General features: G+C 32.6%; 10 protein-coding genes across 18 annotated transcripts; 3 read left to right on the forward strand and 7 right to left on the reverse strand.

The window, feature by feature from the left end:
- Positions 1 to 441: 441 nt before the first annotated feature.
- Positions 442 to 40,076, forward strand: LOC124352837 (dipeptidyl peptidase 3). The gene is made up of 14 exons (XM_046802536.1): positions 442 to 609; positions 944 to 1,057; positions 5,623 to 5,850; positions 7,471 to 7,608; positions 18,890 to 19,033; positions 21,658 to 21,788; positions 23,818 to 24,071; positions 25,672 to 25,814; positions 26,007 to 26,123; positions 30,442 to 30,566; positions 31,939 to 32,062; positions 35,108 to 35,278; positions 37,476 to 37,638; positions 39,754 to 40,076. The coding sequence occupies exons 1-14, from the start codon at positions 457 to 459 to the stop codon at positions 39,885 to 39,887; spliced, it is 2,139 nt and encodes a 712-aa protein (XP_046658492.1). The 5' UTR covers positions 442 to 456; the 3' UTR covers positions 39,888 to 40,076.
- A 6,490-nt stretch (positions 40,077 to 46,566) lies between these two features.
- LOC124352838 (TNF receptor-associated factor 6-A) lies at positions 46,567 to 53,974 on the reverse strand. 2 transcript variants are annotated; one of them, XM_046802537.1, is made up of 3 exons: positions 53,499 to 53,974; positions 47,502 to 47,649; positions 46,567 to 47,273 (listed from the first exon to the last, which is right to left on the reverse strand). In XM_046802537.1, exons 1-3 carry the CDS (start codon positions 53,695 to 53,697, stop codon positions 46,733 to 46,735), a joined length of 888 nt encoding a protein of 295 aa, XP_046658493.1. In that variant the 5' UTR covers positions 53,698 to 53,974; the 3' UTR covers positions 46,567 to 46,732. The 2 variants fall into 2 exon arrangements, with proteins under 2 accessions (XP_046658493.1, XP_046658494.1); XM_046802538.1 differs by lacking the exon at positions 53,499 to 53,974 and adding an exon at positions 49,606 to 51,127.
- Positions 53,975 to 59,139: 5,165 nt separating this feature from the next.
- LOC124354158 (insulin-degrading enzyme) lies at positions 59,140 to 105,185 on the reverse strand (the record flags this gene model as incomplete). The annotated part of the gene is given in 19 exon segments (XM_046804420.1): positions 59,140 to 59,419; positions 60,523 to 60,636; positions 61,758 to 61,967; positions 65,456 to 65,590; positions 68,552 to 68,709; positions 76,960 to 77,071; positions 79,746 to 79,837; positions 80,890 to 81,010; positions 81,285 to 81,395; positions 82,235 to 82,379; positions 83,413 to 83,522; positions 85,624 to 85,719; positions 86,150 to 86,252; positions 86,491 to 86,594; positions 89,557 to 89,694; positions 98,585 to 98,785; positions 100,229 to 100,431; positions 104,654 to 104,776; positions 104,990 to 105,185. Coding segments are annotated over 19 exon segments (2,577 nt in total), but the record flags the coding sequence as incomplete, so codon positions are not given.
- A 3,022-nt stretch (positions 105,186 to 108,207) lies between these two features.
- Positions 108,208 to 123,786, reverse strand: LOC124352839 (dipeptidyl peptidase 3-like). 3 transcript variants are annotated; one of them, XM_046802539.1, is made up of 5 exons: positions 123,583 to 123,786; positions 118,325 to 118,497; positions 113,451 to 113,609; positions 113,003 to 113,116; positions 108,208 to 108,441 (listed from the first exon to the last, which is right to left on the reverse strand). In XM_046802539.1, the coding sequence occupies exons 2-5, from the start codon at positions 118,460 to 118,462 to the stop codon at positions 108,208 to 108,210; spliced, it is 645 nt and encodes a 214-aa protein (XP_046658495.1). In that variant the 5' UTR covers positions 118,463 to 118,497; positions 123,583 to 123,786. The 3 variants fall into 3 exon arrangements, with proteins under 3 accessions (XP_046658495.1, XP_046658496.1, XP_046658497.1); XM_046802540.1 differs by lacking the exon at positions 118,325 to 118,497; XM_046802541.1 differs by lacking the exon at positions 118,325 to 118,497 and having other exon boundaries at positions 123,702 to 123,754.
- A 5,113-nt stretch (positions 123,787 to 128,899) lies between these two features.
- LOC124352840 (3-hydroxyisobutyrate dehydrogenase, mitochondrial) lies at positions 128,900 to 141,919 on the forward strand. Its single transcript, XM_046802542.1, has 7 exons — positions 128,900 to 129,100; positions 130,901 to 130,980; positions 132,984 to 133,159; positions 133,907 to 134,028; positions 137,087 to 137,297; positions 140,507 to 140,633; positions 141,700 to 141,919. The coding sequence occupies exons 1-7, from the start codon at positions 129,010 to 129,012 to the stop codon at positions 141,886 to 141,888; spliced, it is 996 nt and encodes a 331-aa protein (XP_046658498.1). The 5' UTR covers positions 128,900 to 129,009; the 3' UTR covers positions 141,889 to 141,919.
- Positions 141,920 to 143,711: 1,792 nt separating this feature from the next.
- On the reverse strand, positions 143,712 to 149,890 carry LOC124352841. The gene is made up of 4 exons (XM_046802543.1): positions 149,294 to 149,890; positions 147,104 to 147,237; positions 145,594 to 145,740; positions 143,712 to 143,866 (listed from the first exon to the last, which is right to left on the reverse strand). Exons 1-4 carry the CDS (start codon positions 149,841 to 149,843, stop codon positions 143,834 to 143,836), a joined length of 864 nt encoding a protein of 287 aa, XP_046658499.1. The 5' UTR covers positions 149,844 to 149,890; the 3' UTR covers positions 143,712 to 143,833.
- A 2,739-nt stretch (positions 149,891 to 152,629) lies between these two features.
- Positions 152,630 to 178,164, reverse strand: LOC124352842 (presenilin-2). The gene is made up of 10 exons (XM_046802544.1): positions 177,627 to 178,164; positions 170,539 to 170,765; positions 169,081 to 169,222; positions 167,952 to 168,019; positions 164,166 to 164,386; positions 162,660 to 162,758; positions 161,755 to 161,865; positions 156,545 to 156,733; positions 155,725 to 155,837; positions 152,630 to 153,135 (listed from the first exon to the last, which is right to left on the reverse strand). The coding sequence occupies exons 1-10, from the start codon at positions 177,777 to 177,779 to the stop codon at positions 152,980 to 152,982; spliced, it is 1,479 nt and encodes a 492-aa protein (XP_046658500.1). The 5' UTR covers positions 177,780 to 178,164; the 3' UTR covers positions 152,630 to 152,979.
- Positions 178,165 to 185,210: 7,046 nt separating this feature from the next.
- Positions 185,211 to 207,526, reverse strand: LOC124352843 (ADP-ribose glycohydrolase ARH3-like). Of its 3 annotated transcripts, none has more exons than XM_046802545.1 (6): positions 207,120 to 207,526; positions 201,792 to 201,891; positions 191,592 to 191,868; positions 189,358 to 189,470; positions 186,113 to 186,299; positions 185,211 to 185,477 (listed from the first exon to the last, which is right to left on the reverse strand). In XM_046802545.1, the coding sequence occupies exons 1-6, from the start codon at positions 207,292 to 207,294 to the stop codon at positions 185,277 to 185,279; spliced, it is 1,053 nt and encodes a 350-aa protein (XP_046658501.1). In that variant the 5' UTR covers positions 207,295 to 207,526; the 3' UTR covers positions 185,211 to 185,276. The 3 variants fall into 3 exon arrangements, with proteins under 3 accessions (XP_046658501.1, XP_046658503.1, XP_046658502.1); XM_046802547.1 differs by having other exon boundaries at positions 207,020 to 207,148; XM_046802546.1 differs by lacking the exons at positions 201,792 to 201,891; positions 207,120 to 207,526 and adding an exon at positions 193,424 to 193,600.
- A 16,211-nt stretch (positions 207,527 to 223,737) lies between these two features.
- Positions 223,738 to 230,201, forward strand: LOC124352844 (protoporphyrinogen oxidase). 4 transcript variants are annotated; one of them, XM_046802550.1, is made up of 2 exons: positions 223,738 to 223,912; positions 228,734 to 230,201. In XM_046802550.1, the coding sequence occupies exon 2, from the start codon at positions 228,737 to 228,739 to the stop codon at positions 230,165 to 230,167; it is 1,431 nt and encodes a 476-aa protein (XP_046658506.1). In that variant the 5' UTR covers positions 223,738 to 223,912; positions 228,734 to 228,736; the 3' UTR covers positions 230,168 to 230,201. The 4 variants fall into 4 exon arrangements, with proteins under 4 accessions (XP_046658506.1, XP_046658504.1, XP_046658505.1 ...); XM_046802548.1 differs by having other exon boundaries at positions 223,739 to 223,915; positions 228,736 to 230,201; XM_046802549.1 differs by lacking the exon at positions 223,738 to 223,912 and adding an exon at positions 224,273 to 224,472 and having other exon boundaries at positions 228,736 to 230,201.
- Positions 230,202 to 235,850: 5,649 nt separating this feature from the next.
- LOC124352846 (transcription initiation factor TFIID subunit 13) lies at positions 235,851 to 261,427 on the reverse strand. The gene is made up of 4 exons (XM_046802552.1): positions 261,250 to 261,427; positions 246,257 to 246,421; positions 243,064 to 243,229; positions 235,851 to 236,073 (listed from the first exon to the last, which is right to left on the reverse strand). The coding sequence occupies exons 1-4, from the start codon at positions 261,271 to 261,273 to the stop codon at positions 236,063 to 236,065; spliced, it is 366 nt and encodes a 121-aa protein (XP_046658508.1). The 5' UTR covers positions 261,274 to 261,427; the 3' UTR covers positions 235,851 to 236,062.
- Between the last annotated feature and the right edge of the window lie 2,006 nt (positions 261,428 to 263,433).

Raw genomic sequence — 263,433 nt, forward strand, 5'->3', positions numbered from 1 at the left:
TGAAATCTGTTATTTATTCGCCAACACTGTTTACATATTAAAATAAAAGACTATACTACAAAGTTGGTCAAACATATCCAAACTTTGGAGTAGACGGAAGATTTATTTTGAAAGTAATGGAAATATAGAGGGAAAATTTAACAATGCTACATTTTCTTAATTAGCTAGTTTTACAGTATGTGTTATATTTTAAGATATTTTTTGTTTGAAAACTTGTTATCATGCTTGAATTATGTAAATGTATGTTGTAATAATTACAATACTAGTAACACAGTTCTCTTCTTATCTAGTAGAATAATATTATTATGACTATTAATTTTAATATCATAATTTGAACTAAGCATGTTATATTTTTCATGGCAGTAATCTAACAAGGCAAGATCTTGTTCATCTGAACAAAGTATTGATGAATAAAGTATTAACAAATCTAATGTATTATAATTTTTTCAGCTCAGAATGACAGTTAAAGATCACATACTACCAAATGATCAACCTATAAGCGAGCTGGAATGTGAGGTTGCATTTAATGCGCTCACTGACAGTGAAAAACTCTATGCTCACTACCTAAGCCAAGCTTCTTGGGAAGGTGGCCTTATAACTGCTGTCCAGGTAAGGAACTTATCCTGTAGTTTAAAGTTTAAAACAACAGTATGGACAGTAGAAATTATGGTCATGGTTACGAGTATACACAAAATTTATGCAGTTATAAATTGCACCTGTCAGTTGCAGTTATAATACAATAAAAACAAATAATTTCCAAACTTAATTGTTTTTTTATTAGTGTACGATAATGTAGTAGTAACATTATGTTTGTAAAATAATGCTTAGGTTATTATATCAATCAAAATTTTTTTGACAGGAGTCTAATTGGACATTGTTTGCTATGTAAATTATTATTGCACAGATTTTGTAACATTGAATGTTGATTCTTGTATTGTTACAGACCTCACCAGAGTCACCTTTAATTTTCAGTTTTCTATTTCAACTGTTGTCTGGTCAGCCTCTTTCTGAATTAAAGGAAAAGGCCTTAGAGAAAGTTACAGAAGATGAATACACAGTAAGTTAGTAATTTTTTTGTATTACTAAATAGATTCTTCTAAAATTAAATTTAATTAAATAATGTAATTTTATCAAGACATAGATTATAAAAAATATATGATAGTCCATAAAGTCATAACTCTACAAACTTTGAAAAAATAACATTCTCTCTTCAGCACTTTTTCCTTAAACCTCATTTTAAAACTGCAAAAAATTCCTACTCATATACTTTGGAGCCATACAAATCTTTAATTTGTTCAGAGAAGTTATCTTAAACCTTTCAACTCAAATATTTGAAACCTGTTATTCCCTTGTACTTGAATTTATTTTTAGTGAAACTGTGTGACTGTAAATAAAATTAATATAAAAGTATACATTTTTTGTTGGTTGTAAACTAAAGTATGGAATAAATCTTTTTTTAAACACACATGTATGATTTTTTTAATTCTATGTAATTATTGCAATAGGATTTTTGTATTTATTTGCGTCATATCACAGGTATTTCCAATTGTGTATAAAGTGGTATATAAAGGTTTAAAAATGTTTTAACACATACACCATTATTATAAAACACACACTTCTATCATTTCTACAAAATTGTTTGAATTTAATCTATTAAAAAAACTCCATATAATACTACAGACCTATTCAGGGTTGTAAATATTTCAAAAAAGAGTATGGAAAGCTATTGCATAGAATAATAGAGCCTATATTGATTACCATTCATAAAAATTACATACAACATCAATGTCATCAGCTGTTCACAGAGATGTAACAAACATTTTGTGCCACAATACAACTTCACAGCGGGGAAAAATATATTCTTTGCCTTTTTTTACTAATATCAAGATTAAAACATCTTTGGAAAAGCTAGATTCACTAGATTGGCAAGTCATACTAAATAACTGCATACTATAATAAAGTCTCAACATCTGAGTTGAAAGGGATAAAAGAAGAAGATAAAAATTCGAAAACCACCAATACCACCTTGAATAATTTAGAACTCTCTTGATTTTTTCAAGAACAAAATATTTTTTTTATTACCTGAGAGAGCACTCTATTCCAATTAATTACTGTACACAATCAATAATAATGTAATTGTAATAATAAAATATGTAAAACTTATAATAAAGCTTAGTAGCAGTTTTTAGAGAGGATGCTCTTTTTTTAATAGTTGGACACAGTTGGCTAAACTGACTAATTTCATCATCAGATCAATTGCATGGAAAAAACAAAACCAATAATAAAAAGTAAAAAAATTCACCATCATTTCCTGATTTGTTGCCATCTTTTTTATGTCATGCCTATTTCCTGTTCCTGCTGGAGTTAAACATTTTGTTTTTCATTGTGTCTGAGTTTTTGGTTGACAGTTTAGAAAGTCTCAAAACAGCTGTGGAAGATATTTAGTGATTAGGCTATATTATCAGATACAAGTACGTACAAGGGCTGTTTTTTAAGTAAGGACTGTTTTTTTTTTTTTTTTTCAAAAATAAACAATTACTTTTTCAAAATACATTTATTTCAAAATCTACATACTTTCCTTTATTTTTCTACATAGTTGCCTTGTTTGTTAAGGCACTTATCATATCTTAAAACTAAGTTTTGAAATCCCTCTTCAAAGAAATTTGCTTCCTGCTCTGACAACCAGGAGTTCACAGCCATCTTGACTTCATCGTCGTCACTGTAGCGCTTCCCGACAAGATGATTTTTCAAGTACCGAAAAAGGTGGAAATCGCTCGAAGCAAGGTCGAGGCTGTATGGCGGATGATTCAAAACTTCCCAGCCAAAAGAGTCGTTCATTTCCTGTGTCCGAGCAGCGGTGTGAGGCCTTGCATTGTCGTGGAGGAGCAGAATTCCCTTTGTCAGCATGCCACGTCATTTGTTCTGAATGGCGCGTCGGAGACTTGCCAAGGTTGCGCAGTAGGCTTCTGAGTTAATTGTCATTCCTCGCGGCATAAAGTCCACTAGCAAAACACCGCGCCTGTCACAGAACACAGTTGCCATAACTTTGCGCTGCAACATCGTTTGCTTGGCTTTCACTTTGACCGGAGATGGTGTGTGCCGCCATTCCATGGACTGTTACTTTGATTCTGGGGTGATATGGGATACCCATGTTTCATCTCCTGTGACAATTCGAATCAACATGTCGTCTCCTTCCTCGTCGTAGCGGGTCAAGAAAGTCAAAGAACTGTTCAATCTCTTTTTTTGTGATCCTCAGTGAGGAGTTTGGGTACCTGTCTTGAGCACAAGTTTTTAAAGTTTAGGTTTTCTGACACAATTTTGTTCAGTACTGACCTGGACACTTGAGGAAATTCCATAGAGAGAGTGGTTATTGTGAACCGCGGTCCTCATGAATTCTTGCGTCAACTGCAGTAACCAAATCTTCTGTGATCACAGATAACTGGCCTGAGCGATCTTCATCGTGGACATTTTCGTGGCCATCTTTAAATTCTAGGACCCATTTCTGCACTTTGCCTTCACTCATTGCCTTGGCACCATACACCTCACAAAGCTGACGGTGAATGTCAGCAGCCGATACGTTTCTTGCAGTAAAAAAATTGTATCACTGACCGAATCTCACACGTGGCGGGTGATTCGATAATCTTAAATATTTTAAAGATCCACAGTAATGCGTACAGGTTAGCTACAGAGCTGCAACTGACATGAAGTTGTTCACTAGGAATGCCGGGAGGCGGGGCGCACGCTCGTTACGGCAGGAACGTGAACTACTACCGTGTACGGGAGAACGGCCCTTACTTAAAAAACAGCCCTCGTAGTTATGTCATTGAATCCAGAAAGTGGCAACTGCAGAATATTATGTTTATCAAAATACCTACAGGAACGTATTTAGTTTAAAATATTTGATGTTTTAAATTTAAATACAGTCTAAAACCTATTCATCATTGGAAAAAGATATTCTAAGTTTTATATTTGTTGACTAAACATTACAATTCATCATTTGTTGTAGCAAATCATACAACTGCAAAAAGTACAACAAATTTTAATCACCAAATCGGTGCATCTTGAGGAACTTGGATAATCAAACAAATGTTACATGATCCCCAAATTGTAAATTTCAGATAGGATAGAATTCATTTTAAAAATAATTTATGTATGGTTATTTTGTATAATATTGGTTTTTTTTATATACACATATAAAATAGAAGGATCATCTTAAATAGTTTGATAAGTGTTGTTTCAAATCCCCAAAGTGAAACCCGTAATGAGTATTTAAAATATGTTATATTTTTTGTACAGCAATAAAGTTTTAAACTGTTTAGAAAATTATCTACATTTTTATGTAAGTGCTTAATGATACTACATTTTTTAAAAAGCTGCTAAGCACTGTACATCCATTGTAGAAAAGATACTTGATTTAAGTAGTGCAAGAAATATTGTTATTTTTTTTTCTTTCATTAACTTACTCTTTTAAAACAAACATGAAAATAATATAGAGCTTAAGCCTCCTGTGCAATTTAGATACATGATCAACTCACGTTAGTATATTGTCTAAGTAAATCCAAGATATTAAAAGCTACTTTGTTAATATTATTCTTGTACATCGACAATCATTGAAGTCAACTGTATTTGTGTTGAATATTTAACATGACTATGAATTCTTTGTTTGAAGTTTATTTTTGATGATGGAAGGATTGTGAAGGAAACAGGATTTTTTTTTTACAGTCGTAGTTGGTTGGTCGACAAATGCAGACGTATTGTGACCTGTATTCTGTAGTTCTGTTTTAATAATTAGTGTTGTGTTTAGTTTTTTTATTTTTAAGTGCATGTTTTAGAGTTAGTGAAGTTGACACACAACATGGTGGTTGTGAATTGGGCGTGTCACAATGCTCTGATATAATTTGTTTATTTTAACTTAGTTTGCAATTATGTGTTAGGTTAGTTATTTACCTGAAGAAGAGATCAGATTGAAGATCTCGAAACGTAGTGTTACTGATTTTTTGTTTTACTGAACGATACCAAATGTCCGAAAAAATCCTGTTTCCTTCATGACTATGAAGTTTTAAATTAGGTTTAATATTAAATGTTAGTTTTTACAAGGTTGAGAAGAGTGATAGTTATTTTTAAAACTAAAATAACCTATATCAATACATTTAACATATTTTTTTGTGTTTGTGGGTCTATAACATTTAATCCAATCTTGAAAAAAAATTTTTAATTCAAAACAAGTATTTTGCTACTTTTTGAATTAATGAACTATTTTGGTGAGTTGTAATAATAAACACAAATTGTTGAGTCAAAATGTAGAAAGTGTAATTTCAAAAGGAAGCCTTTTCAGAATGGTGTCCATATGAAATTATTACTTTGATTTTTACTATCCACTCCTGAGATGTTTTATATAGATTCAGAAAGTAATATTTTTAATCTTGAATGTGAATGATGAATAAAGTAACACATTGCAACATTGTTTCATAACTCTGATCTAACTTTAATTTTAAAGTGGTCTGTCTTATTTGAAAGCGTGGTGGTACTATTAGTTCTATTAAGTTAACTTTAAATCACAACCAATAAATTAATACTCTAATGTAAGGCAACACACAGTTTTACTTATTTAATTGCTTCTAGGCTCTTCTGGTATATGCCTGTGGGGTGTTTGCCAATTCAGGAAACTACAAGGGATTTGGTGACTCGAAAATCATTCCAGGACTGCCACAAGAAAAATTAGAAGAGATAGTCCAAGTGTCTGGAGCATACTCCAAACAGCCAAAGCTGTTCAAGAGTTTGTGGGACAATTGTAAGAGTGGAATATATTCCCTAAATGACAAAGACAGAAGCTTGGGATTCTGGGACAAGGTTTGAAAGACATATAGCAATTAGACTTAAGTGGTTTTGATTAACTAGACTAATTGATTGATTTTGATTTTGAATTTGAGAAAGCACAGCTATTGCCTATACCCATATCAGAGTGCTTTAGAGTCAATCCACCTAGTGATGTGGGCCTGGTAAATACCCATCGAGAAAGTAAATATAAATTGGGTATTTACCCAATGCTCATTTAAACACCCAAACTGAGAGTATTTTTAGTTTTTGAGCTCAACATTTTTTGTTGTTTTGGTAAAATGTTGAGCAAACAAAAATTGAAAGATAGTTATTTGATGCATTTCACTTAAATTGTAATTGGTAACAATAATTTTATCCTTCAAAATCAAAAGCAGTAAAGTGTGCATCCAGGTATGTATATTTTGGACGATGCTACTCTTTCTAGAATGTTTTCTTTCTTAAACTAAGATAAAATATTGGAAAAACCTTGTTATTGTTTTAATCAGTGGCATAACTATGAGAAGAATAGGAATCCCGGATTCTAAGAGCCCAATAAAAGGCCTGTAATGACAGCAGTCTAATGTATTCAAATTTAGATTATTTCATACCCCCTCCTCACCTGTGGTGATGTGAAAACTTCTCTTTAATTAGATTCATCCTCCTCAAAGCTAACCTGTTTTGACTTATTTATGCCACTGGTTTAAAAATGTACTGAAGTATTGTATAAAGCCTGGTAAAATTTCATTGCAGTGGTATTGTTCCTGTACATTGCAAAATACCAGAAAGATTAAACTAGAACCTAATTTGTTAGAATGTAGGAGTTAGCCGGTCCATAGCTTAATTTGTTCTTGAGATATCCAACACAAAACAGGCAGATAGACAGATAAGCGGAAAAGGAGATTTGCCAGGGTCATTAATAAAAACTAAGCAAAATATACAAAATGTGAAATTTATAGGACAATTAATTCTCGTGATATCAAAGACCTAGGCTCTCGCCAAGACTTTACTAATAAACCAAATCCAAAGGAGGGACATGCACCATCATTGAATTCTACCTTATTTATTTACAAATAAACTATTTAAATGTTAGTCCAGACAAATTTTATATTTATAAACTTTCTGACTAGTAATAATTAAAGCCTCATATGTCTCTGTTTTTCCAGTGCATGTCTTGGCATATAATTTATATTTTTTATTCTGTATGTTACTTAATATAGTTAGAAATGTTAGTCTTTTAATTGTATATAATATATTATGTATTGTATTTCTTGTATGTAAAGACACTTTTGACACAAAATAATAATGAATAGACTGACAACTAAGTATGAAAAGTCCCCAACAGAACGTAATTAAATTCTATCGATGAATTCAACAAAGCAACCTCACTAAATGTGTTCTTAATCGTAATTTAACTATTTATGAATTAGTTTATTCTACATTTGTTATGTTGCCATCATGGTAAAACCTAAATATCAAACATCATATCTTTAAGACCAATGTAAAAACTGTAACACAATATTAATACCTGTTTACTACGTAGATTCTTTGTTATATAAATTAGTTTCAGTTGTTAGTGTAGTCACAACAATTATCATTATAGATTAAACAATAACACTATTACAAGCTAGAAATTGTTACAGATTTATTTTTCAGGGTGTTACAACTTACTTTTCTTCTAATTGCACAATTGAAGATTCCAAGATAATCAAAGCTTATCTTACTCAAATAAAAATGGAAGCATATAACTGTCGGACTTTCAAAACAACTGAAGAAGGAAAAACTGTGTATGAAGTAAGTTTTGCAATAATGATTTATCTATATATATAAAAATGAATGTTTGTATGTTTGTCCTTTATGGAATCGTGAAACTATTGGACCGATCATGATGAAAATTTGTACGTATATGTATTTTTCCACGGAGAAGGTTTATAAGCTATGCCCATCCCTTTCCCGATTCAGGATTCCGCCCCACTGGTTACAGAAATACCCATAAGAAATGCATTGCAGCAAACATATGTTAACGTCTTTTCAAATTTTTAATCAGCTGTTCTTTGTAAACATATATTACACTTATAGTTTTAAAGCATAGAGTAAGCTTAAGAGAAACGACAAATTTTGTTTAAACTGTTTCTGCAATCACTGTTAAACATAGACTTTACTATCCAGATAATACAATTCAAATTTGACGTAAAAATTCACCTTTAACTGCAATATTTATTTAATATAAACCATGCTCATGCTTGATCAGAAGAGCAATGCAGATATCATAATTACTATCTTACGTTGGCTACAAATATAAAGAATGTTATAAAATCAACCTTAGTTGTTTTTTTTGACAGAAGTATGGTTCTCAAAACTCCGTGTGTACATATTCTCTCGATCGAGACAACAAAGCAAGCTCAATCGTGGCATCGGAGATATAACTAATTTAATCTAAAATTTATTATAGTAAAAAAAAAAATTTACTAAGTAATATAAGGACTTCGGTTCTTAAGATTTGCGTGCGAAGCCGTGGGTAACAGCTAGATAGAGGCAGGAATATGGTACATACCTTCATAATACGCCCAAGAGGCTCACGATGGAACGACTATCAATTATCTCAGCAATGTTTAGAATGTGATAGAAAAAGAATAAGTGAATATAGTGTACTGTTTTCAACGGGAAATTGCGTGCGAAGCCACGGGCAACTTTTGCAAAAAATTATTGAAATGCGCAGCAAAGCGCGCCGGGCCCGCTAGTTCTATATAAAAAATGATTTTTGTATTCTTTCTTAAGAAAGACCACTTGATAATGGTTATGTAATATTTGTACTTATAAGATTATTCCAAAAGATCAAGACAAAAATCAATTTGTATTAGATAATTAAAGTGAAATATTAATAAACTGAAAAACTCCAATCATATCATCATACAAAACATTTAACTAATTTGCTTGTAAAAGTTCTAAATCAGTTAAAATGAATAAACTCGTTAAAATTAAATTAAACAAATTAAAAGTAAAACTGTATCAAAAATAATATATAACAGTAAAGGTATTGTTTGTTGATATGAGTTAGTGTATGTATCCCACTATAAGGTAATATTGATTTTCGTTTTCAAGCAAAACCAGCAGATGTCTTTTGGTACAGTCTGTGCAGGTGTGTGAAGTGGTTAAAATTTGGTCACAAATTCAGTAGAGAAACAAGAGTTAGTGAGATGTATCTGTATTTAACTAAAGTATTGTCTCAGATGTTGTATGTTAAATTTATTTTTAACAATTTTAAAGTATGAAATAATGTTTTGTTGTATTGTCCAACTAGTGTAGAAACTCCCTTAAACATAATAGTGTTTATTCAAGGTGTTAGTGTTTAGCCAGTGGGCCACAATCTTGATTTATTTGGTTGTTTTATTTACAGTGTCTTTCATGTTTTTAAAGGGAAATTACATATGAACCTGGAGTAAAAAGGTTCAGTGACAACTTGTGCTGGTATGAAATGTTTCATGCTTCCAAGAGAGTGTTTATACAAAAATATTTTGAAATTTATTTGAACTTCTATATTTGATATTTTGAATTTGAAGCTTAAAATAATTTTATATCTTTATTCGATCTTCATCAAGAATCAGAATCAAGAATCAAGATCTTTATTAGTCTTTAAACACAGTACACATATGCAATTGACTTCGTCAAAATACTTATTAGTAATAATTACAGTTTATTTTATACAACCACTCTAAAGTTTAAAATATTAACAAAATAAAAGATTTAACAAGGATAATAAATTAATAAATAATTAACAACAAGAACATTACAAATAACAATAACAAGAGAATAAAAACAACGAAAGAATGAAACGTGTGTCTAAAAACTTATATCACTAGTATCACAGGCAAAGTATTCATTGACACAATAAAATGCTTTTTCTTTTAACCAGCTATTAATTACAGACTTAAACCTATCAGTACTAACTAACCAAGCTCCTTCTGGCAATTTATTAAAAAGTTTTATTTCCATATAAATGTGACTTTTCTTAGTTTTTTCTAGTCTAATTGGTGGTAAGTCAAGCTTATATAAGTTTCTTGTATTATAAATTCGTGAGTATTTCCTCAGAATTTGATATTCATTTAAATTTTCTTTAACTTTTATGAGACAATAAAAAAATATATATACAAGGCAATGTCATAATGTGAAATTCTTTAAAAATTGGAAAACACGTCTCTCTGTCTGGTACTCCTTTAATTATTCTAAGAGCTTTCTTCTGCCATATAAAAGCTTTATTAGATACTCTACTGTTACCCCATAAATTGACACCATATATCAAAATGTGTGTGAAAAAAAGCATAGTAAGATATAATGAGCATTTCATTACTAACACAGAACTTAAGCTTACGAAGTAAAAATACAACTCTAGCTAACTTTTTTTACAAACATTTTGTACATGGCAATCCCAATTTAACTTACTATCTAAATAAATACCAAGCAGTTTAACAGTTTAAAAATTTTCAAAACGTATTATTCATTGTAAAACAAATTTTTTTTCAGTTTTATTTTCATTTACTACTAAAAAGTTAGCTTGAAACCACTTAGCAGGCCATTTTATAACATTGCATCTTGTTCTAATCAAAGATTTTCAATAACATAATTACTATGTAAAAGTGTGGTGTCGTCAGCATAAAGGACAGATTTACATGGAACATTACAGGGAAAAGTCATTGACAGCTATAGTAAAAAGAAATGGGCCAAGTACTGAGCCTTGAGGCACTCATTTTTAATTTCATTAAAGTTAGACTTATCATCACCTTGAACAACCATCTGTTTCCTACAGCTAAGATATGATGATAAAAGATTCAGTTCAATTCCTGTAATACCATAACGAGTCAGTTTATCCAAGATCAAAGTATGTGAAATACAATCGAAAGCCTTGGACAAAATCAATCAAGGTTGCAGTCTGTACAGCTTTATTTTCAAAAACTTAAGATTAGTCATTAACGACAGATTCAACTGCCATTACAGTGTTACAAAACCAGGCATGAAACCAAACTGTCATTACACAAAAGATAATTAAGTGAGAAATAATCATACAGTTGCTCCTTAATACAATACTCGAAGATTTTACCAATGATGGGTACCAAAGATATGGGGCGGTAGCTAGATGGATCTAACTTGTCTCCCTTCTTATATATAGGAATTATTTTTACCAGCTTGAGAGCATTTGGAAAAAACACCTTGTTCTAACATCTTATTATATAAATATACTAGAGGATCTATAATAACAAAATGATTTTTTTAAACCAAAAAATTAGAAAAACCCATAAAAATCTTCACTCTTGGATGAACTAAGTTTAGATATACACAGTTTAATGTCCTGTTTTACAATTTTTTCTCCATGTAAATTTTTCTCTTAAAAAAACACTTGTCAAGAAAATTATTTAATAGTTGTAAAGCCTCACCATTATTTTTAGTAATATTCTTATTGAGCTCATCTGACACACCCACACAAAATAGTCATTAAAAAACTCTTGAGAATTTATATTAGATTGCTGACTCAGGGTCAAACTCTCCAAATTAGTTTTTTAATACTCCATGTAGCTTTAACACTTTATTTTTTGAATTTTTAATGAAATTATCATTTGCAGTTTTTTTAGCTTGGCCTATTTTGTATCTATAATATTTTCTTAGCATGGATATAATCTTTTTTGTATGTAGCTTTATTTTCTACATTTACACAGTTCTTAAACTTATCATATATAACCATTAAAATATCTCTCATTTGCTTTAGTTCTGGAGTAAACCAGTTTATTTTTTTTCCAGATTTGGTTGATTTTCTTTTACAAGTTTAGTAGGACAATGCAAATTAAATGTATCTGTTAAATATTCTATAAATAAAGTGAATGCATCATCTATATTTGAGAATTCTGTTAAATAATTCCAATCAGTTAAAAAATAATTCATCCTTAAAATTATTAACATTATCTAACCTTAGGTTTTTCTAACAGTACTAAAGTAAACATTTTCATTCTTGACAGAGAGAGAGAGAGAGAGAGAGAGAGCTTTATTTCAAAATCACAAAGACCTGAAATGGCGTTACGAGTTAATACAATTAATTACAACAATTTTCTTGCTTCACACTTCACAAATCAATTTCGGCTTTGAATCCATGATTAGTGATGAAAGTGTTGCCAGTTCAAAAACTCATTCACACTGTAGAAAGGGTTTTCAAGAAGCCACCTGGTGAGATGAAGCTTTAGCGTTTCTGGGGTTCTCACTCTTGACGACTTGAGGCAGGATGTTGTTAGAATTTTGCCCCTGCATATGATGGTTTTTTTTCAAAAAGTGTCCGATGATGAGCAGGAAGGCTAAAGTTTTGGGCATTTTCTGGTATTATACCCATGCAGGTCCTTGATGTCGAGTTCTGCTGATTTTGAGGTCGCCAGGACGATGACTTCGTAGATGTAGAAACCCACAACTGTCATCAACTTCAGCTCCTTGAAATGTCCTCTGCAGCTGTCTCTCCATCCCAGCCCAGATAACAGCCTCACCGCTTTCTTCTGAAGAACGAGCACACGTTCTAAGTTGTGTTGGGAAGATGCACCCCACGCCATTATACCATACCTCATATTGCTCTCAAAAAGGGCATGGTAGGCAGTTAAAACTGCTTCAGGCGTACTAACTGCTTGCGTTCTTCTGAGGGCGAATTAGGGCACTGCTGAGTTTCTTGCAGAGAGAATCTATGTGTGTCCTGCCAGTTCAGCGAGTCATCAATGATTACTCCAAGATGTTTTGTCGCTCTTACCGCCTGGAAGTCAGGCAAAGCTGAGACTTCTTGTTTCTTGCTTCCAAAGGTGATTTGGGTAGTCCTTTGATTCATTGAAGACTAAGTCATTGCTCTGGCAGTATTCAATGGCAAGGTTTACAGCTATAAAAGAATTTAACTTCAAGGGTTTCTAAAGATTTGTGCGCTGTTAACAAAACCGAATCGTCAGCATACATAACTGTGTGGCATTAAAGGCTCAACGTACTGAGGCAGGTCATTCGTATATAAAATGAAAAGAATCGGGCCAAGGACCGACCTTGTGGAACACCTCTTTTCACTGGGTAGAGGCTTAGACCTAGTCTTAGTCTCAAGACCATTCACCATCTGTCTGATCTCCACAAGCTGCTCACGATCACTGAGGTAACTCTTAAACCACTTCATTGGATCATCCCGAAATCCAAGAAATCTCAGTTTATCAAGTATTAGGTCATGGCCGAGGACAATCAAAGGCCTTACTCAAGTCCATAAACATTACCAATGACATTTTTTTTGCCTTCATCCATGCTATCCACTATGTGTTCTACCATGTCAACAAAGAGCTGTCTGAGTTGATTTCTTGTGAAGGAAGCCATGTTGACTCGTTGTCAAGATATTGTTGTTGTTAAGGTGCTCAAAGATTCTTATCAGGACAATTTTTTCTATAATCTTCGAAAATGTTGAAATGAGCGATATCGGCCTATAATTTTCAACACTGTGTTTGCTTCCGTTCTTATGCAGTGGAATGACTTTTGGCGAATTTCATTTTCTTGGGAAACTCTCCACTTTGTAGGGACAGATTGGTAACATGTACTAGTGGGAGAAGCAACTCACTTTTACAGACCTTTACAATGCTTGATGATATCTCATCTAAACCAGCAGAATGGTTTTACTTTCAGGCCATTTAGGACATCGCTTAGTTTCTTTTGGAGAAGTCGGCTTGAGTACTAAAAGTGGAGATTGGATGTAAAGAGGTGTGTTTTTTGAGTTGCGGGTGATGGACCCTCCAGAGGATCTCGAAGGACCTTTATTTAGTGTTTTTTTCTGCTATGGTGGCAAAATGCTCATTAAAATAGTTAGATATTAAAGTCGGGTCTTCTACAATATTTCCAGAAATTTTGAGATGATCCAGATTTCCTGCTGATTTTGTCTTTTTCAGGTGTCTCTCATTGTTGATAGTGTTCCAAATGGCTTTGGATTTGTTTGTGGAGTTATTAATATGCTGAGCACTGAAATTGCGTCTGATAGATTTCAGTTTGTTATCGTAGGTTCTTTTGTGCTGGGCAGCAGTTTGTTTGTCTTCTTCTTTTCCACTCATGATAAATTTTTCTTCAGCCTCAAGAAACTGTTTGTTTGAGTGCTCTTTGCTTCTGCATCACAGAGTGGTATAGTCTTAAAGTTGTTGTTATTCTCGATTTTTTTAGGGGACAAACCTTATCTAGACTGCTGTAATAATCGAAAGAAAATTATTGTAAGCTTCGTTGGCATCTTCTGTTTTGAATACAGTGTCCCAATTTTCTTCCGCCAGGCAGTGTTTTAGGTTGTTGAGGCTAACGATTATTGAGATGTCGTCTGACTGACGATGATGAAGTTTTCTTTCTAACTGGAAGGTTTAGTTTGCATAATTGGCCAGTATGGTCAGAAATGCCAGTGTTGAGAATCTCCACATCCATGTTCTGAATATTTCCACTGTCAACACATACGGCATCAATTGAAGAGCGTGTATTCCTGCGTGACTCTTGTTGGTGGTAGGGGTAACCTTTCCATGTTGTATGAAAGTAAAAGCTCATTCAGCAGACTGCCTTCAGGAGGTTTGCTTCAACAAATCGATGTTAATTATCACCAATCATCACCTTTATGCAGTTTTGAGATGGGAGTGTATCTAGCAACATTCGTGATGACTTGAAGGGCTTGCGTGATAGCTTGGTTGCTGTTGGTAGGGGGTCTATATATTCCCAGTATGAATACACTGAATTTTTTAGTCAGTTGGGACTGTAACTGCAGACATTTCACATACCAAAGGGATGCTGTGATGTTTCAATGTTTATTCCATGTATTTCGCTATCCAAATGTTTTGTGCTTAAAGATGGCTACTCCACCCTTTATATTGTCCTCCCTGCAAAAAGAAGAAACCAACTCATAGTTGATTAAACGAGTGTTACACATTTTGTCAAAGTTTTGGCCGTGCTCTGTAATTACAACTACATGGGGATTCAGAGAATAGAGAAGGTGATTGAAGCGGTCTATTTTGTTACTTTATTCGGTCAGCATTTTGGTGGAAGATGACCAAGGATTTTGTGGTTTGGGAGTCTGATCTGATCCCAACCTCACAGTTGTTATGATGATCCATTGTCACTTGTCTGCCTATTTCCGAGTAGAAGACTTTGGTTGTGGAATATCCTGGAAGGATATGTCACTTTCTTCCGCCCCTTCTTCTTGTAACTCATTTCTAAAAAAGAAGTTTGTCCTGAACACCTGACTGCCTCCTCCTGTTGTTCTCGGCTGCAATTCAATTGTCCTTTGCTAGTTTCCCCTGTCGATGGTGGTTGAGGCAGTTTTTCTGTTGGGGTTTTGGCTGATTCCCCCTGTCACTTTTGAATGCAGCTCAATTGTCATTTGGCTGGTTTCCCCTGTCAACGGTGGTTGAGAGAGTTTTTTCTGTTGGGGTTGACTGATTCCCCCTGTCACTTTTGAATGCAGCTCCAATTGTCGTTTGGCTGGTTTCCCCTGTCAATGGTGGTTGAGACAGTTCTTCTGTCGGGGTTTGGGTGATTCCCACTGAAAGTTCTGATTGGAGCTTAGTTGTCAAGTGGCCGTTTTTTTCTGTCCTCAGTTTTACTCTTGACACCACTATTGTCAATAAATTTTGCCAAAATTCCAGCATGGTCTGATAAGTTTGGCTGATATAAAATACAATCCCTGTTCTCCACTCCATGGTTAGTGATTACATTATCCAGACATGCACTCTTTCGAGTCGGATGTGAATTGAGACAAAATAAATCATGAGACCTCAATAAATTTTGAAAACTTTCGGCTTGCTGAGTATTTTTATTGATATCATATTAAAATCGCCACAGATAATTAGTTTTACCCTTATGTTTATTTTTCGCAAATTTAATAAAATGTTCAAGTTGATAAAGAAAAAAACATACATCAGAGTCAGGAGTACGATAGATGCTAGCAATAACAGTACTATATTATTAATCACAGCTGCAGTAATTTCAAATACTTTTTCAATACAAAAACTATTTACATTGAAACTTTTAAATTCTATACTATCCTTCACAAATATACAAGAACCCCCTCTAGTTAGGGCAGGACATCTACAATAAATGTCGGCTATTTTGTAACCAGTCGGAACATATAATAAACTTTCATCTTGGTGCAACCAATGTTCATTTAAGGTTATGACATCACAATTTAACTTATCTAATATTAGTTTCTAAGGGTAAAATTTTACTTCTCAAGGACTGAATGTTGAGATGAAACACTTTCAGGAGCCTGAAGTCTTCTGTGATGACTGATGGTGGTTTGCCACAGTCGTTGTCAGCTGATCGTTTCCCGCAGGTGTAGCTACACTTGCAGGTTGACTGTCACCAACATCCAGTGCTTCGCAGATCCTCTCCGCCAGCCACCGTTTACCATTCAGATTGAAATGCATTCCATGAGCAGTATGCAAATGTCGTTCCGCACTACTGATTCCACAAAGATCACGTTTGAGTAGTCCTTGCTCATGATTTTTAGGGCAGTATTTGTTTTTCTTATCCAACATTAATACAGACCATTCTAATAAATCATACCTGTTTTGGATGTCGACCAGTACTACTCTTTTGTCCCTAACTTGGTCTAAAGTTGTTTTAATACCTGAAAAAGAGCCTTGTCTGCCTCATTCTTCGACATGTCATTTGTGCCACAAATTATGACCAGAACATCCTGATTTTGTGTTAGTTCTTCTTTAATGTTTCTTTCATTTAATACACGATCCGTTCTGCCACCCGGAATTCACAAAACCGACTGGTGTAAATTTCTTAGAGTTTTTGTTTGAGTTCCGCAATTTCTGCCTTAGATACCAGGCCAAGTCTCTACCATGGCTATCTGCGCATATTAAAAATTTGTTTTCCTCTTGCTCTTTCATTTTGGCATTCATTGCTTTTATCTTCCTCCTCGTTGTCAACATGTCTTAAGACTTGATAAGGATTGTTACAAACAAAAACTATTTTTGTATTGTAGGCCTATGTTGAGCACAAGGAGTTGGTATAGGTGTAGGCAGTTGTTTGGATTTTCCAAGAACTACAGATGAAAATAGTTTTTCTTGGGTTGTTTTTAAATGTTGAATGCTTAGCCCTTGATATGTTGCTGTTGATTGGTGTAGAGAAAAGAGGTAAGCTAATCTGGTGGCGCGATCTCTTATGTGAGACAGTGATAAAAGAAGAGTCAGTTTCCTTTTTATTGTTTTTGTATTTCTCAAGGTTCTTCTCTAAGGTTAATGATTTCTTCTTCCTTTTTCAATACTATTGTTTCTAGGTTTATTTTTTGATTCCGTAAATTTTTAATCTCTTCACGAGCTTCAGACAGATCTTTATCTAATGTACTTAAGATGTAGTTGACATTTTCAAGTTGTTCTCTTAAAATCTCTTGATTACTTGTATTAATATCAGATTTCATCATCACTGCAATCTAAGTCATTTATTGAGCTACATATGTCCTTTTCATCAATTTTTTGTCATACATGTACTGCAAGACCATTGTACGTTTGATTTGTCAAGTTTATTAAATTCTTTAGCAGTGAGGGTTGTACATCGAAGATGAAACCAAAACGAACAATTTTACACTGTACTGCTTTAGAATTACCAGTACTCTTTTTACTTTTCCCACAAGGATATTTACCCTTCACCATAATAAGAAAGGATCAGAAAAAATACTTAAATATTATTCAAAAAAAAATAACAGTTTCACTTTTTATAAATATTTAATAAATACCCTTTTTTATAATTTCCAATTAAAATTTGTTCATACAGAAGAGTCCTAATAATATGAGAAGAGAGAAAAATAAAAACAAATAAATAAAAAGTTTTTATGCAGCAAAAATATTAAGTCTCTGTCAGGATTTGAACCACTGATCCTTGACTTATGAGGAAGTCACCTTATCCACTCAGCTATCAGAACTGTTGAAATAGGAGTTCAAAAGAGCAGTCATATGGTCACTGCCTAGTATGAAAATAGAAAACTTTCAGTTCTCAGCAGGAAACAGTAAAACATGTACCATAAAAATATTAAAACTTTGTGTTTACTGATAAAAGCTTCCTCGGGATTTATTGCTAATAAATTAATTAAATTTAGTTCTCTAATAAAAAAACTTTTATCATTATTTGCTAATTTAAAGTTCATTAGTGTTTTATTTAAAAATATAGGTTATGGTAACTGCAAAAAATGTTTTTTAAAGTTACAATTTAATTTTACTTTAGAAAAGATTAAACTTCAAAGTTTTTTGAGCTAACTATGTATTTTATAATTACCACTGGATGTAACTTTCACCTCACACTACTTTAAAAATCAAACTTATTAAATCTTTTATACACCTAATTAAAATCACATCTAGTCATTGAAGCAGGTCCAAACATCAGATGCCACACCCAACGAAAGACCATAAATAATTAGAGGCTTTTATTTGAACTTTGAATTCAACTTTCGTCATATGGAACATGCTAGTAAAGGGCAATAAATAAATAATTCAAACTTTGGATCTGACACAGAACAGATGGTACTACTGTGAGGCAATGATTAAGAATTTAGAATCGAACATGTCATGCTATCCTCAGATTAAACAAATTTTTTATCTTATGGAATTTATATTATCTGTAAGTAGCATAATTAAGGTTCGCTAAAAGTTTGCCGTTCATATCAAACCATACCTAAAGAGTTGACTAGTCCACAATCAATATCATAGAAATATATTTGTAAAAGGTACAGTGAATGTGTCATTAAGTTTATGTAGTAAAAGATGATTTTATCAATTAAACATTAGGCCTACAATTTTGAGTATGAAAGCATTAATAATGCTTCAGCAATCCTCTTCAAGGACACATAATTTCATTGTAAATTGTTGAAGTGAATCAGTCACCCTCAATCCCATAAAGAGGCTGTAATTTAAGAATTGTGATGTATATGGGTAACTTTATTGTTTCCATTTGTAAGGACCCCATCGTTAACACTTGTATTATTTTAAAAATAAGTGAAATAATCATATTCTTAATAATGAAACTATGATCTGTGAATCACAATTGTAACAGGAAGTATGATTTACAGATCAGACTGGCGTCTGCTCAGACTGGTGTTGACTCCAGTTTCATGCCGGCAGAGGCAGAGTTCCAGGGGTGTGTGTTCAGAGTGACGCGAGGAGACTACGCTCCACTCATGCGGAGAGTGGCTGACAAGCTTACATCTGCCAAGGTACTGTACTTAATTGCCATCAATATTAAGGCACTTATCATATTTAAATACAACCTTTAGTATACTGTTGTCATAGAAGATTGCCACCTGATTTAACAGAAATTGGAACATGGACACTATTGTCAACGTTGACTTCTTAAGTTTCTTCTTGTGTGAAAAACAAATGGTAGTTACTGGGCGCTAAATTGGGGTTGTTTGGAGGATTATCTAATTGTTCTTAGCAAAATGCTGTAATGAGATCTCGAGTTTGTTTGCCCAAAATGCTGTAATGAGATCTCGATTTTGTTTGCCACTTGTGGACGAACCGTGTCATACAGCAAAATGTGTTTCTCAATAAAAGTGTCATACAATGTTTTTTGAAAAAAAAATCATTTTGTCGACAAAACATGTTTCTCGATAAGTGTCATACAATGGTTTAAAAAAAAATTTAATCGACAAAACATGTTTCTCAATAAAAATGTCATAGGAAAAACTTAAAACAAAGAAATTGTGGAATGTCATGCTCATTTTCACTTTATCCTTCACATTCTGCTCCAAATCGATTGCGATCATTGAGAGTTGTCAATTCCGTTTCTCACCATAAATGTTATTTTAACTATCTTCAAGTTCTTACCCGTTTTAAAGTTCATTCCATTACTCCTAACGTTTTTTTCCATACACTTCATGATTCTGATAGTGAATTTAAACTGCTTGCAGACCTTTCACGTACAAAAATCAAATAACAGCATGTACTTCACAGTCTGCGGGATTCTCAATTGGCGGGGACATTTGAAATATGCATTAAAATGTGGAAGTTCCGCAGTGCTGTAGAGGCGGAATATCAAAACGGTACTTACTTTCAAAATATGACTCGTAATATTAATACAAACCCTTAAGTCCATAATATCTAATCATACTAAATCTAATGAAGTTTGAATGAAATACATATTAAATACATGTCCATACTGACTGAGAATTCATAGTTTACCTAGTTTTGGTGTAGTTGGCTCCTGAATGATCTGGTTTTCGCATTAATTTTATTCATTGACTGCATCTTTTCTTTATTTACTGAAATTCAAACTTTGTCTTCATCTGTGCATCTTCAGTTCTAAAGATTGTCTATTATCGTATCTGACAGCCAAGTTTTCATATTTATTCTTTATTATTCCCAGACTAACTAAAAAGTTTATATTATCCAAGTTATCTGGCTCACCAAGTTAAACTGCACCAAATGTTACATACAAAATTAAATTTTTGAAATAGTTTGGCCTTACTGTGAAGATCTAGCTCTAGTAGTGATGGTCAAATCCATTATTTTCTATACACGAATCAAATTCTAAATCTTAAAAAATATATTGCAGATCCTGGGATTTCTAATCTGCCAGCATTTTTAGCCTAAGTTTAATTTAAATATAATAATTACTGTACCAATTTGTGCTATCCTTAAACCTTATCCTGACTACTTTATTCATACAAATTTCTAATCACCCAATAGGCCAAAAAGTAACCCAAGAATACTATTCTATTTTAAAGGGATTTGCAGTTCAGGAAAATAGCTATATTTTAAAAACTAAATTATATTCTGTACCTTCTACTTTCATTTAATAGATTTTAATATAAACTTTTTGAATATATGTATTTTATCTAAAAAAATAGGCATATATTTTGTGTTGTGTATAAAATGTATTTTCAAACCATTCCTAGCCAGAAAAATAATCATACTCATATTTTATATAAGAAATATGTGTCAAATATAGAAAATATGAACTACAAATAAAGTACTATTGACAAAACTATGCTAATTTTTTAATTAGATTATTTATGGTTTTCAAACACAAAGATATGTTTTAGCGATAAGTAATTTGCAAACTTCCGAATAGCCAATAATTAGTAATATGGCTAATCTTGGCAAATTCAATTGTTGAATTATGTCGATCGATTTCTGTATCGGAATCGTTTTTGAAGATTCAATGAATTGACATTACTAGTCTCCGCTTAACATATGTTAAACCGAAACTATTGAGTGATATTTCGATGCAATATCACTCAATATTGCCTTGGGAGTTTTTTTCTCTTTATTTCTCATAGTTATGTATAGTGTAATAGTAGTTGTAGTTGCATATGTATGTATTGTTTATGTGTAAGTAAATGTAATGTTTTTTTGGTCAGTCTGTACAATATTATAAAAATCGTATCTGTCATTTTTATTTGTGAGCAATAAAGTTTCTTTCTTCTTCTTCTTCTTTCTTGCAGTGGATATTTAGATATTACCTATTGTGTAAGCTAAGCTAAAATATTTTCACTTACAACATTTTGTCTCTTACCTTTTTAAATTTACTTCCTTTAATTATTTCTTGTTGCAATGAATAGTGAGGTACTTTGGAAATAAGAGATGAAGACAAGCCATATCTCCAGGTGAATGAGGAAAGTTGAAGTGAATAGTGTTGTAGATGGGTAAAGCAGTTGTTTCATAACTTTAGCTAAGGGGTTGTTTTGGATATTGTAATATCCTACTCCATCAGTTAAAAAATAATGTTCAGGTGCTATGTAATGAAAAATACTTTTATTTACAAATAAGTCAGTAAATTGTTTCCACTAGCACAATTAAATACATTATTTTTTTTGTAATCAAACCATATGTTTAGGAATATGCTGCTACTTCTTTTGAGCAATTGATGCTGCAAGAATACATCAAGAGTTTTACAACAGGCAGTTTAAATGCACACAAAGAAGGCTCTAGATTCTGGATTAAAGACAAAGGTCCTATTATTGAAACGTAAGCATGTGTAGTAATAGCAGTTTTAATAATTAACCCTTCGTTCACTGAAGGCAAGTTGTATAAAATTGCTCTAATGCTCAATAAAAAATATATATATATTTTTTTTTTTTTTCAAAGTTATATTTTTTTAGGTTTATTGGTCTTGCAACTGATGAAACATGATAGTTTTTGTATTGCTTTTATTTTATTTACATATGAGTACATATACATGTAAATATACACAGCCGTATATAAAGTCCAATAAACTTTTCTGAAAGTAGCAAAAGTTAGCACAACAGTAATTTATATTATTTATACCAAATTAGTAGATAATGAAGGGAACAAATCCATGACAAATATGGAATATTTATAAAGAACATAAAATGGTACAAAAATAAAAAAGTCACACTAATATTGGACTTGTGTGTGGTAAATCTCAAAACACTCATCAGGGTGAAGGGTATGCTTGGCCTCACATGTTTTACATTGATATATAGTTTATCACATTATTGATATGGATAACCTCGCACAACAGACAGCTAAAGCAGTATAGCAGGTTATAAACAATAAACAACAATACACCGCGGCCGCCGGCAGCTGACTGTCACGCGCAAGTATTTCCGCTTAGAGCGTACAGCTTGCTCACTGGCGATGGCGCGGACTGACAATCAAACAAAAGCTTCCGTTGTGATTGGTCCCAGCTGTTTCGATGAGTCACGCTTCACATTGCATCATATTAGAACACTAAATATTCACTCTCAAGGATTCTGGCGGCAATTTGTAGAACTAACGTAAATATATTGCGTTTTCAGGGGATTCCGCGATCTATTCCGCTTAGAACGTTTCGAGTTAGATTTACTCGGCGGAATATTGCGCTTACAGCGTACAAAGGGTTAAAATTAATTAACAAATAAAGAGTGATTTGTTGTGACTTACAGTTGAGTAAGTTTGCCACTGATAGTACACATTTTAGTCTAATGGTCATGAAGGTTGAGCCACGAAACCATCTGTAGGAGTTAAAAACAAGGAAGTGACTTGAACATGCTTTTTTTATTAAGAACCTAGTTAAAACAGCTTATGAGCTGACTCACAGTTCCATCCACAAATTAACACATTTTAAAGCACCTGAGACCAATTTTATAACTAGCTGATATATTTGATTAAAACCCAGTCTCCATAATGTTTATACAAATTTTATTGTGTTAGACTTTTAGAAATGATTAGTTATAATATCATATTAATAACATTAGCTTCCTAAAAATTTACAGTACATATTTTTATAAATATAATAATAATGTACATACCATAAAATAAATAACTACCAAATTGTTTGTATCTTAAAATATTTTTGTTCTTGTAATTGATTATATTGTATGAACTTAAAAATCAATGGAGACAAAGTTTAAAATGCAAAGTTGATTTGTTTTGAATATTTGAAAATATATATAGGGAAATTAAATAATTATTTTAATTATTGAATTTGAAATTAAACTATGTTAATGATATAATTCTCTATTGGACAGGTTAAATTAACTAATTTTATTCTAACCACAGTAAATTGAGGATTGGATCCAATTTCTTTTAACCGAACTATTTTAGACTGATAAGCTAATTTAACTGTTCTGTATTTATTTTGTAATCAGAATCCAGAAAATCTTTTGCTCAATTGAATCATTATTATCTTACATTTTCTATAAAGCTGAACTCTAACATAATATTGCCATTGAGTATTATTCAATGACAGTTATGCGCAAGAAACCTCAGGATGTTACAATATTAATTGCAGTAAAGCCCCCAATCAGGCTAAGCCTTGGAGGATTAAATATTTCTCACAATATACTTATTAAATGTATGTATGTATGTAAGGTGTTGTTTGAGAAAATAAATTTCTTTCTTTCTAATTGTATTTTTTTCATTTTGGCATTTTTTATATGATTTGTATTGTTTTAATTTCTTAGGTATCTTGTTATTTAAGACTATGATTTATAATACCTGTTGTTGTTGATTCAATAAATATGGAGATTGAAGGGTCTATCATTGTGTACAGGTATATTGGTTTTATTGAGACCTACAGAGATCCCTCTGGGCAGAGGGGAGAGTTTGAAGGCTTTGTTGCGATGGTGAACAAGGAGATGTCAAAGAAATTTGGTGCCCTCCTAGAGTCTGCCCCTTCAATGTTGAAAAAATTGCCCTGGCCTTCAACATTTGAAAAAGACACGTTTCTGAAACCGGACTTTACATCGTTGGATGTCCTTACATTTTCAGGATCAGGGATTCCTGCAGGGATCAACATTCCTAACTGTAAGTAAATAAGGTTGCTTTGTCAGTCTCACTAACTACAAGAAAGCACACATTTGACTTAGATGTGGTATTTCTATTAATTTCCACAAAATAATGTATTTTACTACTCCTTAACCCTAGTACTGCTGAGTCCATGCAAAACTGTTTCAAATTTTGTATTCATTTCTGGCAGATTTGATGAAAAACTAAAATACTAATAATACTGCAGAATGCATAGTGTTGTAATATATTACTTTCCCCCTAAACCGATGTAGTTTTGGAAATACTAAATAGATAATTTATTTTTGTAAAATTTCATTCAACATTTAAACTTTGTTAGTACAAACAAGCCAAAAACCATTTATAATCTTAATTGCAATTGAAATATTCACCCAACACATTAAGTTATTGTATTTAAGCTAAAAAATTAATTTTATTCTTGTAATTTATGAGACATATTGTATTTCATCAACACTAACATAATATCATAATTAAAATTTTCACTTGTGTTTTTGAGGAACTCTTTAAAACTTGTATGTTTGTTTATACAGGAATCTAGGGTACACAAACTGATACATTCAGTGTTTTAATTCTTAGGTTTATATGGCTGGTGTCATAACTAACATCAAAGAGTCATAACAAAATCCTTTTTTTTTATTTACATGAACAATATTTTATGCATCAGTCTCAAATGGAAAAAAAGCATTCTATACAGAACACAGAATCTTTTGTTTCCATGCCTAATGGCTGAATCCTTACAGATCTGAACTTCTTTAATCAAGATTTTTACGTCAACAGCCTAAAAACTAATTATAAAAATATAAATATCTTTGCAATTACATGACTCCAGGGTATAGATTTATTTATTCACCCTTTTATGAGGTTTGTACCTTACAATGAGATAAATTTATTGCAGTTTTTTGGTACCTTCCGTTGTATAAGATTGAAAGTTTCATAAACAACTTATTCTGGGAATGAAAGTTTAAAATAACCTGTATTTTAATTCTATTTACTGATTTAAATTTGTCAAAGAAAATATAAATAGTTTTGTTAAAAACATCTATTTATCCCCTGTCAATAAAAAAAATATGGATGGGTTTTACAGACTTTTATGCGTTACTTTAATTCTTCTTTTCCAAGAAAAATTTTAAAAATATCTGGATAAAAATTATTAGGTAAAAATGAAAGTGGAGAACAAAAGAAGAGCCTTACTAAGAAAATTAGCTATATCAATAAAAAATGCAGAATTTTTATCAACTTTAACAATTAAATATAAAAAAGTTAATAAAACTAAAGTTTTTTTTATGAGCGAATTTTGAATTCAGATAACATTAAACAACTTGTCAAATTTTATACTCAGAAATTTAAAATAAAAATGTATACAAACGTAAAAATATCAAAATTACTTTAGATGGGAAAACTATCTCAGATTCTGTTAAAATAATTGGTGCTTATATGCAACTATGATGGTGGACAATGTTAATCCTGAAGAGACCAATTATGCTGATATTTCCAAAGCCCAACTTGAAAAAAAATATATGTTTTGTAATATAAAGTTTATTTTATAATAAACAAAGCCATAAATTATAATTTTCAGAATAAAAGTAAACATTTGTTGCAGATGATGAAATTCGTCAGAATGAAGGTTTCAAAAACGTGTCTCTTGGAAATGTCATACCTGCAAGTATAATGGGTAGAAAAATATCATTTCTCAGTCCAGAGGATGAAGCGTTATTGGTCAAACATGCTGTTGCTTCCTTTGAGGTCGGTATATTTACTTACATTTAGATATTTATGATACTTGTTTAGTGTTAGCTTAGTAGCTGTGTATTTCTTGTAACTTGAATAATTGTCATGAGACATGGACAAAGATATAAAACCGAATGTTACAGCCTTTATGTGATAAATTTCAGCAATAGATTCTTGATAGTACTAGTATTCCTTTGTATGTTTTAGGTACAAGTTGGTCTACATGAACTCCTTGGTCATGGAAGTGGAAAACTTCTGCGAAAGGAGTCTGGTAAATTCAATTTTGATGAAGAGAATCTGATAAATCCTCTAACCAAAGAAAAGGTAAATATTTACTTGCAGCTTAGTTAACCTTGATATGATAAAGTTAGAAGCTTAATACGGTGATCCTTTTAGTCGATAATAAATAAGAGCGGTTCAATATCAGAAAAAATGTAAAAAAAGTAGAGGAGTACTTTTAACTCTTTTTAATCGGTTGGCACAACGTTACAACCAATAAAACTATTGTGCTGTGCTAAAAGGGTTAAAAAACTCTGTGTAATTTCCGCAGGGTTTATATTTTTCTTTTGTAAACAGTCATAAAATGGCTACTACAATAAATACCTGGTTGTTTATTAAAGTCAATAAGATATAATATATTGGTGACAGTTTGTTACTTTTAAAATTTAATTGTTATAAAATCTATGAGCTAATTTAATAATTTGAAACCTAGTCTGAGGTTTAATATACTCTTTATTGTTATGTATCAACCATCAATGCACCATTACTTTAATTTAAATTGTATTAATTTCTTGTTTTAATTTATTATATTTACATTATTCCGGCTATATTTGTGAATTGAATAAAATTGTTTTCGGATTTTTTCAGACTGATTATAAAAACTTGCAGTCCACGTAGCTCCTGAACCATTAGAGATATAGAAAAGCTCTCAAAAGCAAAAATGTCTTATTTTGTAGTGTAGAATCTAAAAACAACATAAAATACAGGGTGTTCCATAAAATATTTTAAAGTTGGCCGCCATATTGGCAAAAATTATGAAAACTTCCAGTCCACGTAGCTCCTGAACCATTAGAGATATTGAAAAACTCTCAAAAGCAAAAATGTATTATTTTGTTGAGTAGAATCTAAAAACAACATAAAATACAGGGTGTTCCATAAGAGATTTTAAAGTTGACCGCCATATTGGAAAATGGCGGCCATCTTCAAAAAATTTGAAAGTGTATCCCTGAGTGAAACTTAAAATTGAGCAAGTTCCAAATTTAAAGTTTGTAACACTATTTATTAGTAACATACAGATCAATGTCTACCAAAGTTTTCCATATATATGGCTGAAGATATTTTACCAAGTCTACAAACCTCCTCAAAGTCTAAATTAACAGCCTAAACCTTGGTCTGAACTACAACTTTTCACTGTATTTCTCAATTTGGATTTAACAATCCTACCCAATCACAAGATGGACTACTCTTGCCCCATTGACTTCAGAGTCTAAGCCTGATTCCGTTCCGGTTGAGATCATAGTGTGGACTGACAAACTCTTAACCTTCCCTCTTCCTGAATTTTTTATAATTGGTTATTGATCGAATTAAGTTCTTCCTCATGATGTCATAGGTGTGGATAGGTACGCTTAAATCCAAAAATTTTAAAATCAATCTAAAACCTATGAGACCGGGAAAATATTACCATAATACTGGAAATGGCTTCCGGTCTCTTAGTACACCATCTAAAAGTGTGATGAACTTTGACATATATGTGTATATATTATTGTTTCTTCTTTTACAAAAAAATTTCCCAGAAAATATCACAACATTTTGTTATGTATTTTAAATATTTGTATAGTATTGTTTAAAATCAGAAAAAAACAGGATATGTTTAATTTTTACAAGATTTATGGTTAAAACTTTTTTTGTGTGGAAGTCCTGAGATCTTGGAAAGATATACCATTGGCCATAACAATCAGACTTTCATATGGTTTTTGTTTTCCTTTTTTTTTTTTTTCTTTATTTGACATATTCATAGAGAACAGCCATGCGTCAATATTAGATAAGGTTCAGTATAAATTTGTAAGTTGAATGAGGTATTCAGGAATTCCCCCTCCGAGTACAGTAGAACGCTCCGAGTACAGTAGAACGGTCGATCCAGAAGCCATGCTGTCAGCTGTTTCTTGAGACGCTTTGGATGTTCCATCCTTAGGTGCTCTGGCAGGTTATTGAAGAAGAAGGCACCTCTGTAGGTAGGGTTTTATTCCGACAGACTTAGGTGGTGTTGGGGAAGTGAGAAGTTTGCTGCATGTCTGGTGTTATACTGGTGAAGATCTCTGTGTCTCGGCTGCGTTGTTGAGATGGTGTGCATAATTCTTTCCCTGATGTAAAGTGAAACTGCTGTTAGAATTTTCAGCTCTTTAAAAAGTTCTCTGCAACTGTCCCGATAGTTAAGATCTGCTAGGCATCTAATCGCTCTTTTCTGCTTTAGAAGCACCCTTTCTAGGTTGTTTTTTGATGCTCCTCCTCATGTTGCAATGCCATAGCTTAGGTGGGACTCGAAAAGGGCAAAGTAGACAATTCTAACTGAGTCCGGGCTGCTACTTGCTTGATTCTGCGGACATACTTGCTTGATTCTGCGGATGACATAGAGGCCTGAGCATAGCTTCTTGCAGAGTTGGTCTACGTGAGGTTTCCAGGAGAGCTTTGAGTCAATTATGATGCCTAAGTATTTTGTGCTGTTTTGTGTAAGTAGTCCAGGTAGTGATATGGTTGTGTTATTGCGTCTGGTGGTGAAGGTCATCTGCACTGTTTTGCTTTCATTTAAAACTAGGTCTTTGGTGGAGCAGTATTGTTTGGTTCTCTGGAATTGTAAGTTTGTTTTCTCTTCTAGCATTTCAAGTGTTCTGTCTGTAAACGTGAGGACAGTGTCGTCTGCGTACATAACGGTGTGTCCATTTTGTGCTATCCATCCTGGCATGTCATTTGTGAGAAGCAGAAATAGGACTGGTCCCAGTACCGATCCTCGTGGTATACCCCTTTGTATATCAGCAGTTCTGGAATGGGCCTTGTATTTGTTATGGAATTATGTTATGGAATTTGTTGTAGGCTTCATTTGTATCATGAGTTAGAATCACACTTTCCCAGTTTTGTACCTGTAGTTGTATTTTGAGTAGATCTATTGCTTTTTTGTTGAAAATTCGTTTTTTTTTCTTTAATATTGTTTTTGGCAGGTTTTTTGGTGATTACTGTGGCTAGTTGTGCTGTGTGGTCTGATAGCCCTGATACTATAACTGATGTCTGTATTTGTTGAGGGTCAATGTTTGTACATATCCAGTCTATTGATTTTGCTGTGTCTCTGGTGACTCGTGTGGGCGGCAGGTTTAGTCTTGTGATGTTGAAGGGTATTAGGAATTCCTCTATTTTTGTTTTTTCAGTGCTGTCAACTAAATTGTTCACGTTGATGTCACCCATTATTACTATTTGTTTACCAGCACCAAGTGCTCTGTCAAGTTGATCTGAGAGGATGTCTATAGCTTGTTCTAGGTTTCCGCTTGGTGGCCTGTAGACTCCCAGCACTAGAAGTGTTTGCCTGCTCAGCTTCAGTTCAAAGAGAGTAGTTTCACAGGTTAATCCTGTTTCCTCTCTATTTGTGCTTATGAGTGACACATACTTTTCCAAATTATTTTTCGCATAGTCAACCACTCCACCCTTGACATGGTGTTTCCTAGAGAATTCTGGAAAATGACAGGATGTCATTTTCATTGAGTTCTGTAGCACCAATGTTCTGTTTTTCCACTCAACACAGGTTTAATACACAGGCAGCACAATTGAACTGAATTTCGTACTACTGATTGGTTTTATATGGCATTTTTGTTGTTAATGCATTAATATGGAAGTTGTCTTGAGACACATCTCTCTAGATAGCAGTTTGGTTTCCCTCAAGTGAAAATTAATGTTCTACAGCTCTATCTACAAGATATGTTCAAATGACAAGTAAATAAGTCCTGTCATTTAAACTGTGTCCATTCCTGATAGACGAAATGAGCTGTCTGATTTCAAGAAATAACCTTCTTTTTATCAGTGGTAATTATTTTATTCCCCTATTGTCTCATACTCCTCAAGTTAGCTAGCCTCTTGTGATGTATATTATTATATTCTCGTCTTAGTAAAATAATACAACAAATGCGTAATTGATGGAGAAAAAACAACAAGTAATATTATTGTAACAATGTACCAGTGATGTTGTGGAACTTACTAACTCCTTTCTATATTGTTATTTTCTAATAACATTACTATTTTATAATATTGTTTGTAAATTTTTAAAACAGTTAATAAGTCATAGTTAAGACAATTTTTAGGCCACAATGTTTCGGTTTAGGTTGTAGTTGATATTTGTTGTGGTGAAATTAGTCTTACCTTTTTGTTGTATAATACAGCAAAACATGATCTGAAATTTCAGTTTTTTTATTATTTTTAATATGCACATTCCAAACCTTTGTGACCCAATCATCCAATTAGCCAATTACTCGGCCAGATGAGACTAGAATCATCGGATTGAAACAATCTTGGCTAAGTATTAATGAAGCTACAGTTTGTATTTGAATCTGAGATCCAAATTAATGATAACTCTTATCTTCATGGAATGGATTTTTTGTTATAGGTTGCAAGTTGGTACGAGGAAGGTGAAACCTACGATTCGCTGTTCGCAAGTATGGGCTCAGCTTATGAAGAGTGCAGAGCGGAGTGCGTTGGTCTCTATCTCAGCTTGGAGCCTGATGTCATAAAGTAGGGGAATGCATAATATGCTTTAGTAATAAGTGTAGATATTGCTATACTTTATAGGAATGTGTTTATGTATATAGAAAATAAATTGGCCTATACAGTTTCAACACCTTCCATCCATATGTTGGCCATTAGCCAACAATGTATTATTTTCGGATTTTAGTACATTTTTTGGATGGCTATATGTTTTTGGTGCAATTATTATCGGTATTATGGCCCAGTCAAACTCCCTGCTTGGCACTGTCATTGGATCAGATCATGCTACGGAATGTTTGCTAGTCTGGTTTTGGCACGACTCAAGCACTTGTGTTTTCTATCCCGGTCTCGAGCTGGATGTCTAGCTATCTGAAGACTAGATTGCACAACTAATCTGCAAATGCTCACTCATCATACCCTATACATATTGAGTTCGAGCATTTCTGTATTGTGTTTTATATTATTACATTCAGTGTTGTTTAGATTTCTTAAATAATGCCACCGTGGCATACTGTTGTTGCATAATAATTTATGCAATCACCCTGTGAAGTGACAATTTCCTTTGATTTGTGTGGTTTTGTTTGGAATCATGTCACACTTAGTTCTTTCAATATTTTAAATTGATCATAATGAAAGTTAGCAAGCCGAATACTTTTCAATCTTAGAGAATAAGTCAAAGAACCTTAAAACTTTGTATTAATATGACGTGTCATAATTTACCATACAACAAAAAAGAAAAGAAAATTGTTTGCCTAGAAAATCAACTTTTTATACTTATCTGACCAAAACTCTGATACAAGGTTATGAAATAAAAGCACCATTTCATGAATCTAATATCTTATTCATTCTTTGTTTGAAGGTTATTTTTGACAATGGAAGGATTGTGAAGGAAACAGGATTTTTTCGGACATTTGCCATCGTTCAGTGAAACAAGAAATCATAATTAGTTATTATATCTTATTAGTTCTAAATGCATGTTTAATGTAGTGGGGGCGTATCTTAAGCAGATAACAAATACATTAACCTGAAAACAAAATAAACAGCATTAATAATTCATTAAGAAATGATAATCTATAATCTCTACTCTTTCAAAACATTATTTTTAGTCAATATATCAGTCTGTCATCAATTTTAAGGAAAGGAAAGACAATAGGAAATTTCAGTTTTATTTGCTGTTATAGCTTGATCTCTTTCAAACACTTGATCTTAATAATATCAATATAAATTTGGTCATATAAATTTACAAATACACTAATCATGTGTAAATTTAAAAACGTGAATGGAGTATACTGCTGTATATATGAAGCAAGATAATGCTGCAATAAAAATAACATGTCAATTTCATAAGTTAGCATGATTTTACTTAAAAACAAAAACCACTAATGTGGATTTGTGGCAGAATCTTTGGCCATGAGGGAGAAGTGGCTGATGAAGTGATCTACACAAACTGGCTGGCCATGGTCTGGAACGGCACCTGCAAGGCATTGGAGATGTACCAACCAGCAACCAAGTCTTGGCTCCAGGTACTGTTCTGAGGTAGCAGCAAGTATACCGATTATCTCACCTCGGACAGAAGAATTATTACTTGAATGCTTTTAGTGCTCATTGAGTTTAGATCTGTACATCTTTTCCTTTGTTCTGTTTACTTTCAATTCTTGGAATCATCATTACTTTTTCACTTTATTGAGTAACCACAGAATCAACAGTTTAATTGGGATTTTCTATCGATACCTGAATAATCGAGCGTTAACTGTGATTTAGCTGCAAGTAGGGTTATATGGATTCTTGATATACAGTACTTTTCATGAATGACACACTAATGAAAAGTAAAATGTTTGTAAAGTTAAAAGATAAAAATTCGTTATCAAAAGATGTATTAGTAAAATAAACATTCATTATTGAAAGAAAAAGAGTAACTTTGTAATATTGTTTTTGTTAGTAACAAAAACTTTATTTTAGAGGGTTCCTTACCATACCACAATGACATCAGAGCTGTATTTCTTGCTACCATATATCTTCTGTGTTGGACACTGCACTTCAAATTATAAAGTCATGAAATAAAATGTTATTTTTAAAAATTGTTAGTACTTTTATTATATAATGTGAAATTTTAAAAAACCCAAAATATAAGATTTCTCATCTTTTCACATTTTAAGACTAGATTAGACTATTTTACATTTTTCTACATAGATGTTAAAATGAATTTATAAATTTTCTGAGATAACATAATAAACATATAAAATGTATCTGCAGTACCATTTGCCAGTTTCCTTTTTTTAATTAAAAAAAAACGATCCTATCCAAAATGATATATCAAAATGTAGTAAAATCCTAAATAATTGTGGATTTTTGTTAAATTATTTAGCAGAGTAATAAACATCTTGTACGGAAAATTTAAAAAATTTGTTTTCAATACAACTTGTTTTGGAGTCACGCTTGTTGCGTTTTCTGTTAAAGGTAAGATCTGAGTTCTAAATATTTGTGGTCTTTTATTGGTGGTACCATATAGTTATTTTTCAATGATATTTAAATTTTGAATAATTGAGTCGAATGTCACAAATCCATATTATATGTAATCTATTTTTTATTAAAATTCAATTTGTAACTCAGTTTATTTACAAAATCAATAATGAAACTGTTTATTTACTTGCAAAGTTTTTAACTTATTAAGTTCGTGAAAAATTTGTTCTTTGAATGAACTATGACTGTTTAAAAGTCTTCAAATCAAAACCATCTAAACTTTCATTTCTTCCTATTGAATGAAAATATGGGTTTCTATTTTTATATAATAAAAACCAAAAATAATAAAATAATAATTTGTTATTAAATTATTAAATTTTATTTTAAATACTTATGTATGAAAATTATTCCGGAAGAAGGAAAATCATTGCAACATAAGATACTAAAAGATACCAAAAGATTTATCACTAATTTGCTTTTTCACCTTTATTTAACATGTAACTCACTCAACAGTGCACTGCAATAAATTCTTATAAATCATTCCTATTCTTTCATTGTGTGGTTGATAAGGTTAGAATAGAAAACCCTTGGATATATACTTATAACTCTTCTAAGTAATTTATCCAGCAATTAAAATTAAATTGTATTTATTTGAAATAAAATTTGATAAATTTGCCATTTTAGGTAGGACTAACATAGAGAACTCTAATTTGTACCATTCTTAATTTATTATCAAGACCTTAAACGTGAGTCCTCACAAGTAAGGCGATTATATTTTAAATTGTTGTGTTTCTTACTCTACTTTTTAGTAGGGGACAAAATTGTTCCCTTGTGGACAATTTATATGCCTACATATTATTACATGTTTAGACACTCTACAAAACTATATTTTATAATGGGCTTTCCCCAAAATTAGCACAAACCTTACTTTATAAGCTATATTTTGATGAGCTCCTTAACCCTTTTAGGACCAGCTGTGCGATTTATAGCTGGTCATAACTTACGCAAGAAGGACCAGCCGAGCGATCTATTGGTGGAATTTTAGAATTTTTTGTTACATATATTCATGATTTATAAATCACAGCAATATTATTTTTGTTTTCTATATGTATCCCTTTACTTGTTTATTTCATCAGAAAGACATTCGTTAGCCTTATATGTCGTTAGCCTTATGCAGGTATGTTTGCAGCTTTCTTTTCTAAGTAGGCTATAAGGTTTTATCTGTAATCATAATAAAAACTTTGATTTAGCAAATGTGCCTAATTGGATTGTGTATTCACAGATTATTTATTTAAAATACTAGAGCTTTAAAATATGGTACATATATACAAAATATAATGTTTACCACGTATAAAATATTAAAAAATTGAATGGTTTTTCAAAATCAAATTTAAATTTTCAGACATAAAATTTATTTTTTTTAGACACACACACACACCTACATTTGTATGTAAAATTTTGTTATAGGTGTAAGTATATATTTTTCAGTAGAATAAATTATAAGTAAAAATAACACCTAAAACCAGAGCTTTTGAATAAATAATTATATAGATATGATTACTTTCCCAAAAGCATACAAATCACACATTTTTCACATACACAGTTTTTTGGAACATGGACCAGAATATAAACAAACATTTTTTTACACATAAAATGTTAGCCTGGTCCTAAATGTAGTTAATTAAAATTAACTAAATAATTTAATAAAATTTGTTATTCAAAGTTTTTTTAGTAACATTTTTAAAAGTTTATGGTTTTTTAATAAAGGTACAAACATTCAGTCTTTTATAACGTGGATGGTTGAGATAAAAATAAAATTTCAAACATTCAATTTTAGATATGCGCGCAGAACATTACAAAAGATTTACTAAAAAGTAAAGAATTATTATGTTACTGTTTAAGTTGTATAAAATTAATACTAAAAGAAACTCATCTACTAGTTTGACTTTATATAATGTTTTTACTACATCTAATAGTGTTCTATAAAAGTTTGTGTCTGTTTATTTTATATGAAAGAAACTATTTTTTCCTATTACCACCCAATTTGGTGATGGCTGTCGAAGCAGAGTTTGAACTTCTAACTTCTCATACTTTATGTGTTAATACAGGCTCATTCACAAGCAAGGTTCGTGATTCTGCAAGTGTTGTTGGAGGCTGGTGAGGGACTGGTGACTGTGAGTGAGACGGAGCCAGGACAGAACTTATTGCTGACTCTGGACCGCAAAAAGTTGCATACTGTTGGCAAACGTGCCATTGGTGATTTCCTGCAGAAACTACAGGTGTGTTCTCTTTAATTCTGGAAATTACGTTTTTACTCTTTACAGTTGTCAAGGGTTCCACATTTTACAGACTTCAGTTTATATGGCAACTTCGTAAACAAAATGTTGCTGCATGATGATGAAGATTTTCTTGACCTAATTGTATTCAGTGATAAATTGACATTTCACTTAAGTAGACATTTCCACATCTGAAGTCAACAAATCCCCATTAATACTAAATGTTTACTTACCTACTAACTTAATGCAGTACTTAATGTTGAAGTGCAATTTAATTTTCCAATTTTTTTGTTTTCTAAGAAGCAGTACAAGTGAAATCAATCAAACGATAATAGTAATACTACATTAAATTTACAGCAATTGATTTATTTGCAATGGCTGTCAAAAAGTTGTCATTAAGATATTTTAATGTATTATCAATATTTGTAAATTTCCATTGATTTCTAGTTTTTATTGACTCAGTGTTATCCAAGCCTATTATTAGCCTGGAGGGCTAGAAACATTTTATTTCCATCTGTCTGTCCACACGAAATCTCGAGAACAATCTGACTTAGACTTTTGTTGTGACAATTTTGCATAAACTTAATTTCTATTTGAAGAGCATATGGTTCGGTGATTTTGCATGTCATTTCATGGGATTTGGCTAACCATTTGCGAACATTTTTACAATGATTTTATGGGTTACTAAGATGATACTGGAAAAAGTCATAGGATAAACAAATTTTTAAGCAGACAAGAATATTTAATAGGTACATAAAATATTCTCACTTCATTTTCTATTTCAGCCTAATTTGTGATTAAATTGTTCCATGCTTAGTTTGTAATACAGTAACTTTAAGATGTCCCTGTAAATGTAGTTATATTTACACTGGGGACAGTAGAAACCGATGTGTCACTTTCATCGGGGAAACTTTATGGATGTGTAGGAGCTGCACATCACTAACTGCAAATGTCAAGATATTGGGGTAAAAGGGTGGATCAATAGGTCTGAGGAAGGTGGGTGGAGCTCCCGTAGTGTTATAGGTTGTTACTAGCCTAAGCATGAGGGAGTACCTCCCCTTACCCGATTTGAGTGGAAGAGGCTGGAACAGAACTAGCCTCCCTTCTTCCAAGATGACATGACAGAGATAGAGACCGCTATCCCTATACATGGGACCTCAACAGGGAGTAGCCCCTACCCCCTACCTCACCCATTGTAAAAATCTTGATCACTCCAGAAGCAAGCTCAAAGATACTTTTAGTATTAAGTACAATGATAAATTTCTTCAGTTTCTTGCCCTAAGTGAAAAAATAAGCAGCCAAACTTGAGTACAATGATATGACATTTTGTGATGTTTGGTGGGTTGGTTGGTAAGACTTTCATTACATTCTATCAGATCCTCGATAATCTGTTGTATCAACTTATATGTATAGAGGAAAGATAGAGTTTGGTGCTCAATCATGTTCCTTACATGGAATTTGGGCATGAGCAAAGCCTATATCTCAGGGTAATATCTCGAGAATAAATTGAGCTATAAACTTATGTTTTTTATATTTTGTTGAGCTATTACTAGATTCGGGTTAAAGCACTCTTCTGTCTGTCTATCTGTCTATTGTCTGTTTTCCACTGGATATCTCAAGAACGAATTGAGCTATAGTACTGAAATGGTCCCTGTAATGTCCTTTCTTCTTAAGCAACGTCTTGTTTGATGATGGCATGTCCATCTATGGAATTTTGGTGAGCCTTTTAAGTAGCTTCACCATTGCAGAATATCTAAAGAGCGATTTTATCATAGGCTTTAAATTCGACTTGAAACTACATTAGTAGTTACGACTTGAAAGTGCATATAGTAATGAGTTCGATGAAGGTGAAGTACTAGTCCATTTAACTGAGCGTCATTGAAGTCTATCACTCTGTAGGCTGGCAGATGTTGTCTTCTGTCTGCTTGGAAACTGTAAAAATTTCTTCTCTGACTGATTACCTGTCCACAGGACATCTCGAGAGTGAAGTGAGCTATATACTTGAAATTTTGCATGCAACTTCAGCGAAGCTTGTTACGTGACACATGGTGTGTAGTGTACTGCTACCTTGTAGCAGATAAAATATTACCGATAATGATTTTAAACTGAATGAATCAACTGTTTAATACTTTAAGATTTAACAATTAGTTGTTTAGTAAATTTGTAGACGGTTTGTTTAATGTAGTCCCATTTTCTGCAGGTGTACAAATCATGTGCAAACGTAGAGGAAGCCACCAAAATGTTCAACAAATATTCAGAAGTGAAGGATGAAGGTCCATACCCTTGGGCCAAATGGAGGGATATTATCATGGCACACAAACAACCTCGCAAGATATTTGTACAGGCCAATACTCAGATTAAAGGTAACTCATGATTGTTAAATGTAATTTCGTTTCTAGGGTTTGACTGTTTTGTCAAAATGATTTTAAATACCTATAGAACTAAAGGTTACAAAATTAAATGGTAACCCGTTTATTAAATGTTATTTAATTTAATATTTTTTTAATAGTGTTGTTCAAATGATTTTGAATCTCTAAAGATGCGATGGTTATACAGTTTGAAAAATTTCTTTTATGGAATGGGTTTTTGTAATTTATAAATTAAAAAAAAAACTATCCACATAAATCAAGGACTTCAAACAACAACAGACAAATATCCTGCAAACAAGACTTGGATATGAGTGAAACCTCTACTTGGCGATACCTTGCACTTTACAAAAAAATAAACTACGCATTCATATGACGATTGTTTTGGCAGAAATGTTGTTTTGTTATAGCTAGTTCTGTTCAATTGTGTATAGTGCCATTCTACTAAATCTTGTACTATGAGTTATAAATCTATTTTGAGATGTACAACACATGTTAGACAAGTGCGTCCTGTCACTTTCATTGTTGTAAAAGAACTGACGAGAGTATTACATCTAACTCATTCAAATGCTGCCAACCAGGGACTGACGCTATCCACATGTGGAAGGAAATTTACAAATATACATAAAGGTTCAAGTTCCGGCTCATGCAAAAGTGTGCTTTATTCATATCCACTTCTGTGCGTACTTTTCATAGACAAAGTCGTATTTAAACACATAGTTAAATGTCCATTTTCATATGGTATAGAACATTTAACATTATCAAATTCACAGATTTTAGAAGTTCAAAACAAAAGTGTTAATAGAACTGTTTGTGATCTCCTGTATATAGCCCTAAGTGTATCATCACTCATTTATAAATCCAAAACAAACGTTTTATATTTAGTAAAATTAATTAAGAGTTGGATAGATTTTGTTTAGTTTTGATATAACAAACATAAATTCTATAAAAAACGCAATATCAGTGAAATTTTTTTTAGTTACGTCTTATATTATTCCATTGAATTAAATAAGGTACTAAACTTTTTGACTTTTTATGGTCTGCATTTTAAGTGACATATAAGTTTCTTGCCACCCCAGACGGCACAAACTACTTCAATAGATTCTGAACAGTTTTATTAGATTGTATGTGTTGTTTAGGTTAAAATAATGCTCAGTGTAATGTAAACGGTCCAAGTGTTGTATTCAGAAATATCACTTGAATACACAAAACATAACTGAACTCAAAAGTCTTGTTATAGGCTTAACAAGAATTATTTGAAGTCTTGCATTGTTATTTTATAGTTCAAGTTTCTACCTATTTTTTATAATAATTTAATGTTAACCCTTCGCACGCCGCTAATAAATCCATTGATTTCCATATAACGCCAAGATATCTATAAATTTTTTTAAGTTCAGACTAATTTTTATTATAAGTATAATATAACAGGTAAAACGCAAAATAATATAAAACAGGAGCATCATCTGGGCAAATAACGGATATACTTGGTTATGGCTCTGTAGAACGCACAGAACAGAGGAGCAGGTGGACAGAGCTAGACATAAGACACTCCCTTCCTCCTGCCTTGGAGTGAAGGTTGTCTATAAATATTTCCTTGCCAACAGCGATATTTCAAAGGCCTTTTATGGACTAAAACCTCTCCAAGAGACAATGTGTAATATCGTGTTTAGCATTTTGGTCACTGTCCATTCTAATATATCCGTCTACAGCGTGTAGAGGGTTAATTAAAATTTTACCAGTGTAAAATGTATTAATTTTAAAGTTATGTAATCAATTTCTTTATGAATGCTATGTTTAAATGAACAGAGTATTACACAATAACAGAAATAATTATTAAATCATCTTTAATAATTTTTAATAATTCAATTTCTACTGTATTGCCTATTGAAATATAGAAACTATTTAAAATTTACCTATATACCAGTGTTACACTGTAACAATTAATTTTCTGTATAAAGATCTTAAATTTTCTGTATAAAAAGTTTCATTTAGCAACCAAGGATTCAAGCTTGTTTTATTGCCAATTTTAGGAGTTAGATTAGATCATTTTGTGCATTAATACAAACTATATTAATTAGTATTACTGTTACATGTGAATGTTAACATTTTCAGATGGCAAAGTCACTCTGAAGCGATACGAACCAAACGTTGATGGTCTTATCCAATCCTGGCTCGACAGAGTCAATGTGCAAGAACACAGCGGAATCCTCGAAGAGTTGTGGGAAGCTGACAGAAAACATTTTTGATTGTGAAAGATACATATTGTATTAAGAAGTTAAACAGATGCCTTCGATCCAGTATTAAGTTATAAGTGAAACTTTTTTTATATCTGGCAAGAATGGCAGAATTCTAATTCTCACTATAATAATGAACCTATTATATACAATAACTTTTAAACACTGTGCTTTGTACCAGTAATAAATTACTGAAAGGTACTGTAGTCTTTGTTTTATTATTACCCATCTGTATTTTGGACTGAACCATTATGATTGTGATTTATAAAACAATAGTAACAAATATTGGCTATTTGGCTTAATTATTACTGCATTAGATCAGTCAATTATGAGTCTTCAGACTCTATAATAAGAACTTATTAAATTATGTTCGGTAATAGTTGTTAAAAAAATATGGATTCCACTTGTAGATTTCGTTAATTAAGATGGCAACTCAGCCTCAATTTTCTCTACAATTTCAATGTCGGAACTCCAAAAACATCACTATAGCTTAAACTTAGTGCTGTAGCCATGTAAACGTTCTTAATTAATTAGTGTGTTGCATTGCTTTGAGAATTTCTGTGCTGGAAATGTCACAGTTCAAAAGTTTTAACTAGTCAAAAGAATAGCCAAAGTTGTGTCAGTTCCATGTCACATCTCAAGAAGTAGTGAAGACATTTGCCAGCATAAATCACTTAGTCAATGCTAATATACAATGTTAGGAATGCCAGATTGATTTTTAGATTACGTGTCAAGCATATAAGAGTTGAGTTTGATGGTGTTTGAAGTGATAGTTGAGAGTTTGCAGGTTAATTGTATGACTGCAATAGGTTTGCAGGTTAATTGTAATGTGATATAGGGCAATCCGTTGTTATTTATCTTATGCCTTATTGTGGATGTTGTTTCGAAAACCGTTCTCAAAGATTAAGAACTAGCAAGTTGATTCTTAGGCTTTTGCTGAGATCTTGTTGCAGAATGAATGTGGGAACTTCAGATAACTTTAAGTCAAGTGGACATGCCAGCGGTAGTAATGCAGAGACTTGCCTTTAATCCGACTAAATCAATTTATTTATCTCTTGTAGATAAGTTTAGAATATAAAATGTTACTAATAAACTGATAGTACGTTCTTGGAGTGGGATAACTTTTATTTAATTGATTAAACGTTGTTGAAATGCTTTAACAGCTGTTTGGACATACACTTAAAAACAAAGCTTGATTTAAATTAGGAAATTAAACTCTTGTAACATTCCCTTGGACAGTAGTAGACACCTCTCTGTTTCACTTTGGGCTAACAAACCCGTGATATATATGCACACTATAATGTCAAGCCCGTGTCTGTGCAACAGCGGTAAACCCACCTCACTCCCAGACCCAGTCTCTGCCTCTTAGGATTGTGTTGGTGTGCTGGTTATTGTGTGTGTGGTGGAAGGAATTTGGTTAGTTATACAGCCGACTCTCGATAATTCAAACATTCGATAATTCATAACTCTTGGTAATTCGAACGAAAAGGCCGTCGGTCCCTTGAAAAACTCTAGCTATTTCGAAATTTTTCAATGCATTTTGATACACTCGGTATTTCGAACTTACCGCAGAGGACAGACTAATTTTGAACACGCAGTAATTCGAAGTCTTGTCGGCGGAACTCTCTATAATTCGAAATGACGTAAACGAATTGAGGTTAGGCCGATACAGAACACGCAGTAATTCGAAGTTCACTCGACAGAACTCTTTGTAATTCGAATTGAGAGTCGGCCGGTGGGAGGAAACACGCATTTCAACTTATTCCTGTCATAACAAGAAACTTTGCATCCTGTGTCCCAGAGCATACTCTTTGCAGTGTTGTGGTTATGTTTTGCGCCGTTTGTTGTGTGGAAGTCGTGTTTGTTGTGTGTAAGAAGTGTTTGTCGTGATGGCTACTAAGCAAAAATATAAATGTCTTTCTCTTTCGGAAAAGAAAGAAGTGATCGCGCGGCGGTAGAAAAGTGGTAAAGCGAAGTCGGAAGTTGCAAAAACATTTCAAATCCCTGCGAGTACCTTGTCTACCATTCTAAAAAATAAAACAAAAAATAGTTGAAGTGAGTTCCGTAGCAGGAAGAAAAAGAACGACAACAAAGGTGAATATCCTAGATTAGAAGAGTGTTTAGTCACATGGCTTAGACAGTGTAGAGATAAAAATGTTCCTGTTGGAGGTTCGCTTTTATAAAGAAAAGGCAAAGGCATATGCTAAAGAGCTTGGCATCCCCAGCTTTGCAGCAAGCGAAGGCTGGTTGACCAATTTTCAAAAAACGTAATGGTATATTTTTTAAAAAGGTTTGTGGGGGGAAAGCGCTAGCGTTAGCGACAGTGTGTGTTCCGATTGGCGTGCAGAGTTGTCCAGCTTAACAGAAAGTTATGAACCACACAAACATTTTTAACACCGACGAGACTGGCTTATTCTTTAAATGCATGCCGGACAAGACATTTACATTTAAAGACGAGAAATGCCACGGAGGGAAACATAGTAAGGAAAGGTTAACTCTTCTGTTGACTGTTAACATGGATGGTTCCGAAAAATTGAAGCCCCTCCTCATCGGGGGAAAGCAAGCAAAAACCTAGGTGTTCTAAAGGTATCCAGTCATTTCCCCGTAACCTACCGCTCGAACAAAAAGGCGTGGATGACAACGGAGTTGTTTAACGAGTGGTTAAATTCATTGAACTGCGACATGAAAAAACAAAATCGTTGAAATCCTCTTATTCCTTGATAACTGTTCAGTTCATAACAACCTCCAAATCTCTCGAATGTGAAACTTCACTTTTTTCCACCAAATACAACATCCAAGTTGCAGCCTCTAGACCAAGGCATAATTCAAAACTTCAAAGCATTTTACAGACATGAAGTAGTCAAGATTGTACTGGATGGAATTGACAGTAATGAAACTCCAAACATCTCTATTCTCACAGCCATGTTGATTGTTGAAAAAGCGTGGAAAAGTGTGAGTCAAACGACAATATTTAACTGTTTTCATAAGTCTGGATTCTGTGTTAACACACCCGATGAAGAACTTCAAGTTGTGCAGCCAACACCTTGGGAATCTCACCCTGTAATAGGAGATGTTCCATTTGAAGATTTTGTGCAAGTTGATGACGAAGTTGCAGTATGGGGAACCCTTACTGATGCTGACATCTTGACCGCTAAAAATGAAGAACAACCTGATGTTGATAACGATGAGGAAGACCAGGAGTTTCCCGCCTGTCACACTGAAGGAAGCCAGCACATCCTTAGAAAAGCTGCGCCATTTTTCTCTCCAGGTAAAAAACATCGCAAAAAAAACTACTGTAGTTAGCCTATCAATTTGTTAAACTAATTTAAAAATGCCATATATTCTCCACACTGCAATTTATCCATCATTTTTTTACTGAATTTGATGTCCGAAAGTAGCGTAGACTTTTTTTAACCTTAGGGTCTTAGGGCTGTAAAATCAGCTGTTTGTTTAGTTTAAAACTTCAATGTAAATACTGAATGTCATAAGTTATAATACAACCAACAAATTACGTAATTTTTGGCATTTGTTACGAAATACGCTGTGACAGTTGTTTTCTTTCTTTTCTTTGCAGACAGAAGTTGGACGGAAGTGTTCGACGCACTATTTGTGTTAAACAAGGTCGTCGATGAGGCACGAAATCAACAAGAAAAAGCAATCAAAGATAACAGATTTTTTTTCAATTAATCATTAGAAATTAATGTTCTTTAAGTTTTGTTAGTTTGTCGTATGACATTGTGTGTTTAATAAAAAACTCTTGGTAATTCGAATAGTTTTCTTTTCCTCTCAATAAATCGAAACTCTCGGTAATTCAAAAACTCTCGGTAATTCGAATTTTTTTTGCATGTCCCGCCAATTTCGAATTATCGAGAGTCGACTGTATTTATATTTTTTATAGTGTTCATGTTGCTTTAAATAGTAACCATTTTAAATATAAATATACATATATCAACAATTCCTTTACAAATAAATACAAACAATCCTTAACTAAGCCAGGTAAAAAAAGTAAAGACCAGTTTTTCAACTGTAATACAACAAACAATTGTAATATTGTATTTAAATGTTAAAATTGTTTGTTTGTTACAATATCACAATTAAAAAAGTCATCTTTACTTTTCTGAGTTGGCTTGGTTAACCCTTTGAGTGCCAACGTTCGATTTTACCGGACGTTCGGGAAAAAGTCACTAAAAATTGTAACCTTTAATATTTTTAAATAATATCATATTGAAATGTTTGTGAAGAATCGTTCTTTTCAAAATAAATTGTTATAGTACACTTCCGGTCAAACTTTAAATTATGAAACTCACATATAAACATTTTTGGTTGCCATAGCTACCAGAAACAATGTGACAATAGTTTCTTAAAAGTTGTATAACTTATTCATTATTGAAGATAATAATATAAATTTTTCAAGATTTACAGACAATTGCATACACTTTCCAGTGATATGGACTAAGAAAAGGATATGAATTTTTTGGTCATAATAATTTGGTTGAAAAATGAAATTAAAAAATATTTTTGAATTTTTTTTTAGATAAGTCCATTTTTGGTATTCCTAAATTTAGTGTTATGGTAACTTTGTTATTTTATGTTAATTAAACAGAGTTTTCAGAGAAAAATAAAAAAAGAATCATGTTGATAGCTTATTAAATAATCAAACTGTGAATTTTTTACTAAAACCTTGCAAAATGTCTGAAAAACGGCTGGCACTTTTAGGTACACCCACCAGAAAAATACCTGGCACTTTTCAGTATACCCACTCAAAAAATACTTGGCACTCAAAGGGTTAAGGATGGTTTGTTAGTAGGCCTAGTAACGTGATTATTTTTTAAGGTGATTGAAATTATTGTTATTAGGGAGTTATCTTAGTAAAAGTAGAACCACATTCATTGCTATAAAAGAGCAGTATACTTATATTCCAACAGAAACAAAAGCTGAGACGAAATCTACCATACAATAGCTTAAATCATTTTAGTTTCTCCTTCTCACCACAATCTTCTTTAAACTTCTGCAGAGTATCTATGACAAAAACAGAATTCTACAAAGACAAAAACTATCTGTAAAGGGTACAGAAACAATAGTGAGAGATTTAGTTTCTGACGTTGAAAAGACTAGAAATAGCTGCTGGTCTATCCTGTTAGACGAAGCAAAGCTTGTAGCACCAAAGTTCAGTATTGAACCTCAATTAAAAAAAGTTAATTGTGATGGGCAAGTCCAAACTTCCAAATTCAATTCTTAAATATTGATTCTTGAATTACGAATCTTAATAGCTTTTATTGATCTTGTGTGATTTAAACAAAATTGCCATCAATCCAATTCCAGTCACTCTTACATCTTCGCAGACATCTTGAATCTTGACTGTCCGATAACATAAAAAGTAACCTAGGAATACTACTTTTTTGTAAAGGTATGTGTAGCATTTCAGAGAATTAGCTATATTTTCAGAAAAAATTCCTATCCCCTATTTTTTTACTTTAATTTGATAAAGTATAATATAGACTTCCAGAATATATGCTTTTAATCTCCAAACAATATGGGCATACATTCGTATCACATATTAAATATATTTTAAACTTAAAATGTTTGAAAAATTTTAAACTACCCCTATTCATGATAAATAAATATGCCTTTAGACTAGCAGATATAGTCACAGGTCCAAACATGATGACTGGAATACCAGCCATGTAACACTAAACTAACCAGCATAGCCAAGAGCGGAGGTTTAAAAGAGATAAAAAAGGTAATATGGTTTTGCCAGAAATTTTAATTAACATTTGGGATTGGGGCCCTCAATCAGGCATTTGCCCCAGACCTAATCCCTCTCAGTGGCTCTGTATGTATCTCTGTATTTCAAGTACTCTGGACATTATTGTTATCACCACTCTGTCCTAGATTGACAAAGCTTCATCTGAAATCTGCTGTCTTAATAAAACTTCCCATCTAAAGGGGCAAACTGAAGCTGAAACAATGGGTTAAATCCATATTCCTTCTGCACAAAGCAGTGAAAATTGAATGAATTACATTAACCCTGGAACTGGTGGTCATATTTTCTGCATTATTGATATTGAGTGTTTTGTACCTGTACTTTAAAAATGTTGTAAAAAATAAATTTTTACTATAAACCTATACTTAATACATTTTTTCAGAAGAATGTGGAGATAATTATTATGTACAAAAATTATGCATAAACCATTATAATATGACAATAAAAGTGTCTTTTTGTTTTTTGAAAAGTGGTGGGGTTGCACCTAGTAAGTTGTGATAATATAATAAATATTAGAATCTGAGATAGCCATTGTCTTCATTTTATCTAGTTTCAGAAAATGTATAATGGTATCCAGGTTCTCTTGAAGAAAAACTAAATATATTGCAAAAACCACTAACAGTACATGAAAGGATAACAGAATTGGACATTTGCCATTGTTATATGTTACAAAAGGTATAACACGTTTCGAATTTATCTTCTTCTCTTATCTCTTCATTAGGTAGTATTAATACATAAAAGTATTAAGAAATGAGGAAAAGAAAAGGATTCAAACATACCCAAGTAGGTAGCTTTTATGTTATTTTTAAAATTATATTCCTTAATTTTTTCTTTGCCATTCATTCTTTTTTAAATCCTTGTAAGTCATATTTTTTATCACTATACAAATTTTAGAGTAGAGGCTGTGAAAATACACAATAGGCTGAATATATGAAATCAATTTATTTACTCATTTACATTACATCTTTGGAAGTTATTTGTGAGATGAATGAATAGGAACTGAAGATTCTAAACTCATTTAAACTTTTATTAGTTATTGTATGAAGCAAAAAAATACATGGAATTTTTTTTTTTTTATTATGTTTGTTTTGAATTATTGTAGGAACACATCAAGTCTAAGGATGATGGAGTCATTGTGGACATAGTCCTGGGAGAAGATGGTCGATTGAGTGAAACCGAAGCCCACACACTCGTCGTTGTCTCGAGTAGGGAGAGGTTGCCGCCAGTCAGAAACACTACAAAGCACTGTAGGGTCCCAGATACGGGAGGCGAGATCCTGTGGTTCCTGCAATGTCTGGTCGACTACAGAGACCCTATGTCTCAACCGAAAGGGCCAAGGTAGCAGGTTGTCATAATGTCCATGAGTCAGCCCGACATGAACGTAAACACTTCCTTTATCCTGATGAGGTAGTAGTTTAATATACATTCTGTACTGTTGATTGACGTAGAAGCTAGGACTACGCAAGACAGCTTGAGTCTGCTGAACAATTTTACTCCTTATTTCTACAATTCGCCAAAAGTAGGAAAAAACATTGTTTCCATTTTGATCTATGTGGATGGTAGCATTATATTGGTTTATTTCAGAATCTCTAGGTCCTCTGACAACGATGTTAGGATTGCCTTCTTCAGAATTGCTAAAACATAAGAAGTTAAGTTTATATTTGATTACAATTTTAAAAATTAATTGCACTAATTTAAGATGAATGTTGTATTCATTTTGCTTACTCAGTTAAAAACAATGGATAAACGAATTCTTAATTATGTATTTTGGATTTTTATACTTTATTCAATATAAACAGAGGGACATATAACACCTAATCTAGAATTGTATGTTGCCGGACACAAATGTAGCATTATGGTACCTGGTTTGGCACGTCTTGTTGACTTGAGGACTTAGAGCATGGTGTAAGTTGGCCACTTCTTGATTTATCTTCAGCAGAAGGATCTTGATGGTTGTCAGCTCATTGTGAACCTCACTCCTCAAATTCAAGAAGTGTTTTTCCAAATCCTCTAAAATAAAAATTATTTTCCTGTAAGTTCTGTTTTGGTTCCTTTTGATAGTTGGTTCAGTAAAAGGCCAGCCAAGGCAAAATTAAATTCTTACATGTTACCAATACCTAAAGACATCATAGATATTTCTAAAGTTATTTTTCATTAAAAAAATAGTAAACCTTTGTAACAGTAACAACTGTTTATCACAATATGAAAGAAAAGTGTACTTCAATGCACGACTGTAGAATATGAGATATCAAAAACTTAAGTTCACTAAACAAGCAGGTAAAACAAAAATATGTCCCAGTAAAAATTCAAATCCGATGCATTCAGCCAGTAAAAAATCCTCATAGTTAGAAGTAACTTAACTTCCTTTTAGTTAGTTAACTAAATTTAGTTCTGTAATTTTCCCAGTAAAGGGTTACAGAGAATTTTGTTATGTGAGATATTGTTCAGCTGTTCTTCAATTGTATGACTAATCTTTGATTAGTGTTCATTTAAATCTCCAGTGAAGGCTTGTTTTGTATAAATCAGCTACTAAACAGTACAAAACTATCAGCAGGAACTTATAGGAAAGCGACTAGGATGTAACTGTGATTGTGATCAAGACGCGATTTACGCAATCATTTCATCAAATTGGAGTGGATGATCTTGCAAAATAGGAAGACCAGTAGTAAAATAAATATTATTTCAAAGAAACCATAAGGTTGTTTTCTAAAAACTTCACTTACTGTCCCCTTATTCTTACACTTAGTTCTACATGAACACTATTCTGTTTAAGCAGCGGGAGTGCAGTATTCTGAAGCAGAGTAGACTAGAAAAAGGTACAAGGTGTTTGCAAAACTTTTGTGTTTTCTCTATAAGTTGTAAGATGTCCTAGCCAGTAGCATCTGGAAAGGATGTTCAGTATTATGAACACTTTAACAAGGATTATAACAATTACTGTACCAATTATACTTATCATTAAATGTTTTGTGGTGGACAGGAACTGATGCTTTTAAGCATAAATAATAAATAAACTAAGATATTTTGGAAAGAAAGGGGACAAGAAAAAGAAACCTTGTAAAGTATCTAAGAGATATTTAGCTCCCTGAACAATTTGTAGAAGATGTGGAACGGCTGGATATAATTTTATGTGCCCCCAATTGTGAATGAGATGGGCAACTTTTCTCACCAACACCAACTAATCAGTCTCCAACTGATCTTCTGGAACCATCAGTTTCAAGTATTTAGCTCTTCCTCTGGTCACAACCTTCAGTGAATGTTGACACAACCTATCAGTCATCCCTTCGTACCTAAATAATCTTCGACTAAGTTCAAGAGAAAGGAAACAACCTGCACACTTCAGCGACTTCTTTTGAGTGGGTGAGATATAATTAGTACCTAAACGGACTTTATTTTGTTTGATTTTAGCATCTGACAACTCAATTGTCAAAGTTTTGAGTTAGCATTATTTTTTCAATGTTGTTTTTCTTGTGGATTTATTTTATGTTGAGTAAAGGCTTTATAAAAGGTATCCAAGGTATAAAAAGAATAATGTTTAAATAATCATTAAAGCAACATTTAAGAATGACATTGGTCACAGAGTACCAAAAGCTCTGCCAAACAAGGTAAAGAGGGCCAAGTTTCATTACTAGTATATCCTTCTTATAAAGATAGTATTCTTGAAGTTTCATTTTTCAAGTACTTCTTGAGTATATTCCTTTTAATATACTCAGAACTTAACTTGTGTTGTTTAATTTTTACTTGGTTTTAAAAGTGTAAAACTCCTACTGTTTCAACCATTAAATTGCACAATCTTTTTAATTCCTTATACTTTAATTCAAGTCTAAATTGAAAACACAGATTTTTTGGAGTACTGTAGTTGTCTAGAAATTAAATCACTTTTCCCATTTAGTCACAAAATGCAAATATAGTAAATAATTTTGTCAATTCTTATTACATTCGTAATCTACAGTACTTCTTTCTACTTACTTTTGTTACTGACCTCTTTAGTTCTGTTTATTGATAAATGGCTCTTTCTATCGTTCTGTTTCCAGCTATACATCAATGAAGCAATTTTGTCAAATGGTCATTAGACTTTTCAGTGATACAGACGAGAACAAGGTTAAAGGATTATCTGGTCCAAATTGCACCTTATTCCTTCAAGCAGTTTTGGTAAAATTAAAACAAAGCTAAATTTTATTGTGTATTTATGTGTAAGAGATACGTTCAAAAAGTAACAGAAATTTTAATATTTTGAAAAAAATATTTTTCGTCTACATTAATGTCACCTTCAAAATAGTCCCCATTAGATATTATGCACTTGTGCCAGTGCTTCTTCCTATCCTTGAAACACTTCTCAAACACAACCTTTGGGATAACCTTGAATTCTTTCATTGTCACTTATGCTTGTAAAACAAGGGCTCTTTAAGGTTTTTTTAATAAAAAAGTTACAGAGCCATGTTTGGAGAAAATGGAGGATGAGGCATCGTTACAGTACTGTTCATGAACAAAATAATCACAAACAAGGAATGAAAAGTGAGCCTTAGTGCATTGTCGTGGTGCAAAAGCATGAATTGTTTTACCACAAATCCAGGTGTTTTTATTGGATTAGTTCACACAAACGGCGTTGAATTTACAGGTAGTATTCCTTATTGACTCTGTGGCAAGAATTCATGATGCCATTAAAATCGAAGAACACAGCGAGCATAACCTTCATGTTCAACTGTACTTATCAACCCTTTTTTAGTCTTGGCGATCTAGAATGCTTCCACTAGGATGATTGAGCCTTAGTTTTGACCTCATATCCATAAATCCATGTTTTGTCACCTGTTATTACACTTTTCAGTAATTTTTCGTTGTTGACTTCATACAGTGATTCCTGAGCAACTTCATTCCCTGCCTGATGTTTCATACCCAAAACATTTGAAAAACTTTCATTACATGAACCAATCGATACGCCAACAACATCAGCGACTTCTCTGATCGTAAATACAGCAATCGTTTGTAACCATTTCTTCCACTTTTTTCACGTTTTCATCAGCTGTTGATATGGTAGGGTGTCTGGAGTGTTTATCATCTTCAGTGTCTTCACAGCTATCTTTGAAACATTTATACAACTCGTAAACCATTGTTTTACTCATAGCAGATTTACCACAGGCCTTTGTTAACATTTCACACATTTTGTTACACTTTCTTTCATTTTACACACAATATTTGATACAAATTCTGATAACAAATGTTCATAAAACATATCTAATCTTAGCAGCTGCCACTGAAAAAAGTACAAAATAAATACAGCTGTAAATTCTGTTATACTTCAGAAGCATGATTACCAATATAATAAAAAAAGGAGAAGTGAACTCTCCACACCCATGAAACTTTAAAATCCTGTTACTTTTTGAATACACTTTGTATGTTTATATACATGCTTACAACATTTCAATTTTAGTTTGTAAACTACATCTTTGAACATTAGAAATAAAACTCAATATTTCACATAAGTTCTTATTGTTAATATGTTTGTTTAGTTGTTTTTCTGATGTAATTTTTTGTAAGATGTGTACATTTATACAAATAAAAAAAAAAATTGAATTTTGAAACAAAACTACACTATATCAAATTTTAGTATGATCAAAATTGCAATGGTTTCAGAATAAGAACTGGATTACTTGGAGACATACATATATGACATACTCGACCAGACAAGTGCCAGTGTGTTTCACAATATGGATCACAAAATAAAATACAAATTAATTTTCCATACAGGTCCTAAAATCCAATTCAACTTACTTCAAAATAACAATGATTCTGATACAACTGTTTTGAATAACAATTTAGCAACCAAGTGGCTGTTGGCAAACACACTACACAATGCTACTGTAACATTTGGTATCGAACATGTTATGAAATTATTTTATTACCACTTAATATAACTACTAAATGCTTACATATTTTGTAATTTGTTAGATAAAATACTTTATTTCCAAATAAAAAGTAACTTTTTAAAGTTAAATTGAACTCTAAAAGGTTGGTTCATGACTTATTTATTAAGTTTGAGTTATTTCTTCCTTTTTGTGAATGTTCATCACTTTAACCATGTACACATATTTCTCAAATATTTATGAGTTTGATTTGTGCTCATTACCTGTTAAGAAGAATGTCCTATTCACTATTTTATTTTGTATTTTATCATACAGCAGAAAAAGTAAAGCTATTTTCAAGTTTATAGATTGTGAGTGACCTTATATATTTTAGCCTTTTTGGCAGAGAGAACCACATATTAAGTTTATTCGAAAAAGGCATTATATTCACATTTATACAAATATAATTTTAATTAATGCACCATACACGTATGTTTTTAAATATTTTATTTAAAAAAGACTTTTGACTTGTTTGCTTTTTTGGTCAGGTTTTAGACTTTATTGAAAATTTAAAGTTGATTTCAGAATCTGTAACAAACATTTATTATTTAATACTTGATTTAAAATGATTCTAAAATAGTTATATTATTAAAAATTCTTTGATACATTTTTTTACTTGAGTTAAGCGAAATAATCCTTTTAATTCGGTTCCAACTGTTGTCACCATGTTGACTCTACATGAACCACACTGACTCACTGTAGTTGTCACACAAGGGCTTGCAATTTTATGAACACCCATTCAACTATCAATGCTATTTTTCATCAAGTCAAATTATAAAGTTTCTTTTTGTTTTATAATTTTTATTACCATACAATTTTTTTATTTGTGAGAAAAGTTTCTTTAGTTCCCCCCCCCCTTCCTCGGTAGAACCTAACCTGATCAGAAAGCTATTTCTTTTAAAAGTAAATTGAAATTATGAATGTAAATAAACAAAAATGTTAATGTAAAGATGTGGCTAATGAACACATTTTCGACCTTTAAAATAATTTTACAACAAAATAATATTCCTTCACAAAAAAAGAGGTTGAAAGTTATGAGACAAATTTTAATTTTGATTAAATACAACCGTGGGGATACCAACAAAATCCCAGCCTTAACAACAGACATCTATTGATATGTAAAAATAGTAAAATACAATGAATGGTGAATAAGTGTGAAAATTGTGCCACATTTTTAAAATTTATTTTAAAACATTTTGTCTATGCATTTAAGTAAAAATGTATTTTTCAAATAAAATTTAAAACTGGCCATAGTAATAATGAATGTTAAACTTCACTTTTTGCTTCATTTTTTCTAAATAACATAAATAAATAACAAAATATTTTTTTTTAATATTCTGCAACATAAACAAACTTCACAAGAAATTGATACAAATAAATTAAACTTAACAAAATATAAAAACATCAATATGACTTTAAAGTTGAAATAAAACTATTTATGCGGTTTGGTTTACAATAAAGAAAGAAATGTAGAAAATCAGTTACATGTGTTTTAGAAAACCCCACAGCTTAAAAACTTAACACTTCTAACCAAATATTTTGTTTTTCATAACTGAAAGTTTTTTATGCATACATAAACCTACATGTTGCGAGTTTTGTTTCTTTTATGTACTGACTTAATCAGAAACTTTGTAACAAAGTGAAAACACATTCTGAAGATCTTTAAAATAAATATTAATTGCCTAAATGTTTGTTTCGCTCAATAAAAACAATTTTCATATATTTGATGTTAGTAGAAGTAGTAAAAAATACTGATGCATATTTTTGGACATTTCTTACTTCAGTTTTTATATAAAAATGCTGCATGTATATTGGATAAATATTATAGCCATCTTAAAAATTCTAGATGAAAACATTTTACAGGAAAAGCCAATGACAAATTAATGAACTAATTTTATATTATTATCATTAACGGTTATTAAATACTGATTTTATTGTTAACGTCTTAGTGAGAGTACTTACTGGTAGCGCAAACACCTTTGAGAGCATGAGTAACTGTGGCACTGGCTGTGGCCACCAGTTTCTCTGTGACCACCTGACATGTGGCCCGCTGAATCTCTGTGGCCCCTGTCTCCGAGGCTGTACCGTTGTCAGCTGAGGGTTGAACACCCCCTGTGGCTGCCACTACCCCGACACACAACCACACTCCGTACCACATCATACTAGCCTCAACAGTGATAACTGGGCTCTAGCCAACTTTCTGTCAAACACCAGTTAGATGAATCGGATAAAAATACCTCCCCCTCATAAAAGCTGCTTTTAGATTGAGTCCTAATTTATCTTCGGTCTTTGACCCAATTCAAATCTGTGTTATGTAGACTTTTATTATTGTTCCAGATGAAGAAGTTATTGTAAACATAGTCAAGTTTTCATAGGACTAAATATTACTACCAGGAATAACATGAATTATCCCTAAATTTGTAAAATAATAATTGAATGAAATGTCTGATAGAATGTTGAGTAGTACTTCATTACTACTATAGTCCGTATTTTTATGGTAATCATCATGTTTTTTCAAAACAGATTATAAATAATAAATTAATAATATGTGTTTTTTATAATTTCTATTTTTATTTAGACAATTTTTTCCATGTATATAGTCAGTACTTTATATTCAATCCAACCAGCTTTACTTTATATTAAGTTCATAATGGTCTCTTAGTATCCCATATCATCACATTATGTTTATTAACACAAACATGGAATGTGTGACTTCATCTGAAAACACTACCTTTTTCAGAAAGTTTTCATCAGTAAATAAATGACAAAGCACAGTAACTGTAAAGTGTTAATGTTTAAGTTTGTCACCTGAAGTAATGTTTTGTAGAAGTTACAACTTACAGGGTTTAATTTTCAAATTTTTCTTTAAAATTCTTTTAAACTTGTTGGTGATAAATTTAACTCACTTGTTACAGTGCGAAGAGATTATTGAGGACTGCATAGAAATTATTATTGTACATTTTCAATAGCTTCATTTGGCAGTTTAGGCTTACCATTGCCTTTAGAATGTTCCTCACTGCCAGTTACTTAAACTTATCATACCAGGTTCGAATGTTGGATGTCGACCATAGCCTGTTATAAATCTTCTTTGCACCACAATATCCCATTTTGTTTCAATGTACTACTCAACACATTGTGCTTTCTCTTGTGCATTTATAGCAGCTGTTTTATTGAAGATTATGTTTTGAGGTTGAGGAAGTTGAGGAAACATTTAAGGAACAGGTGATCTTTACAAGTAACATTAAAATAAACTGTTTAAACTCTACCATATTGTGGTCAAGATTAAAACTGTAAATTTAACGTGCATTTTTTATTAGGCTTTGAAGTTGTTCAGATTTTTGGGGGATACAGTGTATCATGTACTTTGAGTTTAAAATTACCAATCATAATTAAAAATTACAAACTCAAAAACAGAATCGGATGAAGATTTTCATATCAGTTTTTAGGTGACTACTAATAAGCAGACAGAGATATTCAGGATGAATCCAGTTTGGAAATCAGATGTTTTAGGATCTGGTTTGAGAATAAATCATTGATTTGTTTTAATTTTTAATTAGTTAATACATTTATTAAACAATTATTATTATCTACTCAGAATAAACTCTATTTCCTTCTCACGTGTACCACTTAATGGTGTCATGGATTGCACTTGATGCTTTATCTTGTCGACATCTTTTTCTTGGTAATGGAGTCAACAAACTTGCTGTAGTTTGTGTTTGTTACGTAAATCTTCTTGGATGTCAGTGATGTTAAAATTGTTTTATGTTTGCAGGAAACCTTATCTAAAGTAGTCCATGTAAAATGACTGACATGCATAATGATGTAAAATAAACCCAATATCCTGGACAAGAGAGGGAAAACAAATTTTAATTTCTCCTATTTAATAGCACATACACCTCTTGCTAAAATTCATGATAAAGTTGTTATTTTTCTGCAGATTTGTCGTTTAATTTGTCATTCGGTCGACGATCCATAGCACAGTAAGCTATTTAGCTTAATTATCTGGTCAACAAGAGGAAAAAAATACGACCCAGCACCACTTTAGTTACTCTTCTACTCCCTTGTGAGACAACTATTGGAGTTCTTATCTGTACTGGTAGTGCAGAGTTACAGAAAAATCAGGACATATCTGTGCCTCTGCAGGAGTCTAATTGGGAATTCCTTATCGTCAAGTCAATGAGATTAAATTCTCCAAAAAAATTGAACTTAAACCATTAGAAACTGGGTGTAAAGTCTAGGATGTTATGTCCTACAAGATATTCTACCTGAAACAGGACCAGGGAGCTTTTGGCAGGAGACACTACTCTACCTTTTTCCATGCAAACTCACTCATGAGTCAGATGCAACACCTGGGAATCTAAAGAATAGTTTTTCTTTTGGATGGCTGGGATAGAATTTTAATTTACTTGCTTAACTTATAAGCAAAGGTGATTAGTCCAATACTGGCAATAATTCTCAATCAAATCTTCACTTCTGCTACATTTTCAAATAAACCAAAATTAAAAAAAATAAAACCATTATTCAAGAGTGGATCAGCTAAAGAAATGTCTAATCATCGTCCTATTGCTCTAACAATTTATTTTAAAGCAATTGATTACAGATTAATAAACTTTTTGGAAACAAACAGTTTAATTTGCAACAAACAATTTGGTTTCAGGAAAAATAAAAAGATAGAACTGGCTCCAACTTCATTTGTTGATAGGATCATGACAGCCTTTTGTGATCTGTCCAAGGCCTTTGACTGTGTTGGCCAAAAACTCTTGTAACACAAACTGAGTATTAATGGAATAAAATACAAAGCCTTGAATATTTATATCTCTCAAATAGATTTCAAAGAACACTTATAAATCTAAATTTTACTAAGTTTTTAAATCAAAATGGTAAAAGATTTTATATGGTGTTTCACAGGGCTCCATTCTAGGTCCTACCTTTTTTCTTACTTATATAAATGATCTTCCAAATGCAATTGAGAAGGGCTTCAACTTGTTTGCGGATGACACTAACGTTCTCATAACATAAAACTCGTTAAAAATGTAAAATTATCCATTAATAATGCAATAGAAGAGCTTACGAATTGGTTTAAAAATAATAGCCTTATTCTGAACAAATAAAAAACTAGTATAATACATTTTAAGGCTGGGATAAATACTGGTACTAATGTGTCAGATGACGTGTGAAGTAATTAACACTCATAAATTCTTAGGACTAAACATTGATGAAAACTTTAATTGGAAGTTGCACATAAATTATTTATTAAGTAAATTAAGTAATTTCAGATTTGCATTCAAGGTTTTATATAATACAGTTTCAATTGGTAATTTATTGTTTGTGTTTCTATTGAATAGACTTGTAATATGACATGTCACAAGATAGGGGTTGCAATTTGAAAATTTAAAGTTACTCCCTTCCTGCCCCCTTTGAAAAGTGTGGTGAAATTTTTGTTACCCTCAAAAAATAAAAAAAAGGAATTTAATAAGTCTGGTGAAGGTTGTACATTGATATCTCAATCCATTTGGAATACTATATCCAGGCGTATCATGACTTAATTTACACCCTGTGAAATTAATTAATATTTTTAATTGTTTGTAACAATGTAATTATGATGATGCATCAACTTATAGTTGATTTGTGGCATCTGTATACAAGTGTTATGTGCAAATAAATCATTTGAATTTGATAAACATAAATGTAATGAGATGGCTTTGTTGCAGGATGGTAGAAAGTACTTCAGAAATTACTATTGATTCCTTTCTGTGTAATAACTGACAGTTTTTTTTGCTAATTTGCTGCTGTACGGATATTGTTAGGCCTATTTGTAATTTTATAGATATATTCCAACTATTTACTGTTTAAATTGATTTGCTATTATTTATTCATGTGTTTGCACAGTTTCAGTAAATTTATTGTTGTTAGTTATTATTGTTTTTTTTTAATTTGCATAATGGTAGAACCATTAAAAACAATGATTTAACTCCAAGTTCACATATTCTATGTCTATTTTTGTACATTAAAATGCATCAATTTGCAGATGAAAATTGCTCACTTATAAATAGCTAAAATATGTATTTGACATAAAAAAACTGTATTTCCATAGGCACAATAATAAAATATCATGGTTATGTCAATAATGTTTGACTTGAAGTTTGATTATCTACGTCTACATCCATAGTTTTTGTTACGCTGTATATATATATATGAATATAAATAGATTTATAAATAAATATTTTTTACCATGAGTAAAAGATGGTTTCAATTCTTTTTCAATAGTTTTAAGTTATACAAATATATACCCATAATATTTTACAAATAGTAGGCATATGTTTTGGAAGGCCATTTATCATATAAAACAAGAAAGATGTTTATAATTTGTAGTTCTTATTATATAAAATGGTGTGGTACTATTGGGTTGCTTATTGTGTGGTTAGAGGTCTCCAAGGGTTAAAGAGCCAATTTGCAAGACCTGTATGCACAAATTTCTCCAACATGGTATTGGGCCTTCAATTTTATGCAGTTAGCGATTAACATAAAATGCTGGAGTGAAAACTTTGGTGTAAGGCATTGAATATTTCTCTCCATTTTGTATGTGTTGATATGACACGAAATCTAACAAAAATTGTTGCATAACAAGTATGATTCACAATATTTAGTTTTTTTAACCCTATGCACTCGAAGGCAGAATTGTAAATTTGTCCTTGGAGCTTGTATGGTCAGCTCTACTGGCCGCCGCCATTTTGTTGGTAAGAGGGATTAATTTGTGCCGTAATATTATCTCAGCTCAGACATTATGTCCAACTGTACTGGCCAAAATATAATATGTCAATAGCTCGTAAGGCCAGCACCATTGGCCACTAAACAGCAGTGTTATTTTCTAATATTCTCTTTGTTTAATAATGAATAGTGAGTGTTGAAACCTATCAAGCAGCTTTTTTTAAAAGTAATTTTTAAGTAAACCAGTAAATTTTAAATTAGCCTATAATTTTTCTCTAAACATTAACTGTGCAAATAAGATGAATGAAGCGTAGTAGGCCTATACACTGAAGTGATAAAAACCTAGAAAATGTTAATAGAAGACGTGTGCTAACTATTCTTAACTACACAAAGGTATGTATTTTTAAAAGTTTTATTCCGTAAAAAAATTTAAAAACTGAGAAAAATGAAGTATAACATGTCTGAGTATAACAATTACTGTAAAGGCCTTCTTTATAAAATTGTATTTACATTTTCTTAACAATATACCTATAAGAGTTAATTTCCCAAATGTAAGTTTATCTTTATATTAGAAAGATTCATTAAAAATAAATTTTTCATTACTTTTCATTTCTTCTTTAAACATTTATTAAATTACTATGCAAATAACGCGGAGGAATTGAAAAATAATTCCGATCTGTAGAGCCAAACAAATATGGTCACTGAGCTGTCAATAAAAGAAACAGGGTCGTCTATACTGGCCATACGAGTTGTAAGGACAAACTACGGCAAAACTAACGCGAGCTGTCTGCAACATTGGTGTGGCTAGTGCTGCTGGCCTTTCGAGCACAAAGAGTTAATAGTTCCTTCAACAGCTCTTATTTAAGTATAGGATTATTAAAAAAATAAAACTGTGTATCAGTAACAGTCATAATTACCTATAAAAACAAAACAAATGCAAATACAGATCTCATTACTTTATAAATAAAACCCGTACTATTTTGTGAACATTACAACAATAAAAACATTGTAAATAAAAAACGTGTGTTTGCAATAAGTTCTTTAAGTAACTGACACTTCATTGAGGGACATCATAACTTGGACTTGGTGATAGAACCGATGTTGATGAAAGGCTGAACAAGTGGAAACAGGCTCTGGCTGCTCTTAAACCTGGTGACATCCTCTATCTTCACAGCCTGGACACAAACATACTCAATAACTTTATATCCATACAGAACACAAAAAATGTATAAATATATAAATAATAGAGACAAAATGTATTCAATTCTAATTATAGAGTTGAAGAATTAGGGTTATTTTTCTTAACTTAATTTTTTGTTTTAAGTGTAATTGCTTCCTGGAGTAAAAGAAAATGTTTTGGAGGAGGGTTATTAATATGATTTCATAGGCTGTTGAGGCATGCAGTTGCTGTAAGATCCTATCAGTGCTGCATAATGAATGACCAAATCATCAATAATAATTAATTGAATACCCATGCAGTTGTCTTGGATTAATCAAGCTTCTTAAAATATGTGTCTTGACCATCTAGTTTACTGGCTAACGTGCAGTAAAGAAACAAAAACAAAAATGAACATTAAAACAATACAATACATTTTACTCAAGACACACCAATTAATAGTACCTGGCTGGTTTTTTTTATGTAGGTTGTTAATGTATAAATCACGATCTATAAAAGGGAACTGGGATGGTCCATTTCATCAAATTATCGATTTTAAGGTTTTAGAATTCTTGCATTCTGTGGAAAGTTCTTTCATTTGTGACCAAAATTAATTTTCATGATCATTAGTAACATAATTATTCACATTTTCATAATGACATGCTCAGTCAATTTTGCATCGCATACAATAGGTCCATACAAACCAATGAAAAATAAAACCACAACAGCCACCTGTACCATTTCCCTCAAATTGTATGAAAAAAATCAAACCCATTTTTTAAAACTTATCAAACTTCACAATTTTTGAAACGTGTTTGCATGGTGGAACTCAAACCCCATGTGAGTCCCCAAATATTGTAATCTGGAATTAAATTTCAAAATCTAATTTTGTGATATCAACGCTTGAGCTGGGGGTTTATGAAGACACATCAACTTTTAACAATGAAATAAAGTTGCTAATATTAACATGGGGAAGATAAGACCAACCCAGTTTCCTCTTATATGATATTTGCTAACTTATATTTAATTTATTTTAGTATGACACAAAATTACAAGTGATAGATGGGAGTTTTGTTAAGACTAATACACACACGACTTGGTTAACATTACATATTCTCGTACCTTAGGCTGATCATAGTCCAAAGTAGAGTTGTTGTTACCAGCACCTCCCTCTGCAGTGGAAACCACATGTACTGATAGCTTATGTCTGTGAGGCGACTCAGCACTTATCAGATCCTGCAAACAAGCAGACACTAGAGATGTTGATTCAAAGATCCAGAAACTTCGTTTAATACTGAGTAATTATTTGACACTACAACAAATTATAAAAAAGCAACTAATTGTGATTTATGTAGTGTGCATCTTCATAAAACTAGAAAGATCTTTCTGTAAGAACTGAACAGATGTATTCTGATTAAAACTAAGGAGTATGTCTGTACAATTTTTCATTCATATCCAGTATTTGTAACTTCTAAAATTTTGAGTTCACAAGTGATTTATATACTTGAGTATTCATTTTTTTAAATACACAAATCTGGTGTTGTAAATATTTTGATATGGAGTTATTTTATTTGTTAGGTGATTATCTAGACTCGTGGAAATAGTTTAAAAACACATTGGATTCTCAACCCCTCCCTTCTACAATCCACAAATCAAAACTAATTCTCAAACCTATGTTCCTATATTAAGGCCATGGGAAAAATATAAATTTATATATATAAAAACCAAATTTGGGACATTGAGTGCTTAGTGTGATATAAATGTATTTTTAGAAATTTCACAACATTCTTTATGTTATATATAAAAAGTACTGAATTCTTAAGAAAATTCTGAGGTTTCACCATTGCTCTGCCAAATCTCATGGACAAAAATGCATCATAATCAAATTTGATCTAACCTATAGAAAAATTAAGTTTCAGGCAAAATTTCAAGTCTATACCTACATTAATTCTGCCAAATTCCATACAAAATTATTGAACTCAATCTTGTCTATGTGGGTGTGAAGTTTTATGCAAAATTTAAATTCTATAGCTTAATACATTCTTAATAAACTGCAGAAAGTTGGACCTTACATGGCAGGGGTGGCCTAATTACCCATTGCTATCCTGAATTATTGCCTTTCCAAAACCCCACAGAAAGCATTTTATTTTTAAATGTACAACTTGCAACTTCTTTAGTACTTACAAAATGTATTAAGAATTTCCAACTTCTTTCCCAAGTGGAAAAAAAAGATGCTGAAGTAGACTTAAATATTGAAATTGGTCCTGTTTTTAATTATGTGCTCCATTTATATAAATCTAGCAGACTTTTTGTTTAATTTAAAATATCATAGACTCCTATATGAATCTGTTACTAACTTTGTAGAAATTGATGACATCTTCCTTGGTGAGCGTTCGCAAGTAGTCAACCTCTATGTGAGCCCGATCAAAATTGTACTGCTGTGATGTGATCTCGGCCCAGAAACGAGCTGACAAGGAGCTGAGCCGCTTGGGCTTCTCCAATCGTTGAGCTGCCAAAGCCTCCTTGTGCCTGTCAAACTCCTCCTCAGTCATTCCCTTCAGTTGGTCCTGTACATCAATATAATAAAAACAGCTGTGATATTAACTCAGCCCAGAAATGAGCTAACAAGGAGCTGAGCTTTGATGATAAAAAGTGATGCATGTGGGGAATTCTGCCGGCCTCCGAATCAAAACATAACGTTACTTTCATAGTTTATCATATATATATATATATACTAGCAGTTGCCCGCGGATTCGCACACAATTTCTTGTTGAAAAACAGTACACTATAATCATGTATTCTTTTTCTATCATATTCTAAACACTCCTGATATAATTGATAGTCATTCCTTCATGACCCTCTCGGGCAAATATGAAGGTGTGTACCATATTTCTTACCTCTATCTTTCGTGGTTTTTGCTAGGTGTTGATAAGTTATTCATTACAATCAATTTATATGGATGAATCTATATAAACTAATTAGGTTATAAAGAATCAACTTCGGTCTGTTAAAATTAGTTTTTTGTTTAGGATATTTCCAGTTTAATTGTGGAGTTTACCTTGTGCTCTGATCAAAAAATGTATCAACGAAAACCAATTTCGATCATAAAGCATCTTCTTTTGGCTCTTTTCATTTACATTTGATCTAGCCAAATTCGATTACATTATGTGCATACATTCACGGCTTTGTTCTATGAGGTGGATTTTATAACAGCGTGTAATAGTATTTTCATTGCATTAGATAGTTTATTTATCATTGGTGCAATCTAAAAAATTTAAAGTTAGGCAATAACTTCTTCTATAAAATCTGCATTACACTACTAATAAAACACTTTACAATAATAAGTTTCTAAATTTTAAATATAAACAAATGTTTCTGCCTCTTTGACGAACTTCAGCTGACATAATTAACAGCTGTTAAGTATCAGTTCACTTTGTATTATGTGTTGTAGTGCAGTCTGCCGGATCCAATGTAAAACACTCCAAAATTAACAACTATTACAAATGAAAAATGAATTAAAAAAACATTTTCCAGTGGACCAAATTGTGAATCTAAACCATTCTTGAATTCTATTGAAAATACACAAAAAATTTCATCAAAATCGGTCCAGTCGTTTAGGATGAGTTCAGTCATATACATACGAACACAAGAAATATATATTATATATAGATATAAATATACATATGTATATAATCATATAACCAATTGGAACGTGTGTGATTGAGCAATTGTTCACAGACCAAACTGAGATGATCGGTCAGCCAACATTAAACGTCTGATGAATCATTATTAGTATGAGGGGAACTTAACGCGACATAGGGGTGGAACTAACCAAGATAAATTCCTCTTTACTAATGGAAGTAACCTTGGATTAACAGGCCATCAGCTTGAGCTGAAGAACACATCGTTGATCACACATACTGTAGGAACCATGTGCTATCCATGGACTTGCATGAAACTATAAACATTTCGCCAATATCATCACATAAATTGTTGATACTTATTCACATTTTCATGGATCACATTGCGTTATATTGTTTATTTGGGATTAAAAAACTCCTGATTCAAGGAGCTGTCAAAACATTTCTTGATTCCGTAAACACAGAAAAAGTTGTATTTGAGATTTTCCGGTCCTACAGGGAGATTCCTAGCTTATTTCTGAGTTTTTTCATGATGTGTGAAATTTCCGGCTTATTCCAAGTAAGGTGGCCACTCTTTGGTTACTTAGTGTTATTTAATTTTTGAATAATGCTAATAACATGATATGTTGTTCTTTAAATTTACATTTCTTATCAAACATGTACCATAAAAATCCATTTTTTCCATTTTTTTACATACAATTTTTATTTTCAACTTGAATATGCATGTACAATAATGCAACAAATATTATTGCAAACAATTTATTTTTTTAAATGAAATTCTCCATTTCTTTGTAAAAAAATAAATAAATGATATTCACTATGAGATATGTATAAAACACGTATTGCTGATCGCACTTCACAACTCGCGGGATTTTCAATTACGTCACACATTTTAAACTGCTATTGTAAAACAATAAGGAGCAACAATAACCTCTTGCTAGCACTGCTGGATAGCCACTGAACTGAGAAACGCCCTGACATCAAAATGGCCCCTAGTGAAACAGTGTGAAATGTAATCTATTTTCTGGATAGCCCTTGCACGTGCGCGTGTGTGTGTGTACTAGAAGTTACCCATAGCTTAATTTCCTACTGAAAAAGAAGGATGTCATAGCCACAACCTAAAATGACAAACTCTCATAGATAACTGACTGTCACTGAAGATATTCTTTTCTCCTGATCATTTCAGAATAATTGAATTTAAAGTGTAAAGAGCAGTTTTTTGGGACCCTGAAATCGGAGAATTTGACATTTTTCAGTACAAAAAGAAGAACTGGAATTTCTCTGCCAGATTCAATAATATTTAGGGATTTAAAACTTGAACTGCAACTATCATAAAAATAAATACGAGGCATGTTTAAGTAAGTTCGGTTTTGAAATTCCACCGCTGTAACACTGTGATTGGTGTCCTGCCCTTGCACTATGTCTACCTTCATCTGTTAGCAAGCCACAGATACAATAATGGCAAAATTCTAGTGTTTTTATAACTGTTAATGCATATTCCAAACCCTCGTCAATTGACAATTCCATTACTGTTAAGTAAATACTGTTATTTGTTTTCTTAGCGACAAATGAGTGAAAGCACTTTAAATTTATTGTCAGAATTGTCAGACAAAACTAGATAATACCAAAAAACCTATATTGCCAATCATTTTTGTCACAATCAGAATCATCATTACAACAGTCATTTTCTTCATTCATAAAAGTCACATTAAAAGTGTTTGATGCACCATTCTATACAATCGCTAATTGCACAGACGTTTTTTTTTCTTAATCATCACTTGCAATCCATAAATTAATATCATCTCTACCGACAACATAAATTGGCGAAAACATTATATTGAAAAATTAGAAAGGAAGCTGCCTTAAAAGTTTTACAAAATATTGTTAGTTTTCAAGTGATGATGAGAAATTAATAAAGTGATCTAAATAGAGAAAGAATATTATTCAGAAAATTATTTTCTAAATAACTAATAATAATAATATTTAATTCATTAAATAAATTACTCCCCAACCATTTCAAAATATTTTATGTATGACATTGATTATTTTGGGATAAGAATAGCTACATCTAGCTTTATTTAATTTTAATATGAATAAAATTATAACATTTTCCTGTACCATTAGAATTTAATGTTTTATATATACCAAGTGATCAAAATTACAGCGGGTTCGCAAGGCATCCTTTCACATAACAGTCATGGCACTAGTCAAAGGGCTAACATAGAATAATGCAGGCTGTGGAAACAATACAAATTGATTGATGTCTAACTATTTAAAATGTTATAGTGATTGATTTGTAGCAAGTTACAGATTTTTGCTGAAACATAGAATGTTATAATATGCCATGTAAATATTTATAAAAAATTACAAAATAATTATATTTCACAAAAGCTTCGTATTGAGTTGTCACTTACCTCCATTTGCAACAGAAATTGCTCAATTCTGCCATCAACATATGCCGGGTGTCTGTCTGACTGCACAATGATACGTAGACCCTGAGCACCATTGGCTCTTCGAATACCACTAAACACAATATAACCTAACTGTTCCTGAAACATAAAAAGTTACAGTTTAACATAACTTGAAGTTTTGGTACTAATAAAAAACTGATCAACAATATTCAATAGGATTTATCCACTCGTATATTAGAACAATAAAAATACATAGCATGTGATGTGCAGTCATTAGTTTCATTCGAAATTTAGTGCTTAAACACTAGAAATACATACAAATCAGAAAGTGTGAAACTCTTTTTTGGCGTTTTTTTCCAGAACCAATTTGCATTGAATAAACACACAACTTAGTTTTTCATGAAATTCCAATTTCAAATCTCTTTATTCATACATTCTAAAGTTATAAATAGAATAGTGTCAAACTGCATATGATTTATTGCAATCAAATTAAGACTATAGTAACTTATTAATAAACTAAAATAAATAAGTATTTTGCAAAATAATGCATGCTTAAGTCAATTAATCGTAAAACTTGTCAATTGAGTAAAGTACTTCTTTTCATTCTTTATCCTGTAAGGTAAATTCTTTAAAATGTTGCCCCAATACAGCTTGTTTTTTATGGTGTGACACTCAAGAATTTGAACTTGTGGTGATGAATTTGTTTTTCTTTCTGGTATTACAGGGGTGTATTGGAAAACTAGCATTAATGTTCAAAGAGGAGAGTTTTATAAATGAAATTGTTTCACATATAATGTCCATAAAATGTTAAAATTCCTAGTTATTTTAAGTGTTCTTGTGCAGATTGATCTAGTTGTAGTTTTTTAATAATCCTGATCACCCTCTTCTGCTGGTTTAGCATATGGTCTAGATTTTGTTTATTTGCTGACTCATAAAAACAAATAGTATATAATACATGAGAATGTATACAAGCATAATCTTTTAAAGCAGTTTGCCCACAGTAGAATGACATTATATTCAAGATAAATATTCAAGAGTTTAAATTTACTAAAATCTTACATACATGTTCATTCCATGTCATCAGTTGGTCTATATTAAGGCCAGTACTACTTTTTATTCCAATTTGTTTTCCTTCAACTAGTACTTATGGGTCAATTTATTAATTATTTTCCATAGTCCTGAAAGAAATAAAATTTGGTTTCCATATATTTAGTGTTAAATAATAAGTGTTTAAGTAGTTAATAATGTTTGCTATTTTCCTGAGGTACTCTTTAATTGCTTCTGGGTTGGATTATACTTTAAATATCCTGTTATTTTTTTAGTCTTGTGTTGAATCTATACAAATTGGTATATATTCTCTAGATATGATTTAAATCATTCTAGCCTTTGGTTTGAGAGATCTGGTAATTTTACCTTATCAACTAGTATTAAATGATTGATTTGTAAAGAGCCTTAGTCAAGTCCATCAAACTTCCCACTGTGATGGTTCCTTTATCAACAGAGTAAATAATACTCTAGCAGTTTTAACTGATTTACCAGCACAAAACTCATGTTGGCTACCATCATTATAATTTTGCTTTACTAAAAATGCCATTATTTAGTGGAGCAGTAGATTGTCATAAATTTTAGTGAAAGTAGGTAACAATGATATAGGATGATAACTTGACGGATCTATTCTATAATTATTTTTATGGATTGGTATTATTTTGGAATATTTTAGTTCTTTGTGAAAATATCCAGAGATAAATGAAGAAATTATAAGAAGTGTCAGTACTCTGCTGAGTTGATTGTTCGCTAGTTTTATTATTGTTATTGAGTATCCATCATATCCACTCAAGTACTTGTTTGGAAATGAGTTTATAACTTTTTCTAAATCTTAAAACACAACAGGTGAGAGGTAAAAGCAAGGCTGCATTAATATTTCGTTTTAGTTGTTAATTATACTAGAACTGTTTGTGTTGAGGGGTGGTATGTAATTATTATTACTCTTTATTACATTTATAATTTTAACTTATTTAATTTTTAATTGATAAATAAATGTCCACCGAGATAAATTTTTTTACAGGTCATATTTTTAGCTTTATATACTATAATCAATTGTCAGACACATTATCATTATTATATCAGTGTCAATCAGCCAACAAGAGAATAAGCGATACCATACTCAGCAAAATCTTTAGTTATTATCTAGTTAATGTTATTTTAACTTTTATTTAAATGTGTTAGTTTGAAGAGTGTCAAGCTAAAAAATTATCATTTGGTTTTTTTTTTACTTTTTTGATACCTTACTATTTTGTGTGCAGCTGACAGCAGATTTTTGTCTTAGAGGAAATTAACTTGTCAGTTATAAAAAAAATCATACATGTAAACAAAATTTACCACCAGCTTTTGGGCTATTAAATAATCATGAAACATATTTTTGTCTCAATACAGTTGTCTTGAAACCAATTCTTGCAGAATATGAAATTATTGTGCTACAAATATAAAAAGGAAAACCAAGTTCATACTCGTGGAGTGATTATGTGTTTCTTGTTAGAATTAAACAAATCCAGAAACATTTGTTTGATGGCTTATAAATTGTATATTTTTAGAAAAATTTAGATAACTGCAACTGTGTAAAGTGGTCATTGGCATACTCAACTTTTCAACACTTAGAAGTGCAAGAATTGTCAAAATCATTTCATTTTATGTCAAATGTGGCAATTTTGTTTTACAAAACTAGTTTAGAACTAAATATGTTTGTATTAAAATAATAATGAAATAAAAATCTTTACCTTCAATTAAAACAATGTTGATTGAAATATTTTACAAACAACATGTTATTACAAAACAAATTTTTCTTAACTAATTTAAAAAAATCATGATATTTTCCTTTATTAAGTTTATGTTATTCTTTGTTCGCTCTCCAGTAGAGATACAAACATTTAGATTGCCTTATAGAGAAATCCATAGTTTTAAAAAATTCAAAACAAGATAGTGTACTTCCAATAGCAAAATACTTACAGAGAGACTTGATTTTGTTAACACAAGGAGAAGACTTGTAATTTAATTGCCTCAAGGACATAACTTAAACATAAAATACTAATGTACAGAACTAACCTGAGTGCGTAGTATGTTGAAACAAGGTTCTGTTATGATTTGTACAAACAGTTCTAGCACCATATTAGACTGCGTGGATTGCAAACTGCACTGGTAGTAATTCTCTGTGCAGGAACTGCGGTGCAATTTGTTGTGAAGCTCGTAAATGTAGTCAGAGCCTAAAACACAATATTATTTCAATTGATTAAAAAAATTTGTTTATGGACCTTATTTCTAAATATTTATTTCATCCTAGATGCCACTAAATCTATGTCGAGTTCTGATGACTATTGTTTTTATAAGTGCACAAGGTGTCTTCTCCAGACAAAATTTCCATGGACACCTGATACTCAGCAAACTGTGTTATGAATTTAGTTTTTGTGACATGCATCCCGTTTGTTCCTGATGGTCATAAATCAATATCTTTACATATTACCGAATATTCACAGCAGTTTGGTTAATTGTAATATACACAATAAACTAAAATGAGACAATATGAATATTTTCACAAGCCGCAATTAGAGTGATTCCAATGGTAAGAACATATCTATATGCAGCCCTTTTAAGGGTTAAATACAAGACGAGCAGAGTATTAATTGTGCTTACTTCCTTCATTTCCAGTTCATTCGTATTATTAACTGTCTGGACTTTGGATTACTTATAGTGTCAATTAATCCATAACAAGATTGCATTGTTTTATTTGTAAATCTTAACAACTTTTCTAAATTAAATTTCTGAAAACTTCACTCTTTTTAATGTAAATAAAACTTGTCATGCATACATTTCAATACATATAAAAGATATAACTTGAATTGTCCTAAATTTTTTTAATTAAATTTGATTAAAACCGAATAATAAACTTAATTTATTTGTAAACTGATTATTATAACATATTATAAGGAGAACTAGAGTCACATACAATATTTTTTAAACAATAAAGCGTATACAAGTGATAAAGATTATATTAAAAATAATATTTCTTTGTTTGAAGTTTGTTCTGACAATGGAAGGGTTGTGAAGGAAACAGGAATTTTCCGGCTATTTGCCATTGTTCAGTGATACAAAAAATCAGTACCACCTACGACTGTTGGTCTGTGAATGCAGACCTATTGTGACCTGTATTCTGTAGTTCAGTTTTAATAATTAGTGTTGTGTTTTGATCTTTATTAAGTGCATGTATAGAGTTAGTGAAGTGTATGAAATCCGACAGTCACAAACTTGACTCCTGGAATCCAGAGTCCCCTTCTATAAAAAAGTTAGCATTTTAAGAAACTGAATTCCACTCTTTAAATTGATGTTATGCAAGTTGTATTATATTGAATTGTCAATGTTCTATATTTAAACTAATTCTACGTTATGTCATAATAGCCTATTACTTAAAATAGCGATCAATTTATTGTTACAGACAAAATTTCAACTCAGATCCATAAACATTTAAATTATTTTCCCCCTTTATGTATTGAAGCCACAACATTAGTCAAGAAACCAACGGCTGCAGTCAGGTTAGACAACTAACTTGAACCCGTGCTCATTATGAGATTGATTATTTTACTCTATAAAACTTTGAAGTTGGTAATAAACTATTTTTAAAATATGTTTGAGAATGATATTATTATAGATGTTGATCATCTTTAAATTTCAAAACCAAATTAAGTATTTCAGTAATACAACGTTGACATTTTTATCTATTAGAAAACTAAACACACATCTCTATTTCAGGTATTGATAATGAGGATTTTGTCAGCTGTCTGTATATTATAATTTTGCTGGAAATTTTCAAACTATGTATTAGCTTAAAAATGAGTAAGTTGAATATTTTATTTATTCAGACTCATTTTTAGTTTCACAAAGTGACACACGCCAAGAGTAATTACTTGATAAATAATCATGGTTTTTTTTTATTTACTTCACTAACTATCCATAGCTTTAGATGTATGTATGTAAGATGTATTTGTTCTAGATAGTAAAACCGTAAATACTATTAACCCTTAAAGCGTTGCATAAGGATTTATCCGTACCATCGGAATAATGCTAAACACAGCATATAGGAATAACCATATTGTCGTATTTTAGTTCTTGTGTATATTATAACTTACAAAAATGCTGCGAATGTGTAGGAATGCGTAAATGTATTGATTTATGACCATCGGGTAGCAAATTGTACTGTGTGTTGTGTTAAAAATCAATAAAAAACAATGCTACTCTTTTATCGATGTTTCATCTTATGATGTGAGATGTGGCATGTGGATATAACTGTCATGTACAGCGTGCCCACATAAACGGTGCATGTAAGTGTAACATGTAAAACGTGTATGTTGGTAAAAACATAATGTTTTATCTCTGAATGCATGTTAACTGAACCAAGGCTAAATTTTCTTTAGCGCTCTAAGGGGTATTAACTTTTTATTTTTCGAACTCTTCCGTTCTGTAAAAGTAAAGAAATCAGTGTAGTAGGTAGGTAATCAAATCACATAACATTACAACCTTAATATCAGGCATATACGAGGGCTGTCCAGAAAGTAACAGACGTTTTAATATGGTGTGTCAACGGCTACGACTAGCTCTGCCATATTGGAGTTAGAGTGTTTCTACACTCAGTATGCAACCAGCCATGTTAGACAGACATTTTAATATGGTGTGTCAATGGCTACGACTAGCTCTGCCATATTGGAGTTAGAGTGTTTCTACACTCAGTATGCAACCAGCCATGTTAGACAGACATTTTAATATGGTGTGTCAATGGCTACGACTAGCTCTGCCATATTGAAGTTAGAGTGTTTTTCTAACACTCAGTATGCAACCAGCCATGTTAGACAGACATTTTAATATGGTGTGTCAACGGCTAGGACTAGCTCTGCCATATTGAAGTTAGAGTGTTTCTACACTCAGTATGCAAACCAGCCATGTTAGACAGACGTTTTTAATATGGTGTGTCAATGGCTAGGGGACTAGCTCTTGCCATATTGGAGTTAGAGTGTTTCTACACTCAGTATGCAACCAGCCATGTTAGACAGACATTTTAATATGGTGTGTCAACGGCTAGGACTAGCTCTGCCATATTGAAGTTAGAGTGTTTCTACACTCAGTATGCAACCAGCCATGTTAGACAAACATTTTAATATGTGTGTCAACGGCTAGGACTAGCTCTGCCATATTGAAGTTAGAGTGTTTCTACACTCAGTATGCAAAACCAGCCATGTTAGACAAGACATTTTAATATGGTGTGTCAATGGCTAGGACTAGCTCTGCCATATTGGAGTTAGAGTGTTTCTACACTCAGTATGCAAACCAGCCATGTTAGACAGACATTTTAATATGGTGTGTCAATGCAGTGGCGTAACTAGTTTGATTGCGCCCCAATGCAAGTCTTCCTGGATACTGCTTTCGCTACATACGGCATTGTACAATCTCTATCCAATTAGAGAAAGATATATGATATACTAGGTTATTTAGGTTATCATCCTGTCAAAAAATGACGGTATTTCTAATTTTTTAATGTTTTATAATCAATGGATTATTAAAACTTATGATGTTATGACTTTTTACTGTTTGTATTTCTTGGTCATATTAGTTTCAAACTTAGTAAAATTTAAATCAATCATTCAATCACCTGGTAATTGGTAAACGTAAACACTAATGTTAAATTTGGCAAAACACCTGGTAAATGTTAACACCATATGATGAATCTTTTGTTTACATTTACATGTTTTTGATTGTCAAAGATTATTATGTACAAACATTTCAATTAGGGCTAACTACAAGACTAGGATCACATTACATACTTTCAATTAATTATTGTACTTTTTAGGACGATAAAATAAGACTACTTCTTTTTACTTTTTACATTTATTTTACATTTATTCAGTGACATATAAATGATGTAAGAAGCTCCAACATTATCTTAATGTTAATTTTATGCTAAACATGAAACATAGACATTTTAATTGAGGGTTTAATTCCTACTTACTCCCACTCCCTGACAAAGCCCCTACGGCTCTTTGTTTCTAGGAACCGTCTAGCTAACCTTTTTACATCTAAAGACCGAGCTCTCTCATGTTCAATACTAATTACACTAAGGTCACACACAGTCTAGTATTGGACATAGAATTTCTTAAGTAGTTCTTAATTATTTTTTAGTTTGGAAAAAGACCTTTCACTACTTGCCACAGTCACGGGTAATGTAAGAAACATTAATGAATGCAGTAACATACGTTTGGCACACTTGATGAAATAAACTTATTTTCAATCAATAGATAATCAGCCAGCTGGCTGATTTTGCTTATTTTATTACTTCTGATGTCGTCTTTGACTATATTTCTAAAGCAAATGACTTCGTTAACTAAAGCATGAGTCACATCAGATTCATATTTTTTTACAAAAGTCAGAGGCTGACTGTACGAGTTTATCGTCAGAAAAACCGTAACAAATTATCTGGGTTTAAAAAACTGAACGTGTCAGTTATACATAACATAGATTTAAACCTTTCGTTTAACTGTGAAATTAAAATATCAACAGCTCTCATAAATACCCTAACATTAAAGCAATGCACAGGATCACTAAAACTCATAGTCACTAGAAAGTTCGTCAAAAAAAAGTCTTTATTTTTCTTTTACGTTTGGAGGTCATTGACGAATCAATATTCCACTTAGCAGCTAACCTCCTGGCTTGATCTAGGACATCGTCGAATTCTCCTCTCGCAGTTGGCTCACAGTATTTAAACACTTCTGAAGGAGATTCTTTGCATCGTCTAGATTAACGTCGGACCTCTGTAGGGTTTTCGACGTGATCTGGATTCTTTCTAAAATTCGACTTTGAAACACTAACATCAAAACAAACTCAAAAGAAGACATTTCCTTTATAAGACCAGTTGCTTCTGCGACTTCATTGTTCTTGCTTGAAGTCAAAATTATTTTCGATAGACACTTCAGCACAGCGACAAAATTTTACATTGATTGATAGTAAAGCGTCGTACCTTGACGACCACCTAGTAGGACAGAGTTTTTTTCAAGGTTAACTTGATAACACAGGAGTCGGTCAACTCTTTTAAACATTGCCATCTTGGTAGGCTTTGGCCGAAAAATACATAAATACTGTTTATTGTAATCATAGAATGATGAAATCTCTGAAATCGATTTCACACTGTCGTTTAAAACTAAATTTAAATTGTGACTAGCACAATGGACATACTCAGCGTTAGGAGACTTTGATTTTATTCTGGTCTGCAGTCCTGTGTAAATTCCATTCATGACAGAAGCGCCATCATATCCTTGACCTCGGCACTTATCAAAAGATATTTTCTTTTTCTTCTATAAATTTTAACTACAAGATCCTCTAGTCCTTCGGCTGACTGGTCTAGTACTTGCACAAAGCCTAAAAAGGATTACATTATCTCAAGCTGATTTAGGTCTGGTTTGTATAAAACATATCTTAAGATTATTGATAACTGATCAATTTTCGAAATGTCTTGTGTAGTATCTAAAATGAGAGAAAAAAATGGAGACTGTTGAACATCAGTCAATATTTCACTCAAAATCTTGATGAGATGTCAAATGAATAAGCTCGTTTTGAATTGAAGGGCTTAAGTATTTTACCCTACTAGCTTCGTTTTCCAGGTGATTCTTTAAAATAGGGTCGTATCTAGAAAGGAGATCAATAAAATTCAGAAAATTTCCTGACTCACTCTTAACATTTTTTTATGCTCTCAGATCGATGACCTCTAAGAGCTAGATTACAGGTTGACATTGTTATGATAACATCCAAAATTCTCTTTATTACTTCAACCAGTTTATCTTCTTTGTCATAGAAAAGAGTTTTGATATCTCTATTATTTTTTCTTATTCCATATGCGATACATGCATTAATATGGCACTTACCTCAATTCGTAGTCTTTAATTTTTGTTGACAGATTTCTCCAATCATTAATTTTCCCAGTAGACCATGCATTGTTAAAGTTTTTATCAAGTCTGTTTAGCAAACAGCCAACATGGTTCACAATACACGCCATTTAAAGACGGAGAGTAACAAAGCCAAAAGCGCTCAATTTTTTGACCAGTTTTTCGTTTCGGAAAAATAATAATCTTTCGAAAAGGATCTATTTGTTTTAATGTCTTTAGGGAATGGCCCTTGAGGTCTACACGGTTCGGAGTTTCAAAATCCGAGATTTTCAATTCATCATTGTTAATATCTTCTGAGAAAAGAGCTATGTCTGTACTCTCTACTCCACCATCATTGCAGATTATACCAAAGACATCAGTATTTTCTTGTACTGAAATACTTCCGCCAGTTGCTGATGTAGAAGGAGCAGTATATGTAATATTTAAATCAGCAGACTTACTCACATTTTGGTGGGACTTCTGAAGTTTGGTTATCGGGCAAGAACATTCAATTCGACGATATCTTCTGACGTGGATATTTTACCCCCAAGCCCACATTCATTCTCACCAACACCAATTCGTCACCTGATTGACTTTGAGAGGTAATCAGCAAAATCCCGTTTTTTAAAAAACGTGTCAATCTTTGGTAGTTTCCTCACTTTTTCTTCTTCTTGTTTTTTCCTTTTTCGGAACTCGGCACCACTAGGTCTTTTGTTTCCGTCCATTTCGTTCAATCACAAACAATCATAACGAAATCCATTAAAAACGCACAAATTTATACGGTAAAAACGGTCCACTGATTTAAATTGTATAACAAATACACAGACAAAAATTGTTTTGTAATAAAACTCACACTACTGAACCGCACAATCGTACTAACAAAGGACCGACTGACAGGACAGGGTGACTAGTCTGTGAGTGCGCAGCGGCCACCCCTCCCCCGCCGAGACTTGGACTCGCCCAGGCACCCGGCACCACGAGAGGGGAGGGGCGGCGGCCTACTACATGCCGCATGACCTTGAGATTGCGCAGCAGTTACAGAGTAAAAACTGAGTTGTGGGGACAGCGCGCGGCTCAGTAGTGTCCCAACATTCACTGACTGAACGTATCAGTCCGGCATTAGTAACATCGCAGATAACCTAGACTTGAGTGGACTAGTTATCATATTTCATTTCAAATATACTCATCATGGAGAATATTTTTAAATAGTGTATTAATAGTTCATACTATTGTACTGTTAGAATAACGAATACAACTCGGTGGTCAAATGTTTTGTTACCCACAAATTTAGCTTCAATTAAAAAAAAAAAACACTTTTGCGCCCTTCTAGGGCCTGCGCCCCCCTGAAGGCCTGCGCCCCAATGCACCGCATTGGTTGCATTTGGCGTTAGTTACACCACCGTGTCAATGGCTAGGACTAGCTCTGCCCATATTGAAGTTAGAGTGTTTCTACACTCAGTATGCAACCAGCCATGTTAGACAGGACATTTTAATATGGTGTGTCAACGGCTAGGACTAGCTCTGCCATATTGGAGTTAGAGTGTTTCTACACTCAGTATGCAACTAGCCATGTTAGACAGACATTTTTAGAAGGCTACATCAAAAGTGGAAACCAAGTCATCAATCGCATTGTATCTTGTGACGAGACCTGGGTAAAGCACGTCAACTGTGAGAGCCTAGTGGATAGTTGCTCAATATGTTGTGTCCATGATAGCTTACAATCTATGTACACCCCTAAAAACATAAAACAATTAACAAAATCAAAATCAGTTGTAACAGGCCTAAGCTACACTGAACATATGGTTTAGTCATTATTTAAAAGAGATCTATTTGCTGCTGAAAACCAGGCTGAAGCTAATTCTAAAATATTATTATTAGCTAATTGTAAATGATCAGTTTTAACAATAGAAAATAAATTATTATACAATAGCTTACATACAATAACATAATTGCTAATTATTCTGATATGAAGTAGGTACAGTTGTAGCTAGCAATAAGTTATTCGTTTAAAATAATTTATTGATAATGGATGATGTGAAACATATGTTACAAAAAAGTATAATACTATTGATATGTACAGTATCTTCTTCCTTGGGTGTAAAAAATGTCCTAAGACATTGAAAGGCTTAAAAATGCGGTAATAGACTGTCATTAAAAGTATGGTAGTTATTAAGTGATACCTGACAAGCGGCATGAAGTGCAGACTGGAAAAACTATCACACTCGAACTAACAAAGATGAAACGATGAGTAATGAAGGTTAGTTCGGGTGTGATGTGTTGTTTGTGATCTTGGCTCCTGCGCAGTGACGTCTCTTGATTTATTCTTTCCAGTCTAGATTTCACGCCACTCATCAGGCATGCTGCTGCATTTTTTAGTCTTTTAATGTCTCAGGACATTTTTTACACCAAAGGGATAGGATGGATTTTAATCCTCGGAACGTAGTGTTATACTTTGTTGTAGCATAAAACAATGGCAAATCTTACTATCCTTTAGTAATATGTGCCAATTCTACCATCAAACAGTTACAATATTCTATGAAATATGTTTTCACTCACCATCCGCCAGCTGTATCTCGCGGTTGCGCAGCAGCTGACGGGGCAGTAATTGTCATAAGGACACACTGTCGTTGAGTTGATCCTCCACGGATTGCACCAGAGACAAGGCTGTCTGTCACATGATATATGTTACATTAGATCAAAGTAGCAACAAAGAGAGCACTAGATAATTCTGAATTAACCAACTATGTATGCACTTAATTAAAATATATAATATTACCTAACCTTCAAATTTTGTGTATGCACATGAAGTTTGTGAAGTTGAACTACTTTGACAAAATAACTAGTAGGTACCTCTGCCATTTAACAGATATTAGTAAATTACAAAACTACTGGATCTAGAATTTGTTGCTAACATACTTCTTGATAGCTCTCAATATTGAAGAGGAAAATAAAGAGGTGGCCACTAAAGTATATTTTTCAAATTCCTGAAATATTATCAATGAGAGTTCTAAAGTCATTTTGAAACACACTACCTATACCACTCAAAAAACATAAATGTGTGAAAGAATCAAGAAATTATTAATTGTTATTGTCCCTTCTTACAAGAGACATGAATTAACCCTTTGCTTTCCCATGACTGAAATGTCAGATGTATGATAAGTTGTGTTTACTTGCTATATAAATGATCCAGATTCACCTAATAATACAACCTGATACTCACAATCTTGTCAATTGTAAAATATTACGAGACAGTAAACATTGATACTCTATGGATTGTTGTCACTCAGTTGAGGTTACTTTTTACGTTATAATTTGTATCTTTTAATAGTTTATTCTTTTAGACATTTTACTATGTATTTTTTGCTGTGTAATTTATACAGCAAAGTTTGTGTTGAATAAATATTTTGTGATTTCATAACTTAGTTATTGGACAGAATAAGCCCTACATAAAGAGCATGAATGTTATTTTTCCACTATGCATACTGTCTTACATTGTTATTCTTTAGCGTACTTGTTTAATTAATGTGAGAAGAATGCTGATTATAATGGAAAGTAACAATGTTCATGATTTTATATGTTTTTCTATGATAGAGAAAATATGTGAGTGTATTACTAATATTTCATCTTTTGAGGAATGTTTCACCAATTAAAAAAATCCTGTAACTCTTTGGATTTTGAAGGTCATTTCTTGAAATCTTCTGTGGATGTAGATAATTAGAACATGATTTCAAAAAACAATAACATATATAAAACAATGTTATAAACAAATGTAACAAAATAATTTTTTGATCAGCTTTTATATTTATGTAGAATTTTAAAACAAATACAACATAAAACAAAATAAAAAAGATATTTACAAAATTGAGATATTTACTAAAGGCCATGGAGTGTTTTTTTTTAATACATTTCAATAGAGATGTCAGAGTTTTTAGCAGTGACAAAAATCTCACTCTGGAATACTAAGGGTCTTTGTAATTTGCCTATTAGAAGTTGTAAAACTGAAACAACTAAATTAATTTAAATTTGAGAATTAATTTTAATATGAATCAATTGGTATAAATGCAACTGTATAGTAATTACAACAGGACCATCTAAAATACAATTCTTGTATTGGTAATCACTTCATTATTGATACATTAACATTTGTTTAATGATCTCAGGATACAACAGTAGAGATGCTTTACTACTCAAATTTACTACTCAAAGTTTGAATGTGGTGATAGAATAAAATAATAAACAAAATACTGGCAAAGTTTGATTTACGACAAGTTTGCAAAATAGTGAAAAATAACAAGGAACAAAGTATAAAAAAATGTGACAATCAATATCATATATTGTTGTTTGTTACCGAAACACATCTCAACATGGTATAATTGCTGTATCTTGACTTGCTAGGATGATCAAAACTTAAACCTCACAATTAATTTGTTAAATGATGCAATAAACAGTCGTGATGAACAAAATATTACCTAATTAAAACTTAACAAACGTAAATGACTATAATAAAAAATAAAATTGTTGTTTGTTACCAAAACACATCTCAACATGGTATGAATAATTGCTGTATCTTGACTTGCTAGGATGATCAAAACTTAAACCTCACTATTAATTTGTTAAATGATGTAATTAACAGTCGTGATGAACAAAATATTACCTCATTAAAACTTAACAAATGACTATAATAAAAAATAAAAATAGAATGAAATGAGGCATGGACTTAATCAGTACAATAAAAAGGATGTTAATCAACAAAGTACAAAAAATCGTATTATACAAAAAAAAAAAACACACACACACAAACATCTAGATGAGGAACAAAATTCATATAAAAAGAATTTAATTTGGTGAGTTACAGACAAAAAAATAAAAACATAAATTGATCCAGCATAAAGTATTATAAAACACAGATGAAAGTCTGACTGAGGCACAAACAACATTCACAGAGACTTAAATTTACTTTTCAAAACAATTGCTAAGTAACATATGGTTTTAGAATTTTCCCAATTTCACAAAAGAATTACTGGCTTACTCATGTTTTTATTCCTAATGCATGAAATCAAAATTTCTCAAGTTACCCAATTTTTCCAGTCAAGTTACCACACTGAAAAAAATGAAAATTCTTCACTGAAGAATCCAAATATAAAATCCAAATTGGATTAAATCAAGTCAATTCTGAAACTTAACAAAGACAGCCTAGGTATTATGGGGAAATGAACAATCTACAGAAGTTTGAAATCATTAAAAGCTGCATATAAATATAGTAAAATATTTACCAGCATTATAAGTTTAAGAATTTGTTTAGTTTATTAAACTTATATTTTAGTGTTAATGATTATGATTACCTTGGTGTCAACATTGCCATGTACTAAAGACTCTATGAACATCTTGCTCAATATCTGAGGGATGAATGCTTCCATTCTCTCCAGGGTCAGATCTAAGAGAAAGAAAAACTTATCAATACTAAGATGAGATATAAAATTTAAAATGCAACTTAAAATTCATACAATTTTACTGATAATGTCTAAGTGCATAAAATTTTCTTGAAGAATGATGTTTTGTGGGTAACATCTCAATATGGAAAATGGCATTTTAATTGATTATGCTGTTACCTTTAATTGAAATGTATGGAAATATAAACATGGGTCCAGAATGTACATTTTTTATTGGAAAATAACTATTTTTGCAAACAAATATTGAAGATTCAATATCTCCCTTATTTATAGGTTCATACATATTTGAACTATAAATAAAAGTTGTATTAAACTACAAAGCCATTACAAGAGTCAGTAGTTACCAACTCCACTTGAATATAAAAACATAGTGCCAAACTTGGCATGAAATTGGGCTTGGACCTAACAGGGCTTTCATAATCTCATGTCAATGTCCATCTGTCTGTACAATAACTCTTGATAGGAATGCCTTAGAGACTTGAACTGGTATAATTATATAGGTTCTTCTTCATCGATAGAACAAACAACCCTACTGATATTGGAATAATATAGTCCAAGGACTGTCCGTCTCATACCTGTCTGTCTGCCTATCAGTGAGATAACTCTCAAGATCCCAAAGATTTGAAACTTAGAAAATAGGTTTCTCTTGGTTCAAGGAAACATCCTATTGATTTTGGGATCCATAAAGTAAAAGAGCAGTCCCTGTCTGAGTAATAATTATTCCATAATGTTCTTTTGGGTCCTCTGATAAGCCTGGTAGGGTTGTAATTGGGTTATTGGGTCTCAACTGTTTACCTGCAGCAGCATTCAGCAACTCCTCCTTTGTCCAAGCCTGCTCGGACAATATCACTGCTAGGAAGTACACTGCATGCTGGTAGGGTTGTAATTGGGTTATTGGGTCTCAACTGTTTACCTGCAGCAGCATTCAGCAACTCCTCCTTGGTCCAAGCCTGCTCGGACAATATCACTGCTAGGAAGTACACTGCATGCTGGTAGGGTTGTACTGTAATTGGGTTATTGGGTCTCAACTGTTTACCTGCAGCAGCATTCAGCAACTCCTCCTTGGTCCAAGCCTGCTCGGACAATATCACTGCTAGGAAGTACACTGCATGCTGATAGGGTTGCTCAGCCTCAAAGTTCTTCAGCCCTCGGATATACTGAAATATTCAATGCCATAAGATCATTTTTCTATCCCATTTGTTTCAAAGCTAATTAGAATGAAGAAAACAGGATTTTTCCGGACAATTGCCATTAAAAATCAGTAACACACCTAATTAGAATAAGAGAGCAACCACATATAGTGGATACAAAGTCCATTCACCAGAATTCTGCACTGAGAACTGATGGTGAATTAGCATTTTTCCATCAATTAACATAAACAAATAAAATAATACTAAGTCAAATAGGACTTCTTAAGAGTATTTTACTTACATTTTCCTTTAAAATTTCGAATCTCTTCGGGTCAATTTTGAAGTTTGTTAACTTCTCGATGATTTTTTGGAGCAGCACATGTTGCTTGTTGTTGTACCCTCCAATACCAAGCTGAAAAATTAAAATTTTACTTCAAAAATTTAACAAATAAGTTTTGTGGGCATCTATTTATTGGTTAGTATTAAGGGATTGAAATTTGTTGCGAAATTGTATATATCAAATAAAAAATACTTTTAAATTATAATAACAAATTTAGACTTGAACAGAAGAATACTTATATGTTATGGAAATACTATTTTATATGGCTTAGTAAAATGAAATAGTTAAATAAAAAAAGTTAAAACTTAAAATTGAATTTTAAAATATTTGATAGAAATTAATGGTTAAACTAGCTTTTAAATTACTAATTAAAACTAAAATACAAAATTGCTCTTATAATACTATATGTTGGGGGTCAAAACAACTTCTTTCCGATATGAATATGTGCCTGAAGATGCACCTCCTGAGGGCTACAACTCCCCTAAATTGAACAAAAAATTAGTATTTTTGTCACCGCATCCTAATTCATGCACTTACTACTACAATATTTTGGTGTTCCAGATTATTCAAGAAAGAATTTGGAAGTTTTTTTTTATTTTGAAGAGGGAAATTTAAGTTGTAGAACAGAAAATTCAGATTTCTTTGCCAAAATTCATACAGAGGGAAGATAATGTGTAGAATAAAATTCATCTCTTGAAAACAATGTACTACAACATACTGCTTTTAACTCAACCTCAAGAATAATTTGAAAAAGTTCATTTTCCTTTGACATGGAGCTGCCAGATGGTTAATGGTGCAGGCAGGTACGAGACTTCAAATCAGCAGTGAAAGTGTGTATGAATAATACAAGTATAATTAAAACATAATCCATGGACTTAATCAAGAATAAAACGTTTGAGACACAAACTTACCACCATGCCATACTTTGTATTAGTCAGCTCCCATTTCATCCCCGCCAGTTCAGCAGCGTATGCATACTCATTGAGTGCATCCTTGAACAGCAGGACGAACATGTAGGTCATGTTACAGCAATGAGGATCCAAGTAAGCCAATGGACTGTAACGTAACATGACCGTAAAGAACAACAGTACTAGACAAAAATAAATATGGAGAAAGTAGAAACAGTGATTACTTACATACCTCTTAATCTTAAGAAATTCTTTTTGCTTTAGCTTAGTAACTTTTCAAACTGTAACCGAAACACTTTGAACAAAGTAAAAATACTTTACCTCTAATGCATTTTCCAAGTTCATAATTAAAAAATTATCATTGACTGCTACTACAAACTTAGTGTTAAAGCAATATCACATTTTAAATGTTAAGATAAAATAATGAAAATAAAACAAAATATTGATGAAATAAAATGATCAATAAATGCATACAATAAAGCCACATCCATGACATTACTAATAGTAGAGTATTTCCATCTGAATACAAAAAAGTTATGTAATAGTAAAACTACTGTACATCTTGGGAAAGCAAGTTACATCTATAGATAACGTTAGATTTGTTAAGACTATATCAAAATCTTTCTCCCAAAATCGTGATGGCAAAATGGTATTTTCAGTAAACATGAAAACAACTGAGGGTGGATACTGAGGTCACCTGACAATCAAAACACAATAAGACATGTACAAGGGAGATCTGTTACTGCTACAATAATATTGGTCCTCATAATATTATCATGGTCATTACCTTGAGAAATCCAAATAAAAATGCAAAAACAAAAATATATGTTAATATGCCAAATTGTATTTTAATCATTACTGCATATACTGTTAGATAATAAAACTATCTAAAATATATCAGACTAAACAAAAATTAATACACTATAATTTGTACATAGACATGGACATGTTGTGAAGACATGGAGAAGTGTCGAGTTGATGAACAAGTTGTTGAAGATGATATCACCTTCATTATTTTAATATTAATTATAAACATTTCTATATATTAAAAAAAACACTCTTAGGAGGAAAATTATTTTAAACTTAAATTATGTATTAAACAAAAATATGTATATTATTGAAAATGTCTAAATACTTGCTACTTCACAAACTAGTATAATTCAGCTGAAATGTATATGTACCTGACAAACTCAAAACTAAGATTGGCCTTTGGCAGGAGAAACTCATCGTCTTGCTTGTACCACACTCGGATAACAGGACTCTCCTTTATAACCACGGGGTACTGACTGGGCTGCAACAGAAATTATTCCTGCATGAGGTGGTCCTGTTGTTAACAAAACCCCAAAATCTAGGCTAGTGACCTGATTGTGCACTATGTGAAGGCGGTTGCCCTCAGTGCCTTGCAACAATGGTGCCACGTCGGGCATGACCATCCTCCACTGGTCTGTCCGGAATTGTACCACATACATACTTTTGTGTGGACTGGGAGCCTCCAATGCTACGGTGTGTAAGTGTAAGTGACCCGTGTCTAAGTGATGCATGGCGCAGGAGTAGTGCAATTAAAACGAATTCATTGGGGGTTGGGCACCCTCAAGCGTAAATAGCCTTACCTAACCATGACCTGTTACTTCTCTGGTACTCGTGGGACCTTTTTGGAGTCTGTTAACAAAAATAATCAAAACCCAACAGACTTTGATCTGGAACACATACAGCAGGCAATTGCATCTGGCAGCTTGGCTTTGGAAATCACTGCCTGTTCATCACGCTCAACTACCTTTAACGAAGACTCAGAAGATGGTGGTGTTGATATGAGCTTGAGTCCATGGACACAGAATCTGAAGCGTGTGAACTGGACTACAACCTCAAGCTTCCTTTCAAATTGGACTGCAAGCAGCAGTTGGAAAAGCAAAAGAAGGCTGATGGCACCTAGCTTCCAGATAACGAATGTAGGAGACAAAGGGCAAGAAATTAGACAATGACAGGAAAAGACTGAAGAAGCAGAGGGAGTCAGCACCGGTTGTAATTGCAGGAGCTGACTGAAAAATTTCTGCCGAAAAGACACCTGACTGCGACTTCAGAGTTGACAGGTTGTCAAACTGCTCCTTCAAAAGAGGAGGAAGTGGGGTATACATTTAGTGAGGTTTTGATGAGACACAAAGTTGCTTTGGTCCCCGATAACTTTCCTGAAAGGCACTTCTTAGAGGAGGAGGCCTCGGAACGGTGGGAGCACATCCTTGTTGAGGTTTTCTCAGCAGAGGGTGTGTCTGCAGTTTAAAGAGGTGCTTTCCTAAAAGAGGAGCTCTCATGATGTTGTGTGACAATGACGAGACTAGGAGCTGGATGAAGGTCGGTGGCACTGCATTACCAATTCCCTTACCTGTTATGCTTTATGAGCGTTGGCAGGACAAATGAAAGGACAGAGTTCTGACAACAATGCACGTCAATACAACTTAGGGCTGAGCCTGCACCCTTGCATGAAAGACTTTTATACTCTTCGAAACTACTAGCAACCAATATGTGTAAGTAAATTAACAATGATTTTATTTTCTCTTTTATTTTTTATCTGTAATAAATTATGAACATTAATTACTAAAAACTTGTATTCATGCAGTTTTTAATGTAATTTCATATATATTACATTAAAATTTTATATATATTCACCCAGCAAGTGAGAGATCCGGGTTTGACTATCGGCGAAGCAAGTACTTTTTGTGACTCAATGTTTATTGAAATTAAATAAGGCTATTGCCATTTATACAATTTAATGTCAATAAAAGTTGTTTGACAGGTATTTGGTCTTCCGATCATATGTTAGTTTGCTTATTTAAAAGCATATGTGACAGATACGGCCAAATACAAATAAAATACAAATAATTGAATCGGAAATGTAAGAGCTCTGTGGTGTAATGGTAGCACATTCACCCGGCAAGGAAGAGATCCGGGTTCGACTCCCGGCGGGGCAAGTACTTTTTGTGATTCAATGTTTATTGAAATTTATACAATTTAATGTATATATAATATTCATTATGTTATTATAATATATAAATATGTATAACTTTTATTTCTTACATTAATTTGACCAATAACATTCACCAAAATTGAGAAAAAATGTATTAGAAGGAAATTTTGTTATTTCTTTTAATACTAAACACTATTTTGTGAAAAAACACCCGGGCCAGGGGAGTTATTATACAATATAAACCCGGGATTCAAAGGATCAATAACCACATGTAACATTGATAATTTTAAATCCAAGTATATCACAATAATATACTGATGTGTATTTTAATTTTCTGTTTTGTAAAAAAAATTTATCATAAAAATAAGCATATTAACACATAAGACAGATAACAATAAAAATTACGTAAAACATAATTAAAGAATCTTCTTACATTTTCTTCACGTGGCAGTAGACTGAAATCATTGGGGATGAACTCGTTTTTGGAGGGAAGGTGTAAAGCTTCACAGAGGCTTTCATCATTCCAGTCCTGTCACAGAAAACAACAATAAAACACTTACTAAGTCAAACGTATATGAATACTAGTCCCTAATTGTATTTTGATTTTAGCTGAAGAATCTGAAAGAGAATTATAGGTACATTTTATAGACATTCAATTCACTGGCTTAGAGTATAATAGGTCAATCCAAATAAATGGTAAATAATATATTAGATTAACCCACATTATCCTACTGGTACCTATATAGGATACCTCAATATGTAACACATTTACTATCTTGTTATAATGGTGGCAATACTCTACAGGCACATATAGGTTAATAAATACATTTTAATATGTATTTATGTGCATACTTATAACACATATACAATGTCCCCAGAAAAATTGGACTGCAAATATTGGAGATAAATAATAATAATGAATCATTCCATATCATGACAATAAAGAAAAATAACTTTACTTTTATGGTATCTTCTGGTATTTTCTCCTGTTTGTACTTTGTACCATACCATTTCTCACTTTCTGTTGCTTTGTTCTCAAACATCTTTCCAACAACAGCCACTCTGCAACAAGATATTAGCTGTTACAAAACACAACACTACCTTCACCAAACACACAACAGTTTGGTGAACACAAAATAATAATTGGTTAATTAAAATTGTCTTAAGTCTTAACAACAATGAAAATCATGACAATAGAGGCTCAACCTTGTCATTTATTCAATGAATTCATCTTAATCGGTACTCACAGATGCAGTTTCAGATTTAACACTGATATAAACTTGTAGTGAATGCAGCCTACCTGACATTTTGTGGTGTGAAGTAACCAAGCACCTTCTGTACCAAATCTGGTCGCCACTCACTTAGGAGGTAGGATGCTGACAGCACCTCTTCCATGGGATAGTCCTACGACAAAAACTTAATTACAGTTTAGTCACATAAGAATTGAATCTCCAAAAATGAATTAATTTATACTGTAACAAATTTTTTTAACTTGATAATCCACGGCTTGATCATACATGGATTGTCCATTGTCATTAGATACATCAAATTACCAGTATATGTAAGTTGATTCCAAATCGTTTTGATTCTGATTGAAATTTCACTTTTAAAATTCAAAATTTAATTAAGATCCTTACTTATGGCTATATGTTCCAGAACATAAAATATCCATAGTAATTTAAAAGTTATTCAAAATAATGTTGCCATCCAAAAATTGGATGAATAAATGGATGAACAAAACTTGGTTTCTACACCGTACATTAGGATAGTTTTTCATAGTTTATTTTAAAATTTCTATGTATTGATACTTAAAAAGGATTTTATGTTCAAAATGTCAAAACAAAAATGTTGAAATTTTTATGTGAAAAAGAAGCTGTGATCAAAAAATGAGCAATCAATGAAATTTGATTCCTTTATTCTATCAAGACCTTTATTCTCAACTGGATTTATAGCTATTTCTATGATAATTCTCACAATTAAAAATAAAAATCAGAATTGAGAATGTCATATCATAACACTAATATTTACAAAACACAATGAATTAATATGGTGAGTTACAACATGTATAATATAATGTTAAAATTATAATGAGTTAATTCAAACTTCAAAATTTAAAAATATTAACATTTATTGTTTTACAGATGTGAGGCTGAATCAAATTTCAATTTATACATTGCACCAAAATTCTTGGTATGATGTGAGATAAAAGATATATATCCATACAGGGCTACTTTTATATCTATATATATAAAAATGAAACTGTTCGTGTGTAACAGCATCACTCACAAACGGCTGGACGGATTCGCCTAATTTTTTTTTAAATTTGTTCGTCTTGATCTGTAGAAGGCTATAGGATACTTTTTATCCCTTTCCCGGATTCAGGATTCCGCCCCACTGGTTACAGAAATACCCGTAAGAAATGCATTGCAGCAAACATATGTTATTAAGTGAAAGAGTCTTTTCAAATTTTTAATCAGCTGTTCTTTGTAAACATATATAATGCGACAAAAAATATATTTATATATAAATTTCTTTACACTTATAGTTTTAAAGCATAGAGTAAGCTTAAGAGAAACGACAAATTTTGTTTAAACTGTTTCTGCAATCATATATAAAAATGAATGTTTGTGTGTTTGTCCTTTATAGACTCAGAAACTATTGGACCGATCACTATGAAAATTTGTATTTTTCTATGTAGAAGGTTTATACGCAATGCCCATTGATGTAACTAACCACCAGGCTGTACTGCAAGATATAAAAGTTATCAAAGCGCCTGCACATTATAAACTGCAATTACAACACAGTAGTTACGTATATTAAAATATCCAAACACTATTTGAAGGCAAAGAAATATACGGGCAAAGCTTAAGAGACGCGTGCGAAGCCGCGGGAAACAGCTAGTTCAATATAAGATTGATTTAGTACAAAATTTTAAAATGTAAGAATATATTATTTTGACTAGATTTTAAACTTTTTTAAAGAGATTAAAGCTTGAACTGGTCATCCACCTGTCATTATTGCCCTGCAACCTGCATGTAACATCGTGTGTAATCGTGTTTTGTTTCAATGTATGAGTGAGTGATATTTATTTATTTATTTATGTGTGTTGTGTAGTTTTAATTTTACGACACGACCATCCACCAGCATGGCTACTAAGCTCAGATAATGAAGGTTAACCTTCGAAACATGTCACATAAGAACACATATATAGATATTTCATACATCTTTTAGTTTGTTTGTGTAATTAGTTTGTAGATTTTTAAAGGGTAAGATCATTGCATGTACCAGATAACACGTATATTTATTTATATAATGACTGATAATTCACATGTTTACTTCACGTATTTACATGTATTTTCTAAACACATGTGAAGCTAATAAATAAATAAAATAAAGACCTACATATGTAAATATAGTTTCTTGATCAAGTAACAACTCAATATCAACTAAGGAACAAAAAATACTAAGACCGGAGAAAATTACAATAATACATACTTTTTGAGATATTTTCTTTATTATGGCAACAAGGCAAACTCAGAATTGGTGTCAGGAATATAATTCACTTGAACTACCAAATTAATTACAAACCCATACACGTGCAAAGTCTACAAAATTGCATATGAAGCCGCAGGTAACTGCTGGTTCAATTATAAATAAACAGATGAGTTTACGATTAAAGTTTATAATTGGTAATGGATGATTTGAAAGAATAATATGATTTCACACATTTTCCATTGTTGTATGTAACAAAAATAAAATACTACGTTTCAAGGATTAAAATCTACCCACTTCCTTAGTTGTCAAAAAACCTTAAGACATAAGGACAAATGTGCACATAAAGTTAAAAACTAAATAGTATGGTGCTGAAACTGCCACTCACTAAACTAAATTTGACAAAAATTATTATGCACATAAAAATTATATTGTGTATCTGACTAGTACAACAACAGCATAAAGTCAGAATACACCAAAGTCATCTCATTGCACAATACCAAAAGAACTACACAACATGTCACATGCAACAAGAAAGCTGGAAGACTGGGGAGCCCAGTGATGGAACCTAGTGTTCTTTCACAGTCACACACATAGTGGTGCAGACCTGTATAACTGACTTGATGCAGAATGTCACTTGTAAAAGACCTTGGTATCTTATATACGTTATTTTCTTAATTATACTATTCATAGCTTTAAAATTAAATTAAAGACGTAAAAATTAAAAATTTGAAATTAGAATCTACTAAATATGGGTAGTTTAAAATCCAAACAACTTTTTGAACTAGCAGATTTGGCTGCAGTTGAAAAGAGAAACAAAATAATATATAATGTAACTGTCACATCTGCAGAGGAAACGTGTGGATAAACTTACGTGTAAATTGACAGCAATATTAGAAACATAGCTCCTTGGCATTTCCTTGTCCTTGAATCGGAAGTGCATTGACATAATGTCCTTGAACTCCTCAAATATCCACTCCTTGGGACCTTCCTTCTTCAGCATTGTAACGTACTGCAAAGATAAAGTAAATACAAATCATTAAAAGTTTGAAATCTTACACAACTGGAAAACAACAAAATTATTATTTATAGAAATTGACTTCATTTTATATAAATTTATTGAGTTTGAGTAGCTTAAAAAATGTTAATACAAAATGAAAATCATTCACTAAATGTGACAAATATTAAAATATTATTCCTTTGTCATTTAGACTGCTATTTACAACACTCTTGTCTTCTTTTATTCTTTTTCTTGAATATACAAAATTAAATTTAAAATTAATTATAGATAGTGTTTATTGGTCTGAGCAATATAGATAGGGCACACTGTGAGTAAAATGAATTCAAAACTTATTAAATAATTAATTAATTGAGTAATTAGGCATAAAAATGACAATATTTCCATATGTGCCTATAACTAAAAATGGAATTTAATTTGGTACATATACAAAAGACAGACAACAATTATTTAATTATTCCTTTTTGATAGCAAGAAACAGTTGAAATATTAAAGGAATAATTAAGAGGTTTTTTTTCAAGCCTACGTACAACTATACGTTTCTTTGAATATTTTGAGTATTTCAAAAAGGACTTTCCAACTTTGAAAATTCATATAAACTTGTTCAAAAAAGGTACAGTGCTGGTTTTAGTGTTGTTTTATACATTGTTTTGACTCACGTAGTTCGCTAGTGCAGAATCACACCGCAACAAGCACTAGCTGCAATTACATTAGAGATGATTGCCTTTTCTAGACAGGAGCATCCTAGCTGTGTGTGTTGGTTTGAAGAATCAAAGTCAATGACAACATTTATTGTACGATCACTAGTATAAACGAATACAACATTTTCCAATATAATTTTTATTTTGTGCAAGGCCTTTCTATTTCATGTGCCTGATGATGGAATCTTTGACTCAGAAAGGCCTTGCACAAAATAAAAATTATATTGGAAAATGTTGTATTCGTTTATACTAGTCATCGTACAATAAACCTTTTTTCCAATGCTCCAAGATTCTACATTCAGTGACAACAGTTCAGCGTAATTTTTGTACCAAGTATGCTAAAACTCCTCCTAGTAGGCTTACAACTTTAGTGGCATAAATGTTTTGTAAAAACGGGGTGCTCATTAAAACATAAGAAATCATCAGGTTGTCCAAGCACATCTGATGAAGTCGCTGAGCAAGTGAGACACAATGTTATGTCAACAGCCATACAAAACCAATCCAGCATACAGTTCAACTTCTTGTGAGCTGTAAGTTGCACATACAACGGTTTGGCATGTGTTAAGAAAACATTTGCATTTGAAACCATGAAGATTGCTGCTTTTATAAACAATTAAAGAAGATGATAAAATTGTCCGGAAGAAAATTTGTACGGATAAGTAAAATCAATTGGATAATGATGAACATTTCTTGGAGAACATAATCTTTTCTGAAGAGTCACCTTTTCACTTAAGTAGGAAGCACACATAACTGTAGGATTTGGGGCATTAAAAATCTGCATCAAACATTGCAACATGCTTGTGATAGCTCTGAGCTGAACGTGTTTTGTGCATTGAGCAAGAAGAAAATGTACGGCCCCTTTTATTTCTAAGAGAGAACCATTAATGGGATAGTGTACCTGGATATGTTACAACAATTTTTTATACCATAGGTCAATGAGATTGACTGAGGATGAAACGTTTACTTTATGCAAGATGCACATCACCACACAGTCTGATTGATGTCCGGGAATTTTTCAATCACCGCTTTCCAGGTCAATGGATTGACCGTACTGTGTCAACTGCATGGCCCTCGCATTCACCGCTAGACTTTTTATTCAGGGGCTACATCAAGGATATGGTGTAGGTAACTCCTTTGTCTACTGGAACTTAGAGCAAGAATCTACGCCACTGCTGAGCAAATTACACCTGCAATGCTAGTGCGAGTTTGGGAAAAAATCGACTATCAGAGATGTCGACTTGTTGGAGATGTCTGCAGGATAACCAACGGAAGCCACATAGAACCTCTTTAGTTATAGGTAAAAAAACTTGATGTGTTTTCCTTTAAAACAACACTAAAACTGGCACTTTGCCTTTATTTAATAAATTTATATAAATTTTCAAAGTTGTAAAGTCCTTTACAAAACACCCTGTATATATATGTACATATATCTCACAATGAATCAAAGGTTGAATTTCTAGGCTATTCTTGACAACATAGAAAATAGAAAAACAAAATTTCAGACACGAGGACCTTGACCACAAGGAGAAAATTCATACTTTGTTTACTTACTTAAGGGTAGCCTACTTTTTACCACAAAAAGTATACCCACTCCTGTAATAGTTGCAAAGTTTGTAAAAAGTCATTTATTTAACTAATTTTTACACTAAATAATTAAATAAAGATAATACTTTTCAAAACTAGGTTGAAATTTCATTGATATAATATTATTAGAGTGTAGTTTAGATCTGACTGGCTTTATCTTTGTAATTTTGTATTAAAAATACAACCATCACCCACATGAAGTTGTCATCTACTTTATTCTCCACCGATAGTATTCTGTCTCCTGAATTCGGCAATACAGGACACAACTAGTCAACTATTGCACACATCGATATTTCATTTACAGAGCCTTTTACAGTTACTGGTCAGATATGACCTACATTGCAATTAAGAGAACAGTAAAGTTCTTGTGGTAAATTAATAAAATTAAATTGCATATAGGTCTAGCAGTTACAACCACATAAACCCTTAAAACTTATCCCACCATAGTAAAATATTACCCATCTCAAGTAACAGAACAAATAAAAACTGTTAATGCTTTGAAAATAAATACTAGATAATAGACAAACACAAATAACTTATGAATACTATAACAACAAAACTATATAACTATTAGTTATTTATAGCACATTAGACAAAAAGGAGAAAAAGCATTATTAAGACTTATAAAAATATGAGTAGAGGATAGTTATTACAAAGATTATTACAGGATAGAAAAGGAAAGCAATGCTTTGGAATTGTCTACAAAATTATAGTGGCCATATTCGCAGAGTTAAAAAAAAAACATTTCACAAAGTTAAAAATATTTTATGATGTTTGTAACTTTGTGACGTAAATGCATGAAATCAAGTATTGATCAATCTATCTAAAAGTCTTCCAGAAATAGACTTCCTATCTTAACTACCACTATTTAAATACAATTAAGTTTGATAAAAAAACTTGTCTCAGTTGTTAATGGGTCCACAGTTATTATCTCAAATTCTATATCCGATACATTGTTTATTTCAAATAATTTTTTTAAATTCTGTTGTTTTCTACTTATGCAGGTTAATTTAAATAAAAACAGTTACTCTTCAGCAAGGTGTTAACAAGGGTTTGTCGTTTTATGTTGATACTATATAATGAATGTTTGTGAATATTTTATATAAATCTCTACTGAAATTTTATATAAATGAGAGTTTGGTATCTGTGAATTACAACAATTTCTTCTGACAGCTGACATAGTAGCCAGTGTATTACTTCTTAGTTTGAATATTGCCAAGGTAGAAACTATTGTTAGCATTCATTGCTTTAGCATGTCTAACATTACTTTAGTAAATTTTGTGTGTGTAATTATACATATACACAAGAAGTTACCCGCGGCTTCGCACACAATTTTCTGTTGAAAAACTGGACAATATATACATATGTATTCTTTTTCTATGACATAATAAACAGACTAGAGATAATCGATAGTCACTCAAAGCTATTCCAATCTCCTGATCCATTTTAGATTTAAGTTTAAAGAACAGAGGTTTGGGATCCTGAAGTCGTAAAGTGAAACAGTTTTTATAAGATTAGTATTTCCCTCACACATTCCATGATAAGTTATTGAAGTTCTTCGATGACTTCAGTAACAATAAGAGTTAGCCTTTTTATCTCAATGACGAAAGTGTATTGTACAACTAAAAAGTTGCTGCGGTCAATATGGGTCTGTTCTGGTCATTTAAATTCACTCCCAGTCTAATCTATTTACGGTTCTACAATAAATGTATGCTGTTGCACTGACCAAAACAACTGTCTCATATGTTGGTTTCGGAATCTAACTTAGGTTAAATTTGGATGATTAAGTGATTTTGATATTTTTACCGATCACTAAATATGTATTAGGGGTATATGCTTCAACTATTAGGACAAGAGTATGTTATCTCCATTTGCTTTTCAATAACTACAGTGAAAAGGCCATACACAATGTTAAAGGAACTAACCAGATTAGATTACGTTATGAGCAAACATTCACAGCTTTATGCAATAAGGTAGTTGTTATAACAGCGTATAAATAGCATTTCTATTGTATTAGATGGATTATTGATCATTGGCGCAATCTAAATTTAAAATTAAATAACTTCGTATTTGCAATCTGCATTACACTACTGATTAACCCATTGCGGATCGTATTGTTTTGGCGCGCGGGCACAAATTAATTTACGGTCAGCGGCCGCAATGATGCGCCACATCGTATCGCTTGCTATTGTATACTAGAAAATTCAGCTGTGAAGGTATTCGTTCAGATGGACCATGGGCCTGCTGGGTTATCCGTGATGTAGGAACGATAATACGCGAGCAAGGTTCCGGGGTGGCAGGGATGATGTCTGAATCATAGTCTAAATAAAGCAGCTCGGGCGAAGCGATTACAACATCCGGGCCATTGTCTAGACTAAACCCGCCAACATGTACGTCTGCGTCTTTTAGTTCTGTGTCACTAACCTCAAAAGTATTATAATAACAACTGAGGAAAACACCCAATCAGAAGGGCTAAAAAGCAGAGAGTAAACTCATATGAATGATTTTTCAACTTCGACATACAACTGCGATCTGTAGGATATTAATAAAACAACTGTTGAAAACTCTAAACATAGACCGTTGTTAAACACTCTTAGTTGACAAGTGAATACGATCGTCCGATCTATCAGACATTAATAGAACTATTTGGAGGGAAACTTAATAGCAGACCGCTTTTGCGACCTGAGCTCGTCATCGTGCCATTACGCCCGGCCGCTGCGTGACGAGCCCAGCTCGTCAGTGATCTGCAATGGGTTAAGCACTTTATAATAATTTAATATTTACTAAAATTTTAATGTAAACACATGTTTCTGCCTCTTTGATGAACTTCAGCTGAAAGTGTTAACAGCTGTAAAGTATCAGTTCAATTTATATTACGTGTTGTAGCGCAATCTGCCGGATCCGATGTAAAACACTCCAATATCAACAACAATTTATAAATAAAAATTTAATTAAATAGACTATTTAAATAGGACCAAATTGTGAATCTAAACCATTCTCGAATCCCCTTCAACGCACACAACAAATTTCATCAAAATCGGTCCAGTCGTTTAGGAGGAGTTCAGTCACATACACACGAACACAAGAAATATATATATATATATATTTATTATTATTATTATTTATTATATTATATCATTATATTACATTATTATATATTTATTATTATATATATATATATATATATATATATTTATTATTTTATTTATATATATATATAAAAGTGCTAGACAAAAGCATCTGTTTTGTATGTTTTGTTAGCAGCAGGCCGGTAGCACAACTTTATGACGAATCACTACAACAACAAAAAGAAAATAAATATGAACTCAACTGACAAAAAAAAAAAAAAACAAGTAAAGAATGTGTATGAGTTACTATAAAAATAACTATGTAGTAAGCTAAACTAAAGAGAACAGCTGTTTGTGCTGACAGATGCTTCCCAAGCAACCAAAAAACAAAAAATTCTAGTTTTTTAGATTTATTTGGAAACAATGTAGATGTAGAAACATAGTAGTACATGTCAAAGACAAACAATAGTGAAAAAAAGCTATAAAATGGATAACAATAAAGGGACATGTCTAATACTATTGCTTAGTATATAGTAGTATCTGTAAGAATGGATCACTTTATTGGAGCTTGTATGTCAGTGTGTGACATAAGTTTTGTTACTAAATAGTGACTAAAATGAAACTGAGTTCAATAATAACAAATTATACTTATAAATAGATTATATTAATTTTGATTTTGATTTAGATTATATTAAAATTGCTCCTTGACTCTACTAGATGTTTTGATATAATACACAGTATGAATGGAAATGTACCAGAGATGAAATGTCTCATTACATTAAGTACTGAAACTGGAAATGAACGACTGTACAATACAGTTCATTGTAAATCATAATGATAATAGGTTCTTATCAACAATCAAACAATGAGCAGGTGTATATGGTTGATTCTATATTGATTGTAACATGCTGCACACTCTATAGCTTACTGCTTATTTAGATAACAATAACAATATTTTCAACACTGAATGTTAAAATGAGTTAAGGCTTGTTCAATATAAAATCCACTAACTGAAAAATGTATTTTATTCAAAGAAATACAACAAATTTGAATTACCGGTGATAAAGATTTATCTAGTTCTCCTTTCTTGCTCCAAAATCAGGTTTCCAAATTCCAAAAAAATTAATTTTTGGGTGAGATGAAGGATTTTGGCTCAATAAAATAATCAACCGTAAAGTATTGGGGTTTTATTCAAATAGTTTTTAAAGTTAAATAAGTTTAAACCTTAGAAATAAGAAATACAATGATAACAAACCAATGAAACCCAGACAAACTATGTTGTTTTTACAACAGTATTTCATGTTCATTTAGGGTATTTGCAGATATTAAATCCTAAAATAAATTTATAGCGTTCTTAGTACTAATCTATTTATTTTAAAATTATTTTTGTTTCAAAAATACTCCCAGTTATGTTCAATAAGAGGTTTAATTGATAAATCTGAGGAACGGAATCAACATGGGTGAATTTATGAAATTTCTGTTGGGGATGTTATGCCTTTGTGAAGGAGGTCTGATAATATTTTTGTGGGGAGTACTACAAAGGATACAAATAATATATACCTTATCTTCCAGCAGTTATACTTTATGTACTAATCCAAGAGGCCTTTTACAGAATTTTGAAGCCTGAATTTAAATATAATAGCCTAAATTTAATAATTATCAACATAAGGGACAAAATAATACAAAACCATTAGTAAAGGTATTATTACATTTTCCACAGGAATTAAATCTTTACAATATTTACTTATTTCAATGCTTCATCTAAAGACATAGATTTTTGTAATTTATTTTGAAAATTCAGAACAAAGTGGTGGATACTTTATTGCACTCCTCAGTTTCTTTTGGCAAAGAGGATATAGTTATCTATGAGACACATTAAATTTAACCACTTTTAAATAAAAATTTTGTACGCCTCCAGAATCCTTAAATTTTTAGATAGATGGAACAGTGTTTCTATCTCCTTGGACAAAAACAGACTACCTAACGAGTCACAGACAGACTAGGCCTACATGTTGCTGAAGTAGGGTTAAAGCTAGTCTCATACAGGATGTTTGTCACCTACATTTGGTTCTGATTCTGTTTCTCCTTGTTCACAGTGGATCCTAACTGAGTGATATTCTCGGTCTCAAGAAGTACTCACCAAACATTCCATCAACATTGTAAAGATAATGAATGACCTAGTTGCAACACGACAAAAACAAAGTAGATCTTTTCAAAAAAATAACAGTGCAACAGGACTTGAAGATGGCTCTCGAGGACAAGGTTAAACTGCTTTGTATGACCAAAGATACAAACCTTACATGGACAGCCCACATAGATAATTTATGTAAAACACTTTTATCTTTTCTTTATGCAATGAGAAAACTTTAACAAGTTGTCCACATCAATACTGCAAGAACATCCTAAGGTATGGACGGCCTAATTATCTGGGGTGGAAAGAGTATTGCCCCTGCAGAAACGAGCCATACAGAATTTAACGGATCTATAACTGCCACAACTCTTTCAGAGATATCAAGATCAAAACAGTGATCAGTCTGAACACACAATATTTAACATGATTAACATTAACTTTGCAAATAATTGTTATATTATACTCTACTATAGAATCAATTGACACAATTGTATTTCTCAATGAAATTTTACAAATAAAGAAATGATGATGATAACATAGGCACCATCGAAAATATCGTGTAAGGTGTACATCTATTCTTTTGTTAAATTTTGATACTCATGTTTCTTTCACTGATTATTGCCAGATAGTCTCATATATCCAGGTTGACAGGTGCGATATTTTTACCTTATCAATAATAAACGTTCTATTGACTTCTGCCTTCTTAACAGACAAGATTGATATGAACATTGTTTCAATTTACATCACAGTTACTTTTCACCAGCTCTATTGAACATCCACCCAAATTCTAATTAATTATGCCTCAAGCAACAAAACTACTCCATGTCTTGTAAAATTACATCAACCAATGACTGGTCATACAATAAAGACCATGTATAACTGATTAATAAATAAACTGAAACAGATATTGCCATTACATTTGAGTATATAGTTACAGAGTGAAGTGAGTGTGCTAAGTATAATGGTTGGTACGAGATACCTTGTGTTTTGTTCCCTTTGACATTAAGCTTCTCCAAAGTGTCCACAAATAAATGTAATTATAAAGAAAAATATAATGATATTTATATTTATAATATTATTAAAAATTATATTTCGTATTTGAAATTCTAATCCAAATCAAGAAAATATTCATTAATATTAACACAGTACCCAGCAATCAGCTGTCTACCCTCCATAAGGTATATAAAAATAAATATTACAACCCAAACACTCAAATGATTACACACGATATTAAAACATCCTAATTTTGCAACCAAAAACTCTATTAATCCGTTATACTTATTATCCACAATTTGTTAAAAATATAATCTGTAAGAGATATTGATATAATAAATTTAAAATGAAACGAAACCCTACAACCCTAGAACCATAGATGCAGAAGGAAGTAGATTGTCACTCACTTGGAAAACCAACTTCACGATGCTATCGATGTGTTGGATGCCTTGCTCTGTAAGGTCCACATTGATACCGAAGAAAGAGAACCCCTTGGAGCCATGGCGCACGCCACCGACCAGACTGTTGCACCAGCCACGGGACCGCAGTTCAGACAGCAGGCTTCCTGGACCCTCATGGCCAAACAAGTGGCTCAGGTAGTGTCCTGGCTACATATATAGTGTATGAATAGTCACTGCCTCTACATCCCTGTATTATTCTTGTGTTGGATAAAAGTACCTACACATTTCATTTATAAAACATATACTTGAAAAACTACCACCTTATAATTACAAATATTTTTATTTTAAAAACATTAAAGTACTAGAAGAAATTAATTTAATAAGTTACTTCATAATTTTCAACACAGATAGTCATAAGTAGTATATAATATATACATTGAATCTCTTTCATAACTCAAATAATGTGTGTTAAATAGAATGCAAATCAATACAAAAAATGAAATATTTAAACAAGCATCAAAGTTAATAAAGTAATCCTGAATTAAATTAGACTTTGCCAATCATGATTTTTTTTTAGTTAATTACATTTATTACCATAAGTGTTATGATATTTATTTGTTTATAGTTTGTTGTGTTGAGGTTAAAATGTTACTGTGATCATAGCATATCTGGTGAAAAATGTGTAAGCAATAAAACCGATTAAAGTGTATTATGTTACATACTTTTTTTTATTTTGTAAAAGCAGAAAAAGCTCAATTTAACCCTTCAACGCGTTATTTTTTTTCATGGTCATACTCCCTCCTGCGTTGATTTTTCTGGCGGTTTTTTAGAGATTTTTGTGTTTTATAAATAATATAAGCAAATTACCCAAGTTTATAATTATTTTATTATACTTCTATGTTGTTAGTGTTTAAAATTAGCCAAATTAAACAAAATTAACCTACTTTAGGTAGCTAGCTAACCTACAAACCATCCCCAACTCATGTTTATAAAACACAACAAATTGTTCCTGTCAAAACGGGATTTCCTTCTTCAAAACAATATAGTTAGCTTGTAAAACTAATAATAATAACTAAATAAAGGAACGTAAAACACACAAAAATATGTCAGTTGAACATAACCATCACACTAACAATGACTGTAAACAACAACAAACGTAAGCTGACAAACGATCGGCTGCACGGCAATGACGTCGTCTTGAATGCAGCTGATTTCTCAGATATTTTTTCTAAAGATCGATTTTTTCGAGATATCGACTCAATTCATCGAAAGTTTGAATCTTCTCCTTTCGATTGGTATACATTTTTCATTGAAAACATTCGATAGTTGTCTGTTACAGCTACAAAAATAACCGACTACTCCATGACGTACTCAGTACGGCAAAACGCGATCTCAAGTAAAAGTGTCATGACGTACCTAGTACGGCAAAAACGCGTTGAAGGGTTAATTTCAATAGATATTGAAGCACTGTGGTAGCACACTCACCCGGCAAGTGAGAGATCCGGGTTCATTTCCCAGCAAAGCAAGTGCTTTTTGTGATTCAATATTTATTGAAATTGTATATATCACTGGATAAACATCATTATGCACATAATCAAGGTTTTTATTAATAGATTAGATTACATGATTGAAAACGTAAGAAGTGCTTACTCCAGACTTGTAGTACTCATGCAGGTCAGGTATTGGAAAGTTAATATTGAGATTTCGTAGATCCTTAATAGGCACTATGAACCCCTTCATCTTCACTTGATCGGGGCCGAACGGGTGTTCAAGCCATATTGGTGATGTCACATGTTTGTTTTTCACTCCAGAAAAGAGATCAACAGCTATTTTTTCCAGTGTATCCAAATCCTCTGAAAACAATTAATTGTAAACCATAAAATTAAATTCTCTTTTCTGAGGAAATAGCTGCGGAGAGGAAATAGGAAGTATTGGCTGTGAGTCCAATTATTTAAAAGTTATTAGATAATAATTTTGTATTTGTATTTTTTCACTCATTCACATTCAATAATGCAAAGAGGAAAACTTTTGCAAGATGTGTTAAATTGAAACACATTAATGAATAGTGTCACTGAAATGTGACCAAGATTATAATTCTGTTTAAAACAAATTAACCTATGACGAGTGAACATGACGAGTATGAGCTGAAAGTTTTGTATAACCGTATTCATAATTAGTATAATATTAACAACATGTGTAAAATTAAACCCTTGTGTGAGTTTTGGATGGTAGAATAATCTGCTAAAATACCAGCGGGTTAGTTTATGAAAGGCAATTATTTATGTGAAAAATGCCAAACAGCCAAAATCACATAGCATTTTGAATTTTCTGTTTTTCAGTTATAATTTTCTGTTTTTCATGGTATTACTTTCCAAAATAGTTATTAATAACGTTTTTAATTCCTTTATAACGATTTCAGTGTTTCCAGTTAAAATACCCCATAATATTGGAATCATTACAAATTTTGTAATAAACCAACAACACAGTTCAGAGAGTAGGGATAATAACTGCTGCCATTATACATACCGTACAATGTAAATAACCATTTTTTTTTTTATAATAATTAGTTAAAGATTTTATGAAGACATACAAACTAGAAAAGGGATGCTGACAACTTCATAATACAATGCAAGTTTTTTAACTTTCCAATATATTAAATTTATTAGTTGCATGGAGGCCTACATTTATAAATGGACAGATTTTTTTTATCAGTGGCGGACTTCACTTTTTTTGGGGCCTTAAGCTCAAAAAAACTTACAGCCTCTATAAAAGCTTGTTTGGAATTTTGTAGAATTACTTCTACATACCAAAAGCAACATAATTTTAATTAAGATATTAATATTGAATTTGAAGAGCTATCACAGAAAATAAAATAAATACATATAAGATAAGGTTCTTAGGATAATCCAACAATGAATAAAATTATTAGTGCGTAGTGCAAAAGTAACAAGGTTGCAAGACATAAGACGTAGTAGAGAAAAAGACTAAAAAAAATTGCAGATAAATTAATGTCTTATGATAGTAGCAATAAAAACATCTAAGTTTGTGGCCCAAGCTTATAGATAAATAAATCACTTTTTTCTATTGGGAAAAAATCTATACCATTACTTTATATTGTATTAACCAATACAAATAACTTTTTGTATAATGGGAAAATAAAATAGTAGTGCATATCCTACAGCAAGAATATTTCTTTTTATGTTGTATTCATATAAAAAATGTAATACAATCAGGGATTACAATAATTTAAGGATTAACAAATATTTAGTTCAAAATAATTTGTGACAGATGTAGGGAAGATTATGGAGATTCTTTTCACGAGGAGGGGTTATCATGCTGGTGACAGACAAATGTTTTCACTACAGTTGATGAATGTTTGTTATAAATCTAAAAAAATTCCAATCATAATAATTTAGAGTACTGATTTTGATATAAAGAAGATATATTACAAATTATTATTACAGATAAGACATCAGCAATTGAAATAGTTAAAAGTCTGTAGAGAGTTCAGTCTTATATATGAATACAAATCATATGATAAAAATGTTATAAAAATAAATTCTTCAAGGCAGTATTCAAGTTGAATACTATTCTTGTAAATTATATTTGTTGGTAGTAAATTAGTCTTGAAACTTGGAAATATTAAAATCAAAATATATGTGAAAACCTTATTGCTGTAGTTCAAATCTCAATACTGGATTAGTCTATATAAAATAAAAATGTTAGTTTTCAAGTGTTAAAAATGGAAATAAAAACAAGTTAGCAGTATTAATAACTAAAAGGATTGAACTATTGTTCAAAACACTTTTACATGGTAATTTTAAATCGAGATAATGTTCACAAAATGATTTATAACTATCTTCTACAGCTCAGGTCTGGAGGAAGAATGAAGTTTATGACACAGGAAACAGTAATATTCATCACTGTTGGTAATGCACATCAGCTGGTACTTGCTAGCCAATAAACCATAACACTGGCATACAGCCAATAAACCATAACACTGGCATACAGCCAATAAACCATAACGCTGACATACAGCCAATAAACCATAACACTGGCATACAGCCAATAAACCATAAATCATAATACTGGCATACAGCCAATAAACCATAATACGGTCACATCACTATAAGGTATAAAAAATATATAAGGGAATGAGGAATGTTGAAACCAATTTTTAATAGAATGCATATTAATTAAATGGGATTGTTTAATTAATATGGTGATGTAAATAAAATATTAATATTAGTAATATAAATATGGTGATAGGTTAGAATTGGTGAGATTAAAAACATAATTTGTGATACATAAAGATTAAACTATGGTTGATATCAGTTGAAAGGTGGTGTGTCATATGTTTAAATAAATAACACATAAGGAATATTGATTTAACCCTTCGAACTGGCATTCATTTTTTCACAGATTGCAGGCCATTTTTGAGGGTTTTGTACCCATATGTAAAACATTTTGTAAAAAATACATTTTTACTATAAACCTATATGTGTAATACATTATTGCTTTCAGGAAAATGTGGAGATAACTATGGTAAAAACATATTATGCATAAACAATACAAAAATAAATTACTACATTAATTTTATTTTATTAACGCTTTTTAAGTGGTGGGACTGTCCCTCGTAAAGTGTGATGATATTAAAAATATTAGAATCTGAGATAGCCAATTTATTCGTCATTTATCTAGTTTCAGAAAATATCTAATGGTATCCAAGTTCTCTTAAAGAAAGAAAAAAGAAATATATATATATATATATATTTATTTATTTATTTTTAAAAACTTTAAATAGTACACTAAAGGCTTAATTTGTTACTACAATTATGATCATTTTCAAAGATTTATAAATATAATTATTACACTACATGTTTCCAAAATATACCAAAATTTAGAGAATTATATGCGCTACAAAACAATAAATAACCAATATCAAAACCAATAACCAATTCTAAATTTTTGATCTTCTAAACTTGGTAGGACATACCTAAATTTGTTACTATGGGTATGTTTATTTTCAAAAATTAACAAAAAAATATATAATTTATACATTAAATATTTCCAAAATATACAAACAAATTAGCATAGTACAGCCTAAAACAAAGCTATAAACCAATATAATAAACCATACCCATGATATATCACTAATTTTTAAAATGGCTAAATGAAGACAATCTTTTTGGCAAGTTTTATGATGGCACTGTGACATCACTGTTGCCAAAACAGCAAAAAAGATTTCACCATTGAAATCAGCAATTCTTTTTGATTGAAAATATTTTGAATGATTAATATAGAGAGAGATGGTGAAATGGAAGGAGTGAAATTAATGAAACACCTCACTGGGTTACAGGGATAGTAGTGCATCACATCTCATTGATAATAATGTGACTCTTCAGCTGATTTTTATTTTCCTAAATTAAATTTATTTGAAATATTTTATAAGTTTTACTAATATACACAGTTATCATACAAGACATGCTAGACATAGTTCTGACTACAACTGGATTAAGTAAATACACTAAAGGTTATAAATACTTGCAAATCAAGTTCTTTAACAAAATCCTAATCATGGAGAGTTACTACTGAAAATGTTTTAAATCTAATGATTCAAATTATTTTCAAACAAAGATCTCCCAATGGCTCACTACTCAAGCCTTTACTCTGTAAATGAATTTCTGAACTCACAGGGAGATATAATGGCTTAGTTATCCTGTCATGTACATCTATATGTTGTACACTGTATTTTCTTCTTTATTGTAATATGTATTGTTTTAGTATGACTGACTTTGTTCATTATGTATTGATAAATTACCATAAAATTGATTCTGATTCTGATAGTTGTATTATTCTATTGTCTTCAATCATATTCTCTGCTCAATAACAGATTGGCCTCATCTGATCAGTGAATTATCAAATACTATATTTATCAACACCATCAAACCCACTGATGTTGAGACTCACTTGATCGCAAGAAGTCAACATACTTAGCTTATCAATCTGTGTTTGTACAAGACTATATTAGTCTATAGAATTCAGAGTTAATGCAGTACAAATTAATATATTTACCTTTTCCCAAAATGGCCAGAGACATAATGTTAGAAGAATACCATTTGTCATGAAACTTCAAAAGCTCATCTCGTACATTGACACCCAACTCCTTAGGGATGGTATCCAGGGTCAACTTGTTTCCTGTTCAAAAACGAGAAACATCATCTTATGCTTATTAACTATTGAATGTATCAATAATGATTGCTGTAAAATTCCTAAATTCATTACTAAATAAAGGAATTATTTTAAAACAGAAATAAAAAAGGACAATCTGGAAATACTATTTTTTTCTAATAACTAATCAAATCAAATTTGTACACAATATTTAATAGAAGTGGAAACTATTAATGTTACCTGTCCCAAACTGACTATAAGGATGACCAGGCTTAGATGTGGATTTGTCAAGTTGGTCCATACGCCACGAGTCACTGGGTATGTTTTTCTCATGCTCTGAATTGACAGCATTCACCTCCCTGTCAGTGGCACTCTCCGTGAAGAGTGGACACAGGAAAAACTGGGCAAACCTGCACAAACAAATTGGTGTTAAAAAATCAATTTATACAAATACATGTTGAAATATCATTTATTAATTCCAGCACAATGCCGGAATTACATTTGCAGCACTGAGGCTCTTGCAGAGTCAGAGAGCTTTCGTATGAACAATCTATCATTGTTGTGTCACATCATACTTCAAACTGACGCTGTGACGTTGTGGCACACTATCACTGTTCACTACAAAGTAGATCTCCACAATAAATATACTTATAGAAAACATGTAATACAATTTTGCTTTCTCGCACAACACATAAAACTGGTTATCAGGTTTTAGTGATAATATTTATCTGTGGTTATTTGTGAGGCTAAAAAAGTGAAAGTTTTGAAAAAATGTGTCTGTATGTGTATGTCCATCATTCATGTAAACATTAGGGAATCTAACTGGTAGTTTGATGTTTATGCCTCTCTTTATTAGAGAACATAAACAATAAAATTTCCCCCCCCCCCCACCCCCCCCCCCCCCCACCCCCCCCCCCCCCCACCCCCCCCCCCCCCCACCCCCCCCCCCCCCCACCCCCCCCCCCCCCCACCCCCCCACAAATCTTAAGAAACCTGTAAGTCCTTATATTTACTTAGGTAAATTTTTTTTTTTACTATAATAAATTTTAGATTAAATTAGTTATATCTCCGATGCCACGATTGAGCTTGCTTTGTTGTCTCGATCGAGAGAATATGTACACACGGAGTTTTGAGAACCATACTTCTGTCAAAAAAAACAACTAAGGTTGATTTTATAAACATTCTTTATATTTGTAGCCAACGTAAGATAGTAATTATGATATCCTGCATTGCTCTTCTGATCAAGCATGAGGCATGGTTTATATTAAATAAATATTGCAGTTAAAGGTGAATTTTTACGTCAAATTTGTATTGTATTATCTGGATAGTAAAGTCTATGTTTAACAGTGATTGCAGAAACAGTTTAAACAAAATTTGTCGTTTCTCTTAAGCTTACTCTATGCTTTAAAACTATAAGTGTAATATATGTTTACAAAGAACAGCTGATTAAAAATTTGAAAAGACGTTAACATATGTTTGCTGCAATGCATTTCTTATGGGTATTTCTGTAACCAGTGGGGCGGAATCCTGAATCGGGGAAAGGGATGGGCATAGCTTATAAACCTTCTCCGTGGGAAAAATACATATACGTACAAATTTTCATCATGATCGGTCCAATAGTTCACGATTCCATAAAGGACAAACATTACAAACATTTCATTTTTATATATATAGAATAAATCATTATTGCAATAACTTACTTCATACACAGTTTTTCCTTCTTCAGTTGTTTTGAAAGTCCGACAGTTATATGCTTCCATTTTTATTTGAGTAAGGTAAGCTTTGATTATCTTGGAATCTTCAATTGTGCAATTAGAAGAAAAGTAAGTTGTAAACACCCTGAAAAATAAATCTGTAACAATTTCTAGCTTGTAATAGTGTTATTGTTTAATCTATAATGATAATTTTTGTGACTACACTAACATCTGAAACTAATTTATATAACAAAGAATCTACGTAGTAAACAGGTATTAATTTTGTTTTACAGTTTTTACATTGGTCTTAAAGATATGATGTTTGATATTTAGGTTTTTACCATGATGGCAACATAATAAATGTAGAATAAACTAATTCATAAATAGTTAAATTACGATTAAGAACACATTTAGTGAGGTTGCTTTGTTGAATTCATCGATAGAATTTAATTACGTTCTGTTGGGGACTTTTCATACTTAGTTGTCAGTCTATTCATTATTATTTTGTGTCAAAAGTGTCTTTACATACAAGAAGTACAATACATAATATATTATATACAATTAAAAGACTAACATTTCTAACTATATTAAGTAACATACAGAATAAAAAATATAAATTATATGCCAAGACATGCACTGGAAAAACAGAGACATATGAGGCTTTAATTATTACTAGTCAGAAAGTTTATAAATATAAAATTTGTCTGGACTAACATTTAAATAGTTTATTTGTAAATAAATAAGGTAGAATTCAATGATGGTGCATGTCCCTCCTTTGGATTTAGTTTATTAGTAAAGTCTTGGCGAGAGCCTAGGTCTTTGATATCACGAGAATTAATTGTCCTATAAATTTTCACATTTTGTATATTTTGCTGAGCTTTTATTAATGGCCTTGGTAAAACTCCTTTTCCGCTTATCTGTCTATCTGCCTGTTTTGTGTTGGATATCTCAAGAACAAATTAAGCTATGGACCGGCTAACTCCTACATTCTAACAAATTAGGTTCTAGTTTAATCTTTCTGGTATTTTGCAATGTACAGGAACAATACCACTGCAATGAAATTTTACCAGGTTTTTATACAATACTTCAGTACATTTTTAAACCAGTGGCATAAATAAGTCAAAACAGGTTAGCTTTGAGGAGGATGAATCTAATTAAAGAGAAGTTTTCACATCACCACAGGTGAGGAGGGGGTATGAAATAATCTAAATTTGAATACATTAGACTACTGTTATTACAGGCCTTTAATTGGGCTCTTAGGAATCCGGGATTCTATTCTTCTCATAGTTATGCCACTGATTAAAACAATAACAAGGTTTTTCCAATATTTTATCTTAGTTTAAGAAAGATAAACATTCTAGAAAGAGTAGCATCGTCCAAAATATACATACCTGGATGCACACTTTACTGCTTTTGATTTTGAAGGATAAAATTATTGTTACCAATTACAATTTAAGTGAAATGCATCAAATAACTATCTTTCAATTCTTGTTTGCTCAACATTTTATCAAAACAACAAAAAATGTTGAGCTCAAAAACTAAAAATACTCTCAGTTTGGGTGTTTAAATGAGCATTGGGTAAATACCCAATTTATATTTACTTTCTCGATGGGTATTTACCAGGCCCACATCACTAGGTGGATTGACTCTAAAGCACTCTGATATGGGTATAGGCAATAGCTGTGCTTTCTCAAATTCAAAATCAAAATCAATCAATTAGTCTAGTTTAATCAAAACCACTTAAGTCTAATTGCTATATGTCTTTCAAACCTTGTCCCAGAATCCCAAGCTTCTGTCTTTGTCATTTAGGGAATATATTCCACTCTTACAATTGTCCCACAAACTCTTGAACAGCTTTGGCTGTTTGGAGTATGCTCCAGACACTTGGACTATCTCTTCTAATTTTTCTTGTGGCAGTCCTGGAATGATTTTCGAGTCACCAAATCCCTTGTAGTTTCCTGAATTGGCAAACACCCCACAGGCATATACCAGAAGAGCCTAGAAGAAATTAAATAAGTAAAAACTGTGTGTTGCCTTACATTAGAGTATTAATTTATTGGTTGTGATTTAAAGTTAACTTAATAGAACTAATAGTACCACCACGCTTTCAAATGAGACAGACCACTTTAAAATTAAAGTTAGATCAGAGTTATGAAGCAATGTTGCAATGTGTTACTTTATTCATCATTCACATTCAAGATTAAAAATATTACTTTCTGAATCTATATAAAACGTCTCAGGAGTGGATAGTAAAAATCAAAGTAATAATTTCATATGGACACCATTCTGAAAAGGCTTCCTTTTGAAATTACACTTTCTACATTTTGACTCAACAATTTGTGTTTATTATTACAACTCACCAAAATAGTTCATTAATTCAAAAAGTAGCAAAATACTTGTTTTGAATTAAAAAATTTTTTTTCAAGATTGGATTAAATGTTATAGACCCACAAACACAAAAAAATATGTTAAATGTATTGATATAGGTTATTTTAGTTTTAAAAAATAAACTATCACTCTTCTCAACCTTGTAAAAAACTAACATTTAATATTAAACCTAATTTAAAACTTCATAGTCATGAAGGAAACAGGATTTTTTCAGATATTTGGTATCGTTCAGTGAAACAAAAAATCAGTTACACTACGTTTCGAGATCTGCAATCTGATCTCTTCTTCAGGTAAATAACTAACCTAACACATAATTGCAAACTAAGTTAAAATAAACAAAATTATATCAGAGAGTTGTAACACGCCTAAGTCACAACCACCATGTTGTGTGTCAACTTCACTAACTCTAAAAACATGCACTTAAAAATAAAAAAACTAAACACAACACTAATTATTAAAACAGAACTACAGAATACAGCTCAAAATACGTCTGCATTTGTCGACCAACCAACTACGACTGTAAAAAAAATCCTGTTTCCTTCACAATCCTTCCATCATCAAAAATAAACTTCAAACAAAGAATTCATAGTCATGTTAAATATTCAACACAAATAAAGTTGACTTCAATGATTGTCGATGTACAAGAATAATACTAACAAGTAGCTTTTAATATCTTGGATTTACTTAGACAATATACTAACGTGAGTTGATCATGTATCTAAATTGCACAGGAGGCTTAAACTCTATATTATTTTCACGTTTGTTTTAAAAGAGTAAAGTTAATCAAAGAAAAAAATAACAATATTTCTTGCACTTTATAAATCAAGTATCTTTTTCTACAATGGGTGTACAGTGCTTAGCAGCTTTTTAAAAAATGTAGTATCATTAAGCACTTACATAAAAATGTAGATATATTTCTAAACAGTTTAAAACTTTATTGCTGTTACAAAAAATATAACATATTTTAAATACTCATTAGGGGTTCACTTTGGGGATTTGAAACAACACTTATCAAACTATTTAAGATGATCCTTCTATTTGATATGTGTATATAAAAAAACCAATATTATACAAAATAACCCTACATAAATTATTTTTCAACTGAATTCTATCCTATTTGGAATTTACAATTTGGGGATCATGTAACATTTGTTTGATTATCCAAGTTCCTCAAGATGCACCGATTTGGTGATTAAAATTTGTTGTACTTTTTGCAGTTGTATGATTTGCTACAACAAATGATGAATTGTAATGTTTAGTCAACAAATATAAAACTTAGAATATCTTTTTCCAATGATGAATAGGTTTTAGACTGTATTTAAATTTAAAACATCAAATATTTTAAACTAAATACGTTCCTGTAGGTATTTTGATAAACATATTCTGCAGTTGCCACTTTCAGGATTCAATGACATAACTACGAAGGCTGTTTTTTAAGTAACGGCTGTTCTCCTGTACACGGTAGTAGTTCACGTTCCTGCCGTAACGAGCGTGCGCCCCGCCTCCCGGCATTCCTAGTGAACAACTTCATGTCAGTTGCAGCTCTGTAGCTAACCTGTAAGCATTACTGTGGATCTTTAAAATATTTAAGATTATCGAATCACCCGCCACGTGTGAGATTCGGTCAGTGATACAATTTTTTTACTGCAAGAAAACGTATCGGCTGCTGACATTCACCGTCAGCTTTGTGAGGTGTATGGTGCCAAGGCAATGAGTGAAGGCAAAGTGCAGAAATGGGTCCTAGAATTTAAAGATGGCCACGAAAATGTCCACGATGAAGATCGCTCAGGCCAGCCATCTGTGATCACAGAAGATTTGGTTACTGCAGTTGACGCAAGAATTCATGAGGACCGCGGTTCACAATAACCACTCTCTCTATACAATTTCTTTAAGTGTCCAGGTCAGTACTGAACAAAATTGTGTCAGAAAACCTAAACTTTAAAAAATTGTGCTCAAGACAGGTACCCAAACTCCTCACTGAGGATCACAAAAAAAGAGATTGAACAGTTCTTTGACTTTCTTGACCCGCTACGACGAGGAAAAAGACAACATGTTGATTCGAATTGTCACAGGAGATGAAACATGGGTATCCCATATCACTCCAGAATCAAAGTAACAGTCTATGGAATGGCGGCACACACCATCTCCGGTCAAAGTGAAAGCCAAGCAAATGATGTCACGGCACAAAGTTATGGCAACTGTGTTCTGGGACAGGCGCGGTGTTTTGCTAGTGGACTTTATGCCGCGAGGAATGACAATTAACTCAGAAGCCTACTGCGCAACCTTGGCAAGTCTCCGACGCGCCATTCAGAACAAATTACGTGGCATGCTGACAAAGGGAATTCTGCTCCTCTACGACAATGCAAGGCCTCACACCGCTGCTCGGACACAGGAAATGAATGACTCTTTTGGCTGGGAAGTTTTGAATCATCCGCCGTACAGCCTCGACCTTGCTTCGAGCGATTTCCACCTTTTTCGGTACTTGAAAAATCATCTTGTCAGGAAGCGCTACAGTGACGACGATGAAGTCAAGATGGCTGTGAACTCCCGATTGTCAGAGCAGGCAGCAAATTTCTTTGAAGAGGGATTTCAAAACTTAGTTTTAAGATATGATAAGTGCCTTAACAAACAAGGCAACTATGTAGAAAAATAAAGAAAAGTATGTAGATTCTGAAATAAATGTATTTTGAAAAAGTAATTGTTTATTTTTGAAAAAAAAAAAAAAAAACAGTCCTTACTTAAAAAACAGCCCTTGTACGTACTTGTATCTGATAATATAGCCTAATCACAAAATATCTTCCACAGCTGTTTTGAGACTTTCTAAACTGTCAAAACCAGAAACTCAGACACAATGAAAAACAAAATTTTTAACTCCAGCAGGAACAGGAAATAGGCATGACATAAAAAAGATGGCAACAAATCAGGAAATGATGGTGAATTTTTTTACTTTTTATTATTGGTTTTGTTTTTTCCATGCAATTGATCTGATGATGAAATTAGTCAGTTTAGCAAACTGTGTCCAACTATTTTTAGAGCATACTCTCTAAAAACTGCTACTAAGCTTTATTATAAGTTTTACATATTTTATTATTACAATTACATTATTATTGATTGTGTACAGTAATTAATTGGAATAGAGTGCTCTCTCAGGTAATAAAAAAAATATTTTGTTCTTGAAAAAATCAAGAGAGTTCTAAATTATTCAAGGTGGTATTGGTGGTTTTCGAATTTGTATCTTCTTCTTTTATCCCTTTCCACTCAGATGTTGAGACTTTATTATAGTATGCAGTTATTTAGTATGACTTGCCAATCTAGTGAATCTAGCTTTTCCAAAGATGTTTTAATGTTGATATTAGTAAAAAAAGGCAAAGAATATATTTTTCCCCGCTGTGAAGTTGTATTGTGGCACAAAATGTTTGTTACATCTCTGTGAACAGCTGATGACATTGATGTTGTATGTAATTTTTATGAATGGTAATCAATATAGGCTCTATTATTCTATGCAATAGCTTTCCATACTCTTTTTTGAAATATTTACAACCCTGAATAGGTCTGTAGTATTATATGGAGTTTTTTTTAATAGATTAAATTCAAACAATTTTGTAGAAATGATAGAAGTGTGTGTTTTATAATAATGGTGTATGTGTTAAAACATTTTTAAACCTTTAAATACCACTTTATACACAATTGGAAATACCTGTGATATGACACAAATAAAAACAAAAATCCTATTGCAATAATTACATAGAATTAAAAAAAATCATACATGTGTGTTTAAAAAAAGATGTATTCCATACTTTAGTTTACAACCAACAAAAAATGTATACTTTTTATATTAAATTTTATTTACAGTCACACAGTTTCACTAAAAATAAATTCAAGTACAAGGGAATAACAGGTTTCAAATATTTGAGTTGAAAGGTTTAAGATAACTTCTCTGAACAAATTAAAGATTTGTATGGCTCCAAAGTATATGAGTAGGAATTTTTTGTAGTTTTTAAAATGAGGTTTAAGGAAAAAGTGCTGAAGAGAGAATGTTATTTTTTTTAAAGTTTGTAGAGTTATGACTATCATATTTTTTTATAATCTATGTCTTGATAAAATTACATTATTTAATTAAATTTAATTTTAGAAGAATCTATCTAGTAATACAAAAAAATTACTAACTTACTGTGTATTCATCTTCTGTAACTTTCTCTAAGGCCTTTTCCTTTAATTCAGAAAGAGGCTGACCAGACAACAGTTGAAATAGAAAACTGAAAATTAAAGGTGACTCTGGTGAGGTCTGTAACAATACAAGAATCAACATTCAATGTTACAAAATCTGTGCAAAAATAATTTACATAGCAAACAATGTCCAATTAGACTCCTGTCAAAAAAAATTTGATTGATATAATAACCTAAGCATTATTTTACAAACATAATGTTACTACTATATTATCGTACACTAATAAAAAAACAATTAAGTTTGGAAATTATTTGTTTTTATTGTATTATAACTGCAACTGACAGGTGCAATTTATAACTGCATAAATTTTGTGTATACTCGTAACCATGACCATAATTTCTACTGTCCATACTGTTGTTTTAAACTTTAAACTACAGGATAAGTTCCTTACCTGGACAGCAGTTATAAGGCCACCTTCCCAAGAAGCTTGGCTTAAGTAGTGAGCATAGAGTTTTTCACTGTCAGTGAGCGCATTAAATGCAACCTCACATTCCAGCTCGCTTATAGGTTGATCATTTGGTAGTATGTGATCTTTAACTGTCATTCTGAGCTGAAAAAATTATAATACATTAGATTTGTTAATACTTTATTCATCAAGATGTATCAGAACAAGATCTTGCCTTGTTAGATTACTGCCATGAAAAATATAACATGCTTAGTTCAAATTATGATATTAAAATAGTCATAATAATATTATTCTACTAGATAAGAAGAGAACTGTGTTACTAGTATTGTAATTATTACAACATATATTTACATAATTCAAGCATGATAACAAGTTTTCAAACAAAAAATACCTTAAAATATAACACATAAAACTAGCTAATTAAGAAAATGTAGCATTGTTAAATTTTCCTTTTATATTTCCATTACTTTCAAAATAAATCTTCCGTCTACTCCAAAGTTTGGATATGTTTGACCAACTTTGTAGTATAGTCTTTTATTTGTATATGTAAACAGTGTTGGTGAATAAATAACAGATTTCATATTTTGCTGTGGATGCTTTATGTTAGTTTTTTGTATACAATATCTGTAGCACACAGCAAATTACAAATAACAATCTCTAATATTTTATCTACTGAACACAACATTACTCAGATATTTAAAAACATATTATCTGAATAAGGTTAACAGATACGTATTAAGGTTAAGTTTGGTTCAATAAAGGTGATGAAATACACTTTGCAAATTACATTCTATTGATTTTAACAAAATAACATACCAAATCCTTTTCTTCCTGAGAGGACATTATGTTCCTTAATAATTTTTTGTGTTGTTACAAAAATTTTACACAAAAATTTAAAAACATGAATACAGTAGTGCTAATTTTTTATAATTTCTAATTGAAACTTGGTCTTAATAAGAAAATAGCTAGCCAATTCATAACTACACAAGTATGAATTGTAAATTTTTAAGTAACAGACGGATGAAAACTAAACATAATAGGGATATTACTAGTATATATGATTTTTTGCTACTTGGGATACAAGGACAACTTGTCAAAATGTGTGTGTAGAAAAGTTAGAGACTCTCTTAAATATGAACATACTAAATATGACATATAAAACATGTATTTGCTTATATATAAAACGTCGAAAAAAAAAAAGAAGTACAATCACACCATTTAGAACCTCTGCTTCAGGTTCTAGGAGCATAAAATATATCTGTAAAATAGTGGTGTATATATATATATATATATATATATATATATATATATATATATAAAGCAAAATACCACTAAATGAATCATTACGATATCTCCTAAACTACAAAACGGATTTACATGGAAATTGATGCACATGTTTGTCTTTCTCTTAGAAGCTTGCTAAGAACCACTTTCAAAATTTCACAGCTTAACAGGTGGAAATCCGCAAATAAAAACTGCAATACGTTTAATGAAAATTTGCCTCACATTCATTCAGGAATTGTCATAACATTACACATCACCAATAGGAGTCCCACATAGTCCTAAATAAATAAACTCAAGAAAAGTGTTACTTTTATATATTTTCATAACTGATCACGAGAAATCATGTAAAACTGTGCGATATAAATCACATGAAACTCAACTGTATTCATGGATATCGATGCTTGAAATTAAGATTGAAAGTTTGAAAAAACGGACTATCCGTGTCCTTACAATATATATATATATATATCGTATGGGGGACAAAAGGCACAGCTATCCATAAATTAAAATAAATTAAAAATTACAATTATTAAAAAGTACGTAAAGAACAAAGTTCTTGAGTCATAAATTAAAAATAATATTAAAATCTCCCGTCACAAAGCTAAATCCAAATTACTGAGGCCAGTTTAGAGACCCATCCTCTAAACCACTCAGACCAGCCAGACCACCAGAAAACAATCGCAAAGGGCAGTCGTTTACAATGTGCTCAATTGTCTGAGAGTTTGCGCCACAATCACACGTCTGGTCGTCAGTAATACCCCACTTGAATTTCCAGTGATTGCTTCTCCCAACCCCAGTTCGAAAACGATTCAATAAAACCCATTCCTAGGCCTTTCGAGGAATTTCCAAGCCACCCGCTTTGCTTTGTAGGATCGGATATCAAGAACTTGTTCCCGTCCATCGAAGATTCCCAGGATGACGCCCGAAGTTAGCAATAAGGCCCAGTTCTCCTCTATAGGCGTTAATGATGGCACTGTTTCCTCTATCAACTGGGATGCTGTTGTAAGTGATGGCTTGCGACGTGATTTGAGCCCGGCCTATCTTGCTGAGGAAGGTCGCGCATTCGGGGCAATTCGGGATTGGACACATCTTATTCGAACTCAGTCTGGGATCTACAGGTGGTGCTCTAATCTCAGGTGGTGCTATGCTGTCAGCACTGGGAGCCAAGGTGTTGGTGTTGCCGATGAGAGTTCCAGTAATTGTCCTCAACTATTAAGAACGACATCGACCTCTCGCCACAATATTAAGCCACAGTCCACGCAGGAGCACAATATTCAGCAGCGAAATTCGGCTCTTTTGGTGTTTGAGTACACAAGTGGACAAAGAAGTGGTACGCAGTACTTTAGCGTTGGCTCCCCAAGTTGATCCAACTGTGGAAATCCGCAAATAAAAACTGCAATACGTTTAATGAAAATTTGCCTCACATTCATTCAGAATTGTCATAACATTACAATCACCAATAGAGTCCCACATAGTCCTATAAATACGCTCAAGAAAAGTGTTTTATATATTTTCATAACTGATCACGAGAAATCATGTAAAACTGCGATATAAATCACATGAACTCAACTGTATTCATGGATATCGATGCTTGAAATTAAGATTGAAAGTTGAAAACGTGTCCTTACAATGATGAATGTAATAGTGCTCTGTAATATCCAAATTTGAATTCACGAGATTATGAGCGTGATGCAGTGGGGGAAATTTGGGTATGAAAACAGTGACTGTTCTAATGACAATCACAGATTGTAGCGATGTTTGAGAACAAGTCGACGCCAACAACCTGTCATTCCTACAGTTGAAACCACAATGAGTAAAGCCACAACAAGCCTCAAGCGATTTCATAAAATTTTTAAAATGAAATATTATACATTCATATACTAATAATACGTCAACACAACATCAATCATTAATTAGACTACAAATTTATATATTTTGACCACAATGACAATTACATTATAATATACATACGATAAATATGTATAATATACATTATGAATGTTTTGTGAAAATTTAGTTATTATTTTAGTGTTGATGAAAACGATACATTACCTTCTTTATTAAAATGGTTATTAGGTTAATAAGATTAACCCTCAGAACAGTAACTTTCCAAACATCCAACAAGCCTTAAAATTGAATATTTTTAAATTTATTACATAACTTTTATCATTATAATGAAACTTTATATTGTATTATTCAGAAATTGTGATATTTTGTGAGAAAAATGTCAATTAACCACTTTTTAAATATGAAAAACGGTTATGAAATCCTCTTGATCAAATTCTATTTCTCAAAAACATTTAATAGAACTTGGAACAATGGCTATTAAAAATTATTTACCAAACCAAATAGACTAATTACATTCTCAACAAATTTGACAAAATGAAACCAAGAAATATCTTTTTAGTGGTATTGTGAAAAGCAAAGTATTCAAAATTTAACAATTAATCATAGTAGGATCGTTTCTTAAATTTTCTAAAATACTATAAAATACATTGAACTATAAAAATGATAAACTAATAATAAAATTAATTTGTTAAATGACTTCAGGTTTTATTTTGTTTTATAGCAAGCAGATATAGCAAGTTTGTGAAATTCTCTTACACAACACATCTTGACACATGTTAATTTTTAAATAAATACAACAAACTGAAAAGTTGTTTTTTTGCACAGGAAACGTGTTTACAACCGGCCCAGTCCTAAAGTGCGATAAACTTTCTAGATGACATTGAAAATATATATGTTTAGCGATAAAGATATTGCTTGACATTGTTACACCTTAATGTTAGGACTTAAGACTTAATGTTAAAACTTCAGTGTTCGCCTTCAATTATAATTATTTAAAAAGTTCGACTTTAACTATTCCATAGTACAAGATGTGCTTAATATTGACAATAAATAGTTTTTTTTACTATTGACTAATATTATGTTATGTACATTAATTTTCTAAAATAGTTTTGTTTTTATGATATTACTCAGTCATATATTTTTGTAACTACATAAAAACATAAGGAAATATAGACATAAAAATAATAAGTTATCAAATATAAAATTTTAAGTAAATAAACCGAGTCAATATTCGACCCTTTGAACCCCAAGACAAATCCTTGTATTCGTGTAACGTAAACATACATTAAATAATGATAAAAACACAGATCCACAGATTTAATGTGGATTTACTATTATTGTTTGACTACTATCACAACTATAAATATTTGAAAATACCTATTATTATTATTATTATTATAATTGACTATTACTTATAAGCAAAATTCAAAACACCTCATGCTTTAACCCATAAACATTTGACCCTACTACAGTCTAACATGTATCAAACTTAAACATGTTTTACTAATGACAGTACACAGAAAAACATTCCTCAAAACATTCTTCACTCTCTACTTAATTTCAATAAATGTAATAAAACACTTACAAGTACAAATATTAACAAGTACGCTTGAAAGAGTTGAATAGATTTTTGTTACACACTACAATTGGCATTAAGTTTGGAAGGACAAGATTTTGGTACAAAGGAAAACCGTGTACTTTAAGGTAAACACATAAATCTCTCTAACCTTGGAATTTAGAGGAGTCAGTTTAAGTGCTTGTTTCTGAGCAACCGATCTTGTAATTACGAACTGTACTGTCTTTGTATTGATTTTGAAAGGCCTCCATTTCCTCAACAGTGTACGACAGGAGGTGCTGGCAATCATCTCATTCTCCAGAAAATGGGCCAATAAAACAAAATCTTTAAAAAAATGTAAGGTAAGAACTTGTGTTAATAAGGTTAACAACCTATATATTCTACATTATTTTCATCTATTTAGTTAAACACAGTATTTGTGAAATTTATTCTACAACAAATCACATACATTATCAATATACAACTTGTTGACAATAATGATTCCATCTCTATCATTATGTTAGTATTTAAAATTGAAATAAACCATTGGACATCACATAATTATGAATCTGGCCAGTTAGATCATCACAAATGAACAAATGATTTTATTTCTCTTCTCTTCATATGCAAATTAGTAACACACATTTTGTTATTACATATATATATATATATATATATATATATATATATATATATATATATATATATGTAATATATATATATTAATATATATGTAATATATATATATTAATATATATAAATACTACGTTCATATATATATATATATATATATATATATATTTTAAATTTTAAGTATGATAGTAATACACATAAATAATTGTCCTGTAAATCACCCTGCATGGGTCACAGCCCTAGAGTTGATAATATGAACCATGGATATTTTTCATATAAAAAACATAGTAATCATAAAACAAAATTTAAGGGAAAAGATATACAAATTGAAGGCGGTTTATAAATTGAATTTGATCCGTGATAACTTAAAGGGCACATATTACATTTCACGTGATATTTGAATTGTTGTGATGTTCCTCATCATTTCCTAATTTGGTTAGATACTTGTTACAAAACAATTTTCCAAACATGCTATTGAAATCATGTACTTTTATCTTGATTTATCGCTCTTTATATTTATATTCAGTTAAGACAGAAAGTTTTATTCCTAGTAGGATGTATTTGAAGGAGGCTGATTTTGTAAACACCTAAATTAGGTAGAGCTAGTATATATGCAAGGGAGTGTTTGAAGGCAATATTTTGTGTCTTGTTGAGGCAGCTGAAGACCCTAAAAAGTTTTGGAGTCTCATCAATGAGATAGTTGGGTAGCTCAGCCTTTGTCTTTCTATTTGGAGCTTACTGTGCTGCAGCTGATATTGTCACACCTGAACAGTTTACTGTGCTGCAGCTGATATTGTTACACCTGACCTCATCAAAAGAGTAGATAAGTTATACACTAAACATACACTGCGCCTCTGTAGACTGTAACAAGCTGGTGCCCTGAACCCTCAGGGGTCCACAGGAGTGGAGGACGCTGACCATTTAATAGATTCAGTATTCAAAACATTTTTTAAAGTTTATATATAGGAAAGGATTTTCAGCTCCTAGTCAGGACTCAATAACACCATGGCTAGAGGTGAGTCGTTGCAACTGGAACTGTTTCATTAAATGACTTAGTAATTGAAACAGTTATAGAACTGCAACAATGAAAAATAGCTAAGGTTCCAATAGAACTGTCACGACAACACAACCATTGCAACAAACCGGAACATCATAAGTAGATTTTGGTCGTTCCAACTGGAACTGTCATGATAACATATATTGTAACGAGTGCTTGCTGTTGCAACGGATTCTGGACTGGTTGGTACCGGTGCTGAGAATAATGAGATAACCCCTACACTATACATAGCAACTTGTCCAGAGAGATTATATTTACGCTTCATCAAACAACAATAAATGTTTAGTATACCATATTTAATGTTGTTTGTAATATTGAATAAAAAAAAACCAAATTAGTCTAAATGTTGGAATAAAAATATTTTAATTCTCATGCGCTTTTGAGAATTATTAGAATTGTATCAACTAATTATTAATTGGTACCAAAGTCTTTTAACTTGGTCACATTGCAATATACAACATGACAAGATGTTACATAATGAATATTTCGTTGTAATGGAACTGTTAGCCGGAATCGCTACACAGCTGTTGTGAATTCGTAGCAACGGTTCCACCTGGAACAACTTGGCACACCTCTAACCATGACAATATTCAAGACCTTGTAAAACATATTAATCACATAAATAAATGTTAGGAGAATTCCCCAGTGTTTAAAAAAAATTGCAGTCATAACTATTTCAAAACTGATTTAACAATGGTAATTAGTAATTTTAGCTTGGCTTCATTGTTGACATCATCTAATTTACAAAACAACTGTGTAAGAGTTGAACTAGATGGAATACCTAGTTTGTAAAATACTAGTTTCTTTGTTACTTGAATTTAAACATTTTCAACAGGCACACCATTGTTTTAATATTAAAGTAAATTAAACAATTACTTTTCCTTTTATTTATATGTGCAATGTTTGGTATCTGTAGCTTTACTACTTCTAAAGAGAATTTTTTGTAAAAATTCAAAATAAAAGTAAAAAAAATGACCAGACAGAGGCCAGAGGTTAAATGACTCATTTCTCAATCTATGTTTATAGGATATTTTTTGTTTGAAATGATGAATATGATCAGGGTTGAAATATTAATTTCAATTTGTGGTTATATTTCTATAATGTGCGGCTTGTTATCTATTATATTCGGCATTATCTGTTCCTGATAGCTCAACTGAGTGTTCTTTTAGTCAGAACAGCTCGGCAGAGCATCAACAACTGTCCTCTGTAATACTTTCACTGCCTCATGATTAACCATTGTGTCCGTTACATGATTGTATGTTAACTCCATTTAGTGTTGAAAGTTATTTGCGTGTTTGATTGTGGATTACATGAGCAGTTAAAATATTAAGAAATTAATTTATTCCTTTTTAATTGTTCGTGTTTTTTCAGAGTGAGAGTATGAGTTACACACTCTAGTTACACACTAGTTTTGAAGTTTATTGAACTTGTATTTGTTTTTTAAACTATTTATTAATTTGTAGAACACTTTTTTTAATTGCTTTGTATTGTTTTCAAATTTATTTTGATCAACACCGGTAATGAAATTTGTATTATTATTAACCTATTACAATCGTCTTCCTGAACAAAACACAAGGTTTTAGGGTATGAAATTACAAATAATGAATTTCAGAACATTAAAGGTGGAGCTAGGCTACTTTTATTGCAAGATAGTAGAAAGTTATGGTTAGATGAATTTACAATATTTGTTTGTTTTGTCAAATTGTGTTTCCTAGGTACCTAGTTATAATCACCAGAGGCATTAATGATCAGACCATCTAGAATTTGATCTTTTAGTGATAGCGATGTTTTTCATGTTGCCATCTTCGCTGATAGCAAGAGGCACTTGTGTCAGGCTGATATAAACTTTTATTTTTAGAATGTCTAAATAAACAAAAAGAGCTTACGTTTGGTTAAAATTACCCTTATTTCATCCAAAGATGGCAAGATGGCAGCAACAAGAGCATGTGATGCCCATGGAACAATGAAATATTACTCGAATAGAGTACAATAAGCGGACCCGGTTTTTTATATCGAAATTGGCAAACGATATTACTTAATATAACCATTCGATATAATCATTTGATACTGATTAATTATTTTGAATTATTAACTTAAATAGTCTATATCAACAGCTGTAAACACTTTAAAATAATACACGTAGGGTAATATTTCAATTTTACATAAGTAATTTTAACTATTAAAAATGGCAGTCAATTTTAGAAAACTACACGACATTGCTTTGAAAGATGAATAAGACATAAATAAAATATATTGTTTTTGTGGCTTCAACATGTTGGACTCGTACAGAAAACCCCATTATGTGAAATTTGTGGGAAAGAAACAACTGTAACTGTGAGAGGAGCAAATATGGTAGTCTTCAGTTGTCCTAATTTTTGTTATAACTTGTTTGATCACTGTAAATATTAAATTCATATGTTAATTTAAAACATGTGATTGTTATTGAGGACTATAGATACTTTAATATCGATTGATAGTCTAGGATTTGAGATGCGAATATGAGGTATCGAAGACTACATTCTTCTATATAAAAAACCGGGTCTGCTTATCGTACCCTACCCTATTACTCGGCACAAGAAAAGTAATTTAACTTTTAACACTAGAAGTCAGGGCCGCATTTACAAATTCGGCGCCCCTAGGCCTACAGACCAAAGAGCGCCCCCCCCCCCCAGAGGACTCTGATCACACTGACGTAGAAATCCAGTAAATTTCTTAATTACGTAATTTTGATGAAAGATAATTACAATAGTATATATATATATATATATATATATATATAGGAGTGTTTTGAATAAATAAAAGCAATGAACCAATGAATGAGTCAACGTCGCACCCCGGACCTAGTTGACCTTGGCCACCCGCCCCGCCGAGCGCCAACACCACCCGCCGAGCGCCAACACCACCACCCGCCGCCGCAACTTTTTTCTTTTGTGTACTTTAAAATTTATGCGCCCCCTAAAATTTTGCGCCCTAGGCCTGGGCCTAGTGGGCCTATAGGAAAATGCGGCACTGCTAGAAGTGGCAATCGATATAATCTCGATCTGATCTTATGCGTTTTTCTACTATAAATTATCTCCATAATTTCCTGAAAAAACAAAGTATTACACATAAATGTTTATAGTAAAAATTTACTCTACAAAATTTTTAATGTACAAGTACAAAACACTCAAAAATGGCTTGCCATCTGAAGATAAAATTACTGCTAGTCCCAGGGTTAATCTTCCATAACTTCACTGTCATTGTCACCCCTTGAAGCCTTATATAGTTTTGTTTAGGACAATAGCAATAGGTTAATAATGTGAAACTCTTGTCTTTCTTCAATCCAACCATTAACTTCACAATAATTAATCATTACCTTCCTTATTCCTAAAATACTAAGATTGATTTCACCAAAAAGATCTTGAAAAAAGAGAAACTTAAAGTGTTTTGTTATGTAGCTAACAAAAACAGCTAACCTACCTACCTGCTGGCCTTTCACCCTATCCTAGAGTTTACCACTCTACCCAAGATCTTACCATCTTACACAAATCCTAACTCCTTATCTTAAGGGAATTTTTTTCTTTTCAGCAGGGAATGTTTCTTTAGTTTTGACGGCCTTTCCCCATTTTTATATAATTAATATAAAAATGCCGAATAGTAATAGTACTACGATATTAGGCTACCGGCCTATATGCTTGTTTAATTAATGGTCTGTTCCACTGACAAAACCGGATTGCAACCAAAAATCTATATATACATACCTAAAAAATTTCACTTTTCCGTAAGAAGGAAATAAAGTATATTGCCTTTATGGTAAAATATACAAAAGGCAATCGAAAACTGACTTAAAAAAGAAAAAGTGCTCCAATAATAAACTCACAAATCAGACTTCGTTTCGTACCAGATCAATTTGACGAAAAGGAACATGAAAATGAAACGTTAGTCCAAAGTAGTGGGCCGAGAATACGAGCTCCTCCCGTTTGTGTTCAATGGGGTGATCGTGACAGGCGGAGAGAAAAAGTGGGGGATGGAGGGGCCCCTCCTGCCAAACTAGAGATAGCCCGCGTATTAGAATAGTGGAATAAGCAGTCCGCGCGTTCTCGCTCTGTACTCCTCTGAATTTAATAGAGCCTGGTGGTGTAATATGTATATGTATGTATATGTATAAATGTAATATATATATTACATTTTCAAAGCTGGATGCTGCAGGATGCAGCGCAATTAAATTTATTTCATTGAACCGTGATTTTACAACGTAATTAATGGCAGGCAATTACTCTTGTCTACATACAAATAAAACCAATACAACGGAGTATCGAAATACCAAAAAAGACGTAAGGAAGTCTAATGTAACAAAGTAACTTCGTTACATTCAGTGGCGTAGCTATAAAACATTCGAGGGTGGATTAAACATCCAGGAGGATTAAAAAGAGCCCTACTTAGCATAGTAGTTAAAGAATTTATCTTCAGGGTCTCCAAACACAAAATCAACAATTATGTTTGAGTTTTTTTTAATTGCATCTTTCGTATTAAAATGTAAACCAATAAAATTGTTTCGTAACATTATATTTGGTTCATTGCATTTTCCAACTGCCTTAATCAAATAAATATAATTTGTAGGTTACATTACTATTAGTTAGAAATTATTTCGATAATTTCCATGTACTATAGATCAGAACAGCATTATAATCGCGTACGCCAGACGACACAAAATGACAACTTATCAGGCTTGGTCGAAGTTGCATGCACAATTTCATGTCTATAGCTTATTTCTCATTCTCTAGTATATCCAACAAACAGACAGAGAAATATATTGCTATTGCTATAAGTTAAAACTTGATCGTAATAATTTGAGGTTATTAAAATATGAATACTTAACAAAGTGTTTCAAATACTAAAGTTCTCAAAAGAAAATACGATAAGATATCAAAGGACATGCCACAGAAAGGAGATATGAGTCAACCAATACTGCAACCCTGCACCTGGCGTAGAAACGCTGGCTTGACTTATCACTAGGTTATCTCATATATATATATATATATATATATATATATATATATATATATATATATATATATATATATATATATATTTAAACTAAATAATTTGAAGTGTTTCTCATTAAATGTAATGTTAATCTACGGCCAATAACTTCCAAAGGTAAGTTGGAGAAATTGATTTTGTAATGGGTACTGTAAAGATGAAATTGCTTTCAGATTAAAACGTATAAATACCAGAGTTTTAAATAACCACAGAGTAACCACTAGAGTTACAATAACAGGAACCACATTTTCATTTAGCTGGTTTATTTTGTAGTTTAGGCATATAGCTGGATGGACATATAGGCTTAAATGGCTATAGCCAATTTCAGCAAATTTCAGGGAGCGAAAACATTTTACAGAGAAATGTATATCATGTTTGTGGAATAGTTGATTTTAGTAAATTATGGAATGATATTAATAATCTATAGACAAAGTTTGAATCTACAAAAATTACTAACAAAATTATCTTAAATTTAGTCCAAATAGAGGGGTGTTGGGGCTTGTAACACCCACAGTGGGTAAAAACATTCGGGGCAAATTTCAACTTGAATGTGTTAAGCTGAAATCATATTCGTTGTCGACGCAAGCTCTTAGTTCAATTTTGTGTTTATTTGATTTTATATTTTATCTACAGCAGCTGACAGACAGACAACACAAAGCTTGCGCCTGGTATGAAGAGTCAATGCACAAACAAGTAAGGCTTGAGAAATACAATAAAAGCCCTTTCGCACACCTCCCCTTGCTTCGACCCTCGATTATAGATACTTCTTAATCAAGGCTTCGAGCGACAGAGACGGGCGAATAATGCCAATTTAGTTTGCCGATTATACTATTAAAAATATTTTGTTTCATTCGCTTTTATTGTTAAACTTTTCGATAAGTTTCTACAAAAGATTGTCTAACTATGGTAGACAATTCTACCAAAAATCTAAGAGTGCATGGCATACAAAAAATTAAAGGTTAATCAAAACGTGTGTTTTTATAGTTGACCACCTAAAGTGGTCTAGTAGTCATTAGTGACTACAATGTAGGTAAGCAAGTCGATCATTCGTTATTTAAGAGTAAATATATGAACTAAACTGGTTCTGTTTTTATCCTCGCAGAGAAGCCTCACAGAGGAGAAAAAGTTGGAGATTTGCCTGGACTTAAGCCTTCTGAGTGACAATGGCAGACTTTCAATAAATTGTATAAATTTGTATAATTGTATCATAAATCTGTACAGTAATATAATATGATTAAGATAATTTTGTATTTATTAATTATGTCACGTGCTATGTTAGGTATTTAAGTCAGGTAGTTGTCATTGATTTTGTCATATTTCTATAATTATGTTTTTGGTGTTAAGTAATTATTAATTTATTTACTACAAATTAAGGACTCCACATTATAATATGTTGCTTTTGTCCTATTAATTTGAATATATTCCAATATCACAAAAAGATAACTGGATATGGTTATAATTTATATTTATGGCATTTTATGTATACTGAATTAGCTTTAGACTTTGAAAATTATATAAATGTGTTTTTTATTCAAATTTGTTTTATTAAAGCTTAGTTTAAAATGGGTAGATTTATCGTATTTGAATTTATTTGTTAATTTCATTTGCTTGAGTGTTGTTTTCTTTTGTTTTTCTAAGAAAGTTGGAGCCTCTACACAGGCAGTTCCTTGCCTTTTGAGGTCCTATTTTGTTTTCTTGAATTTTGTTTATTGATGTACCCTAGCTGTATTAAAATAAAAAAAGACATGTTCATATTTCTTTGATAAAAAGTAACATTGTTTTATTTTTATTCTCATGTCAATTGTGTCTACAACTAAGGAGCAATGTTTGTGTTTGTGCTTAAGGTATAAATGATGTTTATATAATTTTACTATTGTAACATATTTTCAAGAAAATAAATAATTTTTCTATTCTATTCTAGATTATGACATTTTATTCGTTGTGCACCATCTCACATTTTGTAAAGTATCTTTGGAGTTATAAAGAAAGTTCAATATTAATATAATTAATTCGATATAATTTCTATGTTTTGCAGATATGTTCGGATATAAAACGACTCATTAATTCGGATATAAAACGACTCATTAATTCGGATATAAAACGACTCATTAATTCGTAAGATAATAGAAATCAGAACCGTTCCGAACTGAGGTCGCTATCAGCCGCATGTACAGGGTTTGTCAGGAATGTTCGGGATTTATCGGTACTGCTCGGCTCTGCCCCCACTCTTTCTCTCCGCCTGTCACGATCACCCCATTGAACACAAACGGGAGGAGCTCGTGGCCGAGAATGGGCAATGAGAATTATAAATTAGAACCAAAGCAAAGAGTAACGGCAAAGAAGAAAGAAACGTGAGACACTGAGACAAAAAATGGAGTAATAAGAACTAAATCACAGAATCACTGTTCGAGTGTTCGTGACTAAAAAGATAGATACTGGTGACTATGTGGTAATAAAAGGGATGGATTAAATTGGACTGCCAAACTCCAGCTTTGGCTTTATAGATTCCACTGATCTTAAGATTAACAATAACAATAGCGATACTTCGGAATGTGGAAGTAACGATAAATAATATCTAAAGCGGAAGTTAGTGAACGGAGAGCGAAAATTTAAATACAGATTATTGGTGGTTTATTAAAAACAATCAAGCAAAGTACTTTACAGGATATTATAACGATACAACTACTACTGATTAGTTATCATATCATACATAATATGTACATTATGTATTACATTAAAATGTAATACTAAGTACTTTAATAGAAATTATACTTAGTAAAAATTATAATTTGTACTACTTGTGTACTCGGAACATACGTGTAAGATTACCAAATAATTAGAAAGCAAGATAATTTACTAAGTAACTTTTTAGTGGTGTTGGATTCTTAGGAATGAATATCCAAGGATGTTTCATTGCTTAAGATTAACCAACAATGAGAAACTGAGGTATCTCAAGAAACCTTTTTTGAAATGAGTGGCCGCGATATGAGATTGCCGATAACTTTAAACGTGGTCTAAATAACTGTCTTTCTATTTTACTTTTGCAATGTTTTACTCTATGGCGGCAACAGTAATAGACTTTCCCTCCCGCCTGAGATGCCAACTCACAAAATTACCAAGTGCCACTGTACTGTATGGCTTGTCAGGGCTCCCTGTCAATCACTTTTCATGCATTTCTAAAAACATTGCGCATACTAGGTTATGAATAATTTATTTATGTATTGAATAAAATAACATTACGTATTTAAATTGTTATTGCAATAAATAATTTGACTATATAGTTTCTTTAATTCGAAACAATTTATGTTTTCATAGATTATTAATCATATTGTTTTGATTATTGCTCTTGTTTTATTTTTGTCTATTTTACTATTTTCATTGGTTAGTAATTTTTATATTTGTTATAAATTTAATATGATTGTAACATTGTTTAGTATTATTAATTGTATTGCTATTTTTGTAGTTATTAATTTATTGCATACGTTTTAACTGTATGCATTAAAAATTTATTGATAAAGACAAATAATAAAGAGTCGGCCGCCTTGTAATAGTTGTCATAAATTGGGAAATTTAGTTAAATAAGAAATGTGTGTGTGTGTGTGTGTGTGTGTGTGTGTGTGTGTGTGTGTGTGTGTGTGTGTGTGTGTGTGTGTGTGTGTGTGTGTGTGTGTGTGTGAGCGCGCGCGCGCGCGCGCAGTAACTGTCAAACGTACGATAATTAATTAATACATTTAGATCATTCTTAAATTACGAGTACTGTACTGTTTTAATAATACACTAGGTTAACTATACTGTTTACAACTACTAAAATGACACTCTTAATTTGAATAAGGCACGTGTAAACAGTGCGGACAATGAGGTAACATTGAGGGAACTATTATTGAGGAAGAATGAAGAAAGTATAACGGTATAGTTTTGGAATGGTTAGTTCCAGGAATTTAACCGCTCCCCCGTTACGTACCCCTCGCTACAACACACGAGAGCTACGTACAGTACAGTCCATGGTTTTAGTGACACGTCCACCATTGTACACAAACACTACGTAATTGGAGCAGGAACCAGGAAGCGTCTGCGCATGTACAGTAGTTATTTATCATTTCTCTTATCAGTGCGTTTATGTTTACTTTGCATTCTAGTTTCAAACAATGATGTTCGCTCATTCAACGTTTTGTAAAAATCATGTCTTCAAACAATTTAAAAAAGTAGTATATTTAAAGCTTCTTCGTAATTGTTATGGTGAGTGATATTAGATAAAAGCCTCAGTACATAGATGTCTTACAGCATGACCAGCGTTTTTATTTAGCATATAGGCACAACTCTGCTGTTTTTGTGCGATTTAAGTAACATTAGCTTGAAGTAACATAGGATCTATAATAAAATATCAAACGACTACTTGAATAACTTACACTTTTAATTTATTTGAGCTTATTACAAAATCTTGATATATTTAAATAAATTTAAAAATATAGAAGGCTTTCCTTGAATTTATTAAAATAGTCCAACTTAAACACCAATCTATTAGTTTGTTAAAGATAATTTTATTGTTTATAAAATAAGTGGTATACTTAAGTCATTTATTTTAAAATTAAAATTAATAAATCTGCTGGTGACATACAGGTTCTATATTAAGTACTGTCATTCAAATTGTCTTTAATTCTGTGGAACATAGAGCCTAGAGTAGTTTAAAAAGATTTCAAAATATGTATTAAACAAACAAAAATCATAAAAATTATTTTTTAAGCTTTCATAAACGTAATAAAAAGGTATTATACAATTCCGCATTTGTCATTACATTTTTACAGCTAAAAGTAACAAAAATTCAATATAGTTACTTTTTGTTAAATTCGACTTACGAAACCATTTGCATGTAAATTTATTTGGCATGTAACAGTTCATTATTCAGAAATTAATTTCTCAGTGACCTAATATACAAAAATCACATCTATGTATGATATCCATGGTTTTCTTACAAAGTAAAAAAATATAGGTTAAGAAAAATAAACAATGAGAGCTTAGTGGAAGACTTTAAGACAGTGTTTTTCAAAGTGTGCGCTGTGATGCCCTGGGATGCCTTGAAATCCTGACAGGGACGCCGCAGTTGATCCAGAGATTAAGAAAATATATCTTGTGGAAATATTAAAAAATATATTTTTTATTACCTTTACGCTAGACTAGATTTATAATGTCATATAGATTTATTTAATTATTAATATACTTACAGCTCCATAAATGACATAAAATTACCTTTATATTAAAACAATTAAGATAAACAAAAGAGATTGCTGTCATTACATGAATAACATTTTGGTGAGAGACCCTCTGGTGCACTTACCACCATTTCTTGGAACGTGTTGCATTGACACTACACATCACTCCACCTTGACAAGCCAATAAGCCACCCTGACTGGTAAAACTGTGTTTTAATGTTTTAATAAGTTGTCTACTGATAGTGGCAATTAAATGGTGGTTCAAAAAGGGGGGCTTTAAGCTCCAATCAAGCAAAAGCAATCATTGCGATTTTAACCAGTTGCATGATCCATAGAGAAGCATTAGCTGCTGAACATCTCATTAAAGAACTGCACGATATACTTAACATTGTTATGGGTACAATCAACTACATTAAAAACACTCTTAAAAAGTCAGATTTTTTGAACAAATTGTTGGTTGTCTCTTGGTAACCCCTTACTAAGGTTTTTGAGCTGTCATCGTTTCAACATCAGAGAATATTTCGTTTTGAGCTTCTTCGTCGTCGACTTTCCTTGGATCTCTTTAGACGAACATGACTCCAGATTCCAGGAATAAAGTCTGAAACAGTTTCAGATACCTGACGCTGCAATAAAAGGAAGGTGACTGAAGCTAAACTCAAAATTCATCTGTTGTAATATTATGACACTTTTTTATTTGAACCAGGGATATAAGATAAGATTTTGCTTTATAATTAATATCAAGAAAGGTGCTTAAAGAATATCTTAATCTGTGAATTTATAAAAGGTAATGTGCTGCCAATGTTATATAGCTTGTGATAATTTTTATTAGGAACTCACAACATATCAACCATTGGGTTCATTGGGCTCGGAGCAATGGGAAGTCGCATGGCGAGAAATCTACTGAAACAAGTAAGTTATAATCATTGAGACAGTATCCTGACCTTAGCTGAATAAAGGATAATCATTGAGATAGTGACCTGGCCTTAGCTGAATAAAGGGTTGTGATTGTGATGAGAGTACTAGGTGAATAAGGTGTGACTGAAAGATTTATAGTTATTGCTATCTATAAGGTATGTTCAATGAAGTCTAAGACAGATACAAGAATATTTATTGATCCATGGTTTACTAATATATACATATATAATAAGCGATTTAACATAAAAGCAAACAACAAAAATAGTAATGTTCAGATAGTAAAGATAAGGATCATTATAAAACAAAATAGCAGCCACCATATAAAATAAAATGGTTAAAATAAAGCTAATAGTTTAGTGGCTGATGTTCTAGAGTGAAAATATCGTCAAGATGGAGGAATCAACTTGACACTTTTCCTATAGGCTTCAATACAATATCTGATACATGAAAAATAAATAAACACCAGATGCTTTACTTATAAAAATTAACAAACAGTATTTTTATCACCTTCAAAATATTCCCAATAAAGATTAATTCACTTGTCCTAAACTGTTTCTGTAACAACAGGAAAGCTTATTCAAAACTGCCTCCAATGCTGGTACCGTACCATACTCAATATCAAAATGGCATTCCTAGGGGTATTTTTTTGCAGTGGGGTATAAAAAAAGTAGCTGGGAACGAGATCTGGTCTGAGCGGAGAGTACAGAACTATTGAGTTATTTCAGCAAATAAGAAACAGGGTTATTGTATTTGCTAAAGAACCAAATACTAATTAGGTAATTGTATTAGACTAAATGGATGAGGAATCTAATGAAGGTGTCTGACAATCAGGCATGAGTCAGTTTTAACGATGACACCACTGAGTTGACAATTTATCCAGTTCAAAAAAGTTTACCATTTCCTCATTGTAACTTTGATACTGTTCAGCCATCTCTGAACTCCTTAAATCAAGGAAAGATGTGACAAGAGTTCTCTTCCAATCTACCTTACACAAAACGTAATCATGTGCGTTATTCACTTAAATTGTAAATTATAGGTTGAACTGGCTGGTGACACAATTTAGGGTGAGGTAGAGCAATACAGTTTCTTATAATAAATAATTTTCTAAAAAATTTTCATTGATACATGAAATTTATAGGTCATGATGATCCTTTAAACCCAACGAAAAATTGTTCTGGAGCCACTCTCAATCTTTATTAAATAGATTTTGTATTACATAATGAGGATTTATATCAGAACTATGAGGTAGCTAGAATATTAACCTTTCCTATGTAGGCATAAGCTGTTCTTACATTTTACTATTACATTTTAACCATATTATGCTAATACAAAATGTAATTATTTATCAGACTTAACATATTTAAAGGCAAAAACAGACAATAAGAGTCATATTCCAGAAAATATCAAATTATTAATGAATACAATATTACTCGTATTTATAACATTATGTATTTAATAAGATTTGCCTCTATATATTTGAATCTCTGTGTAATATTTAATGGCCATGGCCCCAATGGCAATATAAGTAGGTTTAGATTAGATTATCATAAATATGTTACTAGTAGTACCAAAGTTAAAGATAACATTTAGGAGCACTCACATGATCTGAAATTGAATTCAGGTACTATCTCAATGGATGTTTTTGTTATTTCACCAGAAGGGTGAGTGACGCCGAAGGCAACACCGTAGTCTGCACTGATGGCCAGGGGCTATGGAATAAATCTTAATAAAAATGTAATTTTGAATAAATTAATAGGCTAATTCAAAGTAAAGCAATTAATTCATGTATTTCAAACAAGTTAGATTGTTGTAATACAACATTTATTTTTTGAGCTACTAAAAAAATAAATGTCCTGTCCCCCTCCCCTCACCAATAGTTACACCACTGCAGTACACAACTTCAATTCTGATCATATTAAATTTAATATTGTACCATAGCTAACTAGGCAGCATATTTATAATACACATGAACTTATAATAGTTAAACATTGTTCCAGTTTAAGGATGTTTATGTTTTCGACATCAACAGTTCAGCCACTGCCAGCTTGGCGAAAGAAGGAGCTTCTGTGGCTAAAAACTTAGATGAGTTCAGCAAGATGGATTGCATCATAAGTATGCTGCCAGCTAACCAACATGTGCTTGATGTGTATCAAGGGCCAAATGGGTTAATCAGGTGAGATTGATAACGGTGGTCAAATATCTACCTAACTGTTCAGCAATTCAATTCAATGTTTATCAAATGAAGTTATAATGGAGATCCTAGTGATCTGAACAGTCATACATTACATCATAGATACAGAAATGCCATAAATGGCACCGCAAATTTCCATTTATATTTTGGAAAATTTTAATAGGCATTTTAGTTACTTTTATGATAGGATAGAGCAGCAATGATTTGTTATTAAATTGTCGATATCAAGTTTGTATTATTTTACTTATATTTTCCTTATTTATCTTGTGAGCATGATAATTTGACCTATTGCAATACTTAGTACATTTAATTTGATATTAGAGATAATATGATACAGCTTGATGTGAATACCATTTTGCACCAACTAGACTCAAAGGAAGAGAAAGTTTGTATTGTATTGATTTAATTCGATATAAGAGATAATATGATACAGCTTGTTGTGAATACTATTTGCACCAATTAGACTCCAAAGAGGAGAAATTTTGGATTTGCATTTCATTCATAATTCATTTAGATTTGGCTTTTACCATATAATTAAATCACGTCCCAGATCAAGGGTATAATCATTTATGTTTAGTTCATCATATTTTATAGTAGTTACATGAGCACCATCAACTTGATATATGAAATTATTTCACTAATACAGGCAACTGTAATCAACTATTGTTGTTTCCAAATTTATACAATATTCTTGTAAGTGTGGTGAGAGACTATTGTTGCTGTTGACAGTAAAGTGGGTGCTGATACCTTGCTGATAGACAGCAGCACTGTGGACCCTGAGGTACCTCAGCAGTTGGCAACAATTGCTCAGCAGAGGAACATTACCTTCGTGGATGCTCCTGTGTCTGGAGGTATTTAATACTACTCGGTCAGCTTTAAGTTGAGATAAACTGATATCTGTGATAAGAGGTGGCATATCCAGGCATTCCTCTAATGATTTCAGAAAAATAATAAATCTTCTTTCAAAGTTATACTTTTACTATGGTTTCTTTTTTAATTAAGCCTGGACTTGGCTACAATACTACATTTTAAAATGGCACTTAATAATCTTATTTTTTATAAATGAAATTTGTTAAATATAAATACTTGCAGTGACTCTATTTTTCATTTTTTTATAAACAAAAACTATTTCAATAAAAAAATAGCTATCCAACAATTTATATTAATTAGTACGTTCACGATGACAGCATATTTCCTGACTTTTTTTATTTGCCATTGCATTTTTTAATAATACTGGCAAAAAATTGTAATTGTATTTTTACGCTAAATATCAAGCGTAACAAGAAATATATGCAGGCTTTGCAACTTTGGATAAAAAAATTTTTAATGTTTTTTCGTGTACTCCAAGAAAAAATTAATTTACCTTAAAAATTAAGCAATTCTGTGCCCAATGGGGTACAAAATAGTCTAAAGTTTTTATTTCAGCGTGATCACATTTAACAAACCACCCAGACATGCAAACAATAAACACACAATAAGGAAATGTATAGCAATGTGTACCCCAACGTTGTAAAAGATCACATGTACCTGACGAGGTACACGCTATTGTAAACGTTTTAAAACATAAATATGTAACTGTTATATTTTTACTAGGAATTTATATATTTTGGTTTTGATTAAAATTTCTTTTTGCTGTTGTGTTTTATTTTTTGCATGTCACATGTTTTTTTATTTTAAAAATATTTGAATTTCTTCAAAAAGTATAGTTTTTAAATCAAATACAATCATCAAAAAATCTTAGTGTTTATTTTGTATAATTATTTTTTGTAAATCAATAATTATTGTTTGTTGCAATAAGAAAACTTGTATAAAAACTCAATACCCTTTATGTTTTCTTTTTCTTCATGGATGCATCTTTTAAAAGAATAATATTTAACAAAGAAAAACACATTTTTATAGCTTTGAAAATATATTTTTTGGAGATTTTACAGATTTTGTATATTTTTTCTAAATTATCTACAAAATTAATGTTTTTGATACTTTACATTGCCAGAAAATGTGTTACCAACATTAAGGGACGGATATATTATACTCTTACATGTGTAAATTAATTTCTTTTGCTGTTAAGTTTAGGATATATTTCTTTAATCCTTGCAAAATCGCTAAAATTACCATGTTTTGAAAATGATTGCAAGTTTTAAAATTAAAATGCTTAGTTTTAAAACAAAATATACATGTTTCTCAAAAATCAAAAAGGCATTTTGATGCCCAAGCCGTACTTTTTAATTAATATATTTAAAATAACTCAATTACTAAAAATAAGAAAGAAAATGTTTAATATTGTTGTTATGGGACAAAACCAAAGGTCGTTGCAATACTGTGAGCTCTCAAAGTTATATTGCTGTAACTTCAGACAGTTTTTCTTGTTTACATATAATCCTGTAAAAATGAAAAGAATATATTCCTTTTTTTTAAAATAGAGCCAAGTTGAAAAATTATAAGTGGAGCCAAGTAACTGTCTCTGCTTTACAACTGTCTGTTATCTGTTATCATAAACAGATGTCATATCATAAAAGGTCAATTATAAAAATAAACAGATCTAAAGAGAGAAACAGTGAAAAATTAGTGATAGTAAGGTTATCTTATCAAATTTACTATTAATACAGTAATTTAAAAGTCATTAGTTTTTGTTTTTAGATAATAACAAATAATGCTAATGCCAGCTAAGTTGTGGCGATAGATATTTAATATTTTTTATTTTATATAGGTATTTTAACCAAAATTGGTATTAACAAACTATAAAATAAATTTTTACAAACAATATATCTCAATTGCCTTTGGAGCTTAGAGAACACAGCCTCTCAGGAACAAAACTGTTTTCCACAAATATATGCCATGTACATTTATGGATCTTTGACAAAAACTGACAAGGCCATTTTATATATCTAACAATAATAAAGTACCAGAAAAATTATTTTACAGAGTAAATCAAACCAACCTGGCGGATTCGGTCCTATCATACCCACCAAATTATATAATCTTTAATTATACTAGTTGTTACACAAGTATAATCAATGATATAAATTCACCTTGCAAGTCATAAACACTGAAATTTTATTATCACAACAATCTGTCAAACATGTTCTAAGCTATCATTGACTCTCAAGTAAATAAAATACAACAGTTGTTTCCTCAACCATGACCAGGATTCAATATAGTTCTACTTAATACCTTCCAGACAGATTTGAACTTCAACTTATGTAATTAATTGTCTTCTCAAATTGGGTCACCACAGTTCTTTGTGTCTTGTAACTGATTTAAAACTTCATAATAGTATTCTTTATTGGATGCATGACCTATATGGATAAACCCTCAGTAACCAATTCCCTAACAATTAAAAAATAAAAACTGTTAGTAAAACCTTTGTTTTACATCTATTTACTAAGCTTATGAATATTACAATATAAACACTGAGCATTATTCATAGAACAATCATATTGACACGACATGGGAGCTAAAAAATATCACATGACAGAAAGGCTATTTCAAGATTTAAAATATCTTGAAGCCAAAAACTAATAAGCTTTTTTTGTAAGGATCAATTGAAAAGAGATAGAAAATGATTGTTTACACCTTTTTTGCAATTGTATTGAAGTAAATTTACAATAAAAAAATTTTTACATTTATTTAAATAGTAAATATTAATAAATATACATTTTGTGTAACTTAGTGCTACTTTTAGATGTTTAGCTATGGAGCTAATTTTATGGCTAGGCAAAAGATAACAAAAATGTTACTCCAAACATCAGTTTATTTCTAACGAACCATTAAAAACAAACCGTACTGGTTGATCTATATTTTACAGGACTTTTAGCCAACCTTGTTCAGAAAATGCCAACAAAATGCTAAAAAACTGGGTTGTAAATAGACTTCAATACTCTCAGTTATTTGATGTGTGGGCCACTCTAGGTATAAATGCGGCGGCAGCAGCTCAGCTAACGTTCATGGTGGGAGGCAGTCCAGAAGGGGCCAAACGTGCTGAGCCTGTGCTACAGGCTATGGGAAAGAAAATCGTACATTGTGGAGACAGTGGGAGTGGCCAGATCGCCAAGATCTGTAACAACATGTTGCTGGGAATCTCGATGGTAGCTACAGCTGAGGCAATGAACCTTGGAGTCAGGTACAATTAGAACATTTGATCCAAATCTTTAAGATATGATTTAAATTAAATCCACAGTGACCATAGTTATTGGTTTGTGGCTGGCTTAAGAATAAAGAAATTTTCACTATTCTTAGAACTAAGTTCTACCTTAAATATCAGAATTGTATTAAAAAATATGATGCTCAGTTTATATTCATGCACCCAGTAACTACAGCCAGCTCTAAGTAACAGAAAATAGATAATATCATTTGGATACGAGAGTGCAACTTGAACATTGAAATGTGTCGTAGGTTTGCTAAATATCTTACAATAATTATGATTATTTTGTGTTTGTATTTAAATTATTTAACCCAATCGTAAAGCAAATAGAATAAATGTTCAAAAAGGTGATCCATATCAGTAATTAATAAATAATAGACCTTTATTTTTTAACTTGCCACTGTAAAGCATATGAAGAATTAATTGTTTTAAACTTATGTAGCTAGTTAATCTTGGTACCAAAGTTAGTGACATACCTTGTATTCAGGGATACTATGGGATGGTTAATCTTGGCACCAAAGTTAGTGATATACCTTGTATTTAGGGATACTATGGGATGGTTAATCTTGGCACCAAAGTTAGTGACATACCTTGTATTTAGGGATACTATGGGATGGTTAATCTTGGTACCAAAGTTAGTGACATACCTTGTATTTAGGGATACTATGGGATGGTTAATCTTGGCACCAAAGTTAGTGATATACCTTGTATTCAGGGATACTATGGGATGGTTAATCTTGGTACCAAAGTTAGTGACATACCTTGTATTCACGGATACTATGGGATGGTTAATCTTAGCACCAAAGTTAGTGACATACCTTGTATTTAGGGATACTATGGGATGGTTAATCTTGGCACCAAAGTTAGTGATATACCTTGTATTCAGGGATACTGTGGGATGCTGGGGAATACTGTGCACCCAACTGGCTCAACAGTGTACATGTAAAAGAAGTCAATATATGATGTTTGTCTAGTGGAAACAATAGTCAATTGATTGTGAATACATAAAAAAATGGAGAAAATGCCTTTCTCATGGTAATGGTCTCTATTAACAGGTTTTTTCACTGGCTTTGGCTGATAAAATTTCTGGAAGTCAAAGTACTGCAAATAGAAGTCAATACTTTGACTGGTATGTAAGTTTGAGTATGCAAGGTTTTATTGTGTTTAAAGTGTGCTGGTGGTTTTTATAGGTCTTTTTTTACCTTTGTTGTATTGAGAATAGTTCAGTAGGAAAGAAAGCAAAATCCATCTGAGATTGGAGATCTAAGACTGCAATAACATTTAATCTGTTCACAGCTGTACAAAATACTATTCTTTCTTGGTTGGAACTGCAGAATTTAAGAATAGAAGTCTTTGAGGATGACTCTTCAGAAATGAATGAGCTAGTTATTTATTACATTAAGGTTATCCCTGAGGATGAATTAAACTTGCGCACAAAGAAAATAAAGTATCAATTTGCTATTAAGAAAGAAATGAGGAACTACGAGTTAAAACCAGTAGTCTAATGATGAAAAGCTGTGTCAATGACACATAATTACAATATAATGAGTCTTATGAGAGACAACATATTAGTCATTGGATTCCAGTGCCAGATATGGACATTTGCATAACATATCATCGGTTCATAGAGCACCAGAGTTTAAGAACAGAAAACTGTTGTTTAAAGTTTGAGAATAAGAATAAGAATATGTTTATTGTCATAGAGCTTACACAAGCATCGACACAAGTCATGTATAAAATATATAAAAACTAGCATAAGTCCAGACAAGGAAAAATTTGGTACCCAAAACATGAAGTTGCCAAAACAGTCATGCCACAATTTAAATTATTTTAAAATATAAATAAATAAATAACAAATTAAAACAGGTATGTAACAAATAAACAAATAACAACAACAAGTAAAACAAGTTATTTATTACATTAAGGTTATCCCTGAGGATGAATTAAACTTGCGCACAAAGAAAATAAAGTATCAATTTGCTATTAAGAAAGAAATGAGGAACTACGAGTTAAAACTAGTAGTCTAATGATGAAAAAGCTGTGTCAATGACACATAATTACAATATAATGAGTCTTATGAGAGACAACATATTAGTCATTGGATTCTAGTGCCAGATATGGACATTTGCAAAACATATCATCGGTTCATAGAGCACCAGAGTTTAAGAACAGAAAACTGTTGTTTAAAGTTTGAGAGTAAGAATAAGAATATGTTTATTGTCATAGAGCTTACACAAGCATCGACACAAGTCATGTATAAAATATATAAAAACTAGCATAAATCCAGACAAGGAAAATTTGGTACCCAAAAACATGAAGTTGCCAAAACAGTCACGCCACAATTTAAATTATTTTAAAATATAAATAAATAAATAACAAATTAAAACAGCTATGTAACAAATAAACAAATAACAACAACAAGTAAAACACAGCCTCAGAAATTACAATAACAGAGTTTTATAACATTGATAAATTTTCTAATATAGTTTGTATAAATAAAAAACATGACATTAACATTTAAAATCTAATCATTAAATTAAATAGGTTATGTCTAAAAACTAACAGTTCCAAAGTCAAAAAATTCTTTCAATGAATAAAATGGATTGACTAAAAGCCAGGAATAAAATTTTTGTTTAAATTCATTAAAACTATATTTCGAGATAAGTGGTCTTAAAAAGTTGTATACTTTCAAAGCGATTACTGTGTGACTATTAATAGTTTTGTTTAGATTATAAAATTCTATGGATAAATTTTCTCTATTTCTGGTGTTATACATATGTCTGTCACTGTATGTCTTCAGAGGTTAAGGATGTTTGAGTATGTAGAGTACAATATCATATATATATATATATATATATATATATATATATATATATATATATATATATATAAAAGTTAAATATAGTTTGAATTTTATTTGCAATAAAAATTGGTTTACAGTGAGCTAATGGTTCACAACGTGCAATAATTCTAATGGCTTTCTTTTGTATAGTAAAAATAGAAATAGTAAAAAAAAGAGAATAGTAACACAAGATTATTTGTATCCATGGCTAATACAGAGAGATAAAAGAGAGTTGGCTCAAAAAGTCTATGTCTCAGAAAATGTTATCTTTCAGAACTTGTATAACATAACTACTCCATATACTGAACTTATGAAACTCTTCTATGAATTTGATCTGATTTACCAGGCTTGGAATGGACCCAAAGTTGTTGGCTAGTGTGATAAATTCCAGTTCCGGCCGCTGTTGGTCATCTGACACGTACAACCCAGTCCCTGGTGTCATGGATAGTGTGCCAGCCAGTAACAACTATCAGGTGCGCCAATCTTACAAATAACTCTATTAAATTACCCACTCTATAAACTGTTAAATTTGCAAAATTTACATTTGCATAATATTTGTAGTTTCTCTGTTGTGGATTTTAAGAATCATTGCCAGGGAATTCACACCTAAATTTAAGTAACAAAACTGACTCAGACCATGCTTTAAAATTTTTGTTTCAATTGTTAAAAATCTGGTTTTGAATTAATTTAAGGAAAGTTATGGGAATTTCATGGTAAGTAATCTTTGTAGTAATAAAGTCATGGTTAAGTAGAAAACATAATTTGTAGTTATACCATCTACGCAAATTACTATGATTCACACCAACAATGGCATCTTTAATGTTAAAAAGCCTTGTAAAATAAATTTAAAATTATTAGATTTTGTGTATTTACATTACAGCAATAATTAATGTAATATTTCTTGACAAATATTTACCATTTAAACGTTTTATAAATTAAAGTAGAACATTTTATTTTTTCTAACAGTGTGCGGATTGTTGTAGTTTGATCTAAACATTAGCAAAACAAATTGCAGTAATGTGACATTTTAACATTTTTCATTAAATTAGAAACTCAAAAGCAGTTTTGTCCTGCAGATTTGGAATAACATTTTTATAAAATGTGATTCTGTAGAGACGTTATACTGTTTTTAATGTGGCTCATAAAAAGTTATATTTATGATATAACTGTGCTGGAAGGAATGTTTTTACTTAATACAGAATGAACTGGAGGAACTTTGAAAATATAATAATACATTATAAAAATACTATATACTTTTTTCTTGCTTTAAGTGTAAATCAGTTTATATTCATAAAAATATCAGAATGCAGCATGCAGTAGAGTGAATTCATACACGTATTCAAATGCTGTTGATTTTCAGTTTAAATTAAACAATAAATTATTTATATTTAACTTTCATCGTTTGTAAAAACATTGTATCCCAGCTCATAATTAATAATATTCCGCTAATGTATTGTTCTAAATTTAAGAAAAGATAGTGTTCAATTATTGTAATATAATTTTATTCCCCTTTTGGTAACTATTTGTATTTACTTTCAGGGTGGTTTTATGTCCCACTTGATCGTGAAAGACCTGAGTCTAGCTCACGCAGTTGCACAAAGAAGTGGTTCATCAACACCGTTTGGGAAACAAGCACTAGATATTTACAAGATGGTTTGTGAACAAGGAAAAGCAGATCTGGATTTCTCTGTGGTTTACCAATATATTAAAGAATTGCAAAATAAATAAATAAAACAGAAATTTTAATTTTTTTACTGTATACAATTCATTGTAATATTATATTTACATTGCTAATATTCTATTTGCACACTGAAATCTGGTAAAATCTTATTTGAATCAAACTAAATTAATGGTAATAGATGTAAATGAAATCTAGTCTTTCTATTTAACTTATCCTAAGTTTGCCAGGTACTTTCTGATTAAATGCAGGCCACCCATTCAGAGCACTCTTTGGCTATTATGGTTAAGTGAATTTATGGTAAATATTGCAGAATGTGTATTCTCCATTAGTAGGGAAGTTATCTCTGACCTGACAGCGTGGTCAAGGTCATTGGCAGTGCCATACACTCTCTTAAGCATTCATGATTAGACCCTCAAGAATTTTGATATTTTAGGTATATATGTTATATCAAGGGAAGTTTTTCTTTTTTTGATATCAACGCTGCGCAGCATCATGATGATGGCTAAAGGCATTACCGTCAGCTTGTTCAACAACCAGTTCCTTTCACATGGAATGTCCAATAAAAAAAAAGAAAAACTCGTGAAAGGAACGAGTAGTTGAACAACCTGATCGTAATACAAAAATTATCGTATTGGGAATGTCGATGCGAGAACGGTCTAAGACTTCGGACTTTTAATTTGAGTTAGAAATAGTGCCGGTTCAAATCCTGTCTATGACCATTGCACTTTTTATTAGTACCATTAACCTTCTATTGTATCAATTCTCCCTTATTTCGTTTGATAAGATGCTCACATAGCTCAATGGCCCAAGAGAATGGGCAGAATATGACTTACAAGGCACCTCTCTTTAAATAAAAGCCATCAAACAATCCATGTGGACATCTTTGGTGCTGCTCTGTGCTGATGGCAACAAATTAAAAACATCCCTCTAGATAGTACAGATCAGTAAAATATAAAAGGTCTAGAATCTGATCACAAATACTTGGGAGAGGAAAATATATCAATATCAAGATATAACGTAAGAGAAGGGCGGGTATCATTAAGACACGTGGACAGGTTGTACTTGGTGTGAGTGGGCCTACAACCTTGACCAACTCTGTGTGTTTCCTTAATACTGATCTCTCGTAAAGTGAAGTACAAACACATTCTATAATATTTACAGTAAATTCGCCTAACCATAACAGCTACCGCGTGTTCTGAATGGGTGGCTTCCGTTTAGTCACAAAGTACCAATTACTATTTAGTCAAAATAGTGTGACAATTTATAGAAAATACTAATACCAGGTTAGTATAATTCTAATGTATCCAAACACTTACTTGGGGGAAGTATGTGCTATACTAAACACAGCTAGGTTTAAACACCAATATTGCAATACTATCACTAACACCTTCAATTAGGTCTGAGAAGGTATCTTTATCATCAGAAGGAGTAAAACAAATTTGTCTTCATTTTTACACATTATTGCAGAAAATGTGTAGTTCAACAAGAAACAAACACCTGCGGTGATGACAAATTAAATTTTTCAAACTTCACACATTCCAGTTTCTGTGGTGCAATAGGAAATGAACAGTCAACTAAACAGTGAAAATTATGAATAATTTAATAAAGACAAAGACCAATTTAAAGCTTACTGTTAATAAGATAAGTAATAATAGTACTTTATACAACTATTAGATAAAATATTTTTGTAGTTGATGTTTTGTAATTTTTTGTAGAAGACTGATGGAAATATATATTTCACTGTATAATAAAAGGGACCTGTATAATAGTTGTTAAAGTGTAATATAGTACTTAAAATATTCTTTGAGTTAAAAAAAATCACGATTGGTCATTTATCAAAAAGGCTATATTGGAGTGAAAAAGCATCAACTTCACCAAGAAAAATATATTTATTGACACATTGGTTTTTATAAGACAAATGTTCAGTAGAAGTTGTTCCATTATAGTAATCCTCATACCAAACTGATTTGAAATTAGTATAACTTATTTATTTTATGGAGAATCACAATACAATCTGTGCTTGATCTGAAACACAATAACATTTCATGTTTTACAAAACCATTTCGTATTCAACCAAATTATCAGACAAAAGTAAAAACATGTTTGTAACACTACAATGGAGGCTGCAATCTTAATATGGCTAATTATTTCTTTAAATACATTCAAAATCCATAAGTTGCATCATTTATTTGAAAAACTTTTGAACTTATTTGAACTATTGAATGTGCATTGGAATGTATTGTAGTGGTGGGATAGTTACTTCCTACTTCTTCAGTAAATTAAAATCTGAATTTAAACATTCTAAATACAAAATGTTTCATTTTTGGCTGCGCCTCAGCAAAGTCTGTCATCGAGGGGCTAAAAAAAATTTCATTTCTGTCTGTCTGTCCGCACTATATCTTGAGAGTGAACTAACCTGCAGACTTACGGTTTTTGCACACAATTTCAATGAAGGCTGTTGTATGACATTAGTGTGGCATACCCCTACCTTGTTCTAAAATAAATTTTTATTTATACCCTTTTGAAATTGGTTTAATTTTAAGGTTTTTTTTACCATAAAATTAAAATAAACTCTTTGTGTACTTTCATGGAGAACAGTTCTAATGTAGTATTCAGTGGTTTCATATGATGAGTGCTTTAAAAAGGAACCAACCGCTACATCGCTAATGCTCAGCCAATAACCTCCAATCACAAATCCACAGCCAGCTTAAACAACATCCAGCCTACCTCTTCGTCACATTCGACCAGATACAACAGGTTTGACTATGCTCTGATCAATGTGGTGTTTTCTTGGTTTAGTAGCAGAAGATACTGACAGATTATTGCGTCAACTGATAAAATTCCCCATATTTATGTAAAACACAATGATATGGATTTTTGGTTCGCTACTGTTACAAATACAATCAAGCTCAAAAATAAAATTTTAATTGTAAATTATAGGCCTATGACTTTGTGGATTACGCAAAATTATTTTTAAAGACAATAATCATCCTTTATTCTAGAATGCTTCATAAGGGTTAGAAAGATATGTATTAGCACACAGTGTACAATATAAACAATTCAATTTGCTTTCAAGTTATATTATTTCTTAGAACTCCTCTTGCTATTATTATGGTCATAATGTATTAAAATATAACTTCTGATTTTCTTTAACTGGCCCTTGTACTTTATAAACAAGTTGTTTTGAACTGATGATGATTTTTATCACCAAACCATACTGAGCAGAACATTTCGGTTCATCTCAAACTTTACTTTGGATCATTTGTATAAAGTACAACAAAAGAATCTATCAGTTCAGTTATTTTAATGTCTTTTTTAATAATTAATTAATTTTAATAATTTAATTTATTTAACAGTAGCATTAAATTTTCTGAGTTTTGCAGCTTTGGAGCTAAGAAACTATTTGGGCTAAATCTTATTCAGCAGAATTTCTTAATATGTTGCAATGATTTAAGATTTTCCAAAAGATGAAAAATAATATTCTGCTTTATACAATGTTTCTAAGTTAATAATTTACTTAGAACATTAAACACACAGTGATAAAAGCAGTGATGCAAGATACAGGTTATACTTTTGGCAGGAATAAAGTCAACCATTCATTTAATAAAGAATTGAAAAGCCATTTAACTTTTAAAGCACCATAAAAAGCACAACTTTGTTTGAATAACTATTTTAAGTCAAGATCAAATAATAATATATCTTCACTTCTGTAAATATAGTGTAAAGTACTAAGACTCTACTCCCTGACTCACAGAAAATTGGTCCATGTACTGCAGCAGCTGGGCTGCCGCAAGCTGTCTCTCAGACCGGGAGTGGCGGGAGAGACGGACCGGAGCAGCAGTTGTCGGTAGAGTCAGAACCATTGTCAAATCTGTGTCTTGCAGCCCTCGGATAAATTGCTGAAATTTGTATAAATTATTGCTCTATTTTCAGTGATGCATGTACTGATAAGTCACAAAGTTCTCACTCAAGCTATAACACAAATTAATATGTAGACATTGCATTATTAACCATATGAATTATGATAATCTTGTTAACAAATATTTGTTTTCTTTGTACTAAGGTGATACAAAATTTATCCATGGTGTTAACCGCAATGGGTGATAAAATTCTGTCACATAATGAGGAAGTAGCACTATTTTTGTTGTACTTCATTATTTTGTACAGTGCATAACCAGAAGATAAAAATATGGGTAAGTAAATATGTGCTATTACGATGGCTATCTAGATAGTAGATTACATTTTGCTCTGTAGCCACTAGGGGCGGGACTATCACAGCCATTTTTGTCAGGGTATTACTCTGTTCAGTGGCCATCCAGCCATGTTAGTGAGAGGTTACTGTCGCTCCTTGTTTTACAATAGTAGTTTTAAATGTGTGACACAATTGAAAATTCTGGGAGTTGTGAAGTTCGGTCGGTAATGCGGTTTTTGTTGACCAAGCACAATAAACCATTTGAGATACGTATATCGCCAACTCTGTGAAGTTTTATGGGAATGATGTGACAACTGAAGGTGGAGTGCATCAGTGGTGCATTACATTTAAAATGGCTCAACTAATGTGCATGATAACGAACGAAGTGGACGGCCAAGCATTGTGACCAATGAAATTGTCTCTAAAGTCGAAGAGAACATTAAAGAAGACCACTGATTCACAATAACAGAACTCTCACTTAGTTTTCCTCAAATTTCAAGGAGTTTGTTACATGAAATTGATACGCAGAAGTTAGGTTACCATATACTTTGTGCAGGATGGGTACCGAAAACACATGGCAATCAGACTCAAGAAGTCCTGGGTGCTTTTAGTGGGAGGTGTTTCCACATTCACTTTACAGTCCGGGCCTTGCACCCAGTGACTAGCACCTGTTTCCAGCAATGAACTGGCTTGCGACACAGCGATTTGATAACGATGTGAAACTGCAGGAGGGTGCACCTTTCTGGTTGAAATCTCCGGCAGCAGAATTTTATAACACTGGAATTTCAAAACTAGTTCACCACTATGCTAAGTGCATAAATTTGTATGATGGCTAGTTTAAAAATAGTATTTTAGTGTCACTTTCAAAAGTATATAAATACATTTTTTTGTTTTACTTTTTTTGTTTGTATCAAATACATTCTACTTTCTGCGTAATCCTTTTATTTGTTACAAAATAATGTACAACAGGTTATTTTGATATTTTTTTCTAAATATACACATTCTAAACTGAATAGTTGTTCTCTGGTTTCTGCGTGTTTAATTCACAAAGAAATAATACATCTACTTACATGAACAATTTTTATCAGAAATACTGCAAATGTAAGGAATGCTATGGTCATTAAAGCTCCCTCCATTGAAGCGAATCCCATAAGTTTCTTCCCCCGAGCTTGCCTATCTGTCCAGACCCCCTGGCTGAGTCTTCCTGAAAGATAACAGTTTATACTCTACTGCTCACCAGCATCTTGTATACTGTTAATTGACAGGTATAACATGAAACTTCTATACTTCTTTATACATATTTGATCAATAGGTTTTTAATTGTAGAATCTTGGAGCATTGGAAAAAAGGTTTATTGTACTATCACTAGTATAAACAAATACAACATCAGGCCTTTATAAACGAATAAACAATTTGTGAAGTGCCTGATGATGGAATCTTTGATTCCGAAAGGCCTTGCACAAAATAAAAATTATATTGGAAAATGTTGTATTTGTTTATACTAGTGATAGTACAATAAAAGGTTTTTAATTGTTTACTTAACTATCCGAGCACAATAACTCAATCCCATCAGGTACTAAGGGTTAGTTACTGATTTATATAGCATAGATTGTTTAGAAAGAAAGCATCCAATTTAAAAAATTACAATTGTTCAACTTGCAGTTGTGAACAACGTGTGCTGTTAAAGACAAAGTTTCCAGTTTTACATGACAGAGGGCACGTTTTACAGCACAGCTTGGGCAAAGTGACCCACATATCAGGTGAGGTGTGTAATGTATCCAAAAGTGTGTGTTCACTGAAATACTTGTTTTGCCACAACAGAACTCAAAATTTTCATGTGTGGCGTGTTTTGTGGCAACTTATGGTTATGAAACGTACAATTTTTAATTCTACAGGCAATTACACACCCTGAAAGTCTTCTGAACTGAAAATTTTGGTTACAATTTCTCAAGAAAGGGTGAATCCCTTTTTCTTCTCAAAGTGATAGTACCTCTGGGATAGACATCTGGGTGTTACTTCAAATCAAATAAATATGAATTATTTTCTTAGTAAAACAGTTGTTGAAGTTACAATTGAGCAGAATGCAATGGATAAAACCAGGGTTGTTAAGAATTTCGGATCTCTGTCATGTTCATGCGTTTACAGGGTATCTATGTAACTGGCCTATGTATTGAGTACCAATTACAATGCAGACACCATACTGCCCAATATATAAGCCTAACATCTAGTCTTTTGTAAATATATAAATTAATACATTTGAATTTCTGCTATAACATAGGAATCTAAAAAAGTATAATCTAACTCAACATGTAATAAATAGATAATTTTGCAAAGTAAGATATATGAACAGATTCTGAAGTACACATATTTACAAACAAATTAACCTCAGATTACTTGGGGTAAAAAAGAAATGATTCAAAACCATAATGTGAAAATGCATATAATATTGTGATTGCTGCATTGTAACAATAATAATGTTTTACTGTCTTATAAAATTTTCTTTCATTGACTAAGTCATGTATTGCAGCTTAAGCGCTAAGTCAACTACAAATTTCATCGTAGAAAAATATTGTATACATACACACACACACAAACTGACAAGTACCTGAAGATGAATTCATTGAATTCAAAATGTACATTGTATAACAAAAAATACATAAAAAGTGCCATAAGGTTCATTATTGTATATTATATCAAACCCTTTTCGAGGCTACATTTCTAATAAGTTTTTAATGTTAAAGAAAACTGAGTTGTGCACTGATAGAGGTATGATTTGCAATTTAATTCTTGAGTGTAAGAAACTTGGTAGCACCAAAATTAACCATTGGACCTTTGAGGTTTATGGTAATATTGCTGTAAGTGATATGAAAAATTCAACATTGAGTCTGTTTTGAAACTTTTTAAGTCATTATTTTGGGTATGTTATTTTGTAAACCAATTTAAAATGTTTAATTTTTAACACAGATTTACAACTGGGCAATTTTTGTTAGTTTACCGCAGCCAGCACTTGCTCATTTGAATGTGCAGACCGCCAGACTGCTGAGGCAAAACCACCCTGGGTAAACTATCTTTATTAGTTTTCTTACTTCTGTCTCTCAAAAGTTATTCATGTTATAACTTAAATGAATAAACTTGTTTTCAAGCGATATGGTGAGTTTTTAAATAAAATAACAACCAAATGGTAATATTTTTTTACCATCAGTTAAAAATATAACCCCACAAAAAAGAGGCAAATACTTAACTTGTTATTGTATACGTACTTATGTGGAAGGACAACTTGTCTTGCAGACCATGAAGATATTTGAGTTTTTCTGCCGTGGTTGCAGTAGGCTGGATCACGAAATCATTCTTGGCATTCTTAAAAGCCTCTTCGATAATTTCAGACTCATTAGTACTCTTATTTATATCTTCAATATTTTCAGATTCAAAGTTTTCAGATGATGTGTGTAATGTTTTGGAAATAATATCACTATTATTTGTTTTTATATTTTTCATCTCAGAATATGAAAAGCTGGCTCCTACATGATTCAAACTAGGAATTGTTGAGGCTACTGAATCATAGCTGTCTGTAAACACAGCTAGAACCGGGGTTGACAATGTCACCATTGGCATCTTGTAGGCTGAAGTACCACTGCCATCTTGATTTTTTGTAGAACTCAATTTTGGCAACTCAACCCAATCAGACATTACTGCATGAACAATAACGGGGAAAATGTAAACAGGCAGTCCTGATTCCATTCTGTAACAACATTGGTGCTGATTGTTATACTGTAAATGTAAATATTGTGTAATGTTTAAAGATGATTCCATCCCAGGCTTACAAAATGTGTGGTGCAGAAAAATGCTTATACTGACAGTTTAACAAAAGTAAAAGGCTGTCATGAAATATACATGCATAAAAATTGCTTATGCATCATCTCCTACATTAACCCCTCAAGTGCTCTATAGGCATATTCTTACATCTGCGGCCGAGAATCGTACGAGTGCTGGCAATGTATGTATACTTCTCGTGTTTTCCTGGTAAAAGTGAAGATTGTATCGTTGTGCTTGATATATGATGTGATTTTACATCTTTGCCTATTGAGTTCACAACTAGTTGGGTCAGGGTGGGGGTGAGGAGGGACAAGAGACTGAAACCACTCCTTCCAGTCCGCTACCTCCCTTCAGGTTGTGAGCTGCTCTTTCTTTTGCTGAGTTGTAAACCAGCATGTCATTGGTCCTTGAATTTATTATTTGCTGTTTTCATAGTGTATTTTTGTGTATTATCATTTACATTATAACATTAGAAAAAAAAATATTTATATTATTGACCAGTTCGTATTATTATTAAACCTTATTCCCTAACACCCCCAAATGATTATGTAAATATAGAATTTTGTAACTTTTGGACAATTTGTACACTTATATAATGCTATCACTAAAAATATTATGATTATTAAAAAATAAATATCAGCCAGATCAGATTACAGGTCTGAAATAAACCAGCACTTAAGGGGTTGAAAACAATTATTAAAGTAGCAAAAATGTAAAAAATAAAAATTATTTTTATTTTAGATTAATAAAGAGGATTAATATGATTAACAAGCGAATTGCACAAAGAAGACACAATAATAAGGTGTGCTCTTGATGGACAAACATTCACAGTAAACAATTTTGTTCTAAAACTAAAAAAATGTTGAAGAAATGTTTGCCAAACATTCAGTTGGTTAGTTGAAAAAACTATGTTTATTATGAATTCTGTGTTTGCGTTGTCAGTGCGTGTTGGCAGTACTTGATTGAACTGTTATTTCTCCTGCATGTCCCCTGATCAGCCATCAACAACGGTGTCATAGGTGGTTAGAAGCAGTTACTAAGAAAACAATATGAATATAGTGATGAAGACTTTAGATCGAACTTGACAGCCTGTTCTCCAACTTTACTTGATGTTGAATTGCTAGTGACATTAATAGGTTGTCAAAACATTTGTGTGTTCAAAATAGAATACGAATGTTCAAGAATAAATAAGTATGAAATATCGATTAGCAGTTAAATTAAGATATTTGGAATAATTGAGGTAACTATCGTTATTCCCTAATGTATTTGTTTAAAATATTCAAACAAAATATATCTAATACAGTTGCAAAAGTCTGTACATCATTAGTACATGCATTATCTGCTTATATAAAGCCACCGGCTTTTTCTGAAGATCGGATTGCATATACAGAAGAATATAGAAATAAGTGTGGACATTAATGCCCATCTGTCACTTATTTTAAACCCTAGCAAGGTATTTTCCATTGTGTCAATTATGGACTTAGTGAAGAGCAATTTTTTTCTCTTGTTTGTACTGCAGCAATAGACTGTAAATTTTCTTTTTCATTGAATTAACTTCCATTTTTGTAGTAATTGTTTGAGAATTGAAGATACATCTCTTCATTTTATGACTTTCTACTTGTGGATTCCATAATAAATCATGCTTTTTATATAACTTAATTGAAAGAAGAGTCTTTGTTCCAAAACTATTCTTTAATCATGGTCTTTACAGTAGTGTATACAACACAAACTTTCACCAGAAAACAAAATTTTTTGCAAGAAACCAACTGTAAGGACTTCTTCACCAAATTGAACAAAAAATCACTCACAGGGCAAACACTTTGGCTAAACAAAAATGACATCACACTATCACCACTCTCATTCCAAGAATTTGTTGATCGAGACGTTCACATTTCCTGAACTCAGAACATTCACCGGTGAACAATACAATACTTACTGACATTGTTCGACGAACAATGGTCATCTAGTGTGAATGCACCCGAGATTAAAAAATAAACAAACATGTTTTATTGCACCTAATGCACTTGACTTTTTTCTTATATTCTCTTTATCTTTGATTTTTACAAGCAAAGGATTAACGTATAACTGTTTAATTTACTCCGTTACATTATTTATAAGACAAAAACTTAGTGAGTTTCTGTTGTCTTAAAATGTTTTTATAATATGATAATCTTTTAAATGTAACATAAAAAATTGTAATTATATCTGATTTTAAAAGCAGTCTTATTATGCAAAACTTTAGGTTCTTATATATATATTATAAGGTACCTATAATTGCAATGTACCAATGTAGCCAATTAATTTGCTACACTTATAACTAATCAACTAAATGGTGTTCTAAATAGTAATTATGGAATTAATTAGGCCAAATAGAAAAAACTTAGATTTGTAAATATTATATAATTCAAAATTGTTATAGTAAGTAAAAACATTAAATAATTTATAAATTGTTTGGCCTAATAGATAGATTTAATTAAAATTGTAGCTACAAACTTGTGAATGAGTTTCAAGTTGATATAAAAGTTAAAAACTTCCAAATATCTATTGAATAAGTTCTAAGATAAAAATTAAGTATAATTTGTTTTTCTAAATAGAAGACCTATAAGAGATGAAATAAAGGTAGTGTGACTCACACGAAAGCATGGATGACACTAAAATGAGTCGGGTCAAATGTTGGGCAGGCATATCGTTAGTTCCAGTAGCCACTTGAGTTCTCAAGTGTGACTTTATTCTATTGTCTTACTAAATAGTAACATCACGCTGAGGGATCCATGACTCATCTCTTTTTTTTTTTTGAACTTCTTTAATTAAGTAAAAATAATATCTTTTACAGTTATATACAAGAGATTTAAATAAAATTGTATATAATAAGATCAAATTAAACAGCTCTTAAAGTATAGGATCACTAAACTAAGCAATTATAAGTTATAGATGCTTAAATTTAAGTAACATTAAAATTTTATTAATAGTGAATGACTATTATCATTTAGTCAAATACAACTTGTTACACACTAAATGCAGGTTTCAAAAGTACACAATGAGTTGTCACAGTTCTTATTAATTTATATTCAAAATTAGTCAATATTAGCATATTTTAAACACAGAGCAACTATCACATCTGGATTACATTCCACTATATGAACACTTGTTGTGTTGCCAAAACGTCAGCAAACGGCTGGACAATTTCTCGAGTGGCGAAGTAGAAAATGAGACCAAACGTTATGGAGATCGGGAGAGCTGGCAGCGCTTTCTTGAATATAGCCAACAGCAGCAAGGTGAGACAAAGACCCTAGCAAAGGAAAGAGAGATGAGTTTTCCTGTTTAATTAATACACTAACTTATTACAGATTTGTATTTCATTTATAGTCAAATATGAAATTAATTCTAAAATGTAATAAAAACAGTATGAAGCACAGATAGCAAGAGCATTGCAATTAAATACACAAATTAAATAAAAACAACACTTTGCATTTGGAATTTCTGTAAATAATACTCCATTCAAAGTGAATGTTCAGAGTAAAGAGGGGATATGATTTGGCAATAGTTCCGATTTAAATCTGTCTACTAGTGACGGTCAAATCCAGAAATTTGTAAAATCAAATCTGATTCCAAATCCTACAAAATGCATTCCTAATTCTTGAATCCTAACAGGTTTTTTAAATGAAATCACCCACCAACCAATTTCAGCCACTTTTAAACATAAGTAGACAGTCCCAATAGCACAGAAAGAAATTCAAGAATACCACTAGATTTTAAATAGATTTGTAGAAGTTAAAGAAACTGCTACATTTTAAAAACTAAGTCATATACTATTTTGGTTTGATAGATTATAAAATGGGTTGATCCAGAATGTATTCCTTTTAATTTAAAATAAATCTGAACATACATTTGGATTACTTAAAATTAAAGAAAAATTCATAAGATCTCTACGCATAACAAACCAATAACAAGACATAAATATACATGTCCTGTATACTATTTCCTATAGAAGACATATTTACACGACTACACAAATAATCAACTAAACGAAAATTAGTGATTGTGTTTGTTTACCTCCGAGTAGCTGAACAGTTGAGTCTATGCGTTGGGTATAAGATGCTGGATAGTAAACCATCACTAATTTTAGTTTACCTTGCAATTTGTATATAGTTGTATGAATAAATTCCCTTTAAGAATAAATGTATGTTTATATCATAATATTTGTTTTAAAATGGTTTGTAATGTTTTGAGATTGTATACAAAAATAACAAATTTAACATTGTGTACTTTAGCTAATCCAGTAATGCTATTTTAAATACATATTACAAGTACACATATAACCTTTCAAGTAAGGCATACATTCTGAAAGCTCATTTAATAATCTATGAAATGAAAGTTTTTGTGGAGTTCTTTAGTTTTTTGAACGTCATGCATCGTGATATTATTTCCATAGGCAGGGTAACAATAATACAAAACTGATGACTAAAGACTGCATGAGCTGGAGTTTTATAGGCTCAGGCCACAAACCTCTAAACGGATACAAACCCGTCAGCCTGCCAATGGCGCGCACTGGTTATTATGAGACACTGGTCTGCAAAATAGAGATCACTGCTTAAAATGACTACAGAGAGTTTTGACCTTATCACAAATTGATAGGCTCTTGCCACCAAAAGTGATCTCTAAACCACTCTCATTGAGGGTCTGTGGTGGTTTTGTGGTGCTATATGTAGCAGAGAACACTTTCCTATGTTTAGTTTGAGGCCATTTTCGGAGGACCAAGACAATATCTTGTCAAGGTCAGTGTTCATTTGAAAAATGACATCCTGAAAGAACTCAGAATCATAGGACAAGTGAAGCTGACAACCATAAGCATATAAATGTGGCGTGCAGCTCTGGACACAAGTAGGAAATTCTGATGTGCACAGGTTGAAAAGTATGGGCCCCAAGCATCTCCCTTGAAGTTCACCTTACTCCCTTAAACTTTGACTCATATTCTGTTTGCTTAGTAGGATCGTACCCACTCAATTGCTTGATGCGTGACCAACTCTGGTTGGTTGATTTGTAAAATGTATTGAATTAGTTTCCCTCAAGAGTCAGTTTAAATACTTAGTCTCATTGCTTGTTTTTGAGAGCAAGTCTATATTATTATCTCTTAAATATACATAAATATGTACTTGAACAGCCAAGTCAACAAAGAAAGAGCGAAGGAAAGGCTCAAGAAGAGTGTATCTCAAACTTGAGGAATTTATAAACTGCTAAAATGCCAAACCTCTTTCTCTTTAAGTGCATGACAACACAGAGAAAATCAATACCAGGGTCCACTTCCTTAGGAAGTGAACACTGCTCATAAGTAAGATCCCCCTTGATATAAAAAACCACACTGCCACCAGCCGACTTGTCAGATTGGGCTTTGTATCAACTCAGTCTTTCCTCAGCATATTGTAACCTGGTAATTATAGTTATCAGAGAGCGTGCCAGAATGAGGTCATGTTTCACCAACAACAAGAACATCAAGATTAAAGTCGAACTACTGATTGATTATATACAGAGAGCATTATTTATAATACAGTTCTACTTGTAGATAGCTAACTCCACTCTGGCCTTCCTAGGTGCATCATTGTGAATCATGAGATCCTTCCCAGAAACTGACAATGAGAGATAAATTGCACTGATTGATTATATACTGATCTCCTGGTTTGCTTATTTGTCCCATTTTAACTTTATTATAAGAGAGGATAGCAAACACAACTGAAATCAAATTATAGTTTTACTTTATTACTTTGGCTAAACATTCATTTTTTTTATGAAGAATATTTAGTATTAGTCCTTGAGTGCAATATAAAATCTTAAGTTGTCAAAGTCGTCTCTAAATATTAATGTTAACATTAGTTGTACTTACGATGAGAATAGCTACAAAACAGGCCAGAGTTGTGTTCCAATCTCCGTATGAAGATGCTTTTCCAACAAGGACACTGTAGAAGATGAAATCTCCAAGACCAAGTTTTACACCACCTTCAAATGAGAAAGAAAATACATCATATAAATTAAATACATTTATATTTTGTCTCCATCAATCTTTTAATGATCTTATTTAAATTCAACCTGTATCAAAGTCATAAGCTCTTTTATTTAAACTAGTACAATAAATAAATGAACAATGCAAAACAAACAATATAAAATAAAGTTACTTCCAACCAGAGTTTGGGCATGTCACAAAATTCTGAGGAAGAGATCAGATTGCAGGTCTCAAAACATAGCGTTACTGATTGTTTTTTATCACTAAACAATGGCAAATGTCCGGAAAAATTCTGTTTCCTCCAATTATCATGTTTTAACATTCTTGGATAATGGAAACTTGAACCAAAAATTCGTTCATCATTTTCTTTTATTTACTCAGTCCATTCAAACGTTAATGGTGCACAAAACCATATTGATTAGCAGGTTTTGTTTCCGAGTTCAAATCATAACATTATCACAGGATATTTCCATTTTTAGATTAGATTGGATTAAACTTTTTCTGAGGAGGTTGACCTACATTTAAATATACTAAAATTAATATTTAAATAAAAATCATAAAAGAGAATGAGGTAATCCTAGATTGAACTTATTCTTTGATATCAGGAAACTTTGAAAAACTTTTCTCCTGGGGAGTTAATTAAACTCCAACTGGATGTATTTCTTAGTTTAGTATTCACAAAGATAAATGAGTAGTTACTTACGTTCCTCGTCGTCGCTACACGTGAGAGGAAGCTGAGAAGGTCCGATGGCATTGTCAGAGGTGGACGCAGGGGTGGGAGCAGGCTGATGGCGATTGTTAGTGTAGCTCCTACCGACCTGCTGGGCTCTGTGAGCTGCCCGCTCCTCATGACTCTCAGCCCACTCCTGTGTGAACCCACTCTCTGGGTCTCCTGAAACAGGAACATTGGTAAAAATTTTGTACACCTAGATTTGGTATGATATAAAATTAAGTACTTGTGTATCCTAACAGCATTTTTATGTTTATTCAATAGTACATTCAAAATATCGTGATGTTCTGAGGCAACGAGATTAGATAATGGAATTTTCACATCCGTGTGATTTCTGTTAACCATCAGTCCATCAATACAATAAAAATACATTTTTTAACATTTTTTGTTTATAGTAATACAAAATTTATAGACCAGATTACAGCTGAGACTGAGAAGGTGTTGTTTTCACAACATATATACAATTGACTCCCACTTTTCAGAGGGCGAAACAACTGTGTTGCTGATTAATCGGGGTAAAAAATTTCAGTGACAACAAAATATAATTAATTGTATGGTAAATACAAGTTAAAAACGATTGTCAATCAACTTTTTAGAATTTTACTTCATTTTTATTTCAATTGAGTTTTAACAATACTAATTTGTAAATATCAGATAAAGAACTGCCATGCAGCATTTGTAGATAGAGAGGTGAGATAATGTTTAAAAGTAACAAGCAGCAGCTTGGAAGTGTAGTGAGTGAAAAAGGAGTCATAATAAAAACAGACAGACACTTGTAGGCTGCACACCAGTCACTGGCTGTGTCTGCTTGCCTGTTCACTATAGGTAAACCGCTTACAAAGACTCTGGGTGATTTGAGTTCACGCAGGGTGGGGTAAATACACCTCTGCCGATTTGATGCCGCCCTCTCCCAGTATCCCCACTATTGCACGGTGCTCACTCTATCGAATCATCTGACTTATCCGGCTCAATCGGTATCATTCACTGCTGCGCTCCGTTCAATTGAAACGGTCAGTGCAGAGTTATTGAGCCTTCCCGCTAGAACAAATGAACGACAGAACAGAATGACCGAATGGACGAAAGGATCCGTTTGCAAAAAAGTGAACGGATAGGGAAAGAAACAGCATATCGTAAAGTTAATGGATAAATATATAACAATAAATGTATTGTTTCAGGTATCTAGAAAATGTATCTATTAAAACTGATTTAAAAATGTAATTGTTAGTTACCTGATACATTACTAAATATTTTTAATGTTTAATACTTATGAACAATGGACTTGGTTCATTCACGCGCCTTTCATTTATTATAAGTGAGGTTATTTCCTTATAAATAATTTAAATAAAGTACTAAAATTTAAACAAATTGTTCGTTTGAAAATAGTTTATTTTTATAAATAAAAATATATTTTAGACATGTAACCAATTAAGTTCCCACCACTTTTCATAATACCCAGACTTCCTACTCCCCAGTCAAGTTATACGATTACGGTTTTATTCTTAATCGGCTAGCAATGAATGAAAGGAACGACTGAACGATTGTGGGGACCTAGTGTAACCTAAGGCATAGAATCTATAGCTTTAGTAAATTCCATATAATGTTATTTTTTATGGACAAGGGTTTTAAAATGAAAATTTATATTCTAATATTATATGGTTTAACGATTCTTAAAAATAATGTATTTGATTTGGAAAAACAATATCAAATTTATTCAGTTGGCTTTGAGGTGAACCGGTCTTTTTAAACACTCTGATACAGATCACTTGTTCACCTGCCCGACCCATTCGAATTGAACTGGTCAAGAACCAATGACACATCTCTAATGACCACTGCTAGTGCGCGACCTACCTCACAACAAAATGAAAGCTCCTTGGATACGTATATGGTGCCTACCACAACTACACGTGTCTGTTTAATAAAATTTAACACTTAAACTGCGACATTTGTATAAGCCTACACATAAAAATATAGTTACAGAACAGGTAAATAGCAGCAAAACAAAAACTGTGAGAGCGAGACACAATCCAATCAGCTGATAAACAAAGACAAGAAGATGCTGGTACCGCTATCCATCCCCTGCTCGCCACACCACCCTTCCCCCCCCCCCCGCCGGAGGGGGGCTCCTCCTGGGTGATGCTGCTCAGATATTTGCTTCTGCGCAGGTTTCTTTTCAAGCAGGTTTATCTATAGTAGCAAGTGTTTTAATTGCTGCTACTTTTAGACTCCCCCTTTTGTTTTCGAGGGTTTGAAGGGGAGGGAGGGATTGCTGACTGAGCTCAAGGTCACGCATGGAGCAGCAATAAATCACTTAAGTATTTGTTAGGTTATTTGGAGGCGCAAGATGAAAGTTTGCTTTGAGACAAACTGGTTTTGCAGAAGTTACATTCGACAATAATAAAGAAATCTACTGCAAATCACAAATGCAACAGTTGGTTTTTTCAGACAAAATAATAAGTAATCATAACTCATCAATTGCAAATCTTATAAGTTGTTTATTAATTATTGTGGGTATTAAATTGAGTAACATGTTTTATTCTCAACTAACTAGGCAACTTTAAATCCTCTTATTAGGCCAGTTTAACTGAATACCATTTTATTTAGCAAGTAATTGCTAGTTTAACCCTTTTACTGCCGGCCATTTTTTTATTGTACCAGCCAAAATTGCCAAGGAGGAAAATCGCTGTCGTGCATTCATTTACAAAAAATGCTGTATCTTTTTTATTTTTCGTTAGATTTGCATGAATTTTTATTTTATTTACTCGTATTTAAATGCTGTTTTTTTAAATAATATAAAGACATTTTAATTTGAAACAAACTCATTATTTAATTTTAAAAATTATGTAAATAAAAAATAAATAAAAAAATAAAAATTGTGTTTGGCATGTGTTAATTTATTTTTAAAATTATACTAAAATTATGAGCATGATATCATTATAAACTAGAGCAATTGCTTAGAACATTTACCAAATTTGAAGGTGTTACCTTGAAACATAGCTGCACTATTAGGATTTTCCCAAAACTCAACATTCCTCAAATTCTGGACATTGGATGTACACTGCGATGTTTCACACGAAAACACTTTTTCTTATACTTCTGTTCATTCATTAGTTTATAAAAAGCAATAACACACAAAAAGTATACAAAACCCAAACCTGATTTCTACATATTTACAATATTTAAACGTGCCTGATGTAAGTTTTTAGCACCTTTGCAGCTGCTGTCCAAAGCAGGTGGCATCCACACCTCTATTGCATGCCACACAAATGGTCCTTGATTTTTTTCTCGACCCACCACTAGCTGTGCTTATTTTGCTACAAACAGAGTAGTTCCTTAATTTACTCATTTTATCCTTGATCAACAGAATAACATTGTAAACAACAACAACGAACGAAGATTTCAGTAACATAACCCGATCAACTGGTATTGACAGCTGTCTAGGTAGTTCGTCAATTCTAGTCAAAGACGACAAAAATAGAAATCCAAAGTTCTTCAAATGGCTTCTTTCATTATCCTTTGCTCCTAAACAACCAAAATACCGGATATTTCGGCATTTGAACTTAACAGTAGCCAGTAACAATAAAAAATACAGACGTCCGACATATCGGACGTTGGCGTTTTCGGCAAAAATGCCGACGTCCGACATGTCGGACGTCGGCAGTAAAAGGGTTAACATTGTTAATGGCTCCCTTTGTTTTAAGCGTGTTTTTAAGTTAACCGTGGCAGGCTTGCCATTGATTATATGTTAAAATCACTCAAATTCAAATTCCTTTATTGTCATTTAGCATACAATGCATACATAGCATACATAGACTATGTCGCAACCAACCTAAGAATAAAAAAATATAAATCACAATTTAAAATAAACATTAAAAACAAATTGTTTACAATGTTATGGGTCTCCCATAATAGATTAGAATAAAAATGTATACCAAGAAGCTTTACACTGTTGACTTCATTAATGATATGGTCAAGGAAGATGAGTAGGCCAACACAAAACACCTTCCCCTCCACCTGCTGAAGAATGTAGATAATCTAAAAACACTTACTAGGTAACTACGATAAGCAAAGAGCAAAAAGTTTGTTTAAGTCTTACACTACAAATTAGAACATGTTTTTTTCAGTATTGTCAGTGAATTGGGTGATCTTATAATATGAAAAATAAATAATGAACAGAATAAACATCAACATTCAACCAGATCGATGGAATGGTTGTTTTGAAATAATTTGAATTGGGAAATTTGAAGTTTTAGATGACAATGGAATTGTTTACAATGTACCATAGATAAAAAGGGGACTGATGAATACAAGGGATTCACCCAAAGTTTTAGACGACAACAGAGTTGTTTACAATGTACTATGGATAAAAAGGAGCTAATGAATAGAAGGGTCCCAACCCATCACTCAGAGACTGAAATAATGCTATCTATAAGGATAGTGTTTGACATGCAAGAAGAAGCCAATACAATGTACATTCTTTTACTCTGCACGATACAAAATATTACTGTTGGCGTAAGCTTTACTGTACAAAATTAAAGAAGCAAATAACAAAAAGAAACCTTTGAAGATTGACTAATGATACAAAAATCGCACTATTTGAAGGGATTTTCAAATTCAGGGAAATGGCTATATTTTAAGAACTACAAGTCATATCCTCTACTAATCACTTTACACAAATTGGTTTTTCAGAAAATATGCTTCTTATTTTAAGCACAAATAGATAAGCATGGTGTACAAACATAAACATAGAAAGTACAAACTTCAAGTCAACTATTATTTATAAAACTACAATATTTCATTATTTTTATTATCTATCTATGATTCTTGCCACACCAAGTACGACGAAAACACAATGTTGTGGGTGGTGGTCTTTTTTAACTGCCAATCAGTTGTTGTTCATGAATAGACATGCCACGATGCATAAATATAGACATACTTTACACAATCCAGGTGTAAAGACTTTAGGGTTGATGTAAGATGTAGGTACCCACAACTACAGCTACCACTGTACCACCAGCAGCACAAACACTGTATGGAACTACTTTTACTAAGAGAAAACACATACTATAAATATAACAAAAATTTGTAAAATCTCTTCAGAAATTTTGAAGTAAAAGTTTCAGTTGGTTGGGTGCATTTCTCTGGGCCAAGCATGGATTCTTGCACATACGTAGGGAAATATTCACCTGGACTAGTGGTGTTGGGGCTGGTTGTGTTACTAGAACTCTCTTGTTGCTGGCTGGACGAGTCTTGGGTGTTCTCAGCTGTCATCTTCACCATGCTGTACACCACCGTCGCTGCCAATATGACACAAATTAAATACAAATTTTTAGGTGTATGAATACACTCTTTTAACAAATATATCTAGTGTAAATGTGGCAAACTAAGTGAACAGTTTACTGTAACCAGTGTGAGTGTCTGCCCTAACTACACACTCATCTGGACTCCAGGTGAAGGTTTAACAAATATATCTAGTGTAAATATGGCAAACTAAGTGAACAGTTTACTGTAACCAGTGTGTGTCTGCCCTAACAGTACACACTCATCTGGACTCCAGGCGAAGGTTTAACAAATATATCTAGTGTAAATATGGCAAACTAAGTGAACAGTTTACTGTAACCAGTGTGAGTGTCTGCCCCAACTACACACTCATCTGGACTCCAGGTGAAGGTTTAACAAATATATCTAGTGTAAATATGGCAAACTAAGTGAACAGTTTACTGTAACCAGTGTGAGTGTCTGCCCCAACTACACACTCATCTGGACTCCAGGTGAAGGTTTAACAAATATATCTAGTGTAAATATGGCAAACTAAGTGAACAGTTTACTGTAACCAGTGTGAGTGTCTGCCCCAACTACACACTCATCTGGACTCCAGGTGAAGGTTTAACAAATATATCTAGTGTAAATATGGCAAACTAAGTGAACAGTTTACTGTAACCAGTGTGTGTCTGCCCTAACGGTACACACTCATCTGGACTCCAGGCGAAGGTTTAACATTACAGCAAGTATCATTGTATGACGGACAAACCTCAAACAACACAGCAGAAGACTCACTATTACAATTTAGCCATTCATGTAAGTTACTCACATGAATAAATGAGTGCAGGAAATATCTGCTCGTTCCGCTCCTGAGCAGTTTCAACAAGAATCCTCAATGGACCCTTAGGAGTAAGTACTGCAACCAAATCTGCAAAAGAAAATATTATTCTTAACCTTTTTCATTTGAGATTAAAAAATTCTAAACTTTTATTGGTCATTAAATAATCTCAATTACAACAGACATTGTCATTAACCCTCCGACTTATAATAAGAAACTCCAACTCCGACTTATAATAAGAAACTCCAAGAATGATACACTGGTTTTTGTCTTTGTACAGCATATTTTTGGATATTTCTTAAACATATATGGTAAATGCTAAATAATCACCGTATAACCTATACAGTTCGAAAGCACGTGAAATTTCCTTTGTGTTTAGTGGTCTTTGGATTTCTCGTAGTCTGTATTGAACATTAGTCTACATCGCTTTCATCAGCTGTTATTTCCAGTGAAGCGTATTATGCCTTGTTGGTTGTTGCTAAGATACGAAAGTGTAAATTTCACCATTTACAGTGTATTTTGTGCTGTTTTCTTTGCTATATAGTTATCAATTCGTAGTTATATAGTTACTAATTGTTTTGTGTGTGTGTTATTGTGACTTTTTGTGCTATATTTCAATATCTTATATTTTTTGTAAAAAATGTAAGATGTGTAAATTTCACCATTTACAGTGTATTTTGTGCTGTTTTCTTTGCTATATAGTTATCAATTCGTAGTTATATAGTTACTAATTGTTTTGTGTGTGTGTTATTGTGACTTTTTGTGCTATATTTCAATATCTTATATTTTTTGTAAAAAATTTCTGTTTATTTTCTTCGAAGTATACTTTAGAAGCTGTCTCATATATATATATATATATATATATATATATATATATAATATAAAATATAAAATTAGATTGTAATGAATATGAATTCTCTGATTTGTATGTGAAAAATATATAACATTTCGATAGCAAAAGACTAAGAATATTGTTATATCTAAGAATATTGTCAAAATCAATTCATCAAACACCACTATGGATACACGTACTGCCCAAAAAAATACATACTTTACATTTTTATCAAAAAAATTTTGTGTTGTAAATAAGTGTGTATGTTATAATCTTTTTGTTCACTACAAAACTGTGTATATTTTGTACATTTACAGTATCTTCCTATCTCAAGTCATATGAAAGTTACATGGAGTGAAACATAGAAAACAAAAAATTTAAAAAACACGTTTTTCAATTTATATCCAAAGAACAAAAACAATACTCGAGTAAGTCGGAGGGTTAAAAGAAAACTATATACATTTTTATAATTCTCTGAGGCTCCTACTAGATTTTATGGAACATTTTTTAATTACTGAATTTTCAGTTAGTTACTGGGGTTATCATAGAGATAGATTATGATAGTAATTTAGTTTACACAACGCTTACCACTTAAAGTTTATAAAATTGAGTTGTTAAGTTTTTGAAGAATAAACATGTGAGAATGTTATCAGTCCGATACTCACCCCAAATGGATATAACGCCGAGCACCACCCATGTTGTCCACTCCGGGAGGTACTTGATGAACACGAGGGCCATGAGAGCTGCCACGAATATCAAGTAAGCCTGCTGCATACGTAGGGGACCCTTCCAGTGGATGCATATCATACCCATCGTAGCAAAGTTCCACATCAATAAGCCAACGGTGAAGTAGTCACACGGGATGTTGTAAGCTCGTAAGATTTCTCTACACAGCAAATGTCTCTTTGCTTATTCAAGTCATATTTCTATTCTATTTATGTTATAGTTATTTCTACCATTTAACTTTAAAATCCTGATTCCAAACCAAACTTCTTTTTAATTTAATGCCTCATAAATAAAGAAACTTTTGAATGAACTGACAAAGAGTGTATCCTAAACTTCCAAAACACCTTGGGTGGATGTTATCAAACATATGATTTTTGTATGTTAATTTTCATTCTGAATACATATACACATATAAAACATACATATGCAAACATATTTAGTTCAATTATATACTTTTTAATATAAATTGTAAAGCAACGTACAAAACATTGAGAAACTAATCATTTAAACTTCACAAGATGGATGTACAAATATACGAAACATGTAATTTAATGTAGTCCTATCTTGCTTGATTCTTTTTGTCTGTGGGTGTTTTCTACGAGAGATTGATAACTCTAAAATGATCATAAGTTAATGTTACAACATGGCATGAATATCTATAGATAACCACCTAATTTTCAGATAATGATACGAAAATAGTGTTGCTATCTTTAAAATTGTGGCTATTTCAAAGCTGCCAAATTTCACAAAAACCAATGTAAGAACAAAAAAAGAGTGTAAAATTACAAAATTATTACTACTTCATTTGTTATAATCAGATAATAAATAACTGAGAAAATGCATTTTTACAGCTGTTGAGCAACAACAATTTTAGTCTTAGATCAACATTAAACATCACAAGTGAAACTTAACATAAAAACACCATAACTAACAACCTTTAACCCTCCGAGCGTCCATCGTCGATATTTTCGACGACTCGGACTTTCACTAAACGTCATTGTCGAAAATTTCGACTATGAACATTCATGTCTTTAAATTCATTTTACGACGCCAATACCGGTCAAATCGCCGTATAACCTATACAGTTCGAAAGCTCGTGAAATTTCCTTTGTGTTTAGTGGTCTTTGGATTTCTCGTAGTCTGTATTGAACATTAGTCTACATCGCTTTCATCAGCTGTTATTTCCAGTGAAGCGTATATGCCTTGTTGGTTGTTGCTAAGATACGAAAGTGTAAATTTCACCATTTACAGTGTATTTTGTGCTGTTTTCTTTGCTATATAGTTATCAAAATTCGTAGATATATTCAAGATTCAAGATCTTTATTCGTAAATGCAAAATACATTTTTACATTACACGTCAAAATACTAAAACTATATCTAACTTAACAAATCTCTTACACAGTAAAAACATTTATCAAAAAAGTGTGTCTTTAGTTTTTTTTTAAATAAACGTAGATTTTGCTCATTTTTAATATTCAATGGCAATGCATTGAAAGCTTTTGCACCCAAGTGGTATGGACCCCTCTCAAATGCGCTAGTACTATGTGCAGCCACAGATATCAGCCCTCTTGATCTGGTCGGATACTGATGGTAGTGTCCATTGCTTACAAAAAGCTTTGGATTGCCCTTAACAAAAGAGCATAGCTCGTACCCCACCAGACCCGCCAGAGTAAGTATTTTTAATTCACCGAAAAGAGGTTTACAAGTTTCGAATCTCCTACGTCCTGAGATGATTCGCAAACACCATTTCTGGAGGACAAATACTCTATTAAAATTTACTACACTGGATGGACCCCAGAACATTAACCCGTACCTCAAAATCGATTGAACGTGAGAAAAATATACTGTTCGTAGAACCTCTTGGCTACAGACCTTGGCGAGACGGCTGAGAGCAAATCCCATGGTTCGAAGCCTTTTGCAGACATGTTCCACGTGGCCACCCCATGTGAGCCTATTATCGATATATAAACCCAGAAATTTAACTGAGATTTCTTGCTTGGCTTCCTCGCTTCCTAGTTTGATAAGACCCTGGATATTAAACTGGTTTGTGTTCCCTAGATGAAACTGGATGATATTAGTTTTGCTGATGTTTAATTTAAGTTTATTTAAATTGAACCACTGATTTAAACTTTGCAACTGGATGTTTGAATTCGATATAGCCAAATGTGGGGATTTATTGGAAACAAGAAAAGAACAATCATCAGCAAACATCGTAACTTTGAGGTCTGTTGAAATTTTTGGAAGATCGTTTACATAAATGAGAAATAATACAGGACCAAGAATAGAGCCTTGAGGAACACCACAAGTAACAGCTCTATATGATGAGAAAACTTTATTTTGGCCATCATGGATTTGGACGGTTTGATTCCTATCAGACAAATACGACTTCATGAATTGAAAAGAGTGACCTCTAACTCCATATTTTTCTAGTTTTCCAAGGAGAATATTATGATCAACGGAATCAAACGCTTTGCTTAAATCACAGAAAACACCAAGGGAATGAAGTCTATTGTCCAAAGAAAGCGATAGTTCGTTTATAAAATTGAAGATGGCTGATGTAGTGGATTTCCCTTGGCGGAAGCCATGCTGCTGAGTAGAGAGAATGTTGTTGATTTCTAGGAAAGCCACAAGTTTTTGACAGACTATTGATTCAAGAATTTTTGAGAAGGACGATAGAACTGAAATCGGTCTATAGTTTTCTGGTAGTTGTTTACTGTGAGATTTGTAGACTGGAATGATTTTACTGATTTTTAAGAGGTTTGGAAATATACCTGAAGATAAACTGGAATTACAAATGTGAGAGAATACAACACTTATAGAAGGAACAATTTTCTTTAACACTGTGCAAGGAATCTCATCCACTCCAGCGGCATTTGTACTCCTCAGCCGTCTCACCGCCGTCTCAACCTCTGAAACTGACACCTCAGAAAGATACATACTATTCATACAGATATATAGTTACTAATTGTTTTGTGTGTGTTTTATTGTGACTTTTTGTCCTATATTTCAATATCTTATATTTTTTGTTAAAAATTTCTGTTTATTTTCTTCAAAGTATACTTTTAGAAGCTGTCTCATATATATATATATATATATATATATATATATATTATATTTTTTATTTTTTTTTTTTTATTTTAATTTCTTTACTTCTAAGGTAAGGGGATTATTTTTCTAACTTTATAGTTATACAGTCTGAAAGCTCAGTTCTTTGCAGAAAAAATGGTATATAACACTTTATATTTAAGTTAATATTTAGATTTATTATAGATTTTACAAAGAGAGCCAGTAAAACCTCACAAAACAGGTGTGCACTTCATAAAATATGATGGACGCTCGGAGGGTTAAGTATTTTATGTAAACAAAAGAAATAGTTGGTTTAAGTAGTAAAACATTGTGCTGTCTTATAAGCCTTTAGATTAAATTAAACAAAAGACTAACATCAAACCTAAACTAAACTATAAAGTGCATGTATTTTGTACTAATATTAAATAGCTGTTTGAACTTGCATAACGTTGGCTTGACCAATTAAACAAGTAACACATTAAAAATTAAACTAAAATTTCATAAAGCTAACGATCTTTACTTATTTTACTCAAAAAATAAATAGTTGTTAAGTTAATAGAGTTAAGTTAGTCTGACCTTTAAGAGTGTTAAGTAACAACAATAAACGTGATACAATAAAAGTACTTAAAACCAATATGTGTGCAAATCAAGTGACTTACGTTAAATAGAGATAAGAAAATATGGACAGAAGCATCAGAGAAGACAAAATCAGCCACACATGAATAATCTGGAAATAAAATTTATATTAAAACAATGTGTACACTTACATTCTTTGCACATAATATCTAATAATGGACATTGTAAAAACGTTCAATTAAAAAATGCTAATTATCACTACTCTTACTAAACCTTTTGAGTTTAAATTACATAATATATTCCATGTTTTATAATATACTCATTTGTAAGTTTTAAATCAAATACCTCAGTATACCTAAAGTTGATTAAAGAGATTCATTTTTAATTTTGTTATATTAATCACATAAAATTGAATAGATATTCGTGCATATGTAATTTCCAAGTATGATGAAATGAAACATTACAGTCCAGAAGCCGAGAGCTAATTTGGATAGTATAAGTACACAACCTGGTTTTTCTTGAAATAAATAGAGGAATTTCCCTTAAAAAGAAGTTGATTGGAAGCCATGTTAGTTTTTTCAAAGTGGGAGGTTATCAGAAGAATTAAACGATAATTCTTTTTCTGAACATACTTTTTTTAATTACACACTTTTTGATACCTTCCCATTTTGAACTAGTGTGGCTGATGAGCGATTCTTTTTTGGGGGAAAATTAATTTATCAATTACAAGAAAAACCAGGTGGTGTTCTTATGCAATGCAAATGGGCTCTTGGCTTATTTAGCTACATGACGAAAAATTCTGATATAACTAGAATGGTGGCAGGAATCGTACGCAGCTTGTATTAATTTTTTATTAAATTGGGGGGTGGGGGAATTAGTTTTCTAACTGAAGAGGGGATAGAAAATCCAACAAAAAAATAATCATTAATAGTTTGATATTATTATTAAAATTAATGTATACAATATTAATTAAAACATTGCAGACCAATAAAATTGCATTTTTGTCTTTTCTTGTCACACTTGACAAATAGAGCCTTAAGTTAGCTACTCTAATAAGCTTTGGTACAATCGTGACAAAATTTGTTCAATTATAAAGAGTGACAACTATATATGGATTTAGTCATTACTATTGTATAGTAGTAATCATAATGAACTCTTCAGTGGTTTGGTATGGTATGTATAGTTTAGAAGAAATCATATTGAGGAACTTACTTCATAGCAGCGATATTTGTACAGTAGAATGAGGACAACTGTCATAATCACAATGACAACCATTAGGATGAGAGCATTGGCTAGGGCATTCCATATTTTGGTCCCAGAATCACTGGATTCTTCATGAAAAGGTGTGTATACTCTGCAAAAAAGGATGTTGATGAAATTGTAAATTTAGGTATATACAATAATTAATTATAATTAATGAGTGACTTCAGATTCTCTTCCAATATATTTTGTTTTTCTTTGTAAATATACCTAAATTCTTATTAAGATCTATAAAATACTTTGTGAAATATTTCAAACTAAGACAAAATTACTGTCTTAAATGTTATTTGAGGAAAAAAGGTCAAAAAGGACTCTCAATGCCATTTATATTCAATTATAGTTCCCATGTTCCTTGTAACAAATAAACATAGCCCAATTTAACAGTCTACTATTATAGAACATGGCACTTAAAGGCTTTAAATGGGTTTACAACTCAATTGTATATATTGTATAAACAAGAGCTAACATGCTAACAAGAGCTCTCGCTCTCAAGCACTTAACATTCTTAACTTCAACGGAAATACCACCAAGACATTATCACTAAAGCTAAAAACACTCACATTGTTGAACTGTTACAGTCACATATTTACTGTCACACTATAAATAAATAAATATTTAGTTAACAAGGAACACAATTGTGGTATGTGCCTGCTAGACACATGTTATGGACTTCAGACAATTGACAGATCAGTCCATTACAGTGATTTTTTTCAATATTTCTTATTAAACAGCATGTATGGTTTAGACACATTCACTTAATCCTCAGGTCTGACCTGAATCTCTATTCATACACTGAACGAAACTCTCAAAGAGCTCCAAACAAATATATAAACTTTTCCAACACTCTTAAGATTAACCATGTGAATGGCAAGAGTTACTCAGAATATACAATGAAAAAAATCTCTCATACTCCGAAGCATAATTTGTTGCAAGCTAAATATCAAAATGAAGATTGTGAGGATGGTGTTATCAAAACCCTGGAAAAACACTTGCATTTTACCGATCATTTTCAATAAAGAAGTGCAATTGGGAATTGGTGATGAAAGAATTCCACCATTAATACAATCACCATACCGCCTTATCAATTTATACAATCTTTTGTATAATAGTTATCTAGATTTACCTGCAACCATTGTTTAATATAAACAACAAACATACAATTTGATACAGACGTTCCATAAACCATATAGCTTCCACTGTCAGTTGTGTCTCTTATCAAACAAAAACAATAAAAACAAACAATTTGTTCCAAAAATTTCAGGCACAAGACATTTTAGTTGGTAATGCTTGGCGTTCATCAATAATCTCGAACTTCTTAATTAATTATAATTCTACATTCATTTAAAATAAGTTAGGCCTAGTAATACAATTTAAGTCAATATAAGTAATGCTGTACACAAATCTACTTACAAGTACACATCCTTTGTTTTGTAAAATCCGACGGTATTCATTGTCGCCACAACAACCAGCATGCACAGAGAGACGGGAACAAATAGCTTGATGACATGAGCTGCTCCATACTTGAGCTCCTCCTCATCATCCCAATCCTGTGGAGGGCCATCACTCTGTGAGTGGTCTGCTATTGGTTCAACCGGGGAATTACTGCCAGTGTTGCCACCTCGGTCCCCTCCAGCCCGCTGCATCAGAGAAACATTTAGTTAAATGTGAGTATTGCAGTCCATCAAATTAAGGTTACAGAATTGTAAATGTCTTTTCCAGAGTCATACTACTGAATAGAATATATTTATTACATTGACAATATATTCATTTTTTATTGCATTAATTAATATTAATATCATTTTTTGAAGATATTTATCTTACTAACAACTAAACCCATTCTCTAGACTTTCCATACAATTGCATGCAGGAACACATTCATACATACAAACATTCTTGGGATCAACACCTAAAATTACAACACTGTCATCAATATCGATTTCATTGTGTTCCATGAAGTTGTCAAATAAATAAAAAGCACAGGACATTGTATATTGTTTTCATTGGGTTTTGAATTTTTCAATTGTTTTGTACATTTAGTGTTTCATGGAGAATATTATTGAGCTAGATCTCAGTTTCAGAAAAGAGGCACTCAAATGCTGCTGTTCTATGCTGTTAGCCACGAAAGCGGTCCCGATCTCTTGTCTTTTGTAGACATTACACACTTAAATAGACAGTAAGGTGCATTTTCTAAAATATACAAGCTGGGTAGAGTTAGCAAGCTGACCTCCCTGAAAGCACTTAAAAAAGACTCTATTCGAACACAATCTCAACATGGTTTATTTCTGATTAGATTTGGTAGTGTATTTATTTTAATAAAGAAATAGTCATTGTTCTTTCTGTAGTGAGTGTTGTTTTCCTACATATTTAATGTAAAAGTTGTGAGTGCACTTTAAAGTATGCAACTATAATGTGTCAGAATAAACAGTAAAGACAATGTGTTATTTTCTTTTACTTCTTAATAGGAAATTGAATTCTCTGTGCACTTTCATTTTCGGCTATTCCCCTCCTGCTACTTAGAATAATATGTGCTTTAGTGAGTTTGTAATATTTTTAGCTCTCGGTGATCAGCCTTAGCGTTTTGGAGTTTTATTATTTACTGATAAGTAGTATCTGGAACGGCCACACTAATGGCCCGAGGGATTATTGTCAGCCCGTTCAATTACTAGTTCCTTTTACGAGTTTTTTTTTTTTTTTTTTTAATATACAGCACGTATAGTGGCTAAAGTAAACATTTACCAAAATTATTCAGACCTCTTTTTAGTGCAAACTAATGTATTAAAAAAAAATTTAGGATAGGAGAAGATAAATTACGGAAGTTATGGTAGTATAACAGGTTGGCTCTTGAGAAGGCCAGTCAGCCCTCTGGTATGCAAATCAGTCCTCACGTAGGCTGGTTGGCCATTCTGTAGGACATTCGGCCTTCAGGTAGAGTAGTTAACCCTTGAGTAGGTCTGACGGTCAGGTGGTTAGGTTAGGTGGGTTTTCATTAATTAGTTTATTTACTGTTAATTTAGTATTTTAAAATATCAATATTAATTCTAAGTTGTAATAATTCTCTTACGTGTTTTGAAAGTTAAGTGCAATAAAACCCAATTTATAATATATCTAATTTATTGCACTACTTTAATAATAGAGAGTATTCTTAAACCTGAAAGATGAAGTTCGAATCCTAATGATGAAAGTGCTAACTGAGAAATTAAATTTTTTTAAACCTTTATTTATACAGGAAAAGTTAGGGCTACATTGCCTCATAGATCGTAACTTTAATTTGCGCACAGTCTCACTATCATCCATCTGCCAGTGTTACGTCCACAGCATCTCAGCCTAAACCTGCCTTGGCTAACCGCTTAAGATACATAACTTTCAGTTATGCCATAAACTGGGAACGGCTATCAATGGAAGTAAATAGGGAAGGGCATTCCACAACCTACAAGCCATTACATAGAATGACTTATGAGCCAGAGCGAGTGCTTCTTACACTTCCATGAGACAGGGATTTAAAATATTCATAAAAATATCTTGGAAAACCACCTTTTAATATTGAATGAACTAGTTTTAGAATTTTAATAGATCATTGCTCTTTTAATTTAGAATATTTGACTGAATATAGTATGGCGCGATGTACAACCACCATCTAAAATCGTAACTGTAACGTAAACAGTTAGGTTAGAGTTATTTGCAGCTTCTCACTAAGTACTATGATCATATCATTGATCACAGAATTACAGTAATTGAAATGTAGAAGTACAAGTGATTTAGTCAAGAGCAGCTTGATATTTTCCAGTAAAAATAAACAATGTTAAATCATGTGTATGGTATTTGAGTGATGGCCGCTAGAGACGGGAAGTACTGTTGTCTGTCAATACCTATTACAAAATACATATTACAAATACAAAGTAACGAGATATATAAAAAAGTTAATTCAAATTTGACTATACAACACAATTATTGAATACTAAGTCCTTATCTACTATTTATTATAAGGCTATACATACGTACCTAATATAAATATTAAAAGTCGAAGGTAATCATAACAAGCGCTCATGTGATCTGACCTTGAATTTGAGTCACATTCCAGATGGTCTAACGTCAGATCACATTGTAGGCTTAGGACATGATCTAAAATCAGAAAATTACTGATCGGCAGTGCTCCTGGCCATCAGTGCGGGCTTCGGAGGGGCTCTCTGCACACCCCACACTGCTAGCTAAAAAGGAAAACATCTCTCGAGATAGTACCCAAATTCAAGCTCAGTTCATGTGAGCGTTTGTAAAGGTTATGTTTTAACTTTGGTAGTTCTTCTTCTATGGGGCGGCATTTGCCATGCACTTAAGGCAAGGACAAGGGCCTTTTGTCCACCCCGGAAGCACACCATGAGGCTTACCAGTCTATGATGTCAGCAGTTCCACAAACCACTGAAAACAACCTATCAGATCCTCCTGGGGAAATTCACCATCCTTATCCAAACTACCAAAGATGGCATACCGCTCCCTTGCTATTTGGGTACTACTAATAACATATTTACAATAACCTAATCTTAACTTACTTATATCGCATAAAAACATTACATAGTGTAATATTCCATTCCTAACCTCATTACTTGCACGAAATGGCCTCAGCTGTTAAGGGTTACGGAGTAACCTAAACCGGAAAATCGTTATGAGAACACCAAATCAGTCAGTGCAGCTGTCACTAAAATAACAGTATCCCTGTAATAGGTTACCACTGAATTACCTGTTAATGACACTAATACTGCCCATCAGTAATAGCAGCATGTACAATAGTTATGTATATGCTTATTTGTGTCAAACACGTTAATTCTTCAAAATAGTATAAGAAAGTAAATGTTATACTGTTTTGTTTGTTACATTTTATAAATAGCCTACACATAGCTTAGATTGTTCTTTATTCACCATAAAATTATTACTTTTTATACTGGAATTTGAAATACCTATACCATAATTTGGTTTAATCCTTTGAGTGCCGCTGGCATTTTCTCAAGTCATATGCATACAGTACCGGGCTGTGTTTTACATACTTGTAAGCTTTTGGGAAATCACTGTGTAAAATAACTATCACACAGATTTCCATACTTTTGTTACTGTTTTTTTCTAATGAGATAAAGAATATGAGACATATTGTTACAAACAAAATTTGCTTTATAAAAATATAAAAATTTCAGTTAAAAAAGTTTTTACTTTTTTATAAAATGTTTAGTTTTAACCTAATTTGAGTGTGTATGATATTTTTTAAGATTTTTTTTTGCTTTACACCATGATAAAGACCATAAAATTCTAAATAAAACCCATGTATAATATATGATTCTACAATAAAATCAAACATGTCATTATATGTATAAACAACATGCTGCCCGGTACGACATTTTGTAAATTGTACTTTTATTAGTCAGAGTTTAGAAATTACATAGTAATAGTGTAGTTTTCACAATACATCAAATAAAACATCAAGATACCACAAACAAATATGATTAGTAGGCCTAAATCTAGAGACAAATACTTGCTAACATTTCTTTTGTATGAGTGTCAGGAACTTTGTAAAAACCAAAATAACCCTATTATATTTACACTGAAAACTCACATTTTACGCACGGACACAACTCAAATCACTACACTACTTTTATAAATAAATACGGTAAAACACTGCATAAGTTATTATTTTAGTTTGTATTTACTCAAATTCTTGGTTATCGGCACATAAACAAGAATGGTTATTTTACACAATACGATGATATGTTGTGACTGGTAGACAAAATCATCAAGTAGGTATTTTGTTATTATAGCAGCCCAATATTTTTGGATGAGTTTTCCTTATAGGAGACCAAAATAAACTTCATTATAGGTTCCTAATACTTTCCTTCTTCCATAACGAACAAAATACTGATGAATCATACTTCCTATCACCAACTCGTCAGCGCATACGCCTAGACAAGTGACCCTTCAAGTAGGCCTAGACTTAAGAATCACGTGTCACTTTCAAATAATAAAATGTCATTCTTTTAGTTCTTGTTTTCATTGATTGTCATAATAACTTGTAAATTTCAAAATACGTTAAAAAAGTGTGTTATATTTAATACTGTCATTTATGTTGCCCTGATAAGGAAAACTTGTCCAAAAATAGTGACCTCTTGATAAGTATCCAAACAACATACGGGTTACAGACAAAAGAGTAAGGAAAAAAACATAAAACCTATATTTATTGATAGTTTGGAACCCATTGAATATAGCTTTTTGGTCAAAATAAGCTTGTACTAAATAAAATATTATTGAAATATGAAGCATCAAAATTAGCGACGCCGGCACTTTATACACTTTTCGTACAGTTAAAGTTAGCCTAGTGACGCTGCGGTACTCAAAGGGGAAATTATAAGATTAAAGGCCGACATGGAAAATCATGAATTTGACGTAATCAACGTATTCTGCTCATCCTCCTGAACAAAAAGTATACATGGTCTTAGAGGGTGCAAGTGACAAATAACATGATTTTAGAGGGTATATACATAAATAGTTAAGTTCTTAATGTTTTAATGTTCTGTTTGTGTGCTGTGTCTGGATATCTGCAAATATTATCTGCGGCTGGGACTGATAGCGAATGTGTTATCTGAGCACTCTGGGGCAGAAGTCAGAGATAACGTGTACTGTAGGTTGAATCGAGGGTAATTCTAAGCAATATATGGGTCAACCTAGATTTGTCTCATATTACAATATAATGTTCCAATAGTCAATTAGAAAAGGAAATGACTAGAATTTCTTGCCGGAAAGCAGTTATAGGGAGCAGGCAACCGCGAGAATTACCTATTAGTGATCAGGGGCACTGACGTGATCTGGGCTTCAAATTTGGAACTACTCGAGTTAAATCTTTTTCTAAAAGAGCAAGCAGCGCGAAGCGCTGCGCAGCGGACAAGCATCGTGCGTGATCTTCGTATATACTGAATTGATTCAGACCAAAGGAATGACACAGATTCCTTTACCAGATTTTTACGGAGATTTTGTATTGGGAGGATTATATTGGTTTACTTTGCTTTCCAGCATGTAATTATGTGTTTAAAATTGTTTTACATACATTACCTACATTATATTGTAATATGTAATAACAATTTATCAGAAATTTTTAATAAAAAAAGGATCACGCACGATGCCTGCCCGCTGCGCAGCGCTTCGCGCTGCTTGCTCTTTTCGAAAAAAAATTAATTCGAGTAGTTCCAAATTTGAAGCCCAGATCACGTCAGTGCCCCTGATCACTAATAGGTAACTCTAAGCAATATATGACCGTCTGGCGGTTGCCTGCTCCCTATAACTGCTTTCCGGCAAGAAATTATGGTCATTTCCTTTTCTAATTGACTATTGGAACATTATATTGTAATATGAGAAAAATCGAGGTTGACCCATATATTGCTTAGAATTACCGAATCGAGTGAGAGCGTGACAATCATGGGTCAACCATCCACTAGTTCGACCAATCGTAGTGAACTGTGTGTCATAAATATTATCTGCGGCTGGGACTGATAGCGTATCTGTTATATGAACACTCCGGGGCAGAAGTCAGTGCTTCACTAGATATCGTGTACTGTAGTTTGGATCGAGTGAGTGCGTGACGATCATGGATCAACCATCCACTAGTTCAACCAATCGTAATGAATTGGTGTCTTAGTGTTTTGACGGGCATGTTAAGAGTTTACGTTTTGACCGAAACGAGATTATTTCGTTTCTGTACATTCTGTGGAACACACTAATGGTAAGTGTTCTCTATTACTGTCTATTTATATATTTATATTAGGAGTATTCATGATTTATTAAGTTTTTTACACAGTACATAATTGCCTTTCCATTACAATTCAATTTATATTTCTGATCAGCCCCGTGGCCGGAGGCACTCGTCTCAACTCGATAACAACTAACTAATTTGTAGCTCGAAATTTAAGAAAACCATTGTTCATTTGGATCAAAATTCTGCTAATTTTAGAATAATTTTTCATTTGCAAAGATGGCGTCGCATCCGATGACGTCATCATGAGGTTGAATCATGGTCACGTGATGCCCGATGTGGATGTAGAAAATGGAAATATAGCTCCGCGCTTGAACAGTTGTTCCATTTTTTATGTTCTAGAACTTCATTATTTCTCATTTGCACCCCGTCAAACCTTATATTGTTTTGTTCTGTAGGACAATTCCAATAAGTTAATAACGCGAAACTCATATTTTCCCGCTCCTGCCGTTAATGTGACAATTACCCTTAAAGGGTTAAATAGTTAAAACGAGGAGTCTTTACTCATGAATATCGGTGATTCGAGTGCTGGATGCTTATTATACTGCCACAGATAAAAGCAATAGAACATTTGATAAAATAACGGAATAATAAGTGTAAGTCACTTATTAAAAAGTTGAAGTTATGACAGCAATTCCAGCCATTACTTCACGATACCAACAAATCAAATACCATACCAGGAATCTATTATGAGAAAAGCCTATGGAAATATACTTACTGCCCTGCTGGTAGATCCTGAGATACTGCCTTGGTTTGGTTTTCTTTTCCGGCCAACTCTATCACCAACTGAATCAGGCCGAACTTCAACAACATGACCATCCATGATTAGAGCAGTATTCTCATTTGCCAATTCAAAATCACTATCTGACATCCAAGTGTAATTTTGCAAGAATTAGTGATCGAGTGATTTTTTTTTTAAATATAATTTACGATTAGATAAGCTCAATTATTGTCTTCTTTATTTTATCCTTGTATTAGTCACAGCATCGAATGTTTTACGCATAGTCAATAAGATAACCTAACACAAAACACTACATTATAGAACAGTCGATTTAGGAAGAACAAATATTAATCAAATTTATAAAAATAACAACTATTTAAAAAGTTACAGTGCCAGACGACCTGAAATTCTTTTGTACACAGATACAAAACAAATCAAACAGATTCAAAGCACCCAGACTAATTTCTTCACAAATGAGTAATGAAATGAAATGGAACACTGCTACTGGAACTGGACTAGCATCACTGTCATAGGCGTCTGGAAATCGGGCATAAGTGATGGTTTTTTCTTCTTCTTTTTGCCTGTTGGCTGGCCTTTATAAACTTATAACGCGGCCACATAGTACACTTGTTATAACTTCATTCTAATTATTTAATGTTATTTGCCGTATTTACTTTTTAAACATAAATTGTTTTGCATCGTTCTTGTTAAGCATCTTTCTTTGTTATTGTTATAATATTTATCTATTTATTGTTACACATTACTTGTTATCTATTTATACTTTCTTGTTATGCATCTTACAATTCATATATATTTTGTTTCATTATGTATCTATTGTTTTGTTTACTGGTTGCTAATTCTATTGTTTTTGTTTTTGTCTACTAATTAGTTTCTTTGGTCAATTGTTATGCATCTAGATAAAATTGAAACTTACTTAAAATGGTTATGCCGTTGAAATAATAAAAATAAAAAATACCTCGTGGTTGCCTATACCAATAATAAAGTTGTTAAGTTAGGATCCCCACTTTTTTGGACCAACAATGGTTGTCAATGGTGCCTTTGTTTTTCGTAAATTAATTACTGCCTAGCTAAGCAGATGCATTATTCATACAGCCTTATTCTGTACAAGGCACAGATTTCTCGTTGTTCTTAAATTATTCAAAACATAATCTTTAAAAATTTTAAATCAGTAAATAGGATAACAATTATATTACTGAAATCCAATGTTTTTCTAATTTTAAAAATGAATGTATTAAATAAAACCAAAGGCAAATAACAAACAGTATTCCGCAGGGATCTGTAGTGGATTTGGTGTTTTATTGTATTTGCACAAGTGCAATCTTAGACGATTTGCCATGCTCCTTCACTGCTCTTTATATTTGTGATAGCTTTAAATTTTCATGAACACGTTTAACTAAAACGTATTTCTATCCCGTCTCAGTAATTTATTCTTGTTTGACGATGTCTGAGGCGGAATATTAAATTCTTAACTTATGGAAAATTCAACAATGCAGTAATCCGATAAGATACCACGGTTTATTGGGGACTACTTATTTTGCAGACTAAAACATAACTCTGCAGGCTGGATACTTAAATCGTTTAAAATTGATGACAAAATCATATATAAATGAAATTTAGACCCTCTTATATAAACTTAGACCATGTCAGATCATTATCTGTATTTACCAGAATTGGTTATTGTGTGTTGTATCTCTATTTAAGATTAGGAGCTTTATTCTTTAGGCGTTTGTTTTCTTTTCATAATTTTTATTTGTAATCTTATAAAAAAAATATTATCAAAACAAATTTTATTTCATTTTGTACAACCAACAAAAAATAATTTGTACAACTAGGAATTATAATAATTTGAGGGATTAAAAAAAAACAATTTGTGTCGAAAATAATATGAGACAGGTGTAGATCTAGTTCGCCTTGGCAAAACCTTTTATATTTGTAGCAATTGCATGAAATACATTTGTATTTCTCATGTTTATTGCATTCCAGTTTCAAATCAAATTATGTCAAATGTTTCATATAAAAATCAAATGCTATTGCTCTGCTTAGTTTTAAAAATCGAAAGTTGTATATGCAATGTAAACCAAAGTAAATGTTGAGTTTAGTGAGAATGTTCCAGTTCACCTTCCTCTTAGTGTAGCGTCTGGAATCTGTTGCTGTCACAGACTTGTCTCCTGGAATCAGGAGTCTTGCTCGTCTGAAGAGTTCTAAAAATGTCGTTGACGAAGAAGCCCAAATGAACTCTTTATACCGTTTCGACATTAGATACATCTAGACTACAAAATATAGTGTAATTTAGGTGGAGAGGTAATCTCATTGTCTACGATTGTTTTTGACCTTAGTATTTACCGTTCTACAGAAGGAGGTTAGACTTTCAACATGTAGGACTTTAGGTGAGACAAGAAAATCTGTTTAACCTGTCAAACACACCAACGCCATCCTCCAGTTCGTTTGGACTAATCCGAAAGCGTACCTGCTCTGTGTAGAAGGGGGTTCTTAGTCAGAGGGAAAGAGACAAGAATCTCCACACGTAGTCCTGAAAGGACCTTAGCGCCTCCCTTAATTTTGACCTTCAGAAGCCTGTAAGATTGAATGGCTCTTGATCTCTAATATCTCCTTAATCTCCTAGGAATTATTTCCTGATTTGCATTTGGCAGGATAGTTTAGCCATATATATATATATATATATATATATATATATATATATATATATATATATATATATATATATATATATATATATATATATATATATATATATATATATATATATGCTCCGCTGATTCTTCTGCTTCTCCTCCGAGTCAGCATTTTGTCAGTCTGGTTTAGACCCACCTTCATCAGATGTTTTCTAAGAGGGCCATGTCCTGTCAACATCCCTAATACTAGTTGTATATCCTCCTTTTATGTATCGTATTTATGTATTATGTATTTTATGTACTGACCATCCTTTTGCATAAGGAGAGATAAACATTTCCTTATTCCTGAGACCTTTATCAAAGTCTCGAGTTTAATCCTCTTATCCCAAACATCTACTAGAGCTTTGCTGCTAGAGCAAAGGGATCTGCTGTTTCGTTAGGTCAATGCCATTGTAGCCCGGCAACCAGTCGAGGGTAACTTTGTTCCTCTTTGCCAGCTCCACTAATGCATTCTTACATTTCCATACTGCTTTTGAGTCAAAATAATAGGCGTCTAGCCCCTTTAATGCAAGAGTCTGTGTTTCTTTATATATATTATTTGCAATGTGAGGATTCCATGTGACCAATTAGGTAGAAACGAGTCTCAATTTTTTCACACACACTACCAGTGCTGTCCTACAGTTTTTGTAATAAATCGAAAAGCGTAAGAGCTCCTGAGTAATGAGGTTATTCAAAAGAATGTCCAACCCATCTTGTAGAAGGGCCAGAAAGATTCCGTTCGCTCCAACTGATTTCAAGGGCATAAAGGATGTAATAGTTCTTTTCATCCTTTCTGCTGTGAATATCCTTTATTATTGTTATATGGACTCAGCAACCTCTGATCAGTCCTTTCCCCTACCAGAGAATAGAAATTCTTATCTCGTGGCAATAGTCCATCGGGAAAGTGCGTCTCCACCAGCAGCAGTTGCGATGTCTCCCTCTTACTCTTCAGTTAGGCTGCTAATAGCCTTTAGTAATGACCCCAGAGTGTTTGAGCAATCAGTTTGAGGGGTTTTATGAACCCTAGCAGATTATGGTGAACACTTGATGTTTTACTGAAATTTCCTCCGGTTCTATTTTGTTTTTTCTTAATTATTTCTTATATACATTTATGGCATTATAATATAGGGACCATTCATCTGTCCTTCTTGGCCTTTGAACTTTTCCTCGTTTTCTTTTTAAGTGTTTCTAGACTCCTTGTCCACCAAGGTACATCTTTCTTATCCTATTGCTTCTGAGGGTGCAGCTTTTCTCGTAGGTCTTTATTATTGCTTTTTTTACTATGTGGGTTAACCTTCCCAGTTAAAACTCATTTTTCTGATGTGGATCTATTTCTAACAACTCTTCCGATAGCGTCTCTCTGTATCCCCTCTAGTTTTATTATATTTAGAAACCCTGTATGTCACATTTATCTCTACCTTCCTCTCTAGGTCGAACCTTACGAAACGATGATTCGACAGTGAGGCATCCTCCGAGAAATTCCACAGTGTATAACTAGATTAATTAACCTAAGCCAAACTTTCCAAATTTTGAAAATCAAGAATTTGGGCCTTTCCGTAGGAGAAGACTCCTACGATAGCATGTGGAGAGGTTTCATTTGTTTATGAGTAAGGTGGGTTTCCAAAAAAAAAAAAAAAAAAAAAAAAAAAAAAAAAAAAAAAAAACAACAACAAAAAAACAAAAACACGGAGTTAAGTGTCTTCTCTCGCTTACTTGCTTGTAGGACACTTGTAGGGGAGGCACAGAATGTTCCTTTCATGTCCCTTGCTGTTTTTCCTCAACTTTGGTCGTTTTTTCTCAGATGTTCCTCCGTAGTTGAGCCTTCTGAGCAGGGTCTTTTTGACTCAACCTCTCTTTGTTTTTGAGTAACGGATACTGTTCTTTCGGGATCGGTTTTAAGGAAAATTCCCTAACTTCTTTTTGGGAGTATCCATGTCTCAGAAGCTATGCCAATCTTTTCCTGGTAACTCAGTTTGGGGCTCTTCGGCCTACAATTTTCAGCTTGAGCTGTCTGGTCTCTATATAATTTGTCTTCAAGTATGGCGTCCTCTTTTGATGTGTCAGGGGATCGAGGACTTCTACTAGGAAATATTTCTGTCTCTTTTGGTTGTTTTGAATAATCAGGATTGCATGGGACAAAATTCCTATTCTTCATGCATTTTCATTTATTTACAAAATGTAAATACATTTTGAGAGTTATTAGAGTTCTCTGGTTTAGTTCTTGTTTTTTAATGTTACTCAAAATATTCCCACGAGTTGCGGAGAACTAAAAGTGACCATATGAAGCGGTTAATCTACCTGGAGAAGGCAATTTTTAAACTGGAGGGCGCCAGATATCTAGCATTCGGATATTAGAGATCAAGCTCTCTCTAGACCATACAGCCCTCGGCATATGCTGTTCCACCTTGGCCTGGAAAGCAGGGAAAAACAAGTGTAGAAGTATAGAAAAGAATAGTAGAAGTCAGGATTTTTGAGAAGAATAGACGAGGCTAGACTGAAAAGAAACTTTTTGACAGATAGATGATATGAAAGAATCCAGTCAGTTCAGCTCATTCTGATCAGTAATAATTTAAAGACAAGAAGTGGATCAGGCAGTTCCAAGGTGTAGGAAAAATACAGCACTAGATGAAGAGAGAAAGTGGCTGTGAAGTGCTGCGTGGACGCACTGACTTGGGTCGTGTATTGGAGTATGAAGACTTCGCTACTTTGTACCATCTATGTAGGGTTATTAGGCTATTTAAAAGAATATCCGACCCTTCTTCTAGAAGAGTTTTTCTTTTGTTTTTTTACGTCTTGTATTTTTTATACGCAATTTATTTAGGGGATTTTTATATAGGTACCATTCATCTTCCTTGCTCTCTTGAAGAGTTTTCTTGTTTTGATTTTTGTATTGGCAGCCTCCTCGTCCACCAAGGCACAAGATCTATTTTTTCTAAGGTGGCAGTTTTCATCATAGGTATGATATTATGGCATTTTCTACTACTTGGGTAGAACTTTCCAGTTTGATCTCATTTTTCTGATAGAGATCTATATCTAATAACTCTTCCACAAGGGATTCCCTGCATAGCTTCCAATTAATAGATTTATAAAACCTGTACATCACATTTGTCTCTACTACCATCTCTTTGTCAAATCTAACGAAACAATAGTCCAGCAATGAGGCGATACATGATAGTACTCAAATATTTAGTTCTAACCGCTATGAATAACAGTTCAGCCTGACCCTGTAATAAGCGTTGACCGCTGTGAGATAACTCCCACAAATATAAGTAGTCTACTTAAAAGCTATCAATAACAATTCAGCCTAACCCTGTTACAAGCGTTAGCCACTCCAAATCGCTCCCAACTGAAAGTTCTCTACTCAACGGCTTAGTTATTACCTCTATTGGTAACAGTTTAATCTGGCCCTGTCATAAGCGTTGGCCATTGAGTTAAAGTAGTTGAAAACTCCGCTACTAGCACACAAAACTGCTCAGACGTAGCTGTATTGATACTGGAGCTGTTATATCCATCTCTACCTTCCAGAATGACTTCAAGTACATCGATTTAGACAAAACTGACATTTACTTTGTAAGGGAGGAACTTTAACCAAGGGTAACTCTTTGGGTATCATGGCTGCATAGTCCCTGGTGTTAACTGCTTTCCATAATCTATCATTTGCGTCTTACAAAACTGTAATGTTTGACATTAATTGGCAATATTTTATTGAAACAAATTTCAACCAAATGTAGTTATAAAGAGGACTGAACTGTGAGGCTGAGCATGTATTTACAATTTTTGTACAGTCTTTTCAATGTATAAGTAGCAATCAAAATTGACATAAATATTTCAAGGAACAAAAGGTAACCAGAGTTTTTAACATATTCGCAACAAAGAGGAAGCACTCCAAGGCTCCAAATCCTTTCATACAAACCTCTCATAGTTAGGAACTTTGGGACTTTTAAGACAGGAGGTCCTGTCTTGTGGCTGTACCTCTAATGTGGGAGTTTACACTCTAAAACGTTCCATGACGATGGTCCCTGAAAGCTTCTTACCTGTTAAGTTTTTGATCCCACAGTCCTCCATCCTTAATAGCTCTTCTAGTATAAAAACTTATGGATCCCTGATATAATCCAGATTCTAGAACCTCTCAAACTTCGGAAGTTCCTAGCCTTTATGAGTTATAGGATTACTGTAGAAAGTTTTATCCATTGATGCAGATCACATGACTGAATATGTAATATCTCTAATGTACGGTTTAGTCTAAAGAACCTCTCAAACTATGGGAGCTTTCTGCTTGTGTGCTCTGAGAGTTCCAAGGCACTGTAAATTCTTGGCACTTGGTAGGTCCCAGTGTCTGGTGTAGTCTTTAAAAGTTCCAGAACTCTAGCTTCGGGGGAAAAAATTCCAATTTCTACATATCCCAAGAGCTTTTGGCTCCTCCTGGGTAAGTCTGACAATTGAGGCACCCAGCCTATCAATGTTTCCCTCCTCTATAAGCTTTTAGCCTCTAGTAGGTTTTCATATCTGATAGATTTCTGCCTATATGAGAAAAACTAATATATCATTATATACAGTGGATGTTTGAATGAAAGATAATAAACTACTACCACACTAACCCCATCAAACAGTGGTAGAATTGATATCATAATACCTGTATGAAACTAAAATGAAAATACTTTCTTCTTAACAGGATACCAGCACAATATTTTGATTAATGAGCCACTTCAATTACACACCAGATCTTTTCTCCCTAATTTCTGGAATATAATCTGGATTGGAATAAATCAAATCAGCATGCACTTTGGCTGAAATCTTAGAGAACTTTCACAAGCAATATAAAGTGACAAGTCTTTTTCTGAAAAAAAAGTCTCAATAATAAAAGGCTTATACAATAAAAATATACTGATGAATTAAAATATAATATAAACTTTATTATTTGGCAAGGGATACAAATATGTACATTGCATTACAACTAGGAAACAGATTTTTCTATGATTTTGTCAGCCAGATTAATTGTTTCATTGACAAATTCGCAATGTTTTTGTAAACTTTCATTGATGGTTTCCATTCCGTAGAAGGCTCCCGCAATAGCTCCTGCCATGCTTGCTATAGTGTCTGTGTCTCCTCCCAGGGATATAGCATACTGGATAGTACGCCGGAAAGGACAGTCAGTCTGCAAATAGCCAAACATACAATGTACAATCAGGTTAAGAGAATTAAGTAAAGATCAACGAATAAACAAACAGAAAAAAATCTTTTTCATGATAAAAATGCTAAACTTAACCATTTTGGAAACAATGGATGATATTTATATGTATGTGTGTGTGTGTTTGTGTTGTGTCCGATCACAACGGTTAGTGCATTAAATAACAGTGGTTTTCTAACAAAAATGGGTTTTTATTGATTGACAACAGGTAATTCTAGAGACAGTGATAGATATGTAATACAATATTAGATAATGAACATGGGCAGTTCTTTGAGAACAGAATATGCATTTGGTGGCACAGACAGGCCTCAGTCAAAACATTTAATGCGGTTGACAACATTTCAGTTAGTTATTTATTTACCTAAACATAATGATTGTTAAGATGAACCATTTGTTAAGCCATCACTAATTTATTTATCTATTTAATTACTATTCAATAATAACTAATAGGCCAATGGGCTTGTTAGGCAGGAGGAATGGTAAGAATGCAGGAGGATCAATCTTATGTCACTTGTTATTAAATTGATATGTGATAAATTTTCAGCAACCATTTTGAAATTGCAAATAGTAAAAACATAGGACCAAAGGGTACAATGACTGACCTTGATATTTGGGATGGGTTTCTGGGACCGCAAGAAACAGTAGACTGCTGTAGGCACCGAGTTTAACGCTGATATGTCATGTCCCAGAATACCCTGAACTTCTTCCTCCAACGCGTTGTCATCTTTCAACAGTTCATCCATAGCCTTCAGCTTCTCAGTGTATGGCATTTTGTTCTCAAACTCTTCCCTGATAAAATTTTAGGTGAATTAGGTGCAATTATAATAAGACATACAGTTTTGTATTACCTAAGTTATCTGATTAACATCATGTCAAAAACAATTAAAATCGTAGAAGAATTTGGTCTAGCTGTGACGAGCCATCTTTAGCTAACAGATGTTAAACTGAATAGTTAAGCCATTTTAAGTGTTTAATTTTACATCTGTTTACTGAAGATTTTTACGGTACTTTAGTATTATCTGGGGACCACTATGTCCTATCTACTACTTGTTATTACACTATATAAATAGATCGTACACTATTATATATAAAGTTAACATTTACGGGCACTCATGTGAGCTGAGCTTGCATTTAGATACTATCTCAAGGGATTATTTTCTTATTTTGCCAAAAATGCAGGGTGAAAGGCGCCACTAAAGCCTACACTAAGGCCCAGAGGCATTTCCGATCGGTACTCTCCTGACCTCAGATCACGTGTCAGATCGTCCAACATGATCTGATATCTGAAAAATTGAGGAGTGAGAATTTCAACTGCTTCACACCTTTAGCATCAAGGAAACAAATAACAGACCGTACTTCATAGTCGTCGGGATCCTCAATTGATGGCGACAACTGAAATATGTATGAAAATACATTGTACCAGCTTCTTTCTTATTGGAATAGATTATTTAATTTAAAAACAAACATTACAATAACTACTAAATTTTATTCTATTTAATTTTCAGTTATGTGGGTCTGATGATGTGTTCCTTGAACAAGAAACGCCTCACAGAAATAAAATTGAATGATCGAGTGTTTGTTTTTAAATTATATATGAAAATGTGTAAAAACAATTGATTTTTGTCATAATTGAGCCTGTAGCTTGTTAACAGAGAAAGGTAGACAGTGCAGGACACCGCCTGCAGTGCTGCAAAGGCAGAATTTCAAAACGGCACTTACTTCAAAAATATTCCTAATAAATGCAATGGAGTGTATATATTTTATATTTTTTTATTAAGCACAAAACAAATTATAAACACATTAAAAATAATAAATTGTAGTTTGTGTAAAAACATGCCAAATTTTGTTATTATTTTTTAAATGAACTTGTTAAAGTGTAAATAATATTAGTATACTGCAATAAACTTTACTGTGAAAAATTACAGTATATTTTACTGTTATTAAATGTTCAAGTAAAATCAGTGAAAATATGAGGCATGATGCTCGATAGTGGATGGCTCATGCATTTTCTTCCCATTCCCTATTAGTGATATCGTTCTGACGATAAGAAAATCTGGTATACAAGTAATAGTCTCAAGAAATAAGTATGTACAATATACGAGGTGTGTTAGAAAAGTAATGAGATTGGTAACACTGCGGGAGATCTGGCAACGTTGTGTCTACCGGCTGACGCTAAACCTGTTTATTTATCCCTTCCACTTCCTCAGTCCGAGTTACAACTCCGTACAGTTAACACACTAGTTTTGACAGCGCCATTAGTAAAGTTGTGTTTTAATTGTGCGTCACAGAAATGGAGCATCGAAATTTAGAGCAACGTTGTGCAATAAAGTTTTGTGCTAAACTTGGTGAATCCGCGAGTGTGACTTTTTGAAAAGTTGAAACAGGTCTATGGGAAACAGTGCTTATCGAGAGCACAAGTTTTCCGCTGGCACAAATCATTTTTGGAAGGCCGAGAACACGTTGAAGATGAACCTCGCTCAGGGAGACCTTTGACTTCAAGAACGGACGAAAACATGGATCGTGTGAGGGCGCTTGTGAGATCAGACCGTCGTTTAACAATAATTTGTTCCACCAGGACAAACTGTCAACCAAGTGTTTTATAAAAGTGTCCTTGAAAATTTGAGGAAAAGAGTGATCCGTGTGAGACCGGAAATTGCAGACAAGTGGATGCTTCATCATGACAATGCTCCATGTCACACGGCCATTTCCATCTGTGAATTTTTGAACTCAAAACGCATTACTGTTGTTCCTCAACCCCCTATTCACCTGATTTAAGTCCTTGTGACTTTTTCCTCTTCACGAAATTGAAACATGTCCTAAAAGGACGTCATTTTGGAACTCTGGAGAACATTCAAAAGACTGTGACCGACCAGTTAAAAGCCATACCAATTGAAGACTTCCAGCGCTGCTACCAAGAGTGGGAACGACGACTCCGCCGATGTATAGCTGCCCAAGGAAACTACTTTGAAGGGGATAACATTGTTGTTTGAAAATAATAAAAACTTTGGTTAGTATGAAATCAGTCTCATTATTTTTCTAACACACCTCGTATAACCTATTTTGATCTATTTACAAATAAAACCATTACGTTGCCTGGAACATAACAAAACAGAAAAAGAACTGGAGAAATGAGAGTACAGGAATTATGGAAATCTGCTGATAACATTAATCACCAATTGAATGTACCCAAATAGACAGGGATATACTTGTGTGTATATTAAATGAGTAAAGTTGTTTTGAAATTAATTAATTAAATATTTGTTGTACTATTTTACAAAAAATGATTTGATATTTTGGATTTGGGTAAGTTAATTGTAACAAAAATGTTAACAGTGAGAAAAAAATAGGAGAGATACAGACTGCCAACTTCTGCAACGTGGTGTGTACTAAACTTAGGAATATTTTACCCCAAGATGGTGTCTCTGCCCTGCCCGCTGACATGCTAGTCCCAATTGCCTCTTATTTTTTGGACAACCTTTGTGCATGTTTATTATTTTGTTCAAATAACATACTTTTGACAATTCTTCTCATAAACTGACAATTTGCTGGCACATCAAGCTATAGCTTATGATCTCTTTATTATGACTCGTTTTTAATAAAATTTTAACAGTACACAATTAAAAATTAGTACAATTAAATTTGAAGACTAAATAAGGAAACAAATATAAACCTTTTACAAGAATTTAAATATAAACCATACAAAATTGGTAAAAATGTCCACTTTCATTATTAAAATTGTTGTTTTGATTTTCTCAACTTGCTATATAATTTTCCTCAAGTTGCACAAATTTGATAAAACGTCTGTTTGTATTCAAATTGTAAGAAGAGAAACATAAAAATGCATTACATCTGATCTGCTTTCTCGATGTCACCCATCTTTTGTTTCAAGGCTGCAGAAAATTCTGTGACATCCAAAGGTTTACCAGGGAGCTGATGAAGACTCAGGTACACAGCAATGCACTGCAACAAAATAACAACCCATCATTAAGAGTTTCAACAGTTCAACACACACTAAATACAGTCCACTTCTGATCATACTTGGTAATTAAGGTGTGTCATTACTGTAAAATACCAACATTTATGAAAGAAACATGAGGACACAAACAAACATGGACAAGTCACTTTTTAAGCTTTGTGATAAACAGTGTTAGATCAATCCAAGAATTACTATAAATACATTATAATCCTTCCAAACAATTGAATTTATAAATAAATGTTTACCTACTAAGTTAAGAAACGGACACTATTACAGCAGAAGGGAAAAAGTTGCATTAACCATCTGAATACTGTATAGAAGTTTAAAATAATGTGGTAGGTATAATATTCTGCCCAATTAAATTTTTATGGTATTACTAAATGTACAATCTACACTTTGATTCCCCTATAAATCCTCCAAGTGTCGATTGCTGAAATAATGTCAATTTGTTACAGGTCCATATAGTGTTTTTAATTTGTAAATTCATGATTTTGTGAGCAAATACCTGCAAAATTGTGCAATTGGTAGACCTGTAAATTTAGATTATCATGCAATGTCGTTATTATTTTATATAATTTTAATCAATAATATTGAACATCCACTACTAGACACAATATTTTTGGTTCTCTAACTGCTGATAATTTTTCTTGAAACACTGGGTATAGTATAAATGGTTTTTAACTCATAATGGCTATTATTAAGAACTCATAGCGCTTATACGGATAAAATTAAATTTTAAGATGATTTTGAAAACAATTGTATCTGTAGTAATAAACATTTGCACTATTTGTGTAAACTAATATAAATTGATTATGCAATATAATATGTACAGCATTATACATTTTTTGAAACTATGTGAAATTTAGAATCTCCGGCCTTAACTATTATTATTCTTGTTGGGTGTAGTCACGCAACTTTTTAGAAAAAAGTTTTGACTCGGAAGAAGTATTTTACAATTCTGAAACAATTCTTATAATATGACATTTAATCCACCAAACTTCTCTACAGGTTCTTTTAAAAAGTATATTTACAGGTTTATAGTAAGCCTAGACATATATTTAACCCTTTGATTAGTCGCAAAAATAAAACAACATTTCCCAAACATGTTCAGGTTTGTAACATATTTAACTCAAAACTGTTCAGCTCAAATGGAATTTTTTGTTTTACTTAACTCTTTAACTGTTTGTTATTTCTTCTTAAAATGCTAATTAAGGTTTAAATGCTTTTTAACTCTTAAAAGCTATTATTATGGTTACAAATTTAAAAATAAATACCTTGAAAAAAAGAAAATAACACAAATAAAGTTGTTTTATTTAACTGTTTTTAATAGCAAGATGGGTGTTTTGGGTCTGTTACACTTATAAAAGAATACCTGATCCAGTCAAGTTTCACCCAGGCCAACCACGTTAATTTATGGAGGATCCTCCTGCTAGCTTTACCACAGAGCAGTGACTCTTACAAGTTTACACCACACTGCAAAAATCCCTAATGTCAGGACATTTTCAAAAGTCATAATTTATACGCATATTGTAAAAAACTTGTGTGATTTACAATTTAACTACACAAACAAATAATAACAAAATTTCCTTTAAAAACTATAGGGAATTATAGGCTTAATGTTAGCAAATAACTTTGTTCTATAATTAATTTTTTTATGCAATAAAAAGCGTTCTTCAATATGTCCTGGAGGTTAACCTCGGACACCTTCATGGTATTGACTCATTCTCTAAAATCTCCTCTTTTTCCTACATTACCATATGGCAACCCTGTTTATGCCTCACCCTGTACAGTAATTTATATAGATGTATTACACTGTAGAGTTTAACTTTTGAATGTGCTATGGTTTTAATACATAACGATTGCTCCATACCTTTGAAACACATTGTATAAAAAGATAAACTAATTATGTCAAAAGGAAAAAAAGAGGAAAGGAAAACATTTTCTCCAAAATTAATAGCATACCATTAATATGCATGCTATCCTTTAATGGTGTTATTATGTTGCATAATATGTGTGGAACATAGTAGGCAAAAAGTTGAACGTAATTGCAGAACGTTTTATCTTCAACATTGTTGATATTTTCAATAACAACAACGTATTTATACCTGAAGGAGTGCTCCGTTGACACCGAGTCTGTTTGTGTGAGTGAGCAAGGTGACTTGTCTAGCAGCCTCAACCATCTTGTCATAGTTGTCACGATAGAAGAGTGCGATAGGTGCGACTCGCATTGCTCCTCCATTGCCAAACGAGCCTGATCCGTCAAATTGTTGCTTGGCTGGTCGCCATATATCTTCATACTTCTCATTCTTCAACTTATGGAATACCTCCACCACACCTGGGCCGTATCCTCGCTTTGGTTGATTGAAATACTCTTTCACGAATCTGCATCGAAATAGTCCATCAACTTCATATTACTCTTTGTATAATAAAATGCCATCTAGAATAAATGTGGTAGTTATGGTAATCCAAGATTTCTTGCCAGATAATTTACAAAAAAAGATCAAATCTATTGGCCAAGTGAACTAACAGATATAAAATATTAATTCTTTCATAATTGTTAAATTACTAGTGAAATATCAATTCCCTCAATGTTTGGTAATGTCCCAAACCAATGAGAAGAAAAAAATCACAGAAAATCTGACTTCAATGTAGTTGGAGTACATTAACATGTCATGAGTATATCCAATGTTAACAAACTAAAAGCTAATGTTCAGGTCTAAAAACTGGATAAGTAACAATATTCAGACCAAAATATAAATCTAATACTTATTATTATCCCCACTACAGAAACAGTAACATGACTCAAACTGTTTTTATTCTGGGTACACATGTTAAATGTATCAAAACGTAATATTAAAAATGTTTTTCATAAGCAAACAACAACTGTCAAATCCACTTTCTACTTTCCTACATTATTTTAACTTTTAAATATTTATTAACAAAGATAAAACCCAAGTGATAGTGTGTGATTAAACTTGATTAGCTTTTAATGTGCTCAAAATATTCAGGCATCCTCATTAGAAAATCCTACACTCCCAATTCATTCCCATATGATTCCTATATTATAATAATCTTTAAAAAGACAAAATAATCAATAAACCCAAATGGCAATTTACTTATATATGTTATTTAAAAGCTAAAGTAATTAAAATTTTAAAATTACCAGTTACAAGATAGGATAAGGTGTTTCACACCTTCATTCACTAGAAACTTGTGTGCATCAGATATATTTATAAAAATTATAAATATATCTGATGCACACAAGTGTCCTTGTTTATCCAAGTAATAAACAAGGACACTTTAATTATTTTAAGTTTAAAAAATATTCCCAAAGAAATACAATAATGATTTTTAAGATCATCAGCTGTTGCTGTAAAAATAATATACATACATTGTATTTCATTCATCTGTTTTGTAGTCAAAATGTAAATTAACCAGGCTATGTAGTATAGCTGCTGGTGATCGCTGTGTGGTATCACTGTCTCAAATGTTATTGGACTATTTTTGTGCAGGTTGCAATAATAACATATTTTCGTAAGTCAAAGCAAATGTTGAAACCGAAGGATTCTTTGGTTTATAAACAACTAATAAGATGTTCAAATCCTCTACAATGGCTTCTTCTGTTATCTTCGTCCAAACCAACTGAAAGGATAACGATATTCCAATCTATAGGATGATTCAAAACGAGCGTCGGTTTTAAAACGGCTCGTAAAATTCGTTTATTGGTTGGCAATAATGTTTGACCTTATTTCTATTTCCGGGAAAATTCCGATTGTTGACACATCTGATATTCCTCTCGTTCTTGCTTTCTGTATCTAACGATTAAGAAGTTTACTTGTGTGCAACGATTGTTAATCGTCAATACGTTTTATCAGAGTAGAAAGAGTACTCTAAGGTATAGTGAAGCACCAAATGAGTCAACAATTGATAAACTCACAAAAAAGTTCTATGAGACGGTTTCAACAATCGACCTTCAAAGTTCTGGACGTTGTTGTACTGGCCGAACTGAGCAGAACATTGCGTTGTTGGCAAAGTGGAGGTAGAAACTTGCCGTGCAGTCACAGTAGACGAGGCCACATGCATGACATCATTTTTCATACATGAAATCGGACAGTTATATAAGCATGTCGATGTATTTATGTTTAGTTTTATTAAAATTGATCTCAATTTTATATCAAAAATGGCGCTATTTTGAATCACCCTTCATTTTGATACTAAAATAATACCAAATTTTATTGTATACAGTAATTATTTTATAATATTTAATCCTTAAAGTGCATAAGTCTTTGTGAGACGGTAATACCCAGTCTCAAGCAGTCTAAATTGGCAATCAAAAGGTAAAACAAGTACTTATAATGTTTATTTCTTCCAAACAATATTCATTACCAACATTATCTCTTGGACCAAAATTATGGAACACACTGCCAAATGGATTAAGATCACTGCCATTTGGTATTTTCAAAAGACAAATTAGATTTTTCCTTTTGGAACACCCATTTTATGAAGTGGATGAGTTTTTTGGGATTAGTCATAAATTAAATAGTTATTGTTGATCTTGGGAAATTCTTTTATCTGTGTTATAATTAGTTTTTAATTAATTAATTGATTTATTTTAATTAATTAATTTATTTAATATATCACTTCTTTTAAAGATCTGGACGAACTGGAGGATTGCATTGCTCTTAAAATTGAAATGTACAATATTGTGTTTTCAATGTGACAATGTATGTAATCTTTACCAGTAATAAATGAGTATCATTGAGAAAAATGTATTTACTCTTTTACATAGAACTCATATTTGTTTCTAAAAAGCATGTAAGGAAATTTACCAAGCAATTTATTTCTCTACCACGATTATGCACATACCAGAAGTGCTATACCCACCTGTCTTGCTAGTTTCAAAATAAGGATAAGTATATCCTGGTTTTGTCAGAAACCCTTCTAATTTTACAACTAATGGAAAAATTAATTAACTTGTTACTAAGATCTTGCTAGTCTCTAGACGTTAGTGATCATATAACAATGTGAATTCTAATTCTATAAAAAATAGCCAAAATATTCATACATAGATATATTATTTAAAGAAATACAAGGATATTTTGCAAATGAACATCACTAATGTCAAACTTAAAAGGTGTGAAGATACATGGTACGCCTTAATTGCAAATTTCATCAAAATGGGATCTTACATGTGGTCTCAACACTGTGCATCTACAGAAAAAAAACCAGAAATGTGTAGATGAAATTTTAAACAAGATCATTTTTATCATTCAAAATGGGAATGGATGAATACTTTCACTGAAAATTCAATACCTGCCCTACCACATAGTCCCTCCTACTAATGTAATATATCATAAAGGGCAAGATGATTAATAGTTCTGTTTACAGGAGAAGATGAATTATCACTCAACAACTCTTATCAAATCATTAAATAGTGTAGTGGACATATCAGTTTAAATCTCACTGTCAACACTTGTAATTAAGAGGCTTGGGCTGTCTATTGATTAGCTTTGCTATCGACAACCACTGAAAACAGAAAGTTTACTTACGTTTATATTTTAAATCATCAAAACTAAACATTGAAAGGTTTGCTTTTTAATGTATTTTATTACTTAATTAGCTCAATGGATATATAGATATGGTACATGTAAAGAATAAGTCTTCATAATCCAATAAATGGAAATGCCAAACGTCTATTGGCCAAGTGAACTAACAGATATCAAATATTGATTCTTTTATAATTGTTAAATTACTAGTGAAATATACATTCCCTCAATGTTGTTGGTAATGTCCCAAACCAATGAGAAGAAAAAATCACAGAAAATCTGACTTCAATGTAGTTGGAGTACACTAACATGTTCATGAGTTTATCCAATGTTAACAAACTAAAAGCTAATGTTCAGGTTCTAAAAAAACTGGATAAGTAACAATATTCCAGGACCAAAATATAAATCTAATACTTATTATTATCCCCACTACAGAAACAGTAAACATGACTCAACTGATTTTATTCTGGGTTACACATGTTCAAATGTATCAAACATAATATTACAAATGTTTTTTTCATAAGCAAACAACAACTGTCAAATCCACTTTCTACTTTCCTACAGTATTTTAACTTTTAAATATTTATTAACAAAGATAAATACCCAAGTGATAGTTGTGTGATTAAACTTGATTAGCTTTTAATGTGCTCAAAATATTCAGGCATCCCTCATTAGAAAATCCTACACTCCCAATTCATTCCCATATGATTCCTATCTTATAGATAATCTTTAAAAAGACAAAATAATCAATAAACCCAAATGACAATAATTTACTTAAAAACATGTTATGTAAAAGCTAAAGTAATTAACAATTTTAAAATTACCAGTTACAAGATAGGATAAGGTGTTTTCACACCTTCATTCACTAGAAACTTGTGTGCATCAGATATATTTATAAAAATTGAATTCAATTAGGTTGAAGTAAGAAAACAAGGGGACAAAATTTAATTATTTTAAGTTTCAAAAAATATTCCCACAGAAATACCATAATGATTTATGAAGTTCATCAGCTGTTTTTTGCTGTAAAAAATAATACACATAACATTGTATTTCATTCATCTGTTTTTGTAGTCAAAAAGGTAAATATAATAAACCAGACTATATAGTTATAGCTGGTGATCACTGTGTGGTATCACTCTGTCTCAAATGTTAATCGGACTATTTTCTGTGCAGGTTGCAATATAACATATTTTCATATAAGTCAAAGCAAATGTTGAAACAGAAGGATTCTTTGGTTTATGAACAACTAATAAGATGTTCAAATCTCCTCTACAATGGCTTCTTCTGTTTATCTTCGTCCAAACCAACTAAAAGGATAACGATGTTCCAATCTATAGGATGATTCAAAAACGAGCGTCGGGTTTTAAAACGGCTCGTAAAAATTCGATTATTGGTTGGCCAATAATGTTTGACCTTATTTCTATTTCCGGGAGAATTGCGACTGTTGACACATCTGGTATTCCTCTCGTTCTTGCTTTCTGTATCTAACCATGAAGAAGTTTACTTGTGTGCAACGATTGTTAATCGTCAATACGTTTTTATCAGAGTAGAAAGAGTACTTCTAAGGTATAGTGAAGCACCATATGAAGTAAAAAAACCCCCAAATTGATAGACTCACAAAAAAGTTCTATGAGACGGTTTCAACAATCGACCTTCAAAGTTCTGGACGTTGTTGTACTGGCCCGAAACTGAGCAGAACATTGCGTTGTTGGCAAAGTGGAGTAGAAACTTGCCGTGCAGTCACAGTAGACGAGGCCACATGCATGACATCATTTTTTCATACATGAAATCGGACGGTTATATATAAGCATGTTTGATGTATTTATGTGATTAGCTTTTTATTAAAATTGATCTCAATATTCATATATAAAAAATGACGCTATTTTGAATATCACCCTTCATTTTGATACTAAAATAACACAAAAGTTTATTGTATACAGTATTATTTTATAATACTTAATCCTTAAAGTGCATAAGGTCTTTGTGAGACAGTAATACCCAGTCTCAAGCAGTCTGAATTGACAATCAAAAGGTACAACAACTACTTATAATGTTTATTTCTTCACATAGTAAAATGTATTTACTCTTTTACATAGAACTCATATTTTGTTTTCTAAAAAAGCATGTAAGAAATTTACATCAAGTAATTTTTATTTCTTCTAACCACGATTATGCACATACCAGATAAGTGATATACGCCATGCTGTCCTTGCTGGAGTTTCAAAATAAGGATAAGTATATCACTCTTGTTTTGTAAGAAACACCTTCTAATTTTTACAACTAATGGAAAAATAATTAACTTGTTACTCAAGATCTTGCTAGTCTCTAGATTTAGTGATCATATAACATTGTGGATTCTAATTCTATAAAAAATAGCCAAAATAATTCATACATAGATATATTTAAAGAAAAACAAGGATATTTTGCAAATGAACATCACTTATGTCCAAACTTAAAAGGCGTGAATATACAGGGTACGCTCTTAATTTCAAATTTCATCAAAATGGGATCTTAAATGTGTCTCAACACTGTGCATCTACAGAAAAAAGCCACAAATGTGTAGATGAAATTTTAAACAAGATCATTTTTTATCATTCAAAATGGAATAGATGAATACTTTCACTGAAGATACATACTTGCCCTACCACATAGTCCCCTCCTACTAATGTAATATATCCATATAGGGCAAGGTGTTTAATAGTTCTGTTTACAGGAGAAGATGATTATCACTCAACAACTCTTATCAATCATTAAATAGTGTAGATGGACATATCCAGGTTTTAAATCTCACTGTCTCCAACACTTGTACATTATGAGGCTTGGGTTATTTGTCTATTGATTAGCTTTGCTATCTGGCAACCACTGAAAACAGAAAGTTTACTTACGTTTATCATATTTTAAATCATCAAAAATTAACATTGTAAGGTTTGTTTTTTTTATGTATTTTATTACTTAATTAGCTCAATGGCTATAATTAATAGGATATGACACATGTAAAGAATAACTTTTCATAATCCAATAAATGGAAATAATTTGGTTAGTTTTTTTTTTTATTATTATCATACTCACTAATGAAAACTTATTGGCAAACAACCCCTTACATCTAAGGGTGTAAATAAATTCCTGATACGCCTGGATATAATTCCAAATGGATTGAGATACTCAAAATACAACCTTCACCAGACTTTTTTTTAACTACTTATATAGATTTTTTGAGGGTAAAAAAAATGTCATCCCTCTTTTCAAAGGAGTGAAATTGCGCTGACATTGGCATTGTCCTTACAGACTATTTTATTTGCCCGTAAAATTTTACTAGCAACGGCGTATAGATGTTTTTCTTAGTGTCATTGTGTTTCTATTGAAAAGACCTTTAATATGATATGTTCACAACATAGGGGTTTGCAATTTGAAAATTTCAAGCGGCTTCCCTCTAGCCCCCCTTTGAAAAATGGGAGAAATATTTTTATCCTTCAAAAAGTTTATAAATCATTTTAATAGGTATGGTGAAGTTTTTACATGAATATCGCAATCCGTTTGGAATATATCCAGGTGTATCAAGACTTAATTTACACCCTGTATACACATATTGAGCTAAACCAATCAATTATTCCTTTCATAAAATTCTTGGAATGAATATAGAGATTTATTTAGTAGGTACTCTTTAAGTTTAGTTTTGAAATTACTAGTGTTTAGAGTGAGTTTTCAATTAAATCGGTAAATGATTTAGAAACTATTTTCCCATGTAAGACGGTTTCTTTCTATAAAATTCCAAGTGATGAGTGATATATTGAATTGTGCAATATACTGATTTTTTTTTGTTACGGCAAGATGACAGAAATGTATAACATAATTCATAGTTTCAAATATATAATGATTGTAGACAGTAAATATTTGGAGTTTCTTAAAAATGTGTTTAACTGAATCCCTTTTATTTACATTTTTTACAATAATTATAATAACTTGCTTTTCTTTAACTAGAATTTTATTTAAATTATGTGATGTAGTAGCTCCATAAATAGCTATACCGTAAACAATATGAGAATTTATGATAGCATAATAAACTGATTTTAGATTTTCTACTTAGCCAATTGTGTATATAGACCACTGGAAATTTTATTTAACCCTGACAAAAAATTTTTGGGCATACTGAAAAATACTAGACATATATTGTAAGGGACTGCAAAAAATACTGGGTCAAAATTCGCGTTTTTGTAGATATTTTTTTCAAAAATCATAACGTCTTTATTTTATGACATAGGATCATAATTTTTTTTTTCTTACAAAATAAAAGTATTTTACATAAAAAAAAATACTTAAACGCAAAATTAAAAGTAATAAAACATTTTGTAATTTTTTTTATTTTGAAGCATAAAATCTAGTTTTCATGAATACATTTCATTAGACAAAATTATATTCATAATCATCACAATGTATTTCTAAGTCAACATACAAAAATTCAGACACCTACCTTCAAAAACTTGGAAGAACGATGAATTTTTCAAAATTGTGGTAAAATCAACAATTTGTCTAAGTCAATAGTGGTTTCTGTGTCTTTGATGCACTTTTATAGTAAATAACACAAATTGACTATTGCAATAAAAAATGTATGTTTATAAATCATAAAATATCTAGAAAAATTAGAGTTCATATCTATTTACATAATTTACAGTAAATATGTTGGGAATCTGTAGTAGACCAATACATCTTTATTGTGGGTTTAGGATTGAGTCCCATGTTCAAGAGAACAGCAATAAACGCTTTCATTTCTGGTAAAGTGACGTTTTTCCACATTCTTGCACTTGAATTTGGAGCTAATGTGTCATAATGTTTATTAATGTACTCCCTAGCATATCTGTTTGTTTCATTTACAAATGTGGTAAGAAGATTTACTGTAAAAAATAATGAGAAATAATCAATGGGTTTTGAATTATGAGGAGGGCAATGCTTTGGCCCGGGTGTCTCAAAGAATAGAATATTATAATTATGGTCATAGCCTGGGCCATTTGTTTCATCACAAACAGTCCAATCATCATTGTCATCATTATTTACAGGGTGTACTAAATTATCATCATTTACATTTTCTTGAATAGCAGGTAGGTCTAGGTTGTCGGAATTAGCGATTACATGTTCAATTGTATCACTAACATTTTCATGAGTCATATTTACTGGTATGTTAACAGTTTACATAACCAACTCACATCATAAACAAAACTAAACTGCAATTTAGTTTGTTCGCCAGCTGGACAGTCAGGTGAGTCATGTAGCCAGCTGACAGATGACAAAGGAACTTTCAAAGCAGTCTGCTACCAAGACAAGTCTTCAAAGACTTACAAATTATATATTTTCTTGTTTATAATTTCATTACCTAACAGCTGATATAAAATTGGTTAGACTTAGACAAAATTAAAATACCAATAAATAAAGGACGTCGGTATTTTTAGCAGAGATGAAGGACGTCCTACATATAGGACCTCAGTACTTTTGGCAATAACTCAACTGTCCTATATATAGGAAGTCAGGGTTAAAAGGGTTAAAACATAGTCTACATGTTCATTCCAACTTGAGTTTTTATCTATAACCAATCTTAAAAATGTTGTGCTATAAGCATCCAGCAATTGTTCTTCCTCAATGAAAATGTTAGGTTGAACCCCATTTAAGGGTTTTTTTTGTGGAAAAAGAGATAAAATTTGATTTGTTTGAGTTTAACAAAAGGGTTTTACTTATCAAGAAGTCTTTAATCACTGAAAGACCTATGACAGCTTTAATAGTCACCCTATTCCACATGCTCCAGTATATCAGGCTGCCTTGAGGAGCACATGAAATTATTGCCGCAAGCAGTTCAAAGCTGTCTCTAGTCAACCGGATACATACTAAGACTCTGCATGACAATAAGGCTATGCTACTGGCCTCAAAAGTGTGTTTTTGGAACATAGCCAGTATTAATAATATTCTTGACACTTAGCCACAATGTACTGTGCAAATAATATGACACTAGCACTCAAATATTATGCCAAAATATTGCAGGTAATAAAATTCAGATTCTGGACGTGTATTGTATTTTGAGTTAAACATTTTAAAAACTAGCCAAACTTTTAATAAATAACTAAAACTGGGAGAAAAATAACAACAAAATACAAAACTATTTCCATACAACCATTTGTGTTTTTTTTTTTTTAATATGGTAAACAACAATGTACACTTAAACACAAAACATGTAGAAAAACATTCACCCCATTATCTCATGTTTTTTTATTTGTTAAAAAATATATATATATATATATATATATATATATATATATATATATATATATATACCATAACTTAATTATTTCAAGGAAAAAATAGCTTTTAACAAAATCTCAAATATAAAGGAGAACTTTATTATAAACACTATCATATTGTTCATGATAAAAATTCAATAAAATTGAAAATTAAGCTACTCAACTATGAACAAAAAAAAAAATAAAATAAAATGAAACTACATTTTCTTGTAGACTAAACTACCATAAAGTGTTCTCACATGTTTACTAACATTTAGTTTAAGATAAAGAGTAACAACGCTTCTAGTTAACTAGGCTACTCGTATTTAGATACCACCTTGATATCCTCCATTCAAACACAAACACACACACAAACATAAATTTAATATCTTTCAGTTCTGTACTGTATGTTAATCTTCTGCAGTTATACTAAATTTGTAATAATTGGTTTGAGAATCATTCTAATAAATACGTATTTAACATAAATTTTAATATTCACCTTTTAGCTAAGTCCTTGGAATCCAGTCCTCGTTTATCAATTAGAGATTCAGATATACATTTTGTCATGGCTGTATCATCAGTGTACATTTTTGTTGGATCTGAAATACCATTACAGTATAAACCTACTTAAACAGTAACAATACCCCAAAAACAGTCACATTTTAAAATGATTTAGGTAGAATGTAAATACAATTTTGTTTATCTAAATTATACACATAAGCAGTAAAACCGGAGTAGAGTTAAAGTACTTGAAAAAGTAAATGAACTCTATTCAAGGAAACTTTCTATAAAGCAGAGTAGTTGGTTGATTAGACCACAGAAGGTGGTAAATTACCTAATCAGGGTTGCTACAGGAGTCCAATAATGAAATTCCCTGACTTTTCCCTGATTTCCAGACCAAATTTTTCATTTTTCCCTGACTTTTTTTTGACGCAATCCCCAGAGTTTTTGGAATTTAATGGGTGGAAAAAAAGCGGTGTTTGAGGCTAACAGGGTGGCAAATATAAAAAAGCAAAAAAATAAAGTGAAGACAGTTTAATAGCCGGCCGAGCCGCCTCGGCTGCCTGCTTCATGCACCGCGTCGTCTGCAGGCTTGGACTCGGCGCGGCGGCAGTAAGTTTATTTGTGTAAAGGGATTTTATATTTTTCCCTGACCAACGTCGAAATTCCCTGACTTTTCTCTGACTTGAGACCGGATTCCCTGACTTTTCCCTGATTTCCAGTCCTGTTTTTTTTTTCCCTGACTTTTTCCGTTTTCCCTGACCTGTAGCATCCCTGCTAATATATGCCACTAGAGTTGATGAACTATATTAACTCTCCTCCCCCCATATAAATGTTCCAGTCACCTACTTTCTATTTGTGTTAATAAAATGTGACCTCTTTATAAATTATAGCATAGAGGCTAGCAGGGCAAGAACATTAAAATGATATTATTATACATGTAATGCATGAATTATCAACAACCAAGAGCTTCTGACATTTATTACGTATAGTATAGTATCATTTCATAGCTAAAAAATAATTTAACCTGCCAATAAAAAAAAATTAAAGAGCTTAGCAATTGATCTAGCATAATTCATTCTTCAATAATGAAACAAACAAAAAAACGTAGATAATAGCAATAACCTTAAAGGATTTCTGTCAAAGTAGGCATGAATAAAATATTTGCCTGTGTGTCCAGACCTGGCCACATTTTTTAAAAGTGGTGGATTCAAAGACATAAAAATGTTTTCCTACGTAATTTATAGAAGTATTAAGCAAATGAATAAAACATTGACTAGCAAAGGGAGATAATTTCACACCTAACTGATTACAGAACACAGTACCTTACTTAATGTACATCAAACCGCTGTGTACGCAACTAACAAAAAAAAAAATAAACAAAAATAAGAACCTATTTAGGTCCCATTCTAAAATTTGGCATATGTAGTCAGTTATAACGTGAATAACATTTATCTTTTTCAAAAAAAATGAAGATGTATTTTTTGTTTTTCAAACACCTTTTTTGGAAGAATAAAAATAAAATTCAAAATATGAAAATACTAGTCATGTGATATATCAAATTACAGAGAATTTCAAATGGAAAATATGTCACAAATTTGAGCTCTTTAGCTTTAATAGGTTTTGTAACTACATTGATTAGAAAATACTGAGACATTACCAAATACTGCCTTATTGTGAGTTTTTAAAAGCCTGCAACTCAAAAATCCAAAGGCAGAAAAATGTAAAATTTTTCATTTTAACTAGTTTTGGTGGATGTAATTTACATACAAAAGAATCATCAAAACTTAAGAGGTGAAGGTCCAGACTATTGGTTGATTTGTCGTGGGATAACCCAACCCTCTTATACATACTCCTCATTATTTTGTTATCCTCACCATCCAGGAACCTCTATTCCCCTTGTCCTATAACCTAAATTTCAAACGTTTCCTTTTTAGCCAGCAGTGCGGGGTGGTGCAGAGGGCACCACAAAAGGCCGCACTGATGGTCAGAAGCATTTCAGATCGGTACTTTTCCTATCTTTAAGTACATAGTAAATTTTACAATGTGATCTGATGTCGAAGAAGATGGACGATCTGGAACGAGACCCACATTCAAGTTCAGATCACGTGAGCGCTTGTTGACGTTCCCTTAAACTTTTAATATTTATATTATATACATATATGTATAGCCTTATAACAAATTGTAGATAAGGACTTCGTAGCACTCAATAATTGTGTTTTATAGTCAAATTTGAATTACCCATTTATAAATATATTAGTTTAACAGTCTATGTTCGATTGTAGTTGGTTAGTTAAATTTTTATATACTACATACTACCACAGTAAAAAGTTACAGGAACGTAATAACTCAACATGTTATTTTGTAATATGTATTGATAAACAACAGTATTTCTGGTATCTAGCAGCCATTACTCAAATACCACAACATGGTTTAATTCTTTTACGATACTTTCAAACAATAATTCAAACTGAATTATGTTATAGTCTGTTACGATTGTGTTATAGTGAAGCTATAGTTTTATATGTTAAAGAAATGTACATATTTTAAATTATAGAAAATAATACAACTTTCTTTATATTAAGTTTGGGCAGTTACAATTACTTAACAGGGTAAACAAACATGTCCGATAGCATTAAAATCGTTTGTATATCATCTAATGATTCAATATTATCAATCACTCGAGTGTTGGACGCTTATTATACTGCAGCTGTGCAATGGCCATTGCTCATGGACGTGACTACTAAACTAATACGGAGTGGCTATGCGCTCGGTGACGCCAAAGGTTTTCAAGTAGCTCTAGTAAGCGCCAAGCGGCACTGTGCATTGTTATTAGAATGGCGGGTTGTAGAAAGTTTTGTTCTTTTGACCAGTTGAAAACTTTTATCAATAATAAAGAAAATACGAACCATATTCAATTAAGAATAAGTGGTTCAAGACCAACTGCCTAATGTAGGCAATTCAAGTTCCATATTTAGAGTCAATTTTAGGAATTGTTGTACAGTAGTTGTACCCCGAGATTTATTGTACAGTAATAGGAAAGCGGAAGGGATTGTGGTAATGAAAAGAACTGTCTGTATCATCCACGTTAAGTGATCTACAACAGTTGTGCTGGGTGTGAGATGCTATCAGTTGTTTCGTTGAGATGTCGTATACAACTATTATAACTTTCTCTAGACCGTTAATGCTCTAACGCAATTTTCCGTTTTTGGCCAGTCACGTCTTTAATGAATATATTCAGGCTTCTTTTTATGGTAAATTAACAGCTCAAAAGTCTTTTGTGTAAGATGCCAACTTTTCTAGATAATCCTATCTGTTATCGTAATGACACATCCCTGGTTTTATAACAATGAATGAGAATTATACATTGATGTATAACATTTCAAGTTCCAGTTTAAGTGTTACTTTACATCTGTCTGACTCATCCAGACGTTTGTATACTGACAATATTTTGCCCAGAAACAATAGAAAAGTTAGGTAGTGATGTAGACTGTAGGCTATATACTTTAAACTGTACCATGATTCCTTCTACAAGAATTTACAGTCCTGCTAAAGTCCGATAATACATAAGTGATTAATAATAAAATTATTTTTAATCGGTAAATGGAAAAATTAATTTAAAAATATCTCAAGACGTGTCGAGCGTGAGATATATGTGTAAACGAACTAATTTTCCTCTTACCACTTACATACAATATACAATGAAATTATAACCATTTGAGTGTTATTTGTAAATAAAACAAATTTTCCAGTTATTTTATGCTATTGAATGACATACAGTACATTATTTAATATGACAAAAATCATTTCTAATTAATTATGATTTCTCTTAATGACTATTAATAAATTGAAAAATTCCAGTAAAACTGCTAGAAACAAAACTATATCTTAATAAACTATGAAGTGTAGATTCTGCTACATGGTTAATTTTTAGTTGTATATTTCTCCTTTTAAATTTATTTAAGCGTACACTTTTATTACATTACCATTCAATACATTACCAATGCATTATATGCAATTAATAAAATAGTCTACAAATTGTGTTTTTTTATATTTCTAAGGCAGTAGTGTGAAGGTGACAGTTATAGCTGCCCTTTCGTTATGTCACGGTTGACGTCACCACTCATCACCCGTCTAATCGACAGCCGGTTGCCGTCCATATAGCCACAGCAAAACTAATATCAATCATGATAGGGAAATTAGCCTATTGACATTATTGATTAAAACAACCAATTGAATATTTGTAGAACATTACTGGCCAACATTATTCTATACCACATAAAAGCGCATTTAGGCTTATGCATAAAAATGCTTTTCAATATTTGCCGCGGTATTTATTTACATTAGCGTGACCATGGAAAATGGACTTTTATTTCATGGGTTGGGCATTTATAGCCAAGTATCATTATCAGAGGTGCATATGAACTGGGGGGAAAAGTATATTATTGTATTATATTTATGCCTTTCGGACATTATTGCGTTAAGGAGCAGGGGCATCACGTGATCTGGGATTCAACTTTTGCAAGCTCGAGTTAATTTTTTTTCTAAAAGAGCAAGCAGTGCGCAGCGGGCAGGCATCGTTGACAGGATTAACGTATTAGTCAGACTCGCCTTTATGAATTGCTTCCACGTGAGATACCGAACATCCAACACAAAGGTGTGCCATTACCACTATTGAACTAGGAGTAGACGTGGAAGAACAACGGTTAGTTCAAAATGGCGTCCCTTCTTTATTGGAGAAGGCGAGGAGTATTACCAAACTGTCAAATATGGATAGTGTTGCCAGAGGTACGATAATTTCATTGATTTTATGCGCCGGTAATATACACAATGGGTAGTTATTATCGTACCATGAAAGATTTTTGACAAATTTATACAAGTAACAAACCAAAAGTTAATTATAACATAATTTATTATACGAAAATAACATATTTTTTCATTAAATGTGTTTGGTACGATATTTTATATGAAAGTACGATAATTTCTTGTTGTTGGTATGATAATCAGTTTTTAAAATCTGGCTATACTGAGTTTGAGCAGACGCGGAGTTATAGAAAACTGTCAAAAAACAGAGTTTTCAGAGGATTTAAAAAATCGTAACTCCTTTGATTTTCGTTGCTGACGAATTTTTTCTTCACTATTGTTTTCAGGAAAAAAAATGAACATACCTTTCCATGGTCACGTTATTGTAAATTGATACCTTTGCCGCTTCAATAACATACTAACCTCATCTGAAACCGATGTTCACCAATATTAGGGTAATGTATGACTGGAAACCCTCCATTTAAGATTACTATTGGCCACAAATAAACAAAAGCTTACTTACTTTTAAAATATGGACCACTGAGTTTGTCAAAATAATTTTGAAGAACTGTTTTGGATACACTACTATCTCCTTCATAAGGACTGCCAAGACAATCACCTAACAAGGCTCCCACAAGACAGCCTCTAACCTTACTCTTTAGAAGAGCATTGTCCAAAATAGCTGCGGCACCAATCATTTTCGTTAAATTTCTATCAAACAAAACTTTAAACAGGAAATTTTATTTCCAGAATACTATTTTTAATCTATCCCGTAACACTTCTCATTACTACAAGAGGATTGTAAGTTTGAACTTGAAAATTTAAATGACACTTCTAATAAATAGGCACCAGGTAGCAAACACACAGTCACGTCAGACCTCACACAGCCAACCAAAATTCGTCTGCTACCGCCTGCCGATTCCCGGTTGTGAACCAGATGTGAGCAGTGCCTTGATGGCCATTATAGCATAGTCTTGCTCTGGCCTTGCTAATCGGTGTTTTTCCGATGCCTGAAATCATATATATAAAAGAAAAAAAAAACCTGTAATAATCATTGTAGCGAAAAGTAAGCCGTCAAATTACCCCAAACTGAGGTTTAATATTCCAAAAATGTCACTAATGTCATCACCAGGAATGTTACAGCTTTGATTTTTATGTTTTTGTTAACTTATAGGGCCTATCTATATATTTACAAATTGAATTTTTCCCTAATTCCGATATTACACTTCAGCATTGCCTTCGAAGGCTCAAATGCATTTAAGTACACTCCCACTATTTTTTAAATCATATATTTACAATAAACATATTAAATATATATATATATATATATATATATATATATATATATATATATAGGGTGAGTCAGAAATATGTGTTAAAATATTTTAAGGCGTGATTTTAGAGCTAAAAATAAGATAAAAAAAATGTTTATATAAAGGTAGGTCCGGAATGACGCTCACTAATGAGTAATGGCTGGCGAAAGATTTTTGCTTTGTTTTTCAGTTACCTGGTGAAATAAGTGATTCTGAAATGTTTTGTTCTTACTTTTTAACCCCAAATAAGGCAGATTTTAAGGAAAATCCCTTGAAAAATCAAATAAATACCACTCTAGAGGTTGCTAGTGTGAACAGTTTTTGAGAAAAAGTATGGAAATTTGACCAAAAAAACTAATAACAAAATATCATCCTAAAATGTTTGATTCCAATAACATTTGATACAATGACCAATATAACCAAAATTGTTTTTCCTGATACAGTTTGTAAGAGAATTAATTCTGGAAAACAACCATAATTAGCAAAGTTAATTATATATCTGAAAAGTTATGAAATGGACCTTCTCACGTATTACACTTCACAGCAACTTTTGCTGTTTTATAATAAGGAATGAGTATCTGATCGGCGACAGCTGGGTGAAAAACTAACATATTTTTAGTTAAAAATTTTTATTTACACTAAAAAATTATCTACAATCGCTCAGGGCATAGATTAAAGATGATGCTCAAAATGGACCTCCGTTTGTTCAAAATGCTCGCGTTCAGGGCTGTCTATCTATCCGAGTTTCGGACACGTTTTCAAAACTCCAGGGGTTTCTACCCCATTAAAAATGTTTAATAGGAGTTCTTCAATGTATCTGTTGGGAAAGAGTAAACTACTGTTTTAAATGTCCCCAAAAGGTCAAATCCAAAGGATTTAAGATCGATGATCTTGCTGGCCATGAAAATGGTCTACCCTCGGCCTATCAATTGATTTGTTGTAACTCTAGTTAGGTGTCACGAACACTCATCAGACAGTTAGTGCGCAGGGTGCCCTGTCATGCATAAACCTCATGTTTTGGCGCAAATGCATAGGTACATCATCAAGCAGGTTAGGTAGCTCGTCTGTTAAAAAGTTCAAGTACACACGTCATTAACCCTGGGAGGACAGCACGAATACGACTAAATGATCTGCTAAGATTCCAGCCCAAACATACACTGAAAACTGATGTTGTGGGTGATTTAGTTTGATAGCTATGAGGATTTCTGGTCTGCCCAAAGTGTGGTTGTTATGGACAGTTAATGATAGCTGTTCTTGTAAAGTGAGCCTCATCGGTAAACAAAATTGTATTTAAAAAAAGTTTGGTATATCAGCACATTTTCCCAGAAGACATCGACAAATAAAAAAAAATATTCAGCAACACGGGGAGCGTATAGTCTTGTGGCAAAAGAGTTTGAACATGCTAGAAGTGGATTATGGTTTGCGAGGGGGGGGGGGGAGGGGGTAGGGAGCGTTCCGGTGGTGGGTCTTGGGCAGGCGTGGCGGGGGGGGGGGGGGGGGGGGGGGGGGTGGGCCCTGGGGGGGGGGGTTGGGGGGGGGGGGGGGGGTGAGTGCGACCCGTGGGGCAGGGGGGGGGGGGGGGGGGGGTCCTGAGGGCTTGTGGGGGGGGGGGGGGGGGGGGGGGGGGTGGGTTTCTTTTGTATATGTTATGGCCTTCGTGTGCAGGTAAGGGGGGGGGGCGGGGGGCCCGGCATTGTTTTTGTGTATCTTCTATTTTTTTCTTGTCATCTATGGTTAATTTTTTATTTGGTGGGGATTGTTGTTGTTTCTGTTTTTTGTAATGGTACTCGTGTGTTAGTATTCTCCAAATACTAGTTTGGGCGGAATTGAACTGTAGTGACATATTCTTAGTGCTTCTTTTCAGGATAATCAGAAATTTCATTAAGAACCAACTCTTTAATCCAACAGTCCTACATGATCAGGACAATGCCTTTGCCCCTGCATTACTTATGCTCATAAGACTTCAAAGAACCTGTTTCAGATAGGCGTTGAATAATATTGGGCTTAAAAATTCTTCCGCTGGTACTCCTGCGGTTAGGAAAGTTCTCTTGATACAGATTTGTCTTGCTGCAGTACTATGCAGCGTCCCAAATCCATACATTAAATTGAACTATGTCTGCTATATTCAGGTTTTAATACACATGAATATAACCTTCAATTTTTTATAAATGAAACACAACACGAAATCACTAATAAAATGGATGAAATTAACTGGTTCACAAAAACAGTATCTTTAATGTGTGTTAGTTGTTGTTTAAAAATGAGGGTGTAATATCATACAATGCATCTAATCATAAATGCCCAGCTGATTATTTTACTATTTAAAAATGATTTTAAAAGCGTTGTTTAAATGATTAATTATTACAGCTGTTACCAATCTGATACTATTCATTATTATAAAACAGCAAAAGATTGCTATGTAGGGTTAATACGTGAGAAAGTCAATTATAAATTTTCTTAACATTTAATTAACTTTCCTTATCATGGTTGTTTTCAAAATTAAATTCTCTACAATCTATATCAGGATAAAAAACAATTTGTTTCTTGGTCATTTAACAATGTTATTGGACATTCAAAACTTTTAAGATGTATTTTTGCTATTAGATTTTTGGCATAAAATTTACATAAGTTTCTCAGATAATACTGTGTACACTACAACCTCTAGAGTGGTGTTATTTGATTTTTCAGGTGATTTTCCTTATAAATCTGCCTTATTTGAGTTAAAAAATAAGAACAAAACATTTCGAATCACTTATTTCACCAGGTGAACAGAAAACAAAGCAAAATGTTTTTTTTTTCGCCCAGCCCATTACTCAGTAATGGGACTGGTGAGCGTTTTCCGGACCATAACCTTTATATAACATTTTTTTCTTATTTTTAGTTCCTACAATCACGTCTTAAAATATTTTACCATATTTCTCTGACTCACCTGTATATATATAATGAAAAAAAACTCGATAGAACTAAAGCGCACTTTATGCCAACGATCTAATTTTCTGATTATTGGATGAAGACTGTGAAAGTAGGGTAGTGTTTGTAAAAATAAATTGCGCAATACACCTTATACAACTGACGTGAGGGAAGTACTTAGTTTTAAGTGATGCCCATAGTTCTTCACAGTGGTTCAGTTCCAGTTCATGAGGGAACGCCTACTGAAGAAAAGTCTTCTCTTTTCTGTTAATTTATTAAATAGGTACCAAAAAGAGATCTGCATTAGTTATGTTCACGATAAAAAGCCAATGGACGTTTACATGAGTTACACCTAGAATAATTTACGAGTTAATTACAGAGTTGCCAACAATCTAGTTACTGAAAACAACCCCTAATATCCTGTCACCCCAAGTTACCTGATGTTACCCCAAGTGGGGTAATTATCCCGCGATCGGCAACACTGGCAATGATGTGTACAAGGACAGTAAAAAGACAAAAGCTACAAATTAAAATTAAATCGATACACAAGTCATTCAGTGAAATATACAAAAATAGAGAGACTGGAAAATCTATGGTAAAAATAAATTAATATCTAAAACCGGACAATATCTTATTTTAATATAACACACTATTAAAATTGATAATTAACATAACAAAGATAGGGATTTCCGACTACCCTATAAGAGCTCTATAACGTGACCAATGTCAAATTTGTTAAAACCACACGATTCAGAATAAAAGTTGAAAGGTTAATTTGGTATCAACTTTTATTCCTACAATTAAATAGCTTTAAAACCACATAACGTGCTAAAACGGTAGTACACTTGTACCTGTCTTGTATAAAAATGTAATCATAATAGGATCACAAGCTTTATTAGTAATTTAAATTTCTAATTATTAATCTATACAAAGTTAACCTTAAAACTACTTTTCAACTAACATAATAAATGGAGTTTTGTGTATATTAAATTAGATTTAACTAATATAAAATTGACATTAGTTTTATTTACTATGTCGTGAATGAACTAGGAAAACGTCAAATTGCGTGTAAATACGTAAAGTAGCTTTGGGTGTTCTATTGTCGCATCGGGTGCACAATTGAGTGCACTACGATGTTTTAAGAAAATACACCTTAGGAGATAATCAGCGCACCCCTTCATCTAGATCACACTACATGGCTACTGGGAAATTATACAGAGCTCTGTTAAGGTTTAATTTTATATGATGTCAAAACAGTGCAAAGACTTCGATTTGAACGCCTTCGTCGCTAATATTTTTGGATTTATTCAGATAGACATGGACTCAGATTCCACGAGTAAAATCTGACAGATTTCACACGCTGCACTGAGCAGAAGGAGAAATGAAGCTAAAATCAACATTCGTATTGAATCAACCCTGCCCAACATTCACTACGTTATGTATACAAAAATACGTTGTTACCCTTGATTTGGAATTGTGTCTAAACATCTACAGGAATCTCACCTCAGGCTCTGGGGAAAATCATACCCGAAACGTGTGCGGCTATTTTTCAGGAGTTAAAAGAAGAATATCTAAAGGTAAGAGAAATAAATAAACTTAGTAATATAGGGATTAAGAATGGACCTGCATAACTTTATACGATAGTCAAGATTGAAATATGTTCACTTGTATTAAAGGATATACCAATACATACAATACACAATATGAACGTATTAGTTATATTTCGGTTGTGAAATGTAGTTTTGCTATACAAGTTTTTAAATTTTCTTTAACTTCTTGCTATACAAGTTGAAGAAAGTTCCCAATCCCTGTATTATCTGAATACAAATCTCGTATTTTTTAAATTCTAAATGTATTATTCTTGAAATCATCTTCCTTACAGTAAATAAAAATAAAAATAATTAAATTAGTAAATTATAACTACTTAGTTATAATATAATAGTTATATAGTCTTTAAGTTATAGTTATATAACACAAATATTCTATGTATACGAGTATGTAGTATTAAATCACAGATGAGTTTTTCTTAAATCAAATTATCTTTCTTACTCAGTACAGTACAGTTCTAACATTTTAAGTAATTTTTCCTGTAGTACAAAATACGTAACAGAGTTTTCATTTTAAATGGAAAATTAGATCTCATCAAGTTTTTCTGAAAAATGTAAAAAATTGTCTAATCCAGCTATTCCAACTGACTGTTCGTGTTCACCCGGGGTCTTAAGTTCAATGAAATTATTTTCATCACTACTACTTTCAGTTGAGCGCTTTGGTGGTTGTTGAAATTTTCTGCCTGCACGAACGTTAAAGGAAGAAAGCTGTTTGTGAGTGTCTTTGTTCTGATCAATGAATTTGGCGGTTTGATGAGGTCGGGATGTTTTTCTCTTGTTGAGAAATGTTATCAATACTATAAATTATTTCATGTTGTACGTTGTGCAATGAGTTAACGGAAGATTTCTGTGGATAACTCAGTGTCATATTCGGGTATGTTTGAAGGAAGAAGTGATTAGCTGTGTTAGGAAATGTTTGATAATGAACATTAGCTTGTGTATTCACAGATGGTTGCGGCACATTATTGTTATTGACAGAATTGGTATAACTAGCGTGAACTAGCTGTTGACTCAACTGCACTGTAGTAAATTCATTTAGTTTGTTAAGCTTACCAAAGAATATGATGTCGCTCAACAATTTTTCAGCTATAATCTGATCTGCACCGAAGCTCCTTAAGTCACATCATACTTTTTACCAGCAATGTCATAGTCATCCGCAGTTTGTTGTGGCGGTGGGCGGTTATTGAAGTTTTGCAACGTTTTACTCGATAATTCCATTAGTTGTTTTTCCTAGGGTTTTCTCCTCAGAAGTAAGGGAGCTCGAGAAGCCGAGGTTGATGATGAAGAGCGAGATACTTCCTGTGAAAGTGCCGATGATGGGCGAGATTCATCAGACGGAGCGTCTTGGATTGCAGATTCTTCCATCACAGAGAAATCCAAGATGATTCTTCCATCATCTTGTGCCTGAAATTAAAATAAATCTACAGTACGAAGACTGTTTATGAATAAGAATAACATCAATATTTTTGTTTCAGTTCCCCTCAAATGAAGAGGATTGGAGAGCGGTCGCGAGATATTTTGAAGCAAAATGGGATTTTGTCACATGCTGTGGGGCTATTGATGGAAAACATATTTCAATTATAAAACCACCCAACAGTGGTTAACTGCTACTTACTACTACGACTACAAGGGAAAATTGAGTATTTTTTATTAGCACTGGTAAACGCTAACTACGAGTTTATGTTTATCCACAGTGGCATTAATGGGAAAGTATCAGATGGTGGAGTGCTTCAAGAAACGCCATTGTATAACAAATTAAAAGATGGGAAGCTGAATCTACCACCACCTATTAATATCCCGGACACACAATATACCTTGCCTTACGTATTGCTTGGAGATGAGGCATTTCCATTAATGGAGAACTTACATAAGCCTTATTCTCAGAGAAAAGGGTTAACCAAAGAAGAAAGAATATACAATTACAGACATTGCAGAGCGAGGCGTGTTGTAGAGAATGCATTTGGGATTTTAGCTACGAGGTTCAGTGTATTTAAATCTGAAATGGGGATTTCCGTTAAGAATGTAGACAGTGTTGTTTTGGCAGCATGTGTACTCCATAACTATTTGTTGAATAAAACAAACACGTACATCAGGACTGCAGACGTTGACAGAGACGATCTAGATTCTGGAGAAGTTGTTCCTGGAGAATGCCGTGGTTCGGCGAGCTATTTGGTTCCTTTACAGCGCACACCGAGAGCAATGTCGATGTTAGCAAAGAAAAGCAGAGATAAATACAAAACATACTTCAACAATGAGGGAAGTGTAGTAGATTTTCAAGAAAAGATGGCATTTAAAAAAACATCTAAGGAGTAGGCCTACACGTAAAAAACTGCACTCAAAATATAAAACATTTACTTTCACTCTTGCTAATCACAATAAGGGTTAAAACTCATTAATTCGTTTCTTTTTACAAAACCATAATTATTGCTTAAAATATTGTTACTTAGTGGGATAATACGTAAATAATTAAAACTATTTGTTACTCATTATAATCCATGGACATTTTAAATTTTATTTGTTAAAATAAAAATGTTTAGTCTTCACCGTTAACTTTGTAAACAGTTTTTAATGTAAATGCAAAATATTTGTAACAATAAAGAGAGTATTCCGAATTTACTTGATCGTCGTTGTTCGTATCTTCACCCAAGCTGGACTTCCCTTGTCTTGGTGTTTCTGAATCTGCGATAAAACTCAGCAACTCGTAATACCACAAATTTGGGACATTTACGACATCTGCAGAACTACCGGTTTTCCTTTGAGAGTCTAATACCTTTTTAAACTCACGTCGAAAACTGCATCGTAATCCATGAATTTTTTAAAGAACAAAATCTTTGGTTGCAGTGGGGTACTTCTCTTTACAGAACTCCAACAGCTCTGTGTATGCATCATTCCGCATATGCTTGTTTGCGTAATCATGCTCTTCGTATTCCACAAACATGGATGTAAATGGTATCTGTTAATAAACTGCTCCAAAAATCCTTTCTCGGAACTCATTACGAACACTACGATATTCAGTACAGAACAGCTCTGCGTCGCAAATCTGACTGAAGAGCGGAAGCCGTTGCGATACCGCGCCATCACGTTGAGACTTGTATCAGTATCAGTTGCGTGGTGTCACCAAACTCCGCAGTCTGCGGGATACTGAAACATGGCATCGACACCGCCTGATACTGCAACCGCTTCATTGCAACCTCCCCACACACGATGATATATTGTGACGTCGGGGCCCATGTTCCCGCCGTCTGGAAGTACTGGAGGGGGAGGTCAGCAAGGTGAGCGCCCGAGGCGGTGTGTACGTGAGAGGACTCCGGTGCGAGCGGACGTCCGAGCTCCCTGAGGGCCGATCTAGTGTAGGGCTTAGCCTAGTGATGGTCGTGACGCGTGGTGTCCGTGGGTTCGGAAGTGTTGTTGTTTAAGTTAATAAAGTTGCTGTAATCTGAGCTGCGTTTGGTTCCTGAGGACACCCCCTTCGCCACAGCTGAGCAGGAGGCGTGACAAATTGGTGGAGGCGCCGGGTATTCTGAGGTGATCCAGAACCAAAGACGGATTAACGATCCCAGGTCAGTAATATAATATTTAATAGTCATATAATATAATAGTGAACATTTCTTTTTAAAATTCGGATTGTTTTTTTAAGTAAATTGATTAATAAAAAAAATGTAGATTGAAAGAACAAGAGAGTAAGTTAGTTTTTGATCCAAATAATTGTAGTTACCTTTTGAAAGCAAAGTGTAATTTGGAGTAAATAATTTTATTTGTTTTCTCGTAGCTTGTAAGCCGAATAAAATTTTGTAGTTGTTGTAAGAGTAGCCTACTTAGCAGCCACAGTGCGTCGAACCAAGGTACCGGCAAGGGAGGCAACCTACCCGTGATGTAAACAAAGCTGTTTCTTTTTATTGGTGAATAGAATAATTTTGAGAAATAGTTTGTGTTGTTATAAAGTGGTTTAAAAAAAAAAGAAAAAAGAGCTTGTCCATGGGTAGGCCAGGTCAAACCCAATTGGTACGACGACTGTCGCGGCATTGATATGTTGTGGTGTTTTGAATAACCCTTGTGTTCAGGGGAATATGTATATTTAAATTGTTGATTTTATTTGGATTGTGATTGTGATTTTGTTTTGATTTAATTTTGTTCTGATTTGGTTTTTATTTAAATCTTAATTCGTGATAGGGTGGAGCAATCGTATGTCGTCCCCAAACATCAAGTTTAGTGTAAAAACAAGAAGTCAGTCAAGGCTGACATCAGTTAGTGAGGTTCCCGAAGACCCAGGACAACCCCAAAGACATCTTGAGGAAGTAGGAACCGTAGCTGAAGTCGATTTAATTCCCCTACCTGGTAGTGGTCCTGACGGTGAAGAGGAAGTAGAAGCTATGGCTGAAGCCAGGGGGCCTGTTATTACTCCAGGAAAGTTCAGGGGCGGAATGGAGGACAACGTGGAGGAGTATCTAGCCCAATTTGGAAGAGTGGCAAAGGCCAATGGCTGGAACGAGGATAAGATGTTGGTTATTCTCCCCTGTTACCTGGAAGGGGCCGCTCTGAAATGGTACGAAAACCTAGAGCAATCTTTAGGAGCCAATATCACCTGGGAGCGGGTAAAGAATGGAATGAAGGATACGTTTCAAGCAATCGCTTGGGATGAACAGATGGAGTTCCGACTGCGGATGCGGATGCAAGAGGAGGGAGAGCCCGTAGAATCGTATGTACAAGATGTGTTAAATTTATGTTCAAAAGTGGACCCCGGAATGAACGAGAGAGCTAAGATCAAACATGTTTTAAGAGGATTAAGGCCATCTCTATTGGAGAAAGTGAAGGTGATGACCAATGACACTCTAGAAAGCCTACTGGCTAACGTAAGGAAGATCCAGACCGCACGTTTCATGGCTGGACAGCGGGTAGACCACCTACTGGGGGAAGTCTCATCAAAGGCGACAACTACAGGGAACGCCAGTCAGCCATCCAAGACGGAAAGAACACAGGAGCTAGAAAGCAAACTAGAAAACTTAACATCTGAATTTGCCAAGTTAAGCATGCGTCTTCTAGAACAGCAGGAGAAGAATCGAGATACACGAGGCCGCATGACTGAGAACAATAAGCAACAGCCAAGGGTTCAGTTCGAAGTTCCGAGGGAAAGAAGAGCACAAGATGGTGAACAGTATGGAAGGTGGAACCGAGGGAGAGCAAGAGGAGCCTACTCCACCTCGAATCGTGGAAGAACTAGTGACGGTCGAGTGATATGCTACCAGTGCAATAGACCCGGTCATTATGCTGTTGCCTGTCGCTCAGGAAATCAGGGAAACGACAGAGGGAATCACTAAATCAGGGAGCGAGTGGTTCCGCTAGAATGAGCTCCCAACAACAGAGGGAACATCCTAATGAACAGAGGATGAGCGTCTTGTGCCAAGAACATGAGCGCCGAGAATGGCATGACACATGGAGGAGATACAACCGCAATCCACGCCATGAGTATCGCCGTGGAGATTTTACCAACGCTATACCCAAGGAATTCCCTCGTCCCGAGGCCAGTACTGTTAGGACCGTGGGAGTATTGGAAATAAAAGGAAAATTAAATCAGAGGACAATGCCAATAATATTAGATACTGGGGCCTGTGTGAGTTGTGTTGATGAGAATCTGGTAGCCAACGTGAGAGACAGGATTAAAGCAGTACAAGGAATGAATGTTAAGACAGCCACCGATGAGCCAGTACAGATTTTGGGTAGAATAGAAATTATCTTAGAAATCAGCCACTGTGTGATATTGTTCCCAGTGTTTGTGGCCAAAGGAGTGGGTGACTGTTGTATCCTGGGTAACGATTTCCACCTGAAGTTTGGTACAACAATAGATTTCTCGAGGAGAAGAGCCCAATTTATAATCGCCAACGGAAGAAAAGTCTCAGTAGATTTCCTCAGCGCGGAAAAAGACGCCAAGTATTTGCGTCCACCCCCAGACCCCTCGTGGTTGAAGCACATACAGTTTGAAGAAATACAACAGATACAGGCGAGAGTAATATGTGATGATTCTACTGAACTCCCTCCAAGAAGTCAGAGACTCCTGAAAATTAAGTACGAAGGTTTGTTACCCACTTTAGGAGTTAAGGAACCAAAGGAAGGAATATTTAGAGAAAAATCTGTTCTAGTGCCCTACGGATTGACTCACGCCGAGCCACCTAACCAAGTATTGGTGATGAATCTGGCAGATGATAAAAAGTGCCTACAAAGAGGCGAAGTGTTAGCGGAGGTATATGAAATTTGTGAACTGCGAGAAGAACCGACCAGCGAAGTCGAGGGAGCAAGACAAGAAAAGAGCGAGCTTGAGGAGGCAAACATAGATATTAATCCGCAATATCTATGTTGCGGATCTCCCAGAGAAAAGAAAAGTCCTACTTAAACTGCTGACAGAGTTTAGAGACCGCTTTGCCTGGAATAAATCTCAAATAGGACAGCAAGTGAAATGGCTGAACTCGAGCCTCAGTGGGAAATCCGATGTACGAGTATATGTAAAGTCTAATAGTATGTCTGCTAGAGTCCAGAGGAGTTTAAGTGTGATAGGAGATTTCGCCCATTGGTGCTGTGGAGTAACGACTAAACGACAGTTAAAACCTTTATTCACTAATCAATATTTAATGTCAAAATTTGAAAATAGCTTAAGTGAGCAAGTAACTGAAGCCTTTTCAGAAATAGAGAATGTCAATTTAGGTATGAAGAATTACAGTGCAGAAGTAGAGAGGACCTTCGCACGTGTCGTGGATGTTGGCGTTAACATAACCAAGTTAATCGATCGATTTCAGAAGCAGGAATTCACAAACGAACAGAGAAATGATCACAAGAGTTTTAGTTTGTTACAGGTGAGCGCGCGCCATACAGTACGTCAGTTACAATTGTTACAACTTGTTACACGCCTAGAGATATTGAGTCAATGTCGAGAGGGGAAGATCCCGAATTCTATAATAACTGCAGATAAGCTAAGAGAGGATTTAACAAAAATAACAGTTGCATTAAAAGCGGACAGCTATGACCTAGCGATACCAGTGGAGGAAGTGTCTAAATACCTTAAGTTAGAAATAGCTGATTGTGTAATTTCTGGTAACTCAATCTTAATAAATTTGCAGATTCCAATCAAGAAACTTACGTCCCAATGGAGATTGTATACCCCTTTAATAATACCTTTCGCGTGGAATAACCAGACGTACCATTAAGCAGGAAACGTCATTTTTTGTTAACAGTGAAGACAGTATGGTAGTGATACAGGGAGCAGCCTTGCAGCACTGTCAGCCGAATATTAATCCACTATGCTATGTCCCTAGATACGCCGGTGACGCTGTGTCCGGTTCACGTTGCCCTAGAAAAACATTTATGGGTGCGACCATACAAGAGCTGAGCTCACTATGTGTATTTTCATGTGTGTCAGGTGACGTGCCACTTATCACCCAGATAGACGACTTCACCTATGTACTAACCCATATTGTTGAGCATTTAGAGTTTGTGTGCAGATACACTTCGAACACTACAGTTAAGATAACAGAGCGTAAGAGCCTGGGTGCACTACACGTGAGAGTGCCGTGTGATTGTAGCTTAGTCGCTGACTCCCACATTTTGGTTTCAGAAAGCTATCCGTGTAGACAGGAAGCGGATAAGTTAGCTGTGGCACACATACTTCCAGCTTCGTGGTCAAAAATTAAAAACTTTGAAAATCACCTCTAAAATTAATCATGTTTCCAGCACTTTCGAGACACTAGACGAATGCTTAGACAACGAATGGCCTAGTCAGCTGCCGCACTGGAATTTATCTTTTTCAGAACATAGAAAGTTAGAGAGCCCGACGCTTAAGGTTTTGTCAGTGGAGAGGGACATGTATACATCACTCAGCCGTGCTGCACTCCATTTATTTTTGTTTACTAACCATAATTGTTGTGAGAAATCCCCATCTAGTAGGCTTAGGTATAGGAGCATTTGTGAGAGCAGAAAATGAAATATTCTCCCCGAATCAGGAACAATTTATTGTGGATTTATTTTGTGGCATTATAATAATATTGGTTCTGATTGGTTGTCGGTACGTCGTAACTGGAGATTCAAGGTATCGAGACGAAAAGGCGACGACATAGCGATGACCGCCAAACGTGACGTCAGAGACGATGGCTTGCCAAAGAACTTACCTATCACGGAGGTCGATGGAAAGGAGCTGAGAATCACTCTTGAATGGTGGGACCAAGTTCGTGATCAGGTATAAAGGATACCAGGTAATTGTTGTAACCATAGGTAAACTTCGAGGTAAACTGTATAACTGTGAACGTTGTAGTGTACGATTAATAAAATGTATAAAATATATTATTTCAGGAGATTATTGTTATCATGAATTCGTAAACATGTAAGTCCAGCTGTGTGTGAATGAAAATGTGGGGAGTGTGAAAGTTTGAATGAAAAAAACCGAGTGGCCACTCAGAGTGAATGTGAGTGAATATGAGTATTAGCTAATATAAGAGTTTATATTCCAAAACTGTTTATTATGATTGACTAGGTGAAATACATGTTCTGTTTTCAGCGGTACGTATACATACGCCAAAATCAGCGTGGAATGGTTAGAAGTTGATTTTGACTAATAATAATTAAATTGTAAACTCATAATTATTCTGTAAATACAGGGGACCTTTGAAATAGTTTTAGAATTCCTAGATTAGGTTAAGACTTAATGTTTAAGAGGATTGGTACGTCGCAATGACATAATAATTTGTTAGTAAAATATAATTGCCTATTGTATTATAACACTGATGTAAAACATGTAATAATAATTTATGTTTTTCTTCCAGTTGTCATTAACTTAATTATGAATTAAGCGTTGACAAGTTAGTTTCTAAGATTGTAACACCGTATACGAAACCAAATGTTGTATATGGTTATGCTAACCAATGTTAAGAACTAAGTAATTACTTTTGTAATTTGTTTGTAATTTGGGGAATAAAAATAATCAAGTATTAACTTGTCAATGCATACAAAGTACCGGTAACTTATAAGTTGTTCGGGTATAGTTAGCTATTAACATATTCTTGTGTGGTATTGAGGTAGTTATGTTAAAAGGTAGTTAGATGTATGTAAAGAATAAAATTTAAGAGATAAGAGCTTTGTTGAAAAACGAAGTCATTTCATGCTAAGTCTTAGAGCACCGGTGGGAAGTCCAGTAGCTCAGAGCCAGGTCAGTGACCCGAGAGGTCAGGTGACCAGAGAGGCCGGACGGCTACTGCTGACCACAGCTACTTTTGTCACGTAGACACTGCCGCTGTGCACAACTTCAGTTACAAAACTTTGTACCACCTCTTGCACTGTAAAATATCTGTATCCTGTAGTACATGGTTACGCTTATAATGTCCTACTATAGTTTGTTTCACTTGTCTATGTTAATGAGTAGGAAGATGTCAAATATCTAGAATAGCCTTGTCGTGGACTTATAATTACAATTATTTAGTTTGGGTCCCTATAATAATATCCACTTTGTAAGGTTATTATCTATAAAAAAAGTGTTTTTGCAATAGTAAGTTATAGTATGGGTAGATAATAAGGATTAATGTACTAGTTAGTAATTTGGTAAATAGTTCTAATAATAATATTATCATGTTTGAATTGGAATATCGTCATTGTACTAGATCATAAGAAAGGGCAATATAGAGGATTAATATATTTTGTTTTGTATGACTCGCGCAGAACAGCTGAATGGTTCCGGAATGTGTCATGAACTCATTTATTCATATACAATTATAATTTCTCGCTTCAAGTAATTATAAAGACATGTAAAGTTGATTACTGTATTTTTAATATAAAATGTCGAATATACCTACACGTAAGGATATATGTATAATATAAGGGAATGGACACCACCGCGGGTATTTAAGAGTAAGTTTCTATGAACTAATGTTTCTGTCAAATAAATGCTATTACACCAATAGCAAACATTGCTATAACTAGAGTAGGTAGATAGGCTCTCGTAGGACAACATGTTTTTGTAGAAGGCAAACCTTTGTGAGGAACGATTCATTGCCTGTTGCTGGAATAACATTAAAATTAATAAACTTTCCCTGGAAATGTATTAGTGAAGCGGTACCGATGGGAGCGAACGACTGAGGCTCGTGATCGGGCCGTCCCAACGCCAGAGACTTTATGTGTGATCGGGCCGTCCCAACGCCAGAGACTTTATGTGTGATCGAGCCGTCCCAACGCCAGAGACTTTATGTGCCAGTGTAAATTACTGTCCCTGAGAAGTAGCTGCCGCAGTGTCGTTGTTCCCCATGTGTTTCCTCCACATCTAAAGACAACTATTGACTGTTGGAGAACCCCGACCGCTAGCCACACTGTTAGCGATACGCGGCGAAACGTGAGGGTAGACGCCATGGTAACTTGTGCACGTGACCCAGCCGCCCAGCTGAACACAACCAAGGGACCAGCTGCCAGGGCCTGGAAGAATGAAGAAGACGAACTCCTAGAGGGCATCCACCCCAACAACCACCCTTAATTTGGCTGGGGGCGTGTGACGTCGGGGCCCATGTTCCCGCCGTCTGGAAGTACTGGAGGGGGAGGTCAGCAAGGTGAGCGCCCGAGGCGGTGTGTACGTGAGAGGACTCCGGCGCGAGCGGACGTCCGAGCTCCCTGAGGGCCGATCTAGTGTAGGGCTTAGCCTAGTGATGGTCGTGACGCGTGGTGTCCGTGGGTTCGGAAGTGTTGTTGTTTAAGTTAATGAAGTTGCTGTAATCTGAGCTGCGTTTGTTTCCTGAGTACACCCCCTTCGCCCCAGCTGAGCAGGAGGCGTGACAATATGTTGCACGAAACCTTGTATCGATACATGAATCCGTGTATCGCAACAAACCTCAGCGTGTGTGGGCCGCTTAAGGATAAATATTGCCTCTATATAAATTCTTTTGTTGAGTTTTAATCAATTTGTATTATTGTAATTGCCTTGTTTTTAGAATAAAAATTTAAATGTAGATTATCTTTTATTATTGTCAACGTTTATTAAATATAACACATGTTTAATAGTTTTCTGTGATATTTTCCGATAGATAGCACACAACCGCTACGTTTGGATTCAAATAACAACAGGAATTTAATATTTGGATGCACATGCAATATCTTTTCAAAGACTGATTCGTAATCAAACCTCGGACTCGGAGACTTAATTTTGAACACAAATTTACTTACAATTGAAAAAATATTATTAATTTCCCGGATCATGCTTCTTTTAACACTCAAATTTTCAGACTGACGAGGGATTATTATCGTTTTATTGAAAAAGTTTTCTTTTGACAACTTGCATGACCAAAAAAAAAAATCACCGTGCTGTAGTGTATTACCATTTGTTCGGATTTCGCTTTTCGTTCAATATGCATAACATAACCTAGATATAAGATAATTTTTAGTTTTATTAATGTGAAAGTAACAACAACTTTAATAAATAAATGTTATTCGTTCACTCTATTGGCAATAAAATAAATTACAATTATTGAAAAAAGGTAACATTTTTGTACAAATACTACATTTATTTGAGGAATAGGCATGCCAAAGCTTGAATTAATTTTTTACTTATGAGACAGCATTACAATAATAGCATAATAATGTATACAATCATGCACTGGCCATATGCATCACATACATGCATGCATACATAATATACATTAGATTTTGGAACAGCACCAATGATATTACACCACCTTTAAAATATTCTTCATGATAGAAACTGTCATTAGCACCTTGAATTTCATGCTGGAACTACATATTTGTTTCATTATCTAAACATTGAAAGAATGGTCCTTTAATTCATTCTTGATTATACCTGGACTTGTATTGGTTAGTTGATAAATATGTCTTGAGGAGAGTCTTTTCTTCATCACCAGTGCATTGTGGGGCAGTACCTGTAGTGATAGCTGGAGACGTTTGTAAACAAACCCTCAGTAATGTTGATATGTTAGATCACCTAGTGCTGGTATTCTTCTTGAAATAGCATGGTGCTAATTAATTGTGAAGGTGGTTTTAGATCGTTACCAATTTCCTCCATCCTCTAAAATTTTAAGTGGGTATTAGGTTAAGTTTGGAGTATTATTATTAAATATTCAGTACTTTTGTTATTAATAGATTCCGCACAAAAATTCGAGGTACTAATGACAGTGCATATTGTAAGGATGGTTTTAGATTGGAAAATTAACAGTATTTCACACCTAATATTTACTAGATAATTATCCCTGGCAGTAGGCTATATGGAATGCATTTTAGATGCCCTTCATAAAGCTATTCTGTGGAAGCGTGTTTCAGGTGCTCTTAAAGTTTTTGGATGCAATCTTACTATTTATTGGTAAGATATCTGGGTGATATTTTTACTAATTTATCTATTCAGGAAGTTCTAAACTACATATTTATATACCTGAATTAATTATAGACGTCTAACTGTAATGTAAGGAGTTTGGTAAATGTTTTTCATAAATATAATTTTGAAAGCTTGTGTCAGTGGTCTTAATAAACTACCAAATACATCATTTGTAATCACAGGACTGCTATGATGTGACTAACACCATTACCAAATTAATGTCACCAAAAGCAGAAATTAATGATCTTTTCTGCATCGTAACTGCCATTTTATTCTTTGTCTTTAATTTGACAATAGACTACTTCCAAACACTTACATCGGACCTAATAAATTGCATAAAGTACATTGTTCGGAAAACATAATAAACTCCTTTATAATTTTATGGAGCTAAGGTTGAAAAAATTGTAAAGAAAGTATTTTGTACTGCGGGGTTGCCAAAAGTTTCAAAACAAATCAGTTTGCCTTGTTTATAATTTCTAGTGTTATTTTTTTCTATGAGAAAATCATGAACAGTATATAAGCCAGTCAAAAAATATATGTAAGTAACAGCTCAATTTTATTAGTCATAAACTGCTTTTTATCTTTCCAAATAAAGGCTATGTTTGGTTTCATTTACATCATGTATCCCGTTACATATTATTTTATATATAATTTACTACTCATAGTATTATGATTTTCTACTTTTTTATCATTACCTAATAAGTTTCCTATGTGCCATACAGTATATTTTCAATAAAAACATAAGAATTCAGTATAGGCCCTAATTTGTAGCTTGTTTTTGGAGTTTTCACTAAAAATCGTTTCCACGGTATTTATTATTGTCTTTACTGTTATTCTTTACTGTCTCTATATTAATTTTTATAGCTGTGGTTACATATATTGTTATTTTCTATTAAGGTATTCTTTCTCACAATTTAACAATACATTTTTTTAAATTTTACACTTATTGTATGGTGTAAAAAAAAACAAAATACTATGCGTACTGTTCACAGTTTTTGTACTCATGGGGTTTTTTACAAAACGGATAATTTTTATGTATTGGGATTATTACATAAATTCCAATTTATTTCTACTAAAAATCTAAGCACTTCTCTTTTTTGCTTATTATTCTTTGTACACATTATGGTTATTTGGAATTTTCTTAAAATGTTCTTTATTGCTAAAAGGTGATAAAAATTAAAATGTTGGTAAAAATCTGATTAAACGAGTACTTTCTGATTAAACGGAGGCCGACCAATTCAAAGCATGCTGCGGCTGTTGTGATATAGGTTTCTATATCGCCTAACATAACTTAACCTGACCTAACCATTAGTATTTATTGTGTAACTGCCCACACAAAGTTGCTAAATCCCGTTTATTATCGGTTGCCTCCGTTTAATCAGAAAGTACAAAAACAGTTTTCCGGTTGTCTTTCTTCTTATGACAACTTTAGCCAAAAAAAAAAAAAAAATTTATAAATTTTAGTAACTGTTTCTAAAACTACATATTTTCATGAAAAAATTGTGTTACAATATATATATTAAAGAGGTTTAGTATTTTTATGGATTGTTTAAAAAAGACTTGCAACATGCAAAAAAACCAGAGTCTATCTAAGAGATTTAGCATGGCTGCAGTACTAGGGTTAAATGCTGTTAAACAATAAAACAATAAATAGTAATATCACAATCATATAGCCTATTCCTTTAAAAAATCTAGTGGTTTTAACAGGTAAAGAATAACCTTAGATTGGTAACATATGCAAATAACATTTATTTGTGTGGAAAAATTTATAGATATATTATTACAAGTTATTATACTACGGTTAATCACTTGCACTTTAAAGATAATCGCTAATTTGGAAGATAAAACGATAACGTAACGTTTTATTTTTTTGTTTATTTCAGTGTTTAGACCTATTTTTTAATAGTCATTACATAACATTAATGGACCTACATGAAAGCATTGTATCCAATACAAATAGGAAGTACGGATTGGCTGTGTGGTATCAATATCAGAGCCATGGGATAACCACACGCTGACTGCATTATAATTTTCCTCTTAGTTTTAAGATTATGCTCAAAGTATATTTTGTAGAAGTTTAATTTTATACTGCATGTAAATAACACATATACAAATATGTTTATCAATTTTCATTTAAATAAATCAGTCTGAGACCGCAGCCTACAGAGTTTTGTTTTAGTGCTGCAGGATTTGAAGAGGTTTTCAATGAAATACCGGTACACATAGTCTACTTAAGGTATATCTGGGAATTTTATATTATAAGTACCTGCCAAAGATACAATTCTAAATGAAATAGAAAATTACATAACATTCATACTGAGATTTCATCTAACCCCGACACACTAGAATACTCATAATTGGTAAAATATAATGAAAGGTTTTTTCCTAGTGTCCAAAAAATAAAACTTTACATTGATTTATTGTTTTGCGAACTGTTATGTTTCAATGACTAAAGTGTCACATTTGGAGGCTTATTCAGGTTTAAAATATTTTTAGCCACTAGGTTATGTCCAAACATATTGCTGATAAATCCAAAATAGTGGATCAGGTTATTTGGAGAACATCCAGGACAAGCCATATTTCACAAAATGGCAATTATCGAGCTTTTCTATTATGTTAAACCTTTTTGTTTGCTTACTCGCTTTTAGAGACTGTGAGCTGGATTTATACTATCTAACGTAAGACAGAATAGTTTTCTCATATACTGAGATTGGGGAAGTCAACATTGCATTTATTGACAACAGCACATGCTTTAATAGCTGCCTAGGGACCAGAATCAGTTCAATAGAAACAAATCCTTTCCATTTCTTTTTTTTACTTTGAACAGTAGGAATTTTATATCTTATATACTCTATTAAAAATTAAAGAGATCAATACGGCCATAGTTCTGCTCCTGCATCTGTATAGCATCACGTTATTCAGAACAGTATATTATCAGTCAAGTTACAGACATCAATTGTTGCTATTTCCTAAATAAGTTATGCCTTCAGTTCTTGAATACTGATGGTTGGTATTAGTAAACAAAAAAAAAGGCAGCTGTACTATTGGTCATCTTGATTTTAGTCCCTTAAGAACAATGTTAAACTACTTTACACACTTAATTTTCATGATAGAACTAGGGGGGTCTCATTTTAATGATATAGCCTAATTAATAAACATCCAAACAATTTTTCATAACTTTATTGGGTGTTCAGAAAAGCTGTTTAAACTCTCAAGTAGTCTACACTTTACAAGAAAACAAAAAAGCGGTTGAAAATATATATGTAAATTACATTAACTGACACTACTTGTAATCTTAAAGATTATCAATAAAACATTTCTGATTCCTAATTATTAATCATATCTTTAAAGTGAGACACCAAACATTATTCTACAACCAAAAACTGGTTGTGTTTAAAGTTTGATATTGTTGTCATAGGGACTTATAAGTTGACGGATTTCATTCAAACTAGTACCGTTGGAATTTTCATAAATATTGTAAAAAAGTTAGTATCTTGTACATTTTGCATAATTATACAGATTTTTTTGTTATTTGATTTAAAAAATTTAAAACAGATGCCATTTTGTTAATATAAATGCACATAACACCATAATTTTTTTTAGTTTCCCTCTTATTTATCAATATCCATGTGCATAGTTTGGCATCTGTAGCTTTACTAGTTCTGGAGATATTAACTTTTTTATTAAAAAATACAAAATTGAGGCTAGCGGCTAAATTAAACATTTTTCAACATATGTTCACAGAACATTTTTTGTTTGAAATGATGAGTACTATCATCCACAGAAGTTTGTAACACCATTTTGTGAACTCCCTCTATTTTCTGATAAATCTTTTAGAAGCTGGTTATTATTGTACAAACACTGGACCATCCAGCCATTGTATTATGGTTTCATACAATAAGAATGCTATTCACACTCATACAATTCATTATCTCAATAATAGTGTTTTAATTTTAATTCGGTTTGTTTCAGAATGACAGCTGTACTAGGGGGAGGCATTAGTGGACTCTCTGCAGCATATTACTTACTCAAATCTGTTCCACAAAAAGTAACTATAATTGAAAGTTCAAATGGGTTTGGAGGATGGATACGTTCTATTAAAAATCCAGAAAATGGGTTTCTTTTTGAAAAAGGTCCTAGAACTGTTCGCCCAAGGGGACCACAAGGAATGAACACTTTATCGCTTATTGAAGAGTTAAATTTAAGCGACAAGGTCCTTCCAATACCTACAAGCCACCCAACAGCACAGAATAGGTTAATTTATGCTAATAAAAAATTACACACTCTACCATCAAGTTTTTATTCATTGTTTAAAATATGTTCACCATTTTCTAAGCCACTAATTTTGTCTGCTTTTAAAGATCTTACAACACCTAAAATAATACAAAATGATGAGAGTATATACAGTTTTGTTGAAAGAAGATTTGGAAAAGAGATAGCAGATTATGCTATAAGCTCAATGATTTGTGGTATTTGTGCTGGTAATGCAAAAGAAATTAGCGTCAAATTTTTGATGTCTGAAATGTTTGAGTGGGAACAAAAGCACGGATCTGTTTTGAAGGGATTCTTTAAAAAATCATTCTCCGATCCAAATAACAAAATGTTAAATGAAGCAGCAAAAAGCTTTCTGGGCAAAAGAGCTGTTCAAGAAAAATGGAGTGTATGGACACTAAAAGATGGACTGCAACAATTTCCAGAAACTTTAGGAAAAGAAGTACAGAAGAGAGGTGCCAAAGTAAAATTCAACTCTTTGTGCACAAAACTGGATTTTCATGGAAAAAATCAGGTTACATGTGTAATTGATGATCAGAAGGGGCTAACTCTCAATGGGATGTTTGAGCATGTAATTTGTTCTTTGCCTGCACCCACAGTTGCACATTTGGTGGCCGACCAACATCCAACTCTAAGCAAAGAGCTTTTGGAAATAAAGCATGTTACTGTAGCAGTTGTTAACATTGCATACAGAGGAAATCATCTGAAACAAAATGCTTTTGGATTTTTGGCTCCCCCAAAAGAAAAGCTTCCAGTACTTGGAGTGATATTTGACTCTTGTAACTTTGACTACAAAGAATGGACAGTTTTAACAGTAATGATGGGTGGACATTGGTATGAAGAGTACTTTGGACAAAGTGCCACAGAAGATACAATACTAGAGACTGCATTAAGGGAAGTGGCTACAATTCTTGGCATCAAACAACAGCCAGATTTCACACATGTATCTATACTCAAGAACTGTATTCCACAATACACATTAGGCCACCACGATCGGGTCAAAAGAGTGATGTCATATATCAAAGACCACCAATTGCCTTTATCTCTCATTGGAGCTTCTTATCATGGAGTGGGCATTAATGATGTAATTTTTTCAGCTAAAAATGTCGTGGATCAGTTAAAAAGGTTGTGATTTTGTTAAAATTATAAATGATTTTATATTGTTATAACATTTTTGATCCACTGCCTCCCCCCTCCCACCCAATTTTATACAGTGTGTATTTCAATTCATCTGTCTTGTTAATCTTTCTATAATATAAATTTTCTCAACAGAACAACATAAAAACTAAAATTACTATATAATAATACAATTTGTTTCTACTTTTAACTATTAAAAATAACCTTCGATATTTTATAAAAGCTGAAAATTTCTCAGCGGATGCTCCCAATATAAGTAAGAATGATGAGGTACTATAAAGTTTGAATCATGGCAAATAAGAGGTAGCAAAAGTGTATTAGATACAAACTTACTTTCATCAAATAATAAAGCGTAATTTTTTTCAGAATAATATTAAAAATCACAACATCCATTGCCAGACAATTAACATCTTGACAACCCTTTTCCTGACAACATTAAATGTTATTTATTAAATTGTAAATAATCGTACATTATAGTATAAAAGCTGAATTTTATTCATGTTACTTGGATAACAATTAGAACATGTTTCCTCAATTTCCAGACAGTTTTGACACTTCCAACCTTTGGCCACACCTCTTAACCCTCCATCAGGTGCTTAAAATTAGAAACACCATCAGGCGCTCACGGAGGTTTCCTCCAGGTTAGCGAATAATGGATATTATAGTCGTTTAAACTATTTTTATTTGTTTAAATATTCATATTGATTTAATTACAATGTAATATATTCATTTTTAGAAATTAAATAAATGTTACTCTCTTACGTAATGAATTTTCCAAATAAGAAGTTCAAAATTTAAAAAAATGTTATTGTATAATAACAACATGATTTATTTTAAGGAATAATGCAATTAATTGTAAAAATGTTTAACCTACTGTAATAATATATGGAAATTAACTTAGATTTTAACTTCTTACAAAAACAACTTACTTCAATTCTTGAGATATTATACAATTGTAATGTCAATTATTACTCTAAAATCAAAATTTATTCTTTACTAAAAATTTCTTTAAACACTACACAAAGTTTCAAAACATTTTCCTTCTGGTTCTTATAACGACAATGTTCACTCCATAAACAGTACTGAAATGTTCCCTAGCACACGGGTACTGTACTGACAAGTCTCTCGTCTTCATTCTCCATTTCACATAATTTAAATAAAATATATTCTAAAACTTAAAAAGAAACCATTACAGGTCACACATTTGGGCGCACACGGATTATTACTCCATAAAAACTAAACACTATAAGGCGCTCACGGAGATTTCGTCCAAGCACTACAAACGCAAGATCGGGCGCTCACGGAGGAATCGTCCAGACTCGCACGGAAGTAGACCTTATACTGACAGATTTTGACAAAGATAAGCGGGAGACTATTGTTTCGCTTCCCCGAAAGATGCTCATGAAGTACACTGCGGGAATCAACTGCCAACATCAGAAAAGTAGTACTATTTTTAATAATAAAAAATACACGGAGGAAAACTCCGTTTAGCGCCCAATGTAGGGTTAACTTTTGACCAGACATAGGCTGTAAAACTATATAAGTGCAAGTGAAAGGTAATAAACACCTAATTTTTTTACAAATAACACAAATTAACATGTCACCCATTATGACTTTTTATTAAAACTGAATCACAGTTATTGTGTAAACAAATATAACAACAAAACGTGTATTGTTGATACAACACATGCACTAAAAAAATAAAACATGTACAGTGAAGGATTAGAATAGACGTAACTCGCGATCTCACTAGCTCCTACCCTTGTGTATATTACCTCGCACTGCGGAAAAATCTAGGAAAACGCCTTTCGATAATGCCCTGTTGAACCAAGAAACTAAAAGTGGATATTCTGTAAAAAATGTTGAAAAAAAACCTTTTGAGCAACACATAATAAACCTCAATATTAGAAACACTAAAACTATTAATAATCTTTTTTACTTATTCTGTTATTATATCCCAGACAAATGCTTGGTTTTGCATAGTTAAATAGTTTTCATTCATGTAGGCACAACATAAATTCTGTTTCATTAATGTGTGCATGTCCATTCATTTCCGTTGGTGTATTAATAAAATAATTATTAAAATTCGTTGACTTAATCTTACACTAACAATTTTCATTAACGTTCATATTTATAACTTATTCAGAGTATCCACCAGGTTTAACAAAATCTACAGCTTCAAAAAGTTGCCTTTTATTTAAGTGTCGAGATAAATTTTTCAGAGCTATCTGCACAGATTAATATTTTTTCCTCTTTGTTACTTTTCTATTAATTATGGTTGAGGGAGAAATTTTCTTGCTCACAATTTCAACATCAGTATTTTTACTGCTGTCATCCTCAACCATATTGTGTACTTCAAAACGGCTGCTTAATATAGAAGAAATTTCAGATTCAGTGTAAGCTGGTATAATCTTTGTTTCTGATGAAAAAAATACAATAGCTTACTACTCACAGTTACATAAAATTCAGAATCGGTAATTTATATTTTAAAAATCCATTTAAAACACACGCTTTCTTAAGCATGTTGTCACAATGCTCCAAATTAAGAATTTATAAAACAATCATTCAACCAGTCCTAATTTATGGAAGTGAAACATGGACATTAACGAAGAAAAATGAGGGGCGGTTGATTGTTTTTGAGAATAAAGTTCTCCGAAAAATATTTGGACCAATATGTGATGAAGGGGTGTGGCGAATAAGAAAAAATAGAGAATTACGCAGTGTATACCAAGATCCTGATATTGTGGCTTTGGTGAAGGCAAAGAGAATTAGCTGGCTAGGACATGTACATCGGAGACAGGAGGGCACAAGGTTAAAAGAGGTCTACCAGGCGGTACCGGCAGGAAGGCGCCCTTTGGGTAGGCCAAAGATAAGATGGTGCGATCAAGTGGTCGAAGATGTGACCCGGTGTGGAGGGTCTGTGGATCTGGCGGAGGACAGGGTGGCGTGGAAGAGGCTCATAGACGAGGCAAAGAATCGACTGAGATTTGTTACGCCCCGGCAGTAAGTATTTAAAACACACCAATACAGGAGACTAGATGAATCTGTTTACTAGCATCAGGAGCTCATGCCTCACTTCTGTATTTTTGTTTGTTCTTTTTATTTTTGCTCAAGACAAATAGAAATGAGGAAGAAAGACTTAAAGAAAGAAATAAATCTATTGAATAACTACTGGAAGGAAAGAAAGGCAGTATGGCAAAGACGTGTATGACAATTCTACTTATATTTCAATAACTTAATGACCATGTTACCAGAACAACTTAGGAGTTATACACATTTTAAAAAACTTCGTCCAGCTTGGAAAAATTCTCTTTAGCCATAAGAAGTTACTATAGTTATACGTTAGTAATCAGATTTTATATAAATACAGTCATCTAGACATTGTTATTTTATTATTGAATTATGGAGTTAATTAATAAAAATATGTTGACTAATAAATTTAATAATAAATATTTGTTTTATCTAAAGAAAATTCCCTATTAAAAAAAGGGAATTCCCTATTCACCAGTTAGAAAATAATGAAAACTTAAAATTGCAGGCAGCAATTATGATCTTCATACTCATGATTTCAACTCATACACTTGGAGGGTTAATAAAAACAGTTGAGTTTTATTAAAATGTTATTGAAACAGTATTGCAGATTAGAGCCAGATTGAATTGCAAATTTATTTTGTAAAATCTATCAACAGCAGCTTTGGTACAGATCGAAAAGTGGAGCTAATGAAAGGATAAAAAACCATGTACATTATTTCACAAGTGATATCTTTTAAGCTTGAAATAAGAACTAACTCTTTAAGACATAAATAACAGTATAATAGCTTCAACTAACAAATACAAACTGAAAATAGTAAACATTAGTCTTTTTGTCTACTGTACACACAAAACAAAATCAACATTTTGTAGATTTAAAACTATTGTTCAGTATTTTGGTGAAAACTTTTACAGTAGTTCACCTCAAGTACAAAAATCTTTAGACAAACAGTATGAATTAGTGGTAGTGATTCATGAGTATATCATATTTCTTGTATTTGGTTGTGATAAAATTGCATTTATGGCAAACTTATTTTCAATTGTCCACAAAAGCTTTTATTATTCAGGAATTGATCTGCAATGAACATAGTAGTTGTCTTTTGAAATATCATTTTATAGAGTTACACTCAAACTAAATATTAAAGTAGTTTGAATGTGACTCTCAAATGTATATAATCAAAATGTAATTTCTCATGTTATGTCATTCCAAAACTTAAGATACTTCTGGATGGTTCTTGGGTGTGTGTATACAGGGCGTTTCAAAAAGGACTTTACAACTTTGAAAATTCATATAAATTTTATTAAACAAGGTACTAAGGTATTAAAGAGCTGGTTTTGGTGTTATTTTAAAGGAAAAAACTTCAAGTTTTTTTACCTTAAACTAAAGATGTTCTATGTGGCTTTCGTTGGTTATTCTGCAGACATCCCATCGGTAGTCGATTTCTTCCCAGACTCGCACTAGCATTTCAGGTGTAACTTGCTCAGCAGCAGCGTAAATTCTTGCTCTAAGTTCAGGTAGAGTGGCCGGCAAAGGAGGTACGTACACCATATCTTTTATGAAACCCCAGAAGAAAAAAATCTAGTGGTGTCAGGTCTGGAGAACGGGGGGGGCCATGCAATTGGCGCATCACGGCCAATCCATTGACCTGGGAACCGGTCATTTAGAAAATCCCGGACGTCAGTCAGATAGTGTGGTAGTGCGCCATCTTGCATAAAGAAAACATTTTGTTCTCTGTCATCCTCATCGATCTGTGGTATTAAAAATTGTTGCAACATATCAAGGTACACTATCCCATTGATGGTTCTCTCTTGGAAAAAAAAGGGGCCGTACACTTTCCTCTTGCTCAACGCACAAAAAAACGTTCACTTTAGGGCTATCACGAACATGTTGTAATGTTTCATGTGGATTTTCGCTGCCCCAAATCCTACAGTTATGTGTAGTGTGTAAATCCTACACCTTGCCACTTAAGTGAAAAGTGGACTCGTCAGAAAAGATTTGTTGTCCAAGAAATGTTCATCATTATTCACTCGATTTAACATATCCACACAGAAGTTCCTACGGGCAATCTTATCAGTGTCTTTAATTGCTTGTAAAAGCGAATATCGGTATGGTTTCAAGTGCAAACGTTTTCTTAACACACGCCAAACCGTCGTATGTAAACAGGGCTATTTACAAAACATTGTCTCACTTGCTCAACGACTTCGTCAGATGTGCTTGGACGACCTGAGGATTTTTTATGTTTCACTGAGCACCCTGTTTCTACAAAACAACTATGCCACTCATAAATTGTAGGCCTACTAGGAGGATCTTTAGCGTACTTGGTACGAAAATTACGCTGAACTGTTGTCACAGACTTCAATTCTTCAAACCAAAACACACAACTAGCACACTCCGGTCCAGTGAAGGCAGCCATGTTTAATGTAACTGTCACTAGCGCTTGTGCGGTACGATTAGGTACTAGCGGACTACGCGAGTCAAAACTTGAACTGTTTTCCTTTAAAACAACACCAAAACCAGCTCTGTACCTTGTTTAATAAATTTTATATGAATTTTCAAAGTTGTAAAGTCCTTTTTGAAACGCCCTGTATTTCTTGTGTATATTAGAATTTATCTAATTTAAGGCATGTGTGTATTGAATGATAAAAACTTATGACAAAAATAATTTATTTCACAATTCGTAAAAAAACAGTACTTTTTATTAAACAAATTAAATGGCAATGAATACAGTGTTAAGGCTTCTCCATCAATGTATGATCTGCAGAAATGTTTTGGGAAAATGGTTTACAGTATGTAGTCTTAGAAAACTAAGTCCTATCGTGAAATGAAGCCACACCTCTCCACAGACAAAAGCCGTATTTTTCATGAAGCCACTGAAACAGATAAACCTTAGACTTAATATATTTGCCTTTCATATTTGATTTTGTTGTAATATAATTACATCAAAAGAAAAGAGAAACACAATGCAACATTGAATGGAAATATTTTTAAGCATTATTTTTTTTTTATTCGGTAAGGTGTAATTTCACATCTTTGGAAACTAAAGTATTGAAGTACCATATTGAAGCTGAGGAATCTCTCATTGCACTTATGTTACACAAGTATTTGTTATTTGTCACCGAAGATAGTACCAACCTTTTTCAAAGAGCCAAAATGGAAAAGTACATACTAAATTTCTCTTTCCCAATGTGTTTTATATACAATATTTTAATATTTGATCTTAAAAATCTAAATTTTGTAGAAATAAAGGTGTAGTTTTTGTCACTTGATTTAATAAAATGAAATGTTAAGACATGGGACATGAAAAAAACAACATTTATATTTCTGTTTTAAGTAAACACTCAGGACCACAACACATGTAAACTCCTTAATGATCAAGCTATATTGAAACAAACCAAATATGTTCATCAGTTAAATTAACCTCATCATTTTAGGAATTATAATGAATAAATTAAGTAGACTAAGATCAATGGTATGAGATGATACAAGACATTATAGCGTACTTAGGAGTTAAAATTAACTGCTTATTAGCCATAAAAATTATGTTAGAAAGAAAACATGGAAATATACTATGCCTAACCATGAAGTTTGAGAACACCAGAAAGGTGTTCTGTGTGGTTTGATATTAGCTGTGCTCTTGATATGACAAAAAATGATCCAGACGTGTTCTAACAGATATCGTAAAGACATAACTTTAAGGTATGGTGTTGAAAGTAGCTAATATCATATGGTTGATGATGGAAAGTCAAAATTAAGATTAGAAACATTTAATACTAGCAGAACGGTATTGATTTTCACTTTAAAATTATTGTTTTAGCTATTTCTAAGTAAATTGTGTTAGTGTTGAATTATCCTTTTGTTTTCAGTAATTTTCACTTCTTTGGAAACAAAAGTATTGACGTACCATATTAAAGTATTGTTTTTTCATTATTTATTAGCATATGAAAAGAGTATAATTAAACAATGATTTGAATCTCTGTCCTCAGAGTAATAACTTGATATGCTAATTACCCAGACCACAAACAACAATCATAAACTGTATAAATTAATGTCTTAAATAACTTAAGATAATTTATTTGAAAGTATACTCTAGCATTAAAGGAGATAAACCCAAAATACTTACATAGATAAATTAAGTACAAATTTCAAAATGTAATCACTTTTACTATCTCCACCTAAAGACACAAATTTAGAATTGGCTTGTATGTGTGTGTATTACGGAAGTGCTATGAGAAGGACCCTCCTCCAGAAAAAAGTCAACTAACTCAAGAAAATACTGGGAAAGAAGTGAAGTACACACAGATTGTACTAAAAGTTATACCCAAATGGCAGTGTAAGTAGGAAAATTTTGCAAGACGTGTGAAATAAGTGTTTGATATTGGAGTCTGAGTGAATAAGAAACATAGAACCAACTTCTACTTTGAGTAAGTATTGATTTCTTCGTAGAGCTTTCAGAAAACAAACAAAATTTAATCAGAGAAGCTATACAGAATGGTGGAGCTGAAGAAGACACACTTCATACTTTCAACAGGGTTTGAGATGCAGATAATAATTTAGATGATGAGTTGTTGGAAAGATATGACATGTTGACAAAACTTCATACTAAGAAGCACTTGGAGCTCGAACAGAATGGATTTCGCATTTATGAATACAACTAGCAGTTACCCATGGCTTAGCATGCAATTTCATAGATTTTGCACCTATATGAGCAAGTCTGCTTCAATGTAAATTATATTTCCGATGCCTATGATGAGTTTGCCTTCTTGCCATGATCAAGAAAATGTAATTTCTTGTATAGCCATTGTAATTTACTCCAGTCTTTGTATTGTTTATTCAATGATTTTGCTTTCCCGATCAAGAATATATATATATATATATATATACAGAGCTCAACAAGAGATAAAAAGTAGACAACAATATTCTAAAACTGACGAAAACCTAAGTTGGGACAAGCACACTGATCATGTGGTAGGCAAAATGTCAACAGGCTTATTTGCTTTGAGACAATTGGCAAAGTACTGTAGCTTGGAAACATTAAAAATAATATATTTTTCTTTAGTTCACTCACATCTTGCTTATGGGATAAGCATATATGGAGCAACAAAAAAGGGAAATTTAGATAGAATTTTAATACAACAAAAGAAATCATTAAGAATTATGTGCAAATTAAAAAGAGAAGACTCAGTCAAACATCTTTTTGCTAATCTAAAAATATTAACTGTATATGGGCTCTATATTTTAGAAACTATGACTTACGTAAAACAGAACTTTGACCCGATTTTATCTGTAAATAATCATATTCACAACACTCGATTAAATAGACAGGTTGAAACACATCATTTAGATTTTTTTAAGAAAAAAACTAAATATATGGGAACAAAGTTTTTGTATATGCTACCAAGGCATATTTTACTGGAAAATAATTTATGTAAATTCAAATCTAAAGCAAAAGATTATTTAATAAATTTATCTCTTTATTCGCTAGATGAATATTTTCTCAGCTAGAAGTAAGCAATTCTGACCTAACTGTTGTAAGGAATCTAGGAGGGGCCATTCTATGTTTGGTATAACATAATATATTTTAATATAAATAAAATCTATATTAAAGTCCTATCTAGTATTAAGTCTAGAGCATTTGTAATTTGACGCTATTTATTGTACCTTTGTACATAATATGAATAAAGAATGTTTGAATCTTGACATGGAAATTAACGTATAACTGTAAATAAAATTTAAATATTTGAACCTTAAAAATAGTGTGCAGAATTATTAAATACATAAAACAATATGTGGCATTGAAATTACAAATATATTACATTTAAAATACATTTTTGCAATTTTAATAATGATTGTTTGTCAGTGTAAAAGATAATATTTTCTACAGCTCACATGAGTGATATTTTTCTTTAAATGCTGAATGTTATATTGAAATAAGTGGATTACATAGTTAATTGGATTTTTCAAAGCACAGACATTTTTCCATAGCCGAAGGCCAAGTAAAATCATTGAGCAAAACAAACCAATTTTTTAATAAGCACAGGCTTTTTATGTGATCAGAAATACTGATATGTGATAAATGTTTTACTGAGGTCACATGTCAGGTAAATATTCCTGATAATGTGTCCCATTATCATAGTAGCCCAGTTCAACATTGCAGCCCAGTTATAGCGAGAGATCCCACAATGAAGCATAGGTACTCTGACTAATTACTTATAATAATAAACTATAACATTCCATTGAAAGGGAGGTCTTCTTATTGGAAATTACTACTATAATAGACAAAATTCACAAATTGTCCAATAATTTCAAATTTATTACACTAGGCCTTTAAACATCAAAGTTGCATGGTCATATGATGAAATTTCAAGTGTAATAAATCTAATATTATTTGACAACTTGTGAAATGTTTTTACTATAGTATAACATTTCATTTTAGCTTACTAACATTTCCTTGACTGTATTTTAAGAATAGGAACCATTAACAGTGCCAATAAACCTGAACCCGACGAACAGGAAAAATTAAGTACTGAATACTATTTTGAGCAACCAAAGTTCTAGTTATAGAGGGTGGTCTAGATTGTATTGCTTAGGCAGTAAGTTACATAGTTAGTCATTTAAATAAGTGTGGGTATGAAAATAATACTGTACTGTAGACACAGGGTTTAAATTAAACCCCGTAATTTAGGTTTTAATGACGAACAAAACAGGCTATGCGAGTGAAAAATAAGTACATAAAGAATATGTGAGTTTGACTTTAAATAAATTGTTTACAATCATAATTCCTGTATCCTTAAAATGAATGCTCATTAACAGTTTAAGATTGGATTACATGGGAATAAGGACTTGTATTACAATATAGAAAAGCACAATGGAAAATAACTTTATTGTACAGAACAAAAAGTTGATGTGTAATAATGTACACATTCACAAATATGTACAATACCAAATCACCAAGCATGGTACAAAACACTGCTAGCAAGAGGTAATGGGAGTCCATGACACAATTAATAGCACAGTTGCTGAACTCAATTTAAAGCAATTGCGGAGCCCAAAATCTGAAATATGATTAACCCATTGGCTACCAATGGTGTATATTGCCCGTCATCAGTTAGTGTTTGTGTAATTACACGAACACTAACTGATGACGGGCACTGCTCATCACAGTAAGTTCGTCATTTTAGAGTCAATAAGTATTCTCGATATTGATTATTGTTGCATTTTTCAATACTATTATATCAATGGTCATAACATTTTTATTTTCAAGCTGATCTGCTCTCTTGAAATCTATTGTTGTTTACTGTACCATCTGTTGATTATTTGTTTTGATTAGTTGCTGTAGGAAATGACATCACTGTTGTTTTTCCTGAGAGTTTTAGTAACTTTGTAAAGAACAAATTCAATGAAAGTAAAAATAAAGTGAAATATGTAAACTTGAAGACAAAATTTTTAGTGAAAGTGGCATTGATAAATTTAAAAAAAATTGTGACTAGACCTAAACTTTAAACTTGGGAGTAGCCAAGGCAAGCTAAAGATCCACATAATTTTATTTTTAGTGGTAGATCTGGTATAAATCGAATTGTTGCTAGACAACTAAATATTTAAAATATAAAATGATAAAGTACTATTTTAACATGTTATAATGTAATATTTTTAATTGAGCCTAAATACCCAAACAATGATTTCCATTTCAAAATTAAAAATTGATTCAGTACCTGAGGGTAAAAATATTTGAATTTTAACTGGTAGTCAATGGGTTAACTCGTATTTCACTAATATTTTAAATAATGTGTTATTTAAATAAGTTTTTCCAAAATCGATTAAAAGTATTAAAACAAATAACACAATGTTTATTTCGTATTAAGACATAAAAACAAAAGTAGTAACTGATGTGTTGATTTTATCAGCTGTTCTATCAACCGACATCTTGATGGCTATGGCACCAGCTGTCTGCAGTTTGTGATCATGACTACGCAGTTTAGATGTGAGCCGGACTATTGTTGTTAATGTAATCTGTGATTATATTATTGTATTGTAATGTTTAATTTCTGTGGTTGCAATGAGGAAGGAATAGACTCATTACTGTTCGATGTAAGTGAAGACGAGTGTAATAAAAGTTGCAATCATGTAATTCTAATAACATGTGAGTAAAAACAATTTCAATAAAAAAGGTTTAACCCTTTCAGTGCCAACATCCATTTGTACGGACGTCTGAAAAATGTACAAGAGACAGCGTCCGTTTAACCAGACATCTATAAAATACATCACTAAAAATCAAAATAAGCTCTAATGTTTAGCAATATTGTTGTTTTAGTATTCACTATAAAATAATTTTCCTGAAAAACACTACAAAATGTTTTTGAATTAAATACAAGTGGCGTTGAATGTCAGCTCTTGGCGGTATTATGACTCAGTCAACTGTCGTCTATTGCCTGTCGATTATTGTGCGGTTATGCAATTTTATTTACCAAGTACTGTAGTATTAATTGAATTCTTTCAAATAAATGAGGTAATATGAAGCAAAATAAATCACCAACAAGTGAAAACACTGTTTGTAGACTGTTACAAGAGGAGGATGTGAGTGATGGTTAGTTTGAAATGTTGGTACTTTGTTATAATCCAGAGGCCTCTATTTTTGGAAGAGTTTTTCTTACCAGGGTCCTAAAAGACCACATTATTAGAAATAACAGACTTTATTTGACTTACTGTGAAAATTACAAGTCATTATGACGATCGGTTCTTGTTTTATGTCTCCTGAAAGGAAGCAATGTCACTGTCCCTAACTAGTACTTGTATAAGTACTTATACTAGTACACAGTATAAGTAGGTTTAATATCAGGTTATCATAAATGTCACTAGTATTACCAAAGTTAAAGATAACCTTTACAAACACTCACATGATCTGAGCTTGATTTTGGGGACTATCTGGAAGAATGTTTTTCTTCTTTCGTCAGAAGCCCCGACCGGTATGTGGGAAACACACTGATGGCAAGAGCATTCCCAATCGGTAATTCCCCGACCTCAGATCACATCCCAGATCGTCAAATTTCGTTGACGTCAGATAATGTTAGACATGAGCGCTTGTTAACTTTTTATATTTATAATACATATATACATTTTTACCCAAAACTACCGAAACAATATATGTATTCAATGTACAATGTGCAAAGTATGTTTTCATATTCTTGTTTTTGATAGGCCTAGTGTTTAATTTTTGTATTAAAGAGATTTTTAATCTACATATCTGCATATGCTATTTGTTTAAATGAATTATAACAAAATTGAAATATTGCAAATCAAATTTTTTTATATAAAAAGTTTATTTTACAAGATAGTTCAGTGAATGGTTTAAGTTATACACTATAATATATGTGAGTGAGAACTATAACACCATCCACCATGTAAGGAATTTTGTAACTGTGCATTTATTGGAGTAAAAAAAGAAAATATGTTCATTACTAGTTTACAGTATTTTTTTTTATTAAAAATTTTTAAACAAGTTTTCAGTCCAAAATTAACAAAGTTTATAACATTTAATGTAGGCAGCTGTAAAATGGTTTGGCCTGGCTCTTCTTGATACAGCGTAGGGCATATATACCTTGGCACTTTTTGCAAAGTAACCTAGAAAAATGTCTGGCACTGAAAGGGTTCAGGAAAGGTTTTCTATTACAAACCTGAATTTTGTCTCTGAAACAAGGCGAAAGTACTTTAGCTGTCCCAGGAGTAAAGTTGCAAATCAAGATCAAATTTGTACTAAATACACATTTATTAGGTTTACTTCAAGATACCACATAAATTTGCATCACACTAACATTTTTGTTACAGAAATAGAGCTAACTAATTAAAGTAACTCAGACTTTACATACCTGCATACTTAACCTCATCAAAAGCCTTTCTTGCTTTCTTCAACTCTTCATTCATTGTTAACAAATCTTTAACCCTGGCATATTTTCTTTGGTCTTTTCTAACAAGAAATACAATATCTTCAACTTGAACTCTGCCTGTTCGACCTATTTCCATTGCCTTGTGTGTCTGTAAAACACAAAATACTGCTAATAATACATCAAACAAGGAAAGACACGATGAGAGTCGTTTGTAAATACAACACTGCAACAAAGTATATTAGAGCATTTCACAAGAAACACAACTAACTTATTTAAAATTATAGTCCTAATATTACTATAATAATACTTACAGTAATATAATAAACTTATATTTATAATTAATAATACTTATATGTCGAGGTACAGCTATAAAAAGTCCAACTAAAACAGTGCTTCTCAAAATATTATTAACTTGATAATATGAGCAATGAGAAAATAAGCAGTAATTTAAAAATATTTAGACATATACGTGAGAGTTCCATCTACTAATACTATTGCTACATCATAGATGGACTATTGTGTATATACAAGTATTGTCAAGAGTTGCATACAATAAAATAAAATGTTCAAGACATGTTATCTGATCTGTAGATGGCATCTACAGGACTAATGTGAGCAATAAGTATATGCAATACGCATAGTTTATTTGTAGTGCGATTGTAGCGAACTTTGGTTCTATTTCTACACTTCTGCTAAAGGCAGTATCATTAATGATGGCAGTCCCATTTACATAAGTTTTATAGTACTATATAAATATTAATGTAAAAGAAAAATATTTACTTTTTTCAACCCATTTTAGCACAATAATATATTGTTTCTTACTAATATTTTAAAATTATTAACCAATCTAATTACCTACGAGGTCTGTCCAAAAAGTATCCGACCGCCGACCAGTAGGCTAGAAAAAAGCAAGACAAAGTCGAAGCAATGTCAAGACAATGCTGAATTTTTTTTTTTTGACCAGGACGGTGTTGTACATAACGAATATGCTCCAAGAGGCCAGACAGTGAATAAGGAGTATTATCTTGAGGTCCTAAGGCGGCTATGAGATGCAGTGCGAAGGAAACGACCTGAACTGTGGACAAGCTGTGACTAGATCCTGCACCACGACAATGCGCCAGCTCATTCCTCAAATCTTATTCAGCGTTTTTTGGTCAAACACGACATCAACCAATTACGACAGCCTCCCTACAGTCTTGACATAGCTCCTTGTGACTTCTGGCTATTTCCGAAATTAAAAATTCCTTTGAAAGGAAAATGATTTGACGATGCTGAACAAATAAAACAAAATGCGACGAAGGACCTGTTAGCCATTCCGCAAAATGAATTTAAGGAGTGTTTCCAGAAGTGGGAGGAGCATTGGAATAAGGTAGTGGCTTGTGGAGGGGAGTACTTTGAAGGGGACCAGATTGCCGTTGCCGCCGAGTAACGTCAGTTCATGCCAGACGTCAAGGTCGGATACTTTTTGGACACACCTCGTATACTACAGTAAGCACTCTAAACTTCATTGAGCCAAAGTACATAAATGTTATTTATGAAATAACCTCAAATTTAACATCAATTGGTTGTGCGAAAATGCTTAAAAAATCTATTTTAACCCTAGAACTGGCGGTCATTTCATCCTGTAGTGTCGGGCAGTTTTAGAGCTTTGCGCAAGATTTTTTTTTTAACTTAATAAAAATATAAAATAAAAGCAAAAGTATATATTTTTGTGTTCAGAATTAAACATTGAATTACACTATATTGTAAAACTGACCATACAAAATTTTGTACTAAAAACTTTAATCAAATGTAAAATTTACCAAAGATATTTCTTAAATTGGGGGGGACCATACCTAGCAAATTAAGTTATAGTGAGAAATATATAAAAGTGAGATAGCCATTCTGTGTCAAATTTTGTCTAGTTTCAGTAAAAACATAAACATTATACACATATTTATGAAAGCATCATAAAGCTATAGAATAAAAAGCAGCGAAGCACATAAATTCTGAAAATCGGGTGTATACTTAAGACTTTGGTAAAACAAGTTTTACTAATACAATTGTCCATGAATACATGTTATATTGCATATTTTCTTACTCAAAATGAAATAAACTGTACAGCACCAATGAAATAATGTCCATAAATTATTTTTTGAAAAGTAAAAGAAGTTATATTTTTCCATTATTCAAAACTTGTGAAAAATTTTCATTTAGCAAAATATAAAATGGTTTTGAAAGCTTGTACTATATCAAAATTTATAAATGTATGGTTTATAAGTAATGGGGCATTACTAGCATCTAAAAGAATGCTATAAATAACGTTTAGTAAGTGAAAACAATAACAAACTACGTGAAATTAATTTTAGCCAAGTCATTTTGCCATAGCCAGAACTGCAGCCGCAACATGGCAGTCACAACAAACTGCGCAGTTTTCTTTTACGTTCAAAATAACAAGCTTGCAAAATCATAACTATAATAAAAAGAGGAATAAAACTTATCTGTTCCCTAGCATTTTTCTTCCCTAATCCAATGGTGCATGAATTAAATCGATACGTCACCGGAGTATATTGTAAAAAGTAATTATATGAGGGAATGTTTGACCAACAAAATTTTGTGGATTAACAGTTGGAGGGTTAATCAATAACTAAATAAAACTACCACACTATTAGTTAGAGTCTTAATGGTTTTAATCATCACGTGAGGAGACCCTCTGAAGTTCACCCTTGTGAACCATCACTCTATACATACCTATATACTATACATTATGATGTGTATGGCTATGCACAGAGCATTGAATTAGATAAGCATTGAATTAGAGCATTGTTATTGTTGTGATATGTTTGTACATGGCTCACACACAGCCCATACATTATGATGTATGTAATTTCGTAGTATAAGTATCCCATTGCATCAATGTATATAATTTTGTACTAATTCATGTAATGAAGCAGTTTGTATTTTATATTTTAACATATAATTTTGTAATCTTATTTGTATGTTTATTTTCTCCTTAAAAACTGACAAATTTCAATTCTCAAAACATTGTGTATTTTTATTAGTAATACTTAAAGGTGACAAATGTCCGTAATAATCGTAAAATTCTCTCAAATCCACTGTCATATATTTTTAACACTAAACAAAGAACAAACATTCATTTAAAAAATCTAGTGAAAATGTCTATGGATATTCTTACCATGTCCGTTATGAATTCAATTACTAAATCTTCCAATAGTTCTACACTTTCAGTGTAGGGATTCTGATCATCTCCAAAACCATACATCAGACATCGAAGCTCCTTTGAGAAAATCCTCTTTTTACCAGAGAGAACAACGGTTCCATCAGGTTCATCATCTTCAAACTGAAAAATAATTGATGAATTTATATTACCACAGTATTTTCTAGTTTACTGTGAACAAAATGATACCAAATATACACAGGGTTACAGGAAACAAAAATGTTTTTAATTGCAGTATAACAACCCAACTACTAAAACATCAATCTTTTCAATCATCTAAATTACCAAACAATAAATAATCAGTGCTGTTTCATTATGTTATCAGATTCAGATTCAGATTCCTTTATTTGTCATTACACATTACAGAATGCAGGACAAGTGTCAACAACAACAACGATAAATTAATAAGTTACAACAATATAATAACAGTCAATAATTAAGAAAGTTTATGTCATAATACTCTTGAACACTGTACAGACATTCATCCAATAAAATATGCTTAATACTATTCTTAAATTTATTTACAGGCAGCACCTTTAAGATGTTGTGTGGTAAACAATTATACATTTTAATCCCTTGGTAGACGAAACTATTTTGAGTGAGAGTATAACAACACCTCTTTTGTCACCAAATGTTGCCTGTATCTTGGTGTTGTGTTCATGTACTGAGGTGTAATCCTCAAGAGTAGACAAATTGTTTCTTATGTACATTAAAACAGACAATACATAAATAGATGGCAGGGAAAGAATTCTTGATTTTATAAAGAGAGGTTTACAATGTGTTCTAGCTGATACCCCACATATTAATCTGATGGACCTTTTTTGCAACACAAAAAGTCCTCTGAGCTCCATGATAATTGCCCCAGAGGGAAGTGCCATAGGACAATAGGCTGTGAATGTATGCATAATAAACACATAATAAGGTATCTGTGCCTACACTATCTTTCAGTATCCTAAGTACAAATATACCCTTGCTAACACGAGTAAGTAGATAAGATGTTTATGTGACTTTCCCATTTTAAATTAGATTGAATATTAATTCCAAGAAATTTTAAACTACTGGTAACATCAAAGTGACTTAAACTAACAGGTAAGTCAACAACCTTCTCCATGTTAATACAAAGCTTGTTAGCAGCGCACCAATCATTTAATTACTCTGGTTTGCTGGCTTAAGACTGATCTCATGACTTCAAGGCTCTTTTTTTTAACATACACACCTAAATCATCAGCAAACAGGTAACTACTAGCACCAACAGAACTTAAATTAAAAGGCAGGTCATTTATGTACAAAATAAACAGTGTTGGACCCAAAATTGAGCCCTGTGGTACGCCATGTTTAACATTTAAAGACGGAGAAAATGAACCATTTAGAAACACTGATTGATATCTATTTGTTAAGTAGGATCTAAAAAACTTCACAGTAACATCAGTGAAACCATAAAAAACTAACTTATCAACTAGAATGCTATGTACAACGGTATCAAAAGCTTTAGACATGTCAAATGATCTAAAGATTGAGCAGTCTTTATTTTCAACTCCATTTAGGACAATCATTTATTAATGTTTGAACTGCATCAATGGTACTACGTTTCGCTCTAAAGCCAAACTGTTTAGTAGATAACAGACAGTTTCCTTCTACATATTTTACAAGTTGATTATGCACTAAGGATTCCAGTATTTTAGACACTGCTGGCACAATAGAGATAGGCCTGTAATTTTTTGGTTCATCTTTGGCACCTTTTTTTATGAACAGGAATAACCTTGTTTTTGTTTTAAAATATTAGGAAAGACACACTGACTTATAGACTCATTAAACAAATAAGCTAAGACTTCACTAATGTATTTAGCAGCTATCTTAAGAATAGGAGCAATTCATTCCATATATATCAAGACATGTACTGTTGCTTAGGCTGCAAATCGCTGTGTACACACTTTCCACAGTGAATTCCTCCAAAGAGAAACTAAAAACATTGTTTTGATTTGAACTGACAGCTCTCAAATACAGATGATAATCACTATTGCTAGGTGGTATATTATTACTAATATTATCAACAGATTCGATAAAAAACTCATTAAAATTTACAGAAGTTAGCCCATTTGGTTTTAGTACAGGCTTTCTATTTACATTAAGTGTTTGATTCACTACATTCCATGCAGCTTTTGTCTTATTTTTAGAGTTATCAATAAGGCTACTGTTATAATTAAATTTAGCTTTTCTTATTTCAGATTTATACATTTTTTTCATCTGGTGGTACTTTCCCCTTATAGTCTCGCAGCCAGTGGAACTGCTAGTCATTAGAAAATAACAGCCTATCCAACTCTTGTTTTAATTTAATAAGGCCTACATGGTACCATTTACAGCATAACACTTTTCTTTTTATTCAAAATATATTTAAGTGGAATAGATGTATTTAATGCTGATAAAAAATAGATCAAAAAAATATTTTAAATTTACTATTTACATCACCTTTGGAGCAGTAAACACTAATCCAATTTATTTGGTTTATAAGATTTACAAAATGGACTAATTTAAAACTATTTACAGGTCTAATAATATTACTATGTTTAGACATTTTCTCATGAGACTCCAAATAAGCAGTAAACAAAAATTGCATTGTGGTCTGATACCGCAGTGTGTTAATAACTGTAGCAGTCCAACGATCTGGATGAATTGACGTAAGAAGATTGTCTATACAAGAGCCCCCTGAAACTGGTTCCACTCGGTCGAGTGATATCACGTACCGTGATGTGCAAGCCAAAATCACTTATAAGGTCACGCAACTGAACAGTGTATTCATCAGAGTTAAGAAAATTAATATTGAAATCTGCAGCCACAATAATGTTTAAGTTTAACACCATGCACACACTTGTGAAAACAGAATGGAGTTTGTCAAAGAAAGAATTTATATTACCTGAAGGTGATCGATATAATGTCACAATAACCGTGTTCCAGCCAGGCAATATCACAGCAGATACTTTCACAGTCAATTTCTTCCGCAAAAATTATGGACTTATCATACACTTCAAAGTCCAGATTCTCTTTAATTAAAATTATGGATCCACCATGAATTTTAACAGTTCTACAAAAATATGATGCAACAACGTAACCTGGCAATGCAAGGTTGTGATTTCATGTTCTTTCAGCCAGTGTTCATTAACACAAATTACATCAGACTGATGTGTTTTAGCCATTAGATTTATAAAATCAATTTTTGTTTGTAATACACTGTACATTCCAATACAAGACATTTAAAGGCTGTTCAGATTCAAAGCCCAGTTCACAAACACTCCGAGATAGGCTAGGCCTATTTACATTGACAATATTTAGCCTCGGAGATTTTACACTTAAATTACCAGAATTTGTAGTGACTGCAACTACATCACTGTTCAAAGGTTATGTCACTGAATTGGCTTTCCAAGTTTGTGTGTTTAAAGACTTCTTAAAGTGGAATCTATTAATATAAACACCTTTAGGCCAAAACTCTGATTTGTACACAGTTCCCCACTTATCTGCGGAAATGCTAACCTTAAAAGAGGAGTATTCCTCAGGGTATTTTGAGTTCAATTTCTCAACCAAAACATCATTACATTCGCGATGCGCTAAGAAATTCTTGACTTCATCCTTAGTTGTAGTGATGTAAGTCGTGAAATAAACAAATATTCTCGTTTACTCACCGTTGTAAGGTTATGTTCAACATCAAACACTAGCACTGCCACTGCCCGTTAGGCCACTACGATTTTTGATGTAGACCCTTTTTTCTCCCTGTTCGATGTATGCTTTGATTTATAAGATTGAAAATCTTCGACATTCCCACTAGGCCTACTGGGTACACACGAAAGTCTGAACGTCTCTTCTAGTTTCTTCTCCCCTGCCATTTACAGCTCTTTCCACCGTTTTCAGTGTGCACTGCTGACCTGTAAGACTGTCTGTACTGCCATTTTTAGCAAGGTCAATCACTGAACTTAATTTAGGCCCACCTGCGATAGGCAAAACACTTTGAAGGTTTATCCTCAGTAATAGTTGATATTAAATGGTTGTTTTTATTGTGTTTGCTCTAACATTACATCTTTACCCACTTTTACTTTGCTAGCATATGTGGTGCAACAAACACTTTTTCCATCAATCAAGTCGCTCAGGACTTCTGCCTGATTGTCCAAAAGCAGACCTTATCCTAACATTCTCACTTTCAACTAGAGAAAGTCGTTCACTACAAGGCTTTTTGATTTGAACTTAACTGGTGAATTTCGTCAATAAGAGTTTTCATGTGAGGATAACAGCCCGAACATACCTCTTCACTGTCATCTTTAAGTTTACGGGAACGTTCCATACACTTGGCTGCCGGCAGCCTACAGTTCACGCATAACCAAGACCCGTTATTTCCAATATCTAAATATTCTTGATATTCTTCGTCACTGATCGATACACAACGAATATGGAACCAAGATTTACACGTTCCATTGCAGCAAACCGCTTTACTATTTTTGTAAACTTTACTTTTTACACGCAGCACAATTAGGATTAGAGTTCCTCTTTGCCATCTTGGATAATCAATCCAATATGGATATTAAAATAGTTTTAAGTCAATTTAAATAAAATTTAAAGCTAGTTTAAAAAAAAAATAAAATTTGAAATCAATTTAGTAAACAAATACACAGGTGTGCTAGGATCATAGGATCAGGCACAATCAGTTGTTGTTATTGTAAATAGAAGCAGCTGTTTTGAGTGACAGATGAAGTCAAGTTATCCTCCTGAACCAAAATATATATGGTGCAAATTACAAATAACATAGTTTTAGGAGGTATATTCATAAATAGTTAAGATTTTCATATTTTAATTCTGTTTGTGTGCTTTGTATCTCTATATCTATGTACTCCAATGTTACCTGCGGCCAGGACTGATAGCGTATCTGTTATCTGAGCACTCCGGGGCTGTGGTCCAGTGCTTCACAAGATATCGTACTGTAGCTGAGATCGAGTGAGTGCTTGTCAATCATGGATCAACCATCCACTAGTTTGATGAATTGTAATGAATTGTGTGTGTAGGAGGGTTTTGACGGGCATGTTAGAAGTTTATGTTTTGATCGAAACGAGATTATTTTCTTTTAATTGTAAGTGTTCTCTATTACTGTCCATTTATATATTAATATTGGGTTTTTATGTGATTTATTATGTTTTTACACTTTACATACATTTCTTTGCATTACTTTTCAATTTATATTTCTGATCAGCCCCTCTAGAATTTGATATTTGATAGCTACTATCTCGAGGGATGTTTTTCTTTCATTGACATCAGCACAGGAAGGCACTCGTCTTAACCTGATAACAATTAATTAATTTGTAGCTCGAAATTAACCCTTTTGATCCCGGGAGTTTTCGCATGGGCGTCTGCCCACGTCCCGGCGTCTGGCGCTCGGGTATCTGCCCCAGTCCCGGCCAAGATTTATTGAAAATGTAGTGCTTCGGCAAAAGTTACACAAACTTTTTATTAATCAATGGATTTTATTGATTCTTTTTTTAATATACTTCTCTAAGACTCTACTACAACATAAGCCCACCTAGAATTATAATAAAAATGCACACACAATTTTTTGAAAAAAAATGATACTTACCAAAAAATGTTTTTTCAAAATTTTCTGTTTCCATTTGATATAGAAGGCATAAAATGAAATGTCTGCTCAAAAATGAAAGCATTATGTCCTTGTACATATACACATGAGCTGTATTCTAAATTTTGACTTAGTTATATTCACAAATAACTGAGATACAGGTTTACAACTAAATAATGCACATTTAGTTCCACAGGCACAACATTACGAAAAACACATGAAAAATGTATGTACAGATAAAATTAAGTATTGTCACTTGCTAAGTTACAAATTATAACAAAAGAACATGAATAGTTATATTTTAGCTTTCATCAATTGCTTTTATGATGATCTTATTGTTACAAAAAATGTTTTTTCTGGTGTGTTCACTAACACTTGTGCAGTGGAAAAACACTTTGTGTGTAGTCCTTTTTTACATTTTTTACACAAATGTAGCTCGATTTCTTCCTCTTGCCACCCAGTCTGGTGCTGGCTGCACTGCAAACACAGCAATTTCTTTCCTTTTTATTAGGAAGTTTTTCAAAAAAACGGGGTAGTATTCCAGCATCGCCTCCACCCTTGATTTTCATCATCACTGATATCGGTGTCTGGAATCGGGTGTCTCTGTTCTTTGAAATCAAACCATTCAGCAGATAAACTGTCAACTAGAGTCACTAAAAATTTTAGTCTAGTCATAGGATTGGTGGTATTTTGTTTATACAAAATATATGAATTCAAAATCATCCTGGATAACAAATTGAAAAGTTAATTTTTTCCAAAATTTGGCCGACCTGCGATCACCCATGTATTGGTGTAACATTTGGTCATGGCCATCCACACCGCCCATAAAGTTATTGTACTCTCTTATTATTTTAGGTTTAGTAGTAATGTATATTTTATTTCCTCGTTTTTTTTGATTTTTATTGTTCTCCAGCTTTATACACAGTTGATAACAACATTACAGGTTTTTTTTGTGTTTTCCTTTTGTCTAAAACCAAGCAACAGCATTGAATTTTTCCTTTTGTATTTTCTTTCCCCAATTGTGTAATTTGTTTTTATTTCTTGAGGCACACCCTTCCTGTTCATTCTAATTGTTCCAGTCAAAATGGGTACACTTAGTGTACAAAGCTTTGGCCAATCTAACAGAAGTAAAAAATATTATCAACAAATATATGAAAAACCTTTGTATAAACATCCAGCTCCATCAAGAAGTTTTCATAACTACATTGTAGGCCAGGCCTGTTTCCCTTACATGTTGTCTATCGGTATTTTTTGCTCCTTTATAGACAAAAAAAATGCACACAGTAGTGGGTTACTGCATCACACAGTACCCACAACTTGATTCCAAATCTATGGTGCTTTTTAGGGAGATACTGCATCAAGGGGTTTTGGCATTTAGTCGGTATAATACTTTCATCAATAGAAAGGCACATATTGGGACTATAATGGTGCTTAGATATCCTATTCATATGATCTATTAGGGGTTTGCACACGGGCACAAGGGTCATAATTTGGCTCCTTAGGTTTAGGAAGGTTCCGTGTATCAACCATATGGAAATATGCCAAAATTTCTTGAAATCTATTCCTACTCATCATTCTCCCGAACCAACTACAATTCTGACTGTTAGATTTCCACCAGTAACTTGCATAGGTAGGTTTTGTGATTTAGACCCATATTTATTAGGATACAAATAAAAGCCTGAATTTCTGCAGTTGTAACTTTGACCCATGTTCTCAAAATATTATTCGGTCCCAAATTAGAATTGTACTTTCTGACAACTTCTTCAGCGTACATATTTGTATATTTTACAAACATTTCCATCAATGTAACTGTGAAAAACAGCCTAAAGTAAGCAATTGATGGTGTATTCATGGGAGGACAATGTTTCAAGCCGGGCAATTTCTAAAAATGAAAATGAATGACTATAACCTGGATCATTTTCTGCAGTAACATCAATCCATCCTTCATTATTTTCTCCACTGGAATCATCAGTTGAATTACCATTAGTATGTCTAGGCCTAGGCCTAGAAGGTTGTCTAGGTTGCTGATGTATAAGTAGTAAGCCTATTCCTTACATTTTCACCATCAATACTACTCTCAGATTCACTTTCCGATAAAATCCTAGGCCTACTTACAATTGGAAGAATGTTTGATGATGGTCCTGGTTGATCTGGATCATATGTGGGATCATTATCCGTGTCATCCACTTCAGAGAAACTACTGTCAACTTCACTGCCAAAATTATTCAAGAAACTCTCATCACTAGAAAAGTTTTTCTTCTTCATTTATCACTCGACTAATCGTATTGTCACTAAGAGGTGAATTTGCCCGTTTTTCATTGTAAATAACTACAAAGAATCATAAACTCATTGTAAAATAACGTAACCAATAAACTTCCAAACAATAAGGTTAACTACAGCTCATAACAAACAGACGATACACTCACGACTGACGACGATTGAGAGCAGACAGCACATGGCACCGAGCAGCCACAGCCTTCTAGTTTGAAACGAAAACATCGTTGCCAAATTGAACTAAAAGTTCCTTTACATATTATAACTTTGTAAAGGTGTTTCATTACAAATGGTTTAATATAACATAAAAAGTATTCAAACCGATTATATTGTATTTAAAAAAAACATTTTTGTGAACGTCCGGAAAATCGGACGTTGGGATCGAACGTGATTTTTTAAAACGTCCGAAAATTCGGACGTTGGGATCGAACACGATCTTACAAAACGTCCGTAAAATCGGACGCTGGGATCAAAAGGGTTAAGTAAGACATCGTTCATATGAGTCAAAATTCAGCTCATTTCAGTATTATTTTTTATTTACGTTTCCAAAGATGGAACGTCATCACGAGGTTGAATCACAGTCACAAAAATAAATGAGCATAATGACTTAGAAACATCCCTCACATTAGCAGCTGAACAGCTGAAGCAGGTACCATACTACTAGAAGAAAACAATACATTGAGACAAGACCTTTACAATATTACTTTAAAGTACTCTGAGTTGGCCCAAAACACCGCCCAAGAAAAAAATTCCACGGAACTGATACTTGCTCAAGATAAAATTGACCAACTTCAGTTAGAAAATGAGACTATGCTAAATAAGAACTCCACACTAGTTGAAAGACTAGATAATGCAGAACAACAGCTAATTAAAGTAAAGGAGCTCTGAACCAATTTAGTGACAGTTTAAAAAAATCAAGACAGAGAAAAAGATATTATAATCTGTGCCTACAAAAACAAAATTAAAAAATGTTTTAAATGAAATTAAAATATTAAAACAGCAGATCCAAGAAGATGATACTGAGGCTTTGAATTATTTAAAGCTCACAAAAACTGCAGAAACACAAACTTCTGAGTCACTTACTCATATTAGTTCAGTTCTTGTTTTACTCCAATTGTTTCAACTAAAGACACACCAGGACAATTTGGAACTTTTAGTCAAAACACTTCCGATGCAGAAACAAGGCGAGGAAAAACAGCCCAAAATCACATCTGCACATTCCATGACTCCAACCAAAAAAACTGAAAATACCTCTCACACCAACAAGTTGTATTCACCCCAAGAACAATGGGAAGAGAAATAAGAGGGATAATATGTTCACCGTCTCCTTACAAGTAGCTAAAAGCAAAGCACAAATATATACTACAACAACATCACAGTCTTTCACATCAATACACCCCAGAGACTTAAAGTAGACTGCAGTAAACTCCCACCCTTTCCTAGCAAAAATCAGAGAGTCAAACGAAGACTATGGAACCTTTTTTGAAAAACATACTTACTTTTATAAAGAGCTTATGAAAAATTATTATAGCCACATTAAGCTTATTGCAAAACAAAGTATTAATACAACAAACTCTTAACTCCCAATACTCCCTTCAACAACAATGAGACCACCAGCAAGTTTTGACAAACCAACTGCCCAGGGCTCACCGATTATGGACAATGAGAAATCTTTTTTAGAACATGCACAGCAGGGGAAAACCACTGCTCGACAGTACTGCACCAAAACATAAGAGGGCTCTCTAGCAAAGTAAATAGACTCAACCATATATTTCATGAGACATCCCCCGAAATTGTTGTCCAAACTGAGCATGGTCTTTGCCAAAATGAAATCCTTAACTTAAAATTACCTGGTTATAGTCTCATATCTGAATTTAGCAGAACATAGCATAGACTAGGAGGTACAGCAATTTACTGTAAAGAAAATCTTACAAATAACACAGAGACTATTGAAATAAATAACATCTGTGAGGAACTCCTCCTTGAGGCAGCACTGATAAGCATCACGCTAAGTGGGTTGCTGTCACCATCTTACAAACTGGTCTCTCTGATCATACGGCCCAGCTTTGTAGTGTTGGCTTTAGTTATGACAAATATACATCTTTCAGCCTTAAGCTCAAACTAGGCAAACAAAATCTGGAAAATCTCTAATCTTTACTATCCATTAAGAACTGGGATATTGAGAACCTACAACAACTTCAACGAGATACTACCCATTACTCTCAACATCACCAAAGAGGAAAAGCAAAACCAGAGTTCCAGAGTTAGCAGTAAGCCATCATGTTACTATGACTCAGAGTGTGCAGAGATGAAAGCCTCATACGTAAGAGCTCTTAATATTTATGAAACAACAGGAAACCCTAGAGACAAAGAAGTAATGGTGAATAGAAAGAAACTTTACGATCAAAAGCTAAAATTGCTGTCAGCAAGTTAACCTTCAATATATACAAAACTCTGACAACACTCCAAAAGCACTATGGAATGTTATAAATAGTGCGAGACTTAGCAATAATAGTAGTCAAACATGTCCTAAGCTTAACATTAACAATATAACTATAGACAATCCTGTGGATGTACCTGAAAACCTCAACACCTATTTCACTCAAATAGCAGACATTACATTTCAACAAAACAAGAATCAAGAATCAAGAATTTTATTGCCATTGACAATTTACATTGAATAGGCAAAGTCAACCTAGTTTGTAGTTATATAAATATTGCAAGAATAATAACGAGAAAGTACAGAATGAGAATCATTATAAATATAACTATTACGAAACAGTTAACCTAGACATCCCTTTGATAGTTTATAGATATATATATAAAAAAGAGAGAAAAAAGAAAAAAAAAATTATTATAATAGTAACAATAAAATATAAAATTCAATCTTAGGCACAGTAAATTAAGTTATTTAGTTAAAATTGAACATCTATGTTACAATTTAAAAATTCATTTATACTATAAAATGGGTAACAATGTAATACCAACTGACAGGATAGAGGCGGTCCAGAATTTCCTACATACTCCTTCGATACAATCATTTAAACTAACACCTACAACCTGGATAGAAGTACAAAAGGTAAATAGAAGTAGAAGTTCAGAATCTTAAAAATAAATCATCCAGTGGTTTGGACGAGTACTTATCAAAAATTGTTAAATACTGTGCGCAAGAAATTTTCCAAACTCTCACAGCCATAATTAACAAGTCTTTTGCCCAAGGCCACTTCCCTACAAAGCTCAAAGTGTCTAAGTTTATGCAAAGCACAAAACATTATTAAAATCAGAGCCCCAAAACTATAGGCCGATGTCACTGATATAAACCTTCTCAAAAGTTATAGAGAAACTTGTGCTGAACAGGCTGATGGTTTACCTCAAACACCATAATAGATACTAGCATGGATTTCAAAAGGGTAAATCTACAACATCTGCAATCATAAGTCTGGTTGAATCAATTATTGACAGTATTGATGAAGAAAAGTATGTAACAGCTCTTTTCGTTGACTACAGAAAGGCCTTTCATTGCCTGGGACATGACCTAATTTCTGAAAAGCTTAAAACTCTTTAGTATAAGAGGTAAAGATAACATGTGGTTCATTAGCTACTTACAAGGAAGATCTCAAGTTGTGGAGGTGCAGGATACCAAACCTGGCCTTATTAACTCATATACATCGAGTCAATAATCACTAACAATAGGAGTTCCTCAAGGATCTGTGCTTGGCCCCATACTTTTTATACTATTCACCAATGACTTCCCAGCTTTTATCGAAAAGTATAGTACTGATTGTATAATGTATGCAGATGACACTACACTCCTTCCCTTGCCAATCTTGAGCCTCAAAAAAGCTGCAGGGAAGCATTCAAAACTCTGGGGATACTCACTGTAACAGCTCTTCATATTTACAAATCTATCTTACATGTTTCCCGACTCAATCTGCAAACCCTTGAAGATGTCCACAACTACCACACACGCCATGCTTCTAGATATCCACATCGAACAGCCCCAGCATTGAACAGCTCTTTTTGAGAAAAAGCCATCCTATGCAGGAAGAAAATTTAGAAACCTGCTACCGGAGAACTTACAAAGTCTAACTGGAAATGCACTAAAGTAACCGCTAAAAATTTCCTTCTTAAGAAATTCAAGGAAGATGTATAAACTCTCTCTATATGTATATCTTACATTATATTCTATTGTAAAACTTGACAAAATTACTGTACTTAATGTTCATGTAATAAAAGCCTTTGACTTATGACGCCCAACGCAGACGACGTCCCCGCACACGGAGAGCAATATTTCAACTACTTTTCACAAAAAGTAGTTCCATTTTTTATGTTCTACAATTTTGTTATTTCTCATTTCCACCCTGTGAAACCTTATACTGTTTTGTTCAGTAGGACGATTTCAATAAGTTAATAATGCAAAACTCGTATTTTACCGCTCCAGCCATTACTTTAAAATTACTATACTGTCAGTTAAAGCTTAAAATCTACAAACATAAGTTTTTTTTAAGGAACGCTTGTGTTGGACATGACTTCGTCATAGAGCCGTAAATAAGCCGATGTGGTGGGAAAGATGGGTAGGGTACGATAAGCGGACCTGGTTTTTTATATCGAAGAATGCAATCATCGATACCTAATATTCGCATCTCAAATCCTACACTATCAATCGATATAAAAGCATTTATAGTCCTCAATAACAATCACGTTTTAAATTAAAATATGAATTTAACCCTTTGCACGCCATAAGCGAGTTACTTCGCATGCATAAAAGTCCGTACAGCACCCATAACGAGTTATACCGCGAACTACATTTTACAACATTAGATAATTTAATAGTTGTCGAATTTGCCGCTAGATGGCAGAGAAAGTCACTTTTGCTGCCTAGTGCCATTAGCCAACGTGCCAACTGAACGTTTGAGGAGTATCAATCGGTAACAACAGTTGTTTCTTTCTATTCATGTTTGTTTCCCGTACTTCTCGAAACGCCCAAAACGATTATACTCGCCGCCATTTCGTGAAGTTCTATCTCTAGTGTTCCTGCTCACTGACAGTTTATGTTTTTACAGTTTTATTAGTTTATATTACATAAAAGAAACTGTATACTCGTGCAAGACATGTACAGACAATCCAGCGTTACACCTAGAAGTTCGTTTTGAGGCGTTTCATACTTTGGACGATTATTCGTAAAAAAAAACAGAAAACAGTTCGTAAGATATCATTTTACTGTTTTCCAAAATGTGTATTTATTTACTTATCACACATCATATCTAGTTCATGTACCGGTATACGTTTGTAAAAATTATACAAAGTTTTATCAAAATAACGTTTTCATTCATTTCATACCTACTGGTACTTAAAATAGAAAAATATCTATATTTCGTTTTAAAAAATGCCCATAAAAGCATTTCATGGTTTTTTATTCTTTAAATCAATTACTTAAACAAATAAAAAAATGGCTTTACAGTTTTTTTTAAATATTCAGTAATTTGGCACAAGGGCAAAACATATACGTAATTACTTGGAGTGCAAAGGGTTAATATTTACAGTGATCAAACAAATTATTATAACCAAAATTAGGAAAACTGAAGACGACCATATTTGCTCCTCTCACAGTTACAGTTGTTTCTTTCCCACAAATTTCGTATAATGGGCTTTTTCGGTCCAACATGTTGAAGCCACGAAAAACATGTTTTATCGTCTTTCAAAGCAATGTTGTGTAGTTTTCTAAAATTGACTGCCATTTTTAATAATTAAATGTTACTTATGTAAATTTGTAATATTACCTTATGTTTATTATTTGAAAGTGTTTACAGCTGTTGATATAGATTATTTGGTACTTTGGGATTATACCGACCACACCCAGACATGAATCGTTATTTCACATTTCGTTTCTACTGATTACTAGATTAGCGTAGAACAATATTTCGTCAATATAAAACAGGAATTGTCTTATCGCAAACACCTCCCCATCCTCAGACAGAGGTCAAAGTCGAGCGTCTAGTAGATAACGTGATTGCAGAGTCTCGCCGCCCGTTCAGCTGGTGCATCGCTTTGTTGTACTTCCGTGTTTTACCTCTACATTCCTCCAAACACAAAAATTCAACAAAAACAAACATTTACCAAACTAAACTTTTTATTAAAAAAACACTCAAAACTTGTTTTTATTCTTGATCACATTCCGCCACCCAAAATGCGAGTGCCTCCGGCCGAAGGTGCTGCTGAAGCCCGCGCTGATGTCGACGACGAAAGAAAAACATCCCTCGAGATAGTACCTATCAGTAAAATATCAAATTCTAGAGGGGCTAATCAGAAATATAAATTGAATTGTAATGGAAAGGCAATGATGTACCGTGCAAATCACGTGATGCCGCGTGGCCTGCCGTAATCAGGATTCTCGAGAAAGATAAGATAACAGCGACAACAATACCGATCACAATACCTGGAAATGCTTGTAAGTTTGTAATTTTGTAATTGAAGAGTTGTTTTTTCGTTCTATCATGTTTGTTTCTATAAATTTCTATTTTTGTGTTCTTCATACTGGTGTGGTCGGTATAATCCCAAAGTACCGATTATTTAAGTTAATTGTTCAAAATAATTAATCAGTATCGATTGATTATATCGATGATTATGATAAGAAATATCGTTTGCCAATTTCAATACAAAAAACCGGGTCCGCTTATCGTACCCTACCCGGAAAGATCGCGCTCTTCTTCTGAGAAAAGGCATAAAGCCAAACTGCAGCTCAGAAAACTCTGAGCCCTACAATATTGTTTAAACATGAAAGGTTGGAGTAAAAGGTTGACAAGGAAAATAAGTAAAACTAAATTAGAAATGTTGTGGTCAAACTTCCATAATCCCTAACTTTTAGGTTAAAGGTCTAAAAATGCTGTCAAAAGTAGTTTATATAAATCACAAAATACTGACTAAAGTCAAAAACCTAGATTTACAACGTTTAAGCAGGATAAAGTACTAGTGTAATTAAACATTCTGAAAATACAATCTAAATATGTTTATCACTCAAGAAAAGGATGGGTGTTCCCATAATAGCCTATTGATATTATAGAAATAAAAATACCGTATCAAAGTTATCGTCGGCCATGATTGGAATTGAGAGATGAAATGTTCTTGAAACTCACTCAAATATTCAATCTTCAATCTTTGCAACAAGACAAGTTACCACTAACGACTAAATGATTGCAGTTTTGCACATCCAATCCAATAGGTTTGTTTTGTATTGTAATTGTAATCATAATTGTTTTTTTTTTTCTACTTTGGACTGGATTTCTTTGTTGTTTTGAAGATTTTTTTCTGATTTGTTGTTATGACCTGCTAGTAGAATAAAAACATGCAATCCCGTAGTTCACTTTTTATACGTGATTGCTTTTCAAAATTTAAAAGGTGTATATTTACATTATAAGAACATATTAGTTAGTTATATATTGAAAGGAGTTCTTTTTACGTCAACTGAGCAACTAGTTGAACATTTTTGTATGAAGACGGTCTAAACCCATTTACCTTACAATTATTTATTTAACTCACCGAGAATCAAATCTGTGACCTCTCGTTTACAGAGCAGCACTCTACGCTACGGTGAAGGTTCTGGTATTTATAACTTTTAAAGAAACATGTATTATGTCTTCAAAACTTAATAATTGATTCCAGTTAGTTGACACATTTTTAAACTTTAACTGTTATTCTATGAATAATTTGTTGAGGAACTTTTCGTTAAAGGTATTTAAATCTATATATTATATAAATCTTTTGCTGAACCAAGTGTAGATTCAACTAGAAGGTTACTAGCCAAATATGAACCCTCATGAGGCGATCGTTATATGTTACAAAATGTATAATACAATGTTTAGAGGATTGAAAAGTATCCTTTTCATAAGGCGAGAAAACTATTAGTACACGTACATGTACCCTTGTCTTGTGCAATAACAACGCTTGGTCTCATTTTTTTCTGTTGTTGTTCCAAGTAGTTCCAGTTCCCAAGTATGTTTAATTTGTTCTTTCTATTTTTTTCTTTCTTTCCTGACAGAGATATTTTAACCCTCGAACTGTTATGTTAAACATTTTGTGACATGTAACAATGGAAAATTTTCCGAAATTATATTATCCTTTCCAAGAAAAAGGGTTACAACTGTATGTTACCTTCTTTCTTTGTATAAAAAGAGAATTTGCTAAAAACTTACGAATCAGCCTCGGAACACTGACATACCTCACAGAAAATGAGGTAAGCAAAGAAACGGTCAATGAATGTTGGAACGTACATTAACTATAAGGTCTAAATACAAAGTAAAAACAAGTATTTAGAGCACTCCTCATACACGGCATAAATAATTCAGTACTTAGTAAAACAAAGAAGATAGGACAGATAAATTACCACAAAATATATCAACATCAACCTTTTGAGTGGAGTGTAAAAATCTAATAGGTCCAAATCTGATGAAATCATTGAAATAAAGAATAACATTTAAAAACACACAGTCGATTGGAACTCAATAGTCGAAAGGATAATAACGGTCAACGTTTCAATAAATAGAAAATACATAAAATTAATTAGCACCCATGCACGTAGAGACTACCCAGACTTACACGCAAAGAACATATTCTTCAAACTGTACAAGGTGTTAAATAATCTAAGAAAAGGCAAGAAATGGTCTTGTTGGAGGTCTTGAACGTTAGAATCAGTAAGGGTCTCGGTAGCAGAGATGGGGAAATGCCATCATTATTTGTCAATAAGCTATTACCAAAATAACGTAGTTAGTTGGTATTACGCTCCAGTAACCTGTTACCATGGTAACATGTTACCAGCCGATCCACGCTCGGTATTAGAATCATGCTATTACTGATACTGCGCTATTACTGAAATGGCGTTATTAAGCTACTAGTAAACTGAGTCAGGCTAAATCTTCATGTGTGGGGCTATTTAGACATAGTATACGAAAATTTAACTAAAACAAGTCTACGTTTTAATTTTGATAAATATATTTTATTTATATGTTGTTACTGATATGTTATTATCTGTCCCTCCCGCATCACCAGCTGACTCCGATACGCTGTTGGTTTCTAAGTAACGTAATACCAGAAAAACGTTACCAGAACCGTAACCAGTCCGTTGCTAGCTTCATTGCTTGCACGTAATAGCTTCGGCTGTGACTCAGTAACCTAATACCAGAAAGACATTATGAGGACGCCAAATAGTTCAGCCTAACCTAACTATTACTTAAATACCAGGGTGTTACTGGTAACACATTAT

The sequence above is a fragment of the Homalodisca vitripennis genome, chromosome 1, assembly GCF_021130785.1.
Source record: "Homalodisca vitripennis isolate AUS2020 chromosome 1, UT_GWSS_2.1, whole genome shotgun sequence".
Taxonomy (NCBI): Eukaryota; Metazoa; Arthropoda; class Insecta; order Hemiptera; family Cicadellidae; genus Homalodisca; species Homalodisca vitripennis.

Excerpts from the sequence above, each read along its gene's own strand:
- LOC124352837 (XM_046802536.1), top strand. The coding sequence starts at position 457 with ATGACAGTTAAAGATCACATACTACCAAATGATCAACCTATAAGCGAG. Across the intron at positions 610-943 it reads GCCTTATAACTGCTGTCCAG|ACCTCACCAGAGTCACCTTT; the intron begins GTAAGGAACTTA and ends GTATTGTTACAG. Across the intron at positions 5,851-7,470 it reads GCTTGGGATTCTGGGACAAG|GGTGTTACAACTTACTTTTC; the intron begins GTTTGAAAGACA and ends TTTATTTTTCAG.
- LOC124352838 (XM_046802537.1), bottom strand. The coding sequence starts at position 53,697 with ATGATGTGGTACGGAGTGTGGTTGTGTGTCGGGGTAGTGGCAGCCACA. Across the intron at positions 47,650-53,498 it reads CAAAGGTGTTTGCGCTACCA|AGGATTTGGAAAAACACTTC; the intron begins GTAAGTACTCTC and ends TTTTTATTTTAG. Across the intron at positions 47,274-47,501 it reads AACAAGACGTGCCAAACCAG|CAATTCTGAAGAAGGCAATC; the intron begins GTACCATAATGC and ends CTTATGTTTTAG.
- LOC124352839 (XM_046802539.1), bottom strand. The coding sequence starts at position 118,462 with ATGATTGCCAGCACCTCCTGTCGTACACTGTTGAGGAAATGGAGGCCT. Across the intron at positions 113,610-118,324 it reads TGACTCCTCTAAATTCCAAG|CTCAGAATGACAGTTAAAGA; the intron begins GTTAGAGAGATT and ends TAATTTTTTCAG. Across the intron at positions 108,442-113,002 it reads TTACAGAAGATGAATACACA|GCTCTTCTGGTATATGCCTG; the intron begins GTAAGTTAGTAA and ends AATTTCTTCTAG.
- LOC124352840 (XM_046802542.1), top strand. The coding sequence starts at position 129,010 with ATGATGTTCGCTCATTCAACGTTTTGTAAAAATCATGTCTTCAAACAA. Across the intron at positions 134,029-137,086 it reads GGATGCTCCTGTGTCTGGAG|GTATAAATGCGGCGGCAGCA; the intron begins GTATTTAATACT and ends GGGCCACTCTAG. Across the intron at positions 137,298-140,506 it reads GCAATGAACCTTGGAGTCAG|GCTTGGAATGGACCCAAAGT; the intron begins GTACAATTAGAA and ends CTGATTTACCAG.
- LOC124352841 (XM_046802543.1), bottom strand. The coding sequence starts at position 149,843 with ATGGAATCATCTTTAAACATTACACAATATTTACATTTACAGTATAAC. Across the intron at positions 147,238-149,293 it reads CAAGTTGTCCTTCCACATAA|GAAGACTCAGCCAGGGGGTC; the intron begins GTACGTATACAA and ends GTTATCTTTCAG. Across the intron at positions 143,867-145,593 it reads AGTACATGGACCAATTTTCT|ATCAAGCACAGATTGTATTG; the intron begins GTGAGTCAGGGA and ends ATTGTGTTTCAG.
- LOC124352842 (XM_046802544.1), bottom strand. The coding sequence starts at position 177,779 with ATGTCAGATAGTGATTTTGAATTGGCAAATGAGAATACTGCTCTAATC. Across the intron at positions 170,766-177,626 it reads CAGGATCTACCAGCAGGGCA|CGGGCTGGAGGGGACCGAGG; the intron begins GTAAGTATATTT and ends TCTCTGATGCAG. Across the intron at positions 155,838-156,544 it reads GTGTAGCGACGACGAGGAAC|GTGGTGTAAAACTTGGTCTT; the intron begins GTAAGTAACTAC and ends TCTCATTTGAAG.
- LOC124352843 (XM_046802545.1), bottom strand. The coding sequence starts at position 207,294 with ATGATTGGTGCCGCAGCTATTTTGGACAATGCTCTTCTAAAGAGTAAG. Across the intron at positions 191,869-201,791 it reads TCCAAGGACTTAGCTAAAAG|ATTCGTGAAAGAGTATTTCA; the intron begins GTGAATATTAAA and ends ATTTCGATGCAG. Across the intron at positions 186,300-189,357 it reads ATCGAGAAAGCAGATCAGAT|GGAAGAGTTTGAGAACAAAA; the intron begins GTAATGCATTTT and ends AAATTTTATCAG.
- LOC124352844 (XM_046802550.1), top strand. The coding sequence starts at position 228,737 with ATGACAGCTGTACTAGGGGGAGGCATTAGTGGACTCTCTGCAGCATAT.
- LOC124352846 (XM_046802552.1), bottom strand. The coding sequence starts at position 261,273 with ATGGCCGACGATAACTTTGATACG. Across the intron at positions 246,422-261,249 it reads CCGACGATAACTTTGATACG|TTTGAAGATGATGAACCTGA; the intron begins GTATTTTTATTT and ends ATTATTTTTCAG. Across the intron at positions 243,230-246,256 it reads TTGAATTCATAACGGACATG|ACACACAAGGCAATGGAAAT; the intron begins GTAAGAATATCC and ends TGTGTTTTACAG.